The sequence below is a fragment of the Triturus cristatus genome, chromosome 5_2 (genome assembly GCF_964204655.1).
Source record: "Triturus cristatus chromosome 5_2, aTriCri1.1, whole genome shotgun sequence".
In the NCBI taxonomy this organism is placed as follows: Eukaryota; Metazoa; Chordata; class Amphibia; order Caudata; family Salamandridae; genus Triturus; species Triturus cristatus.
Window position 1 is genome coordinate 904,122,017 of NC_140588.1, and position 288,358 is coordinate 904,410,374.

The window sequence follows — 288,358 nt, forward strand, 5'->3', positions numbered from 1 at the left end:
CGAACTTCGTCAGAAGGTCCGGCCTGCACACCAGACGGAGATGTGGCAGGAGAGACTGGTGGAGTAGTTCTGTGAACCACCACTGACGGGGCCACTCCAGGGCAATGAGGATCATCTTGGCCCGTGATTGGGAGAGCTTGATCAGCACTGTCGGAATCAGGGGAATTGGCGGAAAAGCATAGGAAAAGCCGCCTGACCAATTGATCCATAGGGCATTCCCAAGAGTCCCTGGTTGGTAAAACCTGGAGGCGAAGTAGCGGCATTTGCTGTTTTCTGCGGTAGCGCACAGATCGACTTCTGGAGTACCCCATCTGTCGAAGATGTCTTGCACCACTTAGTCGTTTAAGACCCATTCATGGTTTTCGTGAAGGAGTCTGCTGAGCGAGTCTGCTTGAGCATTCTGAACACCGGGAAGATGAGTTGCCGTGATGGTCAGGTTCCTGGCTAACAGCCAGTGCCAGATGGCCTGGGCTACCTGAGACAGCACTCAGGATCTGGAGCCCCCCTGCTTGTTGAGGTAGAACATAGTTGTCGTATTGTCCGTCTGGACAAGCAGGGAGCTGGAGTGAAACGACGGCTGGAATGCTTTCAGCGCCAAATGGACTGCTCGAAGATCCAGGAAGTTGATGTGGTACTTGGTCTCTTTTGGGGACCATGTGTCCTGTATCTGAAGGTGGTCGGAATGTGCACCTCATCTGTGGAGAGAAACATCCGTCACTATTATTTGCGTGGGTATCTCTTTGTGAAAGGGAATCCCCCGGAGGAGATTGCGTTGAGAACACCACCATCAGATGGACTGACGAGCCTGTTGCAACAGTTGAATCCTCTCTTCCCAGTCCCCCAGTGTCTGGTCCCACTGATCCTCAAGACACTCCTGCAGGGGTCTCATATGGAGGCGTGCATTCGGAGTGAGGAAGATGCAGGAAGCCATCGAGCCCAGGCGAGACGATACTTTCCTCACCATTGGTGAGAGCATGATCATGAGAGCTTGAGCCTTCCGAAGGATCGATAAGCGTCTCTCCTCCGAAGGACACACGTTTGTTGTGCGTGTGTTGATAGTAGCTCCTAGGTACTGAAGACACTGAACAGGAGTCGAGATAGACTTCGTGAGGTTGATGTGTAGTCTCAAACGCAGTAAGAGATTGGAAGTCCGATTGAAATGTAGTTGCGCTTCCTGAAACGTAGCTGCCTTGATCAACCAATCATCCAGATATGGGTAGACAAATATTTTGTTCCTCCTCAGATGCGAAGCCACCACTGCCATGCATTTGGAAAAAGTCAGAGGCGCTGACTTCAGGCCAAAAGGCAGCACGGAGTATTGATAATGGTTGTTGCCCACTGTGAAACGCGGGAACTTGCGATGTTTCCTCACTATGGACACTTGAAAGTAGGTGTCCTGCAGATCTATTGCGCATAGCCAGTCTCCCTGACGAAGTTGTGGGTAGATCTGATGCAAGGACAACATCCAATTTGTTTTTCTTCGAACCCATTTGTTGGCTTGTCGTAAGTCGAGACTGGGTCTGAACTCGTTCTGGTCTTTCTTGCGAACTAGAAAGAACCGTGAATACAGCCCTGTTCCTTTCTGTCCAGGAGGAACCGGTTCTATCGCCCTTTTCTCTAGGAGGGTGTTGGCCTCCTTCTGCAACTCACGCAGCATGCATCTTGATCGAGTTGAAGGGATTGATGGAGGAGGGCTTGTAAAACGTATCGAGTATCCACTGCGAACATTATTCAGCACCCAATTGTCCAGAGTTATTTTCTGCCAGATGTTCTTGGATACTTCCCCCCACCGGAGTGGACAATGTATGAGGGGGAAGAAACCCTTCAGGGCTTGGTACCAGCAGGAGCCTTGTTCCCCTGTCCAGACTGCTACTTAGATCGTCCTCGCTGTTGACATTTCTGAAACGGCTGAAAAGACCGCTGAAACTGTTGCTGTTGTTTGGACTGGCGACCGTGAGATCGTAGGAACCTCGGAGAGGAATAACGCCGCTGGAAAGGACGGAAGGTCTCACGTTGTTCTTTAGGTTTCTCCAAACCTACAGCCTTCAACGTCTCCATTTCGGTCTTCATGCGGGCCATTTAGTCATCCGCATGGGAGCCAAAGAGAGTTGTGCCAGAGAATGGGAGATTGGAAATTCGTTGTTACGCCTCAGGCTTCAGAGATGTGAGACGAAGCCAAGCATGACGCCGTAAAGCAATACCATGGCAATACCCGTGGGCTGCCAGGAGCGAAGTATCCGCTGCAGCGCTGATGACTTGGTTAGAGACCATCAGGCCCTCATTCACGATCTCCTGGAAGTCTTCCCTCTTGTCTCTGGGTATGAGATCCACAAACTGTTGAAGGGACTCCCACAATGGCCCAGCAAGGCAGTAGAGCTGGCCGCCTTCATGGAAGTCGCCGTGTTGTTACAAGACTTTCTGCCCACTGAATCCAGCTTATGGCTCTCCTTATTTGGGGGCACCATGGAAGTCGGAGCCATAGCATGCTGTTTCCGTGCCGCCACCACTATGACAGTCTGGAGTGGGGTCCAGCCGGAGGAAGGCAGGGTCCGAATCCGGTGGACAATACTTCTTCTACAACCTTGAAGGCACAGACTTTATAGAGGACGGTGTCAGGAACAGTTCCATAGCCAGTTCCTCCAAACCCGGCACCAACAGAAGCAATGGACATGATGTCTGTCTCTTCTGTAGAGTTTCAAATTTCGCAGAGGTCGGCTGCACAGGAGTAGACAGGGGAATGCTCAGCTTTGCAGCCCCTCTGACCAGAACCTCCTGGTAGGTGGAAATATCATCAACCGGTGAAACCCTCTGTGGGGGAGAGTCCGTGAGAGTAGGCGAGTACCTCCCTGTACTCATGGAAGATGTATCCCTAGTATGGCAGGATCGAGACCTTTCGTATCGGTGACAACGTGATCTTGTGGCGAACCGGTGGCGTCTATGTGAACGATGTCTCGAGCGAGACCGTGTTCTTGGTCGTCGAGGTTCCACAGGGCGCGTAGGCTGAGGAGCCACGGGCCCAGTCTGAGACGGAGGAGGAGGTGGTGGAGGAATCTGTGGAGGAAGTGGTGGAGGCGGAGGAGTAGCCGGAGGTGGAGGACTCAGTGGTGGCTGAGGTATTCCTGGTGGGGCCACCGGCAGGAGGCGGAGCAGGAGGCGACCTAGTTGGTGAGTAGGTACGTGAATACTCTGAACTTGGCGAAGAGGCCAACCTCCTTTTACGAGCGGGCCGTGAGGAAGGGACCCTAGACTCTCCATCATTCCCCATCAACGTCGATCCACTGCTCAACCTCAAGCGTCGACGTCGCCTGGAACGCGAAGTCCCCGTCGACGACGATGATAGGCTCACCACGGAGCGAGTCCCGGAACGGGACCTCGATGTCCCTCGACGACGACATTCTCTTCGATCCTCTCCTCGACGTCGACCTTCATGTAGACGTTGATTTCTTCCTCGACGACGATCTTCGCGTTGACGTAGATGGCGATAGGCGATGACGCTTCGGCGGCAAACGCCATTTGTGAGATTCAGATAGATGCCGATGATGCCTCGACGGTGATGTTCGTTGCGTCGACGTCGAACGCGGGGAGCCCTCGACTGCGATCTCGCAGTTCTTCTCGAACGTTGATCATCGACGTCACATCGACCCAGAGCCCTGGGTCGATGGAAAGCATATCGTGGTCATACCTGCTCTCGACGTAGTCGTCCTCGACCGGGACCGGCGTCGTTTTTCCGCTGGGGAGCCCCCCAGAGGTCGAAGCATGGGACTTGGTAGAGGACTTACCCTCTCCTTTCCCAGAGGCTGAAGAAGCTGCCTTCTGTCTCCTCTGCTCCATCCCTTGGAGCCGAATCTTCTCCCGGTCACGCAGGGTGCACCTTGAAACGGTCTTACAAATGGAACAGGTGTCAGGCACATGAGACACAGGCAAACACAGAATACAGACTCTGTGAGAATCTGACTTGGCCTTGTTCCTACCACAGTCAGGGCACTTGTCAAATAGAGATGGCATTTTGACAAGAAAATAGCAGAAATTCTGCCAAAAAACTACAGCAGAAGTTAGATAAAGGCCAAAGACGTCGAGTGAAACTGTAAAAAGCCAGAAATAATCACAAGTTTTGATAAAATACCAAAAAAGGTAGATCTCAATGCTCCAGGGTCCTGCTAGTTGGAGCTGGAAAAAAGAACTGAAAGCAAATGCCTCTGGCTGTGCCTCATGGGATCCCGGGGGTCTCTGGAGACTCTTAAAGGCACGGTACTCATTTGCAGACACATAATATGGGGGCTTCTCTATCCATTCCTTTTCATCTCTATCATGGAAAAAGGAGTTTTGTGAAGGAGAGTTTTCTATGTGTAAAACTCAGCAAATTACTAAATTTAAAGTTAAACTGGCTATCTTTTTTTCACTTCAAGATGAAGTACTGGCCAGTGTAGCCTAGTTGCTTAGGCTGCATTATTGTCTTTTTATCTCTTAAGTGTCTTTACAGGTCTTCCTGAAGAAAGGCAGAAGATGACAACTTAAGAAGATATATCTAATGAAGTGCTCCGGGGTCCACGCACATGGGCGGGACTATTCACATGATTATGACTATACACGGAAATCCCCTACAAGAGAAACAGCTATATCATCCAGGTAAGCTGCACTGAACTGTTCCAACCCAGACAAGACCCTGTTCACCAACCTTTGGAAGGTGGCAGGTGCATTCTTTAATCCAAAGGTTATTACCTTGAACTGATAATGTCCCTCTGGTGTGAAGAATGCTGACCTCTCCTTTGCTCCATCAGTGAGGGCAATCTGCCAGTAACCTGAAGTCAAATCAAATGTACTCCGGTACTCACCAGCCCCTAACCTATCAATGAACTCATTAGCTCTAGGTATAGGGTAAACGTCAGTCTTTGTGACCGCATTCAATCCTCAGTAGTCCACACAGAACCATAATTCCTTGGGTCCCCCCTGAGGATTAGGTTTAGGTACCAGCACCACTGGACTAGCCCATGGACTCTGACGGTTCAATTACCCCCAGTTCCAGCATCTTAGCAACCTCAGCTTTAAGGCTGGCTCTGACATGGTCAGACAACCTGTACAGTTTATTTTTGATAGGTAGGATGTCACCAGTATCAATGTGGTGCACACATCACTCAGTGATGCCTGGGGTCAAAGAGAACAGGCCAGCAAACTGCTCCAACACTTGCTTACAGTCTTTGTGCTGCTGGTCTGTCAACTTGGGAGAGAGCACAACTCACTCCACTGACCCATCTTGCACATTAGTGGAGAGAAGGTCGGGCATAGGCTCAGTTTCCTCCTCCACACCCTTATCAGTGACCAGTAACATGGTCATGTCTGCCCTGTCATGGTGGGGTTTAAATCTATTCACATGCAGAACCCTATGAAGGGTTCCTGGAGTTGCCAAGGTCAACCAAATGGATAACCTCATCCTTCTTTTCTAAGGATGGATAGGGCCCACTCCATTTGTCATGGAGGGCCCTGGGAGCCACAGGCTCAAACACCCACACCAATTGTCCTGTAGTATACTAAGGCATAGTAGCCTTTTGATCATACCAGTGCTTCATGAGCACCTGGCTGGCCTTCAGTTTCCGGTTTGTCTTGTACATGTAGTCTGCCATTCTAGATCTCAGGCCTAGCACATAATCAAGCACATTGTCCTTAGCTTCTTTAAGAGGCTTCTCTAAAGACTCTTCCAGCAGGCTCAATGGCCCCTCACAGGGTGTCCAAACACCAACTCAAAGGAACTGAAACCAACCCCTTTCTGTGGCACCTCCCCCTGTAGGCAAACAGTAAGCATGGGAGGAGAACATCCCATCTCCTCCTGAGTTTCTTTGACAACCCATTTATCATGCCCTTCAGGGTTTTGTTGAATCTCTCAACAAGACCATTTGCTTTTTGGCGATAGGGGGTGGTGAACTTGTAGTTAACACCACACTCATCCCACATAACAGTCAGATAGCTGGACAGAAAATGCGTGCCCCTATCCGACACCACCTCTTTTGGAAAACCCACTCTGATGAACACACCAAGCACTGCTCTAGCAACCGCAGGAGCATCAATGGTTCTAAGAGGTTTGGCTTCAGGGTATCTAGTGGCATGGTCAACTACCACGAAGATATACCTTTTCCCTGATGCTATAGGTGGGTCCAGTTGGTGGCCCCCTCTTTGAGGTTTCTGGCCTCAGTATAAAGCAGTCCATTTTCCCAGTAGAGTTTGTGAAACACACGGTCAACCCTCTCCTCTTGCTTAGAAGCAATCCGCCTCAAGCTCTCAAGGGTGGGACAGTCACACTGTCCCTGACTGAACTCTTTTCTGGAGGATCCACCTGCTCCTGTCAGTTCTGCCAAATCTGACAGCTCTGGCAGGGATGGAGTCCCTCCCTCAGAGGCCAGATCCTCCCCATCAGGGTTAGATTATTCCTGCACCCCTGTAGTTCCCTGGGCTGGCTCACCGGGCCCAGTAACCTTGTCCTTGGATGCTTGGCCCTTTGTTCCTGGGTCAAAGTGTCCAGCCCCTCCCTTCTGGCTAGTCTGTGACCTAGTCACAGCACATACCCACTCAGGGAGCTCCAATATTCTCATATAGAGTCCTCGCTCCACCTCTGACCACTGAGAGGCTTCAAGATCATTGCCCAGTAAACACTGGACTGGGAGCACCTTTGACACAGCTACCTTCATAGGGCCTGCCCCACCTCCCCATTCCAAATCCACCATAGCCATAGGATGGAGTTTGGTAGAGCTGTCTGCATAAATCACCTGGTGAAACTCACCAGGTAACAACCTCTTTGAAGGCACCAGCTCATCCAGGACCATAGTTACACTAGCCCCAGTGTCTCTTATAGCCTCCACCTCAGTCCCATTCACTTTAGGCCTCTGCCTGTACTTGTCCATGTTTGGAGGTAAAGCAGCAAGGGTTGCAATATTCACCCCACCCAGGGACACTAAGGTTGCTTCCACCACCTGACTACCCCTATCTGGGGCACCACTCTCTACCCCTACACGGACACTGGCAATCCCGGTGGATGGCCCCTTAGGGGGGAGCTTCTTGGCGCAGACAGCATCTCCCTGCGTATGCCTTGGCTGGTTACAGTCAAAGCACTTACCCACCTTTGAGGGATCAAAGAACCTACCAGGCTTTCCCTGAAACCCCCTCCCTTTGGATTGGCTCGGGCCCCCCCTCCTTGTGCAGGTTTTTGTAGGTCTTTGGAGGACTCCTTAGGTTTTTGACCTTCATTTCCCTGGGCTTTGCCTTGGGAAGGGACCTGTCCTCCTTTCTTCTGGTCACCCCCCTGGTGCTGAATGGAAACCCAGGTTCTCACCCACTCATCAGCTGATTCCCCCAACTCTCTGGGGTCTGTCAGCTTAGAGTCCACTAGATACTGGTGTAACTTCTCTTCTGCACAATGAGTCAAAATATGTTCCTTCAAAAACAAATTATACAATCCCTCATGTGTCAACTTTGTTACCAACAATCCAGCCTTCCAGTGCCTTCACTGAAATGTCCACAAAGTCTACCCAAGACTTTGAACTTAATTTCTGGGTGCCTCTAAACTTCACCCTATACTGCTCTGGAGTCAGACCAAATCTCTTGACTAAGCATGCTTCATCTGCTGGTAGGATTCTGCATCCTCTCCCTTCAGCGTCAGAAGCCTATCCTTCCCAGCTACTGGAATCAATTCCCACAGGAGTGCACCCCAATATCTAGAGTAGACCCTTCTAATTTTAAGGCCCCTCTCAAAAGCTGCTAGCCACCTGTCAATGTCATCCCCCTCTGTGTACTTGGGCACTATCCCCTTGGGAAGTTTAGGGTCAAATCTACCACCCCTGGACATCTCAACATCTTCTTCACTTTTGCTACCACCATTCCACTTCTCCTCCTACTGCTCCCATATTCTCCTAGCCAATTCCAATTTCTCTTTCTCCAAAGCAATCAACTCTAATTGAGCCTGAAGCAGTCTCTCTGCAAGGGACAGGAGTGGTGCCTGTGTAATGGACCCTTCCCCACTCCTACCACCACCTTTATTCACCTGGCTAACACTAGTCACAATGGAAGAGGTCTCATCCTCACCCCCCTCTTGGGTGAGGTTTGGGGGGGGGGGGGACATCCTCCCACCCCCCTGGGTTCTCCTCCGATGCCCTGGACCAGGCCTGTAGGGACTCAAGCAACCCTGCCTTCCTCATCTTCTTGGTAGCCCCCCAAGTCTACACTATTCCCTAAGATCAGCAAGCTTGAACTGGGACAGTTTAGCCAGGTCCAGCTCCATGGATCCCTAGTTGTGGGTCACAAAAACTAGGCACAACAGACTTATACAATTTAGAAAAATCAAAATAATGGATTGAAAACAGTTTAGGCCAAATTCCAAAAATCAAACTCAAAGGTTTTGTTCTAATGCAATTTAGGGGATTTTTATATTCTTAAATCTTTAAATGAAAGGTGTACTTTTTAAACAAAAGTCCTCATCCACACTGCAGAGCACCAAATGTTGGAAAGCGGGCTATTGGTAGGGGCAAATGTAGGTCTGCCACTGGCAAGAAGGCCACTAACACATGATAGGACTCCGCATAGGTCTTAGAAAATGATTCCTTTTCTCAATCCTTGGTAACGTGGCTGCGAGCAGACAGGTTTAATTTCAAAGACAGGTATGTAAAGCATTTAAAAACACAATTTCAGTAAATAATTAAGACACAACACATAATAAAAATCCAACACCAATTTATAAAAATAGGAAATAGGAACCGGAGATTTGAATTTTCAAAGATTCAATAAAAATATAGCACTTAGAAGATTATAGCACCATATTGTGATACCTGCTCGCGACTGACTGGGCCAAAGTCAAAGTTTCAGGCCGGGCGCGATGGAGCCCTGAACGGCTACAGCTCGCGGCAGGTCCCGGTCTCAGTTTCTACCTTCACACTTAGAAACTTTTCTGGAGCTTTTCTTCCAGAGGGCCCTCAAAGCTCCCAGCCAGTCTGGATCCGGTGAGGGTTCGCCGGCTTCAGTTTTCTTCTAGTCTTGATCAAACTCTGGAAGTTGGACCCATGAAGCTTTTAGAGGGACGAACCTGGTTGGCTTGGCCGGCTCGCGGTTGAAGGCAGGCGACCTGGCTGGCCAGGTTGAGTCGGTTCCTTGATGGAACTTTTTTTCAAAGTTACTCCAAAGTTATCCAAATTCTTGAACTTCTTCCTGAAGTTCCTCAAGAGGTCCCAAAGTGTCTCAAACTTACTCCAAGGGTCTGGAAGCTCCAAGATGGTCCTTGAAAGTTGAGGACGTCAGTTACCACGATCCACTAGTACAAAACCATTACTAATCCACTGATGGTTCGCCAAGGTGTAGATTTAGTTGGTGATGTTCCAGATGAGCTCTTTTAACCCGTAGCTTTCAGGGAGTCTACTCTTTAGTTCTTTTTCAGCAAGATAATTCACAGGGCTGTAGTTTAGATGGTGCAGTCTTCAGAGGTCAGGCCTTAGAAATCTTTGCACCGCAAAACTTCTCAACAGGGCACTTCTTGCTTCAGTAAGTTTCAAGCAGCAGATCTGGAGGGCTCTGTCCCGCTCAGATATGTATTCCAAGTTCTCTGGGTCATGCAGACGGTCACCTCTGACCAATGGGAGCAGGGTAACTCCTCAAAGATATGGCCAGATACTGTAGAGAGTTGCATTATTTTGTCCCAGAGTGCATCAAATCTTCCAAATCCATAATGGCCGATTCTCAAGCAAGGAAGAAAGAGCTGGCTAAACACACCCCTAGGATGGCTAATTTTCTTAGACTCTTCCCTCTACATCTGCTCATACCTTCCTTAATCCTACTATCTGCCTATGGTGGGAAGTTCAGAGTTGTAAATGACACTGGTTTCTGCTCTCCTCTTTGAAGACCATGTTTTACAACTCCTCCGCCTGGCCGGGCATTCTTATGGAACAGCACACTGCCCTGCCAGCAGAGCTGGTAAGCCCCAGGGGCTCTTTATCACCTTTACATGGCAGCCTGGCTAATTCACTTAACTCTGACCAATCAGGGCAGATCACTGGAAGGCTGAATTTGGACTTACAAACAAGAAAGACTTATAACTTCTTGTATGTACACTTTAGGAGAAATTCAACAATATGATATTGTTGGATTTATGAATACCATTCTGGGAAGTCTTTGAATGGCATTACTAGCCCTCTCCTATCAAGAGTTATTAACCCATAACTTCCTACCATGTTAACCTATGTAGGAGGGGATTTGCAATGGAAAAATGACTTGGGCTATTTTTCCAGCACCAGGACTTACAAAAACATATTTATAAGTACTTTACTATATCTACAGGACCCCCAGCCCATTGGACAACTAGGGAAGACTTTAGGGGTTCTGAATCTGTAGAAATATTGCAGACCCTCCCTCCACAGTGCTCCTAGCATCAAAGTCGAATTTGAGCAGCAGTTTACTTCAATGTGGGGAGTGAAATGTGAAATGTGAAATTTCACTTTACCCAGGCATATAAAAACTCATTTTATAAGTGTGTACCTTATAAATACCTGACCCCCAACCCCTGGGAACCCTAGGGGAGACCCTGGGGGTCACCACAAATATGCCAAAACATTGTAGGTTATCCATTTTTAAGTGCCCCAAACACCAAAGTCGAGTTTGGGCACAATTTACTTTTTAAAAGCAGTCCTGGAACGCAGTGCTGCTTTTAAACTGACCTCATGCTTCACATGCAAGTGCAAAAATAGCTGCTGGCCTCTAAACTGCCATCCCCCAGGGTACTAGGGACTTCTAGGTAGTTTCAATCCCCTGCCCTATTCTATACTAGGGGCTTATAGGGTAGGCCATGCCAACCACCCACCATACCATTGTGTACCCTATGGTATGTAGGTGTTTTAACTGTTTTCTAATGTGTCTCTTTCAGCATAGCAGACCGTGGGCCTGGTTAGGCAGAGCCCAGAGTCAGTCAGTTACCACCAGTATCAGTCAGCAAAAAGTTGGGGGGTGCCCAGGGCACAGGATGACTGTGTAACAGCAAGTCTTTTGGGAAGCAAGAGACTAGGGGCGATCTGAACCAGGAATGAATAAAAAGCACACAATGCAGCTAAGTATCCATTAACAGAAGAAGCCTCTAAGCCATGAAAAGTGCAGAATTTCAGACTGGCAAGTCTCAAAAGAGTTTAGGTCTGCACCAGGAGCAAAACCTATCCCAGCGACCAGCATTGGCAGTGTTTGGTTTCGAGGTATTGAAGAGAACATTGGCTACCTCAGGCAGTAAGCTGAAAGTTTCAAAATGGCAGCACTCAAAATCCACATGTGCAATCTGAGGATTGGGGAAGAACACTCAACCATGCCGTTGCAGAATCTGACCTTCTGTGTTCAGGAGAGAAAGAGGGAATGATGAGGCCCAATACAGAGTTCCAACAGATCAGTATACCAAGTCCTCCTTACCAAATCTGATAATGGTCTGCCTTATCCATCTTCTCATACTTTTTGAAGAACCATCAAAATTGGCAGAACTGGAGGGAATGCAAAAAGCAAGCCCTGTGACCAATGCAGTTGCAAGGTGTCCTCTAGAGACCTAAATAGTGGAAAGTGCAGGGTGAAAAACAAAGGAAACTTCCTGTTCACAGCTGTGGTAAAGAGTAAGATGCACGGAAACACAGGCCCATCGTATCAGAGTGGAGCTCCCATTCATAATAGCTTAGGAACTGGTGGCTAAAAAATATCTGCCTTCACATGGAGAGCCTGTCAGGTGAGCTGACACTAGGAAGATATCCAATTCAGAGCACATTGCCTCTAGAGTAAGATCTCTCACCACAGGGTCCACAAACCCACTCTGCCCAGTCATTTGAGAGCCTGAATGGCAGTAGTGATGTCCAAAAGAACCTGTATGTAAAACATAACGTGTGTTTGTAAAGCGCACGTTCACCACAACAGGTATCCTGGTGCTGCATAATAGTGGATTGTTGTTACCCAACTCAATGGTACTCATTTTATCGACCTCTGAAGGATGGAAGACTGAGTGGATCTGCTGGGATTTGAACCTGTGACCATGAGGTTGAACACAGGCCCCTAGAGTGGATTCATTAGTCCACTATATCACCAGACCCTGACAGTGACTAGCATTTTGTTGATTTCTTTTTTTTGTTGAAATATTTTTGTTGGCATTTACATGGCAACAAATTTTCTTGTAAACAGGTATATCACATCAATTACATTATTCTCAGTGAGAGGCAATCAGAATATACGAACAATTGACAGAGTGTTAACAGTGCTGTACATATTGCTACCCCCCCCACCCCCACATTTTCACTGTCGTCATTTCTTCTCCAATTGTAGGAATTTAATAACAATAACTATAAACTGTACCCTCCCTATTTACCCCCCTCATGGGTGTAATATTCCTCCCAAAACTTGGAGTCCATTTGTCCTATCAATTGCCTCCATTACCTATGTTAGTCCCCTGCTCACGGGAGGCGTCAGGAATGCATAGCGGGCCAAGCCCTTCCTGAGTGGAGCCCGAGGCAGGCGGTTCCATTTCCTGGGAATCTTTATCTTTAGTTAAATCTGTAATCATTAGGCGTCAGGCCCTCAAGTCTTCAAGTTTTTCATCTCTTCTGGCCTTATTCATTTGTACCGACTCCGCAGTGGCCCACTCCAGCAGGTCTTTGAGCCAATTTTCGAGCATTTTGTTGATTAGTGTGTGGTATACATTTGTGATCTAGCCGTCTTGTTTAAATGCGTGGACAAGGTCCTATATAGTAGGGGTGTGCAACCTTGCATCTCCACCAGATCCCTGGAGTGCCTAGTGGTTGGTGCATGTCGCACGCGTGTACACTTGCAGCTTTGTGAATCAGACAACTCATTCTTTCTGGAGGTTCTCAAAGGTTTGAAGTCCTCCCTATCCCCATACATACACTGTGCTTGAGATGCCTATTATGTCCCATTTCTGAAGTTCAATCAGTTCTTTGACTTTCTTAATGTTATCATTATCCCAGGGTTGTTCCAGGTTCTACTTCGGTTTGCACCCGCACTCTCCATGCCTTAAGAACGGCCTGTGAGACATTGTAAGGGCCTCAGGGAGCTTCCCAGAGTACAGTCTAGTCACATATTCCCTGTTACCCATAGTATCTCAGTCTATCCTTGAGGGTTCATGCTCTGCTGCGAAAGCCCAGTCATTCACTACTATTGATGGGGAGATCCAATAGTCTTCCTGATGGCTGTAGTGCAACATCCCCATCTTATACTGCTCCCCGCCCCCTCCCCCCCAGAGTCGCCAGAAATAGGGTTTCACAACAGGGTGTATAATGTCCCATGGACCTGTAAAAAACAAGGTTTCCAGTATTCTGGGAGAAGCATAGCAGGTTAGGTAATAGATGCCCTACTCAACACAATGGCAATTTCCACCAATGAGCTCTAATCCATCTAAAGTTGGTCACTACAGTGAAGTTCTGGCTTGTAAACAGTTCTCTCATCGAACACCTACACCCAAGTGCGAGTAGTGATTTCTTATCACTTCTAATCCGGAAATGACAAATCATAACCTGGATACTGTTTGTAGGCTCCTGAGATGCTGATCAACCCCATCAGCTTCCCAGTCACCTCGATGCCAAAAGAATAGTAGGGGTGGGTGGAATTTGCGTAATTCACTTTCGCAATCTATCGCGAAAATGTTAAAAATCTCTGCAAACACGCGGCAATATCGCGAAGACGCAGAAGTTTTTTTCCCGCCCGTTCGCAGGATTTTCTGCGTGATCGTGGCTCGCCAACTTACCCATGCGGTTGCTCACGGGCGCGGCCATCTTGTTTTCACTTGTCCCGCCCGCTCGTGTAAGATATGACGTGCCCGCGTCCTCACGCTCTCGCTGGAGAATGACGTGTTCGAGATCTCAATCATCTCATACTCTCGCGGTGCATGATCGCGAAAAGTAAGACGTGATCGCGCGACAAATGACATTAATGCGGGCGCGAACTGTCGCGAGACAGCGCAAATGGCTACCGGAAAAACTTGTCGGGGAACGCGGGGATTCAGGTAAGGCGAACGCGAGAATGTATTTTTTTACAGCGCGAGCCAGAAAAACATTTCCGGTAAGATGCGGAAATTGACATTTTAGCGCTCTCCGCGGTACGAGAAAATGTCAAATTATCGCAATTTCCGCGAGAATAGGCCTCCCCTGTGGTACCCAAAGCGGAAACTCACGAGGCCATTCAAGGACGCATCACTAGGGCCTGGACGTTTTTCCCTCCTTCAATCCTCTAGTCTCATGTCCCTACATATTTTTTTTCCTTTACCCAATTCCTGTACACACCCTTCTACTCTGCGTTTTCTCAAGCCTACCAGCCTCAGCACTTACCTCCTTACCTTGTCTGCTGTGCTCTGTCCGTCATGTTCATCCTGTTTTTCTGCTTTCAGTTTAGCTTGCTTTAGAAACAGAAAATAAAACGTCCTAAGACGTTTATGTCAGGAATTGTAGAATGCCCTCATGCACCTTTGGACCTAGCCTCGGACTCCAGGATCATAATGAATTTGGCGGGGTGAAGGGGGCCCAGGGGTCGGAGGGAGCCAGGCCATTATTGAATATGGAATGTCGACAGAACTGATAGGCATGTATCACCACGCATACGCCTGCCTATAAAATGACTTGGCCATCATTTTTCTTATTTACTGATCCAAAATGGATTGCAAATGATTGCAAATAAAATAAATAAAATGCCACTAGTGCGAAAGTGCTTTTAGTAAGGAGGTGCTTGTAGCAATTTGCTGTCTGTCCCACCCAAAAGAATAAAAAAAAAAAAAAACAACAAAAAAACTGGAGGAGGGGGAAGGCAGGTCGGCTGTTGGGGGGGTGGAGTAAAATACAATTTTAAAAAGCCAAGGGGGGATCGGAGGGGGGGGGGGGAGAATCAGTACACAAGGGAGATAGTAACAAAGGCATGGGCATATGCACATAAGGGAAAGCTACATGGAGGGGGTTGGAAGTAAGGAAAGCACATGAGAGCTGTACAACCCATGCACTATCCCGGTCTGCTAAACCAAAAACCAGATAGTAGTTCTCTAAGAGCGAGCAGAAGGCAGATAAAGAGTCAGCCAATCAAAAGGATGGGGAACGAGGCGGTGCCCCTGTAGAGGGACAAACACAAGAAGAGGAAGGTCAGCCATCGAATAAGAAAGCATGCAGATGAATACAACAAAGCAAACCAATAGCAAGTAATGGGAGGCTGCAAGTCCACTGAAAGCTTTTGGTAAGCCCACAATAAGTCTTTCGCAAACAGTCAGCCTGCTCTGGTGAACAACACCGAAAACTACTTTCCAGCTTCAGGAAAATCTATGGGCAAACACCACAGTAAATGCAGTGGCAGGACAGCATCCTGCTGCAGCTCATGGATCTGGAGTATTCTCACTGCTGCTTTAAGGTGATGACTGCCTTGGTACATGATCAGTATACCTTTCATCTGCTATCCTGATCAACATCTTGCTCACTTGACACAATTTCTCCACCAAGTAAAAAGTCTGATCTGCCAGGAGCATCCGGTTACTCTGGCATATGCAATTGCCTGTTTCTAATTGGCCAAAAAGGACCTATCAGAAGAGTGCTACTACGGCTTCAGTGACAATTTTCCGCCCTACCCCATCTTCAGTACAAGGGAGGAGTCGCAGCAAGATCTTTCTTGCTATGCAAATGGTTGTACAGCACCGATTGTAGTGACAGCTAACCAGCATCAAGGGAGCCAAATGCAAGACCGCTTTGGTATCCAGACACCATCTTTAACTCTTTTCGAACTACTTCCTAGTGTAAATACTTTGCTTGTTATGAGTAGAAACTGTGGGAGGTCCCAAACTTTACATCAACTTACCCTGGTCCAGCAGAGCATGACGTTCTATAGAGTTTTATTTCTGGCCTTTATGGAACAGTTCTATTTATTTGAGCCCGCAATGTCAATGACACAGCTTTTGCAGCATATGGAAGATGATACACAGCTCAATGCCTGTAACCCGGAGCCCGTCAGCGATAAACGGGCAGTTTTAAACATTAGAGAAAGGAAGAACCACCAATAAAACACTCCCCCCCCCCCTATCCCCAGCTCCTCAGCACCAGGTTTACTCAACTATACTCCATCTGTCCAGAATCTGTTCTCAGGTGAAGTGCGGGCCGACGGTGTCAGTAGGGGTATTCTAAGTAGCTTTCGGAACTCCCTGGAGGAATCGGAGGTAATATCTGCAGATCTTTTGAGCAGGTCACTTCTCCGAGTACTAATAAAAGAATTCGAGTAAAGGGGGCCCACACGTCTGCGTAGGAGGCATCTCTATCTTTTACAACGAGTGACACATTCCATCCCCAGTGTAAACCACAATTTGTGCAGCCATGAAACGTGTTCTGGGATTTCTCCGTCCCCCAAAACGAAAGGATTACTTGGCGCGCAGTGCTTAGTGCTAAAGCCATTTGCCTGCCACAGTTTGATCATAAAGGAAAGGTCTGGGGGTTGGAGAGTCCTAGAGCAGTATAGGCAGGAAATCGGTGTATAGAGGTGTTGAATGCCACATCTATATCATTCAGGACCTGCTCCCAAAATCTAACAAATTTGGGACAACGACACAAGAGGTAAAGAAGAGAGCCTGTCTGCCTGCAGCCCGTACATCGCTCCTCTGACCACCCCTTATTCCATCTATTTATACTTGCAGGTGTGAGATACCAATAGGGGACTACCTTATAAGCAGACTCCATACTGGCCATATTGTGTGCAGTGTGATGCACCCTGTAAAAGATATCATTCCATTCTTTGGGAGTAAGATCACCCCAATTCCTCTTCCCAGCGTATTTGACCCGTAGATTTAGAGAGCAAGGCATAGAGTTAAGTAATGAGACTCTTGTCATTATCTATACAAAGCAGCCATTTCTCGAAGCTAGTAAAGGGATGGAAGGAACTAGTTTTGTATCACAAGGAAATCACCCAATGTCTCAGCGTTAAGTAAGGGAACCGGTCTGTCAGAAGGGAGTAGTCCTGCCTGAGTTGGTCAAATGATATAATCCTGGCACGGTCAAAAAGCGAGCCCTCTCGTTTACAGCTCCCTTTGCTCCATCGATTTTAAAACTTCCAACTAATAACCTGGAGGGAAGTCAAGGTTGTTGATAGTAGGCATTATTGGGGAGGGAAACGTCGACAGTCCATGTCTGAGGGCTAGTGAATCCCACACTTTCCGAGAGGGGGCGGTTCCACTCTACAATCTAGCGAAGTAGTGTGGCATGGAAGTAGCGTGCGATCAGAGGGAGCCCCAAGCCCCTAACCCCTTTTGGAGGACCCAGTGGCTTATGTTGGAGGCGCTGCTTCTTGCCGTTCCATATGAATAGCTATTGGTAATGGGCGCAGCACTGCAGGAGAATGGGGTCAGAGAAATGGTTTGGAAGACAAAGTATGCACAGGAGCACTGTCATTTTAACTGCAGCAATACGGCTAGTCCAGGAAAGACGTAGTCAGCTCCACAAGGATAATGTCTTGCTCGTCTGGAAGAGGAGAGCATTGTAATTGACCGCCAGGGTCTTCAGGAGAGTGAAAGCTAACTGTAGACTTAAATAAGGGATGGTCTCCTGCACCCAGGCGAAGGGGAATCACAAATGCAAGATGGACTCATGAGGAGGAGTGACTGATCGATTCAATATCTGCAATTTTTGGAGATTGACTTTAAACCTCAAGACCTCACCAAACTGGCATAATTCGTTGAGTAGAGGTGGTAATGAGGTCATCTGGTCAGATAAAGAGAATCTCAGCATAAAGGCTAATGGTGTGGCTGTCCCCGCCAAACTGAATGCGGGTGACCTGCAAGTTCTCTAAATATCTGTGCAATAGGCTCCATGTGCAGCATGAAGAGAAGCAGGGACAGGGGACATCCCTGTCGGGTCCTGCGCGCTATAAGGAACGTGAAGGATGAAATTCCATTGGCGCAGACAAAGGCCCGGGGAGTTCTAATAGATGAAACGTACCCATGGGATACATTTTGCCCCAAAACCAAGTTGGGGGAAGGTCTCAAGCAGGTATGGCCAATGAACGCGGTCAAATGCTTTCTCTGCATCAACTGAAAGAATTAGGGCCTCTTTTTGTGATTGCTGGGTTATGTCTATGAGATGCCGGAGTTGTTTAGTGTTGTCACCATATTTTGCCTTATAGGAATAAACCCAGATTGGTCCAGCATAAGTGGGTTCAGACGGGAGGCTAAAGTCCCAGAGAAAAGTTTGGCGTCTATGTTAAGGAAATGGGTCTGTACGACCCGCAGTCCCCAGGGTCTTTAGACGGCTTGAGTATTAACAAATGAGATACCTCACTTCACATTCGTATGGATTGATCTAGCTAGGACACGATCACTGGCAGCAGTCGTGTCAAAGGAAAAGTACAGGGACCAATAAAAATTCTTGAAAGCAGAGCCAATCTCCGCATTTGTTTAGACATCTAAACCCTAGAGTCACGCAAATCGCCTTCACGGAGCCGGAGTGGATTTTGCTGGGGAGCCAATGAGCTAACATGCGCCCACAGCGATCGTTACTCAGATAAAATTTATGCTTGCGGTGCAGAAGGGCATACTCCACCCTGTCCAGTTCTAGGTGTCTGAAAAAGAGCCGTTTTTTCTCTAGTTTTTGTAAAACTCTGGGGGCGCCCAAGCACTTATGGATCGGCTCAAGCTCCGAGACAGCTTTTTCTAGTTGCTGGCTTTTCTCCCGATGGATCTGGTTCTCGTCTGCCGATATGGCGATACATTTGCTCCTCACAACAAGCTTTAGAGCCTCCCAGACTGACAATGTGGTCTCTCTGGTGTTGTTGATGCAGAGATAGTCCGCCAGAGCCCTATGCACAGAGCTAACCGTGGGAGGGGATTTTAGCAACACACCTCTAAGTAACCAGTGTGAAGTGAGAGCCTGGGTGACATCGAGTCAGGGAGAATGGGGCGTGGTCTGAAAGGGATAAAGGCTCTATACTTGCCTCTTTGGCGTTAGCTACTTGGACGCAGGACATAAGGAAGTGGTTAACGTGGGCATACGATTTATGTGCTGTTGAATAAAAGGTATAATCTCTAGAAGAGGAGGGGAATGTGACGCCAAATGTCACATAGTGCCCCATTTGCCAGCCGTGGCAGACCATCAGCTGAAAATGTTCTTTCTGTGACTGGAGCAGTCGAGCATGGGATCCATCACTAAGTTTAAGTCCCTCCCCAATTAGTATGGCAGCGTTGGGGTGGGTGCCAGTGAGCCAAGTATAAAGGGTTCTTGGTGCTCATTCGGGCCATAGATGTTGGCTAGGATGAAGCAAAAGGTGCCCCATTGTATTCTAAAGACTAGCAGGCGCCCCTAAATTTCAGAAATTGTGGATAGAATTTTGCCATTAAATTTCTGCAAGAGGAGGATAGCTACCCAGTTCTTCTTTGAGGGGCCCAAAGACAGGGAAACCAGCAGGACTGCATGCAGGAGGTGTCTTTGGATAGCAGGTGGATCTCCTGGAGCAGGCACATGTCCCCACTGGGTTGCTCCAGAAGGGATAGCACTGCCACCCGCTCTACAGGGTTTAAACCAAAGACAGTAAAACCAAGTATTAGTAACTCTTGGGCCAGATTTCAGGGACGGAAAGAGTTGTGCGTTGTGCCAGGTTCCTTGGCTCTATTGATGATTCTGGGAGAAAGAGCGAATTGGAATTACTGGAGCGCCTCTGTAGAGAAGCATTAGACCCAATGGGTGCGGAGGAGCATAAAAGAAAAGAAACCCCAGGTAGAAACATATTCAGAACAACAAGTAAAGAAATGTAGCAAATAAATGACAAAAGTCTGTCGATGTGGAACAACATTTGTGGAACGTTGGCCAGATGTTCGCGGGCTAGGTGGTATAGTAGCCTCATAAGAAGATCCAGACTCACGAAAAGATAGCGTAGACAGAAGGGTACCGTCTTGGATGGTGGACCTCTCTGATCCCACCGTCTTGGTGCCCTCCTACCTAGGAATCATTATTCAGTGGTGCTACCTTCAGCTTCGTGAGTCCTTGGTAAGGTGTTGTCCCCTGAGAGTGTTTGGAGTATTGATGGTCTTTCCTTGGCCATGGTCTCAGAATCTGGTTTCGTTCAAGAAGTGGCACCCCTGCCGCGCCGCTACCTGGATCTCTGGATGCAGGTCTTGTTGTCTTGGGGGCTGACCTTTCGGGTTTCCATCTGGGGTTCCGTGATGCTGAGTATGGAATAGGCCTCCTTGAATTATCTAAGTTGGTGTAGCGTGCCATCGATGTGAAAAATAATTTGATAGGGATGACCACAGGAGTACTCTATGCCTGCTTTGTGTAGGTGATCAGTGACTGGCATAAATCCTGATGCTTCTGGAGGGTGATCCTTGACAGGTCTTGATATAGAATAGTGTAGGAGAGTGACCCCTTAGCTCAACTAGCTGCGTTTCCTAGGCTCTATGCAGGATGTCCTCCTACATTTGAAAGTCATGGACGCGCAATAGAACATCCGTGAGTGGGGTCTTCTCTGGCCTCGGCAGGCCCACACGATGTACACGGTCAAGTTTTAGCTTTGCTTTGTCGGAGAAGTACACAATGTGTCGATAAAGGGCCATAACAGTCTTTAATATCTGGGCCCTCTGCATGAGTTGGCACTCTCCTGATGCAAACATTGTTTAGATGAGAGCGGTTTTCTAGGTCTTCAGTGTGGGACTGTGGGTCTATTTGTTGCTCCTTGAGATGAAGGACCTCTTGCTGAAGCCACTCTCCCTCTTCTTGATTCAAAAGTTGGTCGCACTCTGCTCGTCACACCAGAAAGTTGCCCCAAGGAACTGTGGTAGATGTAGTGGCGACGGCGAGTACGCCTATGCCACGATGTATGTAGAAAAGTATGTGTATGCATTAGCCATCCCTGGACACGTGTTTCGAGGTAGTTGCCTCTCGTCAGCAGGGAGCAGGTCAGTGTAAATGGGTGCTGCGTGGACTGCCAAAATGTAATTAAAACAGGTGAAGTACCTCTCATGGCGCGCAGGTGCAGGTCCAAGGCTCGTCAGCCCGTTGGCTCAAGGGAGCCGTAATAAATGATTCAAAGGTTGGTCGCACTCTGCTCGTCACACCAGCAAGTTGCCCCAAGGAACTGTGGTGGATGTAGTGGCGACGGCGAGTACGCCTATGCCACGATGTGTGTAGAAAAGTATGTGTATGCAGAAAAGTATGTGTATGCATTAGCCATCCCTGGACACGTGTTTCGAGGTAGTTGCCTCTCGTCAGCAGGGAGCAGGTCAGTGTAAATGGGTGCTGCGTGGACTGCCAAAATGTAATTAAAACAGGTGAAGTACCTCTCATGGCGCGCAGGTGCAGGTCCAAGGCTCGTCAGCCCGTTGGCTCAAGGGAGCCGTAATAAATGATTCAAAAGTTGGTCGCACTCTGCTCGTCACACCAGCAAGTTGCCCCAAGAAACTGTGGTAGATGTAGTGGCGACGGCGAGTACGCCTATGCCACGATGTATGTAGAAAAGTATGTGTATGCATTAGCCATCCCTGGACACGTGTTTCGAGGTAGTTGCCTCTCGTCAGCAGGGAGCAGGTCAGTGTAAATGGGTGCTGCGTGGACTGCCAAAATGTAATTAAAACAGGTGAAGTACCTCTCATGGCGCGCAGGTGCAGGTCCAAGGCTCGTCAGCCCGTTGGCTTAAGGGAGCCGTAATAAATGATTCAAAAGTTGGTCGCACTCTGCTCGTCACACCAGCAAGTTGCCCCAAGGAACTGTGGTAGATGTAGTGGCGACGGCGAGTACGCCTATGCCACGATGTATGTAGAAAAGTATGTGTATGCATTAGCCATCCCGGGACACGTGTTTCGAGGTAGTTGCCTCTCGTCAGCAGGGAGCAGGTCAGTGTAAATGGGTGCTGCGTGGACTGCCAAAATGTAATTAAAACAGGTGAAGTACCTCTCATGGCGCGCAGGTGCAGGTCCAAGGCTCGTCAGCCCGTTGGCTCAAGGGAGCCGTAATAAATGATTCAAAAGTTGGTCGCACTCTGCTCGTCACACCAGCAAGTTGCCCCAAGGAACTGTGGTAGATGTAGTGGTGACGGCGAGTACGCCTATGCCACGATGTATGTAGAAAAGTATGTGTATGCATTAGCCATCCCTGGACACGTGTTTCGAGGTAGTTGCCTCTCGTCAGCAGGGAGCAGGTCAGTGTAAATGGGTGCTGCGTGGACTGCCAAAATGTAATTAAAACAGGTGAAGTACCTCTCATGGCGCGCAGGTGCAGGTCCAAGGCTCGTCAGCCCGTTGGCTCAAGGGAGCCGTAATAAATGATTCAAAAGTTGGTCGCACTCTGCTCGTCACACCAGCAAGTTGCCCCAAGGAACTGTGGTAGATGTAGTGGCGACGGCGAGTACGCCTATGCCACGATGTATGTAGAAAAGTATGTGTATGCATTAGCCATCCCTGGACACGTGTTTCGAGGTAGTTGCCTCTCGTCAGCAGGGAGCAGGTCAGTGTAAATGGGTGCTGCGTGGACTGCCAAAATGTAATTAAAACAGGTGAAGTACCTCTCATGGCGCGCAGGTGCAGGTCCAAGGCTCGTCAGCCCGTTGGCTCAAGGGAGCCGTAATAAATGATTCAAAAGTTGGTCGCACTCTGCTCGTCACACCAGCAAGTTGCCCCAAGGAACTGTGGTAGATGTAGTGGCGACGGCGAGTACGCCTATGCCACGATGTATGTAGAAAAGTATGTGTATGCATTAGCCATCCCTGGACACGTGTTTCGAGGTAGTTGCCTCTCGTCAGCAGGGAGCAGGTCAGTGTAAATGGGTGCTGCGTGGACTGCCAAAATGTAATTTATACAGGTGAAGTACCTCTCATGGCGCGCAGGTGCAGGTCCAAGGCTCGTCAGCCCGTTGGCTCAAGGGAGCCGTAATAAATGATTCAAAAGTTGGTCGCACTCTGCTCGTCACACCAGCAAGTTGCCCCAAGGAACTGTGGTAGATGTAGTGGCGACGGCGAGTACGCCTATGCCACGATGTGTGTAGAAAAGTATGTGTATGCAGAAAAGTATGTGTATGCATTAGCCATCCCTGGACACGTGTTTCGAGGTAGTTGCCTCTCGTCAGCAGGGAGCAGGTCAGTGTAAATGGGTGCTGCGTGGACTGCCAAAATGTAATTAAAACAGGTGAAGTACCTCTCATGGCGCGCAGGTGCAGGTCCAAGGCTCGTCAGCCCGTTGGCTCAAGGGAGCCGTAATAAATGATTCAAAAGTTGGTCGCACTCTGCTCGTCACACCAGCAAGTTGCCCCAAGGAACTGTGGTAGATGTAGTGGCGACGGCGAGTACGCCTATGCCGCGATGTATGTAGAAAAGTATGTGTATGCATTAGCCATCCCTGGACACGTGTTTCGAGGTAGTTGCCTCTCGTCAGCAGGGAGCAGGTCAGTGTAAATGGGTGCTGCGTGGACTGCCAAAATGTAATTAAAACAGGTGAAGTACCTCTCATGGCGCGCAGGTGCAGGTCCAAGGCTCTACCACAGTTCCTTGGGGCAACGTGCTGGTGTGACGAGCAGAGTGCGACCAACCTTTGAATCATTTATTACGGCTCCCTTGAGCCAACGGGCTGACGAGCCTTGGACCTGCACCTGCGCGCCATGAGAGGTACTTCACCTGTTTTAATTACATTTTGGCAGTCCACGCGGCACCCCTTTACACTGACCTGCTCCCTGCTGACGAGAGGCAACTACCTCGAAACACGTGTCCAGGGATGGCTAATGCATACACATACTTTTCTACATACATCGTGGCATAGGCGTACTCGCCGTCGCCACTACATCTACCACAGTTCCTTGGGGCAACTTGCTGGTGTGACGAGCAGAGTGCGACCAACCTTTGAATCATTTATTACGGCTCCCTTGAGCCAACGGGCTGACGAGCCTTGGACCTGCACCTGCGCGCCATGAGAGGTACTTCACCTGTTTTAATTACATTTTGGCAGTCCACGCGGCACCCCTTTACACTGACCTGCTCCCTGCTGACGAGAGGCAACTACCTCGAAACACGTGTCCAGGGATGGCTAATGCATACACATACTTTTCTACATACATCGTGGCATAGGCGTACTCACCGTCGCCACTACATCTACCACAGTTCCTTGGGGCAACTTGCTGGTGTGACGAGCAGAGTGCGACCAACCTTTGAATCACTTATTACGGCTCCCTTGAGCCAACGGGCTGACGAGCCTTGGACCTGCACCTGCGCGCCATGAGAGGTACTTCACCTGTTTTAATTACATTTTGGCAGTCCACGCGGCACCCCTTTACACTGACCTGCTCGCTGCTGACGAGAGGCAACTACCTCGAAACACGTGTCCAGGGATGGCTAATGCATACACATACTTTTCTACATACATCGTGGCATAGGCATACTCGCCGTCGCCACTACATCTACCACAGATCCTTGGGGCAACTTGCTGGTGTGACGAGCAGAGTGCGACCAACCTTTGAATCATTTATTACGGCTCCCTTGAGCCAACGGGCTGACGAGCCTTGGACCTGCACCTGCGCGCCATGAGAGGTACTTCACCTGTTTTAATTACATTTTGGCAGTCCACGCGGCACCCCTTTACACTGACCTGCTCGCTGCTGACGAGAGGCAACTACCTCGAAACACGTGTCCAGGGATGGCTAATGCATACACATACTTTTCTACATACATCGTGGCATAGGCGTACTCGCCGTCGCCACTACATCTACCACAGTTCCTTGGGGCAACTTGCTGGTGTGACGAGCAGAGTGCGACCAACCTTTGAATCATTTATTACGGCTCCCTTGAGCCAACGGGCTGACGAGCCTTGGACCTGCACCTGCGCGCCATGAGAGGTACTTCACCTGTTTTAATCACATTTTGGCAGTCCACGCGGCACCCCTTTACACTGACCTGCTCCCTGCTGACGAGAGGCAACTACCTCGAAACACGTGTCCAGGGATGGCTAATGCATACACATACTTTTCTACATACATCGTGGCATAGGCGTACTCGCCGTCGCCACTACATCTACCACAGTTCCTTGGGGCAACTTGCTGGTGTGACGAGCAGAGTGCGACCAACCTTTGAATCATTTATTACGGCTCCCTTGAGCCAACGGGCTGACGAGCCTTGGACCTGCACCTGCGCGCCATGAGAGGTACTTCACCTGTTTTAATTACATTTTGGCAGTCCACGCGGCACCCCTTTACACTGACCTGCTCCCTGCTGACGAGAGGCAACTACCTCGAAACACGTGTCCAGGGATGGCTAATGCATACACATACTTTTCTACATACATCGTGGCATAGGCGTACTCGCCGTCGCCACTACATCTACCACAGTTCCTTGGGGCAACTTGCTGGTATGACGAGCAGAGTGCGACCAACCTTTGAATCATTTATTACGGCTCCCTTGAGCCAACGGGCTGACGAGCCTTGGACCTGCACCTGCGCGCCATGAGAGGTACTTCACCTGTTTTAATTACATTTTGGCAGTCCACGCGGCACCCCTTTACACTGACCTGCTTCCTGCTGACGAGAGGCAACTACCTCGAAACACGTGTCCAGGGATGGCTAATGCATACACATACTTTTCTACATACATCGTGGCATAGGCGTACTCGCCGTCGCCACTACATCTACCACAGTTCCTTGGGGCAACTTGCTGGTGTGACGAGCAGAGTGCGACCAACCTTTGAATCATTTATTACGGCTCCCTTGAGCCAACGGGCTGATGAGCCTTGGACCTGCACCTGCGCGCCATGAGAGGTACTTCACCTGTTTTAATTACATTTTGGCAGTCCACGCGGCACCCCTTTACACTGACCTGCTCCCTGCTGACGAGAGGCAACTACCTCGAAACACGTGTCCAGGGATGGCTAATGCATACACATACTTTTCTACATACATCGTGGCATAGGCGTACTCGCCGTCGCCACTACATCTACCACAGTTCCTTGGGGGCAACTTGCTGGTGTGACGAGCAGAGTGCGACCAACCTTTGAATCATTTATTACGGCTCCCTTGAGCCAACGGGCTGACGAGCCTTGGACCTGCACCTGGGCGCCATGAGAGGTACTTCACCTGTTTTAATTACATTTTGGCAGTCCACGCGGCACCCCTTTACACTGACCTGCTCCCTGCTGACGAGAGGCAACTACCTCGAAACACGTGTCCAGGGATGGCTAATGCATACACATACTTTTCTACATACATCGTGGCATAGGCGTACTCGCCGTCGCCACTACATCTACCACAGTTCCTTGGGGCAACTTGCTGGTGTGACGAGCAGAGTGCGACCAACCTTTGAATCATTTATTACGGCTCCCTTGAGCCAACGGGCTGACGAGCCTTGGACCTGCACCTGCGCGCCATGAGAGGTACTTCACCTGTTTTAATTACATTTTGGCAGTCCACGCGGCACCCCTTTACACTGACCTGCTCCCTGCTGACGAGAGGCAACTACCTCGAAACACGTGTCCAGGGATGGCTAATGCATACACATACTTTTCTACATACATCGTGGCATAGGCGTACTCGCCGTCGCCACTACATCTACCACAGTTCCTTGGGGCAACTTGCTGGTGTGACGAGCAGAGTGCGACCAACCTTTGAATCATTTATTACGGCTCCCTTGAGCCAACGGGCTGACGAGCCTTGGACCTGCACCTGCGCGCCATGAGAGGTACTTCACCTGTTTTAATTACATTTTGGCAGTCCACGCGGCACCCCTTTACACTGACCTGCTCCCTGCTGACGAGAGGCAACTACCTCGAAACACGTGTCCAGGGATGGCTAATGCATACACATACTTTTCTACATACATCGTGGCATAGGCGTACTCGCCGTCGCCACTACATCTACCACAGTTCCTTGGGGGCAACTTGCTGGTGTGACGAGCAGAGTGCGACCAACCTTTGAGTCATTTATTACGGCTCCCTTGAGCCAACGGGCTGACGAGCCTTGGACCTGCACCTGCGCGCCATGAGAGGTACTTCACCTGTTTTAATTACATTTTGGCAGTCCACGCGGCACCCCTTTACACTGACCTGCTCCCTGCTGACGAGAGGCAACTACCTCGAAACACGTGTCCAGGGATGGCTAATGCATACACATACTTTTCTACATACATCGTGGCATAGGCGTACTCGCCGTCGCCACTACATCTACCACAGTTCCTTGGGGGCAACTTGCTGGTGTGACGAGCAGAGTGCGACCAACCTTTGAATCATTTATTACGGCTCCCTTGAGCCAACGGGCTGACGAGCCTTGGACCTGCACCTGCGCACCATGAGAGGTACTTCACCTGTTTTAATTACATTTTGGCAGTCCACGCGGCACCCCTTTACACTGACCTGCTCCCTGCTGACGAGAGGCAACTACCTCGAAACACGTGTCCAGGGATGGCTAATGCATACACATACTTTTCTACATACATCGTGGCATAGGCGTACTCGCCGTCGCCACTACATCTACCACAGTTCCTTGGGGCAACTTGCTGGTGTGACGAGCAGAGTGCGACCAACCTTTGAATCATTTATTACGGCTCCCTTGAGCCAACGGGCTGACGAGCCTTGGACCTGCACCTGCGCGCCATGAGAGGTACTTCACCTGTTTTAATTACATTTTGGCAGTCCACGCGGCACCCCTTTACACTGACCTGCTCCCTGCTGACGAGAGGGAACTACCTCGAAACACGTGTCCAGGGATGGCTAATGCATACACATACTTTTCTACATACATCGTGGCATAGGCGTACTCGCCGTCGCCACTACATCTACCACAGTTCCTTGGGGCAACTTGCTGGTGTGACGAGCAGAGTGCGACCAACCTTTGAATCACTCTCCCTCTTCTTCCCTGCTTCACGGTCCTCCATTGCATCCACTCTGCCGCCAACTTCCTCTCGATCCCGGGTAACCCGGATCTCTTGACTGGGGGAGTATGTATGCATTGTCAGCATTCCGTCCATCATTTGTTTGTTGTAACGCTTTTCGCCCTAAGTGGGATGGGTATTCCCAGACGTGGGACCCGTGCTCACTACGCCACTGGAGTCAAGCTATCCTGGCTGATGACGGCTGATAGCCAGAAACCGGTCCTAGGATGCTTGATTCCGGTCCAGGGAAGACATGGCTTGGCAGTTCGGGCTGGACTGTTCCCATGAGGCACAGGGTCAAGACTGATTTGCATATGGCCATGTCTGAACTGGGGTGGTGTAGTGGGCAAAAGAACAATGGATTTAACCCAGATCTCTTGACTGGGGGAGAATGTATGCATTGTCAGCATTCCGTCCATCATTTGTTTGTTGTAACGCTGAGTATGGAATAGGCCTCCTTGAATTATCTAAGTTGGTGTAGCGTGCCATCGATGTGAAAAATAATTTGATAGGGATGACCACAGGAGTACTCTATGCCTGCTTTGTGTAGGTGATCAGTGACTGGCATAAATCCTGATGCTTCTGGAGGGTGATCCTTGACAGGTCTTGATATAGAATAGTGTAGGAGAGTGACCCCTTAGCTCAACTAGCTGCGTTTCCTAGGGTCTATTCAGGATGTCCTCCTACATTTGAAAGTCATGGACGCACAATAGAACATCCGTGAGTGGGGTCTTCTCTGGCCTCGGCAGGCCCACACTATGTACACGGTCAAGTTTTAGCTTTGCTTTGTCGGAGAAGTACACAATGTGTCGATAAAGGGCCATAACAGTCTTTAATATCTGGGCCCTCTGCATGAGTTGGCACTCTCCTGATGCAAACATTGTTTAGATGAGAGCGGTTTTCTAGGTCTTCAGTGTGGGACTGTGGGTCTATTTGTTGCTCCTTGAGATGAAGGACCTCTTGCTGAAGCCACTCTCCCTCTTCTTCCCTGCTTCACGGTCCTCCATTGCATCCACTCTGCCGCCAACTTCCTCTAGATCCCGGGTAACCTCCCGGAGGTCCCCGGGGGGCTTTGTTTTCACTGCCTGTTGGACCTCTTCGAGGCCCTCCCCATTCTCAGAGTCCGCCGGGTGGTCCACAGTGGGCAGAGGCAGCCTATCATCTGTCACTACCCCACCTTGTTTCACAAACATGTCCTTAAGGGACCAGTCCTTTTTTGATCTGTTCAGACATACTGCAAGTCATCGGGGAAGAGAAGCTGAGGAAGAGCGACCACTTAGTGGCCGAAGTCTAGGACGGGCCCCTTCGGGGAAAATACAGGGAAACCACCTGTCCCAAGAAGACAGCAAAGTCCAGGAAGCAGCATGAGGGCCTGCCTTAAGTCGCTGGGTCCAGCGGGACAGTCCAAGGAGCAGCAGAGATGTGGGCAGTCACCTCTGGCACAGGTGTGGAGAAGTCCAGATATGATCCGGTTCAAAGCCAGGGAGCCTATGCTGACTGCCAAGAGGCCCCTACTTCCAACACCACTCAAGCAAAAGCAGGGGGACTGTGTCTGCCAGAATCGCAGCAGGGCAGAAGGTGAAAAGCTCAATCAAGGGCCCCTCTCTTGGGTCCCAGGGCCTGCCAGAGAAGTGAAAAGTGAACCAGCCGGTGGCGCTGAGCTTAAATCCGGAGGGCCTCATGTAGCAGACTCCGCGAGGCAGTAGGCTTCCAAATGCAGAGCCCGCCTTGGGGCCCAGGGTGGGAGAAAGATCACACAGTCAGCAATGCTCAGTGGTGGGCCAGCATCAAAGGGCCTCTCTATATCATCACAAATCATCAAGCCCCGCAGACACCAGGGGGGGGATTCCGCGAATACTTTAGGCAGAGGGTTCCGGGCCTCTGACTGAGGGCCTCAGGGCGAGGCCTGATTTGTCCAGCCCCAGGGGTCCAACTCAAAGCAAGGCAAGTGGGGTGGATCCTACAGCCACACCCCCTAGGGTGCACCAACTCCCTTCAGTCGAGCCCTCCTGGTTCCTGGGGCCCTGCATAGCGACAGCAAGGTGGGCGGCAGGGAAGAGAGTGATGGGGGGGGATTCACAGCCACCGTCACACCCCCCCCACTGCACGCAGACTTCGCTCACCACCAGTGGTGCTCCCGACGCTCTCTACCTTAGGCCGCTGCAGCCTGACAATTTCTTTCCGCGGCCTCTGGACTGGGCCTCGTCTCATTTAAGCAGGTTGATGAAAGGGGAGGGGTGCCCTTACGTCCGGTGTTCCTTGCAGCCCTAGTTTCCAGGAGCCAGTCTGGGCAGGATCAGCTTCACCGGAGCCATCTTAGGCCAATCACACTTACCATGGACACCACTCACCCAGGTCGGGCAGCCACAGCGATTGCTGCTCCGCATGCAGGAATCTGGGCCGGTGGACTGGATCAACGGAATTCCTCAGTGCCCCGGGTTTGGAAGGTCTGCCGTGGCCTCGTAGGGACCTGCTAGCAGAGGCAGGGAGAGTGCAAATAGTCACTGTATGTGCAGCGGGATGGAGAGACAGAGATATGCGTCTCACCCACCAGACATCTTAGACACATCCCCCTCACCCCCTTTTTCTGGTCTTTAAACAGCTATATTTAGATGTTTAGAACTTATTCCTCCCTGTGCTTACTTTCCAGAACCCATCAAGTGAACTCTCCAACATCGTGCTCCTTCAACGAGCCCTTCTATCTTAGTAATGTATTATTTTAAATCTGCTCATTCCTCAGAGTTCCCTAATTTATTTTGAACTATTTAATTTTACTCACTTTTTGGCAAATTTCACTTATTTACTGACTTGAAAGAAGATACTCAGTCCCTCCCCCCCTCTCCTCCCCCACCCACCCACAGCCTGTCCCCCTGAGGTAATCTCAAGGTTTCTTTGGATGTTAAGCTGAGTTAACTAACGTGTGACTTCTTATGGTGTTTTAGGAGAGGAAATTTACTTGCCTGTAACAATATGGTTGAACCTGTGTTTTAGATTTACAGTCTGAGTACACATATGCTATGTAGTGTTGGTTTGTAATATTCCAACATTTTGTTTCTCACGATGTCTTATTTTGGTTTCAGGAATGTATTAACTGACTTATGGTAGATTTCCTGATACCCACAATGCACAGGGACACCGACTCCACCTCAGAATATGTACCCGATTGTAACAGGTGTCCCTTGATCCCCTTCGTTGCCTATTTTTAACATTGACCCATTCTCCTGCTTCCATCTTTGTCAACTGTAACTTTTTTCTGCCTTAATGTTAAATCTATGTTCCTTAACTGGGATTCGCAAAGCGTTTATATATTTTTTCTTTTTAAACAGTGTTTTGTACTATATCATCAGTATTATTTTTAAACATTGGTGCGAGGTCAATTATTTTCAACAAAACAATTGTAAAGGTTCGCCAATAAAATGTTTCCTAGGAGCACAACTGAAGCTCCCTTCTTGCATGTAAGGCGAGCGTGTTACATGCCTTCACATGTTCCAAGTGCAACAAATCTGAAACTTCTCTTACAATCCATCTGGCAAAACTTGGTTTAGAAACGACCGTAGCCTGATGTGGCTGTGCCAATCCAACGAAAAGTTATTTTGTCTCTTTAGTACAAGCAATCTGATACGCATGTTCTCCCAGCATCAAGTGTATGTAGGGACCTTTCAGCACTATTTTCTGCATCAGAAAAAAAGATACTGTTGGTAAATCAAAGAACTGATTTATGTGTAAAGGTCATTCCATTGTAGGCAGAATTTGGGGGTGAGGAGGTGTGTATGTAAGACAACTCTGTTTTCATGCACCTGCAACGTGGCTATTCTATTGACACTGCAACATGCTGACCCTGTGTAATAATGTTATTGCCACTAAGATAAACGCGTTCCTCAATAACTCTCGCCTTAGCTAGAAATGTGGGCCTGTTGGATGTGTAAATATAGTCTGAAATCCCACAGAGTTGCTGGGAGCACTCTTGGTTGGAGAGTCAAGTCCTCCAAGAAATCTTTGATAACAGGAATTAAAATAAATGCAGGTTGTCTGTTTTGTGAAAAGGCTGCCAAATATTACTTGCAAATGAACGCATACAAATGTGTTAGCCAAGCCAACTTCCATAATGACAAGGTATATTTATGATATTGTTTTGAGGCCTGAAAAGGTTTAACTCCTATTGCAACCCAATAGTTTCCACTTTGCTATATTAAATCCTCGCTTAATGGATATCACATTTCTGCAACAATGTGCATACCCGGTTTAGGAAGCTATTAAGTAATCAACTGTTAGAATCTCAGGTGCCATATCATGAGATTCATTAAATGTGAATTTGGTTGTGAAGGTTAGCACAAGTTTGTTTAGCAAGTCTGTCTGATTTGATAACCTGCTAAAAGATTTACTGACAGTTCCAACAGTAGACAATATCACCACAACAATTACAAGCGGCAGGTAAAATAAAATAGTATCTGAAGCTCTTTAAAACTTGCATACTTCTGCCATGCAGACCCCAAAATGGAACAATGATGGAAACAAAGATCAATTACATTGTCCAATTTTCTGTGTTTATTTTTATATTCCAAAATGCTCATGTACTTTCATATTCTAATTGTTACAGCCTCAGCCAATGTGTTTCCTTCCCCCACAGGACTTCATGTCATTGCAAATCTAATGAGAATGGTCCATCAAATTTCTTGAGGGAAGCAAATTGAACCCTCCTTGTCTTTCCAATCCCAGAGTCGGATTCCTCAATGAGAAATTTCAAATTGCATGTTATGGACCTAGACCTCATATCCAGGAATAGGCCAATCCCATCCCGGACACCTGGATCCATGTCCTACATCAAAAGCGGGACCCTCCGCACGTAAATGCCACAAGAAATAGCACACAGCATGTAATACAAGAGCATTTTGGAATATAAAAAAACGGGGAAACACACAAGACAATATCATGGCTGCTTGTTATGGGAAAGGATAATGGGCCATATGTAGGAATCGCTTTTGCGATCGCAAACACTGCGATTCGCAAGAATCTGGGTGTTTGCGATCCCAAAACTGACTGTACCTATGTAGGAAAGGTGTCCGCTGCTCTAAAAAGCGAATCGCTAATTTAGCGATTAGCATTTTTGCGTATCGCAGATTCTGCGAATTATTTTGCGTAATCGCAGTCTGCGTTCCATCATTTGCGGAAATCGCTATTACCGACCTCGCAAATTGCGAATTCGCAAAATTAGATGTAGGAAAAAAATTGCCAATCCTGGAAATTCGCTTTTTTGCACTTCAATTACCACCAACTCTGAGCAGGTGGTAACCAAGTGCAACCTATTTAAACAGGCCTACAATGCCACTGGGACTTCCAACCATGGCTGGCCTCTACGTGATAGCCAGGAGGCTGCGAATCAGGGATGCCACGCAGAGAAGGAGACGCCAGGAAAGGATCTACAGAGCACGCATCACCCTCTTCCAACTGACTGAGGAGATCCATGTGAACTACAGGCTGCACCCACACAGCATCCTGGATTTAATAGGGGAGCTGACACCCATACTTGAACACCCCACACGCAGGGCACACACCATTCCCACCCATGTGCAGGTGCTGTGCTCATTGCACCTCCTGGCATCAGGGAGTTTTCAGGGGGTCATTGCCACAGCAGGAGGTGTTTCGCAAAGTGCACTTTCGCGCTTCCTCCACGCTTTCCTGGATGCAATGGTACAGAGGCTGCATCACCACATACAATTTCCTAGCACACCACAGGCACTGGATCAGACCAAGCAGGAATTCTACCAAATTGCCCAATTCCCCCATGTCATTGGCTGCATAGATGGGACGGATGTATGACGTTACAACGCATGCTGTTACAACGAAAGTTTTACAACGCGAGTGCATTGACAACGCAGGACATTACAACGCAAGTCTTTACATCGACTTGCACTAGATGGCATGCTAACATTAAAAAAGTAATTTACTATTCCAACTCCAGTCCACGTAACAGTAGGGAAGGTGTTGGGATAGTAAACTACACTATTTTTAATGTTAGCACGCCATCTAGTGCAAGTCGATGTAAAGACTTGCGTTGTAATGTCCTGCGTTGTCAATGCACTCGCGTTGTAACAGTTTCGTTGTAATGGTAGTGCGTTGTAAAAGTTGCGTTGTAAACGTTGTTCCCCAGATGGGACCCATGTCGCAATCTCACCCCATCACAGAATGAGTATGTTTTCCGCAACAGGAAGTCACATCATTCCCTGAACATCCAGGTAGTGTGCAATGCCCAACATATCACAGATATTGTGGCCAAATACCCAGGAAGCACACACGACTCATTCATGTTCCACCACTGTGCATTACATCGCAGACTCTCAAATGGCGAATTTGGAGAGGGCTACCTGCTAGGTAAATGCATGCCATTCAGACACAGAACCAGTAGAGTGATGCAGTGGCAGGACAGTATTGAACATGAATCTGCTTATACCCTGCAGGTGACAGGGCGTATGCTGTACGAGACTACATCCTCACACCGTACCTGAATCCAGCAACTGCAGGTGGGATGAGGTACAACAGCGCACACAGAGCTACACGCTGTGCCATTGAGAGGACCTTTGGAATCCTAAAGAGCCGTTTCCGATGCCTCCATAAGAGTGGAGGTGCACGACAGTACAGCCCTGAGACATGTTGCAAAATAGTGGTTGCCTGTGCAATGCTACACAACATCCCTACCAAAAAAGGAACCCCAGTGGACCTGACAGACTCTGAATCATCAGATGAGGATGGACCAGCTCCACATCGCGGCCTGGCAGGTGGGGCTGGTGCGGCTGCCGGACGCATGAGACGGGATGAGATCACACAAAACTACTTCTAAGTGAGTAATGAGGACACAATGCCACTGTATGGTGTTTTACAGGGATGTTTATTTCCTTATCTTCAGGAATGAATGTATCTTACATTGTGACTTCACAATTCGTGCTTGCACATGTTTCTGTCACAGTGCAATAACTGACATCAGCCACTGAGTCATTATGGACTGTGTTGCGTCACACATGGCCATTAGTCCCTGGTGTCTCTTCACCTCCTACGTGCACGGCCTGTTGAGCCTCGCTGTGTCTGCGCTGTGCCCTCCCTGGAGTCATCATCCACTCTGCCCTGACGTGCACTCCGGCGTCTGTCCTGCGGAATTGGGGGAGTGATGCTGCTCCTGCTTGACTGTTCATTGGTGTCCATTGCTTGACTGTTCATTGGTGTCCATTGCACTAAGTGTGTCTATGCCACCTGTGGCAGTTGCGCGCATCTGGTCCACCGCATGTGTAACCTGCACCAGGACACTGCCAACGTCCTGGCAGCAGTGGGCCATCTCGCGCTGCATGCTCACACATCTTCTGGCCAGCAGGGATGTGGCGGTTGACTGCTCTGGTGTATAAGTCCAGCCGTGTGTGTAGGTGATGTCTCCCTGCGCCGGGCTGCCCTGTCCCTCACGATCTCCCTGCATAGTCCCTCCAATGCACCAGTCATGGCCATTACACCTGCGCACAACTCGGTCATATTGTGGTTGCGTGCAGCCAGTTGCCGCTGGATTGACCGTATCCCCTTTACTTGCAGGCGCTGTTTGAGCATGCTGCCCTCAAGGCCGGAGAACACCGTGTCCTCTTCGCCAGGAGCAGTGCTGGTGGACGGCCGTGCCCTGCGTCTCATCCCTCTCCCTACTCTGGAGTGTTCAGGGGACTGTGTTTGCTGCTGTCCTGCACGCTGCCTGTGCACTGGCTGTTGCTCTTCTGCTGTGCCTGCGCCTCCAACAGTGGAAGTGGTGTAACAATGTTGCGCCGCCTGCATGGTGCAGCGTCTGCAGTTCCGCCTTCGCCCTGCTCCTCCTGCCCTGCCTCGTCCTCCATCTCAGCTGTTTCCTCACATTCATCCTCAATTTCCTGTGTTGGTGGTGGTGCTGTGGATTGAATGGCACACATTAGTTCTGTGTCCTGTCTAGCATTTGTAATGCATTATATTTCACACAATAAATTCACATGGGTACAATCAGTGTTTTTCACTATCTGCATGATGGAGTCCTCCCTATTCCACCTGGCTGTGTCTCTCTGGCACAGTTATCAGTGCATGTGACTACATCTCCCATAATGCATTTCTGGGTGTGCTGTTTGACATGTACTGGAGTTGCAGTCAGGTAGCCTTTTGGGGTGTGTGAGTGGGTCGGGGATGTATCAAGGTTTTTTTGCATGCATGTTACCTTGTCTGGTGTCTGTGTGTTCGGAGCTGTCCAGGTCAGCCACTCCACTCACACTCTCAGGCTACAGTGTGCCCTCCACCAGCTCCTCCAGGGGCATCGGTTGTGTTGCAGTGGAAGGCCCCCACCGTTTTTTTTGGCCTCTGCAAGTCTTGTGGCCACCCTCTCCTTTGACCTTTGCCACATGTCATACCACCGTTTTCGGAAGTCTTCGACTGTGCGGTGTGTGCCACCAATGGCATTCACTTTTTCTTGGATGTCACTCCATATTTTGCGCTTTCTGGCCTCTGGCACATGTAGGGAACTTTTCCCAAACAGGAGATCATGGCTGGTGACAACCTCCTGGGTGAGGACCTCCAGCTCCCTGTCGCTGAATTTATGCTTTCTTTTCCTTGCTGGTTCTTCATGCTGCTGCTCTGGCCCCTGGGAATCCATTTGGCTTGCTCTCAGTAGCTGAGCACAACTGTTCTCCTCTCCACACAGGCTCTCACACAGCTGCTGGCAATCAGGTGCAGCATGGGCAGTCACACTTCCTGGGTGTGATGTCATCATTCTGCACCTGAATTGCAGATTCCCGGATTTGCGATTCCTTATTTGCGATTTCGCAATTAAGGAATCGCTATTTGGGTAATCGCAAAATAAATCTGCGATTTTTTGGGAATCGCAAAATCTTAGCGAAAAAATACCTACATCGGAATTTGCGATTCCGAAATTGCGATTCGCCAAAAATTGCAATTTCAGAATCGCAAATTCTGTTCTACCTACATATTGCCCAATGTTACTTACCCAGTAAGCATATGTTTTTGGCAAGTAGAGCTGTAAATTCACATGCCATCTAAGGTTGGGTCCAGATGTTTGCACTTTGTTTTTCTACGAAGTCTTTTCCAGTCACAAGGTAGGTGACTCCTCTTTTCAGTGATAGTGCGCATGGGCATCGACTCCATTGTTAAATTGTTTTCCCGCAGAGGGTGAGAATGGAGCGATAGTAAAGAATAGAGATGTCCATGCGTATGTATGTAAACTAAAGAGAGAACTGTTGTAGCTACAGGTACCCGGGAAGGTGGCTGTCGCATGTGAATCTACAGCTCTATATGCCAAGAACAGATGCTTACTGGGTAACATTATCTGTTCAAGGCATGTGAACTGTAGATCACATGCTGTGCATAGACTATATAGCAGTATCCTCCCAAAGCGGTAGCATTCCTGTAGCTGTTGGAGTTGTCTGAAACACTGTTTTACGTACTGCTTGACCCACATTGGCTTGTAGTCTCGCTAACACATCTACACAATAGTGTTTGGTGAATGTGTGCGGTGTAGACCATGTTGCAACTTTGCAAATGTCAACTATGGGAATGTTTCCCAAGAAAGCCATAGTGGCCCCTAACTTGCTAGTGGAAAGTTCCCCTAGGGGGCAAAGTTAGAGTCCTCTTTGCTTTTGCATAGCAAGTTCCCACTCGTGTATATGCTGCCCACCTCCAGATATCCTGGGCTAAGTGGGACAGTTGGAGAGTGTGTCCATCCCCTGTTTTTGTATGTACTTCATTGCTGTCATGTTGTCTGTACGCACCAAGACAGCTTTGCCTTCCAGGTGAGTCTGAAACACCTTGAGAGCTAGAAAGATTGCAAGCAACTTTAAATGATTGATATAGTGCAACTTTTGCTGTTGGCTCCACAGGCCTTGCACTGTGTTGTTGTTAAAGATGAGCTCCCCAGTGAGGGACGCGTCCGCTGTTAGTACTATCTGTGGAAGCGGATCTATGAAGGGCCGTCCTATTGATACATTTTGTGTGTTCCACTACTGCAGAGAGCGAGGAGTACAGCCACTTACCAAAACTAGATCGGTTAATAGACCCTGTGACTGGTTCCACTGACTGGCTAAGCATTCTTGAAGTGGACGCAGGTGCAGCCTGGCATTGGGGGGCGATCATGATGCAAGATGCCATCATTCCCAGCAGTTGCATATAAACCAGAGCTGGAAGCAAATGATTGGGTTGAAACTGCAGAACTAAAGCCTGAATATTGCGAATTCTGGCTACGTTAGGAAACACCAGAGCTTTTTGAGTATATAGAGCGGCTCCTACATAGTCCTGAGTATTGGCTGGTTGGAGATGTGATTTTACCACATTGAACCCTAGTTGATGTAGTAACTGAATTGTTATGAAGGTGTGCTGAAGACATTGCTGGTACCTGCTGGCTTTGATGAGCCAGTCGTCCAAGTCTGGGAAGAGACAGATGCTTTGTCTTCTCAGGTGAGCAGCTACTACCGCCAGACACAGTGAAGACTCTGGGGGCAGTGGTGACTCCGAACGGGAGTACATTGAACTGGAAGTGTTGACCTACTAACACAAATCTTAGGAATTTGCGATGAGCGGGTGGATTGGAATATGGAAATAGGTGTCTATTAAGTCTAGAGTAGACAGAAAGTCGCCTTTCTGCAGAAGCGGTAGCACTTTACCATGTGGAAATGATCTGACTGTATTTAAAGATTGAGTTCTCGGAGATCTAATATTGATCGGAGAGAACCATCTTTTTTGGGCATTAGGAAGTAAAAAGAGAACACGCCCGACCCGTGATGTTGTGGTGGTACGGGCTCTATAGCCCCTTTTAGAAGGGGCTCTATAGCCCCTCTTGTTTGAGGAGGTGTAGGTGGATCTGGTGAAAGTTTGTGTGCCATTGGGGGAATGTGTAGAGGAATGTTGGTGAACTCCAGGCAGTAACCAGAATGGATAATTTGTAGTACCCACTTGTCTGTAATTGACTGCCAGATTGGTAGGAAATCTGAAAGTCTTCCTCTAACAGGTGTAGGCAAGTCACTGTTTTGTATTGGAGGGTGAGGTGCGTGTGTTTGAACCTCTACCCCTGCCGTTGCCGCCTCTGTAACCCCCTTCTTAAGCAACCCTTAGAGGCAGAGGGTTGTTTATTGCCCTTGTAGGTGGAGTTGGTCTCCGAGGATGTATTTTTGGAGCCTCCGCAGTAGAAAGAGTGCCGGAAGGAACCACGGGCTTGTGTTGACTGAAGGGCTCCCATGGATTTGGCCACTTCAGTGTCTTTCTACATCTTTTCCAGTGAAGAGTCTACCACTGGGCCAAAGAGGTGTTCCTTATCAAAGGGTGTGTTTAATATGGAGGTTTGAACCCAGATATGCGGAGCCAGGCATGTCTCCTTAAAAGGACACTGACGTTTTCAGCTTTAGCAGCAGTCTGCAGCATCTAGGGAGCACCTGATTGCATTGTTTGAAGTAAGTTGTCCCTCACGCACCAGGTCTTGCGCTTTAGATCTATTGCTCCATCTCGTCCCAGTGTACACAGTTGTATCGTGCTAGCAACACCCGAGTGTTAGAGATGCGCCAGAGGTTTGCTGCCTGAGAGGCCACCCTTTTCCCCGATTCATCAATAAGCTAAGCTTGGATTCTTTGTCTGTGGGTGGAGCATCTCCTGTAGTTTGGGAGTTGGGTCTTTTTCGTGCGTTGGACACAACCAGGGAGTCCAATGGTAATTGTCCACTTACATAGACTGGGTCAGATGGTGCTGGCTTGTATTTCTTATCTACTCCAGGGTTAAGAATACGAGCCCTGATGGGGTCATTGAAGATGTCATCTACATGCCTTATCATCCCTTTGAGGATGGGAAGTGTGTGTGATGACTTTTGTGTGCTGCTAAGTGTTCCAAAGAGGAAATCCTCTTCTAGGGATTCTTTGTGCAGCTGCACCCCATGGTAGTTGGCAGTTCTACCTAGTAATTCAATGTAGCCTACACTGTCATCCGGTGGAGAGGGTTTGGTAGGGTACAAGTCGGGATCATTGTCTGTGGGCGAATTAGTATTGTAGTCGTTCCATGGGTCAGTAGGTACTGGTTGATGATAATCATCCCCATCCCGGTTGTCAGGTGACTGTGGTGGGGAATGCTCAGGTGAAATTGGTTGAAAATGAGGGGAAGGATGTGATGGAATAGGAAGAGGAAGAGGGGGAAGGGTTAGTTCCAACACTTCTCTTCTTCAAAGGAATGTGATATTCCTCTTCTGTATCAGTCTTTCTTTTTAAAGTCACTTTGGTGGTGATGTGTCCAGTCTTTGGATGAATGTATAACGCCTTCTGTTTCAGGTCCGGTTTGTCGATAGGAGCGTCGAAATGTGATTTTGGCACATCTGACGGTTTCGGCACCTAATGTTTCGCTGCCAGAGTCTTAGGCGTTGATGTCTTCAGATTTGAAGTGTGTTTTGGTGCTGAATGGTGAGGGTCAGAGCCGGACTTTTGTTTCAACCCCGAAGGTTTCAGCTAGGAGATCGATTTGGAGTGAGGCTTTTCGGAGCTGGAAGGCTTTCTTGTAGGCTTCGGTGCCGAGTCAGAAGGCGGGGCGTCGGAAGCATGGTCTTGGTGCCAACCGGGGCCCGAGGGCGCGGGTTGGACCGGAGCCTCCTTTTTGCGTGGAGGTGGATCTTGGGACGAGGGAGGGTCTGTACTCACAGTACGTTGTCCATGCGGGATCTCTTCATCTTGGTCGGAGCCGTGCTCTGAAATGGAGATTGGTTCCTGCTCCTCCCCGGTTCCCATGGCATACCCGGCCTCTTTGACCGATTGTTGGCCAAAGATGTCCGGAAAGGAGCTTGTGTGCTGGCTCTCTATATCACGACGTCAAGCCAGATGGTCACGAAGTGTTTCCTTGGAGCGGAAAGACTGACACGCGTCGCAGTCCTGTTCTCCGTTTTCCACGAGCTTTCCAATCGAAAGCTAGTTTTAATAAGTAAATACGATCCACGAAGAACGGGAGCCGCGATCGGAAACAATACCGTCTAGTATGAGTGTCTTGCGCAACGAGGGAAACCGAAGGAACGGTGTCGAACCGGAGTGCAGTGATTCACATCCGAACCCGATAGCAGAAGAAACAAACTAACAATGGAGTCGATGCCCAGGTACACTATCACCGAAAGGAGGAGTCACCTACCTCTTGACTGGAAAAAAGACTTCTTTGAAGAAAAACTAAGTGCAAACATCCAGACCCAACACTAGATGGCAGGCCCATGCACAGCATGTGAGCTACAGTTCACATGCCTTGAACATCGTGCTTTTGGCATAAAGAGGATGTAAAGGGGGAAAAGCCCTGAAACATTCTAGCCACATACAATTCCTAATGACTGGTTCTCTGGGTAGCGCGAGGCATAACTTTATTTGTGTTGCAAAATAATCTCTGTGTAGGAGGTCCCAACTTAGAAACAGTTTGCTGATAACACTTATTTTCATCTTTCATTGATGTCTCGTTGGGATTTTTGCTCCACAGGTCTACAAAGTCCACCATCTGCAGATGTTCTACCAGATCAATGCAATAAATGTATATAACATTTTTATCATGTTGGTTATGTGTATCAAGATCATTTCATGGTCTAATTGTTTTTGAAAAGCCTTGAACATAATAGTCAACTGTTGGCTCCTACAGATGTTATTGAGCTGCCTTTACTGACCACTGTTAAATCTGCCTTGTGTGCCCCCCCCTTCCCAATGCAGTCTCAGGTGAATCTGTTGTAATTGTTAATTGTAGCTGAGGATCTGCCCAGTCAAAATGGCTTGTTCCACAACTAACGTCTGTGCTGCACCCTGGGTGACATCAACACTAAATCTACCTAGGCCACAATAAATCTACCTAGGCAACACTAATTCCACCTTGGCCAACACTAAATCCAGCTTAACTATGTTTGATTTTGACTATTGTGATGAATGGTTCCATTGGACCCAACATTCCCCTTTAAACTTAAATAAGTTTCAACATTGGAAACAGAATTAAGTAGCACATTGATGAGGTAGCGTTTCTACATAGCCTAAATTGTTCATAACATCCAAGTTTGGGAAACTTGAACAACTGTTGTGGAGACTGTCAATTTAACACAGATAACGCATAGAAAAATATGGTAAATATGGGAAGAAAATGTGTTGAAGGATACTTCAACCCTTTAAAAATTAAACTGGGACACCAGTCTAAAAGGTTTAAGCTGTACTGGTTGAAAGAAGTTATTTTCCATTTGGCCGCGATTCATGTATGACACTTAATGGAAGAGAAGCCCAAAGACTGCCGATAACACGTCAGAGACAAGACCTGGATTTTTAGTTGTTTTATTGAAAATGTACAGAAAGGTAGTAAGCTAGACAGTGCTAGTTCTTTCACGTTCATCATGTAAATATATATTCAGCATCCTCATCCATACATTTGTAAAAAGGAAGAAATGAAGATAGAACAAATACAAAGTTTGGAAAACATGCAGTGAACGTTCAAGTTAGAACAGGACAAGCAAAAAAAGGTTTAAACAGTCTTAAAATGTATTAAAGGGACACCACACCACTTACATGGTATTTTATAGGCTTTATAATAGGCGCTTAAGCTAGCTTTATGGCTTTTGGGAGTTATAATCATAGCTGGGGCCTATTTTAGAACCAAGAGATGCCTTGAGATTAAAACGGCTTTGCATTTTAGGTTTAAAATCTCTGGAATGAGGTCTATGAGCATTGTTGCGGGGTTTCATTTATTCTTTCATGTAGGAAACTGGATGCAGAAAATAGGTTCAACTAAATATGCATTGTTCATATTTTAAAATAATAATAAATAACTGGTACAAGTAGCCTTAATACTGCACTGGACACCTAGAAATTCTCCCAATTCCCACACAACATTTATTTGGCAATCGGATTAGGGAGAAAGGGAACACCCAGTCAATGAAGGTTTTTTTTTTTTAAATTGCTTACGGAGTCTCATTTTGATGCTGAAATGTTACTTCTGCACACTGTACACATGTGGGGTTAGAAATGGGCGGCAGAGAGAGAGAGTAAATTACTCCCAGTGGTTTGTGTGGCTTGTTATAAAACGGTACTAGACATCTCAATTTAAAATACCATGCAAGTCGCACAAAAACTTCTCTCCAAAACATTAACACTGAAGATGTTCCCAGAAACAAAATAGGACTCCCTAACTCTTCTACAATTGGCAGTCTTCTCCTTCAGACACAGTACTGCTGGTGGGGACAGATTAAAAGAAGCTAGAGAGAAAGAAAGAAAGAAAACATGACATTATCAAAGGGAGAAAGCAGCATGAAGTAAAAGAAAGACCACAGTGACAACAGTAAACAAGATGACACACACAGCCACACATTACTTTGATACAATGACAAAGGCTGCAGGATGTGTCGGGAAACCACACAAGTTGTAATATTTTAAAATGTTTTTAATAGCTTTGCCTGACCAGAGCATCAACTCAAATTCCAGGAAAGCAGTAAGTGAAAGCAGACTCTCCAAGCATTGCCCATTAGAATAAGGCACACTCCGACTACTGGTTATTTGCACCAATGTTTCACAACTTATGAATAAAAAAAAAAAAAATCAATACAATAAGCCTACAGAATCAGGAATGATTTCTTTCCATCAGAGAAAATAGTTAATTATGTGTTTTTACAAGCTATTGGGGGGGAAACCAGTATTACCGAGAGGAAAAACAAACACACCATATTCAATAATTTAAGCAACAACTTGATTTTAATTGTGGGCTACTGTAGGAAGTCCAAATCTTATTATAAAAATCTTATCGAATTAGAGGAAGTATGAGTTACAGAAATGTAAAGCACTACCCTTCGATGATTATAGGAAAGAAGAAAAATCAATGACGCTTATTAATAGGTGTTAAAGACTAAATGTTAATAAACAATTGGACTTTCAGACTTGACTTCAATCCAGTTCTAAAATGGACTGCATTGGTCTGTATGAAAGTATTACTACACCCATGCTCAGAACATTAAGTTGGCTTTCCATAGAGGGGCGTGCATATAGAAAACAGCCTGCTTAGTCCACAAACGTATCCACTGAGAAAGATCATACTCCAATATGGAAACCGAAAATATTGGATAACCTCAGTATCTATACATTATGGGGTTAAACTTCGGTTTAACAGATAAACGCAGGGTCAACCAACCATTTTGCAGCTGTGCACCTAGGATCTGCAAGTCAGTGCCTTCCTTTATCTGTATCATCCCCAACACTTTTTTGGTCAAAAGCAACCAAAAAAATACTTTCATCATTTCTCTTTTCTTGCTCTTGAAGCTGCTTCCTTTCCCACAACGATATATTTATAACCGTGTATAACTGTTCTACTTTTATTTCTACAGTTATTTGTAACTTTGTTGAATGTGTGTTACTAGTTCCAAATTTTAATGGACTGATCCTTCTCTGTAAAGAGATCTGTTGCCCTTTCAGGACTTGCGCATGCTTTATAAAACCTCAGGATTCATAAATATGCCCACTGGAGTGCTACCGTATTGAGTCTGACTTATCTGAGAAGATGAAAAGGTCTACATTTCATCTTGTATGTTAGTTCCCCTTTCTCCGCAATGAACTAGAGTAGGCAGGTGTGTAGTGTGCCATTAAACATCTCCAGCACCCTTGAGGTTTGTTGTGTGAGAACCACCTGCACGGTTATCAAACCCAGATACACCCTGACCAGTAGGAAGCAATGGTGAAAGCACAGAACTGGTGAAATGTAAAATACACTTTCAGCGACATACAAAGCAATAATGTCATGTAGATTGTATTAATGTAGAATGCGGCCAATAAGCCTGTCTTTCAAAAGTCACAATGCTCTACACTTTTTAAAAATGATAGTGTTTAAGAGGAGTAAACGGGTTTCCTAGTTCAAATTGTCCCCAACATACATTCAGGGAAGAGCCTGTTTGCATTAATACAGTTAGATGAAAGCACTCCAGATTAATGGCATCGCTAGTACTAGCCCTTAATGAATAGGGTGTGATGCGAAGAAGTAGCTTCTATAGGAATAATAGCTTACATAGGATATAGAATAAGACGATGTGAGCAACTTGCTCTTAAAACTAATTTTAGTGCTGGAGGGTTATGAAGGAGGAGACTGCTCAACTTAAGAATATGCAGGAGTAGGCTGGTAGGTCACCAATGGACCGAAAGGAAAGACCTTCCACATGCTATCAGAGGCCTGTGAGGACACTCTTTGCTGGTCAGTGGGTCTGTGCCAGGAGGTCTGGAAGGAATGGTTCTCATTGCAACTTTGATGAAGATCAGCCTCCAACGCGATGAACTTGCTAAAGTACTAAAAATTAATTTACTACAGAAATAATAATGGTAAAACAATCTGCATTTGGATGCATTTACAATATAAACATTCTTTCAGCTTTCTAGACGTTCACTGTGGTTGGAGCCAAGCATCAGGTGCAGAGACTGCGATCTTCATGAACAAGTCTTCGAACTTCAAATGCGACATTTCAGTTCTTTACTCGTACTATTGCAGCTCAAAATCCTAATACATATGGGCTACTAGAAACATTTAAGGACTCGTTTTATTTTTCAGTGCACCCTGTAAAGAACTCAAAGTGTCTGTTATTCCCACAGAAATTATCTACAACTCTTGAAGATTGAAGGGTCAAGGAAATATGAAAATGGCTAAGTGTTAAAAACCTTCATCGGAAAGGGACTGTGCAGAGGTGATCACACAATACGTCCTGCACCTAAACTAGACTACTATTGTTTGTGAGATATGAATTTGTGACCATGGACAACCTACAATGCCAGGTTGACGTTGTGCCACTGTTTGCCACAAAATCTTATTTTTGCATCAGGAAACATCAGATTATCAGTGCTACATTTCAGATAAGAACAATAATCTTACTTGCGGACTACGCACTTGTTTGCCAAGCAGCGTGCCTACAAGTCGAGTCTGAAAAACGTCACGCGTGGGAGAATGAGTGAGGGCTCTAGCCTAACCCATAACTTCACTAGGACCACGTTGTCTTAAATTTCTCATATAAATACGTTGAAGATGCACTAACATTTTGCCAGCAAAAAATGCACACAACACTAAATTTCACATTACTTCTCTGAAAAATACTGACAGTCTAAGTAACACATTTGTTTAAAAAGCAAAGACCTTCATTTTTGCAGTGCCTGTGATGGTGATTAGCTTCTGTATACAGGTTTTCAAAGTGAGTTAATTATATGACGACACAGCTTTAAGCATCCTAGTTACAAGCAGATCAAGCCCAGTGGCGAAAATGTTGGCATAGGGTTTGCTTTTCTAAGCTCAGGGCTATAATGCCATTGGAAACCGGCTGTGAATATCAACCTCCCACAAGCTAGCATTACATGAAGGTCTGTCCCATCACACTGTATCAAAGGAGCTATTTATTCAGTGCACAGCCACGGATTACTGAAAAGAAAATGCAAAAAAATTTAAAGTTACCAACAGGACATCATCTGATAAAGCTAAGAACAATCACATCAAAAATGATGAGATGTAGGAAGTACAGTTTTACCTTAACTAGGATTCTAGCAAGAAAGGCAAAAGAGTTCTCCTAGGACATGCATAAAGAAAAAAGGTCTGAAACGTTGTAAAAAATGTATAACTAGCTTGACGTGTTTATTTCTACATATCTTGCTGTAAAACTTTCCTGTATTGCTCTAAAACAATTTTATACAAAAATACTGGGTAACCAAAAAAAAAAAAGGAAATTAAACTATACAAACAATTTAAATGTCCGGTTAGCAGTTAAAATAGTCTATACTCAGTTCTTCACAGGAACACGTTTCCATTATAAAGTCATGATATGGAAAGTCATTCCACGGGTTTCTGACAACAGTTTTGTTAACACAAATTTAAAACCTTGTTAAAAATCTTTTTGTTTGAGGAAAAAAAAAACTTTTCAGCACGTAAAGAGCTCTAATTATTACAGCTGTATGAAATGTACTCAGTCCATGGAATGAAAAAGCTGACAACATGCAGCAATGAAACAAATACCAGCACCGTCTTCAGGCCAATAGTGGTAAACTTTGGCTAAAAGCATACTACTCCTGTGGGGGGAAAAAACATGCTAAAAACAACATATGTTTAGCCACTCTTGTCAGTTCCAAATAGGTTATTGCTTGTTTCTTCACAAAGGAACAGCCATTTCTGATGCCTCGGGTGATTTACAAATAATGAAAACAGGGCAGGGGAGGTGGGCAAGACTGGCAGGCAGCATAATGGTGTGGGGGCACAACAAGCCAATGTGGGAACATTCATTTCCAAAGGAAGGGTTCTACAGGAAACCCGAACTGAAAAATGAAAAAAAGGTGGATTCATGTTATTATGGATTAATTAAAACATGGTCTCCAACATATGATTAAATGAAAGCGATCCCAAATTTGTTATGGGTGAACATAAATGAACATGCAAGATCCTGACATGCACCCACACGGACACAAACAGCAGTGGAATCGATTGAGCACACGACTTTCACATTACAAAGTTAAAGTCAGTTACCACATGGAAGTGTGTGCTATATGTGCTGTCCTCTTATCCTATTCTATTAATATTAGCTGAATCTGAAAGAGTTCTACCTGCGATATCTCTAAACCTCTTTTCCACATTGCTTTATAAGGAGAGTTTCATATACAAGTCTTATCTACTCCCTTTCGGCTACCCTCGAACTCTTCTTTGATGCTCCTGGATTGTTCTCAGTAGTCTTCCAGATATAACTTTGCTTAGGGGGCCCAACGGCACACATTTCAGTGCCCAATATTAGTTTTACACCAAATTGGACAACCAACACTTCACAGGGGGCATCATTTCCGGACTGATGATGATAATTTCACGAGTCACAGGTTGGACAGAACTTAGACAGGTTATTTTCCATAACTAAAACCACTGCCCTGGGGAGTCACACTCATATGGCCTAACCCAAGTTTAGACTAACTAGTCTCGCTCTCTACAATCAGCGCTAATATTCTGAAATGTCTTTCCTTAATTTAAATCTTCATAGGGTGAATGTTTTCCTCCTCAGAGCTCCCTTGAACACCTTTCACCCAGATGGAAAACAAAAGTGAGTCTGGAGTCATTGTCTTGCACCAAGGGCTTCAGGAAAGGTAGACACACCTGATGCCGAAAACAAAAGACTTACAAATTGTGTTTTTATATCATTCCAGACCCCACAATGGCAGGAGCGTGCACAACATGCAAGTCTACAATAGACATAAGCTGGAAACATTAGGATCTATATAAAGCGGAGAGACCCCAATAGGAGAGGACATAAGCAGGCAGCTACATCCAGCAGGATACAGGTGTTCCTGAAGGCCAAAGGGGGTGCTAAGTAACAGGGACAAGATTATGTTTTGGTACAAAGCCTACTGCAAGAGGTTTCTAAGTGCTTGCGATTTAGTGGCATAACTAAGATTAATCCTACTCAAATTTAGTAAGGCGCTGAAGACACACCTCCTTAAAGATCACTACATCATGATACAGTACCAGTCAACTTTCACTTTTTTTTGGGACGGTTAACTATCACCGACTGACTGTCTTTGCCTTAGAACCGGACACAGCACTCTACTGCCTTCCAGTTAGTGACGCGCTATATACATACTAGATACAGTGCTCACTGCCCGCCTTTATAGGTAGCAATCCAGATTGGAGATAAGCATTCTGTTTTGGTAGGGTCATTAGGTGATCAGGCAGGTGCGCAAGTGCTTGATATCCGAGATCCAAGTAAAGCATTGGTAGTCACATAACGAGGAACTATCATGCCTCGCAGATGTTGGTAGCTTTTTTTTACCATTTTGACAAATAATGGATATGTGATGTGTGGTAGACCCAACTGTCACTCACATCGCGTGTGTTGAATCTAGACAGACCCTTATCGCTAGTCTACCAGAAAAGTAGTTTTCAGGGCTCATCGAACAGAAGATTTTCCCTCTAAAATGACTAGCACTGCGAGGGCGGTTATAAGACAGTTTGAGCTCTCTTGCTTAAGGTGAGGCAGATCTACAGTGTCTCTTTCACCAGACATGTTTTGTGACTTTAAGGAAAAGATCAGTGTTTGAAGTAGTTCAATTCTTATTTTATAGAAAGTGTGCGCAATGGATTACACTGCCAACATACATTTTAGTTAATAAAGCTTACCAGGACAATGTAATTCATGCACCATGCAGCAAACAGCAGAGTTAACTGTAAAACAGTACACAAGTAAAAGCTAATGAAGCGGACGCGACAACGAGGATACACAATCGAATGTTTGTCAACCAATAATAATGCTGCTAATAGAAATAAACCGTATTAGACAAAATAAACATCTTCACATACCCAAAAGACAGAACATAACGAGGCAAATGTTCATATTACATCTTAATTTACACAAGAGAACAATGAACAAGAGCAGTAATGAAATATCTCTAAAAACAAACACTTTAAATTAAAGGAGTACTGAGCAGCATGTTTGCATGTAGTCGAGGGTACAGCACTCGCTGACGAAGACATTATGCTTGATGACAGTTTGTTTTTTTTGTTTACAATTAAATCAATTCAATATGATGCCACGCCAACTTACCACATAGAGCAAACATGGAAGTGAACCCTCATGAAACTACAGATCAATAACAATTGATTTAAAGGGTAACCAGACATGGAACATTGATTAACAGAGAGGCAGAGATGCTACAGTACTTGGGATGCACAGCACATCCAGAGTTCATGAACAGCCAATGAAAAGCTTTGCACTGTTAAATCTACGGTCCTGCAATGAGGCACATCTCTAGGACGATCCTTAGGTTTTCGTTACATAGGAAACGTGATGGCCACTAAAAGACTCCGCTGCATGTCATCATGCAGAGCCCAACACACCTTCAGACTGCTGAAAATGCAAGCAATGGAGAAGCCATATTGTGGACGATGTGCAGGAGTACATACTGATGAATCTCTGGAGCAGGGGAACGTGCAGCAGTGGGACATTCTGGCACAGGGCAATGAATACTTCGGGAGCATTAATGATGGAACTGCAGATGAACACTGGGTGATGGCGTCTAAAGTACAGGACATGCGGCGCCGCACCTCTACAGGGACGTGTATGCAGACCACAGAGTTTTGCACAGTTCAGTGGCACAGAGTTGAATCTGAATTTAACAAAAGCAAATGATGTGCAGTAAGGCCCACAGGACAATGGATGCGTGTATGACAATATGACAACCTCCTCTAGTCCTGAATTTTTGGAAAGAAGCATTTTGCTTGGTGAGATTTAAGTATACTTATAATGGTAAAAGCATACCTACGAGCGACAGAATGTAAACTTTTGTTGACTAAAATTCAGTCATAGGCTGCGGGGTGGACATGGCATAGGTCACTTAGCAGGTATGCACAAAAACTAATGAAAAACAAAATAAATGCATATTTCCTCTTTATGACGTTTAAAATGTGACCAGTTTTTCTTGTGTTTTAAAGCACTCCCTGATTTTTGCTGTTCCACATTTGGAATAAAAACACATGTCGAAGCATGTCAATTACTTTATTTATTATGCTCCTTGCATTGAATTTCATTTGCTATTAGATAATATAATCATGTATTAAATAGATGAAGTTAATGTTTGGTTAAAACATACCACAAAGCAACATGACACCCTTGTATTTCGCTCTGAGCCTAGATGGCTTTCAGCAAAAAAACAAAAATGATGGCTCACTCATGTAATGTGACATTCTTCATCATTTGCCACCTCGTCCCACACTGGTAAGATGGTCCTACCAGGGCGGACTCAACCCCAGACAGGGGCTGGTCTGCAGGAGTTCTTAGATATTTCTTATTTTTTGTTGATAGTGCTATGATACAGTTTAAGGTTTAAAAAAGCCTTAGGTTAAACCACAAAAGTGTCCTTTATAAAGATAGAGAGGGCCTCTCCTGTGGTGATCCAATCTTGCCTCTTCGAACAGCCTACTGTACGAAGGGGCACGGTAGGATCACAGTGGGCTCTCTACCTTGACGAAAGTGTGGTAAAAGGAGAGGCCCCCCTGAACAGACCATGCAGTAATTAGCACACTAGAATTAGGTAACGTTTACCGAAATACTTTGATTGGGAGGTAGGTACTATTTTTCTAGCTTACCTATGAGAGACTGCACTAACTCTTTTGGTGTAGGGACACAGACATAGCCCTGATGAATGCCTTAGACCATCAGGCTGTTAATAGGCAGAAACATGTTGGCATGTTGGCATGACATTCATTTCCATTCAGTGACGCATACAGGTCATCCTAACATATGCCTCTTGTTTTTACCGGTTGGTACTTTTTAATAAGACTAGGACACTTTTGTAGTGTATTCTAAGGCATTTTTAGACCTTAAAAACTGGATAGTAGCATATGATGAAGCATGTCACATTACGTGAGTGAGCCATCCTCGTCCAATTCTTGGAATTGCCATCACACTGGGACAGGAGTAGGTAGCAACAGTAGGGATCTTTTTGTTTGTTTTTTTTCACTGAAGGCCACCTAGGCTAAGAGTGAAATACAAGGGTGTCACACTGCTTTGTGGTATATCATGTTAATAAGCACAGTTGTGAGCCCAGTAATGCCCTTGATCTCTCCCCTTGAGTGATATAACACACTTGGACTACCCATCATGGCCAGTATAACGCAGTCAAAGATGATTATACTACCCCAAGTTTTATATTATTTCGCCAATCTCCCGATCTGGATACCACATAGCTGGTTCTGCTCCCTAAACACTTCTTCGGGAACGGATATGGGAATGGGAGCGCAATAGGGTGCTCCTGCACAAACTGCAACATCTGCATCTGCCACGGGAGTGTGGACTAGGGGTGCCAGACTACGAATTGTATTACTTCATGCTACAGCAGCCGGCTCACTGGCTGGCTAGGACTAGTATGGAAGAGTTGGAGGAGTTTGGTGAGGAACGCAGGGAGGGCGACCTCCTTGCCTTACTCATTGGAGTGAAGCTACTGCCCTTAAAGCTGTGGCCTTAGATGTTCGAATGGCATGCTCAAGCTGGTTGGCTGCCGCGCACTCTACATGCTGGTGATGCTGCTGGTGGGGCTCCCTATTCCAGTGGAGGCTACTTCACAGCCAGGTGGCTAGAGGAGTGGATGGCAGCAGAGCGGACCTAACTGGAGCACTGTTATGCGGACAGTGCGTTTAGCAGCCTAGAGACAATGATCGGAGAGTATGGCCTTAAGGGACTGCATAAACCTTGTTTATAGGTCACTGACTAAGGCAGTGCACCAACTCTTCGGGAATTTAGACCCAGAACTTCACACATGCTATTTACTGCAAACTTTGTTGAACTTCGGTGGGGGTTGCTCCCTTATCTCCTGTATATAGTTGTGATGGCCATGGATAAGCTACAGACTGAGTGCCCGTGGGAAACCATTATGGCAGACAATTTGTGGGAAAGGAATGAGACAAGACGCTGGAACACAATCACACGATCTAGAAAAATTTGTTTTAAATGCGCTCAGTTTGATTCCCTATACACCGCTTACCTTACACCATTTAGCCTAAACATTACGCACCATACTGCCAGCATGAGCTGCCCCAGGTGCACACATGTGGAGGAGGATTTTGCAAACAATGTCTGGCATGCCTGGTAATCGCATGCTTCTGGACACAGGTCATGGCAGACCTGGAGAGCACACTGGACCGGAAGGTCCTGCCTAGATCTGCCTACTGGGCATTTACAAAACGGCAAGCAGCCAAGAAGACAGGTAGCAGATTCATGGATTTAGCGCTGGGCACTGCTTGAAGGGACAAAGACAGACACTGGAAGTCACCAGACCCCCCACGGCATAGCTGGTAGAAGGCAAATGTTGAAAGCTGGGCACTAGCAGAGGAAACTGCCATATGCCTAGAAAAATATAAAAAGGATACACAGGAAACCTTTGGCAGAACAGTGGCAAGAAGGTGGAGCCAGCTTTACTGGCACACAGACCATGATAGAGGATTACTACTGCAGACGGCCTGCTGTCACGCCAAATGTGGGGGCAACACATATGCTCTGGGTACATGCATGACGCTACAATATTACACGTCCTGGCCATTCATTCTCTTACACGGTCCCATGAAGGTATCACAGCTCCCCCATGACATCCATGATTGTATAAAGAGGGCCTCAATTCCACCGAACGCGCTTGGGTAGGTTTGGTTTATTCGTTTTAGACACATCTAATGGGGTCTTACTCTAGTGATACAAAAAACATCAATTGCTTCCTACCTTGCTCTGGAATTGTACAATTATCCAATGAAATGATGCTCCACAGCAGAATAATGTTGTACGTTGACAACAATGATCAATAAAAATATGTGTATACATATATATATATTTTTTTAAAAGCAGCAAACACCACCCCATAAGAGGCTCGTGTAGGCAGACTTGCATTCTTCTTCTGGAACGCAGGGGCTGTCATTCGTCAAAACCAAGCACATTTTCGCTTTAATGGTGGCTTAAGCATGGGATTTTAAAGGGTAGATGCCACTCAATGAGCACTTTGCACAGGCCTTCCACCGAGAAAAGGAATCGGAAGGTTTACCCTGGTCTCCCTGCGAACAAGAAGGCGGTGGCATGGTTTCTACTCTGAAGGAGATAGTTTGGTAGTCCCAGGTCAGCCCTTCCATATCATGCTTTGTGTGAAGATCATTTGAATCGCCACATTATACAGCAGAGTGATTAGCAAGTACGAAGTTCTGGCTCCCCAGACATGAAAGATTATCCCATATAAACACTCTTATCAACCAGCCACCTAGGTAGGGGTACACATGTATGCCCTGGCTCCTTAGGTATGCGTGTACCACTTAAGCATTTTGTAAAAACCCTTGGCGCAGATTTTATGACTAAGGGTGACACCTTTTATTGGTACTGTACCTGGTCTAGGACGACCCCGAGATATTTCCTGTGCTTGTGGGTCATGGGGATGTGTAGGTAGGTTTCCTTCAGACCTACTGTAGCCATATAATCCAGTCTTCTTTAGGAGTGGAATGACTTCTTGTAATCTTGAAGCATTTAGTTCATATGTATTTGTTTATCTGTCTTAGGTCTAGGATTGGTTTCAATGACTGATCTTGTTATGGTACGAGGAAGTAGGAGTAGACCGCGTTTCTGAGCTTTCTTAGAGGAACAGTTTTTTGTTGTTTTTTTTTTTTTTTTAGGAGTTCCTTTACTTCATGTCGCAGTGGGAGTAAATCTTCCCTTGAGAGTGAACTCTCCCTTGGTAGCATTGAAGGGGTTTTTCTGAGATGTTCGATGCAATAGCCATGCTTTATAAAGTTAAGTATCTATTTGTCTGATGTGATTGACCCCCATTCATAGAAGAATCCCCCCCGCACCCATCCAGTCCCCACCGGTATCTTATGCAGGGGGTGTTCCTCGTAGGAGTTACTTATTTACTGGCTACATTCCCTTTGGGGCTTGACCTCTTACCCTGCCTCTTCTCCAAAAGGCTGCTGTTGAGGGTACTGCCATTGGGGGGAGAGGCTAGAGGGGAGAAAGGTTGAGGCCAGTGTTGCTGCTGATTAGCTAAATTCTGTTTGTTGTGAGGTTGCTCTGTGTTGGATACCCACTCTGTTTGATGATCCTCTGGCTGCCATGGCTCGCTTTAAGGACATTCAGAATTGCAATGCCCATATTGCTTTAGCCATTTCAATGTTCTTCTCGATCTGTTGTAGGTCCTCATCCATTGCTAAGCAGAAGCACCTATTAAAGCACAAGGCTTGTACCTCTGGATTGATCCCCAAAACTCTCAGCCAGGCATGCCTTCTCAGGGTAAGTCCTGTGCACATCTGTCTGCTAGCTGGTCTCCGCTTCATTGTGTGCAGATTTGAAGCACATGTTGGGGATGGTTTTACTCATGTACCTTGGTCTTCACTCTCTGCTTTTACTCCTCTAGGACATGCTGCATGATCTCGACCCACTTCTGATGGCCATAGCGGTTGCGATTCTTTGCCAACTAGCTGCAACTCTTTCCAGCTTCATGCCTACCATCTCCATCTGCTTACTCTTTGTGTCCTGTGAAGGCCAGTTGAATGGGGAGCATTACCTTGTTTTCTTGCTGTTGCAACAATGATCAAGTGAGGAGGGCTTGTATTTCTGCTCTACTCACGAAGTCACAGCCTTCAAGATGGCTCATTCTTGAAAAGCCTCCCCTTTTTGATCGAGGATGCTCAGAAGCATGGGCAAGTACAAGTTCCTGTTTTGTGAAGGCATCAGCATTGAGCAAAAAGCAGGATTCTGCCCCCCTTTCCTCATGGTGTAGTCAGTGTTGTCTGCCACCCTCTTTACAAGAGCATTGTAGACTGCCAGGTCATCTGGTAAAGACCTTGAAAATGTGTTGACACCCTCTTGTGTGGAGTCGCGTAGAGGTCCTGCCAGACTTCCTCCTGTGGCTCCTGTTTTTCTGAAGACTGTGGTGTCTTCATCGTTTAAGGACTCCTGCTCCTCCTTGTGAGTCTCTGGCATCAAGGGCAGATTGAAGTCTACCTGCTCTTCCTTTCATTATCTTGGGCTCCAACGATTATCTGGAATCAGAAATCCCTTGAGTGACTCGTCAAAGTCTGTCGTTTTTTTTAGAGAAGTGCAGCCATTTCGGCCTGGAGTCGACGATTCATCTGCTCAACCTTGAGCGCTCATTGCACAGCGTTGGTTGCCAGCAGGTCCCTCCTTTTTGGAGTTGGTGTCTCCTTGCCCTTAGGCTTTCTCTTTTGTAAGCTCTTAAGCAGCTTCCGGTGTCAAAAGGTGTCCCAAAGGTTCATGCCCATCGGTATCCTTGTGCTTGGACCTGTGCAGTTCCTTTCTTTGTCATTCTTCGAATGTCTAGTCTTTAGAGGGTGAGGTGGCTTTAGAGGACTTTGAGTCTGAGCCTGTAGGAGATCGATTACCTCCTGCTGCTACTTCTGGTCACTTTCCATCTACGTTTTCCTTACTGCTGCCAGTCTTTCAACATTGATCTCCCCTTCTTCATCGGACTCTCCTCCCTGTGCCAGACTGAATTCCTCAAGGTTTTCTTCATCGTTGCTGAACAGGCTTATCCCCTTGGAGAAGGGCTGCTTCTTCTGCATGCTGACCAATGGCCAAGTGTGGCCAGCGCGGTCTCTCACCTTCGGTGACATGGACTGAAACTCTACACAGGCCTCACACCCCTCGGTGGTATGTTCTTATGCATGGCAGAGATTCTCGATTTTGTGTGGGTCTTTTTGCGCTAACTTGTGATGGCACTTTGGGAAGAATTTAAAGGGGGTGTTCTCTATTTCTCCAAACTGCCTAACCTCTCTTTTCTCAAAACATGTGCTCTTAGTCTGATGAATTTTCCCTCTGTGTAAAGAAACTGGGCACGGCTTCCTCGTGGTGTCTTTAATCCTCTGGTATTATTTGGTGGATTCAATCTGCCTCTTTTCGATGTTTTTGTCGATCTGTCAAGTGGTTTGTGATTCTTTTGGACCTCTTCCATCTTGCTTCCAAACCAAATGGCAGGAAAAAATCTGAAGATGCCAATAACACACAGGGACTTCTGGGGCGAACATCTGACGACATCACAGTGAATTGGACATACAGCCAAATTTGTGGTCAACAATGCCCACAAAAAAAAAAAAAACACAATTCTGGACCTAGCCAGTAGATGGCGGCTTAACGCACAGCTTCAATCCAGAAAATTTTCAGGATGCAAAATCACCAGTTTCTGGATAGATGCCAAGAGATGCAGCAATTAGTTGCTGTATGGTGAAGGCCTTGTTCTCTTGAATTAAACTTGCATCAAAGCCTAAACATGGAACAGCTAGGGAAACAAAGACTAATCTTGTCAGCAGTGGAGTCATCCGGGTGTGGCATCTCACTTAGAAAAGCGAAAAAGGGATAGCTGGAATGCTTCAATTAATCTTAGCCACTGGTACTCATGCAACATTTCAATGTGCTATTGGACTTGAGGTGCACTTCTTTGATCACACCCAAATAGGTCAAACCGAGTCTGGTGCTGCTTTTTCCCAGGTCTATAAGGGACCTGGCTTGACAGTTCGGGTTGAAGTGTTGCTGTATGAGCTGGGCCCAAGATGGATTTGTATAGGACTAGTTTAGAGTGGCATAGTGGACAACAACAAAAACTGGAAAGTGTCTTGAGAAAGTACAAGTGGTTGAGATCAATTTGAGCATTCTACCCATCACTGCCTGTTATCCCAGCATGGACAATTGTGGAAAACCAAAGATCTCAGTGAGTAGACAAGCCAACTGGACCTTTCCCCAACGACCCACATTGACTCAGACTTCTACATGACTGCACAAGTTACTTACCTTCGGTAACAATATATCTGTAAGAGAGATTAGTTAGTGATAGATTCCTTACCTTAGAATTACCCCCAGGCGTCGGACTGGATCTGGAAAGTTTTCCTCAGTAGTATGTCGGAAGGTGGCGTCGTGCGGCTCCGCGTCTGTTGTAGGCGCCGGGATGATGTTGTGACAGCTACTTAGACGACGCCCTCACGCGCGGACGTCAGTTCTGTACACGACTTTCCGCGCCAGCCATGCAAGATACTGACCACTGGTGCATTGAAACTAGGGCCCTGAAAGGGATGACCTTAACCCTAGAAATCAGTTCGCAGAAAGGAGAGAATGGGTTGGGCGGTAAGGAATCTATCACTAACAAATGTCTCTTACAGATATCGTTACCGAAGGTAAGTAACTTGTGCATCTGAAAGAGACACATTAGTGATAGATTCCTTTCCTTAGAATAAATACCCAGGCAATACCAATCCCGGAGGTGGGTCTGCGAACCAAGATCACACCAGAGAGTCACAGAGAACAGAGCGGCCAAAGAAGCTGTCTCTCCAGACTTGGCTGTCAAGATAATAATGCCTAGTAAAAGTGTACAGCGAGGCCCACGTGGCTGCCTGACAGATGTCTTGCAGGGGGACACCACGTCCCAATGCAGTAGTAGCTGCTGTCGCCCTGGTAGAATGTGCGCGCAGCCCCACCGTAGGTTCCTTTTTAGCCAGAGAATAACAGGCTTTTATACACAAGACGACCCAGCGGGAGATAGTCCTCTTGTGTACAGCTCGGCCTTTCTTGGCGCCTATGTAGCCAACAAAGAGCTGGTCATCCACCCGGAACTGATTCAGGTAAAAAGAGAGCGCACTTTTTGGGTCCAAACAGTGAAGCCTCTCCTCCTCTCTGGTGCAGAGGCGGAAAGAATGTGGGCAAGGTGATAGTTTGCCCGATGTAGAAGGCAGTAACAACCTTTGGCAAGAAGGAAGGACGAGTGCGGAGCACAACCTTGTCCGGATGAACAGACAGAAAAGGAGGTTTACAGAAAAGGGCCTGGAGCCTAGGTGATGGCAACCAGGAAAGCAGTCTTTAAAGTCAGTAAACAGAGGACAGGCATCACAAATGGAATAGGAGGGAAAAGGTGAGTAATGCCTTTGAGAAATCGATTTACAACAGGGGACTTGAAAAAGAGAAGGCTGATCAGGGAGCCTGAGAAAGGCTGAAATTGCAGAAAGGTAGCCCTTAATGGTGCCTAGAGCAGAGACCTGCCGGGCTAAAGAAAGAAGGAACAAAAGGGCTTCTGAAAGAGGGGCAGAAAGGGGAACCACAGCCTTTGCTGAGCACCATGCCACAAATTGGTTCCACCTGCAGGCGTATACAGATTTAGTGGATGGACACCTGGCTGCCTGAATGACATCACAAACTTCAGGAGGCAAGTCAAATGGAATCAACTGTCGCCGTACAATTTCCACGCAAGGAGGTGGAGGCTGGACAGGTTCGGGTGGAGGACTGTCCCCTGCTGCTGTGACAGAAGATCCTCCCGAAGAGGCAGTTGGATCGGGGGATCCACGTTCATACTGAGTAGCTCGGGATACCAAACTCTTGGAACCCAGTCCGGAGCCACAAGAATGACTTGGGCCCGGTCGCACCTGATCTTCAGCACTCTGGGTAGAAGTGGTATAGGTGGAAAGGCGTACAATACACTGCAACTCCACTTGCGATGAAAAGCGTCGCCGTGTGAGTGCTGCCTTGGAAATCCCAACGCGCAGAAGTTATGTTATGTTAAAAAATATTTGTAACGCGCACTTTCACCATCGGTTTCTTGGCGCTCAATGACAAATGACGATGAGCCAGGATGAGAGAGTTAGTCATATGCGGAGTGAAAAAGCAGGGTTTTTAGAAGTCTGCGGAAACAGTCGTACTTTGGGCAGAGACGAAGTGCAGGTGGCAGAGAGTTCCAGGTAGAAGGAGCCAGGACAGAAAAGGACAGGCCACCGTGTTTTTTCCTTTTAAACTTAGGGGTCTCAAGGAGATTAAGAGATGCTGATCGAAGAACTCTAGAGGGGATGTGACGGGACAGGCTCGAAGAAATAAAGACGGGGGCTGCATCCGAGAGGGCCTTAAAGGTAGAGCATGCCAGTTTGAAAATGCAGCGTTTGGGAATAGGGAGCCAATGCAGACTGTAGAGGAGGGGAGTGACGTGCCGATATTTGGACTGGTGGAAAATCAGGCGGGCAGCTTGATTCTGCACCAGCTGTAATCGATGAAGGTGGCAGGCAGGAATGCCCGCGTACAGCATGTTAGCGTAGTCAAGCCTGGAGGTGGTGAGTGCAATGACAACTAGGGTCAGGGCTTCTTTAGTGAGAAACCTACTGATCTTGCGAATCCGCCTGAGATGGAAAAAACAGGCTGAGGTGACCGAGTTGATTTGCGGTTTCATCGAAAGGTCATCAGAAATGATCACCCCCAGGCTTTTGACTGAACGCACAGGAGTGGGTGCAGTCCCCAGAGATGGAGGCCAGAAGGTGGAGTTCCATGGGTGATTGGGGCCACCTACCAAGACCAGCTCAGTTTTGGTAGGGTTCAACTTTAGGTGACTGTGATACATCCATTCCGCAATGGACATCATAGTGGACTGGAAATTAAAACGGGAGGAAGGGAAGGAATCTATGGAAAAAATTAACTGAAGGTCGTCCGCATAATTAAAGATTGTGACCGGGGAGTTGCGGAGGGAGGCTAGGAGGGGTTGGAGATACAAATTGAAAAGAAGAGGGGATAATGCAGAGCCCTGTGGGACGCCGCAGGGAAGGGATGTGTAGGGTGCGGACAAAGTGGAGAGATGGACGGACTGTGACCGCTGGTGAAGGAAGGATCTAAGCCAGTCAAGGACCACTCCCTGGATTCCGGCATTATGGACACGGTCGATCAAGGTGGTGTGATCGACCGTGTCGAAAGCCGCCGAGAGATCCAGAAGGACAAGGGCCTGAGAGATGTTATTGTCAGCGCCCTTCCTGAGGGTGTCCATGACTGCTACTATGACCGCCTCGGTGGAGTGGAGGGGTCTGAAACCCGCTTGTTGAGAGTCCAAAAAGGACGATTCCTCTATGAAAGAGCTCAGGCAGCGGGTGACATAGGTCTCCAGAATTTTTCCTAGGTAAGGGAGGAGGGAAATGGGTCTGTAGTTACTGAGTGTTGTGGGATCGGTGTTGGGTTTCTTTAAGATGGGTACAATGGCTGCTTGCTTGAAAGAGAGAGGGACCTCCCCTGTCGCAAGAGAGTTGTTAAGTAATGCAAGGGGGGGGCCTGGACATGCGAGGAAGGCTTCTCTCAGGATCTGCGGGGGGCAGCAGTCATTTGGGGAACCCGACCTGACTTTGTGAAGGAGTGAGGCGAATTCTTGTAGAGAGATGGGAGGAAACTCCGACAAGGTGCTGGTGTTTTTAGGGGGAAGAGGAGGGGGGATAGGAGATGCCGGGGTCGGGATGTTGTTTTTTATTGTAGTAATTTTCTCAATGAAGTAAGAGTTGAGTGAATCACAGAGGGGTTGAGTCGGCTGGGGCTGGGGGGTAACCCTATCCGGCAAGGAGAGCTCATTTACAATAGAAAAGATGTCTTTTGATTTGTTATTTGAGTCCAAGATTATTTTGGAAAAATATGCCGTTTTAGCTGCCAGGATCGATTGTTTGTAGGATTTCAGAGCCTCAATGTAAACTAGTTTGAGTTGAGGGTCATAGTGGCGACGCCAGCGGCGTTCAGTTTGCCGCAGGGCAAGTTTGTCCGCTTTAAGTTGGTCTGTGAACCAGCGTTGTGCGTCGTGGGGGTGCTTAGCTTTAATCATTTTAAAAGGGGCTACTTTGTCACTAGCCTGACGTAACCATTTATCAAGATTGTCAGCCTGAACCTCAAGTGAGGTCAGAGAGGTGGGTACGGTAGAAGCTAGTGAGGCATGAAATTCAGACAGATTGGCTCTTTTCCAGTTGCGAGCCATAAGATTCTTAAGTCGGGGGGGGAGGACACAGAGTGTGCAAGTGAAGGTAAAAAGAGATGAAATAATGGTCAGACCAGGAACAAGGGCAAACTGAAGGAGGTGAGGTCGAGGTCGGACGTCCAGACTTGGTCGAGAATGTGACCTTTCTGGTGGGTGGGAATGTGAATGTGTTGGGAGAGATTCATGCCTTTTAAAAGGTCTGTGAATTCCAGCGACAGTTGGCTTTCGTGGATATCAGAAGGCCAATAGTTAAAATCGCCAATTACCATGATGTTAGCATGGTTAATTGCTAATTGGGCGATAGAGTCGCTGAAAAGTTTAGGAAAGAGAGGCATATAATCGGGGGGTCTATAGACAAGAATGCAAATGAAAGACGACTTAGGGGAGGTAAATTTTAGAACTAGGTAGTCAGTTTTGGGGATCGAGGTCGCCGTAACCTCGGAGAAGATGTGAACCGAGCGGATAATAGCCGCCACTCCGCCGCCAGTCTTCCCCGCGGGCCGGTTGGCGTGTATAATGTAGTATCCCGTAGGGATTGCTGCAAGAATGTCAGGGGCCGAGTCTTCCGAGATCCAGGTTTCTGCTAGGAGAAGGATATCAATAGAACTCTGATGCAGTAACTGGAAGATCTCGAGCTGATTGCGGATAAGAGACCGGGTGTTAAGGTAGTAAATCAGTAAGGAGGCGGTGATCTGCTGTATTGGGGGTGAAGGGTCGTGGGGGGAATCATGTGCCGAGCCGCCAGATGGAACAAATATGTCACACGCCTGAGCCGCTCTTGCAGCGCGTGCGGGAATAGGACCTGAGGATTTAAGTCTCAGGAGATCAGAGGAGGAATAAGTATATTGGGCATTACGAACGGGCCCTGGGCCTGGTCGGGCGCAGACGGGCTTGACTTGTGCGCGACTTCGGCGCGAAGTCGGCGCTCCCGCTGCGCTCGTCCGCTGCGCTTCCTCCATACTGCCATTTTATACTAGGGGGTGAGGGAGCACTAGACCGCTAACCTGCGAAGGTTTCGTGCAGGGCGGAAGTGGTGTCACGAGCAGGAAGTGACGCTCCTCGAGCTGACCCTCCGCACAAACGGCACAAGCCGGGGCGGAACGGGGTCACGAGGTGGCGAAAATACAGGTTAGTGCAATTTGTAGTTTTAAAATGCTTTTTAGCGTGCTCATTAAAAACAGCAGCAAAAGACAATGACAGACAGCATCCACAACAACACACTAACACGCAGCCTAGATCGCCGCGTTTGTCAATGGGCCTGGGAGCTGGAATCGCACTCTATATACTCAGAGAGCTCAGCAACACTAGACCGCTAACCTGCGAAGGTTTCGTGCAGGGCGGAAGTGGTGTCACGAGCAGGAAGTGACGCTCCTCGAGCTGACCCTCCGCACAAACGGCACAAGCCGGGGCGGAGCGGGGTCACGAGGTGGCGAAAATACAGGTTAGCGCAATTTGTAGTTTTAAAATGCTTTTTAGCGTGCTCATTAAAAACAGCAGCAAAAGACAATGACAGACAGCATCCACAACAACACACGAACACGCAGCCTAGATCGCCGCGTTTGTCAATGGGCCTGGGAGCTGGAATCGCACTCTATATACTCAGAGAGCTCAGCAACACTAGACCGCTAACCTGCGAAGGTTTCGTGCAGGGCGGAAGTGGTGTCACGAGCAGGAAGTGACGCTCCTCGAGCTGACCCTCCGCACAAACGGCACAAGCCGGGGCGGAACGGGGTCACGAGGTGGCGAAAATACAGGTTAGTGCAATTTGTAGTTTTAAAATGCTTTTTAGCGTGCTCATTAAAAACAGCAGCAAAAGACAATGACAGACAGCATCCACAACAACACACGAACACGCAGCCTAGATCGCCGCGTTTGTCAAGTGCTGACATTGCGCGTTCTCTTCGGTGGCAAACAGATCTAACCAAGGCTCTCCCCACTGCTGAAAGAGACCTTGCGCCACCTCAGAGTGAAGACGCCATTCGTGATCCATCTTGCACCTGTGTCTGAGTTTGTCCGCCCTGGCGTTCAAAGAGCCTGCCAAGTGTTGAACCACAAGGGAAATGTCCTGGTGTTCCAGCCACGTCCAGAGGCGCAGAACCTCCTGACAAAGGGTCCACGACTCCACCCCACCCTGCTTGTTGCAATACCACATGGCAGTGGTGTTGTCTGAACACCTGCACTACTCTCCCCTTGAAACATGGAAGGAATGCCTTCAGTGCAAGTAGGATCGCCTGGAGCTCCAGAAGGTTGATATGGAGCCTGGACTGCGCCAGAGACCAGAGGCCTCTGATCGCCGCCTCTCCCATGTGGCCGCCCCATCCCAGGAGGGAAGCATCCATGACCACTGTGCTCCGGTTGGGGAAGGGAGAGGGATCTGTGGCTGACCCAATGCTGGTTCGTGAGCCACCACTGCAATTGTCGTGCAGTGCCCTCCGAGATCTGGACATACTCAGGCAGGTTCCCCTGATGCTGCGCCCACTGGAACTTCAAGTCCCACTGCAGAACCCGCCTATACCACCTGGCATGATTGATCAGCAGGATGCAGGAGGCCATGAGGCCCAGCAGCCTCAAGGTCATCCTGACCGAAACCCACAAAAAGGGCTGAATGATCGGAATCCTAGCCCGAATGTCCCGGACTCGCTGCTCGGGAGGATAGACCCGAAACTGCACAGTGTCCAGAACCGCTCCGATGAAGAGGAGCTTCTGATAGGGAATCAGGTGTGACTTCGGCACGTTGATAGAGAACCCCAGCAAATGCAGGAGGTCGGCCGTAGTCTGGAGGTGGGAGACAACGGCCTGGGGCGAGCCCGTCTTTAACAACCAGTCGTCGAGATAGGGGGAAGACTGAAACCCCCGATCTGTGCAGATGAGCTGCGACCACCGCCATCACTTTCGTGAACACTCGAGGGGCGCTAGTAAGGCCAAAAGGGAGCACGGTGAACTGAAAGTGCTTGTGGCCTAACGTGAACTGCCGGTGGGCCGGCAGGACGGGGATATGAAAGTAAGCGTCCTGCAAGTCTAACGCTACCATCCAGTTTTGCGGGTCTAGGGCAGACAAGACCTGAGCAAGTGTGAGCATTTTGAACTTCTCCTTCCGGAGGAAGCGATTGACGGTCCGAAGGTCTAAGATAGGACGCAGGCCCTTGTCCTTCTTTGGAACCAGGAAGTAGTGGGAGTAACAACCACAACTTACTTCTGGTGTCAGAACACGCTCGATGCCCCCCTTGGGCAAGAGGGCTGCAACTTCCTGCTGCAGAAGTGCCAAGTGATCCTCCGACATGCGGTGGTACAGAGGTGGCATGGCTGGAGGGGTAGTCTCGAAGGGGAGGGAGTAGCCCCTTCGAACTATCTGTAAAACCCACCTGTTCGAAGTGATGGTGCGCCAGTGGGGGAGGTGATGGAGATTCCTGCCGCCCAATGGCATTTCATGGGCCTGAAACACCAGACGAGGAAGGTTTGGTGGCAGTGGTGGCAGGGGAGGTGGTGGACTGACCCGCCTGCTGGCCCAGTGACCCACCTCGGCGGGTCCCACATCCGCGGCTGCGCTGAGACTGTTGCTGCAAAGGCCTGTGGCTTTGAAATGAACCTGTTTGGGTGCACCTTCCTTGGCCACGAAAGGAGCAAAAAGCAGAAGCCGTAGGAGTGCGCGTGGCCAAAAGGCCCAAGGACTTGGCCGTAGCCCGCAAGTCCTTAAAACGTTCCAACGCACTATCTTCCTTGTCGCCAAAAAGGCGAGTGCCATCAAAAGGCATGTCCATCAGAGTATTCTGGACATCCCCTGAAAAGCCAGTCGTCCTCAGTCAGGCGTGACGGCGTAGCGTCACTGTTGTGGAAATTGCTCTGCCCAGCGAGTCGACGGTTTCGAGGCCGCAACGAATCGTGAACTTGGCTGCATCTCTTCCTTCAGCAATAGCCTGAGAGAGCACTGTCCGGGCCTCTTCCGGACAGAGGCAGCACTTACGCCACTGTATCCCACAGAGAGTGGGAATAACGGCCCAAGAGGCATGCGGGGTTCACAGACCGCAACCCTGAACTGGCAGAAGAGAAAATCTCCTTCCCAAACGGCTCCAGCTTCTTGGATTCCCTGTCCAGAGGCGCGGAAGGGAATGCGCTTGGGGACGCAGAGGCTTGGACAACCAAGCTCTCAGGGGGTAGGGTGTTGGGAGAGGAAAATGGGGTCGCCTGGGGCTGGGCGATGGCGTTGGGCCACGTTCCCATCCACAGGAGCCCCTGGTGTTGGGCCTGGACCAGGTGCCCAAAAGAACGTCTGAAAGTGCATCATTAAAGGGCAGCAGTGGCTCTGCAGAGAAAGCCGCTGGCCTAAGCACTTCTGTCAGGAGGTTGGTCCTGACGGCCACTGTAGGGAGGTGGAGAGCCTCTGCTGCCCTACGCAACACCACTGAATAAGTACCACCCTCGTCCGTAGCCACAGTAGACAGTGCGCCAGGTTCTGAAGAGAAGTCCAGATCACCGGCATCCTCCAAATCCTCTGCCCAGTCCGGGTCTAACTCGCATTGGGCTGCGAGAGGGTCTTCAGACCCCTCCTAGTCCCCCATAACCTGCTGGGCAGGTGGGAAAGTAGGAGGAGGATGGAGAAAGGGATTGAAATTCCCATCGGCATCGATCGACACCGGTTCGGCACACTCTCCATGTCGGGGTGGAAGCCGGGGATGACATCGGCCAGGGAGCCGGCCGACGCCGGCGGCCGTAGACTTCGGTATCGGTGGAGGTCGTACGAGGTCAACCGACATCAGCTGGGATCCATGCATGAATCCATGGGGGTCTTGCGGCATCAAGGCAGGAGCCGTCGACGACATCGGGGGGCGGAGCCATCGACGAAGGGCGAGGACCCCAAGTCAGACCGGCGGGGCCCAGAGGCTCGCTGGCGGGGCCCGACGGGCCACAGAGGGGGGCCATGGCTGATAGAAATTCCTGCAGCTGGGCCGGAGTCACCGACGGACCCAGGAAAGGCAGGTAGGCCGTCAGAAACTGCGTAGGCTCCGCTGGAGCCGCGGGGGTGGCACCACCTGCACCCTCAGCCGTGTTGCGTGACAGGCTAGGGGGAGGCGAAGAGCAACGGCGCTTCTTCAAATTCTTGCGCTTAGCCTTTCCTGACCCCGAGTGTGAAGACTTCAGCGAACGATGGTGGCAACCCCGCGACCGGTCCCTCGACCTCCCACGGGATCGGGACCTTGAACGGCGCGGGCCGACTCCTGGGCCTCAAGCAACTCCCGCAAAGTTTTCGGAGCCATGGCCCGGCAGACGGAGCACGATGTGGGGTCGTGGTCGCACCTCGGGCAGTAGAGACACTCGCGGTGCAGGTCCGTCACCGACATCATGCGGGGATAAAGCTCGCAAGACTTCAAACCGGGCATATCTACACACCAGGAGTCAAAGACAAAAGTCTCAAAAAACTCAGTCAAAAATTGACTGGGGAGACTCCTCTCTCTGGATCCGCGCTTGCTGGCGCCTGAAAAAGAAAGAACTGACGTCAGCGCGCGAGGGCGGCGTCTAAGTAGCAGCCGCTACGTCATCCCGACGATCACGACACCAACGACGGACGCGGAGCCGCACAATGCCACAGTCGGACGCACAGGGGTACTGCTGACGAAAACTTTCCGGATCCAGTCGGACGCCTGTGGGTAATTCTAAGGTAAGGAATCTATCACTAACGTGTCTCTTTCAGATAAAGTACATACATTTTGTGTATTTTAAAATACTATTATTTATTTGGATGTTGTAGAAGACAAGCAAGAGATGCTTAATTTCTGTGCCATATTCTTGACAGAAGAGGAAGGTCATCAGTCCCTAGCACGATTTCCTGAGGTCCGACTCAAAACGTTAGTGGATGGGAGTACCATTGACTGGTGCCTTGTGCATGTAGGGATCTTCTACCTAACAATTTGAATCATGAATGGAAGAGTAAGAGGTGGTTGTAGGAAGCTGACTTTAGGTGTTTGATCATAGGGTGTAAAACAGTGAGAGTATTATGGGCAGGTGACATGTGGTGCTGTCTTTTTGGTTCAAGGACAAGGTCTGCTGCATAGCTTGTACCCTAGGTTTTTAATCAATGTTTTGGTGGACAGGTCTCCCTGATGAAGCAAACCGCTTTCTGCCATTCGAGATCCTTTCAGCAGGGATGTTCCAGTGAAACAAAATGCAAGTTCACCTACATAGACCTGCACCTCTCTCTACGTCAATAAAGCTACAGAGTTGGTCTAGACTGTTATTTAGAAATAACACTATTATCATGTTCCCTCAACATGAAGACCAAGGACTCTTCACAGTGGCTGGAGATGACTTTCAGGCTAAACGTTTTACTCCTATTTTAATGAAAGTTTATCCAACTGCAGATATTAGCCTAGTATATTGTTTCTTTTTCTAGTTGTGATCCGACATCTTTTATTCTACAAAACTGGTATGCATTTAGTTCGAGTGCTTGTGGCAAAAGGTCAGACCTTGGAAGGGTTTTATCCCAGACTCGCATGATTAGCATTTGTAGGCTTGCGTCCAGGAGCCCAATAACCAGTAGCTCATTCTCCTAAATTTGTAAATGGCTGAGGTGTGGCATACAGTAGTGCCCCACACTCCTATGTGAGTGGAGTACGCCTTTTTACTTATCCCTACCAGAGAACGAATAGTTTCTTACCTGTCGGTGTAGTTTTGCAGCTTGAAGATCTTTCTGGATTCACTATGCTGTGCATTATTCCGCGATCTTGTGGTTGGGTCCGGATTCGTAGTCTTTTCTTTGGTTTTTTTTTTTTTTTTCGTAGCCCAGGTGGGCGTCGACGTACACCATTTGGTGCACCTCCCGTGACGTCGTCGTGCTTCCTGCGGAAGACCCACCTTTGGGGCGCCATCTTCGGGTTCTTTTTTCCCTTTCCTCTTTTTTTTTTTTTTTTTTTTAACCCTAGGCGATTGATTAATCCTTCTTGTTCCTTTATCTGTATGTTTGTATTTCTTTGATCTTTTCCATTTTACCCCCTCTTCCTCCAGCCTCATCTTCCTGGCGGAGGTGGGTGGGTTCGCTAGTGAATCCAGAAAGATCTTCAAGCTGCAAAACTACACCGACAGGTAAGAAACTATTCGTTTTGCAGCGTGAATCTTTCTGGATTCACTATGCTGTGCATCGATTTTGTAGCGGTTTTCCTAGTTCTGTGGCGGCTGGGTGGTAGATGAGCGTTGGTCGTTGAAAATGTGCTGAAGCACCTTCTGTCCAACCTGTGCCTCCTTGTTCATCTGAATGTCCACGCAGTAGTGTTTCGTGAACGTGTGCACAGATGCCCAAGTTGCCGCGAGGCATATGTCCTGGATGGGCGTGTTCGCCAGGAAGGCCACGGTGGCCCCTTTCTTCCTTGTGGAGTGAGCCTGCGGCCCCTCCGCTAGCTCCTGTCCAGCCTGTTTGTGGCAGAATTGAATAGTGAGGGCAATCCACCTTGCGATGGTGCCCTTAGTCACTGGTCTACCCATGAAGCTAGTAGCAAAGGACACAAACAGCTGTTTCGACTTCCTGAGTTCCTTGGTTCTCTCAATGTAGTGCATCACCGCTCTTCTGGCATCGAGGGTGTGCAGTGCCTTTTCTGCGTTTGTAGTCGGGTTTTGGAAGAAACTTGGTATCTGGATAGCCTGATTTATGTGGAGCGCCGACACTACCTTTGGCATGAAGTGTGGGTCCGTTCTCAGGACTATTCTATCTTTGTGAATCTGAATGTAGGGTTCCTGCAGCGTTAGTGCTTGAAGCTCGCTCACCCTGCGTAGTGAGGTTATGGCCACCAGAAAGGCTGTTTTCATAGTCAACATTTGCAGTGTGGCCTTGTGAATGGGTTCAAACGGTGCCTTCATGAGCTCCGTCAGGACCACATTCAGATTCCATGCCGGCGGCGGCAACCTTTTCGGGGGGGCCATCCTTTTGGCTCCTTCCATGAATCTCCTCACCACCTGCGAGCTGAAGAAACTTCCACCTTTTTCACCTCTGGTGTAGGCCACGACGGCCGCTAGGTGTACCCTTAGTGAGCTCGAGCAGAGGTTACTCTTTAGAAGGTGTGTGAGGTACCTCAGTACTGTTGAGTCTCTTGTCATTCTGTTTTGCAGGCCCTTTTTCCGGCACCACACAGTGAACCTCTTCCATTTTGCACTGTAGCATTTTCGTGTAGTTGGTTTCCTCGCCTCCTGTAGCACTCGCATCGTGCTCGGCGGCAATCTTAGGTGCGCGAACTCTATGTCTTCAGGAGCCATGCCGCCAGGTTGAGGGTCTCTGGCTCTGGGTACAGGACCTCTCCGTTTTGCATTGAGAGCAGGTCCTTCCTCCTCTCGAACCTGTATGGGTCGCCTTGTGCCATTTCTTGAATTTGTGAGAACCATGTCTGCCTCGCCCACTGCGGAGCCACCAGGATCAGGGTCATGTTGCTGGTTCTGCACTTGTCGAGCACTCTGTGCAACAGGGGTATCGGTGGAAAGGCGTAGGCAAATGTCCTCGACCAGCTTATCCATAGGGCATTTCCCTTGGATTGCTGATCTGGTTGCCTGGACGCGAAGCTTTGGCATTTTGCATTGTGGCGTGTTGCAAAAAGGTCTATTGTGGGAGTCCCCCATCTCCGGAAGAGTTTCTCCGTTTCCTGGCCATTGAGCTCCCACTCGTGTGATGCTGAGGTCTGCCTGCTTAGCCAGTCTGCCTCCACATTGTCCTTCCCCGGTAGGTGAATTGCCAGTAGATCTATCCTGAGAGGTATGGCCCATCTCCAAATCTCCTGAGCTAGGGATGAGAGTGGGAACGACTGTGTCCCCCCTTGTTTGTTGATGTAGAACATCGCCGTGGTGTTGTCTGTTTGGACCAACACCCTCTTGTTGAACAGGTGCCTCTGGAATGCCTTCAGGGCTAGCAGGATTGTTTTCAACTCGAGGTAGTTGATATGGCGGACCGCATCTGCTGGGGCCCATAGACCCCTCACTCTGAGGTTGTCCATGTGTGCTCCCCATCCCTTCTGCGATGCGTCCGTGGTAATGGTCACTGTTGGGATTGGTGGTGTCAGGCTTCTCCCTGCTGTTATGTTGCCTCTGTTCCACCAAGTTATCTCCTCCTGCACTGCGTGCGTAACAACCACTAGATCCTCCCAGCTTCCGTTTGCTTGTGACCATTGTTGTTGTAGCCATTCCTGGAATGGTCTCATGTGCAGGCGCACATTCGGCACCAGCTGGATACAGGACGCCATCATCCCCATCATCTTGCTCACAGCCCTCACTGTCAGAGCTCGCCCCTTCTGGTAGAGCTTCGCCTCCTTCAGTAGAGCCTCTGTCCTCCTCTCGCTGGGCACTACTGTACTGTTGCGGGAGTTGATCTTTGCCCCCAGGAAAATCTTCACCTGCTCTGGTTCCATCGATGATTTTCCCCAGTGGATCGAGAATCCCAGTTTTGTGAGGGTGTCTGTTACGCGTTTTGCGTGCCTCTCGCACTTTCCGCGTGAGTTTGCCTTGACCAGCCAGTCGTCCAAGTAGGGGTAGACATGTATTCCCTGCCTTCGTAGGTGCGCCGCTACCGCCGACAGGCATTTTGTAAAGACCCTTGGTGCTGATTTTAATCCGAAGGCCAGGGTCGTGAACTGGTAGTGTTCTTGTTCGATGTTGAATCTTAGAAGGCCCTTGTGCCTTCTGTTTATTGGGATGTGAAGATAGGCATCCTTGAGGTCCACGGTGACCATGAAGTCCCCTTCCCTTATCTGTGGTAGAACCTCCTGCAGTGAAGTCATTTTGAACCTTTGCGTTCTGATGAACTTGTTTAGGTAACGGAGGTCTAGTATGGGTCTGAGGTCTCCGTCTACCTTCGGAACCACGAAGTAGTTTGAGTAGACCCCTTTGTTGCGTTCTCTGAACGGCACTGTCTCTATGGCTCCCTTTTGCAGGAGTTTCCGCGTTTCTTCTCTGAGTATTGCCAGTTCTTGGGCCGATCTCAGTCTTCCCCTTGGTTTCCTGTTTGGAGGTCTTTTCTCCAAATCTACGCAGTACCCGTACTGCACAACGTTCCGTATCCACTTGTCTGTGGTTATACGCCGCCACTCCTGAAGGTAGAACCTCAGTCTTCCGCCTACTGGTGTCGTATGCTCGTAGGCTCTTGAATTTTCTCTTCCCCCTGATGACACTTTTTTGCGCCTCACCCTTGGGGTCCTGACGAGGGTAGGCGTCCTCTTGCGTGCTGAGTCACTTTGTCGAGGGCTGTTCGCCCCCTCTCCTCCTTTGGCCACGTCCGTTCCCTCTCCCGCGAAAGGACTGGCCCCGAGGTTGATATTGCCAGGTTTGCTTCTGTTGACCTTGTCCGTGACCTTCACCCTGCTGACTTTGTTGGAACGCCTGGTGCGACGTACCCTGCTGGCTTCCTCCCCTACCGTAGGGTCTTCTCGAGGGATTTCCTCGCCTCATTCCCCTCAGCTGTAGGGCCCCCATGGACCTGGCCGTCTCGTTTTCTTTTTTCAGCTGGGTGAGCTTGTCGTCCACTGTTGCTCCGAACAGTGTCTCTCCATTGAAGGGGGTGCCAAGGATGTTGTTCTGCACTTCCGGCTTGAATCCCGAGATTCTTAGCCATGCATGCCTCCTCTCTGTGACCCCTATGGCCATGAGTCTTGCTGAAGTCTCTGCCCCATCCAACGCCGTCTTTATACAGGAGTTGGCGATGTTTTTGCCTTCATCTATCAGGTGAGAGGCTCTCTGCCGGAATTCTTCGGGGAGGTGCTTTACTAACTCCCCCATCTCATCCCAGTGCTGGTACTGGTGTCTATTGAGGAGTGCATTTGAATTCGCCATGCGCCAGTGCATTGCGGCGTTCCTCGACCTTTCTTCCTGTGAGGTCAATCCTCCTGCTCTCCTTATCCGGGGGTGGGCCCGAAGTTGCTGGTACGTTGGCCCTTCTCCTGGCCGTGGAGGCTATGATGGAGTCCGCGGTCACGCTACCCTTGATGTAAGGGGGGTCCAGGGAGGAGTGCTTATATTTCTTCTCTGTCCTGGGCGTGATCGACCGGCAGGTTGCAGGTTCCTTGAAGGCTTCTCTCCCCTGATTCATCACGCTTTGTAGCATGGGGAGGAACTGGCTCCTTGTCTGGATGGGGAGCAGTGTCTCGACGAGAAAATCGGCTTTCGGTTTCTCCTCGTCGAGTTTGACGCCGAAGGCCATTGCTGCGCTCCTGACCACCATATTGTAGACCCCGATGTCGTCGGGTGGCGAAGGCCTCGAAGGGTACGTGTCCACGGGCTCTTCCGGGTTTTCGGTGTCGAGATCGTGCCATTCGACGTCGTTGCTGGTAGATGCCGCCGATTCGTAGAACGACCGTTGGTCTTCTTCCTCGGCTTCTTCCTCATAATAGGGCTCTTCTTCCTCTTCGAGTTCCCTTGTCAGCCCTTCGGCGTCGAACTCGTCTTCGACCTCCTCGACGTCCGCCGATGGAACCGTTGGAATCTTGAATTCCTTCATTCTGGCGTCGAACTCCTTCTTTCTTTGAAGGATGTTCTCCATTTCGGCCTCGAGCCGCCTCTTCTTCTTCTCCATCTCGGAGATGCTTTCGGCGTCGACCGCGGGTCTTTTCGATGAACCTTGCGTCGACGTCGAACGTTCTTTCTGCGTCGATCGGCCCGTTTCATGGGATGCTTTCGACGACCCTTGCCTTTCGGCGTCTTTCGGCACCGGGGAGTCCTTATCTAAGGATCCGCTCGGCCTCTTGTCCGTGGTTCCCCCTTTGGACGTCGAAGTTTTCGGCGCCGGGGCTCCCTTCGTGGACTTTGACTCAGATTTTCTCGAGTCACCCTCGTGTTGTCGAGGTACTTTTTGTTTTGCGCTCGACGATTCTCTTACCTCGTCTTCTTTTTTCTTGTCGGTCTCTACGACCGTGAAGTTTTCGGCTGTCTCGGCGACGTTGTCCTCGTCGTCTGAGGAGAGGCCCAGAGCGTAGAGCGTCGGGGGCTTCCCCTTGCCGTCCATGCTGGCGTTGGCCCTTCTCTGCCGCTCTCTCACCCTGAGTGTCTTCGGCGCGAAGGCTGAGCAGGCGTTGCAGTCGATACTCTGGTGATCGACCGGTAGGCAGAGGTTGCAGACCGGTTGCTGGTCTCTCTGCGCGAACTTGTGGTGGCAGTTTGGGCAGAACTTGAATGGCGTCTTGTCCATTGCGCTCAGGGTCTCTGAGCGTGCATTCTCCAAGGCCGTCGAAGAAAAAGGGCGCTGGTCCTCCTTTCTTCGCGCTCCTGATGAAATCTTTTCCTTTCCGGATATCTTCTAGTGTTTCTATCGACGAAACTCGCTTTTCTTCCTTCTTCCTTCGAGTGTAATTCTGGAGCTTCCCGATGACGATCCAGACCCAACGGCGGAAAAAAGAATCTGAAGATGGCGCCCCAAAGGTGGGACTTCCGCAGGAAGCACGACGACGTCACGGGAGGTGCACCAAATGGTGTACGTCGACGCCCACCTGGGCTACGAAAAAAAAAAAAAAAAACAAAGAAAAGACTACGAATCCGGACCCAACCACAAGATCGCGGAATAATGCACAGCATAGTGAATCCAGAAAGATTCACGCTGCAAAACTATATTTGCCAGTACAGTGCATGGATACTAAAGCAAAGCCTCAGTGACAGGTTTCCTGAAGGGGACATGGCTCATATGAGTCATGTACTTACGCATGATTGTTTGGGTCTTCCTGGGTCCTAAAAAGGACATACCATACTTTGATAGTGTGGGTCCCAACTCACCAAGGTAGAGTTCTTCACAATGTACTCTCAGGGGGTGTGCAGATCTTTAAAAAATTCATAATCTGATCTCTTGGTGCTGGGCAGATGCAAATGGTCGGGCAGGAGGCCAACCGGCTGTATGGAACAATCCCATTTTAGAAATAGTATGCCTAAAATGTGATACCAAGATGGTTAAATACTGAATACTCATCATCCAAGGGTGCAAAAGCTAGCCCAGGACACCAATATGGCACAAACCACTGAACCCAGGTAGACTGACCAAAGGAACGCTATCACCAGTGCCCAAGGATACAAAATACTTACTTTTTCCTTTCTTTTTCCCTTTTTAGAGTTTGCGACCCTCCAGCTTGTTGTGCTTGGGACTGTAGTAGTTCTGCTGCGGTCTTTCTCTGCTTGAATGTGTTTACTTCATCATCAAGAGATTTCTTTTTGTCCTCCAGCTTCTTTTTCTCTTCCTGATGCATTTTCTTCAAACGGTCAAATTTTTCATGCAGCTGAGGTAGCAGTGAATAAACAAAAGAGATAAATGTCAATTTTACAAGAGGAGAAAAATAATTCCATTTAACAGTCACTAAGTTGTCGAACTGCTTATTGTAACTACCTGAGAAAAGTTTTAAACTGTGTGTTCAAACTTTGAAACCAGATACATATTCACCACCTTTTTCAGTGCATCAAAATTACCCCAAGGTCACTGGTTAAAAAATATAAAACACCATGTGCTGTACCCTCATCTATACACAATGGTGTATTAGCATGTGAACTACCTGTTCGGCCAAGTTAATTTGACTCTACTCTTGTATTTTACCAACTCATATCTGCAAATGCCTTTCTAAGTATCTGCATAGTGGTTCTCGCACCAAGTAATCTGTTCTGGAAACAAAAAAGGCCCAAGTCTCGGGCACAATGGTTTAGAAGGTAGTATGTATGTATGTATGTATGTATATATATATATATACATACACATATATATATATATATATATATATATATATATATATATATTTATACTTTTTCACAGTTTGTCCCAACAAGCGCACTCCTCACCAGGATCACAAATAAAGCTCAGGCAGGGCAAAGATAAGTAGATTTCATCCTCATTATTTCATGCCCAACGCGTTTCAGAATTAATTTCCTTGGTCACGGGCAGCAGCACCTTCCGAGATCTCACGAGACTAAAGTGAACTGTTTTTGAATCTGCTTTAATAAATCTCAAATGAGTGTCACGTGCTCAACAGTGCATGCTGGTAAACATAGTTTCAAAAGTGCAAATCTCTCTGTACAATGCCGCTTTCAATATTAATGCAATGCTTCATACCCTGAATATCTGAAACGCGTTGGCCAAAGAATAAAACTGAAGATACACGCAGAATCTGGTTGATTGCAAAGTTATTATGATCCAATGTGAGTGAGCCTTGTTTTGGACAATGTGAAAACTGTGTATTTTGGCGGCCGTCCAGCTGTCGAGGCGCACCTCCGCCGAGATTGTAATGGCGGACCTGGGGCCCTTTGAATACGGAGCCCAGCAGGACATTGGATTGCGGATTTAACCTACCTTGCATTCTGAGTGCCTTCATAACTTATCAGGGTTTTTGTATTATGGATTGAAAGTATTGGCGATACATGATGGGACTACTTATCCCATACTGCATTACGAACTATCAGGCGCTCACTTGAGCATAATTGGAAAATCATTTGGGTATTTAAAAAGAGAGTCCTTGAGATTGACTTTATTGTTCATGTATCCTCAGCCCGTGAACAAGGATTGGAATATCTGAAACGCGTTGGGCAAAGAATAAAACTGAAGATACACGCAGAATCTGGTTGGTTGCAAAGTTATTATGATCCAATGTGAGTGAGCCTTGTTTTGGACAATGTGAAAACTGTATATATATATATTTTTTTTTAATCCCTGAGAGATCCAACGTAATCAACCCATAGTGAATACACTGGATTATATTTATTGGTGGTTTTTTGACAAAGCCTGTCTGGCTTTATGTAAGAAACTACAAGGCCTTGCCAGATAGGCTTGTGCCCACCCACCGAGTATGCTTTCTTGCATCAACATGACATCTGCAATTTTATTAACTTGGTTCAAGAGCCAACAGAATTGCCTCTTGAACCTGGTATGGGAAGGTGGAGCAAAGTCCAATCTTCTCAGGCTGCTAACGACATTTGAAAAGGCTTTCTGCAGGTATCTAGAGAGGTTTTAGTACTCCCGCTTTAAAATGTAAAGGACGTATTTAAAATCAACCTTGTCCAGTAGTTTTTGGTGAGCAATTCAGCAACAATTCTGTATAGCCTTAACTACATGGTTGTTAAAAAGTTCATTGCACAGATTACGGTTTTATTTTTGCCCTGGTCTCGCAATGTTGTATTTTTATCTTAATGCCTTCCCAAGTCTTCGATTGTTTACTGCATTAATAACAGAAGATGTTAAAAGGCAAAGTTTTACCTCTTTCTCCGCCTCCTTCAGCTCTGCTTCTTTCTCTTTTACCCTTTGTACAAACATCTGCCGCATCTCCTCTTCTTTCTTCTGTAGTTCTCCCAGGAACTCATTCCTTTTTGCTTCATATGTTTCTTGCAAGCTAAGGAAACAAAACTGTTATTTTAAACAACTAGATAATCATATATACACAAATAAATGTAAGAAACCATTATCAAGCGAAAGTGTTTTACAGGCATGTGCTTTGCTATATACCAAAACTACTGTACTTGCAAGGATGCTTCACAATCCTCGGGTATCCTCAGAGGCTTGTCACTAGATCACCAAAAAGAGCATGGTATTGCCCACATGAGGCACTCCTGACCCCTAGACTAAAGGATGACATGGGGAGGATGGTCTGTCACCACATTTTCACCCATCTACAATCAAGTAAAGAAAAGAATTGCAAGCCATTGACACACTTTGAATGTGGGGGAAGTATCCGTTGAACACCCCATTTTTACATTCCAGAAAAATAAAACATTAACGATCACCTGGTGAGAGCCTGTCTTTCATCCTCTAGAGTTCCCTGTACTTTGCATGGTATCTGGGGGATGACAGCTTTTTGGTTATCGAAAATGTGGTAACTGCAGTGTATGTGAATACAACAGAGACACAGGAATTTATTTGTACATAAAAATTTAAGAACTGCACTCGCATATTTCCAATTGCAATACTACAAATGTATGCAATAACATGCTCTTGTGGTTTGTTTTATGTTGATCAGACTACACAGAAAATAAGGATAAGAATATGGCAACATAGGAGTTGCCCGAGATGCAAGGTGGCCAATGCACCATTGGTTGAACATTTCGAGACACTAGGCCATAATGAAAATGATTCACAATGGCAGGTGATTGATGTTGTAAGGGTACCAGAGGGTGGCGATGATATTGCAGAAAGGAATATGCTACTTACCAGTATGCATCTGTTCTTGGCATGTAGGGCTGCTGACATTCATATCTGTGCATAGATCGCCGCCTAGTGTTGGGTCCGGATGTTTGCACGTTGTTGTCCTGGAAGAGTCTTCGAAGTATCCTTGGATAGGTGACTCCTCCCCTGGACTACAGTGCGCATGGGCATCCTCTCCATCCTCAGATTGTTTTTCGCCATTGTGGCAGTGATGGAGTAGATACAGAAAGTGATGACCATGCTTGCAGTAATTCTGAGAGCTGCAGCTGCGACAGGCGCCGGGGAGGAGGGAGGGCGATATGAATGTCAGCAGCCCTACATGCCAAGAACAGATGCATACTGGTAAGTAGCATATTCAGTTCGAGGCATGTGGGCTGCTGAATTCATATCTGTGCATAGAATACATAGCAGTGCCCTCTATTAGCGGCGGCTACCCGTGCCAGCTGCAGCGGTCTGAAAAAGTGTTTTGAGAACAGCCTGTCCTACAGCTGCCTGCTGTTTTGACTGCACATCTACGCAATAGTGTTTTGTAAATGTGTGTGTAGTGGACCATGTGGCTGCTCTGCATATATCATGCAGGGGAATATTTCCTAGGAAGGCCATGGAAGCCCCCAACTTACGTGTTGAGTGGGCTCGTGGTGGAATAGTTAATGTGCGTTTTGCCTTTTGATAACAGATTTGAATACACTTAACTATCCATCTGGCTATCCCTGCTTTGGAGATGGCGTTACCTTTGTGGTGTGGGGCAAAGGCAACGAACAGTTGTTTTGTCTTCCTGAATGGTTTAGTCCTGTCGATGTAGTACATGAGGGCCCTCCGTACATCTAGTGTATGTAGTGCCCTTTCTGCAACAGTTTGTGGGTTTTGGAAGAAAACGGGCAGTTCAATAGTCTGGTTCATGTGGAACTGCGATATTACCTTGGGCATGAACTTGGGGTTGGTACGTAGTACGACCCTGTTAGCGTGAACCTGAATAAATGGCTCTTGAACGGTTAGTGCCTGGAGTTCACTAACTCTTCTGAGGGAAGTGATCGCTACTAGGAAGGCCACTTTCCAGGTAAGGAATTGAATCTCGCATGAGTGTAGAGGTTCAAAGGGTGGACCCATCAGGCGTGTGAGGACCAAGTTGAGGTTCCACATTGGAGCCGGTGGGTGACTAGGTGGAATGACTCGTTTGAGCCCTTCCAAGAATGCTTTGATGGCAGGCACTCTGAATAGAGAGAGGTGCTGCCTGGTTTGCAGATAGGCTGATATTGCGGTCAAATGGACACGTATAGAGGTGTACGCCAGATTGCATCGATATAGGTGTAAGAGATAACAGATGATGTTTTGGATGGATGCGTCCAGCGGGTTGATGTCATTATTTCCGCAATAAATGACGAACCTTTTCCATTTGGCTGCATAGCAAGCTCTGGTAGTGGGTCTCCTGGCCTCCTTGATGATGTCCATACAGTCAGGTGGCAGGTTGAGATAGCCAAACTCTAGGACTTCAGGAGCCAGATCGCCAGATTCAGCTGTTGCGGATCTGGGTGCTGAACCTCTCCATGGTTCTGCGTCAAATGCGCGGGTTTGATCCGCAGCCTTTGATGCGGCACCACGGAAAGTTCGAGGAAGGTGGTGTACCACGGCTGGCGTGCCCACGTGGGAGCAACTAGGACGAGTGTTAGGGAGTGTTGTCGGAGTTTGCGGGCCACTAGCGGTATCAATGGCGCTGGGGGAAAAGCGTACGCAAATCTGCCGGACCAGTTCATCCATATCGCATTGCCCTGCGACTGCGGATGTGGGAATCTGGCGGCGAAGCTTGGGCATTTTGCGTTTTCGCTTGTCGCGAATAGGTCTATCTCCGGATGACCCCACTGCTGAAAGTACGGTTGGAGTACTGATGGGTGTAACTCCCACTCGTGCATTTGGTGGCTGTGTCTGCTGAGCAGATCCGCCATCTGGTTGTCCTTGCCAGGGAGGTGTTCCGCCATGAGGAACATGTTCCTTTGAATGGCCCACTTCCACATGCTCTGAGCCAGATGAGACAACTGTGGAGAGTGTGTGCCTCCCTGTTTCTGTATGTAGTACATTGCGGTCATGTTGTCCGTCCGGATCAACACGACCTTGTTGCATAGATGTACTTTGAACGCCTTCATGGCTAGGAAGATTGCCATCAATTCCAGAAGGTTGATGTGCAACTTCTTTTGTTGTGTTGTCCATAGTCCTTGCACTGTGTAGTGGAGTACATGAGCTCCCCATCCCTGGAGAGACGCGTCCGCTGTCAGTACTATTTGTGGGACAGGCTCTTGGAACGGTCGGCCCTTGCAAAGGTTTTGTGGATTCCACCAATGCAGAGAGTTGTATGCCCGACCGCTCACCAACACTAGGTCCTTTAACTGTCCTTGAGCCTGATTCCACTGACGTGCTAGGCACTCCTGAAGTGGGCGCATATGTAATCTCGCGTGCGGGACTATGAAGATGCAGGAGGCCATCATGCCTATCAACTGCATGAACACTCGCGCTGGAAGTGAGTGATTGGGTTTGAATTTGGAGATCAGCAGTTGTATGCTGTCGATCCTCACTAAATTTGGCTGAGCTGTGGCCGCCAGAGTGTCTATAGTCGCACCTAGGTACTGTTGTACGTGTGCGGGCTGGAGATGGGACTTTGGATAATTCAGTGAGAATCCCAGACTGTGAAGAAGGTGAATGGTGCGGGACATGTGGCTTGCACATTGCTGGGCTGACTTCGCTTGAACGAGCCAGTCGTCTAGGTAGGGGTAGACGTGTATATGCTGCCTCCGTAGATGTGCTGCCACCGTAGCTAGGCACTTCGTGAAAACCCTGGGCGCTGTTGTCACGCCGAAGGGAAGGACTTTGAACTGATAGTGCTGCCCCTGAACAGTGAACCTGAGGTATTTTTTGTGTGAGGGGTGGATGGGTATGTGAAAGTACGCATCCTTGAGGTCCAGTGTGGCTAGGAAGTCTCCCTGCTTGAGAAGCGGAAGGACTTGCTGTAGAGTGAGCATATGAAAGTGCTCTGAAAGAATGTACTGGTTCAGGGGTCTCAGGTCCAATATAGGTCTGAGCGACCCGTCCTTTTTTGGAATTAAGAAGTAGAGGGAGTACACTCCCGCACCCTGCTCGTGGATGGGTACGACCTCTATAGCGCCTTTTAGGAGCATACTTTGCACTTCTTGCTGTAAGAGCGTTAAGTGCTCTGAGGACATAGGACGGCTTCTTGGTGGTATTGTGGGTGGAGTGGAGGTTAACTCCAGACAGTAACCGTATTTTATAATATCTTTGACCCACCTGTCCGTGGTGATGGAATTCCACGTGGACAGGAACCTTTGTAGCCTTCCCCCGACAGGTGTTATGTGGTCGGGAGGAAGGGAGAGGGCGTCACTGCTTGTTCTTGGGGGAGGACCTGGTGTTGCCGTAGCCGCGTCCTCTGCCCTTTGTGCTGGAGCCACGATATCCACCTCGGGTGTTTTTATCATAGGTGGTCTGTGTATTGCCTTTGTTATATGTTTGTTGTGACCCCTGTCCTCTACCTGCTCCCTTGTTTCCGGGGCGACGAAAGGAGCCGCTCCGAAAGGACTGAGTTTGTAGTGCGCCCATGGACTTTGCAGTGTCCGTATCCTTTTTTATCTTTTCGAGGGTGGTGTCAACCTCTGGCCCGAATAAATAGTCGGGGTTGACGGGCTGGTTCAGTATATTGTTTTGTACCTCAGGCTTGAATCCTGAGATCCGTAGCCAGGCATGTCGTCGCAACATGACGCTTGTGTTTATGGCTCTGGCAGCCGTGTCTGCAACATCTAGTGCGCATTTGATGGAAGCGTTCGTTAGTAGCTGTCCTTCTCTGATGAGCATTTCTGCGCCTTCCTTGAACTGGTCAGGGAGATGTTGGAATATTTGCTCAAGTGTGTCATAGTGCGCTCTATCATAGCGAGCAAGGAGCGCCTGAGTGTTGGCTATGCGCCATATGTTGGCAGCTTGGGCGGCAACTCGCTTGCCAGAGGTTTCTAACACCTTGGACTCTTTGTCCGGGGGAGGAGCGTCACCTGTTGTTTGAGAGTGTGCCCTCTTGCGTGCATTCGCTACGACGATGGAGTCGAGTGGTAATTGTCCTCTGATGTAAGTAGGATCCCCAGGTGCTGATCTGTATTTTTTATCAATCCTGGGGTTTATCACTCGTGCCCTGGTGGGTTCTTTGAAAATTTCCTTGGCTGGTTTGAGGACCCCCTTCAACATTGGCAGAGTCTTTACATGTCTTTCTGAGGATGCAAAGGTGTCCATTAGAAAGTCATCTTCGATGGTATCAGAGTGAAGCTGCACCCCATGGTTATTGGCAGCACGTTCGATAAGAGCATTGAACGCTGCAGTATCCTCCGTAGGAGATGTCTTTGCCCCATAGAGTTGTGGATCCTGTGCATCGAGAGGTGCACTGGGGTCTGCAGGGTCGCCCCAAGTTTGATCAGGGTCCTGCTGGTCATCAGGGTCCGTGTCTACATGGTAGGGGACTTGGTCAGCCATGTAGTCCTCCAATGCGTCTGTATCGGAGCGTGTGGGGGAGAACCGGTGTGGATCCTGGTAGGATGAATGGAAGGGTTCATAAAGGAGAGGTTCCGATTCTGCAGGCAACTTCCTTTTTAGTGGGATCCTGAAAGGGTCCAATGGCGGCTCCGAAGTTATCCTTCGGTCCTGGAGAATCATTCTGCCAGTGCCGGCGTCGATGATACGTGCTGGAGACGTCTCAGCAGGTGTGACCGTAGGTTGGGTGACCCGTGTCCTGAGTTGGAACATTTTTGGGATTGTTGACGGAGGCAAGCCGAAGGTAATGTTGGTCGGCACCGAAGAGGCTGCGGGAGCTCCGACCGAACCGGAGCCCGACGTGTCCTGGAGGACAGGTGTGGTTTTGCTGCCTTGCGTCACACCAGGTCGTACTTGGGGCGCCTTCGAGGCTTTGGCACCGGCCAGGCTCGTAGAGGCGGCCGTAGATTTTTTCGGTGCCGGCGGGTCATCGAGTCGGGGTGAAGAGATCACCGCCGAAGTCTTCGATACCTGAGGCTTAGGTGTCGTCGAGGGAGCGATGTGAGACACAGCAGGCGGTACGGCCCTTGGTGTCGTCGGTGCCGGTAGCCGAGCAGGTTTGTCGGTGCCGATGGCTTTTTTCCGTTTGTCGACTCCAACGTCGCCCGCCTCAAGTTCGGCACCGAAGTCCCTCTTGGTGCGGTCGGTGCCGACGCGGTGCGCTGGCGTCGAAGGCCTCGATCCGACCAGCGCTACTTTCAGTTTCGGTTTCGGTGGAACCTGAGCAGCTTTCGGTTTCGGTTTTGTGATAGGGAAACCAGCCTGTTTATGTAGTAATGGCTGCCGCTGAACGTCCGAGGCCGGGCCCGAGGGCGGGGCCGAAGAACTGCGGGATGGGTCTCGGGTAAGGCCCGAAGGCGATCCCTCGACCGGAGCCATAGGCTGTGGCACTGGTGTTTGAACGGTTTGAACAGGTAGGCCTTGTTCATCATTGGAGCTACTTTCTTCGGCCCCGAAGGCCTCCTCGTCGTCTCCTACCTCGGTGTCGTCTTCACCTCTGTGGAAGAGTGACTCGTCTTCCTCGTCCGATCCGGGTTCGTGTTCGGAAACGGGACTGGAGGGCAAGACTTCCAATTCCTCGACGTCCTCGGCCTCGCCGAAGATGTCTGTCGGGGCCGGTGCCGCGTGCTGCGCCTCGAGTCTCGCCGCTCGTCGATTCCGCAGAGTCTTCTTCGAGCGGAACCGGGCACAGGCCATGCATGTTGATTCGTCGTGGTCCGGCGAAAGGCATTTGTTGCACACCGGATGGACGTCGATGTGTGGGTACGTCGCATTGCATACCGGACACCTTTTGAATGGCGTCCTGGATTCCATCGTCGAAGTCGTCGATGGACAGGTAAATGCGAAAGCAGTCGGTGCTGAAAGTTAGTAAACTAACAAATTCTATCGAAACCCGATCGATAAACAGTACCGACGCGAACTAAAGGCCTTTTGGCCTCGAAAAAATATTTTCCTAACTTGAGCTAAGATAGCACATCCGAACCCAATGGCGGAAAAAAACAATCTGAGGATGGAGAGGATGCCCATGCGCACTGTAGTCCAGGGGAGGAGTCACCTATCCAAGGATACTTCGAAGACTCTTCCAGGACAACAACGTGCAAACATCCGGACCCAACACTAGGCGGCGATCTATGCACAGATATGAATTCAGCAGCCCACATGCCTCGAACTCCTCAACAAGGAAGAGTTAAAGTGGATTTTGAGAACGGACAGCTTCCACAGTGGACTCAACAAAATGGAGGACTGGACCTCTTTGATTTGAATAACTTCTAAACTTTTGCCTATGTTTATGGACTGTTACATACAGCTTCGGCCAACTACTATAGGATGCACCTCATCTGCACAAGATGTTGTAAACTATTCCACCTATGCATTGCTATAAAATAGTTTGTGACTCGCCCTACCCTCATGGTTAACTTTACCGCTCTATTGAGGAGAGCTCAACTCTACTCTCTAAGATTTCACTACAATTATCAGGGAGGATATTGTCCCCTTGATTATTTGCAAGAATGACAAACTGTACTCTTGCTGTATACATTATGTGTGACACACGATTTATACTACGGAGATCTTAATCCATGACAACATCCTGATATACATATCTTGTGTCGCTTAGTATGGAATTACTGCCTATGCTATCAATGTTGTCTAAGAGAGTTGCATTCCATTATGAAAGGCCCCTTGACAATTCCTAGAGTGCATGGTGTCCCCTAAGATGCTAGTCAATTATGAAATTGTACTCTTAATATATATATATATATATATTATTGTGTGCCACTGATTTTGGTCTTATCATATGCACTGCTGATGCTTAACTGCATTACCATTGGTTGGATACTCTTGCTATTAACAGTTATTCCATGCTGCTCGTTCTGGACTTATAGCTGGTGCCTGCTTGCATGACTAATTCATGTATTTTAACTGACACCATTATCGAGCACTGATAAATGCGTTTGACATTATGTGCTATTCTGTTTGGTTATGCTCTCTTTGGTGACCTCTTTACTTACCTTTGCCTTCCTCTCAATTTTCTCTACAATTTCAATATGGCCGATCCAACGGAGACTCATTCACACCCCTATTTTTGCACCAATTATATCGAGCCAGTCGGCATTGTATAGTAATACACTAAAGTCTATTGTATTCTCCATGGTTGGCGTAGGATACATTCTAGTACTGGTATTTGAACTAGTGGTGCACGCCATTGTTGCAGATTTGAGTCATCCATACTTCCTTTTCAGGTTTCCTATAACCCTCGAACATCTTAATATGGCCACTTCCGAATGCACCTGATGCTTTAAAGCTTGTGGCCAGTCCTATTTTTGTTTCTTTTATCCAAAGCATGCACATAACTTTAGCCAGCATGGCACGGATGTGGATAGCTATGCTGCTATGTGACTACATTTAACACTAAAAGCAATGAAATAAAGAAAGTTGTAAAGAAATACTGGAACCTGATAGCGAGTGAACTACAGACATCACAAGACCCGACATTCGCCTTCAAGAGAGGTAAAAACATCAAGGATTCGGTGGTGAATGCATATTTGGACACACCCAAACAACCTGACCTCAGGGACCTTTTGGGGTTGGCACCTGTAACTGGACACCATAAATGTGGGCAATGCAAGGCGTGCGACGTATGCTATGAAGGAACTACATTCACATACACGGGAAGAACATACAAACTTTCCCAATTCACAAACTGTAACAGCATGAATGTTATTTATGCCATCCAATGCCCATGCGGACTTACATATGTGGGACAAACAACTCAGAAAGTGAAAACGCGTATTCTGCAACACATGAGCAGGTTAAGGTGCAAGGTACATGGGGCCCCAATGGTAGAGCACTATGCCTCACACAATCACTCCCCCAACAACATCACATGGTGGGTACTTGAAAAGATTGTCCCCAGCAGCAGGGGTGGGTCAATAGCGAGGTTGCTGAACTACAAGGAGTGTAGATGGATCCATTTACTTAACTCGGTCCAGAATGGGTTGAATGAGATGGAGGAGATCTCAAGACAAATGGGCCTACTTTGATCACCCCTTAACGCGGTATACAGGAGTCGCTTGATTACATAATACTGGCTGAATCATCCATCATACTTTAGATTCACTGAGTGTAATATAATCTTTCCTTCCGCCCCCCCGTTCAAGCGTGTTTAGAACTACCTGACTTTTTGATCTATGTCCTGTTTGGCACTGCGTGATTTGGTCTATGTTATGTGCATGACTGCTATGACCGAAAATGTAGTACAAATCACCGTAATCCTTTAATGTTGATTTTACCATGTTTATCTGTACCCTAGTACAATTTACGTATGTAGACAGTATTTCTATGCCGTCTGTCGAATTAAGTGCTCACGTCGATCGATGTATATGCCATTATTAATTACACTCCTTATTTTGTGATTTGTTTCCACTATATCTCACTTTGAATTCAAAATTGCCCATATCAAGTGACGGGCTTGCTCTCGCCACACCACACTTGCGTCACAGCAATCGGCGCATTTGAATCCCTCAGATGACACACTGTTTACGTAGTTACTATGGCAACGTTTGACGAGCAGTGACGTCCTGTGACGCTCCCGCCTCGCACCAATTAGCACACAGAATCCCCCAGATGACAGATTTGCACTCCGTCAGCATGGGAATTTGACACGTTCATCGACGTTAGCGTAACCCATTGCCTAGCAACCACCAGTGCTCGGCGTCCACGCGCACGCCACACTAGGCTTATATGCAGACTCACTGCAGACTTCTTTGCCGATTCACACCAGACGAGCCAGGACCCACAGGCCGGCTGTCCGTTTCTTCAGAACAAGGTAATTGGGAATCCCGAAGAGACCGTGTTTAATCTTAGACCTCGCTCTTTCTGTTTCGAGGCTATCTAACCCTTACCTCATTATTGCTTCTTTACAGTAAAATTTCGTCTGAAGAAGCCCATTCCTACCTACACTAATGAGGTAGAAGGATCTGGATTATAGACAGCACCGCTCAAGTAAATAGGTGAGCGTTAGCCGTGCACCACTCCAGCCCATCACACAGCATAGGTGCCATGGCTTTTCTCACGCTAACCACCTCTATTATTTATTATCTTCTAGACACCGTCAATATCAAACACTATGATGGAGCCTCAAGTGAATTAACAAGGGTGAGCAAGTCAAGCCCCCCCTATCTCGTTAGTCGTTATCAAACAACTTTATACAATATTACTAATATTCACAATGTGTGTAACTACTTCACAGGCCCGTCAATAGGATAAACCATTGGAGTGAACCCCATCCTGACACTAACGCCGGATTTTTACCTACTCCATAGACTTAGACCTTCTAAGGTGAGTCAGCTACCATCCTTAGCACATAGATCATCCTTGTTCTAGTGACAACACACCTGACTTAGTCTTCTTTTACTCACAGGCCGTCACGCTTTAATTCAAGTCCTGATGAAGACCCGCACTGACCTATCAAGAGGGCAGTACTAGGGTTGAAACGTCGACTAATTTGTGGACCTTCGTATGGAACCTGTGCCAAAAAAGAACTCTTCCATAGCGCAGTTTTACTATTCGACACATCCTGGCCACTTTCAAAAATTCGCTTTTAAACTACTGTACATATCACGCACATTGTCACCGAGCACCTATTTCTCACTGTGTCACTTCTGTCAACACATCATTGCATGACGGCCACTCATGAAAATATTGATGTATGCATATATGAATGACGCAATTCATATATAAAGAATTTTTGGTTGCATTTGAACTGTCTTGTGTGTTGCTTAAAGTCAAATTAATGTACATTGTTGGAAAAATGCTTGACTAAACCGAATGCGCAAAGCAATACTTTCACCCAACAGAACCACTGTTACCTTATAAGCTATGCGATTTCAGACACAGTGGTAAGAGGGAATTTCCTACTCGCACTCACTTGGATCATTTATGGGTATAACTCTGGTCGTTTCCCCTCATAGGATCGGCTTCCCCTACATATGTGGCTTATCCTGCGATACTGGATCACGTCTCTGGTCCTTTACTGAATTTCACATTGGCTACTCACCATTGTGCTACTGCCTTATTTAGTAGGTTTGGTATGTAGCACTTTACTTAATGGTTTTACAATTTACTTTTCTAAGCCAGTAAATACCCCCACTGATTTATTTTGAAGCATTGGCTTTTTCTTTTTCCCTTTTCTTAGAGAGCCAGGTTACCCTAGTATTTTGAATACACTGAATGGCATCATTGAGGTGTAGTCCAAAAGCACAACGGCGGACCTTAAAATCCTGCACCTCAGGTTAGTTCCAATAAGTACGTTCTCTGCGCAAGCACAACCCCAGCGCCAGCCGATGAATGACGCTGCTGTGTTCCAGAACAAACAGAAATTTCTTAAAAGGTGGGGGTGCGCAGATCATAAAGTCCAAAACATCAGATCGTGAAGTATAACATTTCTTTAATTTTCAATTTATAAAATCCAGCAAACAGATAAACTTCAGCCAACGCGTTTCATTCCCATACCGGGAACTTCATCAGGGCAGTGTTACGGTAACAATTGTAATAGACCCTCTCATGTGGGTCAAAATCAACATTCGATGTTGTCAAGATGTGCCCCAAAGGTAATATACTTCCAAGAAAATCCCTCTTAATCCGAGGCTTTCTTAATCGTCAGTTTGTTGGATGGTCCAGGCCCGTATATTGCACTGCGGTCAATAGGAAGGTCAGCAGGTATAATAACTCCTGTCGTTTAAGATCTGGACGCCATATGCGCGATCCTCATTCCCTGGCATCATTGAGGTGCTCTATGCTTTTGATGCCCGACAATGGTCCTCAGGATATAGTCCACTTTGCATGTTATTGGTAGGTATGAAGCTCCAATTTCCTTAGGCAGACTTGATCTCTATGATGATTTTATTCAGTTGTTACTCTGGATCACTCATTTTCCAGTTTCCCGGGTTCTTATCTGGTTCAGCATCAATACCTCTGAAGGGCAACTTACTCTGGTTTAGTGCCCCGGCAAGCCCTAGATGAAGCTCTACGGGCAGGGTTGGTATAAATGATTGCCATGGTTGTCCTACTTTATTATCACCGTACTGTGTGAATCCTCACACTGCATAAGTTTGCACCAGCAAGATGACCAATGCAATGATAGTACTGTAGAGTACATTCATGACCGGTCTTTATTTAGTGGCTTATATGTTCATCATTCACTCATAGTAATCACCTTGATGGACCCAGAAGTGTGACTCCATATGGGCTTGTGAAAGTGGCTGTAGCATGTTTTTTCCTTTTCACAGACTCTTTACACTCATCGCCATCCTGTTAGAATGTGAATGCATTTTCATTAATTTTTTTCTGTATTTTCTCTTCTCTTCATTCCCTTCCCCCATTCCATTCCCTTTTGTCTTTACGGGTGCTTAATTTGATTGAAACGTTCTTCCATTGATTTATGAATCCAGGCAAACAATGTTGTCCTGATGATGATGATTCCGTAATTAGAGTGGATTGCAACGTTGCAGACCTGATCACTCTGGCCCGCATGATTATGTACAAATTGATTTATGGGTGTAGTAGTGCTGTGTTTGGTAAATAAGTGACTTTGATTTTGTATAGGTCTTTAGGTCAATATGCGTCTTTGCCTGTGAGTTTTTTCTTGATACCTGTTCAGGTTCACCCCGTAGGGGTAACCACTCTTATGAATCAGTTTTTACTTTTGATATACTAAATAAAATGTTGTTTTAGTAGTTGAATGGATGTCCCCTGGGCATTATATGTGTTCCCACAGTATTACCCCTTTAGCTTACATTTAGGGACCCTTGTTCCTCTAAGCGTATACTACTCTTGGTCTCTAGATATCCATGGGTTTCTCTTGCGTTTGTAGAAATAGCTTCACAATATAAGGCAATCAATAAAATCTTCCAGTGAAATGCATAATACACCACCTGAAAACAGGAGTCCATTGCCCACACCAGAGCAGCTCAGTACACAGAGGACATAAGCCCTGTGGGAGGGTGCTCCATTTACAAATCTCCACACTTCATCTGTGATGGCCTGATTACATGAATAAGTTTGAAATATTTTTTTCATTTATGTTCACAGATATACATACATGCTGTGTGTGATTTGAACTTTAATATGTTACCCTTTGCAACCTGATTTTAGTTAAATAGATTTCTTAAGATAAATACACAAAAAAACTATGGTATAAACCATCTATGCAGATGTGCAGCATATAAAATGTTATTCATTACAATTGTTGATGGAGGGGCATCACAAGGCTTTACTTACTTAATTTTTGCACTTCTACACACTCCACAGTAATTAAAAGCATTTCATCTACATATATGGTTGCCCTTCAGCTATACATATATCATGGCAGCGCAAAGCTATGTGGAACAAGACCATCTTTAGAGCAACTGTAGTGATACAAACATTCACAACTATGGTGCAAATGTCAAATTAGAGTTTATAACCACTTTACAGTAAAGTGGACGTGAAAAATACTTAACTGCCTAAAAGATTAGAAGTAGCAACTGCTTTAAAGAAGGAAATAGCTCTCATAAAAGCCACAAGATCTTTTGATTTTTCCATACTGCACAACTGTAACCCCTTGCACCCCTTTCTAAAAAATATTTTGTTAAAACAAGCACACATAAGAAGTATGTCATAAACCTCTCTGCAGAGTATAATATGCTATTACCACTGTTGAGGGAAGAGAGGGTCATCATGACTCCCTTGAGACTTCATCTCTCGAATCATTGCCCCTCTGCACACTCAAAAATAGTAATAAAAATAATAGTGTAAGTCCTGGTGCCAGTGTGCTTGTGAATATTAAAAAATATATATGGTGCACTGTTAACAAACCAGAAACGTTTGGGGTGAAGTAGCATTCCAGGTCAGACAAGGTAAAGGCTGAGCACACCTGATGTGCGTTGCAGGGCCATGTTTCAAAGAAGATCTTGGTTTAAGCCAAACCCTGATGTATAAACAAAAAACAATTTAAGAAAAGTTAAAGCTTCTATTGATAAGAGGTATCCACCAATGGACATCTGGGTATGTGCCCATGCTAAATAGTTGTAACAGTGATACAGACATATTCTATGTAACTAGGACATTTATGAGGTGTGGGGGTTTATTTCAAGAAGTTCACTGAAGATTTTGAGGTAATGCAGATTGCTGAATAATGTAGAATGTAGGAGTGACCCTCTTAAAGGTGCTTCAACTAACATTGGCATGCAAGCATGGCTCTAAGGTGTATGCCATTGGGTTCATCTCAGGAATGTGTGTAGTGTATTTTAGCAAACTATGCAGGGTTTCCACAGAGCAGACGTTGCCTTAATGGCAAAATACCTCTCGATCAATTGACCTAAAGTTGCATGTCAAGTGAAGTCTTTAAGAGGGGGAGCCCATTAACGTGAATGGAGTACAAACTCTTGAGAGGTCTTCAGTGATGTCACTTACCATGTAATGCTGGATGAAATATACAAGGTCATAAGCAGTACATTGCGGGGGTGTAGGTTCTAGTATGGTTTTGTATGAGTGTCCATGTAACCTTTAGTTTTTTCAGCGAATTTCTACAGTTGTTTTAATGTCATTTCCTAACTGTAATCTGTAAACTTTGAGAGTGTTTATGTGACAGGGTGTGCGAGTGCATGAGTGTCTGTGGGTGTGTGAGTGAATGCGCGAGTGTCTGAGTGGGTCTGTGAGTAGGACTGTGTGAGTTGGTTCTGCTCGTTTTCTGCCTTTTTCAGCTCAGTTATGACCTTTATTTTGCCTCTTTCAGCTCATTGCTGACCTTTACTTTTCCTCTTTCTGCTAGGTCTGGGTGGGGCTCAAGAGGTTTCACTCTGCGGTATTTTGCAGTGTTTTTCGGTAACTCAGCAGAATTCCACTGAGTTTCGTAAGCGGGTGGAGTATTGCTCTGCAGCCCTAGTTAAGTCGCCTTGAATGCAGAGAGTAGTTAAGGGCCAAGACCTCCTACTGCTGCCACCAGCAACTCCCCCACAGTGGAACTGCTGAGACGTTGGAGACCCCACCCCCTTTCTCAACCATTCTGCAAACACGCCTCCTGGCGCACTTCTGGTTGGGGGATAAAGTCCACTTGGCTGCTGAGGGTTCTTGGGGCCAACCCCTATTGTTGCCACCAGTAAGTCCCCCACAACTGGACTGCTAATACCTCGTCAGAGGGCCCCCACCCCCTTTCACAAACACTCTGCAAACACGCCTCCAGGGGACTACTGGCTGGATAATGAAGTCCCCTTTACAGGAGGAGGGTCCGTGCGGCTCCTTCCTTCTATAAAAAATAAAGCCTTGGGGAGGTGGTGGTCCCCGGGGCTTCTATAAAGCACAGCAAGGTGGAGGGGGGCCAGCACCTCACCTCCATTTATAAAGATAAAGCCCTGGGGAGGTGGTGGTGGTCCCCGGGACTGATAGAGCCTTGGGAGGGGAGGCCTTTATTTTTTTAAATGACCCCTGAACCTGGCCCACCCAGGGGTTGATTTCAAAACAAGCGCGGATCCACCCACGAAAATTTGGAGGAATTTATTATTATTATTATTTATTTTTATTTTTTTAAATCAACAGCGGGGTGCATCTGGAAGCCCACTACCACATCTAGTGGGTCAGGGAATTCCAATCCTGCCCCCTTTTCTTCATTTGAAACGTTTTTGTGGGGCTCGGCTCAAGCAGAGTCCCAAGATGGCTGCCGACACTTCCTGGTTGAAGTGTTAGCACCCAATCAGATTACAGTACAGGATTGTCGGATCCACGGAAGATCCACATCCCTATTTATCTACAGCTACTGAATGGGTTTACATCAAATCACAAAAGGTTTATGGACCAAGAGCTAGCTTTCTGATAAATTTGGTGCAATTCCTTCAAGCGGTTCAGCATGTAGTTGTATTAAAAAAATAAAATCAAAAAAAAATCAAAAAAAAAAAATCACAATAGACATTACATGGGGGAAAAAGCATTTTGGGATCCCCCTTTTTCTTTGCTCCCTACTTCACCGATCACCCTGAAAAGTAATAACAAAGAATATCTTACAATTAAATACATGAAAATTCGGATTCAAAATGAAGTGTGGGTCTCAAGCTGTCCATGACCTTAAGAACACCCGAGAAAGAGGAAAGGTGCATCATACTTTCTGGGTATGGAATGAAGTCTGGGATAGGAGCATTTTCTGTTCAAGAGTCTTAAGGGTACAGGTGTTCAGTTTAGATAGAAAGACATCATGCAATTGGATAGAGGCCGATACATCTGGTTCCTTCCGATGCCCATTATGAAAACCTTCCCACTGTGGCCATTTTAAAGGTGCATTCCTGAATAATTGAAAAAACTATTAACCGAGCACCTAAGTACATGATCAGTGTTTTAAGACGAATACATGTTGCTATATATCCCTCTGCCTTCAACAGTATGCAACTGTCAACATAACACTTTGAAAACTTTGGCTAAATATGACAAACTCACGATTATTTGGATTCTCCTAAAAGGGAAGAACACTGTACTTTGTTTGCATGCGAAATCGCAAAACAGATGCACATCAGAACACCAGTGCGTGTATTTTAGGCCCATCACAGAGCAAATGCTGACTGTAACGGGGCACCCCTCATGTTACATGTTAACAATTCCTATGATTATTTAAATAAGACAATTCTGCAGCTCTAATGATGCAAAAACTTGTTTTCATAAGTCGGTCATCCCAAGGGAACTAGTTTTATCCAAATGCAGGTCCTCAGAAATGGTCCATCAGAGGATGAAACAATACCTGAATGGTTTACTATCGGGATCTGTGTCTTTAAAGCCCATTTCTTCAAGCTTGCATCGCCTGTACAGTTCATAATGACGAGTGTGCGTCTGTTCACGAAGATCCTCCATGTTGACTCGAATTAGCATCTCTCGCAGCTTCACAAAGTCACAGTGATTTTCATTTTCGACTAAAAGAAAGATTTATAAATACAAATTAGGTCCACTGGCAGACACAAACATGGACTGCTATTTCAGTTAAAGTTTTGAGGAGAAACTCTTATTCCATAAACGTTCTGACACTTCTGACTAGCAAACTAAGAAAAAAGATCTCCAAACCTCCAACTACACTACAAAAGTAAAAAAGAACCTTAAAGGCATCTAACAGAACTGATGGGAAAATGGAAGATGCAGGTAAAGCGCCACATGCACACAAACAAACTTCCACGAGGCTAAAGATCACAACTGCCTTCAACATGAAGAATGTAAGTGAAACATAGGTTGCCTGCTTATGCGAGTAGCCCTACCACTTAGAAAACCTGCAATACTGGTTTCAAAGTAAATACACGCCCTAAAACATTTTTGGTCGGCACTGTTGTACGAATGTCTAAATTAAAGTCTAGCACCTACATTAAATAAGCCAATAGATCTCGCCTTGTTAACTTTGTCAATGTTTCTTGCTGATGCTGCGCAGCATCAGAAAAAGTGCTATAATGTGGCTGCTGATGGTGGCAGGTTATTCCAATGGTGCATGTGGTGGCATTTAAAAAAAACAAAATTAACGTACCATTCCGAAATGACAGACGCCAATTCAATCAATTAATAAAATATGCATTTTATTTTTTTTCGCAAAAAAGCTTTATTGGATGCGGAGCAGCTGGCAGTCAGCGGGCCTTCAAAAAAAATGTATTTTATTTCTCAAAATGTACCGCAAGGGTGGAGGAGCAACAGTGCAGCAGGTGGGAGCAAACGAGTGTGTTGGAAGGGGCAAGGGACCAACAGATGCAAGTGAAAGTGCTTTTTAGACTGGGGAGCAAATGGCAGCTGTTGGGCACTCTAGACAAAAAACATTCAGAAAGAAGCCACTTGTTTGGACCACAAGAGGTAAGGGAGCAGCAGATGAGAGGACAGGCAATGGAGAACGTTGGGCATAGTCGGGAAAAGCAGCACACAAGAGAAGTATGTACCTTCACTCTCATGGAATGCTTAATGAAAACAAAAGTAAATTCTAAAATGTGAGCAATAGAAGGCCACAAGTAAGCTAGTCACAAGGATGTTAATGAGACTATGCTCCACGAATGCATAAACAGAAGAGGCAGGCAAGCCACTGAATAAGCAAGCAAATGAGAGGGACAACAACATCAAACAATGGTAAACAACGGGTGACTCTAAGCCCACTGTAAGTTTTTGGTATGGGCTACAAGACGTCTTTTGCAAACAAACAGTTAAAGAGGAGATGAGACTTAAAAGAAATAACAAAGGACTCTTCATGGGAATGTATATGGGAAATCAGAAGTACTCAATCCTTTCAATGAAGATGGCAAAGAGGAAAAAAATAGAAAATACAGGCAGTGACAAAGCCAATGGTCATAGTTTAATATGCTAATGCATGCACTGTTAGCACATTAGAGGGAGCCAAGCAGGAGAAGACTGAGATAATTTTAAGTAGTTCCTTAAGCAGGATAGTACAAGCGTTGGGAGTGGCGACAGGGGTCAACAGTATTATGTGAGATACAAAATCTACTGGACTGAGCCAAGACACTTAAAAAGCTATTTCTGAAAGCCGCTGGTCAAAGAAAGCCAATGCCCGAATGGGGTGAACCCATAGCCCGATCGAGGTATATTGTTGGTCATAGCCCAGCTTGACTGAAAAAACCGAGACCTAAAAACAAAGGATGTTGTCTACATGTTACACAGATGACAAAAAAAGACAAGATGGCAGCATGAGCACTTTCCAGATAGAAACCTGTTGAGACTATTCTAGCCATACAGATAAAGCTGGAGTTTCAATAACAAACAGAAGACCACTATACCAAATTTCTCCTAGCAACTAATCTAGTCCTATTCATAGCAGAGAACATTTTGAGCTTACAAAACAAAAACAAACAAAAAACAAAAAAAAACATTGCAGCCAAAAATCTTTGCAAAGATGGTCAAAGGCTCTGTGGCTCCCAATGTGTAAAGTTGGGCATAGCAATCAGGAGAAAAATTGACCTCATGATCCAGGCAGCTAAATCGGGGGAGGGCATCTGGCCTCCTTTTTTTTCCTCTTAAATCGTCTGCATATAGGGGATCTCTTGAACACTGCAACCCTGCACAAAGTGCATGATAAAAAGGTATTTACTTTTGGTCATACTGGAGTCCAACGGCATTTGACACTTCTATAAGAAATAGGTTTAAAATAACCAAGAGTACATAATTGGCTATGTATTTACATAGAGTGAAGAGCATGACTGTAATGAGGAAGATGGATGAAAAAAGGGACAATATACAAGATATAGTAACAAGATATAATATACATGCACCCAAGATGTCCAGGCTTGCAATGGGGAGGGAATAGAAGGTGATTGAAGGGGACCCTACTAAGTTAAGTAAGGTGTTGAACGCCAGATTCACAGCGGGATTCACAATGGAGGTGTGTTTTGAAAACTACGATTTTAAATATGGGTAAAGAAGGTATAGACATGACAAAGCTGAAGGGCACTCCTAAGAAGTGGTGAAAGTAGATGGAAAGAGCAGGAGCATCATTGTGAATATGGGTTTGAGAACAAGAGGTGGAGGTTGGCAGAGTTCACAGGTTGGAAAGCTGAGTAACAGTTACAATAAGATACATTTAGGCTCTTCTGCTGGCAGAAAGCCAATCAGATTGTGGTTTATGAAGGGAGGTGAGCTGCTTATGGGGGGGCAGAACAGTGCTGATATCAAGGGGAGAAGAGGCAAGTCTACAGAGGCCCATGAACAGGACATTAGAATATTGTAGATTGATCATAACCAGAGTATTAATCAGGGACTGGCACTGTGGAAAAGGAGGCGGGTGGATTTTACAGATCTGAATTAGTTGTTGGTGTAAAATCAGAGAGGATATACTCTAGGTGCATTTTTAAGTAGGGCACCACAACAATATAGCAAGTTAAGTGGAATGCACTAGAAGCCAGGGGAAAAGAGAAGAGTTTAATTAAAGAAAAAGAGAGACTAAGCTGGAAAATACATTTAAGTTTTGAAAACGTAGGTATAGGAGCCAAAGGACCAACAAGTAGCTTAAATCAGTGAGAGAAATGGAAATGTTTTTTAACAATCTAAGGTGTGAATGAAGGGATGAGGGGAAAGACGATTTGAAAGACATGAACATAGACGCTGCAGGAGAAACAGTGCAGAAATATCACACTGGAAGAACGTGTATAGGTAGAAGATTAAATAGTCCAAGGGAGAAGGGTAGACAAATGCACAACCAACCACCTTAATATACAGAAAGATTGGCTGCCGAAGGAGGTCAACCAATTGAGAGCTGTGTCGGCAATGCCTAGAAATGTTAAATAATCCCATGATTTGCCATTCCAATATATGTGATACACAGTAATAAACATGGAAGAGACAGAAGACCTGTTGAATTGATCTCAGTCAAAGACGACTGGTCATGGCCACATTCCATCGATTTTCACTCACTGGAAAACAGATATCCAGCAACCACTCTTCTAAACTGGCATGACTGAGGGGATTAAGCCCTTCATCCACTTCTTAAGCTAGAAGAGCGAAAGGTGCCGTTGGTTTGAATTACCGCCTAGGAAGACTCAAGGGTACGTCTACCACCCTTTAAAATCTGCACAGCCCGACTAAATGGGACGGTTATGTACTCAGTAAAGGAGTCTGTAACCGGTATCAAAGTCCAGCAACCTCGATCAAGGTGCCTGTAAGATCAAATCCCTGAGACTGACATTTGCTAGTGCATTGCAACAGCTGTGTTTATTTCATTACGGACGTGCACATCTTGGGATGTACATGGGTCCTACGACAACTTTGCCTCCTACCCTTTTGTATCAAGGCAGCTTGACCAAAGCCTGCCTTCTACTCAAAATAATGCTGAACTGCTGAGAGTCCACCTCGAGGAGGAGTCCAACTGGAGGAGTGGTCATCTGGAGTAAGGCAACACTTGCCAGAATGCGACAAGCCTGAAGCATGCAAGGCACGGCTGATCCTATGCTGTGGCGTAAACCCCAGAGTTACAGGAGTTTTGTTTTTATTTAGTTAGTGGTTATATAGTGCAAACCTAGTCTAGTTGATTATCAGAACACTTTATATAAGCTCTGGACATTTACAGAGCATTCAGAGTTTCAAAATAAAAATACATCCAGCATTGCATTTCTACACTTACATAATAGTACATGCACTGATCTATGTAGTTAAGAGGGTGTAATTAAGTGTTTGTAAGCTGTTTCTTTAAGGGATATTGTTTGAAATATCTCCAAAAGACGTTTTGGTCCTTGTAGGGCATTCAGCTCCTGGACTCAGAGCTTCTTCGGCATACCTGAAAAACTAAACCAATCCAGAGCAAGAATGGTGGTTTAGATTCTTTAGGACAGGACTTGCTTAGATAGCTGCAATTTTATCAGTGTACAAGCACTTTTGTGAATGGTCAGAGAGGCTGTAGCGCCCCCCCCCTCGCACTTCACAAGCCTCCTGGAAAGTGACCTAGTCTGAACTGGTCTGTCATGGTCTCCTATTCTGGTGCTGTGCCACATCTCCATTACAGGATACTTTAGAAGGCATCTGGTCTGAATAATTCATCCTAGATCGACAGCACGCTTTCTGATCAGATTGGTCGGGAATCCCAGTCATCATGCCTGGTATTGTATCTGTATCAGCCAAACTGTCTCTGGCTTTGCAGAATTAGGTACAGTTTCATCAGAAGCCTTTGGAACTAAACTCTTCTTCTGTTGCAGATTGTTTATCAAGACCACCCTGTTTTCTGGAAGCAGAAGGAGTAGGGGAGTGGCGGAACGCCAAAACCCCTGACGTTGAACATTAGCTTTGTGAAATAACTTACCATCAACAGCCTAATAAAAGTATATTTTATTTTGCATCTGATGCACAATGTGTTGAAAGTGAAAGGTGCAAATTGAGGATTATTATGTAAGCCGGGAACACTCTAGAGAGGTTTCCGTTATTTACTAGTTAAGGAAGCACAGCAAGAAAATAGAAGAAATTGCTCTCTAAAACTGTAAATATTTAACAAAATCTTTATCATATTTATTCAAAATTCTTAAAACTTCAGCAGTGGATCACAGTTACATCAACAAATGAAACAAAACTGAATTACAATGCTACACCAGTCACACAAGGTAGCCAATGTTTATGTGTGTTGTTACATGTGTAATGACATGGCGTGGACTCCTTGTAGACGGACAGTATGGATGATCTCACTGAAAGCAAGTAAAGACTGGGCCTACCTTGCACGGTTCCCCATGGATACTGGCGCGCCTTCATCATTTTATTCCCTATTTTCAATTCTTCTGTACTCCCGACGACTGCAAAGGGCAAATGAGCCTAAATAAAGGCAACCAAATACACTGCATTGTCATTTAAGCACTCAGTGGAGAAACAAAGGTTCTGGAATAACAGAATTTTTCTTTTTTTTTTATTCTGATGAAGAGAGACAGATGTATACACCTCCCAAACTTTGCTCCTTCACAAAAATAAAATCCCTAGAATTTTGGCGAAAAAGATCATGAAAGCGTAAAAATTGGCGATTCCACTGCTTATGTGTACACTTGTTAATGAAAATACATAAACTGTTGGACTGGCTGCTTGGTGATCTATATTCTTCAGTAATCTGCAAAGAACATGCACAAACATTTTAGGAATCATTTTTAAAAATATGCAACGGATTCGTAATTTGAAATAAAAAAATAAATTATATAGAAAAGTATTCAAACGTAACAATGTCTGGAAAAAACAAGTGTGGAATCTGGAAAAATACCACCCACTGGGCATTTTCCAATCACTCACCAGAGTCTATAACCTCAGTGATACCTGCACTCATAAAATGATGAAGGTGAATGACCAGAAATATTGGAATGCCCTCATGAGGATACGCATGGTGTTTGAATACTGAACGTCTAATGCAGAGAATAGTGGAACAGATTTTATAAACAACACATTCCAGCAACCTTCGTGTACAGAAACATGGGTCTTGTGGCAGAGTTAGCTTGTAAGAGGCTGTAAACTGCACGAATGCTCTAGTGGTTAAGGGCTACATCCTCGCCAAAAATGCAAAGTGATTATTAACTTACCTTCCTTCGATGGGACAGTGATACCTGTTACACCAAAAACGAGCATTGCGTGCCCCATGCAGAGATCAAATATCTCATTTCCAGTTTCCTCATGTGTTTGAACACCCTCTTCCCAGATCTTGGCGTGTGATCAAACATCTCATTTCCAGTTTCCTCATTTGTTTTAACCCCCCTCTTCCCAGATCTTGTGTTTCACAGTTCTGGGCTCGCTGTTCCATAGCCGGCTCTCTGCTGGAGCGAGAAGAGAGGAAGCCCACAGTTAGTAATGTTAAATAAAGCCGACATGAAGAGCCCCTGAAGCACCAAACAAGTGCAGGTCTCAATGGGTCTTCTGTTCGCCTCTTGGACATCAACGTTTCCATAGCGACGGCGATGACGCAGCGCTGTGTCAGCCTCAGGTCTCCTGGGAAGGGTAAAGTGAAAGCATTCGGTGCCCAGGCAAGGAGACTCCGTGCGTAGGGCACACAGCGGGTTTACTTCATCCAAAGGATGCCTTTAGAAAATAATCCACTGTCTACAGCGCTAATTATGGGAACTACGCTGCAAGTAATTGGTGAATAGATCGACGTTTTTACATGAAAGTAATCTTTGCCAAGAACCAACTGTCGGATGTACACATTCATACCTTCATCTCAACACATTTTTTTCTTGAATAAAGTGTCTTAAAAGAACGTGCTATTTTCTAAACAATGGCCACATGATAGGTCTACAAAGGTAAAAATCGGATTTGTGAAAATGACTTGTTAAGTTGGAAGAAAAAAAAAAAAGCGCACACACAACTACTCCATGAGTATATATTTTGTTGAACATACCAGACAGTACCATTTCCCTGGCTGCGGAAGTCTGGCTTGTGGGCTTACCAAGAAATTACAATGAAAAGATGCCCCTTCAAACTGCTCACGCACGCCTACAAAGCCCTACACAACACGGGACCAGAATACCTGAACAACCGCCTGACCAACCGCCTGACCTTCCACCAGACACCTGTAGTCGGCCTCACTGGCCCTCGCCACCGTCCCCCGCATCCATTGTACTCGAGCCGGAGGATGCACCTTCTCCCACTTCACTGCCAAGGCCTGCAACAACCTCCCCCATCCAGCTCTGAAGCTCCTCCTCCATTGCCGAATTCAGGAGCGGTCCCAAAGACCTGGATGTTCGAATAGCCCCTCCCCATGCAGCGCCTGGACACCCCTCCCCCCTCTCCAGGGGTGATTAGCACACTTTTACAAATACAGATTGATTGACTGATTACAGTGCACCCATTGGTTGCTTTTATGGTCATTCATTTGGTTATTTTTTACTCTAAGGTTTGCCATCACAATCTTTTGTAGGTCACTTTACTGGAGTCCTGTCACTATTCACTTTTACAACTACTTTTAGAGTCCATGTGTCCTCTAGCCGTCTCCCTGGTGTACTCGTCTCCTCCCATACTTCCTCTTGCTGTGTCCCACCCATGTACTTCTGTCCCCACACGCTACATGTTGGTCTTACCCTTGTGATTCTCCTGTTGTCTCTGTATTTTCTCCCTTGTGCTCGTCTCCCTCTCCTTAGTGATCCCTCACTTGTTTGTTTCTTTTCCCTTCTTCCCAACCGGTCATCCATGCCCCTACGCCATCCTATTTTTTTCTTCTTTTTTAACTCCCTTTTTTTGGGAGGTACAGCCCTAAACTCTGTTACACAGTCTGCTTTATAAATCAAAGCGCTTTCACGCCACTTCATTTGCATATTTTATTTATCGACCCATCTAGGATTGGTAAATAAAAAGAAACATTAAAAAAAGGAGCACGCAGAATGACTTATGTAGACACCTAAAAAAATGATGCGTCCAAGTCATCGCATTTTTATTTCCCCGCTGTAAAGGACATGTCTTTCGGCCGATGCTGTACAGCATGAACAAAAGGCATTGGCACAACCAATAGTTTTCAGACCCAAGACCTATTTGGCTTTGCCAGGGATTGTTTAACTTGACTAATATTCTCGGTTTTACTGTTGCTGCCAGCTAGCACTTATTGCCTAACATCGTCAGTGAATCATCGGCGAAGTTAGATCAAAATACAATTGCAAAAAGTAGATATCTTGAATGCAGGAAGGGCTTGTTTGCAAGTTTCAAAGTTCTCGAATACAATTGTGCATAATTCCAGGAAGAGTGAAAATTAACAGATAAAAAGAGCATGATGCCAAAATCTGTAACTTTTCATGAAGAATGGTCTGTAGTAGATATCGCTACATTCTCCAGTGTTCTCTGGTCACATTCAAACACAGACAACTTTGAAAGTTTGTTGGCAAAAACGCAGCACCCAGAGCCACCAACTAGAAGGAACTCACAGCATTGTTTCCAAGTGGACATGCCAGCGGGAACTTGCAGGTGGAAAATACAGTTAATAGAACAGCATATTACCAGGAAGTAGAAGTTTTCCAATATGCACGAAAATCAAAATTTGAGGACAGTTAATTCTTTCCTCCCAAAAACACAGTACCCATAACATGTGAAACTGGGATGTGGGTTTAAAAAATATATTTATCATGGTGTTTCAATAGCACCTCTAAAATCCGGGGAAATTCAAGTTCTCGTAATAAATGCCCTCTCGGGCACCATTCTCACACTTTTCCTGATCCAAAGAATCTTAAAATGTGGGGATTGCGTCCCCCAGAAGATAGGAATATGCCAAAAGCACTTGGACTCACAGTTTGCATTTAAATGCGACAAATAGTATCTGTTTTAGGTCAAAGAGAGCCTGGCCTCAAGTAAATCTACAGTCCGTTTAGAATGCTTGAAAAGCAGCAACCCAGAGGAGCTAGCTCAATGAGGTGTATATGTATACATTTTTTTTTCAGTAAATCTTTACATTCACGACCAAGAACACTTATGTATACACCCCCCCCCCCCCCCCCGTACAAATTGTACACCAGGTGCGTGGTTGAGCATCAACAAGGAGTGAGGAAAAACCAAAAACGTTAGCTTTGACACGTCTTCCACAGAAATTTGTCAAGTAGGATGTTAACATTTTTAGGGCCAGGTGGTAGTCTACATAACTGACGTTCCAGACCACATGACTGTCAATCAGACACAGTCCCACCTCCTTCACCACAGACTGCTTCCTGTAGAGTACTAGGTGTGCTGGTAACTTCCGGAAGAGTTGCGTTCTTCAGGAAACGAAACTATACTTTACCTCGCCGACACGCAGCTCAAGCCTGCTCGTCACACCACCCAGTCTATTTAGGACAAAGGATTCGGAGCCCATGTGACCTGCCATCTGTAAACTACCAGGACCAGTAAACGTTTGCCTGACCTATGACTCAAACTGTAGAGCCTGGTCAGCTACAGAAAGATGCCCTTTACATGAATGGATTTTTTTTTTTTTTTTACAGCTTTTGAGCTTTTAACTAAAAGCGCAGCTCTGACTGGTTCAGGGTTTACACCTTGGTCTATATATAATGTCCTCAGTGAGCCAGCCATTGTAGTCTGTCTGGACACCACAGGGCCCTGCATACTTCTCTTAGGGCAGTGGCTCATCTCCTCTTGATTTTTCTGCCAGATTTCTGTGCTCCCACCAGGTTGGTCCAACGTCTGATATCCTGCATGAATTATTACCTTCTGAGATGTGAAAAGACAGGGAAAAAAGCCCGCATGAGGGATGCCTCACGAGACAAGCCTGACCAGGAGCTTTGATAGCCCGAAAGGCCAGCTGGCTGGCGGACTAAAGAATCGAGAACTAACATTTGGGTCATGGAGCTACTGTTACCAGCCCATGAGTGTGCACCACTGCACACCCATTGTGTACCTATAAATTGGATCAGTTGCCTATTTAACAGTTCCAGAAGAACCCGGAGCTCCCGACCTCACCCCCAGAGTGAGTTCTGGCTAACTTGACTCAAGGACAGCATCCTGGTTCCAGAATCATCTGAACCGCACTTCTAGTCCATTAAGCTAGAAAAATATTGTTATTTTATGTTGTGCTGTGTCACATCACTTCCCAGTGGGAAGTGGTGAAGCAATTGGATCAAGCAGTTCGCCCTGTGAGTTCCACATATTTGGAAATTTCAACCGTAACTCGTAGATGCCAAAATATGGGCTTCTAAAAAATATGTACCCTCTGAGACTGGTCCACTTCTACAGATATAGAAGCTGCACGCACAACTAAACATGGCATCTAGTAGGCTAAGCTTCTAGCATTGAAAAACTATGCAAAACATTATCTGACATATTACAAGATATTGTTTTTCGAAGGGCGACCATAGACGCCACCACTAATCACTACAGAGAGCATGAGGGCAAGGTGGGCAGTAAATATACTGACTGGGAGGCATTCAATGTGGTCCTTATAGGTGCATGCTTGAAGTATCCATGGGGGTTACGGCGTCCCACCAAGACGTAGCCACACTAGAGGCGTAGATGTGGACAATGGAATAGGCAATCAGACAGCAGTGACTGGACAACCTGCTTGAATGGAGACTGAAGTATGGGGAGGCTCTACAGATCTCAGGGTCTGGTGAATACACATCTGGAAGGCGACAGAGCAGACGTCTGGCATGCCTCTTGACAAAGCGACCCAGAGCTTGACGGTGATGACCCAGAGGGGAGAGGACAGAGTACTACACCACACAGGCAGATCTCAATAGTATATTCACGGATTACCATACTACCTCGTAAGCAGCACCATCAGACCTACACAGAATATTTACTAGACTTTGTATGTGCTGCCAGTCTCTCCATATAGACTGACGAAGACAAGAAATAGTGGCACCCGTTACTGTGCAGAAGTCTGACGCACCTTAACACGGATAGCCGTCAATAAAAACTTTTGAGTTTGATGGCTTCCAGCCAAACTATACAAGACGCTTAGTGACATATTCGCACATAAACTAATTTATATTTATGACTCAGCCTGGGAGGTGGGTAAACTCACTTTAACATGAAGTGACTATAGACGTAGTTGCAAAACCAGACAGAGATAAATTAGATTGTACCTTATACATGTTCATCTATGATCAACTGGATTATACGATCATGAACAAGATCGTAGCAAACAGGGTTGCCGGTACTCCATATTTTCTGTCAAGAAAGGCTTTATTTCGGGGAACATCCCATCAGCCAACTTGAGAAGATTGTTGCACCTAATGGCAACCATACCAGAGGCAGTGCGAGCCACATCAGTGGCATCATAAGACATGAAAAAGCCTGTGACTCACTTCAAAGGGATTATTTGTACCATTTACTAGAGCACATGAACTACCCTGGAAATAATTTGTAGGATTTAGCTACTTTGGCTAATACCAAAGATTCTGGATGAGGGTCATCTCAGGTCAGTAGGAAGGGTGACCCGCCATGACTGCCCACTAGCGCTGTGGGCCTTTGTGACAGTGCCCTGGCCTTTTAAGTGCAGAAAAGGCCTGTTGAGACACAGACAGCAAGAACTACACTGCTCAGATGGGTACCACTCAACCCGGGGTCCAAATATAAGACAATTACTCGCTGCAGGGTAAAAAAATCTTAAAATCCTACCTGTGTTAGTCTAATATATTCTCATGTAATTTTATGAGAACAGCCGCCCTGAATCCAGCCACTATTTAAATCAAATATGGAAGTTGTTTTAGATTTGTTCAAGGCTTCCTATGATACTGAAAATGACTGGTAATTTTCACGACTCTAGGAGGCTCGGAAGCCATAGGGCTCAGGGTTGTACCGTACACATTTCCTAAAAGCATCATTTTGCTTTCAAACCGGACAAGTGAAAGTGGGAGTTTCAGGAGGATAACAAGGTTTGCATTATATCTGTTAGACCTGGCACCATTGGCGTGGGTCTCCCTTCCATTTTTCACTGTTGTCTCCTCTGTTTTTGCTGGTAATAGATGCTCTGGGCGCTGTGCCACTGCCATTCAGTGCCACAGCGCGAATGCTCCCTGTGTAAAGAGGACATGTGAATTGGTATATCCATGATTGGCTTATTTGGTTTGCCTGTTAGTCCCTAGCAGCGTGGCCTGTGTGTGCCCAGGGCAGGTAAACCAAATGCTGCTGGTGGGCCTGCAGCGCTGGTTTGTGCCACCCACAAAAGCAGCTTGTAAAGTGTGTCTCAGACCTCCCACTGCAGTGTCTGCATGCAGTCTAGAACTGCCATCTTGGCTGTGAAGGGCACCCACTTCCCAGCCTCTGAACCTTCCCTTGGCATCATGTAAACCACCCTTATGGTAGGGTGCATTGTATGTGTAAGGTAGGACATGCTTGGATGTGTGTAGCATGTCCTGGTGGTGAATTACACCCAATTTCGTTTTCCACTACTGTAAGGCTACCTGTTCTCCATAGGCCAGAATGGGAGGTTTGGCTATTACATTCTATAGTCCTAATTGACCCACAGAACATGGTAGAAAAACGAATTTAGCATGCCTGAGCTCAGAATATTAAAATACATCTTTCAGTGAAGTTTATTTTTATATTCTGTGTTTGAAAATACCACTTTTAGAAAGTAGGTATTTTCTTGCCTAAGCCTTCCAGTGTGCTCTGCTGTTGTGTATTGGCTGTCTGGAGGGACAGGGCAGGCTGAGTCAGACCTGAGTTGAATAGAGAGTTCTGCATTGGAGTATGGGGAGGGGTAGCTCCTGGACCTGAATAGGGCTGTGCCTGGCAAGGTGAATGCTGGCTCCACCTCCCACTGTGCGTCTGATGGCAGACCCCCTCTTTCTGAAAGGAAGGATGCAGCCTGGTAAACAAAGTGCACCAGGGCTGGGCAGAACGGGTTCTGGCTGGGTTCAGTGACTTGTAGCTTCTGATTACAAAGAATTTTGGGGTATAAATATCTGTGCTGAAACCCCTACAATTTGTATTGCTCCTGGACAACAAGAAGAACCTCTGTCCGTGTAACTGAAGGAATCTGAAGGAGAGGACTGTCCTTGTGCGCTGTTTCTTGGACTGGCTTGCAGTGGTTACTACTGGACTTGGAAGAAGAGGAAAAGGACTTTGAAGGAACTTTCATTTTTGCTACAGCAATCACCCAAGGGCTAGAAGAGAGCTAGCCTCCTGCTGGAGTCTCAGGCACATCAGACTCCACCACCAGCCTCCGGTTTCCTCCCAGCGAGGATTTCTTCTGCAGGTGAGGCTCCTGTGAGTTCCAGGGCCTCTACTTCTACTGTGGAGAAGAGGGTGCTGAAAATCGTCGCTAACGCCCGTTAGCGAGCCGCCGCAGCTGAAGAGCGTAAGAAAATCATCGCGCTGCTGCCGCTGAGTGCTCGCTACCGGAGATCATCGCATCACACGTTTGCGGGCTGCCAAATGCTCGCTAACGCCAAGATTATCGCATCGCATGTTTGCGGGCCTCCAAGTGCTTGCTAACCCAAGATCATCGCATCGAGTTCAGCGCTTCACGACATCGCAGCGCGGACTCCGAGCGTTCGCCATTTTCATCGCATCAGGATCGTCGCTCGGCGCATCATCCTCCCTTCGCCGCAAAGATTTCAACGCATCGCCGGCTTTGCGAGGAAAAGTTTGTCGCTTTGTCCTGCACACAGTTCAGCGCATCATCCTCCCTTGCGGCAAGGATTCAACACATCGCTGGTCACGCGTGAGGAAAATCATCGCTACAACTTCTTAGCGACATTTTTGTTGCTTTGCTACAGAATCCAGGTAGTTTGTGAGTAAAAGGGTCGCAGAGACCACTGCCTTGATCTGAACTCCTCTTTGCACACTTTGAACTATTTTTGCAGCATTTTAAGAGTAACCCTATTTTCCTAGTATTGTGGATTTTTACTGTTATTGGTCTTGTGGTAAGTCTATATATATAAAGATACTTATTTTTTATAACTACTTGTGTGGTGTCCCTTTGTAGTGTTCTTCACTGTGTTACTGTGTATGGTCAGAAATGCTTCACACACTGCCTCTGAGATAAGCCTAGCTGCTCGTGCTACGTTACCACAGGGTTGAGCAGGGGTTATCAAAGGGTGTAGCCCGCTTACTCTGACTTAGGAAGAAGGGTCCCTACTTGGACAGTGGCCAGCCATTGCCAACTAGAGACCCCCATTTCTAACAATATCTATGAATGATATCTTCCAGCCAAGGCTGTTCAGCAATTCTTCAGGGAAGAAACTGCCACAGAAGACATTAGATACGTTTTCGCTGAGAGTAAAAAGTTTATGTCACATGATTTTACTTCATTGAATTGTATGATCCCGATGGTTGTTAACATAAGATTTTAAAATACTTGCATTATATGTTGGGAGGGCTGATTAGGGTTAAAAAGGTAGGTGTAGAGTAGCACTGGAAACACTACAGGAACCACACACATAACGAGCACTGTGTGTCTCCAGCATCTAACTCTCTTATATTGCAGGACAACTGCAATGGGTGGCCTGACATTTTACTATAAGGGGGGGGGGGGACCTACATAGGCCTACAGCCTGCAAGGTGAACTCAGGCCCCCAACACTGGCTGCGGCACTCTGGGGTGGTGTAGATGCTCTCGCTCATGATGCTCTCGCAGACCACAAAATACTATTGGAGTCCTGCCTAAAGAGGAATGAAATAGAGGGCAGTTGCCCCAGAACTCCCACTGAGGTGTCTGCCTAGATATCAGGACTACACTGGACAGACAATGGGTGATGGGTCAACCTGAACCAGGTAAGGGGCATATTCACCACCAAGCACATTCCAAGAGGTTAGGTAGGAATTAAGGATCCATCAGGGCCAGTTTCTGGCATATACTGGGGTGGTGCGAGCAATGGTAGAGGTAACCTGAAAATTAGGATACATGGACTGGCCCGCAGGACAGTTTTTGCAGGATGACATTTTTACGGTTAGATTTTTAGGAAATTCGATATTGATAGCTATGCTCTGGAGTCTTAAGTTCTTCAAAGCATTTTAATGCAATCTAGGTTTTCATATGCGGTCACGGAAGATAGCGTTTTGATGAAGAGTAGGTGGATCTCCGAATATGAGAAGAATAAAGAAAAGCAAAACACCTGTGCCACATGCAGTCTTGGTCCTCAAGTCTAAATTAGTGTGTGTGGCAAAGTTACATCATTTAATGCCAAAAAAATTTTTTTAATTCCTTTCACATGAACGCCGATGCCTGCTTGTAGAAAACTCAGTGGCAAAGATGTGGAATCTAGATGGCACTAAATGCTCCAAGCTTAAATTTAAAAATGGATTCATGGTACTTTAAAAGTGCTAATTTGCTATTGCTTACGTTCATTGTTCCATTGATTTCCGCCACTGTTTCATCATCTGTGGGAAACTGGTAGATTTGTACACCGTTGCTGACAAGTTCACTTGTGATTTTTATCTTGAATTTTGTGAGTTCGCTTTTGGAAATAGCATCCGATTTGGCAATAATTGGAATTATATTGACCTAAAAAAAAAATTAACAAAAAAAAAACGGTTAAATAACTAAATTCAAATTGTTTTTCCAGTTTATAGAGGTACAATAATTCAACTGCAATAACTAATTTTAACATAGCACTTCTTTTGGTGCTTGCAAACCACGTGCTTCAAGTAGAACTATTATCCAATTTTGTGGTATTCAATTCACCAAGCTTGGTACAATAGAGGGCTGAGTTGGCTTTTTTGATATTGGAACTGTTTACACAGGTCAGCAGCAAACAGTTAACTCACTGACCCATCTAGTCAACTTATGAAGGTTTATACAACAGAATAGGTAAAAAAAAAAAAAAAAAAAAATTAGAACAGCAATTTAAGGCTTCTGTTAACAGTCATCCCCAAACTCACACCATAGCTGGGTTAAAACAAGCAGGGACTCAGAACATGGCAAATTATTCAATATTCACCTAACTAATTCAACTTCATTATCCTTACCTTACTATCAAGCTTCTTCATCGTCACTAGATCCAGTGATTTCAGCGAGTGTCCTGTAGGCGCGATGAAGTACAAGCAGGCATGGATCCGGGAATCATGGTAATTGTGCAAGACCCGCTTGATCTTCAACTCTTCCTGCAGATAGGACTCAAACTGGGCATCTATGAACTCAACGATGGGCTTATAGCTTCGAGAGAAGAAAAATAGATTAAGAAAAGTATTACGTCTTACGATTTTGAATTCCTACCTGGGAAATGATCATGAAATGGAAGGTTTCCCACACAATATATGCTTATGATAAGAACATTCCTAACCAGTAACTCCTTGATCAGCACGCGAAACTATGCGGTAAGAATGGCAACCTTTGGGGGTATGTGGAATCATTAACATGGTGATGAAAAATAAAGGCCACAAGGAACTTTATAAGGACACGTGGAAACTAAGGAGGCTGGCCCCTTTTGTGATAAAGGGAGGTGTTTGGACAACGTCCACTTCCTGTTGCTTGGGAGCTTGCAGAAACAGTGGGCATGTCCATCAACGAGAATGACTGATGGTTCTGGTCCTGATGCTGAAGGAGTTTAACACTAAGGGCCTAATTATGAGTCGGGCGGTCCATGGGACCGCCAAACCCACAGTAACAGTCTGGGACCGCTGCACCAGTGATCTGACTGCTGTATTAGGAGTACGGCGGTTGGACCTATAGAAAACCGCCATAATCGCCAGGGTGCCGCTGCGGCAGCGCAAGCGTATTACAAGTTTCCTCAACGCCAGTGGTCTCATGGCGGTTCTCGAGCCATGAAACTGCTGGTGGTGAGAAAACAAAGGGGGCCCTACAGGGACCCCACCTGCCCCTCTGCATGGGGCTGCATGAAGGGGGGCATATGTTGGGCCACCCAGAGTGCAGGTAGCCCTGTTCATGCATGGCATTGACTGCACAGTCCATGCCGTGCAGAAAGGTGCACAGGCGGACCCGCGGCGGTGCAGTTCTAAGGCTCACATAGGAGCCTTTGTACTGCACCGCCGCGGGACCACCACACCACCGGCTAGACCACAAAATTACTCACAATCGGGCGGGCGGCAGGCCTGTTCAGTGGTGTGGGAGTGGGGCGGTGGCGTGGCTGCCCGCTCCCACACCTCCAAATTCATAATCGGGGCCCAAGTCATCTAGGATACCCTCCCAGATCTAAACGTGTGACCTTAAAGTTATACACAGAGGCAATACATACAAAGGTTTTTGTGCACTTAAGTGAAACTTACATACTTAAAACAAATGAACTAAATTTGCCTCTGAAGTCAGGTAACTTCTTCAAAGACCAACAAAGATTCCTGGACATTGCCAGGGGCGGATTTTGCTTCATTCAGCCTCGGAGTCTATAAATCTGATTTCCCAACTAGATATGGCAGGGCATCAGCCGGAGGGGATTGGCTGCTAGTGGGGTACGTTTACTCGTGACTCAGCGCTATCCTTTGAACGGAGTGGCTATGGGTACACCAGCATTGGTGATTTTCTCAAGACCTACTCCATTCCCACAGAGAGGGAAATACGAGCATGCGGCAGTAAAGTGGTGGCTGCATCCCACTCATTGCCCTTGCAAACCCACATCATGATTCATTGAATAAAAATTTGTGTAATCTGTGGAAAGCAAAGCGCTCTTCAAGAGAACTACCAATATGGCGAAATTTACAGGGTTTGGAAAGAATGCTAGCGGTTGTCAATGCAAAATGAATAAGGTGTTAAACAATTTGCAAATGGATTCCCCATCCTGAAAGCACAAGTAAAACTACTCGCATAAAGGCAGAAATAAGTCCCTTTGTTCTATAGGAAATAAAAGGTTCACCTCCTTCATAGGAGTGTAGGTATAGAGATTTTTCTATGGGGGAAAAACGTTTATTTACCATAAAGAAAAAAACAGAAAAAAAACGACTTTGGCATAGTTCTGTCATTACTCCAGTGGACTGTATCCCATACTGATAATATACTCGAGTATACCTGAAAATATCGAATTTTTCATTATTTTTATGCATACTCGTTTAGGATTTGGGCTTTTATCCATCCCTAGAAATTGGCAAATGTACCCAAATTATATATGAAAGTCTAGGATACATACGTATAAACAATTATAGCCACTACTTTAACATTTGAAGTTGTGAATGTGCTATCAAGCAGAGAAAGAACACCTTGTTCAAACGCTGATCATCTTGGGGAGCGTGCAAACATCTGGGGCAGACCAAATTCCTTGAGGCACGAAAACCTAGAGGGCACGCAGAATTTTCTTATGAGGAAATGGCATCATTTAGAGCACACTGTACTGCTATGGGAACAGCAGGCAATGCGGAGTCTCCAAGGCATTCGTTTTTTTGCGGTGCAGGGAGAGGTTTAGAGAGAAAACCAACCATTGACAAATTGGAAAAGGGTAACCTTTGAATTGGAAGATTGACTAAGTCAATGAGGGTACTGTGAGTTGGTGCATCAAGTTATATTGTTTTGTACAATCGTTTGTTTGACGTCTCCTTACCTGTCTTCTTTGTTGATTTGGTCGCCGAAGCCCACTGTGCTAACAATGGTCATTTTTAGCCGCACGTTACTCTCGGTGAGGTCATACGTGTTGGATTTCAGCTGTACCCCAGGCTGCGAATGCGACGTCGGCTCACCCTCAAATTTGGTGTTAAATAAAGTGTCCATGAGAGTCGATTTTCCAAGACCCGTTTCCCCTTAGAATAAGAAAAACACAGTAAAAAACACACAGAAAATTGTTAGACTGGGCATGGGTTATCCTACAAAATATAGTCAGACGAAAGACCGGGGCAAAGAAACAGAACAATTTCAACCCAACCCTCCTCCCAGGGTGAATACAACACCAGCCCGTCAAACTGACCGGTAGAAATCCAATGTCACGCCTGCAATGGTGTTCACAATAGAGATATTTGCACATCATTTAAAGCGCAAACCTGCCCCATTGCCTCTCTGGCCCCTCCATTTCCACACTAACGCTACTTACTTTCCTCCTTCGCCCAGGGCCTCCCGCACCTCTTCAACCTCCTAGGTCCTCTCCTCCCCTTTTGTTGCTGTTGTACTCGGGGACACTGAAATTGAGATTCTGCGACTGGATAATTTTTTGCCCATAATCCACTGTCCGCTACATAATTTGCCAATTTTCATAAAATTTAAAAAATATTTTGCTACTCTACACACCACTCTATTAAAGGGACCTTGCAGTGAAGATAAAAGTGCAGTTTCTTTTACCCAAGCGTCCATCTCCAACAATAGGCATTCTAGAATGTTCCTTTAGTTGATGACGTCTGCTGGGGTTTGAGACTGACATCATTCACCTGAGGACGTGCGAGCACATTCACTTTTAAAACCTGCTTGCAAAACCTGAGCAGACAAAAAAGCTGCTTGTTTTAGGACATCACAAATTTATTATTGTTGGGGTGGATTAAAATTAATTTTTACCTCAGTAGAATATGCACAATGCCAGCTGCTTCATCCGCTAACAATGCAACAAGGCTTATGTAGTAAATCTTTATGCAACGCAAGAGCGCTTAACACAAACCATACCAATCTTTGCTTCGTCAACACAGAGGTACACTCCCATACTGAGACGGTCAATAATGAATATTATGGAACATCCAGATCATGGCAACAATATCAACTAAATGCCTGCCACCTTTTCACCTCACCTCCACTGTCCAAAAAATAATCAATTTTCTTGATCTCTGCAATTGAAAAGTTATCTTGACAAACCACTTCAAAACAGAGGAAAGAGGGGGGAAATTCACCTCGAGTCATTTAAATGAAATGAATGCAGCAGCTGCTGGGCCGGGAAATGCTTTTAAAGCGCATATTATCTAAATTAATTAATAATTAAATCACACTACAAAATCTCACAGTGGAGGGTAGAGCTAATATGAAGTGAAGTCTATTATAATAAAGTAAATTTCTTTTCAATAACACATCAATAGCCAGATGCTGCTGTATGGAGCTTAATTTTGTAGAGCAACTATAGCCCTAAATAATATTTGCTTCCAATTGATGAGCATAATTCAACATGTAGGATCACGGATTACAAATTTCATTTTACAATGGATAGGTACTGACAGTGTATGTAACTGTATATAACTATATGTGACTGAAGATATATCAGTTAAGAAAAAGGAAAAAGTAGCTCAAATACATTGAGAAATAGTAACCTAAAAACAGTTTACTAGTTATGTGGAAATAGCCGGACGGCCTCAAATCCAAAAGCGTGTTTCATCGTTGATTAGGCCTTTTATTGGATTTATTTCCTCATATCAATTTTTTTTCAATAATTGTTAACTGTCCATGTCATCTAACTTTCCAATGTCTTCTCAATTAGTCTTAGGATGTAATGTTTAAATCCGTTATCTGCCTTCATTTCAGATTTCTTCATTTTATAGTTTTCCAGTTACTTTGGTGGTATGTTTCACACTGTTTAGTTACGGTGTAATGTCTGTCCTTCCTTGTCCCCTCTCTTATGTGTTTCAGTATTCCTTTGCAAGGTATGCATATCGTACTACTGAGGTACAGTAGTCAGCATGAACATTTAATTATATAAACCACAAAGTTTCTGTTGCATCATCACTTTAAAAAATTTCGGTTCTTGTAAAGTCTTATATTCTTTCATGTCCATAGTTATTTTGCCTGCTTTGCAATGCAGGCATTCTCTGAAACCCATTTGTATCGGTCAGCCATATTTCTTAATTTGTTTTTGAAAGCAACTCTGCACTAGTTTGTCCTTTATTAAAGGTGCTCTTCTTTATAATAAAATTATTTCCAATTACCCTTTTCCCTAGATATGGGTTCCTCTTTAGAATCCTCTTTATTTTCTTTGCCTCTGCTATATGGGTTATCATTCTTACTTGGCCGTCTCATTTTATAGTTTCTTTTTTTCATCTTTTCTCCTTTTTTAGTGATCAATTACTAGGCACGATCCCTCGGTTTTGCTTAAAATCTTTTATTCTCGCAGGATATTTGCTTTCTGAAAATTTTCCACGAGTTTCTGTACTTTTAATTCAATCTTGTCAACAGTTTTGTCGTCAGATAAATTCCGTGTAAGGAATGCTCTGCTCTATATTTTCTTGATGGAAAATTCATAACATACGGTTGTCATTTTCTTTCGATATAGGGTGGTTTGTAATTGACCATCTTTGATGAAAATGTTCATTTCAAGGTATAGTATTCCTTTTTCACTCAGCTCTTATGTGAAGTGCATGTTTAATTCATTGTTGTTCCGGGTATCAAAGTATTGTTTAAACTCTTGATATATGCAGTCTCATTTCAAGATAAGATTAATGAATGTTAGCTATAGTATAATTTTGTTCACGTATTTCATAATTTTCTTCCCATGCCATCTTTTTTTCCACCAGCACTTCGAGAGGAGGAGATTCCCATGGCTGCTCTAAATTGGTTTGTAAAGTTGATGGGTGAATAGAACAATGTTTCCATCATGTCGAACATGTTGCATATTTCCATAAGTCAATGTTTCTTCGATAGAGAAGTATTCGTTTGCATTAAGAAACTACATTCCTAGTCTTGAGCTACTAGCCATCTACCCACAGTATAGTTTAAAAATATGTCAAAGTCTGTTGTTGCTCTCAAGTAAAAACTCCTATCTTTCACTATCGGTGCTAGGAAACAGCCAATAATCTGCTGATGTCTTCAGGAAGAGGGACCCTTCCGGTAAAATTATGTGACGTTTCAGTGGATTGTGTGTGTTCTTTTATACTTTTGACAGAAAATATATCAAGAGTGTTACCGATGTTTTACTCAGATATTTCAACTCAACCTCATTAAATAATCCAATATCTTCCACAGATTGAGTTGGTCTTCCCTAATTTATTTTATTGAATTATTCAGTTTTGCTTTTTTGTGTGAATTCTTTGTTCCTCATTACTACAATAGTGACCCCGGTCGCCATTTTTAATTTCAATCGCTTTCTATGATTCTATACAAGAGCTGCTATCCTTCATTAAACTGTCTTTGTTTTATGTCTGTAACCATGTATTTTCACTTTTTCCATCTGAAAGTGCAGGGCAGTAATTAAGCTATTTCTTTTGGATTACGTTTCCACAGTTTGTAGGTTATAATACTATACTTAATACTCCAGATTTCCTCATTTAAATCTTTGTCATTCCCAAGTTTGGCTGATGTCTGCACATTATTTACATCAATCTGTACGTTTATATCTCCATCTACTTCACCTTTTCTCAAGTTTTTAGTTTTGTTCATTTTGGAGGTCATATGAATTTGAGGATTTCTATCTGTGTATTTATACAAATCTATCCTTGTATTTACATAATTCAGATGGGTACAGGGATAGAAGTGTAATCCTTTCTCCAGAACAGATTTCAATTTCTGTGAGTTCCCTTTCAGATAGATTTGATGTTTTAGTAGGGTCTCACCATGTCCTTTTCTAAGTGGGATTTCAACTGTTTCATTAGTGTCTTGGATTGTATTCTTTCCCTTGTCCCCCTTCCTCTTACCCTGCATTGTATTGTGCCTCTTTAGTCTGTGCCTGGTGTAAAAAAAAAATATATATTTTTTTTTAAACGCTTGTCAATTTAGTGATGCTGCAATCACTTGTTAAAAGGTCTTTCCCGTCACTTACTTCTTGTTTCAATCAGCTTGATCCTTTTATAGTCAGTTTCTATTCTTGTTTTGTCCAATGAGCCTCTCTTGTTTTAGATTGTCTGACCTCTTCCCAAAGGTGTCGTTTTTTTCTTGTCCACAATCTTTTTCAGAAATTAATTTTCTGTTTCCTTTCATTTACTTCATCCTCGTGTCTTTTTAAACTCGTCAACATCGAATTTTAGATTTGCTACTTATCTTTTAGATTTAATGGTTTAATTTTCTTTAAACATTACATTTTGTCATTTTGTATTCTTGTCAACTCTTAACGTCTGTTTGATCAATATCCCTATTAGTCCGAATGGGTCTTTCATGTTATCTCCTCATACTCTACAACAATCCTAATTGCAAAGAATGAGAAATATCCTCAATCCCCAGGACAGTGCATGGTGTATGTCTTTGGTTAGGGACAATAGGTCTCATCATTTATGGACTGATTTTGTATCTCAAGTTGGAACATTTTTCGTATGATTGGGACAGGCAAATTTCGTTAACAATCCGTGCCAGGATATTTTGACTGCCACAACTTTCACCTTCGAATAATTCCTCTGTCTTCCAATTGTGCTGCGCCAATGTGGCCTCCACTGTTAAGCATCGTTAATGTGGTCTATTACATTGCAATGATATGGGATATTATACCTGTCGGCAGCTGTTACCCTTCTGTCTTTGTTGTTCGACTGAAACTCAACTGTGTAACATAACACTTTAATCCACAAACACTCTTCCAGTTGCATCCGTTCAATAGTTCTCAGACTGCACAATTGCACTTGAAGGAATCCTTGCCTCGTGGGAGTTGGCTGGCTCCGTGTCAGCCTCCAGTCTCACACTCTTCGCACCTCAACCACTCAGTTTAGGGTTTCCTCACTAATTCCAACGCTGAATGGGTGGCTGCAGCCAGCCAAGTTGTGTAGGAGAGTAGGATCTGCACTTGTGTTGCCCCCACTTTTTTTCTGATGTATACACTGGTTTCTGGCTATAGTCTGGCTGGGTCCCTGCTAATCAGGGCCCCAGTCTAACTGATCTCTCTAAACAACTTGGTGTGCATATTAGATGCACTAGTGATTGGATACTGTGGTACCTTATGAGCACCTAGTATATGGTACCTTAGGTACCTAGGGCATTGGTACTTCACAGGCCTACCAGGGGCTGCAGCATGTATTATGCCACCCCTGGGAAGCATTCACAATCTGACACCACAGGCCTGCTACTGCAGCCTGTGTGAGGTAGTGTTAGCACTCCTCACTGAGGTATAGGTTCCTATATCTCACCATACACACACATATAAACCTATCAGTCACCCCTATGGTAGGCCCTATCAATCCCAAGGGCAGGGTGCTTGGTTTACTATGTGAGGGGGTGCTTCTGCCTGAGCAGGACCCCTCTGCAGCTGGCAGAGTCTATTCTCTGCTGCTGTTTGTGGATGCGGTTAAACCATATATTCTCAAGTGCATTATAACCTCGCGGTAAATGCCAACTTTGGAATGACTCCATCAAAACATGTCGTGTTTGGTGTCAATCAACTTGGAATCCTACGCCCACACCAGTAACTGGTGTGGGAGTAGGATCCCACCCTTCTAGAGGGGACGACATGTACCCACTGTACTACACGGTAGAAATCTTCTAGAGCCCTGGCATCACAAAATGGATGCCACCAGCACAGACACCGGGCTGCCCTCCTGCTTCTGACCGAAACTTGCAGTGGAGGGAGCCCAACAAAGGGTTTCCTGTCACAGGGAGGTGTCACCACCTCCCAGACAGGATTTAGTGTATTGGAGCTGGGTGGGTGCACTCTTAGAGTGCTTTGAAGTCCTGCACTGGGGGAGCAGTAGGCTCCTCTGTGCATATGCCAGCTCAAACCGGTTCAGGGGCTACCTGCCCCTGCTCTGGCGCGAAACTGGACAAAGGGAAGTGGGTGTAACCACCCACTACCCGGACCCTCCTAGAGGAGTGGTCATAGAGCTAGTCCCTCCCATCTTTTCACTATAAGATACCAAAGCTTGCCAATGCAACTTAGATTACACCTGGACGACGCTCTACTAAGAAGAATCCTGGCCCTTCGACGTTCCACTATCTCTGGAAGACTGAAGAATCTCCCTTGGAGTCAAGGAGTGACTCCCCTGCTTGGCAGGCACCAAAACTCTTCTACGGTTGCAAACTTTACCGCTCCCGCCGGAGCCCGAAGTCCCTGCTTCCCCTGAAGCGGAGTTCCTGACCTCTCGACAGCCATTTTGAGTCCCCAGCGAAGCTGTGGCATCTGGACCCCACGAGTGACGAGGAACAGCAATACCAGGGAACCGTGCACTGATTTCGAGTGCAAGCCCTAATCTACGGCCAACGAAGTTGTGCTTTGGACCACTTGTTGTCCAAGTCCCTAGCAGGTCTAGTACCGAAATTCAGCAGCCTACCTCGTCCCGAGTGACCGTGGGCTGTTGTTAAACTTTTCCTGCAAAGGCGTCTTCGCGGTTGCTTGCCCGTTGGATAGTAACTCTCCTGAAGACTTCCACCTCGACTTCAAGGGCTCGCCAGGTTGCTCTGGGCCTACCCTCACTTACCCTCGCTGGGTAAGTCCATCAGACCTTGCTGGTCTGCACCATTGCCAATCTTCACTCTACACGAGACTTGCGGCTGCCAAGGCTTGTTGGCTCCAATCTGGGTGCCGACACCGTCGACAGCTGCAGACGTCGTGGGACCCCCCGAATCCAGCTGCTGGTCATTGTCTAACCTTCCTGGACCTCGTGAGCGAAGAGACAAAACACCATCATCGACCTGAAGAGACGCGACAGCTGTGGTCATCCATCTTGCTGGCCACCGGTCACTGGCAAGTGAGTCTGAACTCTGTCCCCTCAATTTCTAGGTCTTCTGCAACTCCAATCCATAGTCGGATTCGAACGGACACCTCTCCAGTCGTCACAAGCAGCAAGTCTTCAGTGATCTCCATTGAAAACAGCATAGCGACCCGACACCAAAGGACACCTATGCACCCGGCTTCCCTGGGTGAGGTAACTCGTGCACTCCGGTGCCCAAGTGTGTGTTGGCTCTCGAAATACTTACCCTGTAAGTTGCTTGCCTGTTGACTTTTGCAAAGTGCCCTAAAACTGTAATTTACAAACCGCGACATTTGCCACTGAAACGTATAGAAAACCTGCGTGTGTGTTTAGACACTGCACGCGTCTCCTGTGGGCTGGCTACCTACCTGCTAACACTGCAGAAGTGAAGCAACAGCGATTCCGAAGGCCCTAGGCCTCTTCATTTTGCTAGTCGAGTTTGTTACACCTTTTTTTTTTAGTATATGGTCTGGTACGCCCCTAGGGCTACAGCCATATTTGTGCTTAATTTATTGAGAACTGTTGATCTTTTGAATGTTTACCTGGCTCTAATCTCATAAAGAGATTAGTAGAGTATATTTAGAAATAAATACATATATATACCTGTGTGGTGTCTTTTCATTTGGTAATTCAAGAGATTATAAGGTAAAACAAGCTGCTTTACATTCCTCAGAGACTTAGCCTGAAGGCTGCTCTCCACAGCTACCACTAGGATAGCTTTCTTTAAAGGTTGTCTTAAACCTATCTACCACAAGAGTCGAATTGGACTGGTGCAAGGTGGCCACTATAACTAGTGACCAGCATATGCCAGGCCAACTTCTCACAAGTAGTCTTCCTTTTTGTTTGGTTTTTTGTGTGTTGCCGTGCTCGACTCTGTGCTAGTGTCTGCTGAACAGGTGAACCACTCTTATTCACTATTGTTATTGTCACAAAGAATATGTAGTTGCCACTCGGTAACAGCTACTACACAATGTTTATTTATGCACCATTGGCTTGCTCACATTCACCATTAGCAGAGTTTTTTCCTTTCACCTCTAAATAGTGAAACCCATTTACCCAATTGTGTAACTCCCAAGGTCTTAAGACCCCTCTTCACTCCTCCTCGACCCTCCTGAGACTATGTCTTCAGCGCCGGGACACCTCCGTCGGAGGTAGCTGCGCGCTCTACAAAATTCAAAATAAAATAAATAAATAATTAAAAAAGTTTTGGTTTGTAAAATCCAGTTAGCATTCTTTCTCCTGTCATTTTACATTTCTGTTGGCTCATGTCCAATTCTTAATCTTTGTTATTTTAGTTCAGGTTTTAATTTGCTTCACCTCTTCGAGAAATACAACCACAGATTATCATCCTACTTCACTACATCTCCCTGAAGGCAACGAGAGGTACATGGCAGACCTTAATTCAAGGCTAGCAGCTTGCATTTGGTGCCTGGAACCTAATGATACCCGTGTGCGAAAGTATGGTCATTGTGTCAGAACATCAGTGTTTTGTTAACAGAGACAGCGCTGTTTGCCCCCAAGGAAAACAATTATGCACTACTGGTGGTTAGCACAGCTCACTCCAGCATATTGTGATTTAGTGGTAGCTTGCTGTGTTGAGTCACTGCTGTATGAAATACAAGCTTTGCTTTACAAACCAGCTTAACCACTCACTCCAATGGACATGTGTAGTGCCTGTGAACAACCATCTTACTGCACTCCGGTAACATAACAGGTAGCACAATATACTATACAAAGAGGCCATAATGATTTTTAAAACCCTAGTGGTTGAAGCGGTCTCAGTCAGCAGGCCGCAACGCGTGTACATTAGAAGATAGGTTGGGATCCTCGTGATTTTAATTTTGGATGTTTGGACTTATTAGATTGCAATTTACTGATAGGTATCTTGCTGTGCTGCGTCACTCATAGAAGCTCCTTCTCAACTTTACTTTAACAACTCACAGTTTTTCGAAACTTGCAAACGATTTGTCTTTTCCAGAAGAACCATCAACTGTCAGAAATGTCGCTAAAAAGCGAATAACTGACAATTCTGGGCTTCTAATGACCGTAAGCACAGGTCTTCTTTTCGGATTTGGTTGACAAGGGAGGAACATTCCCTGTAAAAAAAAAATGGTTTTAACGTATGAACACCAAAGAAAAGTCTTTTTATTCAAACATCATGGCTGCCCGATTTTCTGATTTGGCCTGCTAACCTAGCCACGACTTAAAACTTTGAAAGCAATAACACTGCATGATGTGAAGGGTGGCTCCCTAAAGTGTTCTGAAAGAGGTGCAGTGGTGTACCTGTCCAATCCGACTGCACTTCGCCAGTGCTAGGAATACAAACACCAAGCAAAAACAAATTCCCAACAATCAAAAAATGAAGTAGAGGCTCACTGAGGCGTCAAAAATAAACTTTAAGCACTTGCTATCTTAGAACACCACATGCTCTACCTAGTTAAGCGTTTCGTGAACAGAAATGAATGCCCATGATTGCAAGAGGAATGTACATTAATGTGCTCAAACAAGCCCGACGTTTACACTCCTAAACTTGAGATGCTGGTAAGTTTTCATTCTGTGAGATATCACGTGATGTCCAATTGTGGATGACATTCTGAAGACCCCAATAGGCGTCGGGAAGCAAATTCCACATTGGCACTATTCCGCTTCGAAAGGGACAAGCGCAGCCGCTTGTGAGCACCATCACGAGCACGGACATCAGCTTTCATCCATAACTTACCAAACACAGTAAAATGATAGACGGAGCGCTGAAACTTTCCAGACACTCACCCCCAGTCACTGGTCTGGGTTTAATCCATCATCGTTCTTCTGCTCACTAAGCCACCCACGTCTGGACCGAACCATATGCAAATCAGTCTTCACTCCTGTTTCTCATGGGAACAGTCCAGCCCGAACTGCCTGGCCAGGCCCTCCCTGGACTGGAAGCGAGCATCCTGGGACCGGTTTTGGGGTAACACCCCTCATCAGCCAGATTAGCATGAATCCAGTGGCACGGCACAAACTCGCTGCTTCTTTCTGCTGCTCAGATAGAGGCTTACTCGGGCGGCAGCTTCCTCAAGATGAGCAGTAGCGACCTGCTGCTATCGTCCTCGTTGAGAAATCTGACCGGGAGGTGGTCTAGCGTACGATTTTCCTTACTCACTAATTTAACGCAGGCAAGCCGCGAGAGGAAAAATTCTGCTCCCTGCCGCTACGCAGAGATTTTCAAATCTCCGCGCTCAGGAAAAAACTGCGTGAGCGGAGCAGAATTCTACACCCAGACCTACCTTTATACATCATAAGTAAACTCTACATTTAATCATACTACTCTACAAAAAAAATTAGAAAAAATAAATCAAAAGTAATAAAATTCAATCAAAAACAAGAACACTGCAGCACAAAAACGGACAGCGTTGCTATGGAAGATTACACGGTTGTATTCCTAATACATTCTCTACTTAAGCAACAAGAGATTCTTTCGGATTTATACACAGGTATTAGCTCAACACTGTCCACTGGACGCAACACTTACAGTACAGTGTTGGCAGACGGCGAATAGGGCACCAGGAGGCTCAGTTATTTACCCTGTAAAATGATCATGTTAAGTGATGCTAGAGTTCATAAGCACATGTGCACATGTGCACAAGAATTCCACAGACAAGGAAAAGCAAAACAGAGTGAAGATTTGGTGACGGCTTTACGTTGGTCTTGTAATCCGAGATACTGCGCTATGGGGAAGCTGCATACTTCGAATAATCCTGGCTAAAACGAAACATGGTGTTATCTATACACCATGTGGCTGCTCGGTCTTTAGCTGAGAAGGTGAAAACAGGGGTCAATGGCACGAAGACCGTGTATATCGGGGAAGTGCATGTGCTGAGCATGGCACGGGTGAGGAGCTAGGAGACGTAAAGGTGCATACATGCAAGTTACTTTGCAAAACGTATGTGAAATGGCCAATACATTAAATGGACTTATGTATTCTAGGGTGACGTTCGTCTGGCATTTAGCACTATACATTTTTTTTCCCCACATAATTTGTCTTCGTATCTACTTTGAAAACGAGGACGCATTTTGTGCAACAAAAAAAAAAAAAAAAGCTCAAAATGACCCGTGACGCCAACAGCTGCTTGTGTTCTGTATTATGTCCCTGTGCTCCAGCGATGGGCTCTTTATTAACATTTTAAATAGGGAGGGTTGTGCAATGGAGTAATCCACGGTATTTCACAAAGCAAGCGTGCAACACGAAATGTAAAATACTCAGAAAATTAAGCAAAATTATGCCTTACGAGACATGCAGTGCGGCATTTTGCATGTTTTTTGTGCGAAATAAATACTTGCATTTATGACGCAAACAGCTGCTTGTATTCTGTTCCTTTGTTCCTGTGCTCCTGCAATAGTTTGTTACCCGAATTAAATCTTAATTTGGGGATTTTGATTGATGGCATGATCGCATGAGTTTTCCATAACAAGGGTGTAACACGAAATGACGGAAATTATGCGTGATTATGGCGGGCTTAGTGTTCGGCTACTGTCCACTTGAAGCGTTGCACAGCTGTGTCAACAAGCAAAGCGCTGCAAAACATTATATATAGACGCTAGTCACATTTGCAACTTCTAACACAGTATGCACAAGGGGACTTCTATCCTCTTTTCACCACACTTTATCATCTCTTAATTCCTGATAACATACAATCGCTGGTGAATGTAGGACTCATGAGAAACATTAGACAGTCACTGTAGGAATCTAAAAGCTCAAACAGCGAGACTCGCCTTCCTCGAAGTTGATGAGAGCAGCCCTTGTGTTTTTCTCCAGCTGCTTGAGGGGATGTGCCCAGATTGGAATGGGCACATGCGTTTCATCGGTGCCCAGCTGTCCTGTCACTTTCACATGCAACAGACTCATGCCATTCACATATTCATGTCTGTTGAATGAGTGGCATATACTTTATGTTGCTGAACATTCCTGGCGTGACACAGACAATCATAAAGCTAAAACACTTTGAGTGAAAGAAGCAACGCCCAGTGCGTGGATACTAGACTGTGGCATAAAAACGAGTATTGACTCATCACAGGAACCCTGGCAGGCCGGTCCTTTGCAGCAAGCAAAGACTCAAACTATGTGTGGAATTCTAAGAACTTAGGGCAGGGAAACAAAAGTCCCCTGATTACATTTGCTTTCCTGTACAGATGGCTGGGGGTAGCAGAAAGGCATTATCAATGTAAAAAATGTAATGAAGTAAAAATCTATAGTGTACAATTGTTCCGCACTCAGATGCAACCGGCGACTAGAAATCACCACGTGTGGGGGGACCGAGGCATGTGATAGGCGTCACGCCAACAGTCTCCATGAGAACCAATGCCCAAACCAAACATATATGGTCAAACTGATGTTTGGCAAGTAATGGTAGTAGTAATCCATCTGAAGGCTCTTTAGGTCTACTTGAAGATGACAACGCTTAAGAGTAGCTTAGCTACGGTCATCACTCTGGTGAACAAGCACGAGCCAACCTAAGGGATCGCCATGAGGAGGTCACAAAGCGGAGTTTCAAGACCAGATCCAGCAGGGTGGAATAGATACATTAACTCGTTTGCCAGAACATTCCTACCAATGGCTATTGGAGAGCCTTTGAAGCGGTCTAATCATCCCTGTCCAACCAGGGGAAACTTCTGGATTTTTTTTTAACACCCAGATTGTTAACTGCTTCCGTGGCAACAGAGGGCGGAACCTAGGGAAAATGTAAGTAGAATAATCTTTTGATGTACATGGAAATCAGCCATGTCCTTTGCACTGAAAGAGTGAATGTCAAGAAGCACCTTGTTCTTGGAAAGAAAAAAAAAAGAAAAAGGCTAAAAAGCAGGATGTTGACAAACAGCTCATGAAGGCAAATCTTCCTAGATCCAAACTAATAGCAATATCCTATGGCACAGCAGCCCACAGTCTTGATGAGCAAGGAACCAGACCCCAGATATGCAATGCGTTTCACTAGAAGCACAACTGATGCTTGGGGTACTAGAAGTGCATTGAGATTTCAAACAGTGCGTTCATTTGTTTGTTCACTTCGTATGGCTATTTATTTAAAGCAAACCTAGCCCCAAAGCGCAGCAGGGAGCTCTCTCACAACACTATAGTTGGCCAACATACAAGGATACAGAGCTCTCAAGGTACAATTGCAAAGAGAACTGGGGAAACCAAGTATTTAAGTAAAAAAAGATTACAGAGGGGAATCAGAAAATCACCTGCGGTGAGGGTAGTAGGAATGGTTGACCGCCTGGGAAGGCATACAATTGTGAATAGGGAACTCGGATCCATTTCTAAAGAAGAGCAAGTCTGAGGTGCAATAATTGGTCGAGATGCTCAGACCATACACTGAGAGAGCCTGCTGACATGCGTGACCTCCGTTGGCCTCTTCGAGTTCAAGCCTGGCCAGGGAGGTGCTTCTAGAAGTGTGGGTGAGCCACCAGATACATGGAGTTTAGAAGCAAGGTAATCTGGCTTATCAGGTGACTTCCTTATGGATCACACAGCAGAATGCAAAGCGGAACCTGGCACAAAGGGGAGCCAATGAAGTTGCTTCCAGTTATGGGAGTGGTGCCTGAACATCTTTGGCAGGCGATTAGTCGAGCAGTTGTTTCAAGAAAGCCTTTAACTGGTGTCAATGAGGACACTGGGAGATCGGCGACAATAGTGCTGGCTGAGCGGACGTAAAAAGATAAGGCTGATGAAAGCTCTATAGGACCAAATCAATAGCAGAAATTCACTGTTAAATTCACACAACACAGCACACAAACTCATTAGTTACAAAAATAACATCTCTCAAACTTTAGGTACTTATCGCAGAGCCATGCTTTTCCATTACTGACTTTAGGTGTATGATCCCAGAAACGCAGCAGTACTATGCCCTGCCAAACAATACTTAGCAAGTGTGCATATGCAATTCCAAACTGCACCCACAATATTTCATAGAACGCTAGGTCGAACTTGATGGCGAGGAATTAAACTGATTAGCTGAGAAACCCGTGCAATAATGGGTCAGAAACATAGCCTGGCCAAATCTGGCATTATCAAAGTAACCAAGAGCCAGATACAGGCTACATAACTGTAGAAATGAGACAGTCTACATAAGCGTATAAGTGAGACACAATCCCAGGTCTTCCGAGCACATGAAAAACCTATGGTGGGGTTGATTCAGTCAGGACAAGCTACAATATCTTCAGTCATTGGCTCACTTGTAAGAATCATACAAAACAACCATTCTTAAATCTCAGCTCTTGAAAAGCTTATGTTCTCAATTATGGATACATTTCAGTTCACAGCCCTTTGTCATTTTTGGTTTCTATTTTTGCACCGCAGTTTGATTTCACTGTAATGGAGAAGTCCAGTTTTGTGGTGTCTATTTCTTGAGCAGTTCCTTTCATTGTTCTCGTTTCAGTTTTACGAAGGTATGTGTGGGCAAACAATGATTGGAATTTACTGATGAAGAAAGGAGAGGGCCTGCGTGGTGCACCAAGTGGTGGGGATTTTTCATATCTTGACTTCGGTATCTCATGGGTCACTTTAGTGCTGGTGTCGATAACAGAGTGTGGGGGCCTAGGCTGAGGGGGATCATGCCAAGTTAGTAAAAAAACACAGTTAACTGGTCAGCCTGGCAATACAAGGTAATTCTTCAATATCCAGTCAAAAATCAATACCAGGATCATATAGGTGTGGATGGAGGTCAATACCAGGATCATATAGGTGCAGAGGGAGGTGTCACTGCACTAGCAAGCAGATACTGATGGCTCTGCCATGTTCTTGTGATACAAAGAATGTACCAATAAGCAATAGGTAACTGGAAGTGCGACGTCTTTCTGAGAGAGGGTACATGCCTGCTTTCGTAGCATTCCTTCGATGTTGGTCTGCAGACCAAAGTGATGGCATGGTTGGTTTATGATGGCTAATGCTGTAATTGTGGCGATCACCCAACTGGGCTTAGTCATGGGTGAGGAGTGTACCGCTGCAGGCCAAGTTTCTGCGACTATGAGCAGACCGTAACATCAACAGGGTTAAATCCCCAGCAGCAGTAAAAGGTGCATGTCATGTCTTAAAGGTTGCAAGCTGGAGCGCAATCTTGGAGTGATCATATCTGATGACTGCAGATAACAGAATGTGGGAAGACCAATGCCATAGCAGGAGGATAATTGTTATGCATGGGAAGGGAGTAGTGGCACCTGTACCCACTAGTGGAGTCATTTCTGGTCAGTAGAAATGAGGAGGGCCAATTTCCCCCTCACTCTTTGCACTAGCAATGGTGGCACTGACTTCCTCCATTAGGAAAGAAGAAAAGACGGTTGAAAAGGGATAAACACACAGCTGGCAAGCAACATAACATAAGGTTAAAGATGAAGCTGTCCTATTGTACTTCTACAATGTGGAGTCCTATACGGAGCCAAACATGGAAACCTTGGACAGGTTTAGCTTTGTATTGGGCTTAAGGGTTTACTGGAAGCAATACGGCCTTATACGCCACCCCACCCACCCGCAAGACCTTAGAGGAGCCAATAATGCTATGCGTGACATTCCACTGCAATGTTAATCAGTCACATTGAAACACTGAGGAGCCTAAATGTAAAACAAACACATAGGTGTAATCATAAGCAACATACCCAGATCCCCGACAGCATGTGCAACTCTACAACTTTCCCAATATATCAATGATTCGTCCACATATTCTCTTCAGGGAATTAAGCTCTTTATTACCGGAATTGATTTATGGCAATAGTATATGGAAAGGAGCACTCCGCAAGCTTCCACAGCAGGTACCAGATAGTGGGCTGGGACCTCCTTATTATGGCAGCGCAGTAGCAATCGGTGACTAAATAGCTGTCCACTGAGAAATCTGGTAAAACCCACAACTTAGAACTAGAAGTACAGCCAAAGAACTGAGGGCCCCACTGGGAGGCAATCTCTCTGAATTTTTATATCCCAAGTTAATATATGATGAGCGTCACTAGAAGAGGTGTCTCGTGAACCTAACAAAGCATGGCATAGGTTCTGGGATCTGGTGAATATTTAGAAACTAGGTGATCTGGTAAATAGGGATATACTGAAGATTTATGGGGAACTTTAGGAGGAATTTGAGCTTCCAGGCTCTGAACGATATAGATCTTGGTGTTCAGCATGATTTGAGCGGTGTAGGTTTGAAATGGAATGATAAACAAGTTCATTCTCCACTGGAAATGATGGTTTTGAAGGAAGAATTAACAAAACAAATGTGATAGCATGCTTTTGAAGCACTATTATAGGTAATATGATGGACACACTAGACACCCTGAAAGTCAAGTGGGTGGGAGAGAAGGAAGACTGAGCAGGAGGAAGCGCTTGAACACCCAGGTGAGGTAGCTATACTCCATCTATTCTGATTTTCCTACAACTCAAGGTCTTATAAAGAGTCTGCCACCATAGATCTAACTGTTGGGACTGTTTGAGTCTTCCCTATGTTTTAGATATTTACATGCGGTGGGCTCATTTTTCATGATTCACATGATATGGGGGTGTAAGGCTGTACAAGTATATTTTGCACGTTCATACTGAACTTGGTACATAGCTAGCTGTCCTAGTTAGATTGGTGATGAAAATGGCCTAACCAGAGACAGGAAGACGTTTCATGTCTTGAAAGAGGAAAGCTCAGTCTGTACATAAGCTTGCAAGGTTTTGAGGTGGAATAGTCCAAACCTGGATGAGGTCATAATTATGTCTACATAATTAAATTACCGCCATGCACAGTGCTGCAGAAGTGGTCAAAATGACGAAAGATTTCCGACACTTGTGATAAACAAGGAACTAGAACTACTGAATCCATCTACGGTGGTCTGCTCTGCTTTACAAATACGGAAATTATTTTTGTGAGCCATTGTTTATGCTGTATTCAAGTGTGCAGTAAGCCTCTTTCTCACTACGTGTCTACACCACAATTCAACCGTCTGTACCACAATTCATTTGTCGCACCCTTTCGGACCAACTTGGTGCAGCGAGCGGTGACTTCGTCATGGAGGGCGATTTTAACATGGTCTGGGACCCTCTGCTAGACAGAAGCACCCTCCACGTCCAGGGTGCTGGGACGACGTCTGGATCACTCAAGAAAGACATCCGGGACACAGGCATGGTTGACGCCTGGCGCTTCCTTCACCCGTACTCTAAAGACTTCTTTTTACTCCCATGTGCACCTGTCTTACTCTAACAACAACCAACTACTTGTCTCCTCCTTACTGCCTGCTCTTACTTCAGCGTATATATCCAACATTTCCATCTCAGACCATGCCCATATCGAGCTCACACGGATACCCCGCATGGCCCGACCTCGCACGCCCCCATGCGGACGTCCCAACCCCCCCCCAAACTCTTACGAGACCCAATTGACAGGGAGGTGGTGCAGTACGCCATTACAGAGTATTTTCAGCTCAACACATTGTCTGAAACCTCCCCTCACACCCTATGGGATGGCTTCCATACACGGAGTGTTGACTTCCATCTCCATAGCCAGGACTCAGGAGGCACGCCTGCTCGAAGCCAAGCCCACAGCAGATATTTTCGCCCTTGAGTGCACCAACAAACACCCCACACTGCGAGCCAAGCGCCAACTGGCTATCATGAGCGTTCGCTCCTCGCCCTTAAGCACAAGTACAACGGGGGGGCATAAACAAGGTTCCTTCCTGGCACGCATGCTGCGTCACCAACGTAAGAGTTCCCACATTGCCAAATTTCAGAAAGTAGACTCGGCCTGGGCGATTCAGGAAACAAACAGGAAGCCTTTTAGGACTACCATTGAACCCTTTACGCCCCAGGGGAAGAAGATTCCACTGAGATATACAACTACCTCCAGAGCGGTCCTTGGACCCCTCTGGATCCAACGAACACTCGCAACATGCCACCGAACTTCGTAGGGCACTCCAGGAGCTCCCTAAAGGGAAATCTCCTAGTACCGATGGCCTCATGCCATCCTTTTCTATGGCTTTCCTACCACAGCTCCAAGCGCCCCAGCTCACCCTTTTTAAGTCTCTTACCCCCTCCACCTGCCTTATGCCCACCATGTCAAATTCCAAAATCGTTTCGATACCCAAACCAGGAAAGGACCATACCCCTATGTTCCTCTTATCATTCGATTACCCTAATAAACACTAAAGTGAAGCTCTACGCCATGATTCTGGCTAACCGTTTGGAGAACCTTCTCCCTGGGTTAATAGAGGCGGACCAAGTGGGGTTCATAAAAGACAGACAAGGCCCGGACAATCTTCACCGCTTAGCTCATCTGGTCGAAGAGGGGCAGCGCTACGCCAGCCCCGCTCTCCTCCTTTGCTTGGATGCGGAAAATGCCTTCAACCGGGTGAGCTGGGCCTTCCCAAGAGCGTGCTGCTGAAAATAGGACTGCCATGATCAGTAAGATTATGGCCTCCCACACGGCACCTACTTCCTCCATTCATATTAATGGCATGACCACCAACTCCTTCCCGTTATTCCGAGGCAACCTCCAGGGCTGCCCATTGTCCACTTTACTCTTCGCCTTGGTTATCCAACTCCGACGCTCTGTTGACATCAGAGGCATTCCCTTCGCTGGTCAGGAACATACGGTCCTGCTATACGCAGACAACCTCCTCCTGGGATTACAGAACAGGATACCTCCCTCCTAGCGGTCATCTAGATCTGGCGAACTTATGAGCGTATCCTCTGGATACAAGATCAACTTTGCAAAGTCGCAGGCGTTCAACCTCACTCTTCTACCGCAACGCCTCTTGCAACTCAAAGCGCTCTCACCCTTTCAATGGGCCTCGAATTACATACAGTATTTGGGTCTCCATCACAGACTCCCTCTCCTCCTGGACAAGGGAAAATTGGCCACGCCTTCGGAAGGCGCTTTGTGAAGACCCCCGTCGGTGGAAGCCGCTTCATATTTCCTGGTTGGGTCACCTCAATGTGGTAGATGAATAATGAATATTCTTCTCAGGCTTCTCTACATATTCCAAATCGCTCCACACGTCCATGCCCACCGAAGACATCACCAGCTTGCGGACTAACCTCTTCTTTATCTGGAGGGGAAAGCACCCTCTCATATCTGCTGCACTTCTAATGCTTCCCCGCAATCATGGAGGGCTGGCAAGCCCCAACCTTTTGAACCATTACCGGGCGGCGCGCATATGCTTCATCTCCGAATGGATAGTGCATGAGAGTGAAAAGCACTAGGTACACATGGATAGAGCGGTGGCTTGCAGACCTCAGTGGGACCTTACCTGGCTGCCCAAACTCTCCTGACCATGCAATGCTAATGCCGCTACCCTGACATGCACGGTGTGGGAGATCTGGGACAACCTGGCTACAAAACACGGACTGACCACATTCCCATCGCCACACACCCCCATAGCATGTAACCCCGACTTCTCTCCCGCTCTGCCCAGAGAGTCCCTCCCAGAGTGGTGGCGGGTGAATGTAGGCTTCTACATGATCTCCTTCAAGGCCCAACCATCAAGCCCTTTGAGCAATGCCAGCGGGACTTCCACCTGTCTGAAATTGCTCGTCACCAATACTTCCAGCTGCTACTCGCCCCCTCCCGCTCTTTGAACAACTTGTTCGCAACTATACAGGCTCCTGGGGATTGGTAAAATGTATGCAGTCCTGCAACAATTGAGTCTACTCCCCCGCCATTCATATCAATGGAAGTGGTCCCCAGATGATGCACCCGTTATCACCCATAAACAGTGGGAGCAGCTTTGGCAAGACATCCCACGCATACACAGAAGAGTTCCCCAAAAGGAGGCAGCCTACGAGGTCATGTTTAAATGGTATTATACCCCCACTCGTCTACATGGCATGCGCCCTGCAGTTACTGGCATCTGCTGGCGCTGCGGGGCCCCGCGAGGTGACTTCCATCACATATGGTGGGTAAGCCCTAACCTGAAGATCCTCTGGAAGGAGATCTTGAGCCACATCAAGGGCACTCTGGGATATCCAGTACCAGATGACTATCACCGTTATCTTAACTGTTCACCCCATATCCCGGATTGCGATGACTCACACAGACTGGCACCTGGCACGGCACGACATGTGCAACTAAGCAGCTGATAGCGCAATTATGGCGCTTCCCTTTAAACCACCCCCACCGACAAGAAATTCCAGCGACTCTGGTCACCCCTTGTCCACTACCTATCTCGCCTGGAATACTCATGTTTCCAGTCCCCTAGGTTACAGGCTGTCCATCTTTTCAATGATTAGACACGGAGTGCCCTGCAATTCTTCACAGCTTCGACTGAGCAGCCCCAAAACGCCACTGTTTTGCAAACAAGCCCCACCCCCCCCGGCATATTATTCGACTTAAGGCTCCAAAGACCCCGAGGGGGACCACTGGTTCCCTCTACTTCCCTCTAGCCCCCCTTCCCTTTCTCTTCTCCCAGGTTTATCCCACCCCTGCTCACACAGACTCCCCCTGTTTGATGACCATAGCACTTGAAAGACACATAAGCCCTGACTTAGCCACTTGGTGGGCCTGACCTTGCTTCTCCTAGGTTTTTCCTACTCGCCCCCACCTTTCAAATAGAAATGCCAATGTTGCATGCATGTACTGTTGTGGCAGTGTGTCAGCTTATTAATGATTTTTTTCTATTTAACCAGGCGCGGTGCGTCCATTGGGGCGTTGCCCCACCCGCCCCCGCACACGCCCGCGCCTCCCTCCTCGGTGTCTCTGAACTTAGTTTACTTAAGTTCAGAGACGCCGAGGGTGGGGAGAACTGACAATGCAAGTCAGTCAGCATGACGTCGGACCGTGGGCGGTCCGGCGTCATGTTGACTGACATGCATTGTCAGACAAGCCAGGGAAAGGCAGCACAAGTGCGCATGAGTGGGCATGGAGAGTAATTTTTAGCCCGTGCCCAGTCATGCGTACTTGTGTTTTCACTGCCTTGCGCATGCCCATTAGGAGCCCCTCGGTCTCCTAATGGGCAGGCGGCGGGCGTAGCGTAAGCTGTGCCCTCAGCCAATCCTGGCGCTGCAGCAGCGCCAGGATTGGCTGAGGGGTTGCCACTCCAGTGTGCGGACGTGGTGTTCCGGTTTGAAGGGGGCGGCAGAGGCGCCAACGCGGACCAGGAGCAGAGGCGGTCGGGTCAGGTAAGTTTTTGTTTTAATTTTATTCTCCTCTCCCTCGGCCCCCCCACCCCGCGCGACCTGCTTTCGTTTTGCAATTTATGCAGAATCCCAACACAGTTCTGAAGTCTCCGCTCAGTTCTACTGAGCATTCACTGCTGACAGCCTGTTCAGAATGCGACAGCTTGTAAATATATGTATGTAGTCGAAGTCTATCACAACACGTTCCAGAGCTCCCTTTCCGGGCAGTGGGGGAAATGTGCTGGGGTCACAAGGACAGGAGCAGGAATCTTGTGCACTGGCCAGACCCCCCACCTCCCCAGGGATTGCCGTACAGGTGGCCTGGGCCACCAGCCCCTCTCGCCTTTGGGTCTGGGCATCCCCCCCAGAGCTGAAGCCAAGCCGGGGACCAGAGGAGTTGGGTGCGGTGGCTGCAGACAGTGGGCCGATTAACAGCCCCAACGAGGAAAAGGCCAGAAATCAACGGACTCACCAGCCCCTCCCTCCCCGATCCCATGAAGTACCAGCTAGGTGGTTATGATGTAGCCTACAGCATGCCTGCCTAATCTTACTACCCGCCCTACCTAGGCATGGCCTACCCTGAAGTCAAGTCCTACCCTGGATTACCCTCAGTTCTTCCTGGGGGGCTCTCTTACTGCCACCCCCAACTCTGAACCAGTTTCTGACCACCGCTGCCCACGCCTATCACGGCTAGCCCCCCGAGGGTCCTAATGGATCTCCCACCTCGCAATATGGAGGTGCATTGGGAGCGGGATGCTGGGGGGCCGCGTAGCAAAGAGGACACCATGGACCTGCCAGTCCCGGCAGCAGCGGGCATCCCTTGCCCAGGACTCCACATGTAAGAGGAGTGAGAGTAGTGGGCAAAACTATAAAGAAATGTTTTTATAGAGCCGTGCTCCTCCAAGTGAAGGTATGGCTGGCAAGGAGACCAGGGATATGGAACAATGGGGCGAGGAGCCACCGGTGTTGGGTGAGGTTTGGGGTTTGTTATCAGTCTGCATTTTAACTTCGGCAAACCCTGGATTTCTGGGCACTGGTATAAATGATGCCACTTCGGGTGGAAGTTTAAGACACAGCAATGATTGAGAGGTGATTGTGTGTTTTATGGGACAAACAGTAAGAACGAGATCCTAGTTAACTATGCACAACATTTCTCAGCCTTGTACATCGAATCTCAGATGGCCATAACCCCCTCCAAAGTCTCAGACGTCATTATTATATGAAATCTCTTTATTGAGGTCATAACTACACTTTAACAAGTGCTTTATTAACATGCTTGCTCTCCCAAATATGCTTGAAATTGCACCATTTGGCGACTCTTTTTTTCAAAATTTTCTCGGGGAGCACCCCCCTTATGCCGTTCAGGCTCGCTCGCTGCGTTGTCTCGCCACTGAGCACCCATCCCGAACTTTTACGCCCTACCACTTTCAAATGTCACCAGCCGCCCCTGTATTTAACGACACCCTATTTCTTCTGCTATTTTACCCTTCTTGCTGCAAAACCCAATAAACACAATTTGAGCGAAACTGTATTAGTCCCATTAGGAACAATTATTTGCATGAATGTTATTACCACACCAGCTCAAATAGGTTTGAAATCATTACAAGTTTCATTGACCAACTTTATATAACAAAATATCCCATTTGATATTTCTGCATACTTTGTACGAAATGTTCTCCTTTTTGAGACACTTAAATCAAAAAAAGCAATACATTCTAATTTCTTTTTCTGTTTTAGAGACCACAATTCTCACAGAAAAAGAGCAGAAGGAAGATGGATTATCCTATAATGGGCTAGTGTTTAAGCCATTAGTTGTATGGAGTGTAACACAACAATTCAAATACCTATCCACTGGACTATGAGTCGGTCTGGTGAGGCTAGGTCAACTACATTCAACTCCATGACGGATAGAACAAGTACAGTATGCAAGCTTTTCCAGCATGAAAGAATGTATATAAATATTGTTTAAGGGAGCCAAAACAAAAATTACAAAAAAAAAAAAAAAAAAAAAAAAATCGGGAGCAACGGTAAGCTATGGTTCATTTTCAGGGAGATTGCTGCGGGAGCGGTCCGAACCTGCTGGCCAAATATTTTTAATGAAACCATGGAGTCCTTGAACCTTTGCTGACTAACAGTCAGGGTGGAAGACCAAGTCAGAAAGATGTGGGAATCAGAAGAAGTGCACCAATAAACAGAGGGAATCTTTGCTAGATCCCCAACAACTCCACAAATAGCTAAAGAAATAGGACAGATATTCGGGGTACACAACAGTACACGGTTGAGTAATACAGTTTTTTTTTATATAAATCTGCCAATCAGACATCTACTGCTCTTTATTCAAGGGGATTATAGTTTAAGTTTTGTTCATGGACATTAGGACCATATTTCCCTCGCCAATCTGACATTTTTCAAGAACCAGAAAAACATCCTCATGATTTTAAAATAGGTATGTTTTAAGTTTCAGGTCGATGCCGATCACAGAGAAGGGGGCTGGGGGACGGGACTTAATGTTTTTTTTGTCAAAGGTGTTTTTATTTTTCAGTAAGATAAAAACAAAATGAAAGATAAACATGCGGCAGTCCCGCCACAATTACCACGCAGGGGAGATGCACAAAGGGAGGGGGATCGCTGTGACTAGTAATAGTCCTGTTGTCCGGCCCAGCTGGGCTACAATCTAAAGGAGATGCAAAGGGGCCAAGTCCAGGGCGCCATCTCTGAGGTTGTACAAGCGGTGGAAGGTCACCCACCCAGAGCCATCAATAGTATGCAAGTTACCGGGGATGGACCAGCCAATCCCATAATTGTTGGTTCTCCACTCTCGTCGTTGAGGACGGTCACTACCTGCCACCAAAACGAAAAAGAAAACCAAAAAAACTTCCCCCCCCAAACCCAACCACCACCCCCCCCCTCCCCCACCCCACCAGTGGTAGCAGCACACAACCACACTACAGCAGGCTTCCAACGAAAATCACACTTGGAACAGATGGAGGGCTTGGATCGACAGCGGGCACACAGCAGCTGGGAGCCCCCGGGCCAGGAATCGCACCAACGGCCCCCAGCGGAAAACAAAATTTTTGAAGTCCCCCAGAAATATGTCCGCCATGCGCTCCATGCTCAATAATTTCCACAACCTCGCATGCCACAGTGAGATCGCCGGGGCCTCCCTCTTTTTCCAGGCCGCCGCTAGAGTGATTTTAGCCGCACCAACGCAGAGCCAGAAGATCTTTTTGTCCGCTCGCGTCGGATGTTCTAAAAGCGGGTCTCGAAGACCCAAAAGCACATGCTCCATGGAGTTCAGGATCGGGTACCCCAGGATGTCCTTGATATGGGACAAAATCTCTTCCCAATAGGGGCGGATAACCGGGCAGTTCCGCCATATTTGGTGGAAGTCCCCCAAGAAACCACAGCCCGCCAACATCTATCTGAGGAGCCAGGGAAAATACGATGGAGCTTGGCAGGGGGAGGTACCAATCCATCATAGTTTTAATATGCGCCTCCCGGAGATCCAACGAGTGATTAAATCTGGCCAGGTCCCGCCACAGGTGGGACCACTCCTCATCCGTGATATCCCGCCCAACCATGCCCTCCCACTGGCCCATATACCGTGGCGTAGGCGAAACAGCCGTAGCCAGGAGATGGCTATAGATGAAAGAGATAGACCCCCGCATAGTGGAAGTGCGGGAGAGAAATGCTTCAAAGGGGGTAGGCGGCCGAGTCGCCGCCTCCCGAACCGACGGAGACAGGGCCCAATGTAGCAATTGGCCATGATGAAACCTCTCCGTCTCGGCGATCCCATAGTCTCGTCCACAATTCGGGAAACTCAGCGGGGCAGCGCCGTGGAACAAGTGCGTGAGGGCTAATCAACCTCCCTCCCTCCAAGCGTCAAAGGGGCCCTCACGGAGCGCAGGCGGAAAGGCTGGATTGAAATGGATGGGAGTGAAGGGCGATGGAAAAGTGGTCCAGCGTTCGTCTCCTGAGACCGCATCCCAGACCTTAAGGGTGGTGCCAGTGGGGGTACTAAGGTTGACATTCTTGGGTCTGTCCCCCTTAGGTTTCCACACCAGATCCCAGATCGTGCGACCCGCCACACTCCTATCCATGTGGAGCCAGTGTTTCTCCGAGAGTGGCTGGGTCCACTCCACCAAGACCCTCAGCTGCGCCGCTTTATAGTAAAGCTGTATATCAGGGAGTCACACCGCCCCCTCCGCACGCGGCCGCCGAAGAGTGGAAAAGGAAAAACGAGCCCTGCCCCCCTGCCACACGAAGCGGAGCATGAGAGTCTATATGCGGCGAAAAAAGTCCCCGTCAAGAACAATAGGGAGAGCCTGGAACAGATACAGGAGCTTCGGTAGGAGCGTCATCTTTATCGCATGGATCCTGCCTAGCCAGGAGATAAACAGCGGTTTCCAACGCTGCAAATCCGTCTGTATACTCGCCAGGAGTGGAGGGAAATTAGCCGAGTACAGCTTGCCCACCGTGGGGGGTCAAGCGGACCCCTAGGTACAGTAGGGAGGAGTGGGACCACGATAGGGGCGAGAGCGGTCGAAGCCGGTCCACCGCCGCCGACGAGAGCGTGAGATTGAGAATATAAGATTTGCCATAGTTGACCCGAAACCCCGCAACACCCTCAAAGTGCGCCAGGGCCGTTCGTACATGGGGTAAAGAATGCGCCGGGTCCGCAAGGGAAAGGAGGACATCGTCCGCGAACAGAGAAATCTTATGTTGCTCCCCCGTGAAGGGTATTCCCCGGATGTCCGGGTGTTCCCGAATCGCTATTGCTAGAGGCTCGATACTCAAGGCAAACAGCAAAGGGGAGAGAGGAGAGCCCTGCCGCATACCCCGCCAGTGCGGGAAAAAGGAGGACAGACACCCATTAACCGCAAGTCTAGAGCGGGGGCCGCTGTAGTTAGCCTTAATCATGGTCACAAACCTGTCTGAGAACCCAAAAGCTCGAAGAGTGCGGAACAGAAACTGCCAGTCCACCCGGTCAAACGCCTTCTCGGCATCTAGCCCAATCAGCACCGCCGGGATGCGAAATCGATTGGCCTTCTCGATAAGATGGACCACCCGTCTGGTGTGGTCATGAGTCTGCCGCCCTTTGATGAAACCCGATTGGTCAGGGTGAATCAGAACCGGCATCAGGTCCTGTAAGCGCGACGCCAGGATAGACGATTAGAGTTTAGCGTCTAGATTGAGCAGGGCTATCGGCCGAAAGGACGAACAGACAGAGGGATCCTTGCCGGGTTTGGGGATCACCGAGATGACCGCTTCCGCCATGGAGGTCGAGGACACCCCCCCGAGTCGGCCAGATCATTAAACAGGCAAACCAGGAACTCACAGACATCCACCGCAAAGGTCTGATAGAAAAGGGCCGTGAACCCATCCGCACCAGGTGCCTTGCGGGGCTTCAGGGAATTAATAGCACCCAATACTTCCTCCCTAGTGATAGGGGCAGAGAGTAGCTCATTCCACTCGGGAGACACGCGAGGGAGCGGAAGAACGCGCAGATAGTCCTCCTGGGCCGTAGGGTCCAGGACGTCGCCCGAGTACAACGTCGCATAGAAGTCCCCGAAGAGTTCCGCCTTGGTCGCGTCATGGTGCTGCAACAGGCCAGCGGCATCCCGCACGCCCCCGATGTATTCCCTCTCCCGCTTACGGCGCAGCTGACGGGCCAGGTGCCGCCCCACTTTATTCCCCTGGGAGTAAGAGAGATGGCAGAGCTTCAGGAGAGTAAACTCAGCCCTGTTATAGTGGGACCGCAGCCTGCCCCTGAGAGCAGTAAGAGGGCGCAATGTCTGTCTGGTCGGGTTAGTCTTGTGCGCCTGCTCCGATGTTAAAAGCTCCCTCTCAAGCGCCTCCCATTCCCCCCTCCGCTGCCGGTTAAGCGCCGCATTCAGGGCCAAGCAGCTGCCCCGGACCGACGCCTTAAAGGCGTCCCAGGTAGTAAGGATCGAGGTGCCCCGCACTGGGTTAAGCTGAAAGAATCCTCGGATCGCCTTCCGGAGAGCAGTGCAAGAGGGCTCGTCTCTTACCAGGGACGCCGGGAAAAACCATCGTCGCGGCATAGTCCCGTCTGGCGCCCATTGGAGGCCTAGTGCCAGTAAGCTATGATCAGACACGGAGAGGGGAAAGATTTTCGCTTCCCGCAGGGACCCCTGGAGTGACTGGCTATAAAAGACATGATCCAGGCGGGAGTACGAATTGTGCACGTGGGAAAAGAAGGTATAATCACGGGAGACGGGGTGCAGAGCGCCATCCGTCCAATAAACAGAGCTCCCCAAACCGCTGACGCACATCCGCTGAGAAGAGGCCGGCCTCGGCTCTCCGCTGGTGAGAACAGTCCAGATCCCTGTCCCAGACCAAATTGAAATCGCCCATGATAAAGAGGCCGCCTTCCACAAAGTCCTCCACTGAATGCAACAACTCCAGGAGAAACCTGTTTTGCCCAGCATTAGGAGCATACAGCACCAGGAACGTGCAAGTTCTGTCAAGAAGCACGCCCTTAACAATGAGCCATCTGCCCTCCCTATCGCCACGCACCCCCAGAGGCTGAAACTGGAGAGTCGAACAAAACATCAGGGCCACTCCCCTGTGCTTCGATACCGCCGAAGACCTATAAAAAAAGAGGGAATTGCCGATGCTTGAGGCGTGACTCGTCTTGCCAGGCCAGGTGTGTCTCCTGAAGCCCTACCACATCTAGGTGATGGTCTAGGATGTATTTACAGACATTTTGGCGCTTCTGGGGAGAGTTCAGACCCTTCACATTCCAAGTGCCTAAGGTAACAGGCATCCTATAATGGTCCCCTCACTCTGCTCCACCAGACCGTCCCACTCATACCACAGCACATGCACCCATCGACCAGCGCGGGCAAACCTCCCCTCCCGAACCAGGACCAGCAGCGCACTCCGGGGCCATTGCCCCCGCAACCTAGCCCAGGGAGACTCAGGGCCATTCTCGAAGTTGTCATACGTCTCAGTCGTCTCGCCATCCAGGCGTCGCCTCGTGCCCTGCTCCAACAAGGAGAGCAAGGACCCCGGCCATTTCTGCCCCCCACTCCCCCGTCTGAAGCCAAGTCGCACACAATCACTCACCCCAAGCTCTCCCTCCATCCCTCTCACAACAAACAGCCCCCGCACAGCTCGCACACACCACCCCCAGCCGCCACCACTGGACCCCCCCTGCCCCAACCCCAACCTCCCTACCCGCTCCAAGAACCCCACCAAGATCGCACCAAAGAAGGAATGAAAACAAAGAGAAAATACCAACAACCCCAATACAGGAACCACTGCAGGTGTCCCCCAAGTCCATGAAGCGGAGCCTACGCCCTCCATTCTCCAATGAACAGGCCCAGGGTGTCGCCTCACAAAGTACATCAAAACCCCATGGTACCTGAAAGGAGGGTGGCCCTCCGGCGACAAGCAAGCAGAGGCCTCCCGAGAGGCTAGGCAGCCGAAGAAGAGTCCTGCAAGGCAGTCTCCGTCACAGTCACCACCGAAGCAACTGCGGCATCTCGCTCCTGTACGCTGGTCACAGAGTCCGGCCGGCCCGGGCCAGGAGGGCGCCCCACTCGCTGCCAAGAGAAGGAGCGTCGACGTCACCGAGTCCCCTACCCCCACCGGGGGGGACCCGTCGTCCAAACCAAGGAGATCCTTGGCAGTCTGTAGAGAGCGGACCTGAACCAGCCTGTTGTGCCACCTGAAAATAAGCCGGAACGGATAGCCCCACGAGTAGGAGATACTCTGGTCCCGCAATAAGGACGTTATGGGGCGAAAGTCACGCCGCTTCTGCAGCGTCGACGCCGCCAGGTCCTGAAATAGCTGGGGACGGTGGTCCCGGTACAGTAGCGATGTTAGCCCTCTCGCCTTACGAAGAATACGTTCTTTAAGTTGGTAATCGTGGACGCACACTAAAATATCGGGGGGAGGAGCCCTTGATCCTCTCGGCAACCCCACGCGGTGCACCCTGTCCATCCGGATCTCGTGAAGATCATCCTCTCCCAGAATCTGCAAGAACAGGCCCTCCACGTAGCCCCGCAGATCCCCAGCCTCTCCATCCCATGGCACCGCACGAATGCGGATGTTGTTCTGTCGGGACCTATTTTCTAAGTCCTCCGCATGGGCCTGGAGGTCCAAGTTCTGCTCCGTAAGGCGCAGGACATCCTGCTGGAGCTGATGGATATCACCGGCGAGTCCCAAATCATGCTCTTCCAGGGTTGCCACCCTCTCTCCAATACCATCCACCTCCCGACGCACCTCCCGTAGGTAAGAGGTCAGCTGGGAGCGGAGGCTGGTGATATCCTCCTTGATGGCGTTGAACAGGTCCAGCATAAACGTCTTGGTGACAGGCGCATCATCATCAGGAGGCTTGGCAGAGGCACTAGCGCCCGGCGTAGTCGTAGGGGTGGCACCCCGTTGCGGACCCTCCCATCCTGTCCTGCCTCCACGGGTTTTGCCAGACATCGCGCCCCAGTCAAGGATAGCCACGCGTCGCCAGGCTACTCGGTTCCACCACTGGCGCCGCCTTGCTGCGTGACCCTCCTATCGGGGTGAGCCGGTCTTCGGACAGGCCCCACACCCCAGATCGTGCCGGGTAATCAGGCACTGGTAGGCGCTGATTAGGCCGGAAAGTTCAGCGAGGGGCCACACAGCCGGTGGTAGGGCGAGTCCCCACCCGCTCCCCCTGCCGTAGGCCTCAGGCCACTCACCTCCGCGGGGACGCAGGCCGACCAGAACGGGCAATGGGGCAGTGTGTCCGCACAGCGTTCACCAGTGGGGGCCCCCCAGGAGGACCGCTCCCACAATGGGCCCCCAGCGCAACTCACCGGGCCCACGCAAAGATCACCGATGTCCGGGGGGGGAGGAAGTCCTGCAGTCCTTGGCTCCCCTAGTTGTCCAGAAGCCAGAGCAGGCCCCAGTCGGTTTGCAGGTCCGCAAAATTCCCTCCGCTGCCACAAGAGACCCAGCGCTACCCCCTGCAGGTCTCTGGGGTCCTCGGAAGGCCGCAATATCAATGCTGTGCAGGACTGGCGCCGGAGGGACCGAGGAGAACGTCCTACTCAGTCGCCATCTTGACTCCACCCCTTAATGTTTTTTTTTAATGCATTTTTTATAGATTGTTTTAAAAAAAAATTTTTTTTTTAACAATCAGCTCGTGAGAGCCATAGAGACAGCAGGGTATTCCGTCAAACCTTCACACCGATCATCAATAACAATTTTAGCCAGAACTACAGTATTGAGATAATATTTTAGTCACTTATTGTACAAATCACTCTGCTGTTCCCTTCCAACAGACATAGGGTGTTGTACGCCTCTGTCCTGCTAAGCCTCAATCAATGCAAACATGTCACACCAATCTCTCAGGTCTGCTTCCAAGCTGGCCTCCATATGCACATGCTTCAGAACCACCTCCTCTCCCACACCTTTCTTCCATGATTGAGGTGATGGGCCTGCTGGACAAGCTATTATGCACCTCTTTGCTAATGATATGGATAGAGAAACATAAAATCGGAATATGTATATTTCCCAGGACCGGCTGAAGACCCGATAAGGCAATCTTTCAATGAATGCATAACTGTAAGGCCCACCCGCTACCCCAGTGCTTCGACCACAGACCTCCAGCATGCCTCTACCACTGGGCACAACCACACAATGAATAATAAATAGTTAAGGTGGTATTGCTATGCAGATATCTGGGTGGTCGCCTGATCTGTCAAGGTAAATTCTACGTAGTAGAAAAAAGGGTGAGGTAGGCTCTGTGAAAAATCTTATGCCCTGTGAGACTAAATTGTACATTGCTCAATTTTTGTCTGTGTACCTTATCCCTTTAAGACCCTCGTCATCAGTAGTGCATCTCAATGTTCAACAGTTCGGAGCTGATCAGAGCAGGATGAAACTGTAGCTCTTTGGACTTAAAGTCATCTTCTTGGTCTCAATAGGAATGGACCAGTCCTTCTCGCCCAGGGTCTGAGCCTTCATAATGTGGAACTGGGATGATGTAAAAATCAACAGCTTAGTGGCCACAAACCTCTTTTCAGGTTCGGGGTTTGTACCAAAGAGTGACCCCCATCAACCACGGTCACTGCAAGAGATTGCAGAGATTAAATAAGGCACTGGTCGGAAAAGGACACGGAAAAATCTAGAGACTAAAAAAAAGACTAGAATAGACACAACCCTGACGTTACTCTAGCTGCACACAGATCCCTTCATGGGACGAAAGGTCACAGGTAGGCAACGTGACAAGTGTGCTGCTGTGATGTGGAGGACAATGGTAAGTGAAGGTGCACCTGCATATGCCAGATCGCGCCACACAATCTCCTCTAAAGAATGTACTCGCGGTTCTTAAGGTACCCTTAAACAAAGTACAGCAGTACAGGAGCTATTAAAACAAAATCCGAACTGCCGAAAAATACAACTTGTGAACTTATTTGCAAAATGTGATCCCAAAATAACTAGAATAGGTCCACATACATTGCATGTCCTCTGATCACAGGGCAGCTCATCCATGCCTCTGTAAATGTGGTGATGGCGCCTCTGAATAATATGAAAGTTCATGAAAACTGCATCACACAGGGAAATTCTGAACTTCTACTTCATGAAGCAGCACTGGCGAGTCAACCTACAACAAACCCCATTCCTTCAAATCTTGGACCTTCTCGCCCGAGAACAAAAGGAGGTAGAACATCTTGTGTAAGCAAGGGTAAGTAAAAGCAAACCAAGTGAAATCAAAGAAAAACACTTACACATAGCAAACTCAGTTGAATAACATGTAAATTACCATTACAACAGGGAGATTGTAATGCAAACTGTGGGTACAAAAATAAGTGATTGGATTTTCTCTGGCTGACAGCAGATGTCTGAGCAGGGTCGAGCATCAGGTGTTTCCCTTCAGAGGTTTCAAAGCGGCTGCATCTGTGTGGCTAAGCTTCCTTTCAACTATTCGCAGTCGATGAACTACAGGCAGAAGTCATCGGGCGACATTCTGAAGCCAGTCAAAGTAACCTCCGGTCAATACGTTTCAGCTGTGCAGCAGCCCCATCAGACTCACATATTGGGAGGTCTTGCTGCATTCAGAAGCCATTTTTACGTTTCTCGCCTTCCGGGTGGGACCACTCTCACATGACAAGGTGCACTGCTTTTACATAGGAATGACACGATCACAGCAATTTACACACTTAATGTTCGCTGGGAAAAAGAAGGCAGAGTCAGGCATTAGCGGTAGTGGTTACTGGCCTGTTTGGTGTTCACCAGCTCGGTTTTGAAGGCATTCAGATACGGGGAGCTTGTTCTCATGCTTGTCAGGGAGGTTTCAGGACCCGATCTTGGTTTCTCTTCTTGACCATAGGTAGGCTGAGAAAAATGCAAGTGCAACCGGTATCCATGATCACACCCGGGAGGGGAGGGAGATGGATTGGAGGGGTAGTGCAAGACTGGATGGAAATAGCACAGACATGGCTTACAGCAAGCCAAATCAGTTTGAGAGAGCAGGACGTGTAGCGGGTAAAGAAGCAGAATTAAACAGAGTACACAATCAAAAAGTGGAAAGCTGGTCTAGTGGTATTAGATCAGACAACTTCTCCAGTGGATTCCAGGTGTTGTCCCAGATTTTATTTTTTGGAAGGCCAGGGCTGGTGAAGAAGAGAAATGTGACCAAAAGGTTATTAACGGAGCCACTATGTTTGCTTTTACTTAAAGAAATTTATGGGTGCAATGTCGTCGAGTCATGAGCTGGCACAGACTGGAGGGAATTTCGTTCCTTGACATCACTGTGAACGACCAGGCGGTGGCTCATTTACTTTCACAGTGTTTTGCAGTTGTTTTTCTGAGGAGGGCTTTCAAGAAGATCATAGAAAAAATAACTCCAGGAACGTAGAAGTCGAGCCAGCACAATGCAACAGAATTTGAAAGGAAAAGTAATTAGCAGACATTGCTCTGCCTGCTTGTTATGTACATATTTCCCAAATAATCAGAAAAGGTGTTCTACGAGACCTTCAGAAAGCTTCTGGACATATTGTAAGCCTGTGCAAAATGTGTTGGCTGGCAGCTTTACTTCCACAATGAACAATGAAAGATTAATGAAATCAAAACCGGAGTTGAAAATTAAATATTGATTGATATCAATCCTACTCTCCCATCAGTTTGAGTGCTCTACCTTGACGATAATTTGGATTTTACTGTCCGTAGTCCTGTTAGAGTACTTATGGGATGTTGCCAAACAGGTTTGACTCGCTGGTACTGAATTGTGATATATACTTGCTGTAGGTTCTAGGCAGGTGGAGCATAAAGACGAGAAGACATTAGTTCCAGTTGCATTTAGCAACTTAAGTGAGCCTGGAATTGGAGTAATCCATTTGCCACGAGCTCGCATTGAGGTACAACAGGCTCTACAGAGGTCCATGAACAGTTCCCTATTAAACGGGAATCCCTTGTCCAGGGTGATTCTGCCTTTGGGTTGAGAGAGTTGAAAGGATCATTTGAATAGTCAATTGTTCTTAATGCAGGTGCTTTGTACAGTGGAGGTGGGAGGTGATCAGGTTTAATGACTGCAGAATGGCAATTAATCAGGATGAGGGGTTGCCTTCACTTAGTGAAATGCGTGTCTGTGTACAGCGTGTGCTTGTATGTCCCAAAAACTTCACAATATCTTGAATCCTTTAGAGCTCACCAAAATTGCCTTTCTATATTTACTTTGGCAACTGGAAGAAGACCTTTTGTTTTGGTGTTTCCATTGAGACTCGAATTCCTTAGTCTTTCCACATTCTGCATGACAGAAGCTTCAAACCTTAGCATGTCATTCTTGCTCGTGCTCCTTATCCCAGTGTCTAGCTTCATTGGTCTACAATACCCCGCTTTGTGCCCACTGCCCACTTCTGGCTCCAGTGTCAGTTCAGGCCTGCTCACTCCTGGGGCAGTTTGGCAGTGTGGCTTACTCTACTTCACTACGTCTGCACCGAAGGTGGAAAAGTCAGGCTATAGGTAAGGAGGCAGTGAGAGCGCAAGAAGAGCAGAATAACAGAATAAGGGAGGACAGTGGACCGCATTTGGCAAGGCCTGCAAGCAAGTGTGACAGATCACTCTCCACGGGTTAACAGGAAGAGGGAAGCCAAAAAGACTGGGCGCAGAGCTACTTTGTTTCTCATCATGAGCGACCTTTTATTACTGTTTTAAGTAGAAACAGGAGTTTCTGCAAAACGTTCTTTTGAATCCCAGGGTAACAGTGCATGCAGACACACTCGTTTTATGGGGTCATATCATCCAGACCAACCCTTTAATAATTTGTGCTCTGAAAACAACCCAGAACTATGGGTTCAGATGCAGTACTATAGTGGCGCACATTCCTGCATATTGGCCCATTCTATAAGGGCCTAAAAGCAATAAAGTCATAATTCCCAGATAATACCACTAGTTATTATCACTATCCAGTATTATCAAGGATCAGGAGTACTGGCTGCAGCGTTACTGAATGTGGCATTTCCTCTGGAAAGTAACCGCTCATAGTGAGGGGCTTTATTGGGGGAATGCCGCTTTGTGTCCCTAGGGTGTCTCCAGTTTTTGTAAGTGGCATTCAAAATTGTGCATTATTGCTAGCACAAAAGAGATGTTCATGCTGATCGATATTTACCAAAGAAAAATTGACTGGGCCCTAAACTTAGCTCTCATTGATTTGCAACTTCTAACATCTTTCAACATTTACTCTACAGATCCCTCAATTTTACATGATTGGGTGTATTCTTAGAGTGTGCTTTATTGTCTCATCTACCAAAACCTGTCCTTGGATTTAAAAAAGGTCCTTGGATTTTAATAACTAGAGAGGTATAAAACATTTCCTAACCGGAAGTTTCAACACCCTATTGACTCCACTCCCCTGCCCACCTGTGTGACCCTTTACCCTCTGATGAACCAGGAACAAAGCACAGATTTGTGCGGTGGAAGAGCACACGTAAAACGAGTGGAAACTCAGATGAGATGAGATGATCACAACGCAAATTTAATGCGCGTCTCCTTTAGTCTTAACTCTCAATTATCATTCATAGGTTAAATCACTTTAAAGCCAACTGGACTTCTATTGTCTACAAACATCCCTCAAACAAAGTACTTAAATCTGTTTCCCGGGAAGGGCTCATTTCATGGTAGAGCAAATGCCAATTACCATAGCCTGAATACATATAATTTAATTTCAAGCATCCTAAATAAACTTTGCCACACCTCCAATCCAATAAGAGTTCATATAAATTGAGCCAAGCAATGTGTGCCTTGTGAGTTTGTCAATAAAAAAAAATGGGGGGAAAAAAATCACACCCAGAAAACATAGGCTAAATACTTCACAGAAAACTGTAAACAGAGCAAAAATCTTTGAGGAAAAAACCCTTCTGCACGAGATCAGGCAATCATTAAGGTGACTAGGGGGTCCTCCAGCAGTGACTAAAATAAGTACTAATGGAAAATGTACAAAACTTGTAAGCCACCCAATCGAAATCTCTTGGTTTACCAATGCTAGTCTAGGAGGCCTGGCCAAGAGGACCATAAGTCTAGAAAGTCAGACTGACCTCTGGAGCTTCACCACTGGACGTCTTTCTAAAAAGTCTCCATCTTTCATGAAACCCGAGGACTGCACATATGTAGCAGGATCCTGCCCACAAGGCGGAGCGCCTTTGAAGCCCATCCTACCTGCCTTCTAAATATACACCACCAAATACTCTCACACTAACTTTGCAATTACAAAAGCAACACAAGTTCGTCCACTCCCAAGGATGTTATCTTCTGTATGAGATTTATCTCAATGATTTCCTTATTTCTGAACTAGGATGGAGCCACATTTTGTGGTCCTTCACAGCCTCATTTATATAAACATTTACAGAAAACATGCATATATCAGTTTACACCACACAGTTCAAGCATTTCACGAGTAGTCCTTGCCTTGCGTGCAGCACTGCATTGACTGACGGTACAGCAGTAAGCTGGGTCAGAAGAGCAGTCTATTGACCTACTTACCAACATAATCAATAGTCTGTTTAGCAAACACACTCAGTGAGAGAATTTCCTCGTATAGAAATACTCACCCACGCACAGGATGTTGAAACAAAAGCCATGGCTCACTGATTTGTTCACCAGCTGGTCCGGCATGCTGTCAAATCCTACGTGCCCGGCGAGGGGGACATTGCGGCAACCTTCACCCTGAAACAAATGGACACAGAGCAGGTAAAACACTGCAAGCCAGCACCAGTAGCCAGAGACCCCATCCTTAAACGAAATATACACCCAAATAAGGGGGTCATGTCTAGAGTCCCTATGTGTGAGAAATTACGCCTTTGTGCTATTGTTGAGCAAAATTTGAATATTTGCACTTCAAGGGAAACCACAGAAGGTTCTGCGTTGCACGGTTTGAGTTCCTGCCTGTCTACCTTTCGGAAACACTAACCACTGATAAACTGTTTAAATCAGCATCCAGGACCATCAAAAGTACAGCAGACAGACAAAGTAACTCACTGTGGAAGCAAGAAGACTCGCCTTGAAGCACAAAATCTTTAGCTGTAATTCATCATACGGAAAAAAACTGAGATTTGTGGGAAAAGACTGAATACTGTTGACCGGAAACAGATGAAATAGTTACATCCATGTTGTGTTCTAAAAGAGGATAATCCTCTGTTACCCAACCCACCTCAAGTAAAACTATAACCCAAGCTCTTATAACTAGTTCTTTAGACTACAGCAATGTGCTACTGGTGGCTGCAAATGAGGCACTTCTGTCAAGATGGCAGCTGGTGCAGAATACGGCAGCCTGTTTGGAATGCAAACTCCTCGGCTCCCCCTCTGAACCAACCAAGAGCTTTACATTGTTCTCTGCAATACGCATAAAGCTTTGTATGGAGCAGGCCTGGTCTACCAGTCTTTTAATGAAAACAGAATTGTGTGCCTTCTTACGAGAAGAACAAGCATGAAGAATATTATTAGATTCTTAAGAAAGCCCTCACTCACCAACCTGGTTGGTGACATGCTTCATCATCGGGCCCCACCAGGAGAGGCAGAGTGCCTCCCCGGTGTGCTTCAACGCCAGAATTACTACGGAGCTGGATTTGATTGAGTGGCAAGTGAAAGTGAAAAGGTGGTGATTTAAAAATGTCTAGATTGTGTCCAAAAAAAACGTTTATTAGATGGCCCATCAGACACACTAAAAACAGGGTGTGGGATGGAAGGACTGAATAGATTGTTAAGCTATATCCCATTGTGTGGGGTCGACATGTTTCTGCCTTGATGGTGTTATTTACCAGGCATTCTTCAGGACCAACAATCTGAGCTTCGGCGGTATGGGTGCGCTAAGGCCTACCCTAACCAGAGGACATGAAATGTGAAAAATTGTGAAAAAAATGCAATCTAAAATTGTCAGTGGTTGCTCTATTTAGAGAAACCTGATTGCACCTGTAATTGGAATAAGGACAATGACAAACGCAAAGAAAAACAAACAAATATTATTCATGTTGCGTGTTTGTCATCATAGAATTCTCATGCTCAGGTGCTCTTCATAGTACACTTACTGTATAACTCAGAGTGCACGAGTATCTTGCAGTGAATAGTAACATGTACTTAAATTCACCGTCATCAGGATAGCCAGCTTGAATTTTATAGGTACCACAAATAAAGCGCTATATCACCTGCACGCCTACTAGGGCGTTTAGCGGTATCAGTAGTATTGTGAGCAACGCTATTCTAATTTTAGCGAGTGAGTCGGTGTGGCTTTAGCCAGTGTACTGCACTTAACACACTAAACAAAATACACAAGAATGTCTCACTTGGAGCATGACAAATTATCACACCATGGGTCTCGGAAGGGTGGTGATAGCAAATATGGCACACCCTCTAGGTAGAAAAAATGACAGGGAAATCAATGTTGTAACCCCAAAACCACTGATTACTTATGAAGGCACGTGAGGTTAACTCACACCGTCGTTGCCAGGCACCCGCTCGGCACCTGCTACTTCCCTCGGGCACCGGACCCCGTAGATAACGGAGCCGATTCCCTGGAGGTCTAATATGTGAATGAGCAGACCCATAGGACGCGGTCCCGGAGAGGCCATGGGCGTGTCTGAGAGCGTCATTACGTCTGTGTGTAAGACATTGAAACAGACGCAGCCAATCCCGGGACGCGTAATAAGTGATTGGAAAAGTTTCACCAATCAGTGCCTCTGGCATGATCATGAGCTCGTACAAAAGGGGTGGTGATGGACGGAGCATCAGAACCAATCAATCACTCACACCCAGTCAACAGATCTGGGTTTGATCTATCACCGTTCTTTAGCCCACTCTGCCACCCCAGTTCAGACATGGCCATATGCAAATCAGTCTGACCCTGTGCCTCATGGGAACAGTCCAGCCCGAACTGCCAAGCCATGCCTTCCCTGGACCAGAAACAAGATTCCTAGGACCGGTCTCTGGCATTTCAGCCGTCTTCAGCCAGGCTTGCTTGAATCCAGTGGCAAAGTGAGCAAGGGACTCAACGTCTGAGCATACCCTGCCAACTTATGGTGAACAAAGCGGTACAAAAGGGGGTGGTGATGGACGGAGCATCAGCACCAATCAAACACTCACACCCAGTCAACAGATCTGGGTTTGATCCATCACCGTTCTTTAGCCCACTCTGTCACCCCAGTTCAGACATGGCCATATGAAAATCAGAGCTCGGCCAACAGCCAGGAAAAGCTAGGACGTTAAACTCTATGGTATCTTATTTCCGAAAAGAGAAAACTTTATTGGTACACGATGTCGGACAGACATAAATGATTATTGTATTTTGGATCCACTCAGGGGACGTTCCAGGTGGTATTTACTAGCAAAGCAACAACAAAAGCAAACACAGGAGGAAAAGAAAAAGCATCCGTCAATTATAAATGCCTTTGGGGGAGAAAGCAGTCAGTGCGAAAGGGGCAGGGGTTCAGAGTGACAAATCGTTTCTTATGAAGAGGTCATAGTTCTAATCTCAGGTTTATGATGGGGATCTATCATAATTCTATTCCCAAATGTTGTAGGTGTTTTATACCATAGGAAACAGAGTGTGGTAGTCATAGTGGGCAGGGGGTACTGGTGACTTAAACCTATCCCCCAGGCTTAAAATGAAAACTATCATGATTCTGATCCCAGGTATTTAGGGTGTTTTGTGACATAGGAGACATGGTCTACCGGTCAACATTATCGTTTTATCATCCGAGAAAGAGCCCGAGTTTATCCCTTAAGGCACTAATAGTTCTGCACTGCTCAGGCTTCTAATAGGACCACAGCATCAGTACCACAACATCAGTACCACAGCATCCTCCTGGTGCATCTATGGGAGCACTGTTTTCCCTAGCAACCTTTATGAATTTCATTTGAACGTTCTGCAAACTCAAAGTTACCTGCTTGAATGTTTTCCCCACATTTAGGTGAAAACTGATACTTGCAACAATGTATGTCACAGAAGGTAAAATTGCAGAGACAAATTCTGCATACATCTGTCACTATTAACTTAAAGTTTAAACAATCTGACATTGCAGTGAACAATATCTTGCAATGCACAGAAAAACATTGAATGGGCAGAGGCAAACTTCAGGAAAACTTTGCAAAGCACACACATAACAAAAACTGGGACTTCAAAAAACACTGGAGAAAATAAAAAATGTACACAACCAAGTAGGTCAGTGAAAGACTAGCACCAATTTGGTAACACACTGCAATTTGCCATGTTCCCGAAAGGGACAGTGACTGGCGTCATCAAAATCACTAATGTGTTTGGTAACCAGTGTCTCAAAAAGGTTGAAGTTGTAGGACAGTGGAGGCTTTGGGCGAAATTGGCATGATGCAGTGCAGTGGGAGTTTTTTGTTTTTACAAATCATGTGACAACAGTGTGACGGGACACTGGGTTTTCCAAAGTTAAGACAAATCATGTTTTTTAGGCGAGGAAGTTGCCGTAAGCAATACTTTTGATTTTTTGTGCAGTAAATATTATTGGGAGATTTTCAAATCAGACTAAACTGCAGAGTATCACCGAAGGAAAGAAGTGAAAATTAATTTATGTGAAGTACCCACTGGAGCTTTTCCCCAATTGGTTGCAAAATAACAAAGTTTTAAAATAACTGCAAAACGTTCACACCCGACCTATGCAATGTGGCGTTCACCAAGTGCTTTGTCGCAAACAGTAACGTGGGCGCAGTTCAGAGACGCCACCTGTGAGGAAGTAGTGAGATGGACACAACTCACAATACCTTTCAACCAAGCAAAACCTATGGCATAGCATGCTACCCGGCTACAAAGTGCCCCAGCGCCTCGTCAGGGGTATGCAGCGCTCTTTAAATGCCAATGCAGTACATATTTTTGACATGGTGAAGCACTACGGGTCTATGTCACACCGCTTCTTTCAATGAGTTTATTAAAAATAACCCCTGTGAGCCTGAAATGATGTGACACGGATGCATCACAAAAAATCGTTCAGGGGTCAGCTAATTGAGGGTCACACGCGCTTATTTTTTGTGCAACAGAAGCCCGAGGGTTCCGATATTGATCGGCCATCTGCGCCCTCGCACTAATCAACCTCCGCCTTCCATGCCCTTTCATCGCCACCTTTTAACTTGGTTCATAAATTAAGGTACAAGCTGCTATAGATGTCCACGCCCAATTACTTGACCCCCAAGTGCGTATAGATGCTGATGAATGTAGGTCCTCTGTCGTGGGTTTACCACAAAGCATCTTCCATAGGGGTGTCCGTGGACAGATGGACAGACTTCACCTAGTCTAATGCTCGTGGCGTTTCATGTTGGCTTTGTTTTAGGGGGGAAAAGAAGTAATGTTGTCCAAACTGAGGGTGAAGCCCTTTTGAAAGGTCTCTGCAGGATGTGCCCTGGGGGAGAGGGTGGACTCGTCACAACCCTTCTGGAGTCTTCTAGGCCCTTTATTGCAGGGGGAATTACTGCACATGTTCTAGCTTTTTGTGGGGCGCTTGTGTGAGTGAGAGGATGGAGTGTGTGGCTGGTCGCTTTCCTAAGTGTTTAAGCGAACCCTAGAGGGCTACTGACGTGTACTCTTGCTGGAGCATCGTGGGTTTAAGCGCGCTGTGAGAGGGGGGGCATTGATTCATTTACCTCAACTTATGTGGCTGCTCCAGATCTCTTCCTCTCAGCAGAATTATATAAATAAACACAAGCAGTTCTTTCAATAACTGCCCAGAAACGGGAATGCTCTAGGTGGCACCAAGTCAAACTAAGATAATCAAGTAAAAGCAAGTTACTGAAAACAAGCAATGGCTCTTCACCGTCCTCTTCCATACACTGCTGCCACGGCTCTTTCATCAGTGTTCTCCGGGTTAGATTATTATGCCTTTGTCTCATCCCCTTCTGCTGCTACAGTCGCGACTGGGCCTCAAGAGATTGGCCCACCGAGGACTAGCCGAAGCTGCTCCGGTTTAAAGCGCATACAAGTCAAGTGTCTAAAGGGCGCTTCCCAAAACCCAAAGGAATTTGTTTCTGAAGAGCGCACTTAAAAAAGATTATACACCTGCCCTGGCCGGCGGCAGAAAGGCCAGAAACAGGTGGCAAGATCTCCACCTTCAGCCGGCAGCAGTTGAAGAGAATATCTCCATGTGGTGAGGTCCCTCGCCAGAGCGGTCCTGGGTCCTGTGTCGATAGTCAGTCGTTCTACGTATTAATGCCCGGTATGCCCAGGCTTTAATAAACAATCTGTAAATTCGTCAAGACCTAACTGACATGCTCGGTAAACGCACCAAAGGTGGCACTAAAATTACAGAACGCAAAGTGTTGTGTGCCTGAAATTTAGTAGCGGATGAAGGGAATCGCCTGACAAGTGTCTTAAGGCAGAAACGTATTTTATAAAGCGCCTTCACAGTTACAATGTAAGCGATGGCTGTTTTTTAAATTTATTTTGTATCTTTTATATAGCGCGAACACGACCCGAAGGTATTGGAGCGCTGTACAGGAGCACCGTATTTACATTACATATTCAGGCACGGTGAGATTAAGTGATCTACCCAGAATCACTGGATGCGGACGCGACCCCGAGGCTCGAACCCTGGTTTCCAGCACCAAAGTCGGCAGTCTAGCCGACGGACCACATCCTCTCCGCTGTTACGGACTGCTGCCTTGCATGGTATCTCGCTTTAAAAGCAATGTTATTCTTTGTCGCATAAATTGAAAGCAAGGATAGGCATGGACTACACAGTTCCAGCACACTGCCCACAAAAATTCAATACCACGTGCGATGGCCACGAGCCGATGCCCGTTGAAGCTTGTAGAAGACAAAGATGCAACAGAAGGGAGCGCAGTGAGCCAGACACTGAGGAAGGCACGAGACACTGAGGGTGCACGATGGTGCTGTGGAACCATCAATCACCCCCTCGCTCAATCCCAACCCTCCCACCTCCGCCCCTTATCCCATAAGGATCTCACAGCGGTCAGTCCATCCCGGGCCATGGTGCTTCAATGGCCGCCTTCATCATCTTTCAGAACAAACCACCTCGGCGCTCCGAGTCTGACCACTATTGTCTTCTTCGGACAGAGTGATCGATACTAGTGCATTAATTAAAGGTGCAACAGAGGCCGTGTTGTTAAAGGCCAACTAAACAGCAGCCCGGCGCGCTCCGCCTCTGTTTGTCCTCGCGCTGCCAGGCCGAGGTCGCTGCTCGCGCAGCCCCTGGGCACGCGCCCGGTCAAGAGGGTGTTAGGGCCCCCTCTTGCTGTAGCTGTGAGAGTGCTCTTCAGGCCTTGGATGCAAGGCCGCGTAGCCTGGTCGGCGGTGACTCGCGTACAAAGATATAATAACCCCTGACCAAGGCCAATTAAAAAGGGCGGGGCACTGTAAGCCCAGCACTGAACCTCGTCACGGGCTGCAAGGCCCAAGGCACAGTGACCTTTTGGCAATGTCGGAGACTTGGCGGTCTTTCAAGTACACATTTTAACTCCTCTTAGGCCAGGGTGAAACATGCCACGGAGGCGTAAAATACCCTCATCCGCGGTGCATCTTCCGAGGCAGTTCCACCTTGAGAATTTATGCGATTAGGCTATTCTCCTAAAGAATGTTTTGTCGCTTGAAATGTTAACATTTTGGGAATCCCAACTTTTTTCGAAAGTCTGCGACCTGCAGCGGTTTTGCAGGGGTGGGGAAAACAGAGTTATTTTATTTAACATCAGCCATTCATGGGTGTGCTACATATTAGGAGTGCCACCACAGTGGTTCCCTTGAGTGGCAAACATACAGGTTTAGCAAAATATAGGTTAGATATTCTCGACTGGCTCAAAATCACCAAATGTGCATGAATAAAACACGAAGTAAAATAAAAGTAAAAATCGAAGGGAAAAAATAAAAAATTGGATTGCCCAAGTAGATCTGCATATATTAAATATATTAATACAGATGTCACTGTGAGCAACGTGACAGGCAAGAAGGATCTGTCCATCGTGGAGTAAATTTCAACAGCGTCTGGTACACCTGTTAAATTACAACAGGGCAGAAATCTATAAGAATTAGCACACACCTTCAAGCCCGTAGGGCGAGAACCAAACAAGGCACCTTGGTGCACCCCATTACACCGACAGACATTGCAGCACATCCCTGCATAAATCTGCACAGCCGATGCCACTCCCCGCTGGAGGGTGGGTGGTACAGTAACTGGCTGCTCACTGCTGCCATTAGAGCTTCCCTCGTACTGTCTCACTGTAGGGTGCATTAGGGAGAATATAGTATGGTGGGGCTAAAGAACGAGAGATGATAAAGTGAAGGTTGTTCCTAAAAAGACGGCCTACACAGGCACCTCCACATCTCCCGCTTATGCGGAGCGCCCTGGCTCGACCTGAGCTGGGTAGACTGGAGACATCACCAGGTGCACGGCACCCTTGACCATGCAAAGAAGCATCAAGACCCAGACAGCGCTTGCACCAGCCCACGGCAGCACCATAGATCTCGCGTGCTTCTCACCCTTTCCACTGTTTCCCAACAGACCTATAAGGACAGATTGCATGGCCTACCCCCATCACTGCGTGCCATCCTCATCCCACGACAATCTCTCGCTTGGTTTGTCCTGAGCCTCAGGCAGGTGCATTTCGTTCAAAGGCATCAGATGTGGCCCATTCCCGTCAAGGCCTGGTCTACTCTGTTCCATTGGATCGCGCATTGTCTCAGCCACGGACCTCTCTGGCTCGAGTACACACATGCGTACATATAGGTACAGAGATACAAAGTGGTGCAATATGTCACCCATAAGCGGTTTGGTGCAGCAGTGTCTTTATCCTTCCGATCTGGTACTCATTTGGGAGGGGAGGAGACGTGAATTTTCTGTCAGCACTCCTTAATGAACTAATCAATGTATTATAATGCAATTTACCACTATATCCAAAGAATGTTTCCAAAAAAGGCCAATGGTGTACAACCCCGAGACTACAGAGCGCTTTTTGGCTACGTTTATAACCAGGGTGCTTTTCCATCCGGTGATTCACAACAAGCTTGAAATGACAACATATAAGTCAAAAACATAAAAGGTATTGTTACTTCGTTCTGGTTGTCCTTTACAAGGTCTGATCCGAAGAGGGAATATATCAAAACAAGAGCGGTTGACACACTCTGAAGCCCTTGATAGTGTGCTGAAAGAATGGCAGTGCTTTCTGGCCGGTATCCTTCTGGTGGTAGAATAGTCCACCCAGTGCAGGAGGGTGTATCCACAAGCATGCTCATACGCATCAGGCACAACTTCCAGAAACGTTGAAATCTCACAAATATCCACCAGACAGCACTTCTGTAAACATGCAGTTGGGAGACATGTGGACTACAGCATGGTCAGTGCAACGAACACTTTGATCTGCATTGCCCATTCCTTATGTTCAGACGCTATAGAGGATCGGTGCCCTCAGGCCCAAACACAGCATGTACACTGGATGTCCAAATAGTCCTCAAAGCTCAAACACGTTGAGTAGGAGGCATGAAGAGGGTTGGGAAGTGAGCCCGAGGCGCTGACAAACTCATTCCATGAGCTCTGCCTCAACCACAGAAGCATCATTGGAACATTCATCTCTAGTCCCACCCAACATGGAGGATGCAGTTACTGTCCAAGAATATGTAACTGCAAGATAAAAATTAAACAATTATGATGGTGAAAGATAGCTAGAGATACCATGAGCCGCTGGTTCTACAGAGTGCACCAAGAGGCCATCTTGTATAAAAAGTCATAAAAGTTCCAAGTGGAGACAGGAGTGAAAACACTTATGGTCTTCGGATCTCCAAAGGGTCGTAAACGGTCAACAGAACATCGCTTCTCCCGCTTTCAAGTCTTGGGTTCCAGAGCAGGTGTAGCGGGCAGCAGTAAGATAGCCAACTGCATGCGCTCATAGGTTGCATCACTCAACAAAGGAAGATAACATGGGCTTGAACAGTAGGGCAGAGCTGCGCATCCGCCATTAGGCTCAAGTACAAGTTGTTGCATGAACTGATCAGAGGAAAGAGGGCCAGGCTCACAGGTGAGGAGCCCATCTGACTACACACACACAATACGGTTCAGAAAACAGTCCAAAACAACAAAATGCGATGACTGATGGCTGAAATGACATCAAAACAGTGAGCAGTAGTTCGTTTCTGTTTTATTAAAATGCAGGCCCTTGAGGACATATTTACTGTTACAATTCAGAGGGCTCACCGAATGAAGCGTTCGGACCTAATGAAAACCCTAACCTTCCACTCCTTCTTTAATTTTGTTCCTTGGAGTCTGGATCGCCCCTGTGTGGCCGCACCTGCATTCCGTTCCTCCTGGTGTCACATCCAAAGTACACTAAGCATGAGTAATGTGCACACACCTGCCAGACAGAAAGAAGATTGCTTTGTGTTTTGCATAACTCAAAGCTGAAGCATGACAACAACAAAAAATAATATAGGTGGCAGGAGAGCGGTTTGAAAATCCGAATGAAAAATGGACCTCCTCATCCAGAGGGGAGGATCTGGACGTGGGCTGCAGACCCAGACAACACAGCTCAAGCACTACTAGATGCAGCTGAGCCGAGACTCCTGCACGCACCGCTACTATTCCGACCAGTAGGAGTCTGGTTCTAAAGCTCACCCCAACTCATTCACATACACACCATGAGGCTTCCTCTTTGTGTTTGGAACTATGTTCTCCACTTTCCTAGGGCCCCAGGCTCAGACTATAAATGCAGAATGAAAATTACTTCTCATTCACCAATTATGAGACAATCGCAGATGCCTCTTGTCTGGGATCTTTGTACAGCTGTGTGCGATAGTGATCGTCTCCGTCTACAGGCTAGATCCATACCCCGAAGAGCAAAATGTTTAATATGTCCATTATTCAGCGAATACAGACCAATCAAATTGGGTGATGTTGGTCACCCAATGACATCAAAGCACATGCACAAACAGTAGGCTATAAAACATTGAAGTTCAAACTGTGTGTACACATTTTATAGTAAAAACGAGCGGCAAATGCAACGGTTGCAAGACATGCACCTTTTGTTTTTAATCTCAGGAACCCAAGTGGAACTGGATTTTCTGTTTTCACTTACGTTAGTTGGGCCAACGATGTGGAGCCGAGATGGTGAGAAGTTGACTGGCTAGCAGTAACGAAGCAAATGGGGTGAGGAATGCATTGTAGGCGGAACGTGAAGGTGAAAAGGTAACAATTACAAATGGCCAAGGCTATCCGCACCAACTTTTACTAACTCGCAGCAAATCTGTAGATTTTCAGGTCTGTACCCTCTTCTGTCATAAGTTACCAGTGACTTTCGAAGATTTGGAGCCATGGGTGGGTGGGGGGCGAAATAGTGGTGAACATACAGGACCGTGGCAAAGTAATAACTCTCGACCGGAGGTCACCTAGGACGGTGCATTCAAGTATTTGTTGCAGGTGATCACAATGGGAGTGTGCAGATGGGGGGTTTGGGGGCTACTGAAGTCTACGGGCAGCATAAGGCACATTGGGAAGGTGAAAACAAACCCAAGGCCACCTTGAAGATGTCCACTATCATTAGAGCAATATCATTTGTAATAAAAGTTCGTGTTGTCTAGGAGGAAATTCTAGAAGGACAGGGGGTGCTTCCTGTTTTACATCATTTGGCATCATTTTACTCACTCGACAGCTTACTTGTCCTACACATGTTGCCACATGGATGACTGAGCCTTCACTGATACCTCTCGACCCCTTCTTTTGGTCACTTAGATGGCTCTCTGGCTAGGTTGGTGCTGTGCAGGTCAAAATTGAATCAAGTATTTCAACTTGACCTTTGCGCACTGTATCCAGTAGCTTTTGCTATAAAGTTATTTTGAATCAAAATCTCACATTTCAACAAAAATCAACTCAATTTTTACAAACTTTCATGGAATAAGACTTTACACCAAACAGTAGCCTTGCGTGGTATTCCCTTCACTCATGTGTTTTTTTTAATACAACATATGCCAAACACAAAATCTCTTAGAATTTTTCTCCTGAAGCAAACAATACATAATGTGCTGTGCAGGTGCCTATACAGTTTAGTCCTTCAAGTTCAATGCCCCAACTGGGCGACCTCTACCGTATACCATCCAGGTAGATACACGCCTCTTTCTCTTGCCTAAAGCATTAATGGAAATCATGAAGCGCAACTCACAGGAGGAATTGCAAGTTCAAACCACCAGCCAATTACAATTTGATATTGCATGGCCAACTCTCACTCCTCCTTGACCACCGTAAGCGCTACACCTCAAGACACCTCAAGTCAGTCACGCACAACACCAAAATGCTTCCCACATCGATCACAACAAAGAAGCACTGTCCCTCACGCATTTGTCTCTCACCCACCTCTATGTTCTTATTGTGCTACCCGTCCAAAAACGCGCTTTGAAGCTCTACCACGGAGTATGAAGCACTATTTCAAAGCTGCAACCCCCCATGCCATTAGCTGCTGGGAATTTAGATGGGCACACTGTTTTTTTTTTTTTACACTTTTTTAGGGTACGCCTTTCCTTATTGCTGGTGTAGTTATCAGAGACGTTTTAAGGCATGGGCAAAGTGGGCCCAGGCCCAGGTTCCCAGCAGTTCAGGCCTCCGATAGAGACCGCTCTTTTCTGCAGTCTCTTCGTCTGATGACCTTAAATAATTCTTAAACAGATTTTTTTCATTTCGTTTTCATTTACTTTATTTTTAATGAGGGTGATGTATTTTACACAGAAATCTTTATTTTTTAACACCATGCAACATCCATTATAAAGGTTTCTTTTAGAGAAAAACTGCACCTCACATTAAAAAATAAAATGGGAGGTTGGGGGTCACAAAGATTATTGCAATAATATTGGTGAGCTGCTGCTGTATTATAATATTGAACGCACACATCACTATCCCTGAATATTAGATGCAAACACATTTAGCATGTGGACAGATGTGCCCGTGCACTGTCGGTGACCTGGCCAAACAGAGCATGGAAGAGCTGAAACTGGATCATAAATTCAAAGCCGTTCCAAACAAGGGCCCCAAAATACGTTTGGCCCAGGGTCCCCAAAATCCTTAAGATGGCCCTGGTAGTTCCGTAAGAACGCCCTGGACGGCGCCGAAATCGGATACAAGAGAGGAGGGGGGTGGGGGTGCGGTCTCTCCTCGGAAGGGAGGGTGCAAGCGAGCTCCTAGAGGAGAGCTCTGGAAGGACTTGAGTATGGCGCTTCACGGAGGCCGTCAACAGGATGAGGTAAGCCTCTCTGACACAAAGCAAGACAACAAACAGACTCACAGAATGAGATTCTTCCAAGGCAAAGATAAAGCGCGCCGATTGGCGCTGCTCGGCATTCCTAATGCGGGCTCGTTGTTTGTCACAAGCCTGAGGATTGCCTCCCTTTTTAATTGGATCACACTGTAGCCCGGCGCCACTTTCCCGCGCTGTTCTCCAACGCCTTAGTGTACACTGGTTCTTACCCATCACCCCGCGGCGCCCCTCTACCGTGAACACGAGCCAGGGGCATGCATTCTAGCTGAGACTGAGGATGGACGGCTTCTGGGAGGAAGGGCGCGGGCTCTCCCTCCTCTTAGAGGACGGACTCTCCTGATGGACACGGTGAAGAACTTTCAAGGAGCACTTTATTTAACTCTTTGTAGAGCGCCTTCAAGGCCCCCAGCATCAGGCCATTTAAATAGACCAGCAGCATTTCACAAGTCTGGCAGGCGTAGACATCGTATGGATGCATGCATGTACACGTCTTACAAAAAAACACAAACCATATACAACTCAGCAAGAAATTTTAGTTCAGGGTTTCACACACTACACACCAGGAACACACACGTTAGCTATACAATCATACCCGCGGATTCATAAATCCAAAACACTCACGGTGCACCTGAAGGAAATGTCTAGGAGCACTGGGAAACAATTGTTAGGATAGCACAGGGCTAGAGTGCCGAACAGAAACAAAGACAAGAAACATCTGAATGTAGAAATCTTTAATCAAAATCCCATGACTATAGTAAATAATTTCCCAAAGGGGAGTAAGCAACAATTTAAAAATCTATTGTTCAGAAGAACTCTCTCGAAGCATTGTTGCTGCCACCAGGTACTCACCGTAAGCACCTTGGAAAGATGAGCTGCTGAGTGAGCCCTGCTTGTGACCACACCCATTACAGGCTGGTGTCAGGCATCTCTGTGCATCAGGTGCATTAGGCCACTGAGCTAAGAAATATCCCCCAGATCCACACACCCTCTGAACAAGGAGAAGGTTGACACAAGTACAGCAGAGCCTACTTGTAGCGCTCATTGCGTATTCCATTGCCCTGACGAAGTTCCATTGTATGGAACGAAACGCGTTGGCTGATGTCCTGTTTTGATTACACTTGACAAATAAAAGAAATTGCAAGGACTCATTTGGATAACAGTGACTTCGTTTCTGGTGCACCCTCCTTTGTCAAAAATTGCTTGGCTCTGGATGTTAGTGGAATCGTATTGCGGCGGGTTCCAGAGGTGTTTTTGCACAGAACTTTATATTTAATTTGAATAGGGATTAACGTGCGGGACATTTGGTCAGCCGCTTTTGTGTCTTTCGATATATACAAGTACAGCAGAGCAAGACGGAGAATAAAGACGTTTGCCAAAAGATATCAAACTGACATCCTGTTCCCAATTTCCAAATCATCTGCGGTTTTAAACTTCTTTTGAGCCACATTTTGCATCTTTGCCTACATGATCTATTCCTTTGAACCGATGAGGAGTCAATAGCTTTAAAATACTCCTGCAATTAGAATTGTAAAAATATGTGGAGCGGTGCTGAATCACTGCCCCAACGAGTCCGAATGATGCTATGTGAGAAGAAAGGCCATTTATAATATCATTCATACTATAACCTTGCAACTACGGGTCACTCGCAACTACAAACTAAGCCAGGATTAAAACACAACATGCACTAGAGACAACTGAGGTAACACCCAATAAGTGCACCTGAGGGGCCTGGTGACATGATTAATAAAATATATATACGAAGCCCAAAGCCGAGTGATTTGAAAAGAGCACCTCTTCCTCACCACACGTTGGCTGCGTGGGATATATTAGCTATATTACACCTTGCCAATCATGCAGTCTAATACGTTTTAGTGCGATTTTGTTGGCATGAAAAGCAAACAGTTTTTTCCAGGAATCAATAACTTTTGTTGAAGAAAGCAAATTAAATGTTATGCTGTTTGTAAGAAGTAGAAATAAGAGTGGAAAACCTTAAGTTACATTAGCTAGAAGTTAGAGTTCGAGTGAGAAAGTTCGGCTGTTTTGAGAGCACATGTCAGCAGGAGTGCGGGGATGGGCTGTTGTCTTCACAATGTTCCAGTAAGCATGGACCACTGGTAGCAAAGCACGCTCAGGCGGCCTTCCATGGGCTGCATGCTCTTTGAACAAAATGCAGTGATTACGTGTCATGGCCTAGATGCTGCAGCCAGGGGATTGTTCGCACTGGAAACTACTTAACCCGTGTGAATGAATTCAGATTAGGAAGCTTACTTCCTATGCTGGCCATTGGTTGAAATGTGAATTCAGATTAGGAAGCTTACTTCCTATGCTGGCCATTGGTTGAAATGAGCATTACGTAGGAAGCCTGCGCGTGTGTCATCCCTTAAAAATATAAGGGATATAAAATGTACAGGATAGCACGCAATTCCTGTGAATTTTTTTGCAGACCGTGTGCAGATGTGTAGTTTTGCCTCTTATTTCAAAATTATTTATAAACGATCTTCCCTTCTAACAAGATGTGCACATCTCATGCAGGACTCACCCAAAGCCTTAGATAAACCGACTCGTCACACAGGCCATACTAGACTCACATCCTGGATATTTTTTTCCCGCCACCTTCTGGTAACTACATATAAAATAAGGCACAGCTTAAATAAAAAAATGAATGCAAGTTCAGTTAATCTGAGGGAAATGCACTAGCGTACATTAGGAAACCTCGATTAGTGAAGGCACCGCAGAGGCCGGTGTCTGTAACCAGAAAACCCCAGCATTCAATCCTGGTTGGTGTAGTGGAAGATAGTGACATGGATATATATGGTGCTAAGATGACCCAGTATGTGACAGAAAGCACTCTGAATAGGCAAGTAATTATTCTAAACTTGCATTACACACAGAATGAGACAGGCTGCTACAAAATTCGCAAAAGTGTTTTAAGATAAAACAGGCTTCCAAAATACGTATTTACTAATTTCCAGACTGTATGAAGTGCCATTTTTTTTTATATAACTGTGCTTTAAAAGCACTCCCTTGCAATACCACTCAAAATAATAAATCTGGGCCCCCTTCCACCACTCATCGGACCAGACTTTGAGCTCAGGGATACCTCTGCGTCACCAGTAAATGAATACAAAAAAAGGTTTTGAGGTATCAATTTGGTTGCACGCGTAAAATGCAATTGTTGAGACAGACATTCCCTGTGAATTGCTTGGCCGGCTTGTTTCTCGTATACTGAAGTGCAGGCAAACACCCCAGAAGAAAGACGCCCACACCAAAACAAGGCCACTGTGACGAGTAATGTGGGCGGAACGAAATATCCGCTCACATGTCCAAAGCAATGAAGCTGCAGCTGCCTCGAGCTCATGTTGCAGGCAGTCGGCAGAAGTGGGGCAGACACTGCTGTGAGGCTGGGAGCCCTCAACCCTCGGTATGAGGAACTCGGGCCGTCGTCCCGAACCCTCCAGCAGGAATGATCTCACAATAGTGAACGCAGAACTCTCTCTCAACTTTTACAGATGAAAGATTACACTGCAAGTGTACACAGTAGCTCAAATTCCCTTTTTTTTAGGGCTGGCCTGACCGTGCAGCTGTTGCAAAACCCATTGTTACCGAGTCTTTAAAATATACGTAGAGTGGGCATTGGGTCCACCCCAGAAGTAATAATCTTTCAACTCATGCTACTGGCTATCTGATCAATCATTCGCCTTCTGGGAGGTGTTTCCACTAGAAGAAAAGAGCATTTTACATCTGAAAAGCACATCCAATCATCACTGGGTTGCACGCAATTCCAGATCTCCTGTATGCATTGCAGACAGAAAACAATCACTGTTTGCTACTTCTTTTTCCAGCATTCTCAGAATTCAGCAGAAGGGGCTTTAAGGTGTTAAATACCATTTGTGCACACAACACATGTAAACAGCTTTGCGAAAGTCCGTGTTTACATGTGCTGGCACGCTAAAACGTGATATTTGTTTTGCCAATGCTTGTTTTCCCAGGCAAACCTACTTGAGTCTTACGGAGCAGTCTGAGCTCCATTTTTGATGTATTTGGGTCTGTGCATGGTAGCCCGCAGATACAGGCGTTTTGAAAGATGGAAAGTGATAACATGTGGTTACCCAACCCCCATGCCTCTGATACGCACAATAGCTTGAGTTACGTCATTGGCAGAATGTTACACTAGGAGAGACTGAAGGACTACCAGACTGGATCACGCCGGGGCACGATTTACAACTTGCAACTTTGAATAAAGAGCGCCAAGATATTTACCGTCTGCGGTCACTCCTGCATCCCTCATTTCAGCAGTGGAACGGCACTGAAGTCTTTGCAAGCACCCATAGGGGCAGCCTTGACAGACCGCACACAGTAGAACATGACACCCAACACTTGGAAATCTCCAATCACCACTTTAGACCAGACCCTAAACACATCCAAGAACCGCATACGATGGGTCTATGCCATCAGATTGTTGGTGTCCTAGAAGAAATCTGTAGTATGAATTTCTTACAGAAAGCAGCTTGTGCTGAAAAAGGTTGTTTCATGACAATAAAACATATTTCACACCCATCACATGTTTGAAATACATTTTTAGCCTTTTCTACTGTGGACTAGGAGCGTTGCACAAGTTCATCGCCACAGACTTCCGTAAAAAGGCCCAAGGCTTGGGACATCTTGGAACTTAGGCAGTTTGGAGCACCTGAGCCTCGATCCCCGGTACTAGAGTCCACATCAAAGACAAGGCCTCAGCGGCTTGTTGAAGGCGAGCGATACAGTGAAAGGGCGATTCCCGGTACCAGAGTCCATATCAAAGACGAGACCTCTGCAGGTCCTCTAAGGTTAGACTGATGTAATGAAAGTGTTGTTCCCTAGTAAGGGAGGTCACATCAATGACGAGGTTTAAGCGGCTCGTCAAGAGTTAGATGATTCAATGGAAGTGTAGTTCCCAGTAACTGAGTCCATGTGAAAGACAAGACCTCCGAGGTTCCGCAAAGGAGAAGCGGAAATGAGTAAATGACGCAAAAAAGGCCTCGTCAACCCACTGAACACGAGACGAAAAAAAATGAAAGTGTGATTCCCATGTTAATGTCAAAGACAAGGCCTCCGAGGCGCTACAATGTTGAGGCAGATACAATGGAAGTCTGATTTCCAGTACCCAATCCTATCTCAAAGACAAGGTCTCATAGGCTGGTCAAAGTTGCGGTGGATAAAACAAAATATGCATGCACAACACACAGCAGGGTAGCACACATGCTTTCAGTGTGAAAGAGACCAAATAGGGACCTCAACATTATAATAGACGATCTCTGGACAAAACAAAAAAAAAAAAAAAACATTCAAAATAAAAAGACCCACATATACAACTGAAAAAATACTTCAAATGGCATGATCAGACAATAAAAACACATGTATGTATATAGAAACAATTGTGGCTACTAAAACGAAGCTCTGTTTTGGGGTCCCAGCTGCAATACAACACCCAGCTAATGGCCACATCACGGCATAAGGGATTCCAAGCATGCCATCCTACTTATTAGCCAAGGGGCAAACTTGGAGCTGGCAGGCCCCATGCCCTAGCCAAGCTGCAAGCAATTGTGCTAGGTTGTTGTGCTAGGTTGTTGTGCTAGGTTGTTTTGCAGCACTGCATGCAAGAACTGGTGAACCTTTATCGGGCTTCTACACCTGTAAGTCGGGCTGCTACTGAGAACACGGTGGAACATTTGGAAGAGTGTGTGCAAGGCCAGAGTAACTCTACTTCGGCTGCATTTTACAGTTCTTTAAAGACCTGAAGGGAAAAGAGTTGTGGCCCACTTTATTTTTACTGAACTTAAAGTGGTCTTCAAAGGGTCATAATTCAAGGGTGTAAAAATGGGCATGCTGACAAAAGACTCACAGGGCTTCAATTTGTATTAATTACTCCTCCATTTAAGAGTTTATGGTAATCTTTTTTTGTGGGCAGGAGTTCACATTTTTATATATTTTTGCACACTTTGTCAGGGACCTGTGGGGGTTTATGCACAATAGATTGTTAGTTATGACGCAATACTCAAAGGGGAGCGCTACAAGAGCTCTTCTGCGCTAGGACATTGTCTTGGGTGCGGGCTTAATCTCAATTTTCCTTTTTTATGGTCTAGCTCGACACTGCAGCTTTCACCAGACAATTATGTGAGCATCATTTGAGAGGGACTTCGGCTCCGCCCACATGTTGGGAGCCAAGAGTACCTATTTTGATTGGGTGGAAGTTGTGTGCTTCCACACAAAAAAGTGCTTGCCCTCCAAAAAGCTGTGATCATTTTATTTATCCAACTGCCTGAACTTGAACTTTCAGGGGTAAAGACTTGACACTATAATGCTATTAAAGCGCTTCACATTTGATCCTTTATGGTGTTTTTCTCCAGCAGCAGCACAGATGGGAAAAGGCCAGTCACTAACCTACATGGATGGTAAAGTCTTGCTTGACAGTCCAACTGACGCCTGACGCTTTAAACTACACCAACAGTATGCTACAGTTCTTGGCTTCCACACAAGTACATATCCATTCCTATGCTATTAACTGGTAAAGCTTCACATTCCCATACAAAATTACTTTAAAGCAAGACCAATTGACATTGCCAATGCTTGATATTTTTTTGGGGGGGAGGGGGTGCACATGTAGACTGGCCACAATAATGTTCTTTAATTAAGTCTGGACTAGGGTTCTGACTAAATTTCTCTTTCACTCATTAGTGAAGACCAGGAGGCTATCCCTTGGGAAGAGAGTAAAAACGGGCAGTGTAGTGGTGTTGATTATGCGCTAAAATGATTGATCAAAGTGGACGTTTGTCCAAATATTGGGGTCTTCGGTCAACAGAGGTCAGAGCTTAAAATCAGGGGAAAGGAAAATGTTCATGTGCTTCATATGAAATGAGAAACCTGCCTTAGACTGACCGAGGCATTCTTAAATCCATCTTAGCCTTAGTGGGGATGGTGCGGAGGCAGGTGACGGATTATTACAGCGACGAGATCAACGAGGTACCTGGCACACAACTTGCCTCATGTGACCGCGAGGCGACATTTAGCACCCTTCAAAACCCCAATATGAAAAACAAGTGTGCGTTTTGACCACGAGGATAGGAATGACTTTTTCCTGAATTATACTATTCTCAGGCAGACGAGAGTGTTCTTCAGCGTTTGCCCTGGTCACACTATAAAGACATTGTAGAATCTCAGTTATACAAAATACAAGCAGCACAGATGGAGCGTATGAGGGGGGCAATGAATAAGACATGAGGGTAGAAAGGAAAGCTTGGGCCAAAGTGTACCTGCATACTACAAAACTCATCCGACTACAGAGGAAGAAGAGATGTCCAGAAGGGAAACGCCAGAGGTGAATGTAAAGTTAATACCAACAGCAACAAATGTGTTTTTACATAGAGCCAAATAACACTACGGACATATCTCAGCAGAGTAGAACTGTTTACATTGTCCGTACAGAGTTACAGGCCCAAACTGTGCCCCAACCAAACACCAGAGAGAAAGAAGCATTGTTAAAAATAGATCTCCACCGCAAGGAGTATTAGCATTGTCAATGGCTTTAAGCTATGTTAAAAGTATAAATTTCCCTTTGGAGCCACTACATACAATGAATCAGGCTAACGCTCACATCTACATATATATCACCGAAGGGGGAACACTTACCCTGGATGTAAGAACACATTCTATATAATTTAAAAAATCATGACTTTCGATAAAAACAAATAATTATAATAATATATAATATAAACAAGGAGAAGATTTATTCATGTTTTTGTCCTGAAGAAGGGGGTTGTATCAAATTCATCCACCGAAACGCATCGATGCTGTGTTTTTGGTTAAATTTGTGGAGATAGAACCACACTTGGACAGAGAATGTATACTCTTGCTGCGTGTTGTCTATGTATTTTCCCAAATTAACATCTATATGACAAATGTGATTGTCTTGTAATCGTCTTTTCAGGGGCTTAAATTGTTTATGTATTGATTTCATGAATTTTTTATTGTATTATGATGTATTTTAACGTAGATTCCTGAATGCATTATGATGTATTCAACTGTTTTTATTGAAAGTCACTTTTTTATTAAATAGAATATAGGTGTTCTTACATCCAGAGTAAGTGTACTCCCTTGGGTGATATATATGTAGATGTGAGTGTCAGCCCGATTCATTGTATGTAGTGGTTCCAAAGGGAAATATATACTTTTGACTTTCCAGTCCTTTTGGTGCCCTGTCCCTCTGAGTTGTGGGGACCCTCCGTTTGTTTTTAAGCTATGTTACACAGCAGTGCGTCTGGGAGTAACACGAACAACAAATGGAACAAAGGATGTAGGGAGCATGGGGGGGGATTCAACAAGGACAATGGAGGTGGGGAGGATGAGTTGTTACCAAGTAGGCTGCCACAGGAGGAGCAAGGGGGGCTTTGGGGGAAGTACACAAGAGAACAAGCTGATAAAGAAGTACTTTGATAGAGTGCTTAAATCCAAAGAAAGAGTAGCAGCTAAAACAATGAGCAGTGGAAAGACACGTAATGCGTCAATGCTCTAGGAAAGGGACAAACACATGAAGAGGAAGGGAGCCTACACCAGGTGACCAATAAGAAACAAGCAAATGAGTAACAATGAAGCCAACCAATGGGCAGGCCCAGGGAAGGAAAACGAAAGGTCTCGAAGAGGTAGTGCATGCGTTATCTAGGAGAGACCTAAAATGCCTAAAGAGAGAGTTCTTTGGTGCACAGGTGCTGCATCTATGATTATGTGTCCATGTGGTAAAGCCAAGTCAGAAAAAACTTCCAGGAAAGCAAAGCTAAAGTTTTTGGAATACAAGAGTAGCATATGCACAAACAGCCCTAAAGCCCCGGTAGCAGAACATTAGACCCATAATGAAAGCAAGTTCAACCAAATTAAGTTCACGATCCAGGAAGCAGTGAAACAATCTGAAAGAGGAAGTGATCGTCAGCCTCTGCTGGCCATGAGAGAACATTTCTTTAACAAAGGATGAAAGTCGCAACAACTTAAATGGCTGACCAACAAGATAGAAATAGAGCGTTGCCTTTGATAAAGTACCGAATTTAATTACAAATAATATGCATGTAAACCGAAGTCAGAACTTTGCCCAAATTTAAACTCCAGGTTTCATGCCTTTAAAGAGTATATATCACATGAGGTGAACAGCCACCGATCACCTGCTACATGCTTAATACTGAGCGGCTCTTTATCCAGCATTAAAAGGTATACACAGCGGACAAAAAGCAAAGCACAGCCATTAAAATCTTTAAGGTACTGGACAATCTCCTGACACTAATAGCATATGCATTACGGGGCTAAACTGTAGGACAAGATACAAGTATTCCACATAAGGACAGACAATTGGGTTAGGATTCAGCATCCTGTTGCGACATTCAGGCTTGGGTGTCATTTTATTATCTATGCCCAGCCATTCGTCCATCACAAATCCATTTTCGAAAGGAGTCAGGTTTTCAGACTAGCCATTAGAACACAGACCAGAAGGGGCCATTTATTAAACATGAATCACGCATTTTTAAAGAGAAATAAAATGGGACAGATGGTTAAATGATCATTCTTTCAGATCAGGGAACCAAACAGGACCTTTCCATTTCACAACCAGCTAATTATAAATTACTATTGCAAGAAATATATATATCGATTATGGTACATGGTGCCATAGCAAACCGATTTCTAATTTTGATCAAGACAGGCCCCTAGAATAAGATGCTGATTTACAAGCATTCAGTCATGTAGCTGAAGAGAGTATTTTTTAATACGTCTGGGACTGTCACAAAGCAATACAACAGCAGAGTCTAAAACTCGGGTTCGTCATGATTACAGAAAAGACACAAGTCTAACTCCGACTGCCAACACAAACACGAAGTACCATCACGGAGGGGAGCCATCAGACTGATTCCAGACGGCAACATTTCAACAGTATCAGACCACAGGAGGTAGCCCATAAACCACAGTGAGACTGGGGCGGTACATTATATCTAACAACAATGTCTCAATGTGGGATTCATTGGGAGGACAAGTTATGTCAAAGTGAACCATACAATAGAGTACTTATTAGAGGAATGAATCCACATAGGGAAGGCACAGGGGGACCGAGGATGTAGAGAAATATATATTTTTAAGGATGTTCAACACATGATGGACATATTACGTCATATGTACATATCATATGGGTGGGAAGCACTGCGTGACAATTAGTGGCAATGTAACCAACAACATACTGTGCACAAGTGCTCGTGAAATTTGTGACGGCGCAAGTGACACATGAAGTGCTATGTACAGCGGTGAAAGAGGCGCAACAGAAAAAACAATGGTACATTAAATCTGGCGGAGTTAGGGCATTCACACAATTAATGTGGGAATTTTTAAGGAACAGTAGAGCAAATGCCCATAGTCAAAAGGACGCCAAAAGTAACGCTGTTGAAGTCGACGGCGTTTCGGCCTGTTACACTCTAGGCCATCATCAGGACTGGTTACACATACTTGGGGCAGTGCTAAGGGTAACAGAGAAACATATCTCAGGAAATATTCAATTTAAATTGGACCAAAAAAGGAAAGAAAGGGAAAAACGTGCAGCGGAGTGGTAGAAAGTGACTTACGGGCGGCGGTAGGCGACTGAGCGTGAGAAAATCCTACGAGGCCATGGGTGAGAGGGCAGCAAGAGGGAGAGAGAATCAGGAAGACAGCTTACGAAGTGCCGGAAGGACACAACGACGAAGCCGAGTGACTCAGGCAAGCAACTAGACACATGAGAGAGAGAGCAAGTAAAAAGCCAATAGGGAAGACAACTCGTGAAGTGCCCTAAGGATTGGCATCTGTGCACGGTCATGACGGCGAATTCGAGTGACTCAGGCAAGCAACTGGGTACCACCGCTAAGGATCTGGTGAAGTGGAGAGCGCAAAGGGGAGACGAGTGAAACGATCCGGAGATCGCAGGTTCATGGTAACATTTCAACAGCAGGAATACACAGACGGTGAACCGACTACCTTAGAATGCGACAAGGCCCAAGGATCAACACTCGCCCTCTCCTTTTCAACACATACAGTGGCAGCTAGCCCACCTGATCACAAAGAAAGGTCTCGAATGTCAGCGGTATGGCAACGACACACAATTCCTAGTAGATGTAATGTCATAACTTCAAAGTGGAATCACTTACCAAATGTCTTTCTGTCAAACATTGGATGAACCTATATGGCCCAGTCTAAAACGGGGATGAGTCCGAGATCCTGATAATGACAAAAACCCTCATTCATCTATCTACTGACCCTCCTCACTGGACTGGGCCGCGCCTCACCAGCAGATGCGTTACACCACATCGGAGTCCTGTTGACTTGCAACTAACTTTCAACACTCAACTCCAAGCAACTATCTACAAGCATTGGCATAGCCAATAGGTCTCGCCTTTGGGACCTTATAAGTGTTTAGCTATGCAACAGTTGCATAACTAAATACTCATAAGGTCCCAAAAGCGAGACCTATTGGCTATGTAAAGCGGCCCGGCCGCGAAAGTTAAAGTAATCGCGGTAAAGCGCGGCGCGCGTGCCCGCGCACATGCACTGTAGCTCTAGGCTGGCCTGGTAGCACTTTTTGGAGCCCTCTCAATAAGTCTCGCCAGACCAGCATATGCGCTGGGTCAGGCGAGACCTAAAAAACAACTATCACATTGACTCCATATCCAAAATCAGTCCACTAATCTTCTAGCACAGAAAACTATTGGCTGGGAGATTCGTACCACCCACACAACATCAATGCATAGCAAAATACCTAAATCTTTCAGGCAAAGCGATAGGAAAACTACAGCACATACAAAACTGATCGATATACGCATCATGTTCGGTCTAAAGAAAAACTGCCACATTTCCACTTTCAGGACGCACCTGACCTTGTTAATCAGTGTACACAAAATACAGCACAGATTTCTGTGTCTTATATGGGAAGCCTTACATGCAAAAAACACCTGAAAGCCTATTGCGCCTCTTCAGATTCCATCAAATAACTAAATTAAATGTCAACTCCCAAAATGGAGACTTAACGAGTCAGAGAAAACGGTGTCAGGACGAAAACTTTAGAACAATACATCTAAGGAACACAGGGTATTAAGCAACTTAATATTTACAAACTCCCTAAAAGAACTTCAACTTGAGACCAAAATAATCCTATGGATTTACCTTCATTAAAAAACCCAAAGGATAACCAATCAGGGATACCCTCAAAATCTTCACGAGTATGCCATACCCTCACCCGCTCACTGGTCTTCCCGTCTTCTGATGCCGTAAACTCTCCGATCTGCCATGAGAAAGAATTTACACCGAGTAGAAGACACTGATCTACGCCTACACTAGTTATCCTGAATGTACAATATTATTCATTTACAAATGTGCCCACTTTGTCACAACCATGGGAGAACCGTGTTTGTATAGAACTGTGGCGCAGTTTAAACACTAACAAGAAGTTTAGTCTTAAGTCCCAGTTATAAGGTAAGGTTCACCGCAACAGCACGAGCTGTTGACATCATTCCATGAATCTTTCTAACACAAATCGCTCCAATTCCAAACTGAACGAGTAATGGTTTATCCCACTGAAGAAAACTGCGCATTACAGTCATGCATATTGTGTAATTTAGATAGGATTACAGAACCATGTTTTTTTGCTTAAAACCTATAACAGAACCTCCTAATACGGTCCGAACTTGGACTAACAAAGGAGTGCACTAGGGGGTTGCTGGCGTAAGAATGGACTCAATTTACCCACCTCAGAAGGATGGAAGACAGTGTCTGCCCTCCTGGAATTTGAACTGATGAATTCCAGGCTACAGCCATGTGTCAGCGGCGAGCGTTCAACGCACAGGGCCCTCCATCTACTAACCAGTCCACAGAGCAGGAAAAACGGGATTAGTAATTCGATACAATTTAGGCTAAAACTGCATTAGCCATTTACCGAGAAATAAGCAGTAGATTGGACTGCTGGGGTAATGCAGGCCTCTGGTTACCGGCGGCGGTGCTCGCTGGCCAGCAGATGCTTCAAGATTAGCGCTTCGAGCGGAGGCCGCGTGCTTGGCGCTCGTGCAAGAAAATGTAAACAGTAACGAAACAGTGGCCAGCCGCCCATCTTTAAGCCCCGCCAGCTGATCAACTACAGACCCTCTCCGAGCTTCAAGAGGCCGGATAATTGCAGCTTTGCCACTTGTCCTGCCCTCGGTGCACGTGCTGGGCAGCTCGCGCCTAATCCTGCACACTTGTCTTCAGGCTTACTCCTGACGAACACCCCCTTCGGCTCCACACGTAGAACAGTGTAGCAGCTTCCAGCAAATAGCGACAGCATAAGAATATGTGGCCTAACGGCTAGAGCGGGCGACCTCGAAGCAGCTTTGCCACTTGTCCTGCCTTCGGCGCACGTGCTGGCCAGCTCGCGCCCTAGACTTGGGCACTCGTCTGCAAACTTACTCTGGACGACCACCCCTTTCGGCTCCGCAGGTAGAAGAGTGTAGCAGCTTCTAGCAAACCTCGACAACGTAAGATTCTCCATGCTTACCTATTATATTCTGAAAACATCACTAACATTCCAAACGTTGAAAACCATTCTGCCTGCTTACTGGCTCATTTCTTGAAGTACACTAGCCAAGTGTTGTTTTTTTCCACAGCACACTGGCATGGCTCTAGTTCCATGTAAACAATGTCGTCTTCAAACACAGACTGCTAAAAAAAAAAAACACCTTTTTACAAAAATGCCGACCCCTAATTGTGGGACTGGACCCACGCGGACCATACCAGTTTTTTGGGGGTGATGGTGGTGTTAAACGAAGAATGTTATTTTTTTGAAGGTGATATTTTCGCATGTCTTTATTTTCGAGTTTTAATTTTGGTAGATGATACTTCTGTGTTTCGGTATACTACCAGGGAAGAGCCTCAGCCTCTCCACCTGAATGGCCTTGCCCGAACACCCCTTTCATAGCATGCACGTGGTACTGTCCAATGTATTATTAACTCAATGGTGCATTGATCTTTCTCAATATTTACAATAACTGCGGAGCGATACTGGGTATTTGCAGACATTGGGTAAATCTCCCAAATCAGGGAAACCACCTCTATTTTTGAGAAACCTGCTTAGAAGTAAAACATCCATTTGATAATATTCTTGTATCCAAATGGTGTTCCCTGCTGCCCTCCTATCTTTCATTCCACTGCACTATCTCTGGTCATCCATACATATGCTAACCAAAATCTTTCTTTCCCCTGGTCATGAACATGCCATCTATGAGAATACAGGTTTGGAATGCTTTTAGCAGGGGCGGGAGTTGATAAACACTGTTCACTTAAAATCAGGGGGTTTTGTTGTGTTTTTAATATACAAGAACAGGGCGAGCGTATTAGTCGCACAAAGAGAAGCCAATAATGGCAGAGAATCAAAGAGGCTTGTACCACCCATTTTTCTGTACTGTTAAGAGTACCAGCACATTCACAATTCCCACATTAATGGCGACCGGGCGAGATTATGACCGCGCAAGGCCAAGGTTCTTATTCACAAAGGAATTTTCGTCCGTAAACTTAATTATATGGTAGAAATGACCATATTTATTTGTCAAGAATTCACAGAGGGATTCCTATAGGGCATAAATGCATGTATCCCTGTGGATTTCTCAGCTACCGGGGCAGAGAAAATCCCTCTAGTTGATCCCAGTAAGGAGGCTGGAAGCAGGCGTTCCAAGTCGTGGTATGCCTTGAAGTTTGGGAATGCCCACATTCATGTACTTTTCTGGGAATTCCTAAACCCCTCTCCCTCCTTTTCCCATCTTGGAAAGGTTCATAAATGTACCCTCCATACAGGTTGGGAAGGGATAGGGAAAGTAGTTTGTCCACAGGGAAAAACTGTTTTAACCAAGCAGGAATAACAAAGTGTGTGTGCCGACTGCTACACTGTTTTGACACCACATGACTCAGTAGGAAGAATCACATTACATTTCCAATAATATCCCCGGAAACCTGAGCTTGGTGCAACTTTCCAAGCTTACAGTTGGAAATGTTTGTGAGGAGGGTTAAAAAAAAAAACAAACAAAAAAAAAAAAAAAACCCCCCCAAAACTTTTTTTAGGGGGCAATATAAATTCCTAACCGTTTTTTCCCCTATTATTTGCTTTTTGCAGTCTTTTAGAATCGGATGCTTTGAGGTCTCTGGTGAGAGCCAAGGTTAACTCTCAGAATACGATACTTTAAGTGAACACTATAAACTTGGTGTTCCAGGGCATGGCGCCATACAACCACACTACCGCGATGACTTGACATCAAAGCTCTTCTTTTTATTTTTTTTATTCAGTTTTATATAGCGCGGACATGACAAAATTTGGGTATCGGAGCGCTTCACAATTCCATAGCCTTAAATTTTCCACAGCAAGTTTGCCAAGTACTTTAAGCAAAATGACCAAGCATAAATATTCATTTTTAGAGTTAGAGATATTTGTACTTACAAAACATACATGTCCTAACAATTACTAGAGTTTGACTTGTACTATAATACTACGGGACCTAGATAATACCCTATAAATGTCTGGTCTGCTCTTAGTTATGGGAGGAATTTGCTCATAAAATAGGTCTTAGCTTCCTTTTTTTGAATACTGAAGTGGATGGGATTCTTCTAATGTTCGGGGGGAGCGAATTGATATTCTTGATGCAGCTCCAGAGAACGCTTTGTCATAAGTTCTCTTCTTACAGAAGAATGCGGGTTTCAGTAAAAGATCTCAGGTGCTCCGAGAGAATCGGCTGCCTCCTGATAATGTGATTTTCCGGGCTAGGTATAGTGGAGTTTTGTAGTGTATCGCTTTGTGTGTGATACATGCCATCTGTAATTGGCTTCTTGTTTCGTAAATCAGCTAATTAAGCGTTTTCAGATGTGCAGTGATGTGGTCAAACTTTCTAAAGCCTGTGAGGAGTCTTGTGGTCGCACGGAGACAAGCCTTTACCGGGGCTGTTGAAATCTTGGGTAGTCCTGATAAAGTTGTTGCTATCAAGCACAACACAGAAAAAGCCAGACCCGATAAGCTTCTGATAAGAGGGCATCTTTACTTTCACCATTTCCTTCCTATGATTTTACCACATTGTTCCTAGGTCAAGTCTAACAAATATAACCCACAGGAGGGTAGACCGAGAACTCCTTTCTAGAAACAGAACAAATCACCTTTCCGTCTGCTAGTACACTCCATACCTCAGCACACTGGGATGCCTAGCGCGGACTATCCCTTGGAGATAAGACAAACTAGGACAATAAGGAGAATGTTATTTTCAAGTCACAAAAACCACTAAAGGGCAAAATATAAAAAGGCATTCTTCCTAAATATCCAAGTAAAGAGATTGTAGAGCCACTAGCAAAGAACTGGGTCCAAGCATGCAGTAAACAAAGAACCATCTCAACAGAATCTGGGGGAAAGGGGTGGGGAGGGAGGGCACAAGCAGCAGTAGTGATGATGTGGAGTGCCCACACCATTAAAAACTTGAAAAGCTTTTTTTTTTTTAAAAAAAGGACAGCAGAAACATTTAGAAGACAACAAAGGGGGCCTAAAAAAAACCTCCTCCCAATCTAAACCAACGCAGAGATCGTGGACTGGTAAAGATTGGCCGGAAGTTGCTCAAGATCACAATAGGTGACAATACCCCTCCCAGATAAGGCCACTTTATCAACCAAAAGAGCCCTCGACAAAGCTGTAAGACATGAAGCACAGAAGAAAAGCAAAATAGGAAGGAACAAACAAGAAAATACAACAGAAGAAGTAAATCCACCTAATACACCCAAAAGATAACATTTAAATTTCAATTACATGTTTGGGTGCCTTTACTGCACACAATGGAATGGTGTACAACACCCTGAAGGTCACACGCACCAGTAAAATATTTCACATGTCCCTATAAAACAGGACTCTCATAAGGACAGCACCAAACCACTCTTCAGAGCTTAACCATTATTCAGGACACTAAAATTATGCAGTGAAAGACAACCAAATTATGCAGCACAGTTATGTAAATTATGCAGCAAGAAGCACCAAGTTAGGCATCACATTTGCTCACAAAATGTACGAGGCCTCTCAGAAAATTAAGGAGCCTTTTGCCAACAAGCCAAATACGGCAGATGCGGAGAAGTGTTTCCTTTATTTTAATAACTGTTTGACTACTACTCTTGATGAAACCACAAAACCATCCCACCTTCTACAAGTCAAGCGGGTTCTAATAAACTAACCAGCCCATGGTATAGGGCTAAACTAATGACTGAAAGACTTTTAGTGAGTCAAGCAGCATGGAAGTGGCGAAGAACCTATTCCATCAAAGCTCAGCAGTTTTTAGATCTCAACTAAAAAGTTATAAATGCGGCCTTCATCGGTTTGAAACCGCTCTTTACAGAAAATCAACTCACGATTCCTCCAATTCAGCACAAACAATGTTGAAGGTAATCCAAGAATTTACCAGTGCCACCTGTTTAGTAAACACTGTCCCCTCAAGAGTTATGTGATTAACTAACTTTTAAATTGACAAAGTCTTTATTATATGCTCTCAAAAGCAATTCTAGTCAGCAAGAAGACACAATTATTTTAATATGATCTATTCTAGAAGAGCCCACAGTAGACCCCATCGCTTGCATTCAGATTCGCTCGCCTTGCAAATACTGTCTATGAAGCTTGGCTCTCCCAGCAACATTTGCCAGAGTAAAGTTCAATAAGTCGCCGGCTACTGTGGCTAACCCTGCACTTTCGGTAAAATTAAACTGCTCCTTCTGGCATAGTTGCTAATGACTGGAAGAAAACTAGTTAAGCCTTTAATAATAAAAGAGAAGTCATGACCCGATGTTGGAATCCAACTATAGACCTACTTTGCTGCTCCCGTCCATTGCTAAAATGGGGGAGAGGTACCTGGGCAATTGGTCATCCAGTTACCAAGAGCACCAAAAGCGCCGCCTATACATTGGCTACTGCTCAAACCGGCTTTTGTACTCTTATGGGCATTGAGACAGCACTTGTAACCGTTGTGAATGATCCCAGAATCAGCCCTAATAGTGGGCGCATTTGCTGGTTCCATCCCCTTGGACTTGTCGGCAAGTGGCATGGTCGATCATTCGATGTGGATTAAAAGTCTGGCAGCTATTGGACAACTGGAGTGGGGAGGGGGGGGGGAATTCATCTCTGGAGTAGTTCTCCTACTTCTTGAGAAGTCACAGCTGATCTCTGACGACACCCACCTATTGGTCTAAGTCTAATGTTGTGAGCTGTGGCATCCCTCATGGATCCTCATCATCTACAATGTAATTCAATATTTCTATGAGATGGCTCATCAAGAATATTGGATCTTTTGGCTAAAACAGTACGTTCTATGCAGAGGACGCCCGGCTGATTTTCATACTGGACCGTCCTTTCAAGTAGCCAACAAACTCCCCAATTTTGCCACCAAAGCCTGGATGAGTAGAAATATGCAAATATTGAATGTTGACAAAGCAGAGGTGCTCATATCAGAGCTTGATTTCTTACAGAATGGCAATTTCTGACCATGAAAATAAGGGGTCTTTCTAGGGCGCAAACTTGGTCTAAAGGCGGAGGAGCACTGTACAGAATCAAAGATAAGCACACAGCCAACAAGAGATAGGAGAGGATGCTGGGTTGTGGACTGTTATGATCATGTTTCGAAGGCCGCACAAACGGCCATTAGAATAAAGAAATTTGTTTAAACATTTGGGTTTCGTTCATCAAGCCCTAAACGTCTTTTGCGCCCCTATGATTCAGGCTACAATCACTCCATACCTTCTGTCTCGCTCCCTTCAGAATCTCAGACATAGTTCCGAATTTCAGACAATCTCGGTTGAGAGGTAAAGTGTCCCCTGTTCTAGCCTCTAAAGCTTGGAATCCATTCCTCTGGCAATCCACGCGATTTCAGGGCATAGAGTGGCTCTTAAAATGTTGAAAGCTCAACTCTTTATTTTTGCTATAATAAATTTGCTATATTATCGCCTTTAGCAATGAAGGCTTCTCAAATCCATTTCTTTTCCCAGCCCTGTTCTTTTCTCTTTGTTTTATTAGCGTTAAGGACCCTTACGTGCACTCGTCATTTATTCATCCACATGGAGAGGATAAACACCTCCCTACCAAGATCTAGTGTTTAAGTCTGGTATTCCTAACCCCACCACACCACACTCTCCATTTTAGATACAATTACAGGGCTTCCAGTGGAACACTTCATATTTTTCCAAATGACGCACATCGTGTCAGCATAAATAATTCACCATCAATAACCCATGCTCCTGGTAGGGCGGTGCACAGATTTGGAGGGGGCATGAGTTCCGCAATCACTATGGATAGTTCTCTCCCTCTAACACTACACCACACCACACCACACAACTCGCTTGCCTTTTGCAAAAGGCTTGTGAGACACCCATATCTAGCAGTGTGCCAGAGCCAACTTACCTGCATTCCAATGTGGACTCAACGCATATCTCTTGACATTGCACAACTAACAAATAATGTTTGCCCATTCTCAGATGTTGGGCTCAAATTGGACAGTTGCTGCTTGAAGCACGAGTACATTTTGTTGCGTCTGCATGTTTTCCTAAACTGAAGTTTCTGAAGAGGAGCCTATTGTTGAGTGCTGTGGTGGCCGCGGTTATTCTTTCTAGGCTCGATTAAGCCAATGGTGTTACGGAGGCCTTTCCCCTAAGCTGCTTTATGGACTGCAGCTGGTCCAGAACGTGTATACAAGGCTGGCTTCTGGACTAAGTAAATTTGATCATGTATGTTTATAGTATTACTGTAGCGTGAACCTGGTCAAAATGCAGCGCAGCACTGCAGGGAGTCAAAGAGAAGCACACAGTCAACAAGAGATAGGAGAGGTATCTGGGTTGTGGACTGCTATATGAAGATGTTAAACTGGTACTAATGAGGTGCAACCAATGCCCAGTTTTAACAAGTGTAAAAACGACAAAAAATGAAGTAATAAAACAATAAAATGTACCACAATACGCTGCATAATTTGCCTCTTTCTTGCCACATAATTTACTCCATACGGCATAATTTAGCACTCCCCTGCCGCATAATTCCTGTGGCCCGGGCTAACCCTCACTTATGACGCCTTAGTAGGCCTAAAATAGTCTGGGGTTGCTTATATGTCCATCTGGAGGGATCTGGCCTGGCAGTTCGGGCTGAACTGCTCCTTCGGGTGCAGTAACCAGACTAGACTCCACCTACAAAGGCACAGTGGGTGAAACATGAGGAATAAAACGCAGTTCGGAGAGCGGAGGCTGACACAAATTCAAGTATTGCTTCCATTTCCTTTGTTGGAGTCTCAGCATGGCAGGTAACAGCAGTAAGCTTAATGAAAATGTCCAACACTACATTTTTACTTTTTCCACTTTAATCAAGAAAATATTTTCAGCGTTGAGAAAGCCCATCGGACTTTAAGTCTTCCTTTTTAAAGACAACACAAAAATATTTTTAATACAACTAATTTTAGTTAGAAATCAGCCTAATGCCAATTACATCACACCATCTTTAAATTCATATTTGTGGGAATTGGTACGACAAAATGGCGCAAGAGTGGAAAATCTAGAAAGTGTAGTTCTCGCAGAGCTAAACGATGATGTGCTTCAGATTTTCGGGGGTACCTCTGCACGATCTATACTCAAGATGCTTGTACCAGTGAACATTCAACAAATAATATATGCCCATTCTCAAATGTGTCTAGTCGCTCCTCTAAAATGTGTACTGCAAAACCTGCAGTATGCAGCGTTGCATAACCCCCTTATTTGTATTATTTACATTGGAAACAAAATTCATACTTTAAGTGACCAAAGAATCGGGGTACTTCTGTAGTGGAGTCTGGTCAACAGCATTAGGGGTACCCAATCAGTTGCTGTCCTCTCATCAGGCAGTCACTTACATCCTTAGGGAGGCTGCATCTGAAAACATCTTGCAGGTACCAGCTGCTGCCAGAAATGAATGCCTGCTCTACAGGAAGCCAACATTTGAAATATCTTGAGTGTCCCTTGGAGGAGCACCCCGAAGAGACCCAAGTCAAAGTTTATTCCAACCCCGCAAATTAAAATGTAATTCATTGACAGTGGTCTGCATTAACCACCAAATGCCTTTGTTAAATGCACTTCACACACAATGATATAATGATGGTAACCTCCACACAAGCAGCAAAGCACTAAAACAAAATACAAAAACAATTCTAGACCGACCTCCATTTTTTCCCAAATCGGATTACATTGAAGAGTCCACAGCAGCTGATACTAGAAAGATCAGTCTGTCAGAGAGCCAGACCTGTCTCGCTGTAATGATCCTATCGGCACAACCTTTGCATCAGACAATGACGAGTTCCAGACCTCGCTGTCAATTACACTGCAATCAACCACGGTCTGCCCCTTCTGCACACAGCTCATCAATGAAATAACAAGCATTAGCAAAGCCAGAGTGTCTGGCTTTAATCTCTTAACACACGCAAACATGGAAACGCACATGTAGAAGATCATGGACTATCTGTTGGCGGTCTCTGTGGAACCTTCTTCTTTCGGTGCCTCTTATGCCAGTGAACTATTTCTAGGTCTAGAATTAGCCAAGACCTTCTGATTTTACTAAAATTATATGTATAATACACTTACTTATAAGGGATTGAAGCCACGCTTCCGCATCAGCATGTCACTGTGTCATACACATTGTTCCTCATTACAGCAAAGGACAATGGCACAGCCCTCTTCAGCCACTGGCTATCGTCACTATGATGGACGGGGCATTCTGCCAGTTCACAAGAAGCGCTTCCACACAAAGCAGTTCCGTTTAATGAAAGGGACTTATATGAAAATGTGTGCTTTTTGAGAGCAAAAAAAAAAAAAACAAAAAAAAAAAAAAAGAAGAAAAAAAAAGTGGCTTTTAGCCATTTTTTTTAAATTAACTTGACATGGGCCTGGCAACTTCCCCAAAAAATAACATTTTGCAAAAACCAAAACGACAGAACCAAAATGCTGGTAGTCCACTGGCTTGACCAAAGCTGGTTTTGGTCTGGTGTTAGCAAAGACCTTTTGATTTTACCAAGATTATAAATATAATATGCTTATAGCACATTTCACCCACCCCTCTTCTGATGTGTCGTTCACATTTCTTCTGCCCACTGCAGCACACAGCAATGAGTTAACATCAGCCATTGGTTGCACGTGCTCTTTCACAGGGACCATGCATGCAACGTATTTGCAAATGCTTATTTATTCTTGTGGTGCTGGAGGTCACCAACACTACAAACATACAGAACGCAAAAGACAGACACAAGAAGCACAGAGAGACTAGTTGTAAAGACAGCGTGTGTACAGGTCCGAGCACCTTGCTCAGTTGTTATCTCTGTTGCAGCTGGGGGGGGGGGGGGGGGGGGGGGGAGGGTCAAACTCACAGAAACCCTCAGTGCCCACAGCTCGGGAGTCCCGACAGCTTAAGAGAGCCACAAAGGCACGCGGAGTGGTAAACTTAAAAGCCATGGACATTTTAGTCTGTAATATACCTTCAGAAAAATATTTCCAATTTCAGTTATCACTACGTTTGTCACCAAGTACAACTCAGTCAAAAATCCACCGCCACTTGGATTACTACATACATGATGAATGATAACAGACATGACTAGCTTTAAGAGAAGCATGACTGCAGCTAGTTGAAATACATGCACTTTTTTAAACCTCAGATTTCTGTGCTTCTATTTTTCCAATTTTAGTGAGAATGAGCGATTTAGAGAGTGAAAGAGGGAAACGGAGAGAACCATACAATCCTTCAGGGTAGCATACCTGGTCTCACCCGGCACACTCCGCAGGACAGCAGCCCAGAAGTATGCAGAGAACTACAGGAGTTTAGGCTGATTTTTAACTAAAATTAGTCATAAAAAATATTTTGGTGCTCTCTTTGAAAGGGGACACTTAAAGTCCACAGGGCTTTCACAACCAAGAAAATATTTTATTGGTTAAAGGGAAAAAGTAACAAGCATTGGCAAAGCCAATAGCTATCTTATGCAAGAGCTATTTACTTTGCCAATATATTTTAGCAATGTTGTACACCAGCGTGGCTGCTGTTCTGCACGGTTAAAAGTTAGTGGGTGTAAAGGAGAGTGGCATAGAGAGTCGTGGAGTAGTGTTGTGGAGTATCACTGAGTGGAAGGGCATAGAGTGGAGTAGCGTGTCAGAATGGAGTAGTGTGTCATTCAGTGTTATAGAGCAGAGTGGCGTAGAGGAGGTTGCGTACAGTGGAGAAGACTGTTGTAGAGTACAGTGATGTTGAGTGACAGAGTGGAGTAGTGTAGGACTACTTGTGCTTTCTGCTTACTACAAGCAGCTCTGATCAGAGCAACTCACTTGTACAGGAGCCCAGTACTGCAAAATGCAGATGCGTTAGGGGGCGGATTGATTCACAAAAATCCCATTAATATTCATGTAAATATACACAAGTCATAGATTTTGCGGGTTATTTCTAAAACTTGACTGTCCCTTCTGGAGGGAACCTGGTCTTGTAGTTCGGCCTGGACTGCTCCTACTGGTGTAGTACCCAGGCCCATTTGCATATGGCTGTTCTTTGTCCAGACTGACAGAGGCTGAAAAATTACTGAGTGAACTTCTGCCCTCAGTGGCAGAAATCAATTCAACCAACCTTTACATCACTTTGCTGTTTGTTGCAGAATACACACCAAGTGTGACATTTAAGTGCAGACGTGGGTCGCCTACTCAACACAGGATTCTATCTATGCCTCACTGGTGACACCTTAGTAGGCTTAAATAAGTCTGGGGTTGCTTGTATATCCATTTGGAGGGGCCTGGCCTGACAGTTTGGCCTGGACTGCTCCTTCGGGTGCAGTAACCAGGCTTGTCTCTGCCTAGTGAGGCACAGTGAGTGAAAAGTGAACGAACTAAACGGAGCTGGGAGAGCTGGGGCTGACATAAATTCAAGCATTCCTTCCATCACTTTGTTGGACTCTTGGCATGGCAGGTAACACACAGCAGTAAGTTTTATGAAAATGTGCACCACTACATTTTTAGGTCGAAGCCTACCAGACAGCAGGGCTGACTGGTTTGCTAGCCACTTCTTGGCAACATTCGAAAAGCTTGCCTCGGAATGCATTCCGCATGTTGGTTAACATTGACTTTATAACTCACATTTGCTTGCTTTCTTTTTGCTGCCTTTCTTTGTTTTAGGCTGTCCTGTTTGAGTTTGTCCATTCCTTTCACAAACACCATTTACATAAATTTAGTACTGGTGGAAGAATAGAGTAAATGGACATTCAAATCTTGATCTTGTCACATTTGCTGTGCATTCAAAGACAGATGTCAGGCTTGGTCTACCAGGGAGCCTGGTGTTTACGTTTCTTTCCCTTACTTCAAAGTGAGGGCATTTATGTGACAATCATGCCAGCTACTCAGGGTGTGCTTCAAGATATTTTTTTTTGTTGCTAGCACCAAACAAAATTTAAATGTCTGTAATAGACCGAGCTAATATTTCAAAATATATCAGAAGAATGCTCAAATGAAGCACTTTTTGGGTAATTTTGAAGTGTGATAAAAACGGATTTGAATACGATCAAAACATCAATACACTAGGTGATGACATTTCCACACATTATCGCTTGTGCGCTGAATACTTTTATCAGTAAAACGGTATGTCTGTGCAAATGTAATGATCATTCCAAATGAAGATATGTTGTCTGTAATGGCAGTGCGCTAGCATGCATACTCCACTTTATCTCACTCCACACCGCAACACGCCACACCACTGCACTCTACTCTGCACCACTTCAAACTGCATCACTGCACTATACTCTGCACCACCCTACTCTCCGCCACTTGACTCTACTCTATACCAATGCACTCTACCCCACCTACTCTACTATGCACCACAGCACTCTTTGCCAATTAACTCTGAGCTACTCCAATCTACTCTATGCCATTTCACCATCCCATCCTATGCCACTTCACCCTACTCTGAAACAAATCTTCTCTGAAACAATCTACTGTACGCCATTGCAATCTAACCTGCACCACTCCACCCCTCTCTATTCTACGCCACTGGACTCTAAACCAATACTAAGACTGTACTAACCGCTACAAAACTAGACGCCACTCTGCTCTGCACCACTGCTCTCAATGCCACTGCACTCTACTCTGCACCACAACTCTACGCCACACTACTCCGCATCACTCAACTCTATGTGACTCTAATCTATTCTGCACCACTGCACTCCAGGCCACTCTACACCACTCACCTCTATGACACTTAACTCTTCACCTCTCTACGTCACTGCGCTTTAGTCCATTCTACAATGCTCTACTGCACTCCAGTAATCTCCACTCCATTAAACTCGACTCTACTCTGGCACTTTCTTCCAGTCTTTAACACTCTACGACTCTCTACACAACTCCCTCTACGCCACTTTACTCCATGACACTGTACTCCACTGCTCCATTCTGCATCACTCCACTTCACTCTATGCCACTCCAAAACACTTTAATCCACTCTATGCCATTCCACTCTACTCCTCTACTCTATGCTACTCCGCTCAACATCACTCTACTTTACTCTACGCAATCCCTCAATGTCACTCCACTCTGCTCCACACCACTCCATGACACTATACTCCATTCTGACGCACGACTCCACTCTACACCCTTCCACTCAACACACTACTTCACGCCACTCAACTCTACACCACTCTATACCACTACACGATGCTATGCCACTCTCCTTTACACCCAACAACTTTTAGCCATGCAGAACAGCAGCCACGCTGGTGTACAACATTGCTAAAATATATTGGCAAAGCAGATAGCTCGTGCATAGGAGATTTACTGGCTTTGCCAATGCTTGTTACTTTTTCCATTTACCAAGAAAATATTTTCATGGTTGCGAAAGCCCTTTGGACTTTAAGTATCCTCTTTCAAAGACAGCACAAAAATATTTGAAATACAACTTAATTTAGTTAAAAATCAGCCTAATGCCACGTATAACATCACAACATCTACAAATGGATATTTGAGGGTGCCGGTATAACAAAAGGCGCAACAGTGGAATGTCTAGAAAGTCTCATTCTCTGAGAGCTGGACAATGATGATGTTTTTTAGATTTTTGTGGGTACCTCTGCATGGCGTATACTTAAGATGCTTGGATGAGTAGACATTTAATCGCCTCTTCCACAGGTTTCTCATTGGGTAAAATATGAATATGGTTAAAAGCTCCCGACCACAATCCAGGAAGGACAACCATAATACTGATCATACCGAGATATATAGATATATATATTTATATATATATTTTTTTTAATGGCAAAAATATGCGGACTTTTCCTTAACACTAGTGTATCTCCCATCCTCGAATAATCTTTTGGTGCACTTTTACTAATAGCCTGAACCATGTTACGTAAGGTATTACGTACTGCCTAAAAAAAGGGCAATGGCCTTAAAATTTTAAATTATTTGCCACATCATAAAAAAGGTATTGGAATTATTGGTAGCTGAAAAACTCAGTGATGTTTTTTCTTTGTAGAGGCTGGTAGAGGATTCACTGCCCTTCTATGCAGGTTAAGGCACCAATTAAAAGTATATATATATAAAAAAAAAAAACACACCCAAAAAAAAACAGCTTTACTCTAGCATGCTAAAAACAAGCAATAACTGCACACTCTCAGCCAGTACGGAAAATGTCAGAATCGCAGGACTTTTCTCCAGGTGATGAACTGGGTGCTTCACCTGGTGAAGTCAAACTGTGGCACTAAACAGGAGAATAGTAAGAAACTTTCATTACATGATCTAAACCATAGGAGATATCTGAGAGGAACCACATAATCTAAAGGATCCTAGTACCGCATTCTTCAGCGTTTTAACTGACCAGTACATCTCTTTTCATTTAATTCTACTATAAAAACGAAAAAGAATGTTATCTTTTACAAAGCTGCACATTAATCCTGTACTGAGCAACCTACCCTTGTGTATCATCATACAAAAACGCAGAGTGACATTGGACTAGATTGATGATAGGCCTTTAATTGCAGCATATTTGGAAAGTACAAAATATGTGCTTAATAATATTCAGAGAAGGATCTGTACCTGTGCAGCATTTGATCCTGCCATCCAGGCAAGGCCTCAGATGCCAAAGTCTTCTTGTGTAGTTCACATGCAAGTGTAATAGGACTCCACGGGGCATCACACTGTAGAAGTGCCCAACCACAAACGAAGAGCCACATTTTAATGGAAAGCAGTGCCAACGTCTACCAATTGCTAAAACAATGGTGTCCCCTAAGCCAGCATGGGAGCCCCTGAACTGGAGACATTCCTCTAATGAAGCCCCTCTGAGTGACAGGTTCAAGAGGGTCAGCTGCCACTAAGTCGGGCCATTCGTCTTCAAAAGTCTAGCAGTGCCGAGATCGCATGGAAAGGAGGCCATTGCTGCAGGGTCTTGAACTAAACTAGTAAACCAGCTTGAACTAGACTAGTAAACCAGCATGTTAAAATACAGCCATAACAAACCCAGGTCCCTCAGATGCAACTCCTGCAGAAGTCTAGAGTTCTCGGCCAGTCGTGAACGTCTAATCGTTAGGAAAACCAACACTTCTCTTGGTAAAGGCAGGACGTCAAAATTCCCTTCTTTAGGACTGGAACCAAGCAGGACTCCTCCCGCCCTCGTGGGCAGATGCTTTCAGATCGGATTACTGGAGTCTCTTGGGCTTTAGGGCCAGATGGACTGAGTTTTTCAATATGCTCTACATTTTATCCATACTCCATTTTACGCCACAAAAATGTATTCCTATCTGTTCAACAGACTGAGACCCGCAAAGAGAGTGGATGAGAACACCCCGCTTTCATGAGCAATGCTTTTTTCAGCAGACACACCATTTTTTGCAACACCAGTTTACAAAACCAGTTGCTATCCTTACTTAAACTGCCCTTTGCATTTCTTTCCAACAATCCTGATCCATACGGGCATTTATATTTAATGGCATTTCCCACAGATTTATGACTTTATGGGGGCTTCAAGCATTTCGCATAGTTACTCTCCTTCGCCCTTACACCCTGGTTTCTAGATCTGTGCTCCTAACCTTAACTTCCAAGTGTAGAGAAATCAAATTCCCCAACACCACCCCCCCAATCCCTGGGAACAAATTATCTGTCGCCCTAAATCTGTGCAGACTATAATTCCATTTATCAAAATCGGTGCCTTTTGCTCACAGTGGTCTATTTGCTCTATTAAATGGGAATTAAGACCTCAACTAAGATTATGAATCAACCACATGCAAGTTAATTCACGGAACTGGACAGGTACCAAGGGGGTGTGCGGCCGGTGGGGGGGGGGAGGGAGGGGTAGCCTCAATGCAGGCCAATGAACTCATCTTCCAAAGCCGCCCCGCTCTTCAGTAGGTGGTAGCACCCAAGAGCGCTTTGGCAAGGCACTGAGATCTGCACACGGGTGATGTTTAATAGTACTTGTCACACAGGGAACCTACTGCACCAAAAAACGGCGATCATTACAAAGGAAATCACATATTCGCCCAAGAAAGCCTACAGGACGCTTGGTGTCAAACATTGTGAAAAGTATCTGAAAAGGGAAATTGAAGCAAGTGTGTGGCAGGTGCGAACACTGAACTGGATGCTTGGTGAAAAGTAACAGGACGCAAATAGATTAAATTATTATAAGGCAACCAGGTAGAATGTAACATTTGTGTTAATATATGTTTGAAAACTATGGAAGAGCGAAGAGGCTAGCCATTATGCATGGCTTGAATTCTCAAACGATACATTAGCATCATCTCAGCTTGTAGGATGCGACGTCTTTCCCAGCATCCCAGACGAACAGTAACACCTCCCCCGCGCATCACTTTCTTTAGTTCAAAGCCTCCTAAGGTAACGGCAGTTTTGCACGTTTGTATATATTCTTAGATCTACTTCACGGCAGCAGGGTAAATGACGTAGGGAGAATCGGTGGGGGCGACGCGTTCGCAACCTGACATTTCACAGAGTCGCTTTGGACCACACGGTACGCTGGCGCTCTGCCACCACAGAGCGCTGTTCGAGAAGTTCTGAATGAATTTGGCAAGCACCAGCACGTTCATGCGTAGATGTGGTGCGTCAGTGGGACTCACGAGCAGGCCACAGGAGCCCTGTGTATATAAATATTATATCTCACCGAGCCGCACAAGGTGGAAAATACGCAGCATGTAAATATAGAGAAGCAGGCATGTGTGTGTGCGCCTAAAAGGACATTCAGAGGTGGCCAATGAGAAGCCACCTAGCCAAAGAGGTCATAAAAGGTCACAGTAGGTCTGCAACCCCAAGAAGAGGCCTTCAGAATTGTGGGATGGTATGTGTGAAGACCCCAAAGTTTGCCCTAGGGCGAGCAAAAGACCAGTTAAGAAAATCAAAGACCAGAAGCAAATAATCAAGTTTTCAGACAGTCGGGTGATTTGTCTGTTCATGGCAGGAAAGCGGCAAGGCGCTCCAGGGCCTTACAATTAAATTTTATGTTAGTGGTTGAGGAAGTCATTGGCACACTTATAAAAGCAAAAAAAAAAAACCTGGGCAGGAAGCCAGGATACCGTCTCGGTTGATTAGTGTGCTCTACAAATCAGTATAACATAAGTAGTACAAACCGTTGGAGTGTAGGTGCAACTTATTCTTGACGCAAGTAATTACTAGGAGTAAGTCAGAAATACTCCTGGATTCAGAGAGGATCTAAAGAGTTAAGTCACAGTAAAACAGGTGAATTTGGCCCCTGCGTTTAGCAGACAACTATGAAAGCATGTGACCAAACAGGCGTACTATGCACATTTTCCGGACACCGAGAAACCTAGAAAAGGAGGACCTGGAGTGTCTAGAACAGTGGTTCCCAAACTTTTGACTCCTGAGGACCCCCAGTAAGTCGCTACTGGAAGCCAGGGACCCCCAAGCAATTTGTACTATTTAAATTTCAAACATTAATACCAAAGTCTGTGAAAAATACACAAACAAGTGTATTCCAAACAATTACTCTACTAGCTAAAGATTTGAATATTTTATATTGAAAAAATTGGCAAAAATGTAAAGATTTTAATGGGAAGGTTGGTGCTGCACCTTGGCGACTAACTTTTCAAATTTTGCTTTTATTTTGTGGTATGAGGCTCCTGCTTCTGGCAGGGCAGTACTGGAAACCCCAGGCAGCCCTGGCAAATGTTGTCAGAACACTCCCTCCACTGTGCGAACCAAGTGTAGCAGTGAGCCTGACCACTACAAAGGGAGCTTTGGGGGGCTGTCCCTCCCCCAAGAATATTTGGAATAAATTGTGCATTTCACATACATTAGTCATTATATATTGAATTGTATTAGCTTTTAAAGCATAGTAAATGATGACCTTACTGTGTACCAGGATACAACGATCTTTTGTTGGGGCTCTTCAATGATTCCCTCACTATCACCCTCCAACAGTGCCTCTTATCTCTCCATAGCTCCTCGGTCGCATGTATTGCATTTGTTTCATAGCATCTCTCATACCAGTGTAGGGCAGAGACAATGAATCATACATGTGCAAATCAGTGTATAGAAAATGTTACATAAGGCAAAGGGGACTTCAAGGTGTGGGATTCATGTCATCTATACTGGTTGACATTTTTTAAGAGTGATTGGTCTGGAGAAGCACAAACTCAGGATTCAGAACATAACAGTGGTTAGCATTGACGTTAATAAGAATTTATTTCTACCCAAATAAACCTTTATTAGCAGCATCAGGATAGTGAAAGCCTGAGAGAAAACATAACTTACTACCTTGTACCATGCAGTTTGAATGCAGCTCTTTGATGGCAGTTCATAGCTCACTGTGCTAGTTTACGATTGTAACTTATGAACTGCACAGTAAAAACAGAAGCTCAGTGACAAAAGCCGTAACCCACTGAGCTATGCACATAAAATATTGTGTTTTTTAAATGCATGGTACATGTTCTTTGCAGCACGCATATTAAACCTCTGCGCTTCCTTAGAGGAGTCAAAGCTGCCAATAGACAAAACTACCATCTCTCTCTACAGCAGGTACATTAATCACCGGAGTTATCTTGAAACGTTTATTGTTGCTTTGAAAACTGTTGAATATACAAGGAACTTTGCAGTGCTTTTAAAACTGCTGCCTGGGGACCCCCAGGGAACGTGTCACGGACCCATAGGGGTCCAGGGACCCCAGTTTTGGAACCCCTGGTCTAGAAGTGTAAAAAAAAAAAATGCCATAAATATGAAAGACCTTTGCCATGGGGTAGCCTTCTGGCAAATACGAAGGCTCTTAAGTTGCTGCGCGATAGGTAGCCAGTGAAGTTTCATCAATTGACCAGAAATGGAGGCGTGTTAAGGAAGGACAAGTAAAGGCAGGCCGAATACTAGAGAAAAAGAGGGGAATTCAGCTGAATACCAGCTCTGGCAACTACTACTGAGCGGAATCCTGGATGACGGGACCAGTAATGCTGAACATACCCATGTGTAATTCTCCAACACCCTACGTTCAGAGAAGCAACCTTCCAGGGGGGTGAGGAAGGCCCCTTGCCTCCAGTTCCAGCCAGGCCCACCACAAATGGTTCACTTAATGGGACATCAGAACTCCTTTTGTTCAAGTCTCATCCTGGCTGGGAGCTAGCTGGGGCCTAAAATCTTGATGCCAACACCATGCAGGAAACAAAGACACTCACTTTGTCAACTTACATGTGCTTATGAGAAACTATGATTTGTACAAAGTTTTTTTTTTCTTTGCAGTCTGGATGTAAAACATACATGTACTGTAAAAATGTCAGATGCATCATTCTACATAAGTGCACTAGTAACCATAAACAGCAGTTACAAACAAGCATTGGCATAGCCAATAGGTCTCGCCTTTGGGACCTTATAAGTGTTTAACTATGCAACAGTTGCATAACTAAATACTTATAAAGGTCCCAAAAGCGAGACCTATTGGCTATGCAAAGCGGCCGCGAAAGTGATCACGATCAAACATCACAGGGCCATGCGACCGCGAAAGTGAAAGTAATCGCGGTAAAGCGCGGCGCGCGCGCGCGCCCGCGCACATGCACTGCAGCTCTAGGCTGGCCTGGTAGCACTTTTTGGAGCCCTCTCAATAAGTCTCGCCAGACCAGCGCATGCGCTGGGTCAGGCGAGACCTAAAAAGGATCCAAAGGAATTCTTTTTTTTTGGTTATGTAAGAATAATAATGAGAAAGAAAAAAAAGGAATAGTAACCTCTAAAGAACACTACACCACAATGCATTAAAAGTCAACAAAACAGCTCCCCCTCCTATCACAAATCTGCTGCCTTTTGCTTGGTTCATGCTAGAGATATCCGACACGTACAGTTTTGAACCCCAATGTAACCCAATATAGGCCTTTTTACCTGCATCTGTCCTACGGTGAATGTTTCCCTCATACGGTTTGATTCTGTGAGAAGACTGAAAGCCATACGTTTACAAAAAGAGGTTGCCTGAACCTCAGCTCGTGAGACTTTTGATCCACAGGTTGCAAGGACTGAGATACAGGCCCTAGTCCATACTAACTTCACACTCCATTTCGGGGAAATGGTACATCTTATCTTTAACATGTCTGATACGAGTGGAATAGTACACCTATTTAAGACAATAGGTTCTGGGCTTTTAAGCACCTTTCAGACAATTTTCAGAGTTATTCCATCTTTGATACACTTCGTATTCGGAAGCATGTTTCGAGTTCTTCCGTGGATCCTGCTACTTGTAGTGGGCATCCCGGTTTTAATTTTCTGCTACGCAATGGACATCCCAAACTCCAAGGAGATGGAAAAAGCGCTCTCTGAGCGACGTTGCCCTGAACGCATGGTACTCCATCTGGGCACACCTCGGCTCCGGGAACTAAGTGAGCATTGGTTTCTCTCATTCAGATCAGTCTGGGTTGATTGAGTCTTGCCTGTACTCCGCTGCTTATTCTGCGTGCAAGAATGCGTGTTGGGCATCTGTCTAACACTTCCATTGGTTGTGCCTCCAGACATGGATGTACTGCTGGACCCGTTAAAGACCCATGTAGTGCAGTGTCCTCAGCGTATTGCAATCCTGAGGTCAGCATTCTTAGAGCCAACACGGGATGCTTCAGCTCCTGTTGGAATGGAAACCGGCTCTGCACCAAGCTTACAAACATCGAAAACTTCCTCAGCAACAGCTGTGGGAACCGGAGAAGATCACCTTTGCTCCACTGACCTGATTCAAGAGGTGTTACAGGGACCGTCGTCACAACTTTTTAAAAAAAAAAAGGTTTCCTCTTCTGCTCGCTGAGCATTTTGGCTTTCAGCATGATCAGTTGGTCTTACAGTACATTGACTTTTTAGAGGACTTAGAGTTTTTTCTTCTTCCCCGGGTTACACCTTTTTAACATATACCATATTTTTAAGCTCATTTTTTTGGGCAATGTTTTTATGCTTTTTAAACAGGAATATTTTAGCATTTATTAATATGCCATTCAGTCAGATGAGGAATGTGTTTTATGAACCCCAATGTACCCCAATATAGGCCTAGGTACTTACACAACATTTTACCTACATCTGTCTTACCATTGTACTGAATAAAGGGTTTTGGCGCGGACCTTTTATTTAGTTAGGTGCTACATGGCTGTCCTGTGGGTTTCTCCGAAAACAAGCCTCCTGTATTATGCATGAGGATTCTCCGCATCATCACAGCAGATTACCATCCTCTACATAACTCTGTATACGGGTCACCTTTGTCATCCTTGCCCTACATGCCCACAGTACACTTGTAGGTAGAACGAGGAGGGTACCTTTTGGGTATATAAACACTACATCTTCGCTGGGAAAGCTAGAAGAGAAAGACTTCCATGCTGAAACACTGACAAGACTTTGAGGTCCTGCACGCAGACACTCCAGCACACAGTGGTCTGACATCCCTTGAGGGGTGTCCATCTCGAGACCAAGACAGGGTCCTTCTCTCCCACATCAGGTAATGGGGTTGGCTCTATCCTAAGGGGATTCTTGGCTATACACCTACATACATGCTAGGTACATCTAGTTAGGGTTTTGCATGGTAGGAGTACGGGTTATTACGGTTATGTTTATATATGGGTGCATATAGAAATTGTTTTAGCACTAAGGTAGAATTCTACCTAGTCTTTACTCAATTGGCGCTCATAACCGTATATATCTTTTTTGTGTCTAATGGTTGTTGCGGCACACTTATTTTATACTAGAAGGACGCTGGTTCAATAAATGCTTATTGAAAACATCCCCACAGTTTATTAGGTCTTGCCTGGCGTTGCAGCGCTCGGCGAGACATATTGGGGTAGAGGAGATTTTACAAAGGGACTCGAAGCCCGCCCCTCATTTTCATTGGGTCGCGTCTGTGTTTATGGTAAACGCTGGCTTCCCATTGAAAAGGAGGGTACTTGGTTACCGCCCTTTCTCCTTTTCGTCCGGCCCATCCGGACTGGGTGGTTTGCTTCACGGCTGTCGTGAAGCTTTTTCTTATCTTTGGAGGCATGTAGTGAAGGATCAGGTTTCCTTTTAGCAGGCATGGAGCTTCGAGGCGCAGGGGGTCACGGGGAGGACAGGGGGATCCCGTCAGACTCTGGGTGCTTTTCCGCCGAGGCAGCAGTGTGTTCATTTTTGCATCGTGCTTTCACTTAAAAGTGAACGCCTGATGCAAAAGGCTGCAGGGGCAGTCTTCTGCTTGGAAAGCGCGATGCAAAAGGCTGCGGGGGCAGTCTTCTGCTTGGACCCCATCCCCGGTGCTGTGAAGACATGTTATGGTCCCCTAATTTCTCCTTATCCAACATGCGTATCCGTCTGACAGCAAACGGGCTGCTGCGCGGCCTCCGCTTCCCGGCTGGCTACAGGAAGAGCATGGTGGTGTTCCAGGCAGGTCAGTGCTTTTTATACCCCTCATCGAGGCTTTTAATAACACCATGGGAGACATCTTATGTCGTTCTGTACCCGAGCATGGATGTGAAAGACGGACCTGTCAGGAGGAGGCTGCAGTATTAATCCAATAGGGAGGATATGCTGCTTGCATGCTGTGGTGGCGAAGCCGCATGTATGTGGCGCGAGGTCGGCTATGTTTCCCATGTTTATATTTACGTCCTTGTGGAATGAGCGCCCGGTTTATATTTATGTCCTTGTGGAATGCAGAATGGTGATCGCTTGTTACCCACTCCACGCGGATTAGGCGTTCTAATTAAGCACTAAATCCTCTGCAAAAGGTATTCACTGGAGGTAATTGTAACACAATGCCCTAGTGCTTAATAACATTTTCTGCCCCTTCCTCCTCTCCCGGGCTAAACTTGGGGGCGTATCTTGCATGTCTGTTATCTGCGATTGCACATCACAGCTCCAATGTAGCGACACAGTATCCTAATATTGAATTTGATAAATATTCCCATCGCATTGAATATTTCCATAAACAAAAGTGCTCCTAGTCACTTCCAATGGTGGCCTAGCACAGTCAGGTTCCAGTCGATTATTGGTATTGTGTTTATATGTGAATAATGTGTAAGGTTTCCCATTTGATCCGTAAAGCATTGACCTGGAGCCTCGGTGGTTTGCAAGCAGGCAGATCTCAGCATCCATCCATGGTAGCATTGCGGCCGCGCTATTTCTGCTCCCGTGAAAACGTCCGTCCCCACCATTTATTCTGTACATCTCTCTGAGAAAAAGTGAGCACGAGTGACAGCGAAAAGTACTGTACTGTACTGTTTCCACAATCCATGAGGGGTCAGGGTGGTCATGTTCGATATTTGCAAGAACCTATTCGCTCCTTGGTATGAGGGGCTCATAGTGGCCTTGTGAGCTAGCTGGACTACAGACTGACGTATCCTTTGGGGGTGACTGGAATCAGTCTGGACACCAATCCCTTAGTTTATGTTGTCTAAACCACGTAGATCCTATAAAGATTTGTAGGAACTACACAACAGTACAAAGTTGTAAACTTTTGCCTTGCAGTCTGTATTGTGCTCCTTGCTGCCAGTTCTTAACTCACTAAGCTCTACTGCAAATCTTGTGACCTGAAGGTAAAGAGGATCTCTGGAACAAAAGTAGTAACTCGCTAAACTAACTCCATACAATTCAAATCTCTGAGGTGTAGCGCAGTGGCCAGGGTGCCCGACTCCGGACCACAGGGTTCACAGTTCAATCTCTGGTGCTGGCAGCAGGTTAGCCCAGCACCATGTGACTCTGGGCAATAGCTCGCTTAATCTTCCCGACGGCTCCCAGTGCCGGGACACGCTTTACAAATGCTGGCATTTAATTTCATGCTGTGCTTTGTAGCAGGCACCCCCCCCCCCCCACCATGTTATTCTACTGTGGAGTCAAACCTGCGACTAGACTACGCACGGCTCTCTCCAGTAAATGCATTAACCACCAGAGTTATCTTACTCCTGTTATAATCTGAAAATCCCTAGGCACACAAAGATATCTTAAGCAGGTGCCTAAACCCGGCAAGATAGTTCAAAATGTTCTTTGTGACCAATTAAATTAGCGAGAACAGATTTAATATATTTGTCCTTGTTGCAAATTTCCTTAGGGACAATGTTTGTTAAAAATAAATGGGTTTGAATTACTTTTAGACTCTGTTCCTCGAGACTGACCCATTTCTACTGCCATCTTTTTAGCCCAAGATGTATGGTATCCCGGAGTAATTTTTCCAGTTCCCAGCACTGGGGCGGGCCGCCCCATTTGGTATACCATTGTTTACAGTGGTATAGGGACATCAATCCGGGTGAAAGAAAAGGACTGTCTGGGTTATTCTAAAACGACGGCGTGACGCAAAAGCGCTGCCTTAGATAAATTAAGGCGACCTTTTTGATTCGAATTCAAAGTGTAAGGTCAAAAAGCTACTGGGCACGAACAGCTTGTGTTTTTACCCTTTCCATCTGGGTGGGTGCTGCCGTGAAACGCTGAGGCAGCACCGAACTGACTATGATAAAGACACTCGAAACAGAGAATATTGCAAGGGGGGGGGGGGGGGGGGGGAGGTGTGGTTGAAACTGCCGAGCACAACACCTGGCCACCTGGGTTCTAATCTCACCTTCAGCACCTCACCTAAAACCTTATGATTGTGGGAACATCATGTTCCCCTGAAATGGTAAATGCGAAATATTGTTGAAAAAAAAAACAACACTGAGCAGTGTGCTGCCCAGGGTCGGCCCATTTACATGTCTCCAGCCCCTCCATGGCACATCCTGGATTCTGGCCTCCATCCTGCCAGAATATTTAAAAACTGTTCCAAAAGGCAGAACCTCGTATTTGAGATGCTTCTTCTACATTAAAACCAGTGGCCCTAATTCACAAAGGGAAGCTGAAATCTTCACTTGAAGGAGCAATATTACTCACGGCTTCACCACGTCACAAAAGTCACTCTAGTACACCTAGAAGAAACCTGTACTACTGAGAGGGAGTCCTGCAAATTCATTTTTGCGGCACTGTACAACTTTGCACGGTGGAAACAGACCAATAAGGGAATACACATTTTTCTTCTTCTTTGGAGATACCACTTTACCCCATGAAGAAACCACCTTCCCTACAGCCCACAAAGTAAGAGGTTTACGTCCCCCTTCCCATCCTGGAAAGGTTGTGGATTGAGCTCTTTGCTGGAGTAAACCTCGAACCGTGTGTAGGAGGGATGGTGGGGGCTCAGAGGCATCTGCCCAAGTGTTCACCAACTTTTAAGACAAGCCACGCTCTATAGCTCCTTCTACTCCACACCCTTTGCAAAGAATTTACCATTGCATAATTGTGCAGAGTTGTGGCATACTATTACACAGTAGTTATACCATTTACATCTAAATACAAAACGTAGGTTTAAGTCTGTCACTGGCTTTATTAAATCCGGCCAATTATATGTAAAATGTTCTGCTGCTTTACTTTAAAATTATTTCGGCCCATGCAAACATACGCCCGATTAAGCGTAATGTTCTATTCAAGCACTTAAAAACCAGTACCTAGTGCATTTAAAAAATACAGTACCTACAAACAGATCGTGCCATCATTGAAAATGCCCCACCCTAATACAAAGGGAATTATATCAGAAAGAGAAAAAAAAAAACCCAAAAAAACCACTCCCCGAATGCGTCCACTCGGTTCACGCCTGTTTCCAAGAAACTATGTCCGGGGAAGACCAAAGACATATTTGAACAAAAAGCAAACTGCTTATTAAAGGGGAAGATGGCGTCTTACTCGATTCAGGCAATTCAGAAATTACCAGTGCTTTAGGGTCAGCCGGGGTCATTGTCGGGGGTGGCGGGGGACGACATTATACAACAAGCATTTGCAATGCAATAGGTCTTGCATTTACGATAGTTTGAGCTATAGGCATTGTAAATGACAATACCTTTTATTTATGTTTTGAAAACTAAAACAAATAAAAGGCATTGTCATTTACAATGCCAATTATTATTAGAACATTTAAGCGCTACTGTTACCCGTAGGTGTCCAATAGCTCAAACTTGCATAAATGCGAGACCTATTGCATTCCAAATGCTAGTCATAACAGTGTTTTGAACACTTAATGTAGGAAACCCTCTCAGTTGACATTCTGCTTGACTATGGAATGGCTCCTAACAAAAGCTACTGAACTCCTCACCCTGGCACACAGGGTTGGTCTTTAACCGCCCCTCCCCTTCTGCCTTTATCGTAAATTCAATGCACCAATGAGGCGCTGGCCCTCTGTTTGCACCATGCCCACTTCGCTACATTCCTCGTCAATCTGCTCATGCTGGTATGGAAAGAGAGGGGGACAAACGGCAGCCATCATGGAACTCGTTTTTGTAGACACAAAGCAAAGGGGCAATTTCTAAAAGTCAGGATATCGTTTTGTGAGGGATTTTTTTTTTTTTTAAATAAGCATTTACACAAATATAGACTTACCATGGACGTGTTTCTATCATAAAGGCGCTTCTCATTTACTGATAAATATATTAAACGTGTTTAAAACGTATCTTTAACATCTATAAACACACTGCGTTATTAGACCAAGTGTTTTTTCTATGCAGGCGTGCACTGGGAGACTTAAAACAGACAGGCGCAACGAGCGGTCAAGGATAAATGAAAGTATCAGATCTGTTCCAGCCGGAATCGAGTGGGACGCTGTGAACAAGGGCCGGAGGGCTAATAAATTAAACTGGAGATGGTGCGCCTGTGAGCGGGAGGAGGGTGTTAAACAGAACATACCGCTGTAGGAGGGCAGATGGTGGTAAAGAGAACGGACAGCGGGAGGAGGGTGGTAAACAGAATGGGTAGTGGGATGAGGGCGTAGGGTTGGTAAAACAGAATGGAAAACGGGAGGAGAGTGGAGGGTTGGCAAAACAGGACAGAGGGCGAAGGGTTGGCAAAATAGAACGGACAGCGGGAGGGTAAGAGAGAGAACCTGCCGACTCGCGCACTTAAGTGTGCATCACAAAAGTATAACAAGGAGGGAGGGGGTGGCAGGCACTCACCAGACAGACGCAATGAGTGGTCAAGGATATATGAGAGTACCAGGTCTGTTCCAGCCGGAATCGAGTGGGAAGCTGTGAACAAGGGCTGGAGGGCTAATAAATTAAACAGGAGTTGTTGTGCCTGTGAATTGGGGAAAGTGCCAAATAATCAACAAGTTACGCGTGCACAGAGGTGGCGGGTGGGGGGGCTGAAGCGAGGAGAGGCTCCCTGAGCGGACGGGTGTTCCGAGGCGGGGGGCTGAAGCGGGGAAGAGTCTCCCAGAGTGGACGTGTGCTCCGAGGCGGGGGGGCTGAAGCGAGGAGAGGCTGCCCAAGCAGCCATTACGAGCGTGCATCCCACATGCCAGTGATGGTAAACAAAAAAGTGCCGAGCCTGTAATTCTAAAACAGACTGTCTCACGCCACCAGTAAAAGATCCAGTCCGGGTGGGCGGGGCTAAAAGAGGACAGGGCAGTAACCAGGAGGGACTAAAAAGCCTCAGTTACAATCAAAAGACACCGTTCACCATAACGAAGGACGCTAACCAATCAAATTAACGGGCGGAGTCGAAACACCACTTCTGAAAGTGTATCGATTACAAGAAGCCCTCGCAGAGCGAGCAGCGCATGTGCGCTGCAACGCCAGGCGAAACCTAAAATATGGATGGAATACTTAAATTAGTCCCAGCCACTGATATTTAGTCGGGCTGCATCCCAGTACATGGTTATTTTAGTACATTGTTATTTTGCACACCATGACACCTTCGTTTAGACCCAGCCATACGCAAATCAGCCTTGACCCTGCTCCAATGGGAACAGTCCAGCCTGTACTCTCAAGCCAGGTCCTCCCTGAACCAGAACACAAAGCAACTAAGTTCTACCTGGCTGATGAGCCCTAACTAGGGCGACCCTGGTCCTGTGGTGCTTGTGTTCCGGATCAGGGAGGACTGTTCCCATTGGAAAAGGGTCAAGACTGATTAGCACATTGCTGCGTCCAAACTGAGGTGTACTGGTCCCCTCACCCGACTCCTACCCAGCATCCCTTGGTGGATGCTCGAGGGCCCCCATGAGCACTGGTCCCCCTAAACCAACTCCTGACCTGCGTCCCTTGACGGATGCCTGAGGATCTTCATGAATACTGGCTCTGCCCACCCAACTCATGACCGGCATCCTTTTGTGGATGGCGGGGACCTTTGAGAGTACTGGCTTGCCTCCCTCCCTTAACTCCTGACCAGCATTCCGGGGCAGATGCCTGAGGGACCCCAGAAGCACCAGCTCCGCTTGCCCAACTTCTGGTCAGCATCTTTTCCCGGATACCAGAGGGCCCTCATGAGCACTAGTCCCCGCACCAAACTCCTACCCAGCGCCCCTTGACAGATGCTCAAGGGCCCTCATGAGCACTGATCCCCCCTGAACCGACTCCTGACCTGCATCCCTTGGCAGATGCCCGAGGACCTTCGTGAGTACTGGTCCTGCTCACACAACTCCTGACCAGCATCCCCCTGGCCATGCCTGAGGGACCCAGGAGCACCAGTTCCCCTCACCCAACTCCTGCCCAGCATCCCTCGACAATGCCGGAGGACCTTCGTGAGTACTTGTCTACCTCCCTTAACTCCCGACCAGCATTCTGGGGCAGATGCCCGAGTGACCCCATAAGTCCCAGCTCCCCTCACCCTCCTGATCAGCATCTTTGGGCTGAAACCTGAGGGCCCTCATGAGCATTGGTCCCCGCAGCGAACTCCGGACCAGAATCCTCGGGTGGATGGGCCGCTCCAAAGACCCCCGTCTGTGTTCTTTCAGAGGATTACAGTTACTTTTATTCTTGAATCTGTAAAACAACTCGACGGCAACACCTCATGCTGGCCTTTGAACTTGAGACACCATGTAGTAGCTGCAGCTCCAGACTGCAGGAGACATCCAGTGACTGGCCCATAAAAATCACAGCCCTCTCCCTCCCTGCTGAAAGGGATTCTAGTTACAGGATTGACTAGTAGTGGTTTTAATTAGTGGGGCACCTTTCTTCTATCCAGCTAGTGCAATGTATACCTATAGCTGGACATATTTAACATAGGCTTTACCTAAAGTACTGACTTTCTTCCTTGAAAGAATAAAAGTGAGCTTGGCTTAAAATCATGTGAAACCTTCACACAAAATACATAAAGAGGCACTGGCGAAGTCAATAGGTCTGTCTTGCCCACTGTACAGGACAAAAAAAAAACGAACGAAGTACATCTATGTGACAATAAACTGAAGATTTAGAGTACTTCTGTAAAATAGTCTCTCATGCATTGAAATGCAGCACTTCACAGGAGGTGGGCTGAAACCGACCCAATAGCATGTGGTGAGAGGGTAATGCTACTCTGAGGTGGGCCATAGGCCATCCTGTGTCTGTGATAAATAATTGGTAACAATAGGTCTCTAGACAGCTGCACTGTCATACCAGACCTAAAAATAACAACAGCATTACACAAGTTCATTAACAATGTCCAAATACACGGGAAAGATTTTTATAAACCACATAAGATGTTAATCGCCAATACAAAATTCCTACATTGTTCCCAAGTTTCACAATGTAGGTCTTCCAATGATAATAGAATATATTCCAAAATCTATTTAATACATTACAGTAGAATAATAAGTTCATGAGAAGATGTTTTAAGGCACAGTCCACATTTCATTGACAAGTTTTGGACATTCCTCCCTATTGCAGCGACATTACTTGACCGATTCCAAATAACCTGTGAAACAATATGGCTGTCCTATTAGTAGCTTCAATAGATAATAGACCTTTTCCTCAACAAATATATAGGACTGTAGAACCATTCACTAGTTCTCAATTTAACAGTGTTTTTTTCGTTAAGCCATAAGCAATCACAGCATACATAGTCCATACAGCCAGCACTAGTCAAAACTGCTTTCGGAAAGAATTAAGGTGACAAACACAATTAGCGCATCTTGTCCTGTTAGCTTATGCAGATGTAATTTCAAGTTACAGACACATGGAAAAGACCCAGTGACACTACACCAGGAACAAAGGTGTCTTCAGAACTCAGCAAGAGTTACACGGACTTGTCCAACATGGTGGCACAGAACGCTAGGAGCAACACACATTCCAAGAGCAGCGTCACTGCCGCCACTGACAGAGACAAAGGACACTCAACAACAGGAGGCAGACCAGACCACCGGGCACATCTTTACAATATACAACACCCCTAATTATTGTCTTTGCATTCTGTCTTTACAGTATGTTTAGCATACTGTAAAGACAGAAGTGTTCATGGCCAAGCTCTAGCATTAGGGAGGGGTGTAGAGAGATCCTATGCCCACTGCTTATTTTTAGGAACTGTACATAGTACCAGAAATGCAGCCAGATGGCAGCTTTGGAGCAGTTTCACTTGGCGCACATGGAATTGAACACACAAATGGCCAGAGCAGGGAGAGGATAAAAGCAATGTTTGTAACCAGGAGAGGGAAGCAAGCTCACAGTTAAGGCGGCACAGATGGTCTACCCTGTTTTTATGCATTTACTGTGTGTCTTTTAGCTGAAGCGTCCCACAGTCATGCATCTCTTGGTAAAATTCGGAGGTGTGGGTTATGTACAACGGGGAGAGCGAGGCCTGGAGCCTCTCGTAAGGGCTCCGATGTAGAAGCGGTGCTCGCGGTTCAGGGGTGCCTCATTGTGCGATAACAATGAGAACGGGAAGTTGAAAAGCACAAGACATAGGCGTGGAGACCGCGGCTCGGCCGCTCATACAGGAAAGTCAAAAATGTCACAAGCGCCCCCTGGAACATTCCTCGCAGTGGTGCTTGCCGCTCTTGTGTGGAGAAAGCAACAACACACACACTTCATGACGACCAAACACTGACTTCAATGACGTTTTCTGGTACAACTCGACATCCACTGGATTCCCGGGGTTTGTTGTTCATAGGAACAACGTTTCTGCGCCAACATATTTTAAAACACGCACTGGTAAAGCTACTGGGCCCGAGTGCAATGTTCCAGTGAGGCACATGGGACCGAGCCAGTAAGATGTAAGAGTACACTACGGTAGTAAAGTAGTCCCTCATGGAGTTCAATGCACGCAATCACCGAAAAGCAGAAGGATACACTCAATTGCATTAGGCGACAGCTAAAATCTCCACTTGGATTAAACAAGAGATGATTGACAAAGTCTCAAGCCAATGGCTCAAAGAGGCTGGTCAATGGTTGCAAGGGGTGGACCCAAACCCACTATGAATATATTGTTAACGATAGGCCTGTTTAACACAGGCACTGTTAGAACCTAGACTTAAAACCACTCACTCACATACCTAAATACACTACAAGGCCACAATTCACAATGCAGTTTTCCTTACAGAGATGGAGTTTTTCTTGTCAGTCTTTACCAACACGAGGATCAACAGTCCAGTCCAGTAGGGTGTTTTACATGCACAGGTAACCCTGCCCCCATCGTTGGCCTCAACACGCCTGTGTCCTGCACATGAGCTGCTGGCTTGGTTTAGGCACAATGACAGCCGGAATATGGACGGTGCTAAAGACATCACAACGGTGACAGCACAGCGTCCACCACCGCCTTACCCCGCACACCAAAGGCTCTCTAAACGAAGCGGATGCCACATAACCAACCTGCTGTCGCTTTCACGGAGTGAAAATGGATGGACTGATCACCCATTTACTGAGGAGCAGTTAACTGGCCTGTGGAGAGAACGGGCCAACAACAGGCATGAACGAGATGGGGCACAGGTGCGCAGAGATACAGCGTTTCCAAGAAAACAACCAGGAAACCGCTCTGGCTAGAACAGCAGCTCCATGCCATGGCAGTCTAATGCCACAGCTCAGATTCAGCTAAGGTCGTACCAGGGACTACCTCAACCCAACACGTCACCTAGGCTAGAGTGGTGCCAGCGTACAGCTGTATCTGGGGCATGGTTTACACCAGAGGTGCCAGACTCTTCTACAGCTAGGCCAGTCCCTGGGCCATCAAGGCGAAGGAAGCACCAGGGAAAAATGCATGTTTGAACAGGACTGAGGCTATAGCAGTCCCAGGATATAACGGAGTACTGCAGCAGCAGGGAATAATGTAGACTAGGGCAGTCCAAGGTTTCAGGGGTGCTAAAATATCTGGGTACTCCACCCGAGCGGCAGCGAGATCCAGGTGAGGTTACAGCCAGAGTCTTAACACCAATATCACCTCCAAAGCAACACCAGAGCTGCACCGGCCACGAGCTGGGATGAGTGATAAGAGCCATTAGTAGCCAACGGTAGACTATCAGCAGCGACACACTAAAAATGACAGGTAGGAGTAAGACACCCCGGGGTTTCCTGGCCCTTTCGGGGTCCGTTTTACTCATTCAGGGGTACTGCCCCCAGCCTCTCTCCCAGTGTGTGCTCTCACCTGCGTACGGCAGGACAGCTGCCCGGAGGGCAGTGAGACAGGGAACCCCTCAGGCTGTCCCAAGGGGGGCCCCATCCATTTACTGCCTACAGCAGTCACAATATATTCCTCTCACCAACATGGCTACCCAAGGAGCCTTTAATCAAGGTCAACATTTGGACTAGTTTCCATTTACTCTTCCCACAAGAAGGCCCCTCCTTGGAGAATTTTAGAGCCTGTGTGAAAATGTAACGATCTGCTTCTCCATTCAGGGCTGACTGGTGGGCACAGCGGTAAAACTCTGATCAAAGCACCGTCCGTGACTCCGGGGGTGGGGGGTTCCCCTGGGAACAGGAGGGCTACTTACCCCAGGGTCTAGCACCAGACACCTGATCGGGGGAGCAGAAGCTGCGCGTGGACAGCGGCCATTGCAAGATCACTGTGCGTCGAGCGGCAGTGTTGCCAGCGGGAGATGACGAAGAGGAAATGGATACAGTGAAATCGGCAGGTACCACATCATCATAAGACTTCTATAGCGCTAACTGATCAGGATGGGACATCCGTGCACGTGCCCAAGGCCACTCAGAGTTCCACCAGGAAGCGACCACCGTTTTCTTAGAGAAGCAGGCGCAGAGTTACACAGTTGGACGACGAGGACTAGAAAGGAGGCGCCACCGGCCGGATTCCTTCATCCCTGGCACACAAACGAGCAGCTTGTTTGCGGGGCACGAGTTTCTATTTGAGGCACAGTTTTACTCCATTATGAGATACAATGTGGCACCGCCGTCTACAGATCTGTAAACCAAGGCCCTAAAACGAATGCAAGTGAAGCGCTTTCAGTGTGGGAGAGATACATTCCAGTCTCTCTTGGAAATGTGGACCGGGGCTGCGACCGCCCCAACGCGGATGGATCACGGATCTTCATTCGTTTGTACTTCCCAACAAATGAGATTTAAAGTAATCTAATTTAGCAGTCAGGTGTTGCTTTTTCGACAGCAATGCTATCAGGGTCTGCCACAAAAGGACGAATGTGGCAGTGAGGTCTGAGGTGCTAATGTGACGCTGAAAAGACACTGTCGAAAATCAGTTCATCCCCAGAGTAAAGTCCAAAGTCATGACCAGAGACTCATCTAATTTAAGGTTTGTGGCTCTGACTTGGAGGTTCTTACATTTACTCTCTATTGTCTTGTATCTGGTTCAATATACCATAAAAAGCCAGCTCTGGTTAGTCTTCAACTCTGTTTTGTATTCACCCATGGCCGAAAGATGCTAAACAGCTGGCCAGTGAAGCCCAGGTCTATTGCCTGTAAATTGAAATCCAATCAGAGGGCTTGCTCCACCTACGAACACTGCCAGGGGCTCAGCTGTGTGTACTTACTCCATGGAGGTGGATTCCATCTCAGTGATCAGAGCCTTAGAAGCAGAGAGCAACACAAGGTATTAACTCTGCAAGACATTTTTCCGCCTGTGCGCCAGGCCTGTTATTTGCTCTAAAGGACAGCAGTCCAGGGTTAATTACTGAACTCTCAGGTGAGGCCATTTGGAACTGGGAAACCCCTGAAGGCAGTGCCGGATTAAACCCTGTGGAGACCTCTAGCCAGTCAAAATTTCAGCCCCCCCTCACATGTTATCTCCCAATATGTTTTAAATGTTACCAACCAACAATATTAATAAACCAATTTTATTACACAAAACGAAACATTAACAATTAGTTATTAAACTTTTTTTAGTTTAAATAACCCAACAAAACTTTAAATATTCACTTTCCGCAATTTGTTTGTGGTGAAATCTTTTAGGATATTTTGGAAGTCTACCTTTTGCAAGATGTCGTATTGAGCGGCCATAATGTCAAGTGAGTTCAGTGACTCGTGTGTCATTAAAGATAGATTTCAAGATCAAATCAATATTATTTTGATCCATTGTCGCTGGCCCCTAAAAGGAGAGTAGTCCCCCAAGCTTGGAAGCATGCCCTGATCCTGCCGCTAGTCAAAAAGCCCAATCTGGACCCTTTAATCCATTCCAACTATAGGCCTATCTCCCTCCTCCCTGCTCTGGCAAAAGTGGTTGAGAAACATGTGCATGCCTCTCTTTCTACCTTCATCGAGAGCAATAATATTCTGCATGATACCCAATCGGGTTTTCGTGCGAATAGGAGCACGGAGACCGCTCTTCTTGAAATCACCGATGCCATTAGGGAGGTTTTAGACACTGGAGGAAAGGCCATCCTGGTATTGCTGGATCTGTCGGCAGCCTTTGACACCGTTCCCCACGACGGTCTCCTTTCAAGACTCTGGGAGATTGGACTTCGGGGAACGGTGCTAAACTGGTTCAGATCATTTTTGACCGGCCGACGGCAAACAGTCTGGGCACCCCCCTTTTCCTCCGAGATGCCGTCTTTGGAAGTCGGAGTGCCTCAGGGCTCCATTTTAAGCCCCACTCTTTTTAATATCTATATGGCTCCTCTGGCGGCAGTGGCGGAGGCGTTCGGTGCCCTGATTATATCTTATGCTGACGACACCCAGCTCCTCTTTACCTGTGCAAAGGGCTCTGACTTTGATGGCTTACGGATCAGAGACTGCCTGGGGGCCGTTTTCGACTGGTTTCAGCAGCACAGTCTGAAATGTAATTCCGACAAATCGGAATTGCTCTTTTTTGGATGCCCCCCGGACCCCAGTTGGAAGACATGGTGGCCTGCCGATATGTTTCCTCCGGCAGCTGCCTCGTCTACTGTAAAAAATCTAGGCTTTCAGATTGATGATGGTCTCTCTTTTAGACCCCAGATCCTTGGCCTCGTGGGTAAATGCTTCGGTATCCTGAAGATGCTTCGTAAGTTTCTTCCACTGTTGTCTTTTCACCACAGAAAGATAATTGTGCAGGCATTGATAGGCTCTCGCCTTGATTATGCGAATGTGCTCTATCTGGGGCTGCCTAAATTTCTTCTCTCACGTCTGCAGATTGTGCAGAATTCTGCTGCTAGAGCCATTTATGGTCTGCAGCGGAGAGCGAGGGCATCTGAGCTGCTTAGAAAGCTGCACTGGCTCTCGATGTCCAAAAGGATCACCTTTAAGGCATTAACCCTTGCCTATAAGGCACTCCATCTGATAGGGCCTACATACATCAGGAAGCGTTTGGCCTTCTATGTTCCTAGCAGAACTCTGAGATCTACTTTTTTGTCCATGGCCACTGTCCCCTCCATCAAACGGGCTAGAATTGGAGGTCGCTCTTTTCGTCATCTGGCACCCCAATGTTGGAATGCTCTACCCGTCTCCTTGAGGAAAGTCAATAACTTGCTGACCTTCCGAAAAGAGCTGAAAACATGGCTTTTCTCTCAGTAATCTTTGGCTGCTCCATCTACCCTGTTCTACCTCACGGGTTTTTGCTAAAGCGCCGGGACACTCCTCGGAGTAGCCGTGCGCTATAAAAATCCCGTTTTAACATAACATAACATAAGCCAGTGCCTACTTTGCCTGTTTGGTAATCAAGAACAGCCTGAAGGCAGCTATACGCCAGCGTTTCACGACTCCATCCCGGAGGAATACCCTCAACCCTACAAGGAGTGGAAGGGAGGCCGGGAGTACCTCCACTCTCCGAGTCCAGCTTGGTCTAGACACCAAGCCATTCATACACAGCTCCTGCCCCCTAGTTCCAATCATTGACTGAATATATGAAGTGTCGTCTCACAGGGTTTGTCAATCAATATGATGCTTCTGCTCTGTTTCCGATTGTTGTTAGTTCACTCTTAAAAAGGCAACCAATCCATGTATTGTTCGATACTACTTGCGGTAATGTCGGATGCTCCTATTTACCAAAAGGCCAATTAATTACCAAAAAAAAAAAAAAAAAAAAAAGGGGAGGCATGAAGAACTGCACCACAAACTAACTTTTTGAACCGTTGTACAAGAAGTGGGGGTGCCTGGGAGGTGGAGCAGGGATTTTACTTTTTAAGCAAGTTGTGAAACCAGACAAAAGAAGATTTACACACAGGTAGACATCAAGTTCCATGCGCGGTTACAGGATGTGGGTGGAAGGCAATTATTTATTTTAAAACTCCTCGGATGGCATTAAAATGTTTGAAGACCATCAGTCTTGGAAGTTCTCTATCAGGGGGATCATGAAGATCTGAGCACATTCAATGAAGAAGGTGTTCCTTCCAGACATCTTCTCGAAGGAGGCGTGCCCGAGATACAGGGTGACCCAGCAGATGCATAGTATATAAAGGGTAGAATTAATACCAACAACAAAAGTTCAGTGGAACAGGTAAGTCAATTGCTTCTGTTCACCAGTGGATGGGGGGGCAATAGGATAAACTAGTCCTGAGGCACAACCAGAGCTAATGCACCACCAGAATAACTAGTTTCAGGTCAGAGCCACACAGAGCAGCGCCAAAGCCCAAACCGGTACCAGGGTAGAGCCAGTACCAGGGCAAACCCAGGCTCATAGTAGCAATATTGCATCCAAGCACTGGGACACCACCATTACGTTTTTAACAATGACTATGATGTTTTCTATTGGATTAAAATTAGATTTGGTGATATTAGGTAACTATGCATATGGAGTTAACCTTAAAATTTGAAACTTATGATCATTGAAACCAAAGATTTGTAAATTGCTGATGGGAGATATTTATAGATGTCTGCTACTTTCTATGTATTTAAAACATAATGCGACCAACTGGGTACGTGGGGAGGGAGGGGGTGGTACTTTGGGGAGTTAGGTTTCCTATAAAACAAGTTTGATGATCCCCGACGCGGAGGCTGCTTGAATGGACAATTCCTCTCTCAGTGAACTGTAGACACCGGACTGATAGGTTCCATGTATTGCCCATTGGGGATCGCCAGGGCATGGTTTTTCGGGCCTGCTTCTTTGATCATTATTTGCCAGTCCATTCCGTTGTATCAAATATGTCATGGCTTGCTCTTTCTTTTTGTTGCTAATAAATACAATTTTGACACACAAAAAAAACATAACGCGACTCGTCATGTTTCGATTTCCTTGGGTTTCTGCTTTTTCCAATGTAAGTCGATCAGTAAATTTAGGATGAGATGAAGGTTGTCTTGAATGAATGATCTCCTTGACCAACAAACGTATAGGATTTTATATCTATATCAAGCTATATGTGGATTACCAAGATCAAAAATTTATGGGTGCATTTGAAAAACAAAGCTGTTTTGAGATTATATATATATATATATATATATATATATATATATACACATACATACATATATACACACACACACACACACACACACGTACACCAAATGTTTTAAGATAAGATGTTTTTGTACCCCATATATCTGTTATTTCATTGTCTTTGACATTTACAGAAGCTTTCCGAATATTGGATATTTAAACTGTTGAAATTATACGACCATCCAATGAACTTTTTTTACAATACCTTGAAGGTACGAGGTTTATTATTGCTACAAGTATGTTTCTATTGAGCCTCTTTTTTAGAAATGTTGTTTTTAAACTAACCTTATTAAATATTTAAACCAATGTTTATGATTCTACAAATACGTTGGATGGTAAATGTTGCCTCTTTGTGGGAACAATGCAAATTGACTTCTGCATATTCAAGGGAATCACTTTATACAGCACTTGAAAGAAGAAATAATTTATATGTTTTTGTAACAATGTGAGTTTTGTAGAGGTGTGTTTTTTCTTATGTACTGTGGGTATGTTCAGATTCATTTTATTAAACTATATTTGTATGTATTTTTAAAAGCCCTGAAGAAGTCTCGTTGAGGAGACGAAACGCGTTGGCTATAATCATGTGCTAATGGGACATTAAAGAAAAATCCTTTTATGAAAAATAAAGAGAAAATGTCATCAAGAAATAAACATCTTGGATTTGGTCGTTTCTTTGTGTGCCAACTGTTTTTGAATGTGTGATGTGACGTACTCATTATCTTATATAGTGCAGAAACTTTTTGTATTGAATGACCCAGCAGATGCACAGTATATAAAGGGTAAAACTAATCCCAATAACAAAAGTTCAGTGGAACAGGTAAGTCAATTGCGTCTGTTCACCCGTGGATGGAGGGGCAATAGGATAAACTAGTCCTGAGGCACAACCAGAGCTGATGCACCACCAGAGTAACTAGTTTCAGGTCAGAGCCACACAGAGCAGCGCCAAGGCCCAAACCGGTACCAGGGTAGAGCCAGTACCAGGGCAAACCCAGTCTCATAGTAGTAATATTGCATCCAAGCACTGGGACACCACCATAGCAGATTCAGACCCAGACCAGCGGCATTACACTGCCAGATTGTACATAGTAGCAGGGCACTGCCAGGCACTGTGGCACCACTGAAAGCAGAGCAGCATTAACAAAGATTTGTACTAGGGCACCGGCGCACATAAACACCCAGGCAACACAATAACAGCACCAGACCCGTGCATTAATAGGCACACCAGGGTTCCACCAAAAGCAGAGTTGCACAAATACAGAATAGTGCTAGGCACCGCCAGAAACAGCAACACCCATACAAGCACATCTTAAGACTACAGCACCACCAGACCCCGGGCAATAACTGGGCACCACCAGAAACAGTGCAGCATAAACACAGTAGCGCCAGGTCACACACAGACCGAGCAGCAAGCTAATCCTGCAGTAACTGCAGGGCACAGACAGACCAGAAGCACCAGCAAGGCACGGCCAGACCCAGAGTAGTATCAGGATACAGCCAAAGCAAGGTAGTGCCAGGCTTTAACCCAGAGCAGTAGGATGACGCTGGCGGAATGGCACTAGAATAACAGCAGCGAGGCAAAGCGTGACCCAAAACTCAACCAGGGCACATGCTTCACCAGGCCATGGCAGAGCTCTACCGGGCACGGACAGGTGCAGGCTGCACCAGGCGCATTGGTATACTACCGTGTGACCCAGACCTGCACCCGCGTAGGTCCAAATCATTGATAGGGCAAAGGAGAAAAGTAAGGTAAAAGACAGTAATGCCAAGGTAAGGCAGACTCAAGAACAGGGAAACCCCCTAGTGAAAGCAGGGCAAGGCATGACCCAGCGCGGCGCCAGGGCACGACCAGAGCAGCCAGATCTATCAATAAACAGACCGAGGGAAGGGCAGATGCCACTAACAGCAGGGAGCGGGTAAAACAACAGCGGGGCTGGGGCGCCTGGGCAGCAGTGCCGAGACCACCGGCAGCCCGAGGCCGTGTGCGCGGCCAGGGAGGGCTGCCCGCTCGCAATGCATTCCCGAGAGTAGGCTCGTGTGGGGGTCCAGTACTACTGCTCCCCTCCATCTCCGCTAGCCGTGCTCCCTCCAGCGCTCCGAAGCACGCCCAAAGCCATGCATGGCACCTGCATCCATGCCCCCTCCAGCCTCGCCCTTTACCCATCCGTACAGCCCCTGAAGTCCGCCCTCCACTCCCCAGGACCGACCCCCCGGTCCCGCCATGCCCGGCTCACCATCTGCCGCGCGATCTCGGTGGCCGCCATGGTGTCCGGCTCTGAGCAGCACAGGAAGCGCCTCTGAGGCCAGCAGCAGCCACAAAGAGAAACTGTTCCAGGGTGGGCGAGACCAAGCCAGGCGCGGGGAGGGGCCGCGCAGGGGGCGGGCTGCGTGCGGCGGAGAGCAGCTTCACGGGCCTCGGGGCACAGCTGGTCTGCAAGCACGACACCCCCTGGCCAGCAGCAGTCCGCCTGCCCTGTGTGTGTGCCGCTGTCCCAGGCACCGGCTGGGAGCAGGGGAGCGGACACCCCTCCCGGTAATGCAACATCCCAGGGCTACATTTATCAAACATGTATCTTTAATGGGGGATGTAGGGAGAGTGAAAGATGCGGTTACATGGCGAGAGTCAGGGAAGGTAGTGTCCTGGCTGCAGGTCAATGACGGGATTAGAGCCATCCTCTCCGTGGCGCCTTAAAGGAACAGGCGCAGCGTGTCCCCATCACCACCACACCGCCTGGCACACCCTGCCTCCATTACTCCACACACACTGGCACAGCATGGCACACCCTTTCACCCATCACTATACAAGCAGTGCGATCTATGGACGTTCCGAGGTTGAAGGACACGTCTGTTCCAGTCCAGCCTTCTAGTTAAGATAATGTAAGAAATCTCAGCATACTCGGAGTTATTGCCGTTGAACAGGAAAAAATAATTTGTTAAATAAAATGCATACCATGCGTATGTACTGACTTCCATCAACATGACATACAGTGGTACAGCCTGGCCGTAGCACTGCACAGTATAGTACATTATATACAACATCACATCAGTGCACACTACAGTGTATTATAGGAGGCATCATTGTAGTATCACACTCTGCCCCATCTTATTGCACAGCTTTAATGACACACCCACTTCCTATTACCGAACAGCATGAAACACCCAGCGCTCATCTTTGCTCGCAATAGCACACTCTATGCAGCATACCCTTACTATGTCATTTCGTAGGGACAGGGCACTCAAGTTTCCCCAAGTCTAATCGACAGTAGCTCATCCAGGTTTTTGCTTTGCATTCTAGAACATTTAGTCCAGTTCATCACATTATAAGGGGAAGGGAGAGGGGGGGCAAAGTCAATAGGTCTGGCTTTGTCAATGCTTGTTTGTTCTTTTTTTTGTAAAATGTTCTTGGTAGGGAAGCTGGTGGGGCCTCTCTGTTATTAAAAAAAAAACATTTGGCTACAAGCAAAAATGTAAATGTTTTGATGTAAAAAACACAATTGACGCAAACCCCCCAAATTGCCGTAGTAGCCCCTGGCACTAAATGGATCTACTTTTAGTGTGGATGTGCTCCTTGTGAAAGAGCAGAATACTGTCGCTCGCAGTGAAGTTAGCCAGTGGCTAAAGTGGGCAACCCATTCCCTCCTTTAAGTAATCATATGTTGCAGTAAAATCAAAATGTTATATTATTGGAGGTCGAAACTATAGACATACAAGTTCTATACTTACCTAGCAGCGGTTACTGCATGAGGGTGGGGGAGCGTCGCCCCCCGCTCACTGCGAGCTTTGCAGGAAAAAATAAAATGGCAATGAAAAGACTTCATTGCCATTTTAATTTTTGACCGTTGTGTGCGCTGCTGGAGCCAGCCTACCCCGAGCACAGAGACATGCGGGGCATGTCCTCTGCTGCCGAGTGACGACAGAGGACAGTAGCAGTGGCTGGCTGGATGCTCCAAAGTGCGCATGTCACTTTGGCCGACTGTCTTGTCGGCCAAAGTGACATGCACACTTTGAAGCTTTCCACTCAGCTGTCTTAGACTGCTGGGTGAAAACCAAGCCCAGGCCTACATGGCCTGAAGAAGCGTCCAGCCAGTCTGCTCCATCTAATCCTGGCGCTGCTCTCATGCTGATTAGCAGCATGAGAGCAGCACCAGGATTGGTTAGGGGACTTGAGGAGACAGAGCAGAACACGGCACGAGGAAGCCATCAGAGTCGTGCAGCAAGCAAGTTAAGTGGTTATTTTTAATTTTTATTTACACTCACCTTGCTTGCATGCACCCGCCCGCCCCCCACTATTACTAAGTGCCAGCCACCGCTGTACTTACCATTGCTTTTCAGAACACAGCCTGTCCGTTCCTGCCAAGTGTGTAGCCTCCTGCTCTCCTTAATGTTCAGTGTGACATCCTGACCTGTCACTGTCAAGTCAAGTCAAATTAGCTTTATTCGATTGCTATTACATACAATCATAACATCATATAAAAATCTCAAACAATTATAAAATATATTGTAGTTTCATAAAAAATAGAATTAAAATACAGATAATCATTCAATATTTACATTAAAATTCTCTACACTAGAAGACCATGGATTTCCTTTGCCAGAGGATCTTCTTTAAATACATAGAAGTCCTCCATACAGTATATATTTCATCCAGGAGTTGCAGATTAATGAACGCCGGACGGCACTGCCGAATCCCCTTGTACTTTAAAATTGGAATTAGCCAAATTTTCCTTAGTTCTGTGTAGTACTTACAAAATAAAATTACGTGTATCGTTGATTGTTCAGAAATTCCAGGGTCAATCATTTATCTTGGGGACACTAACCAATCTATGAAAAATCCCCAGTCTGAATCTAGTCAATATAAACCTGTCGTATCCACCCGGTGCGAACTTTAAATACGGTTGGACACTGACGGTAATTAGGATTAGCTGGTTATGCTGGACAGACGGCATGGGAATCTCGGCCGACAATCTCAGTGTGACCAACAACGTAAGAGCCTCTTTCTTCAGCTGTCTTCTCGAGATTGATTGGATGGTGTTTGGCTCGGAAAAATTCTCTAGATGACCCAGATCATGCATAAAATCTCTGACATATTTAATCCAAGGTATCTTTAGGGCCCCCTCCAGGTTCATACTGTCCAATAGAATGTCCCTGTTTAACTCTGCCTCTTCTTTGGACCAGATTCTATGCCACAGAAGAATTGGCTCTATTTTAATAAGATCAGTAATAAATGGTAACCCCAACTCTGCATGGCAAACGTATGAGGAGGTGCTCATCGGTACACTTAAAATGTATCTTAAAAAGGAATTTTCTACCACCTGCAATGGAAGTATGTTCGTAAAGCCCCACAACCCTGCCCCATACATGGCAGTGGTGATACATTTTGCCTGGTAGATCTGAATAAGCTCTACTGGTGGTCTTCTACCGAGCTTTTTAGCAAAGCTGGGGAGGGCTGAAGTTGTCCTTAAAAAACACAAATATTTTAGTTAAAACAGTCTAAGCCTATAGGCCGTTGTGGTTAAAAAGTATTCCAAGATAAGAAAAATTCTTGGCAAGCCCCAGCTTCTGGCCTTCCACAAACATTTCCCTGCACCTCTGATTACCACGGCCACACCTCATAATGTAGGTCTTTGCGATGTTAACTCTGAGACCTAGATTGCTCATAAACGTGAAGCAGCTGTCTAGCACCCTCTGCAATCCTAATTGTGTGCGTAACATTAATACCGCATCATCTGCGTACAGGAGGGCTGCTATGGGGTGACCTGCTACCTGGGGGAAATCTTGATTCTTTTTAAGCAGCACCTCTCCCAGGCCATTAATATAAAGGTTAAAAAGAAAGGGGGCCAAGACACAACCTTGCCTAACCCCCTTCCTTATTGGGAGAGAGTCTGGGCACTCACCAGCCAGGCCAAAACATACACGTGCCCATGCATTACTATACAGGCGCCTGAGAAAAGGAATAATTTTTAAATCAACCCCCATGTGCTCGATGATCTCCCATAGCTTGTCGTGCATTACTGAATCAAAGGCGGCGGTGAGATCAACGAATACTAAAAACAGTTGCCCCTTCATAACCCGGGTATATTTACCCACCAGGATTGCTAGATTTAATCTCTGGTCAGTCGTCCCTAAGCCCTTGCGAAAGCCGTATTGAAGGTCCGATAGGACCAAGTTGTCCTCATCCCACTCCTGTAAGCTTTCTAAAAGGATTCGACCAACTACTTTGGTCAGAGAATCCAATAAAGAGATGGGCCTATAACATCTCGGGTCCTGACGGTCCTCCTTTTTAGGTCTCGCCTAGCGACGCAGCGCATGCACTGCTCCCTTGTTAGGTCTCGCCTAGCGACTCAGCGCATGCGCTGCACGCTTGCGAGATCTATTGTCGTCGGTTTTAGTTCGGAAGCGGGGTGGTAGCTCCACCTTTCATTTGCGGGCGTCATACTATATGTAAAACGCTCACATTTCATTTGGAGAGAGACTTTTGGGTCCCCTCCCTGTCTCCTTTCCGGCTTGCCCACCCGGACTGGATATTGTGCTCGCGCACGGTGTCTCTGCTCGTGCACGGCGTCTCTTCCACCATCGGGGCTTGCTTCCTCTCTTACAAAAAAACATTTCAGTGCAGGCAGCAGTGCCACATGTGGAGATGTCTGTTCAATATTTACTCTTTGTGCGTGTGTGCACATGAGCACACATTCCTTTATGTACTTCCACCACTTCTTATAACCAGAAAGTTTTGTCAGGGTCTGTGCTGGCGGCGCACTAAATCTCCCTTTATTGTTCGATTGCAGTTGATGACATTATCATTTGCCCCTAGCTTTTAGATAGTGCGTGTGCAGCGTTCTGCGGCGCCACAGCTAAGAAAATGCAGCAAAACATCGAGCTTTGAAAAGTGATGTTGGTCAAACTTGTTTTTGTGAATAGGTAAAAAACAATCGGCTGTCAATGGCAAAGAGTCTTTCTGCAGCATCAAAGTGCTGTAATGAGGATGGCGCTTTTTCCGTACCTCAAGGGTGCCACCCAGAGGCCACACTCTCTTTTTCTTCCTTCGGTCCCATTCATATTTTCCGCTCTCTGCTAGGGCCAGGACCCCGTTCCCCTCCCAACCCCCTCTCAGCACTGCAAGCTCCGGGCTGTCTTTACCACCGATCCTTCATATTTCTTGGAAAGGCCATAAGGGGAGCAGCCAGTCCTGCTTAATTATTATTATTTTGTTTTAATCAAAGCGATGTATTCCTGCAGCCGATTACACAATTCCCAAGTCCTTTTCTTAGCAGCGATCCAGTACCTGAATCCACACCAAGGGTTACCGACCTTGGCAGGATGATGAACCCGCCGCAGCAGTATGAGATTATACCGTCAGCTGAACTCGCGGATCTCTGCTGAAAAATGTTGGTGGTTCAATATCACATGAATAAGACAATAGTGCATGTAGGCTACAGTAGGTTTCATTACGCTTGTATTATGTACGTAAAATACAGCTAGCTGCATTACACGCTTCTAAAGATTGAATGCTTTTTTTTAACCCCAAGTACTTCCAGACAGTGATTACGAGATTCAAATTGGCTTGTTCTTAACCATGCTGGCCGTAGCACACTAACCTGAGGTGTCAGACATGCCCCTGCACTGTACAATGCTGCGCTGCTGTCCCATACTGGGTATTTAAAGAACTCTGCGACCTCGGGTGACAGGTGCCTGTCACGGTGATTTACCGCCTCTGCACATGTTCTGCCCTGCCACAGAATGATCTCGCTTCACTGTTTCAGACTGCACGGAAAGGGTTTCACCGCTTACTTGGTTTAGTGTGTCTTTATTTATTAAAGCGATTAAAGAATGCTTCAAATGGAAGTGGCCCTGTGGCTGGAGTTGGACCGGGACCGAGACCGTGCCTCAGGCTGGGGATTCATACTGGCACTAGAGGCTGCCTCTGGGGTGCCAAAGGGACAGGGCCTCGCGGTTGCTTGATGAATGTGTTAAAAAGCATTTGCAATGCAATAGGTCTCGCTAGGATTCACTAACAAAAGTGGAAGGTGCACATACTATACATAACATTCTCACTCAGGTCACATCCTTGCATGTGTAACTTAGATGCATTAGGTCATCACATACCGCAACTTAACTACAGAAGTGTGAGTCACAAAATTACATCTGTCACTTGTTCACATCAAGGGCACAGAACTGCAGAAGACTTGCCAATTAAGTTAGCTCCTTCCAAGCAAGATATTCAAAGGTGTGTGTATGTGTGTGTGTGCGTGTGTGTGTGTGTGTTTGTGCGCATGCATGGTTGTCCCCGCTTGTCTTCACCCCTTGTTAGTGTGTCTGGGCAGAACACATGGGAATGCCATACCTCAAAGATATAAACTTCCGCCTTCTTTGCATCTCTCAGAAGATCACTTGGAGACTACCATGTGTCATGTCCCCTAGCCGTGGGCAGGTCAGAGAGGAAGATGACGCTCCACTAGACCGCCACTTCTACTCGGCTTGGACAAAGTCACAAGGTGCCCTGATGCCAGCCAATACATCAAGAAAAGGGACAACCTATGTTCCGCCATGGCACGGTCCTCATGTTCTTCAGCCTACCTTAGCCTCCAAAGCCACAACCATCCACGCCAAGAGCCCCAGCACCATGGTTTCAGGCCAGGCCCGTTGAGGTGGGGCACGACCTGCATAGGGCTTCAGGAAATGGACCTGCCGGTGAACATCTTCACAGTTATTGCTCCTTTGCAACATCTATACACTTCCTTCTGAGGTTAATGAACATTCGGTTCTTTTCTATGGTTGTTAGTGTTTTTGCGGTGCATCTTTATTATAGATGTTACTGATGGCACTGTGCCATTGCCCCTATTGTGGGCGCCCGCATTACAGGTGCCTAGCAGTGGATACCAGCGCCAGCCGTAGTATCAGCCACCTCAGTGTCTCTTTGTCCTCCTTGAGCTGTCCTAACAGTGCAGTAGTCCAGCTAGAGAAATTGGAGTTAGGGCGCTCAGAAATCAACACATACCATGTTATACCACTTGAGTCCTGCTGTCCTCCTCTGCCTCTACACAGCCTCCTCAGCAAATACAAAATACTGCCGCCTACCTATGCTGCCCTCCCCGTCAACACATCCCCTCGCACCTGCAAACTACAAAATAACAGCTGGTTACTCCTGTCTCTCCTCCTCCACTCCCCAACACTGAAGCAAAACACAGGAGTCAGGTTTGCTGCATCTGCCAATGACACTGGGCTGAAGATCAGACTAAAACAAGCATCGGCATAGCCAATAGGTCTCGCCTTTGGGACCTTATAAGTGTTTAGCCATGCAACAGTTGCATAACTAAATACTTATAAGGTCCCAAAAGCGAGACCTATTGGCTATGCCAAGCGACCGCACGGCCGCGAAAGTGATCGCGATCAAACATCAAAGCGGCCGTGCGGCCGCGAAAGTGAAAGTAATCTCGGTAAAGTGCGGCGCGCGTCCCCGCGCACATGCACTGTAGCTCTAGACTGGCCTGGTAGCACTTTTTGGAGCCCTCTCAATAAGTCTCGCCAGACCAGCGCATGCGCTGGGTCAGGCGAGACCTAAAAACAAAATAAAGAAAGGGCGGCTGCAGGGCCAGAATGCAAGCAGCCTGTACTGGCATCACTGCTTCTGTAAGGGTGAGTCTAACTTTGGTACCGCTCTTAAGGAGTGGGAGGTTAAGAACACAGCATCCGTACAGTTTAAATAAACTCTGTGGTCAGCACTGAAAAACTGAAATAAAAAGCATTTCATTCAAATGAAGCTAAGAAGAGGGCGATATATTTAATGGGCAACAGGAGCAAAGTCATGAAAGGCAGACCTGCAACGATTAATGTTTTATGGGTTTATTTAATATTTTTGTTTAGCGTCGATTAGGCCAGTTAGCAGTCTGAGCGCTACACATAAGGGCACACACTTTAACAGAACTATTATTAATACAAAGGCATGCACAGACTATATGTCGCATATGCTTCGGGTGTGTATTTGTAAGAATGTTTGTCCTCCTTGGAAATCAAGGCTCTAGATTAGGGGTCCCTCGGTGGGGAAGGTGGGAGGTAAAGGAGGAGGGGATAGGGGAGCAAAAGCCAGACAAGCACATGAAATGCATTTGGAGATGAACGTGTCTATGGCTTGATATTTTCTCTTAAAATAGCAAAACAAATCCACAGACAATCGTTCAAAACAAAGATTTCTTCTTGCTGAAAGTACAAAATCACTCCTACTGCACGGTAACGACGGGCTGCGTAGACACTGGACAACAACACGCATTTGCAATGCAATAGGTCTCGCATTTACGCAAGTTTGAGCTATTGGCATTGTAAATGATAAATGCCTTTTATTAATGTTTTGGTTTTGAAAACATAAATCAAAGGCATTGTCATTTACAATATTGCATTGCAAATGCTTGTTAAAAATTGGGACAATGATTGAGTCCACCCAAGTTGGTAAGAAAGGGGCAGCACAACTGGCATTAATTACCTGTGTAGTTATTGGCCCCCATAGATCCAAGTTTGACTTCAATAAATGTCACTGAATAGAGTGCCACACACTACCTTGATCACTATGTACAGTATGGTACACACTGCCTCCAACCATTCCTCCTCCTCACTGCACAAAGTAGTACAGCCACTACTCATCACTGCACAGTATGGCATATCCTGGCCAGTTTACTACACATTGTTAGACTACACAGTGCACACCTTGCCCCACATCATTGCACACTATACAAATCCCAGTGCCATTGTTGTCTAGTTTGACACTAGACTTTGGTCACACTTGGTAAATATTTCTTGGCCCCCTAGCTCCACTTACTGTGTTGAGAAGAGAAAATGGACAGCTGTTTCATAAACCCTCCCTGATAGCTTCCGTAAACAAGCATTTGCAATGCAATAGGTTTCGCATTTATAAGTGTTTAAGCTATTGTTATTTACAATGGCAATAGCTCAAACTCTTGTAAATGCGAGACCTATTTCACTTCAAAGAAGAGGCCGCCATTGTCCGGGGCTGTTTGAAAGTGAAAGTGGGCATGGCGAGGAAAGCACGTCGTGCTTTGCAGTAGGAGAAACCCATTAAAGAAAAGAGTGCTTACAGACTAAATAAGACATACCGTGTCACAACAGAAGTAAAAGGGCCAGTCGCCATGGGAAGTTACAAATGCAGACAAGGCGGTACCCAGGAGGGACTAACAAGCCTAATAACGACTGGCAAGCCAGCGTTTACAAAGGACAATGACACAAGGCAGTGACAAATATGGGCGGAGAGTGGGCGGGGCTTAAAAGCCATACTCTTATACTGCATGCCTCGCAGTAGCGCATACGCTGCCCAGGCTCGACCTATAAAGGGCTCATTTTGTACAGACAATCATTCCTGCCTCAGGTTGTTGGTGAGATCCCCTCTGCACGCTTTCCAAGGTAGCTCACCCACAAGGCTTCTGGACTAGAATATTATGGAATTTTATTATATGTAAACCTAGTGCAGAAGACATGTAGAAAAATATTATCGCAGAATATGAACCAACTGGAAATAGCAAACATAAAGAATACAAAATGGTAAACCCAAGTATTACTATGGGTAGTATGTATTCCCTACATGACCTAGCACTGATGACTAAATACAAAATCTGATGTTCAGGGGAGGATTAGGTATATGAATCAAAAATTGAAAACCAAGACGGAACTTGACCCACAGCTTGGTACTGAGCCAAGTCTAGGCAATAAGCCAAAAGTCGTCACTCGTCCATGGAAGATCTTTCCTCTCTGCCTGAAGACAGAGCATGCTGCACCTTGTGCATCACCTTTCACAAGGTGTCACCTGTTGCCAAAAAACAACCAAGTCTGATGCAGGTCCAAGCCTCTACCTAGTTTCATACACAGAGTTCTGTGATAATGTCCACACATACTCTCTGAATTCCCCAAGGGAGGAAGGAGGTCAATCAATCAATCAATTAATCAATCAATCAAGAGGTTTGTTAAGCGTGACTACTCACCCGTAAGGGTCTCAAGGTGCTAGGGGTGGGGGGGCGTGCAGGATCCGTTCCATCATGGAGGGGGTATGTTGAAGAGCCAGGTTTTGAGGTTCCGAAGATGGGGAGCGATGTTGTCTGTCAGAGGTGGAGCGGGAGGGCGTTCCAGGCTTTTGCTGCGAGGAAGGAGAAGGAGCGTCCTCCTGATCTGGTCTTTCTGGTGCGGGGGACCACGGCGTAGGAGAGTTGGGCTAATCGTAGGGTCCTTTGGGGTGCGTGGAATTTGAGTTGGCTGTTCAGGTATGCTGGTCCGGTGCCGTGGAGGGCCTTGTGTGGTGGGTGAGTATCTTGAAGGTGATTTTCGCCTCGACGGGGAGCCAGTGGAGTGTGCGTAGGTGCTGGGAGATATGGCAGTGCTTTGGTAGGTTGAGGACCAGTCGTGCGGCGGCGTTCTGGATGTTCTGTAGCTTGCGGGTGAGTTTTTGTTTATTCCGGCGTAGAGTGTGTTGCCGTAGTCGAGTCTGCTGGTGACCAGGGCATGGGTTACGGTCTTTCTGTGTTTGAGGGGTATCCATTTGAAGGTCTTACGAAGGAGGCGCAGGGTGTGGAAGGACGAGACGAAGTTGATCTGGCGGTCAATTTTAAGCTCGGAATCCAGGATGATTCCCAGTTGCGTACGTGGTCCGTGGGGGTTGGTGGGTTTCCGAGGGCAGGGGGCCACCAGGTATCACTCCAGGCATCGGGGTTTGAGCCCATGATGAGTACTTCCGGTTTGTTGGTGTTTAGTTGTAGGCAGCTGTTTTCATCCATTTCGCGATGGCTTTCATGCCTTCTCGAAAGTTTTGTCTGGCAGTGTTGGGTTCGTTGGATAGGGAGAGGATGAGTTGGGTGTCGTCAGCGTACGACACAATGTTGAGTCCGTAGGTTCTGACGATGGGGGCGAGTGGAGCCATGTAGACGTTGAAGAGCGTCAGGCTGAGGGAGGAGCCCTGAGGGACTCCACAGGTGGTTGGTGTAGGGTCCGAGAGGAAAGGGGGAAGTCTGACCCGCTGCGTTCTGTCGGAGAGGAAGGAGCGGATCCAGTCGAGGGCCTTGTTCTGGATTCCTGCGTTGTGGAGCCTGCGTATTAGTGTGCAGTGGGGGATTGTGTCAAACGCTGCTGAGAGGTCGAGGAGAATGAGGGCTACTGTTTCTCCTTTGTCCAGTAGGGTGCTGATGTTGTCTGTTGCGGTGAGGAGGGCGGTTTCCGTACTGTGGTTCTTTCTGAAGCCGGATTGTGAGGGGTCAAAGATGTTGTGCTTTGTGATGAATATGGCAAGTTGACTGTTGATGGCTTTCTCGATAACTTTTACTGGGAAAGGAAGCAGTGAGATTGTTCTGTAGTTTTTGAGGTCGGTAGGGTCCACCAAGGGTTTCTTCAGTAGGGGGTTGACCTCGGCGTGTTTCCAGTCGTCAGGGATCGAGGTGGTCGCCGTGGAGCGGTTGATGATATGTCAGGGCATGGGTGCGATGGTGTCGGCGGCTCTGTTGAAGATGTGGTGGGGGCAGGGGTTCGTGGGGGCCCCTGAGTGGATTGACTGCATTGTCTTCAGTGTGTCTACGGTGATGAGGGATGTCTAGTTGTAGATCCCTGGTTTCTGGGTGTCGGGGTGGTTGGTGATGGTCCAGTGTGTTAGTTGTCTTTGTCGAAGTTGTCGTAGATGCTCTTGATTTTGAGGTTGAAAAGGTGCCGAGTTTGTCGCAGAGGTCCTGTGAGGGAGGAATGTCAGTAGACTCGCTGGTAGGTTGGGAGAACTCCTTGATGGTGTTGAAGAGTTCCCTGCTGTTGTGTGCGTGGGTGGAGATTGTCTTCAATTGCTTTTTTCCTCGTATCTCTGATGAGTTGGTAGTGGGCGTTGGGTGGCGGTTCTGAAGTTGTTGTGGACTTCTGTGGATTTGGTGTTCCTCCAGGTCTTTTCGAGGCGGCGGCAAGTGCATCTGGACTCACGAAGTTCGGTGGTAAACCATCTGGCTTTTTTGGTGCGGGTGTTGTTGTTTTTCTTGAGGGGGGCTATGGTGTTGGCGCTGTCCAAGATCCATCTATGCAGGGAGCAGGCTGCGATGTTGGGGTCGCCGTTTTCTGCGATTGTTGGGGTGAAATTGTTGAGTGAGGAGGTGAGCTGGTCGTCGGTGATTTTGGTCCAGTTTCTTCGTGGGAGCAGGTGCTGGTGTCTGTGGATGGTGGGTGTTCTGATGGTGAAGTGGACGCATCGGTGGTCTGTCCATGGGAGTTCAGTGGTGTGGCTGAAAGTGATGGAGTTTCCTGTAGTGAAGAGGGGGTCGAGGATGTGTCCTGCTGAGTGTGTGGGCTCGGTCACGATCTAGCGGAGTCCAACTTTGTGGAGGTTGTCCACGAGTAATGCGGTGTTGGGGTCCAGTTGGTTGTCGAGGTGGAAGTTGAGGTCTCCCAGTAGTGTGTAGTTGGTGGATGCGATGGCCTGCGGGGAGATGATGTCTGTAATGGAGTTGGCGAAGGGTCCGTAGGGTCCAGGGGGTCGGTAGGTGAGGGTTCCTCGGAGGGTGGCGGTGGGGCTGGCCAGGATCTTGAAGTGAAGGTGTTCCATCAGGTCTATGTGTTCGTCGGGGAGTGTGCTCAGGCGGAGGCTGGATTTGTGGGCGATGGCGATTCCTCCTCCCGGGCGGGTAGGGCGGTCCTTCCTGGCGATCTTGTAACCTTGGGGGATGGCGTTGGCGATGTCCGGACCTGAGGTGGTGTTGGTCCAGGTTTCAGTGAAGAACGCTACATCCAGGGAGGTGCTGTCGAGGAGGTCCCAGATTTCGAGCGTGTTTGTGGAGGGATCGGACGTTGAGAAGGATGCAGTGCAGGGCCTTTGGTCCGGTTGTGTTCTTGTGGACGGGTTGTGCTGGATCCGTATTCTTGGTGGTGCGACAGGTGTACCGGCAGCAGTGGCAGCTGAAGGGTCCGTGGGTGTTGGCTGGTGATGATAGCTTGCAGTTGTTGTTGTGGCCTGGGTTGAGTGCGTAGAGTGCCGCTGGGTCGTAGCTTTGGTGGGGTGGAGGTCCAGGGTTCTAGGTTCCTGGGTTCCTGGCGCTGGTCGCGGAAGTAACATTTAGAGAGAGAAGAAAACACAGCAGCTGATCAAAAAGATGTTTTTACTCATCTAGCCTTGCAAAAGAAGTTTTTCAGTGCTGTTAGAAAGGGATTCAGGATGACATGCAACACCTACAGGAGAAACAGATGAAGGATGTTTAGGGACCTGCAACTGGGTAAGACGCGAAGTCACTTACTGGAACACAATTTCCTTATGGCATGCAAATTGAAAGGATTACATAAAAGAATTTCTTACCCGCCTCCTTAAGTCAGGAATCATTGAACCTAAAGCTGGGAGGGGATTGTGAAGGAGAGAATTAGTTGAAGGTGAGTCAGAGAAAGCCAGTTGGCGAAGCAGTGGCATTTTATTAGAAGTGGCAAAAAGACAAAATGCTAACTAAAATAAAATGACAATGTACCGGTGTTTCATAAAGGAGGGTCAGTAAACACTTAAAAGGGCCACTGGAGCATGCGCAATAGCAGCTTCACCGAGCATGCTCCAGCGGCCATCTTCTGTGTTTACTGAGAGCATCTGTGATGTCGCACATGGCACTGACAGAAGCAAAGGCCCTTTAATCCCTTCGGTGCTCACGATGGCTGGGAGCCGTCATGACACACAGTGGGCGTGTGCTCATGACGGCTCCCAGCTGTTGTGACACCCATCCACGGGGGAAGCGCTGGCGCTCCCCCCGTCGGACACCGATCTTGGTGCCTGTACCGGAGGAGGCAGGGGAAGCCCTTCCCCTGCCTCCCCCTCACCCCCCCTCCACGTCATCAATGACGTCAGCACGCGAGGCGCGCTGACGTCATTACAGGTTTCCCTTTGTTTCCCGACGCGCTGGAAGCCATTTGCTTCCAGCGCGTCGGGAAAGTAAGAGGTGAGTTTTGCCTTGTGGATGGTGGGGGGTATATTTTCAAAGGCATCGGAGGAAAGGAAAGGGTTTTCCTTTCCTCCGATGTCTTTTGAAAAATGCATTCCTGCTGCACGATTGCGCCTGGGGCGCGATCGTGCAGCAGGAATGCTTGTTTTTTTTTTAGATGGCCCAATTTGTGTCGGCGAGCCGCCCCTTGGGCAAGGGTCGCTCCCCTTGGGGGGAAAATTGTGCAGTTGGGTCTGCCCCCCTTGGGGGGGAGGCAGGTCTGTGTTATTTAATAAAAAAAAGGTGTGTGTGCCTCCACTTTTTAAAAAAAAAATGCCCTATCTGTTTTGGGGAGCGGCCCCTTGGGCAAGGTTCTCTCCCCTTGGGGGAGAAATGTGTAGCTGGTTCTGCCCCCCTTGTGGGGGGGGGGGCAGATTGGATCATTAAAAAAAAAAAAAAAAAGTATGTGGCGCCCACTACGCCATCAGGGATGTGTTTTTTTTTTGTAAATGCCCTTTGTGTGTCGGGGAGCGGCCCCTTGGGCAAGGGTCGCTTCCATTGGGGAAGCAATTTGTTTAATTGGGTCTAATCTGATTATAAAAATAAATAATAAGTAGGTGTGTGCCCACTAGGCCACCAGGAATGGGGTTTTGTTTGTAAATACCTTTTTTGTCGGGGATCTGCCCTTTGGGCAAAGGCCGCTCCCCTTGGGGGAGCAATTTGTTTAGGTGGGTCTGCCCCATGTGCCCACTAGGCCACCAGGGATTTTTTTTGAATTAAATTATGTTTTTGGGGAGCGGCCTCTTAGGCTAGGGTTGCTCCCCTTGAGGGATCATTTATTTTGGCTTTTTCTGCCCCCCCCTTGGGGGCAGAACATCCTTGTGAGTCTAGGCCCATCTGCCCCCAAGGGGGGCAGAAGCTATTAGACACCAGGGATTGTTTTAGTGTTGTTGGGGAGCGGCCCCTTGGGCAAGGGTCGCTCCCCTTGGGGGAGCAATATATTTTTGGGGAGCGGCCCATTCGGCAAGGGTCGCTCCCATTTGGGGAGCATTTATTTGGGCCGTTTCTGACCCCTTGGAATGGCAGATTAAACAATTAATTTTATTGTATGCCCACTAGGCCACCAGGGATTGATTTTGTGTTGTTGGGAGCGGCCCCTTTATGGGGTATTTATTGTGGTCATTTCTGCCCCTTTGGGGGCGATCGGCCATATGTTTTCAGGCTCATCTGTCCCCTAGGGGGGAAGAAGCCAGTAGACACCAGGGCTTTTTAAATGTTGGTGTTGGGGAGTGACCCCTTGGGCAAGGGTCTCTTCCCCTTTATGAGGGTGAATTTTTGTGCTGTTTCTGCTCCCTGTGGGGGCAGATCGCCCTTATGCTTTTAGGCCCACCTACCACCTTTGCTTGGCTGGCGGATAGTGTGTGGACTAGTGCATTATTTGCATATGTGATTGTAATGTTTTATTTCTCCTTTTTATTCTAGTGTAAAGCTTTTGATTCCGGTTTCGGCAGTGGTTGTTCTGCAGTTTTGCGTAGTTGCATTTTTTTGGTAAGAAAAACATTTTTGTGGTATTTACTCCAAATGAGTATTATTGTCATGCATGAATGAATTTTTTTGTAAGTGATGTCATAATGGCAGCATATTTAGTTAGTGTTTTGAGCATGAAATTCTTTGCGATGTGTTTTGCATTGTCTTATGTCTAATTTTCTTTTCTTTTTCTTTTTTAGTGGGATATTGTTGATCCTTACTGTGTCTGTGCAGAGTAGATGGTGGTGAGTCTAGCTGCTTCTGGCAAGTGAGTGGTATCGTTTTGGAGTATACAGGTCTTTCTGATAAAGACGCATTTTGTTTATTACTTATTTTTCAAAGTGTTTGTTGTTGACTTGTTTGACAAGTTACCTTTATTAGTAAGGATTATGGCTAGCCGTAGAATGACTGCTCAACAGGTGGTTGGTATGCTTCTTGAATCTTCCTCTGAGCAGGATTATGAGACTGACAGTGCGTCTGAGGGAGAGGAGGGAGGCGAAGCTTCAGGCAGTGAGTTTTCTCTCCACATGGAATCATCGGATGATGAAGGTACTCTCAGTGCGGATGAAGCTACTCTCGGTGTGGATGAATCTACTCTCAGTGCGGTTGAAGTGCCTGTTTTAGAGGAGGATACTGCTGTGCCGATGGTGCAAGAGGCATCTGGATTTCAGCCTGAGGCTGCTAGGCTTCCTACTGGAAGTGCTGGACTCTGGGTTGATCCAAACATGGTGCAGCCGGTGTTGCCTGCCTTTAGTGGTGATGCAGGGTGTAGAGTGGATTGTGATTTTTTTTTTACCTATACAGTTTTTTCAGTTGTTTATGGATGATGTGTTTTTGGGTGAGATTGTTGAGCAGACTAATTTGTATGCTGAACAGTTTTTGAGGGACAACAGTGCCAGACTTAAACCCCACTCTAGAGCTACCTGGTGGACTCCCACAAATCTGGAAGAGATGAAGAAGTTTTTGGGTTTGACTTTATTGATGGGTTTGATAAGGGAGCCGTCCATGGCTTCATATTGGTCTACCAGTCCCTTGATGGCAACGGCCATATTTCCTGCAATTATGACTCGTGATCGGTATTTACTTTTGCTTCGGATGCTGCAATTTGTTGATAATGCTTTGGCGTTGCCACGAAATCATCCTGACTGTGACCGTCTTTTTAAGATTCTGCCTGTTCTTGATCACTTTGTAGATCGATTTTCAGAGATCTATACTCCAGGGAAAGAAATATCTATTGATGAGTCTTTGGTCCTGTTCAAGGGCCGTTTGTGTTTTAGGCAGTACATTCCTAGCAAGAGGGCACGCTATGGAATTAAGCTGTATATGTTGTCTGAGAGTAGGACAGGATATGTTTTTAAGTTCCTTGTGTACACTGGTTGTCCGTCCACTTTTGGAGTTTCAGAGAAAATTGTGTGGGATCTTGCTAGAGGACTGTTTAACAGAGGCCACCATTTGTACCTTGATAACTTCTACACTGCTGTGCAATTGTTTAAGGAATTGTTCAAAGTGGTGGACACTTTTGCTTGTGGCACAATCTGCTCTAACCGTAAAGGTTATCTAAAAGAGCTTGTTTAAAAACTTCAGAGGGGACAGTGCAGTTCATTGCGTAGTGATGAACTACTAGCTGTGAAATTTGTGGCCGGTAGGGATGTGTACATGCTGACTACCGTCCATGATGAGAGTACTTCACCTGTGGCTGTTTGGGGTCAGATTGCTGAAGTGCGTAAACCTGTGTGCATTTTAGACTACAATAAGCACATGGGTGGTGTTGATAGAGTAGATCAGAGGTTGGAACCTTACACTGCTATTCGTAAGGCTTAGACTTGGTATAAGAAGTTCGGCATCCATCTCTTCAATTTAGCAACTTTCAATGCTTTTGTTGTATTCAAGGAGTGCTTTCCTGCATCAAAGATGACTTTTGTTCAGTTTCAGGAGTCTGTGATAGGCAGCCTTGTTGTTGTGGAACAGGCAAGTGTTCCTAGAGTTGGAGTGGTGGAGGATGTGGCTAGATTAAAAGATCGCCACTTTCCTGATTTAATTCCTCCCACGCCCAAAAAAAACAATCCCTGTAAGAGATGTAGAGTCTGCTTGCGAAGAGGTGTGTGGAGGGAGAGTCGTATGCACTGTGCCGATTTTCCTTCTAATCCTGGGCTGTGTGTGCCCACATGTTTCAGATTGTATCACACTCAAAAGAGTTTTTGGGAGCAACCATGAGTCTAATAGTGTACTGCCTGGTCTGTATGATTTTATATAGTTCAGTTTAACGTTTGGCAATAGAATGATGTCTTCAGTTACTGCTGTTGTTTTTTTAGTTATAGTTTTGTATTTAGTTGCAATTTGTTTGTGTTTTCTTTCTTGTTTAAAAAAAATTTATGACGGTGTGCGTGGACTGGCGCTTGGCTGGCGGTGTGCGTGTACTGGCGCTTGGCTGGCGGTGTGCGTGGACTGGTGCTTGGCTGAGGGTGTGCGTGGATTGGCGCTTGGCTGGCGGTGTGCGTGGACTGGTTCTTGGCTGGCGGTGAGTGGACTGGAGTTTGGCTGGCGGTGAGTGGACTGGCGCTTGGCTGGCAGTGTGCGTGGATTGGCGCTTGGCTGGTGGTGTGTGTGGATTGGCGCTTGGCTGGCGGTGTGCGTGGACTGGTGCTTGGCTGGTGGTGTGAGTGGATTGGCGCTGAGCTGGCGGTGTGCGTGGACTGGTGCTTGGCTGGCGGTGAGCGGACTGGCGCTTGGCTGGCAGTGTGCTTGGATTGGCGCTTGGCTGGCGGTGAGTGGACTGGAGCTTGGCTGGTGGTGAGTGGACTGGCGCTTGGCTGGCAGTGTGTGTGGATTGGCGCTTGGCTGGTGGTGTGTGTGGATTGGTGCTTGGATGGCGGTGTGTGTGAATTGGCGCTTGGCTGGCGGTGTACGTGGACTGGTGCTTGGCTGGCGGTGAACGGACTGGCGCTTGGCTGGCGGTGTGCATGGATTGGCGCTTGACTGGCGGTGTGCGTGGACTGACGCTTGGCTGGCGGTGTGTGTGGACGTGTGCTTGGCTGGCGGTGTTTGAGTAGTGACTTGCTGCTGGTCACTACACACACTGCTAGCTAGCTAAACAAGCTGGTGTGGTTGCTGTGTCAGGAATGTGGGCGTGTGAAAGTGATGGGCCCTTGAATGGTGCTGTCTGCTGATGTGAGTGTTGTAATGTGCTGGGCCCGCGGCTGGCGATGTGAATGGTTTTGTATGTGTCACACGTATGAAAGGTGTATGAATGGCCTGTAAAGCAGTTGGTGCCTTGTTGTGGCTTTACAGCTTACGAGCTGTGAGTCAATGGTTCAGTTTCTCGTCCTTTCAATTATTAACAGTGCATTTAATTTTTGTGAAATCTCTGGTTAATACAAATGTATATACCATCACTCACCCTCGTGCCTAATTCAACTAGTATGTCTGTGTGCTTGAAGAATAGGTGGTTGTGCAGAAATATTTATCTTTTCTGTCTTTCTCAAGCATGGTGTACCTTGTCCCTTTTTGTGAGTGTTGTAATGTGTTGGTTTCGTGCCTGGTGGTGTGAATGGTCTTGTGTGTATCACGTATGAAAGGTGTGTGAATGGCCTGTAAAGCGGTTGGTGCCTTACCGTGGCTTTACAGCTCATGAGCTGCGAGTCACTGGTTCAGTTTTTTTGTCCGTTTAATTATTGACAGTGCATTTCATTTTTGTGAAATCTCTTGTTAATAAAAATGTATATACTGAACCATCACTCGCCCTCGTGCCACATCCAACCAGTATGTGTGTGTACTTGAGGAATAGATGGCTGTGCAGTAATCTTTGTCTTTTTAGTCTCTCTGCCAAGGTGTACATTCCATCTAAGAATAACCTACCAACTGTCGATATTCTCGTAAACGAAACACCCATTGGAGTACATGGTGATGTCTGTTTTGTGGATACTAACACGTTATCTTACCCACAATGTCCTGCAAACCTCAAAATGTCTGTCACATTTTCCTTGCATTATTGTGCCAACATTTTCACGCTGCAGAAAGAAACAACAACTTTCCTATCCCCCGCCTTTCTCCAAGTATTCCAATAGAAATGGTACCTCACTCGCGTTGGAGGCCCAAGTTCCCGTGACAGGCAAGGGCCCAAAACGTAGTGAGGCGACATCAAAATTGCCTATCGGAAAACAACCTGGTTTTGCAAGGGGGGTCACCTGGGATTTTGGCCCGGTTCTCGGCGGCCACCTTGGGAAACCTACCAAACCCACATATTTCTGAAAACTAGACATCACGGGGATTCCAGGGAGGTATGGCTTGCGTGGATCCCCCAACGTTTTCTTACCCAGAATCCCCTGCAAACCTCAATTTTAGCTGAAAAAATCACTTTTTTCGCATATTTGTGTGGGAAAGTTGTGACATCACTGGGCTGACACAAATTTCCTACCACCCAGCATTCCCCCAGGTCTCCCGATAAAAACGGTGCCTTACCCGTGTGGGAGGCCCAAGTAGCCGCGACAGGCAAGGGTCAAAACGTATTGAGGCGATATCAAAATTGCCTATCTCAAAACGACCTAGTTTTGCAAGGGGGGTTCTCTGGGTTTTTGGCCCGGTGCTCGGCAGCCACCTAGGGAATCTTACCAAACCTACATATTTCTGAAAACTAGACACCGGGGGGATTCCAGGGAGGTATGGCTTGCGTGGATCCCCCAACGTTTCCTTACCCAGAATCCCCGGCACACTTCAATTTTAGCTGAAAAAATCACTTTTTTTGCACATTTTTGTGTGGGAAAGTTGTGACATCACCGGGCTGACACAAATTTCCTACCACCCAGCGTTCCCCCAGGTCTCACGATAAAAACGATGCCTCACTCGTGTGGGGGGCCCAAGTACCCGCGAGAGGCAAGGGCCCAAAACGTATTGAGGCGACATCAACATTGCCTATCTCAAATCGACCTGGTTTTGCAAGGAGGGGTCCCTTGGGTTTTTGGCCCGGTGCTCGGCAGCCACCTAGGGAAACCTACCAAACCCACATATTTCTGAAAACTAGACATCCCGGGGATTCCAGGGAGGTATGGCTTGCATGGATCCCCCAACGTTTCCTTACCCAGAATCCCCTGCAAACGTCAATTTTAGCTGAAAAAATCACTTTTTTCGCATATTTTTGTGGGAAAGTTGTGACATCACTGGGCTGACACAAATTTCCTACCACCCAGCGTTCCCCCGGGTCTCCCGATAAAAACAGTGCCTCGCTAGTGCCTTCTTCGGAGGTTCAAGCTCAAGATTTTCTACGAGAGGTAGTAGGAGCTTTGGCCCACAAGGACTCGTAAAAAGAAGAAATATATGGCTACTTGATGTATTGGACTTACTCGTTTTTTTTCCTTCTTTTTTCTTTTTCTTCTCTTTTTCTTCTCTTTTTCTTGTTTGGTGTTTGCACAAGGGAGCTGGATAGGTGGTGGTGGAAAGCAGTATCCTGCAGGGGGCATCTCAAGGGTCTTCGGACCTTTCTTGCCGTAAGGTAGGGGATGGGGGAAGGGGAGGGGGTTTTTAGGGTTCTGGCTGGTTCATTAGGGTAAGATATATGCAGTGGTATGGAGAGTGTATGTTTGGTAGGCGAACTTCTTGGAAGGTAACTGACAACACTTGGAATGGCACGGGGCAAGATTAGAATAGCGTCGGTAAACATATGTGGCTTGAATTGCCCGTATAAAGAGCGCAGGATTAGCGAGGATATACAGTATTTGAATGCAGATATAATATACAGGAGACGCACATCGAAGCGGGGAGGCAGAAGGTGGCAGAATTAGAGGGCTACCAGCTAATCTCTTCCACATCCCAAGGTACATAGACTAGGGGGGGGGTTGCTATTATAGCTCGTGGGAAAAGCATCAGCTTCTCACGGTCTAAGGTGGATCATATGGGTAGATTGGCCATCACTTTATGCACCATGGGTTCTTTCTCTTTTACGCTCTGTTCGCTTTATGGTTCTGTTCTCGATGATCCGGCGTTGTGGAATTGGTTAAATATGGAATTGGTGGGGTGGCTATTGTCAATGATTGTTTGTGGGGATTTTAATATAAATTTGGGAGCCAATACAATGAAGCTGAGGTCAGGCTTATACAGAGGACGTAAACCGAAGGTTTTTAAATCACTGCTGGAACTCTGTCAGACGCATGGGTTTATAGATGCTTGGACCTCGCAGGGATATCAAGATGATGGCTTTACCTTTTTTCAGCCCCACATCAATCACATGCCAGGTTAGAATATTTTTTTGTCTCCCAGAGTTTCTCGATTAGCTGCCAGATTTTTAAATTCCCTTGGGTCATGTCCGATCATAACCCGCTTGTTTTTTAAATTCCGCTCCAGGCTAAAAAGAGGGAAACATCACGGTGGACTTTTGATAGAGCACTTTTATCGGATCAAGATTATATTGTCCATATGGAATCATGGGTTCTGAGGTTTATAGCCGAGAATAAGGGCAGTACTCGGGTGAATATCGTCTGGGATGCCTTGAAAGCAGGGATCAGGGGGGAAACCTCAAGGTATGGTTGGAGGATTCAGAAGGCGGCTAGAGCTAATCTCCAGGAATTATATGTCAAACTATCAGACGCAGAAACTCAACTAGTTGAGGCTATTGCTAATGGCGGAGAGGTGGGCCATCCATAGACTAGGGTAGCCATAGCCAAATCCAAAATTTGGGAAATTTCAACAAAGAAAGCAGCAGGGAAATATACAGCGTGGAGGTCCAAAATGTACGAATGAAGTGAGAGAATGGGACATTTACTTGCAGTACATACTAGACAGAGGGTGAATAAGGGAGCTATTTTAACAATTATTGATCCTCAAAGGGGGGAAGTTACGGAGGTCCCAGATATAAGAGCTGCCTTCCAATGTTTTTACCAACTGTTATATTCCGATGATACTGTGGGAAGCGAAGAAGAGATATGGGATTATCTTGCAGAGATGCCTTGGGACGGGTTAACTGGCGAGGAGAGAGAAGTATTAGAAACCCCCATTACAGCGGACGAGGTGACAGGGGTTATTGGACTTTTGGCTAACGGGAAAGCGGCGGGCTCTGATTTAATCCCTGGGGAGTTTTATAAAAAACTGGCTCCTTGTCTATTGGGATTACTGGTCGAAGTTTTTCTTCAAGCCCAGTCAGGCCAGAGGGCGCCCGCTTCTTGGGGATCGGCTAAGATTGTGGTTTTCCCCAAGAAAGGGAAACCGGTCAAGGAACTGGGCTCTTATAGACCCATAACGCTAATTAATAGCGACGTCAAGATCTACGTCAAGATCTTGGCAAACCGAAGGAGCACAATTGACCACATCCAGAGGGTGATTGCTTTCTTCGACGCGGCCGAGATTACGGGAGACCCTATCGGGCTGATCCTGCTAGATGCAGAGCAAGCCTTTGATAGGGTCTCCTGGCTGTTTTTATGGGCGACACTTGAGAGAAGAGGGTTGGGCGTGGGCTTTATTAGGTCCATTTCGGTAATGTACAACAATCCGGTGGGCAGAATTGCCATCATGGGGGAATTGTCAGGCCCAGTGTCAATAAGCAGAGGGACGCGCCAGGGGTGCCCATGCTCCCCCCTACTATTTGCTTTATACATCGATCCCCTGGTCAGGAGGATTATGGATAACAACCAGATTCTAGCAGTACATAGTGGTGGGGGGGAGTACCAAGATCTTGGCGTATGCCGACGATTTAGCCATTATTTCCCCAAACCCACTGGGAGCACTAGCCGAAATCGAAAGAGAAGCAGAGATCTTTGGGAAAATCTCAGGGTATCGTCTTAACTCTAATAAAACCCTTGTTATACTTGGTAAAGGATGCCATGCTAGCGACCCTCGGGGTGTTCAGAAGGCAACTTATCTGGGGGTCGAGATAATGGCAGAAGTATCTAAGATCGCGGAAACCAACCTGGACCCATTGCTGCCAAAATTCAAAACAGATTTCCAGCGTTTGGATAATCTCAAATTAAGCCTTGTGGGGAGGTGCAATGTTATTAAAATGCGGTTTTTACCAAAAATATTATACTTCTTTAGGGCAATTCCGCTGGCTATTATTGCTAAATGGTTTAAATTGATAAACCAGCTGGTCTCCACATTTCTCTGGGCTAATTGTCGCCCTAGGAGGAGAGCCCTCAAATGTTTGATGCTACCCAGGGAGTGAGGTGGATGGGCGGTTCCGAACTTTCATCTATATCAATGGGCGGCCATATTATCCAAAATAGGTAGTTTGATCGGGGCTGAACTAGATCAGATCCAAGGGGTGGGTCCCGTTTCAATTTAGGAGTTATTGTTGGGATCGGAGGCCAGGGGCTGTCTCTTATGCTATACCGATTTTAAATACTATAAAAGGGTAAAATTTAAGACATTAATGTATGCCTTCAAAACCTGGGTCGCTGTTCGTAAAAGGTTTGGCATGGGCATAATACATGCATATACCCCTTTGTTTGGTAATAAAGCACTCCCCAGCATTTTTAATGATGGGTTTATTAAGATTTGGAATGATAAAGGGCTGAGAAAGGTGGGGGACATCATTGATGGAACCGGGGTAAGGTCATTTGATACAATCAAAGAAATGTTTGGGGTTGATAAAAGGCATTTCTTTAAGTACCTTCAGATCAGAGACTTCCTAGGGAAGAAAACCGGAGGTAGGAGGGGATTCAATCGAGTGTTACTGGTTGAGGGATTACTTAAGGAGCCAGGCACGCTAGGTGGAATTTATAAAAAGCTAATAGAGTCTATGGCCGATGACTTACCCAAACATGTGGGACGGTGGCAGGAGCGGTTTCTGGTTGAAGCGGGGGAAGTAGAAGATTCTCTAAATCTATCCCAAACTTCTTGTATTGCTACAAACCTTCAAGTTCAATGTTTCAAGACGTGGTTTAACCTCTATATAACACCCGAGAAGATTGCTAAATGGGGAGGAGGTGCGGGAGCTTCATGTCCACGCTGCCGCTATCCTGCGGCTGACATTGTGCACATGTTTGCTTCCTGTCCTGAGCTGGGCCTGATTAAAAGGGAAGTTGGTGTTATTCTTGAATCCTATTTGGGACAGCAAGTAGAGATGACCCCCCAATTGATAGTGTTGGGGGTGAGCAGGTCTCACTTACCTGCCCGGATTCAAACTTTTTTATATGTCGCTATGAAAGTGCTTCGACTTTGCTTGGCCACTCATTGGCTGTATCCTATACCCCCTATGGGCCAACAATGGCTGGGGAGACTTCTAGCCGTTTATAGGCTAGAAACAGCAGTATATGCTAGAAAGGGGCATGGATCAAGAGTCAAGGGGATGGGCACGTGGGCTCCTTTGACAAGATGGCTGGAAAATAACTAAACGACGGGTCAGAGAAATTAAGCCTATATGTTTGGCTGCTGGGGTATTAAGCTGGTGCCTCTAATAACAGCTTTCCCTTTATCCATGTCAGAGGTGGAAGACTTCCCTGCAACATTACTTCTCTTTTTTTGTTTCGGTTTTTTCTTGTCATTTTATTTTTATCTCTGTTTTTTTTTTTGTTTTGTTTCATAAGGACCAGCCAGGGTGGGGTGGGTGAGATGGGCTTTGGAAGGGGGGGTGGGTGTGAAAATATTGGATATACTGATATGTTGTTAAATGCTGTATACTTTAGGATATCAAAATCAATAAAGAATTGTTAAAAAAAAAAAAAAAGCAAAACCAGGTCGTTTGGAGATAGGTAATTTTGATGCTGCCTCACTACGTTTTGGGGCCTTGCCTGTCATGGGTACTTGGGCCTCCCACACGAGTGAGGCACCGTTTTTATCAGGAGACCCGGGGGAACGCTGGGTGGTAGGAAATTTGTGTCAGCCTGGTGATGTCACAACTTTCCCACACAAAAATGTGCAAAAAAGGGATTTTTTCAGCTAAAATTGAGGTTTGCAGGGGATGCTGGGTAAGGAAACATTGGGGGATCCACGCAAGCCATACCTCCCTGGAATCCCCCGGGTGTCTAGTTTTCAGAAATGTGTGGGTTTGGTAGGTTTCTCTAGGTGATCGCCGAGCACTGGGCCAAAAACCCAAGTGACCCCCTTGCAAAACCAGGTCGTTTTGAGATAGGCAATTTTGATGTCGCCTCACTATGATTTGGGGCCTTGCCTGTCGCGGGTTCTTAGGCCTCCCTCACAAGTGAGGCACCAGTTTTATCGGGAGACCCGGGGGAACGCTGTGTGGTAGGAAATTTGTGTCAGCCCGGTGATGTCACAACTTTCCCACACAAAAATGTGTGAAAAGAGGAGGAGCCTAGCGCGCAACCAAGATGGCCGCGTAGGCTTACGGCTCTCGAGGGCCTCCGCAACCTCCCACGTCTATCCTGACTAAATCCTGGTAAACTTGATGGGCTTTTGCTGATGCATCCGCGCTGAGGTGCCACCCGTTTTCCAAATTCAGATCGGACGCCGGGAGCCCGAATGGTCGCCCTCCGAAGATTGCGGCCTGCTGTTGCCTAGGTCCCGATCTCGAGTTGGTGGGGTGCCCGGGTACGAAGTGAACAACAGCGGCATGCTGAGCCTGACTTGCCGCGTACCCCGCACTTTCACTTTCGTTTTCGAGTCTGTCCTTTTGAGATCGGCCGAGGGACCTCGGTGTTTCAGAGGAGAGCGGACGGCGGAGTGTCTGGCCTGACTTTCGGGCTACACACGGACTTCCTGCCCGCGGTTGCAGTGTTCGACTGACTTGGCCAACTGGTTCCTGTCCCCGGCTTCGACGAGTGCCAACTTTGGTGGCCTCCGGACGATGGCGACTAGACTAGACGGTGACAAGTCGAAACCCAAGTCAACCCGGAGGGGATCCTATGCACAGGCCAACAATATGGATCGGTATGCGCAGCTGAAGGGGTCCCCCAGTGGCTTGCATAAATCGCCTGAGAGGGCTAAAGAGGTTTCGGGCCCATCGTCAGAATTGACCCTGCAGGACGTTATGGGCACCATTGAGGAGATGAAGGCTGCGGTAGGTCAGCGGTTTGATACCCTGGCGCATAAATTGGACGCGGTCCTTATTGATGTGAATTTGGTCAGGGCAGACCTGTCCAAAACCAACGATCGGGTCGACTCTTTGTCTCAAGCGGCGTCAAGCCTAACTGTGGATGTGGCAGCCCTGCAGACGGAGGTCCGCCGGCTGCGGCTGGCCAGTGACCAGACGGATCGTCGACTTGGAGACTGGTTGGATGCTCTGCCGCGGGGACAGGACCGAGACAGTCGGACGGCGGAAAACGACCGGGATGTGGTGTGGTGGAGCGGGACTAGAACTTGGTTCCTGGCGATTGACTAGACTGGCGAGGTTTTGTACCTTGGCTCAATTGTACTTTAATCTGGTACATCATGCCCTTCAAGTGCCTGGGGGTTGTGGGGAGCTTATTGGGGTCCTTTCCTCCTTCTGGGGTTCTTTTTGTGGTATAGGTTAGGGCGACAGGCACACTGCAAGTTGGGGGGGCTGTTTGGGCTCAAGCAGGGGTGCAGGGAGGGGGGAGTTGTTGTTCTGGGATTGTGGGGGAGGGGGGTTGTTGGGGATGGTTGTTTTCTTGTTTTGCAAGGCAATGTGAAGTTTTCAGCTGAACTCTCTGGGTTGTGCCCTCCGGGATGTGGGTATCATGTGCGGGAGTGGGATGGGGGGTAGGGGATTGAGAATCCTTTCGTGGAATGTGAACGGTCTGGGGGACAGGATCAAGCGTGGGGTGGGGTTGCAGTTCTTGAAACGAGCCTCGCCCGACATTGATTTCCTGCAGGAGACACATTTGATTGGGAACTCCTTCCAGGCCCTAAATAGGAGGGGCTATCGCCTTGCCGCTCACTCTGGTTTTACTTCTGGCTCTAGGGGAGTGGGCATTCTGGTTAGGGCCTCTCTCCCATTGGAAGTGGACGAGGTGCTTCACGATGATAGGGGGCGATATGTGGCGCTGGTGGGGAGATGGGATGGCAGGACTGTGTCGCTCGTGGCTGTGTATGTACCTCCGGGGTTACAAACGGCTTCGTTTGCTGATCTGGGGCGTTTGGTCCTGGGACTCCCTGGGGGGGTTTTGGTGTTGGGTGGTGATTTTAATGCCGTTGTCTCCGGATTGGAGGACCGCCACCCTCCCAGGGATCTCCCTAGGGCTCAGGCCTGGTTGGGTGGTTTTTTGGACACTTTGGGACTTGTAGATTGCTGGAGATTGATGCATCCGGGACAGGCGCAATACACCTTTCACTCGGGGGCCCATGGGAGTCTCTCGAGACTTGACTATATGCTTATGCCGGCGACCCAAGCTGGAATGATTGGGGAGGTGCGTCATTTAGCCCGAGGTATCTCTGACCATTCCCCTCTATGGTTGCAGCTGAGGGTAGTCTCTGGGGCAGAGGGGAGAGTGGCACCCATTAACACCTGGTATCTTCGTAACCCTAAGATCCGCGCGGAGTTGGTCAAATCCACTGATCACTACTTTACTGATAACGTGGGGTCAGTGTCGTCGGCCGTCTCCCTATGGGAGGCTTATAAGGTAGTGGTCAGGGGGCAGGCCTTGTCCCTTATCTCCCATACTAAGAAGTGCGAGAGAGCGGAGGTGGTCCGCCTGGAAGCGGAAATAGCTGTAATGGAGGAGGACTTGGAGAGTGGGGTTACTGAGGAGAAATTGCATGTTCTCAGCCTCAAACAGTCAGATTACAAAGCGTTAGTCACGGAAGCGGCTAAAGAGATGAGTAGAGAGCAGCAAGGGCGGTTGTATGATGTGGGGGATAAGGCCGGAAAATTGATCGCTTGGTTGGATAGGAGGGAGAGAGCTAGCAGGGTGGTGCCCGTTGTGGAGAGGAGTGATGGAGTGCGTGTGACTGACCCGGTTGAGATCGTTGACTGCTTCGCAGCTCATTTCCGCAGAGTATACTCTCCGGTCTCGTTGCGATCGGAGGAGGATTCCCATAGCCTGCTTAGAGACATCACATTGCCAACCCTATCGGAGGTAGACGCGGTGTTGATGGAGGCGAAGTTGTCGTCAGATGAGATCGCTTTGGCCACTCGTTCGATTGCTTCGGGTAAAGCGGTGGGTCCCAATGGTCTTCCCATCGAACTCTACAAGTTGCGTCCCGATAAGATAGCACCATATCTTCGAGACATGTTTTTGGCGGCCCGTGCGGCGGGCTTCCTCCCCCCTGACCAACGCCTCGCCAGCATAGTTGTGATACACAAAGAGGGGAAGCCGCGAGATCGCTGCGCCTCCTATAGGCCCATTTCTCTGTTGAACGCAGAACCCAAAATTCTGGCTAAAGTGTTGGCTAACTGACTGGTTCGGGTCGTGGGCGACTTGATTCATCAGGATCAGTCTGGTTTTATACCCCATCGGAATACCGCTCTAAATCTGAGGCGGTTACACGGCGTGCTTGCTAGAGCGGAATTCATACGTGAGCCGGCCATCTTGGCATCTTTGGATGCTACTATGGCATTCGACACTTTGGAGTGGCCATATATTTGGGCCGTGTTGGCGAAATTTGGGTTCGGCCCGGAGTTTATTGGTTGGGTAAAATTACTATACGCTGACCCACTGGCTCAGGTGGTAGTGAATGGTAGGGTGTCGGCTCCCTTCGCACTGGGGAGAGGTACGCGGCAGGGGTGTCTGCTATCACCCCTTCTCTTTGCACTTTCTTTGGAGCCTCTCGCCGCCTGGTTGCGTTGGGAGCCGTCGTTGCGAGGCATTAGATGGACGCCGGAATTTGAAGACCGTGTCTCCCTTTACGCGGATGATATCCTTCTGTATCTCACGTCTCCCCGGCAGTCGCTAATTGTATTGGTGGACGTGCTGAATTCTTTTGGCCGCAACTCTGGCCTGGTCATCAACTGGGCCAAGTCGTGCGTCTACGTCCTCTCGGGGGATGCCCCCCTGCTGCCGCGGGGTTGCCCAGCTCAGATTGTTACCCTGGGGTTCAAATATTTGGGAATCTTCATCTCACTGGACCCCGTGGTTCGCTATGAGCGAAACCTTCTACCTCCCCTCCAGCGATTGAAGGCCGACGTAGCGAGATGGCGACGACTTCCGCTCTCGCCGCTCGGACGGGCGGCATTGTTTAAAATGATGTCGCTGCCTCGATTCTTGTATGCCTTGCAAAATACTCTTGATGTCGTGCCGGCCCGTTATTTCCGGGAGGTGGAGGGTCTTCAGCGCCAACTGTTTTGGGACGGGCGGCCGCGGATTGCTCTCGCCAAGTTGACGCTCCCTTGGTATGATGGGGGGGTCGCCCTCCCCGATATTAAACGATACTATTGGGCGTCTCAGTTGGCGGCGGTGAACCACGGGATATATGGTCCTGCCTTAAACCCGGCCTTTGAGATGGATAAACTCCTGCTTCCGGGTGGAGACTATAATAGGGCGCTGTACTCGGTGACCCAGGACATGCGGTTGACGGGACCCACGCGGGTGGCGGTGCACGTGTGGCCCGCGGCGAATGCTGCGATGGGGTGGAGGGATCGCTTGACTCGGGCGACGCCGTTGTATGCTTCTGGGCGGTTGGGCTGTTTGTGGAGATCGAAAGGCTTTGAGAAATGGGATATGATTGGTATATGTAAGGTGGGTGATCTGTGGGCGAAGGGAGCTTTCAAAACGTTCGAAATGCTTAAAATTGAATATAAATTAAACGATAGAGAGTACTTCCGGTATGCTCAAGTCTACCATGCACTTTGTTCGGTCTTTCCGGATGCTACTGCTATCCCCGAGTATTCCCCACTGGAGGATAGAGTGTTGGATGGCTATGTGCCCGACAGCACTATTTCCCTGATTTATAAGAAACTCATTAACGATCGTGCGGACTTGTCGCTCCGTTTGAGGGAGGCGTGGACGGGCGATGGCTTGGAATTGGATGATGAGGACTGGGTATCGGCGGTGGCCTCCCCGAAAGAGGTGGCGATCCCGGCCCGCCTACGGTTTGTACAGCTGAAGATCCTCCATAGAGTGTATGTCACAGGGCCCGGTTTGCTGCATATGGGTTATTCGATGGATGGATTGTGTAAGCGTGGATGTGGCCTGCCGGGCACGTTTCTTCATATCTTGTGGGAATGTTCGGAGGTTGTGCGATTCTGGAACGATATCCACACCGTAATGGAGGGGGTCACGCATGTGGCCCTGTTGCCAGAGGCTAGGAGGTGTTTGTTGAATGTCTGGGAACCGAATGATTGTAATGCGGCACAGACGCAGTGGGTGACCTTGGGGTACATGGTGGCTAAGCGTAACATTGCACAGCTCTGGGGCTCCCCGAGGCCGCCCACGATTGACGTATGGAAGGAGAATATGGACTGGTGTATGTTTAGGGAAAAGACGGCGTATGTGGCGAGAGGTAAGCCAGGGAAGTGGACTAGGGTATGGGGTCCGTGGAATCTATATCGGGGACGTATCTGCACCCCGCCTCTGCCATTAGAGGTCGATATTGCCCTGACCCCCTAGCCGCGCGTTCCGCGGGAGGGCTTGAGGTGTGCTCCATGCTTTGTTTTCCCATTGCCCCCCTCTACAGCTTCCGGACAGGAACTGCTTTGGACACTATATGTTATTCCCCGTCCCGGGAAGAGCACGCTGCTACTTCGGACTTTCATTGCCTTGAGTGTGTTTTATATTTAATACAAAATGAAACTGTTGTTTTCAATTGCTCCTGGCCTACGGCCACGGCCTGTTATATGTGCTTACGAACTGCCGGGCGCCTTGCCTATGGTTCGACGGATTGTGTGGCGTTACATTGCGGGCCCTCGGGCTCTATAGCGGCCGGCCCTGGTGGTTGTAGGCCCTTGTTTGTATTTTATTGTGTGCTAACGGTTTCGAATAAAAAATTTATTAAAAAAAAAAAATGTGTGAAAAAAGTGATTTTTTCAGCTAAATTTGAAGTTTGCAGGGGATTCTGGGTAAGGAAACGTTGGGGGATTGACGCAAGCCATACCTCCCTGGAATCCCCCGCGAGCCTAGTTTTCAGAAATGTGTGGGTTTTGTAGGTTTCCCTAGGTGCCGGCAGAGCTAGGATTCAAAATCTACAGCTAGGCACGTTGCCAAAAAAGGGTCATTTTTCACTATGAAATTTTGCTGTGTCCACGTTGCGTTTTGGGCCGTTTCCTGTCGCGGGCACTAGGCCTACCCACACAAGTGAGGTACCATTTTTCTCGGAAGACTTTGGGTAACGCGGGGTAGGTGGAAATTTGTGGATCCACACAGATTCCAGAACATTACACCACAGAAATGTGAGAAAAAGGTGTTTTTTTTACATTTGTTTAGGTTTGCAAGGGATTCTGGGTAACAGAACATGGTGGGAGGCAGTCAAGTCACCCCATCCTGGATTCCCCTGGGTGTCTAGTTTTCAAAAATGTATAGGTTTAATATGGTTCCCAAGGTGCCAGCAGAGATAGGGTTCAAAAACTACAGCTAGGCACTTTGCCTAAAAAGGGTAATTTTTCACTGTGAAATTGAGGTGTGTTCACGTTGCGTTTTGCGCCGTTTCATGTCACGGGCACTAGGCCTACCCATGCAAGTGAGGTACCATTTTTCTTGGAAGACTTTGGGGGACGCGGAGTGAGTGGAAATTTGTGGATCCACACAGATTCCAGAACTTTACACCACAGAAATGTGAGGAAAATGTGTCTTTTTTGTCAATTTGGTTTGCATGGGATTCTGGGTAACATAACCTGGTGGGAGGCAGTCAAGTCACCGCATCCTGGATTCCCCTGGGAGTCTAGTTTTCAAAAATGTATAGGTTTGCTAGGTTTCTATAGGTGCCGGCAGAGCTAGGGTTCAAAAACTACAGCTAGGCACTTTGCCAAAAAAGGATCATTTTTCACTGTGAAATTGTGGTGAGTCCACATTGCGTTTTGCACCGTTTTCTGTCACGGGCATTAGGCCTACCCACGCAAGTGAGGTACCATTTTTCTCAGAAGACTTTGGGGAATGCGGGGTGGGTTGGAAGTTGTGGATCCATGCAGACTCCAGAACTTTCCACAACAGAAATGTGAGGAAAATGTGGTGTTTTGGCCATTTTATTAGGTTTGCCAAGGATTCTTGGTAACAGAACCTGGTGAGAGCCAGTCAAGCCACCCCATCCTGTGTTCCCCTGGGTGTCTAGTTTTCAAAAATGTATATGTTTGCTAGGTTTCCCTAGGTGCCGGCAGAGCTAGGGTTAAAAAACTACAGCAAGGCACTTTGCAAAAAAAGGGTAATTTGTGAAAATGTGGTGTGTTCACGTTGCGTTTTGAGGCGTTTCCTGTCGTGGGCACTATGTCTACCCACACAAGTGAGTTACCATTTTTATTGGGAGATCTAGGGTAATTCAGATATGTAAAGCAACTGTTATTACCTATTGACTTTCAATGTATTTCTGCCTTCCAAATGAAAGACAATGTGTAAAAAAGAAGTCATTTTAAAAAATGACAGATAATTCTCATGCTAGTATGAGGATTCCCAATTTCGAAAATTTGCAAATATCTACTGTTTCTAAACTCTATATTTTGTTCCCATTTCAGAAATACATAGGTGTCTTTCATACCAATTTTTCCATGTATACATTTTCCCAGAGTAATTGCTATGTACCCGCTACATAATAAAAAACCATTGCAAATAGCTGCTCAGTTTTTGGCTCTGGGTTAGTCGGTTTCTTGGTGAACCTACAAGTCTTATATATCCCTACAACCAGTATGATCCCGCGGATGTAACGGTATATTGCTTTCAAAGAGCTGTCATAATTAGAAGAAGTTACAGGTGAAAACGTTGACACAAAAGGCTGTTTTTTTCAACTTTTAAATTTTTTCTATATTTAACTGTTAGTTTCTATAAAGAAACTTAGAAGGATCTACACAAATGACCCCTTGCTGAATTCAGAAGTTTGTCTACTTTTAAAAAATGTATAGCTTTCCAGGATCCATTATTGCTTTCATACCCATTTCTACCATTAACTGGAAGGAGGTTAAAAGGGCAAAAAAATAGCAAAAATAGGCTATGTCCCAGAAAAATGCCAAAACTGTGTAAAAAATGTTGGTTTTCTGACAAAAGTCTTTCATTCCCTAAAAGCTGGTAAAATGCTGATTTCAGCCCACAAACCCTTTTTTGATACCATTTGCAAGGAAAAACCCAGACACTTTCATTTGCAGCACTTTTTCCCCATTTTTCTCAAAAAAACAAAAATGTTGCTGTATTTTGGCTATTTTGGGAATCCACAAACCCTGGGTACCTTTAGAATACCCATGACGTTGGAAGAAAAGGACGCAAATTTGGCGTGGTTACCTTATGTGGTCAAAAAGGTACAGGGGCCTAAGCGCGAACTACCCCAAATAGCCCAAAAAAGGCTTAGCACAGGGGGGGAAATGGCCTAGCAGCGAAGGGGTTAAAAGTCTATTGTTGTGCTTTCACCGTTGACTCTGAGGGGGCCTTTTAGAAAGCTTCCTGCTGTCTTTGTTGCCAGCGATGTCTCCGCCTGCAGCCTGCTCTCGCCCGCGCTCTCTGACGCCATTGAGGACTGCAACAGGGGGCTCCCTGGATCGGGCCTGCCTGCTTTCCTTCTCGCCGCCTTGAGTGCAGCTTGGTTCGCTATTCAAGGTAGAATCGCGGAGTGCTTTCTACTTGCTTATCGCTCCTTTTTCACAGCTTTGTCCTTCCTTTACCCCTTTTTCTAAGTGCTTACTGCTTGTCTTCATTTCCTTTTTCACTGATTTCTCCTTCTTTTACCTCTGTTTTCTGAATGCTTTCTCCTTACTTTTCCCTCCTATTTCACTGCTTTCTCCTTCCTTCCTGTTTTCTGAGTGATTTTTCCTTGCTTTTCCCAATCAATACGAATCAGAAAGTAATATGTCATGCTTTGGCTACATAACCATTGCCCAGGTAAATAGAAAACTGAATACCAAAGAGTTGAGATTCGGTAGCCTTGGAGAAAAAGTTACAACATTTTTTTTAATGAACCGTTAGCTGTGTTTTCTTGGCGTTCCTCCCAGGCCTGTAAAGGACTCTTGGATGTGACATGCCTGCTAATGCGTGGAGTGCCTGCACAGTGCTTATATGCATTGCTGTGAGGGTTGGAGGAAGATGTGGGATACAGGGGGCATTCTCCAGCCAAGGGGATAAAAACATGTTATCAACTTGAAAGTAACAGGTATCTGTTGTAAAAAAAAAAAATGCTAGCACTTCAAAAAGCGGAAACAACAATTGATGGACAGAATGCAGAACAATGTCTTACATTCACACCAGTACAGAGATCTGGGCCTAAATCCATAGTTTTTTTGCTCACCATGCCCTTCCAGTTTGAACCCAGCCATATGCAAATTAGTCTTGACCCTGTGCCCAATGGGAACAGTCCAGACCGAACTGCCAGGCCAGGTCCTCCCTGGACTGGAAACAAGCATCCAAGGACCGGTTTCGGGGTTTCACCCCTCATCAGCCAGGATAGCTTGACTCTAGTGGCATGGAGAGCACGGGCCCCACGTCTGGGCATACCCGCCCCACTCGGTGTGACAAATGCAAAAACAACAATTGATGGACAGAATGTAGAACAATGTCATACATTCACCCCAGTACAGAGATCTGGGCCTAAATCCATTGTTTTTTTGCTTGCCATGTCCTTCCAGTTTGAACCCACCCATATGCAAATCAGTCTTGACCCTGTGCCCAATGGGAACAGTCCAGCCCCAACTGCCAGGCCAGGTCCTTCCTGGACTGCAAACAAGCATCCTAGGACCGGTGTCAGGGTTTCACCCCTCATGAGCCAGGATAGCTTGACTCCAGTGGCATGGAGAGCATGGGACCCACGTTTGGGCATACCCGTCCCACTCGGGGTGACAAATGCAAAAACAATAATTGATGGACAGAATGCAGAACAATGTCATACATTCACCCCAGTACAGAGATCTGGGCCTAAATCCATCATTTATTCATCAATAGTTATGCAACAAATAAATCATACAAAAATGCATTATGCCTTTGCACCTCGGCGTCTGGACCTCTTCAAGCGGTTGCTTACTGAATTTCAGATAGATGCCTTAACTATGGTCCCCACAGGAAACAACAAAGCTGTTCCCTTTAGATTTCGTGACAGATAGGATGGTGTAATGTACCAGGGAGCCCCTGTGAAGTACTAATATTGTTACAACCGTTTACAAAGCATTTGTTGTGTGTCTTTCGGGAGAGGTTTGTTGGGAAGAGATTTCCTGTACTATCAACACAAGTAGTATAAAATTGTGCCGTTTTCATTGTAATACATTAATTTTGCTATTGTCTGATAATAAAAATGTATTATCAAATGTCCTTCTTGTAGCTTTGTAGTTACATCTGCTTTTGAATTACAGCATTGCCTAGTAATGTTTTGAAAATGTGGGGATTTTGTTTTTTTAACTCTAGCCCCCACCGCCCACACCCCCACCCATAGGCCCATCAGTGCGGCTCTCGGCCATAAACTAAACTGTAATTTTGGCCCGAGAGAAAGTTTGTGAGTACACATGATTTAGAGGGTATTTTTCAAAATGCCTTCTTTCTTACACACTGGCTTACATTTGCAAAGCAAAAATAGAGTGAAATCCAATTGGTAATAAAAATGTTCTACTAGTCTATGCTTCCACATGTATTCTGATAAAAATGGTACCTCACTTGTGTGAGAAGTCCTAGTGCTCCCAATAGGAAAGGGCCCGTAACGCAACATGGGCACACCACATTTTTGCACTCAAAACTGACCCTTTTTTTGCAATGTGGGTAGCTGTGGGTTTTGGGCCCTAGCTCAGCCAGCACCTAGGGAAACCTAGCAAACCTGCACACTTTATAAAGCAAGCCCACTGAGGGAATCTACGGTGGGGTGACCTGCATGGCTCTCAAAGTCTCCTTACCTAGAAGCCCTTAGAAACCACAAACTGTGACTAAAAGCACATTTTCCTCACAGTTCTATGATGGGAAGTTCTGGAATCTGCAGGGAACCACAAACTTCCATCCACGCAGCATTCCCCTAAGTCTCTCAATATAAATGGTACCTCACTTGTGTTGGTAGGCCTAGTGCCCGCGAGGAGAGGGTCCAAAACGTAACATGGACACATCACATTTTTCCACTCAAAGCTGAGCCTTTTTTTGCACTGTGGTAGCTGTGGAGTTTGGGCCCCAGCTCAGCCGGCACCTAGGGAAACATATCAAACCTGCACATTCTTTTAAACTAGACACCAGGGGGAATCTAGGATGGGGTGATTTTGCATGGCTCTCCCTATGTTTTCTTACCCAGCTTCTCTTGAAGATCTCATACTTTGACTAAAAAACAAACTTTCCTCACATTTCTGTGATGGAAAGTTCTTGAATCTGCAAAAAGCCACAAACGTCCATCCACCCAGAATTCTCCCAATAAACCACAGTACCTCATTTGTTTGGGTAGACCTAGTGCCTCCAACAGGAAAGGGCCCAAAACGCAACATGAATACATCATGTTTTTCGACTCAAAATTGACATTTAAAAAACAAATTGTGTAGCTATGGATTTTGGCCCTTAACTTAGGGAAACCTAGCAAATCTGCTCATTTTTTTAAAACTAGGCACTTTGGGAATCTAGGGTGGGCTGACTTGCGTGGCTTTACCCTAGAATCCCTTGCAAACCTCAACCTTTGGCTAAAAAACACTAATTTCCCTCAAATTTCTGTGATGGAAAGTTCTAGAATCTGTGGGTAGCCAAAAACTTCCTTCCACCCAGCATTCCCCCAAGTTTCCTGATAGAAATGGAACCTCTCTTGTGTGGGTAGTCCTAGTGTCCGTGAGGGGAAAGGGTGCAAAACACAACTTTGACAGATCGTATTTTTCAACTCGTAACTGCCTCTTTTTTTGCAAAGTGTGTAGCTGTGGATTTTTGGCCCTAGCTCAGCCGGCACCTAAAGAAACCTAGCAAACCTGCATATTTGAAAAACTTGACAACTAGGGAGGTCCAGGGCTGTTTGACTTGCGTGGCTCACACTAGGTAATTTTGCCTAGAAGCCTTTGCAAACGTCGAACTTTGGTAAAAACAACATTTTCCAATCAATGTTGACCAATGTTGACCTTGGTTTGATCCGTTACTGTTGCAGGCACTAGGTCTAGCCCCACAAGTGACGCAACATTTTTATCGACACAAGTGGATTTTAGGGAACTGCAGTGGTGGCTCCTCTGCTAAGGCTCAGGAGCGTCCCCCCACTGAGCAGGTGGAAAAAGGAAAATATAAAACGATAATAACTTATTGTTATTATCATTTAATTTTTCCACTTGCTCAGCTGGGTAGGGGCGGGCCTCTTCTGCTCACAGTGCAGGGCACGGGAGGAGTGGTTTCCCCACTCCAAGTGCGCAGGATGCTTTGACCGGCCATCTCGGGCCAGTCAAACCGTCATGCGCACTTTACATGTTCTCCATGGACGCTGCATTCAAGCCTGCATGGAGAACATGCCCAGCCTCCCATTCTGTTGCTGAGTGCCGATCTGCGGTGCTCACACCAATCACAATGCTGCATTGCAGCGTTGTGAATGGCTATCGGGAGGCTGGGAGCCAGGTGCTTCCTGCTGCTTCCTGCCCTGGAAGTGGGCAGAAAAGGACCCAGAGGAGGGCGAGGAGTCGGCGGTGATGGTGGGCAGCAGCAGCAGACAGGTAAGTGAGTCTTTTAATTTTTTATTCATCCCCGGCCTGCGACCTGTTTATTGTTTTATTTATTCAATCCCACCGCCCCGCAAACCGCCTCTCCACCACCTTCAAATACCAGCCACCACTGGGGAACTTGGCTTTTGTTGCTGTTACCTCTCCACTTTTTGCCCACTTTTTGGTACTAGATGCTGGTTTTCGACTTCGACAGTGCACTTAGGCCTGATAACCAGACCTCAGTGCCAGTGCTCCTTCCCTAAAGCAAGGTAATTGCGCTACAACAGGCAAAGGACTTTAGCATCCCTATACGTCCCTGGTAAATGATACCGCAGATGCCTAGGGCATAGGTACTAAAGAGGGTCCCTAAAGGCTGCTGCATAGCTTATGCCAACCTAAGGGACCCACATATTGATTCCACTCAGACTGCCAGTGCTGGCTGTGTGAGATGTTGCAAACCATGAGTGAAAACATGACATAACACACCCCTGTGTGTCATGCCAAAGTTACTACAACTAATATACGTAAGTCACCCCTACAGCAGGCCTTTGAGCCCCAAGACAGGGTGCATTATATTTCATGTGAGTGCATAGCTGCATGAGCAGATATGCCCTATGATGTCTAGTTCTATTGCTAGATATTGCAAGTGAGCAGGGAAACCATCTTAAGGTATGTACTGGGCACTGATGAAAATGAGTTCCCCAGCTACATAATGGCTTCACTGAAACATATGGCATTTGATATCAAACCTCTCCTAATGATAAGTCCACACTGATTTCAGTGTCAGATTTATTAATACATGCATTCAGAGACTAGTTTCTGCCAGCCTGCAATCCAAGACAAGTTTCTGACCTCCTAGGGTGAAAGCCTTTTACTCTTAGCAGGCTAGGAACAAAGCCTGTCCTAGAAGAGGGTGTCACACCCTGTCCCACAGAATGACCTCCTGATTACACTTCCTAGGCCATCAAGCGTCAAAGAGGTTACCACCTTTGAAATGAAAATCTGGCTTCCCTCACAGAGAGGAAGCCGACCCTCTTTATCCAGAGCTCGTTGGCATCTGGACAGGTGGGAAAATAACTAGTCAGGTAGGCGTGCTCACCTCCAGGCTAAGGTGGCCTAACCTGATGTGCCCTAACCTGATGTGGGTACGACTTTTCAGAAGTGGTCATCTTTGTGTTGGCACACTTCGGAACTCTGGGACAGTGTTATGCCGACTTCCCACAGTAAGTGGTCATATAGGTAGCTTAGTAACCCCAGGGTAAGTAGCCCATTGTCTACTACCTCTCAGTCCCCTAAATTGAGTATTTAGAGGACCCCCGATACCAAGACTTCAGATTTATATGGACCAAAAGAAGAAGTGGACAAAGAAGAAGACTGCCGACCCGAGAACCGAGGAGCATGACTGACTTGGCACCTACCTAGCCGGCCTGTCTGCTGCACCTGACTTTCGTGGAGCAACTAGTTTGTCCTGCCATTGTGCAGATCTCAAGAAACCCGGCGGCCTGCCAGTGCTTCACAAATTACCAAAGGAACTCCCTTGGAGTAAAGGAGCTACTCCACCGCAGACACCAAAGAAGCAAGACTCGGTACACCAACCTGCCGCCTACAGGGACTACCAACGCAGCAGCCACCCAGGAAGAGGTAGCAGTGCTCCCACAGGCCAGCTCCCTCCTCCCTCCAAATGTGGGAATTCCAAAACCAACCGGAGTCACACAGTACCAACCCCTGGGGTACTGATCCCCTTGCAGCAGCCAAGGCTTGTTGTATCCAGACTGGACACCAACGCCAATAAAGACCGACCTGCGCATTGAGGTTCTTCAGGGACAGTGAGACCCACATAGTGAGTTGCCCAGTTTACTTGTTTGCCCCTCTGCAGCAGAAACCAAGACCAAGAGTGAGTCTGTGACCGCCGCCACCCGTTGCCTCAAAGCACCTATGCACTTGCGCTCCAGAGCCCGAGTCCAAGGGAGGTGACTGTGCCAATAGGGTCCACAGACCCACAAGAGCCATGCCCATTTTTGGGGTTGCCTAGACTGGACTTTCAGTCGCTGCCTGAAGCCTCTTTCTGCAGACCCCCTCCAACCACGAGAAACTGACACCAAAAGACACCACTGCACCCGAGCCCCACATCCCCAGGAGAAGTGAATCAAAGATGTCCCTGTGTGCCTGTCGATCTCCAGGGTCGAGCCCCTCTGTGGGTTCCCCTGAACTGGTACCTCAGTCACTGCTTGCAGTCTCTTTGTAACTGGACCTTTCTCCCTTTGAAGTGAATGGGACAGCCCACGCCGTGACACACCTCTGCCCCCGGAATCCCCAAAGCCTCCCACGGTGACGTGTTGGTGGGGCCTTATAGCTTGCCCCCATACTCACCTTAAGTCCTGAAGAACAGTCCCATAAGTCGCTGATAAGTGCCTGAATGTAATACATGTGTTTCCCCATAAATAACATTGCAGATCCAGAAAATGCACTTTGTCCCTTTCTGAAAACTAAAAATCCATATCTAGAAAAGTACTTACTCGAGTTCGATGATTAAGGGTATCTAAATTTATATAAAAGTATGTGGTATCTTTATAAATTAGTGTCTGATTTCTTTATTGAGTGTGTGTTTTATATACTGCCTTGTGTATGCAATAAATGTTTGGTACCACCCTCTGATATGCCTAACTGCTCGCCCACACCACCACAAAAGAGAGCATTTGAGGTGTCATTTGTGCCTCTTTAATTCCTTTGGGGTTTGCCTGGACTCTTTACTCAGTTTACCTCTTTTTAGTCCACTATATAAGGAGTCAGCTTTCTAAATGGGGTGGGTGGGCTGAGTGGTAGGAATTTTGTAAATACCTGCCGATTTCAGAAGCTTCCAACATAGAAATGTAAAGAAAACACCTAATTTTAAGCAAAGTTTGAGGTTTGCAGGGCATTGTGGGTAAGAAAATCTCATGAAATCCATGCAAGATTTTCTAGTTTTCAAATATTTTTGTGGTTTGTAGGTTTGCATGTGTGGCTTCACAGCACCGCCCCAAATAACGCAGCTACCCCTATTGCTTATCAATCAATTTAGCACTTTAGGACCTTTTGTGTCATGGTCTCTTTGCCCATCCACACAAGTTGGGTACCGTTCTGCTTGCGGGACATATGGGAAATCATGGTGGTAGGCAATGTGTGGCTCCCAGCAGATTTCAGAAGTTTTCCTCACAGAAATTTGAGGAACATGTACGTTTGTAATCAAAGTTTGAGGTTTGCAGGGCATTTTGGGAAAGAAAATGTTGTGAGAACCAGGCGAAGCACACCGTCCTGGACACCCCTGGGTGTCTAGTTTTCAGAACTGTATGGGTCTGGTAGATTTTCCCAGGTGGCAGCCTACCCAAGCCCAAAAAGTGCAGCCATTCACCATTGTAAGTGGTAAGATGTAGGGAGTTAGCCACACTGTACTGGTCCATATGTAAAAACAACACCCAAAAGAATCAAGTGTCCTCTCGCTTGTCATTGGGATGGGATTTTTCAGTCCGCAGGGGGAGCAGAAAGACTTGAGGCTTTAGGGGCTACGGTGGGGCCTGTGGTTAGTATGGGCAAGACCCACCTCATTATTTAACAAAAAGTAGATTCCTGCTATACAGTGGGAAAATTGGGGGCAAACCTCCTATCTGCCCCATGGGGGTCAAAAAGACTGGTTCGCCCCCTTTTGGGGCGGTGGTGTGGCCATTGCCAGAGTGCATCAACTGCACCACTTTCTTTTGCCCCCAAAGGCAAAATCCTGTGTATTAGGTGGACTTTCTACCCCCCCAGGAGGCAGATTTGTGGCATTCTCCCCAAGTGTGACAAACCTCCTATTTTCCCCCAATGGTACTTTTTGGGGCAGTGTTATGGCTCAATGCCAGGGTAGTGCGCTGATCATCATTGCAGTAAAAAAAACACTCAGGCTGCTCGGGAAGCTCCTCCCTAACAGCCCGAGGTAAAATGAAATAAAGGGCTTCCTCTGGTGCTGAGGACCGGAGAAGCTTTTATATAGCTCGAGTGTAGTGTTGGAGTCAGCCATTGGTCGACATCCGCCCTTATTTGGTTTAAAAGCAGGTGCCAAGCCCTTTTCGTGGGAAGAATGTGCGAAGACCTCTTGTGGAAGATTCAGTGGGATAAGGTAAGAAGCTGATTTAATTAATTCTGCAGTTTTTACTTGTCTATACCAGCTTTCCATTCTGAAGCTGGTATAGACAAGTAATATACAAAATATACACTGATATACAAAATGATGCAGAGGGGAGACGTTGTTTTATTTGTACAAATGTATGTTAAGCTTCTTTAGATTGTTGCAAAGCTTTGTTTTGTCCTTTCTAACATAGTTTTGCAAAGGTTTTTATCATAGTGGTAAACCCATGAATCCACTGTCCACAATATCCAATCATACCCAAGAAAGGTTGTGTCAAGGAGATGGTTACCGTACGTAGTAACTTACGGATGGCTTCAATTCGTTGAGTCGATAAGTGGAGATTTCCTGCAGAGATCTTGTGACCTAAATAACACACGGGGAAGACTAAATTGCAGTTTCTGTATTAAAGCATTATCCCCTTTCTTAATCAATTCAGAGAGCAGGCAGAGGGAGCCATTCTTACATTGCTTTAAATGTAACTGAAGCAATCAGAAGGTGATCAACGTACTGAACTAAAGTAGAATTCTAGGGAAAGACCAAGATTTCCAAATGTTTCATTAAAGCTTATGACAAGTTTGACGGAGACTTCGTAAACCATTTGACAAAGTCCCTGCCATACCAACTGTGATCCATAGAATGAGAAGAGAAACCGACTGTCTTCTTGGACTGGTGTGGAAAAGAAGACGGATCACAATTCTACCATGGTGAACCGTTGGGCACTTGTGTAGATATAGGATAGAACGGTAGCAGAGTTGGAAACCACAGGGAAACTAGGACTACCTACATTATTAATGTCTCTCAATTCATTGGTATTTGTCTTTCCTGCCTTTTTGAAAGGAGGTATAGGAGTATTACAACAATTGGAACCAAAATACCTTGCTTGATTACATTTACAATGCTTGGTTGGATTCCTGCTCCAGCTTCAGGCTTTAGAAGGTGCTGTGAAATACTAGTCAACTTTTTTGTGGGATTTATTTTTATCTTTACTGGTTCAATCAATAAGATCCAACTCATGTCATTAGCGCCTGTGAACCATAAAGTGAAAGGTACTTGATCGAGATGATTGCCCCGATAACCGGACGGAGTGGGGAATACTTCACACAGACTTAATTCTGGCACTGTCTGACATCCTCTTTACAACACAGCAATGACCTATCAAACGCCCCCCCAGTCCCACCTGGTATAATTGTGCATGCCGGAAGGCCAAATCGAACCTCCTGGCTGCAATCAAAGAGGGTTTAGGGATTGAGGTTATTAGGGCTAGGCGTTCAGCTTACAAATGTATGATTGGCCATGCTCAAAAGGAATGGGAGTACAACAAGTGGGAGAAACTCAAAACCACATTAGCACGTGCAGACTCCCGCTTTTCTGGCGCCTTGTAAATATAGGGACGGAAACACAACCTGATGCAATTGAGCCAAATATTTCAGCCATTGCATGGCAAAACCATTTCAAATCCCTATATAGCACATCTGGTCTACCGAAGTTAACCAATTTTAAAATTGACGAAATTAAAGGGCATCCCTTCACTCTAAAGGAGGTACACGAGGTGATAGACAGTCTAGCTCCTGGCAAGGCACCTGGCCTAGACGGCCTGCCTGGTGACCTATTTAAATATGAACCAGCCGTCTGGGCTCCATATTTGCTGTGCTTATTTAACTCCATTTTGGGTGGTATGGAGGTCCCAAAAACTTGGTTGGGAGCAGAGATCGTCCCAATATTTAAAAAGGGATCTCCTCTGCTCCCTTCCAATTATAGACCATCAAGCTTAATAGATGTCCCACAAAAGCTGTTTGGGAGACTGCTACTGAACCGTCTCCAAGTATGGATTGCAGAGAAGGACATACTGAGCCCATATCAAGCTGGGTTCAGAGAGGGTGTCTCTACAATAGACCAGATTTTCCGATTCAATATTTTATATTGGAAAACTGTGACCATGGGCAGAGGCACGCTGTATACGGTCTTTGTCGACCTGCGAGCAGCATTCGACTTGGTGCCCCGCGCCAAACTATGGGCAGTACTTAAAGATCTAGACGTACCGGGTGACATCCTATCCATGTTGATGAGGCTTCATCAGGACAATTATGCCAAAGTGAGGTGTGGCAGGGGAGGTGCTCTTTCAGAGGGTTTTCCCGTGGACACAGGGGTCAGACAGGGTTGTGTGTTGGCACCGACCCTGTTCTGCCTCTTTGTGAACGGTGTTATAGACTTTCTGACAGGGCTAAGCTATATTGATGCCCCAGTGTTGAATGGCAGGAGGGCACCCGCAATTATGTTTGCGGATGATACTCTCCTGCTTTCAAAATCCCCGATGGGCCTTCAGAGAATTTTGGACGGATTTATGAATTTTTGCGAGCTTCGTGGTTTGGAAGTGAACGCGACTAAAACCAAGTTCATGACCTTCAACCCATCCTCTTCAACCCGCCCAAACCCCACGATAGGACACGAAAGACTAGACAGGGTTTCCACATTTGAATACCTAGGTGTCACCTTGAACCAATCTCTGACCTGGGACACTCACATTACTAGAGCAAATTTGAAACTCGCCCAACTTGCAGGTGGCATATCTAGGATGATATCTAGGTCCTCCTACAAGCCACTTGGCCCACCTCTTCATATTTATAAAACCCAGGCTAGAGGTGCAGTAACTTACGGGGGTGAGATATGGGGACATGCAGCGTGTCAGAAGTTGCAGATAACTGAGAACAACTTTATTAGGCAATTGACCGCTTTACCATCAAGCACCCCGCTGCTCCCCCTGAGACTGGATCTCGGCCTAAGACCAATCACTGAAGAGCTGGGACTCAAGCCCTTGACCTACTGGCGTAGAATATGGAGTTCTTTAGAGTTATCTAGCTACAGAGCAGAATTAGAAGAAATCTTGCGCCTCCCAAAGGTGCTGCAAATACTCTGGTTTAAATATATTAAGAACACTTTTGAAAGGATGGGGAAACCGGAGCTGTGGCTCGACCCGCGGAGTGCTTGCCCCGGGATCTCTCGTAGATCGTTGGTGGAGGCATACCGCGAGTATAAGCTACAGGCAGCAATCGAATCCCCCTGTCAAGATTCGCTGTCTAGACACTTCCTTGCTATCAAGGATCATTACCATCTGGAATTGGTCCTTGATGATGTCAGTCCACCACTAACACGGAAATTGTATTTGCAGTGGCGCTATGGAACACTCCCTTTGAGGGCCCATACAGAGCATTGGCATAAAACGCTGACCACTCCTAATTGCCAAGTATGCCCTCTTATGCGAGAAGATGATTTACATATGATATTTTTCTGTCCTGCATACAACACTCCACGCAAATATTGGCTTGTCCCACTTCTTAGGAACTTAGGCTTTAGGGAAAATCGCCCTGCATTTAGAGTTTTAAAATCTGATCTGTCTGCCCCCACTGTATGTGCAGTAGCCAAATTTCTAACTGCAGCATGGTTTATTCGTAATCGTCTTATGTCTAGATAACAACACACTTTTAAAATGTTTTAAGATCGGTTCATGATTTTACCATTGTCATTGCCTTATTGTTAAATTGATATTGCATTTTTCTGTATCTTTTATGGTCCTTAGTGACCGAAATAAAGATTTGATGATGATGATGATGAAAGGTACTTGAGCAAGCAATTCAGACTGCTCTTTAGACCTTCCAATGTTTTTGGCAATAGGTTGACAATTGATGTCGCAGAGCAGGGACCTCTTCTTCCTTGCTCTGTGGCACATTGAGGTACACTTTGTCAGGTGTATATAAAACAGTAAATTTTAATTTACACCAAATTTTATGACCCACTAGGTTAGCCGGTGAGGCAAGGCTTAAGAGGAAAACTTGCTTGTCTGTGATGGGACTGTGAGTTATAGAAACAGGATTAGAAATGTGGGGTAGAACTCACTGGTTGGACAAGCCTGAGAGGGAATGTGAAGATAATTCAGAGGTTTTCAGAGGAAAACGGCTAGCACCAGTCATATTGTGTAGGTATATCTATGTATGTTTATATTTCTAGAGTGCAAACATATCCAAAAGGTAGCAGGGTGCCATATTGGGTCAAAACAAGCATAACGTTAACTAGTGATAGGAGTGGTATCTATGTCATGGACAGTCAATGATTTATAACGTAGCGTTCTTTAAAGAGATAAGTCTTCAACTTTTTCCTAAAGTTTGCTGGCAATTCGAAATCATAGTCCAATCAGCCTTTACTGAGCATACCAAACACAAGGAGATGATGGACGGGGCACTGAAACCTTTCAGACACTCACCCCTACTCAGAGATCTGGGTTGAATCCATCGTTCATTAGCTCACTTCACCACCCCAGTTCAGACCCAGCCATATGCAAATCAGTCATGACCCTGTTCCTCAGGGGAACAGTCCAGCCCGAACCGCCAAGCCAGGTCCTCCCTGGCCCGAAACAAGCATTCTGGTACTGGTTTCGGGGTAAAGAACGATGATGAATTCAACCCAGATCTGTGACTGGGGGTGAGTGTCTGAAAAGTTTAAGCGCTCCGTCCATCATCTCCTTGTGTTTGCTTTGTTTGCCCTAAGTTGGCAGGGTATGCCCAGAAGTGAGTCCCTTGCTCACTTTGCTACTGGATCCAAGCTAGCCTGGCTGATGAGGGGTGTTACCCCGAAACGGGTCCCAGGATGCTTGTTTCCGGCCCAGGGAAGACCTGGCTTGGCTGTTCGAGCTGCACTTTGCTGTATTCAGTGCTACAACGTTCCTCGCCTCCATTTGCAACAAATCAATCTCTTACTTCACTTGGCACCAACAAGTGTAACAATTGATTTATATCGATGCTAGGGTCCCCTTTGCTGGTACTTAATAACTCTCTGACTTTTCTGCCCCATAACATCTCCTTAATTTTATGTATTTGAAACAAGAAGGTGTCTGCAGGCCTTGTGCCACAGCCCATCACATGGAGGAGGGTGGGAATGAAACAGAAAGTAGATTAAGGAGTCGCTCAGTTATTTCTCTAACTGATCTGGTGGGGGCTGGGGGTATTGGGAACTCATCCTCAAAGACCCCCTGGCTTTCGACTGCTCTTTGGTTGTGCGTCTGCAGAGGAGAGTGCATCTGGATCAGAGAGCCTTTTGCTCACACACGTTCATCTTTCAAGGGCCTGTGCTTCGGGTCCCGGTGCTCCTGCCTATCTTCCCCGCATCCACACAATTCGCTATAGCCCACTTGTCGTATACCATTGATTACACACACACTCCATTTAGGATGTGGGACTCCTCGCCTTTCTACCTACCCAACCAGTCAATTCACATTTATTGCATCAAGACATATCACGTCCAAAGATCAAAGCAAGAAGTGTTCAATATGGTCAGACTTCACCTTACTTTAGCTCCGCGCGCTTACACTGTCCGGCCTCATCAGTGAGTCCAGAGTAGGGCAGGCTGAGCCCAGTATCCCTTACCTTGGTTGTTGTGTGAAGTCTGGTCCAGCGCTTGTCCCTTTTCGTCTTCGAAGGAAGAAGCCCTTTCCTGGCCCACAATGCACCAGGTTTTGTGAAAGAAATGAGGCACCCAGGAAAGCTCATCAAAGTCTAACTTATATTTTATTTAAAAATGTCATTGTTGCAAAAAAGTTGTGAGTGTGATTCGCAATGTCAACAGGCCAGCGTTCCACCGTCTGAACCAGTGGAACACACAATGCTAAGTTCAGGTAATGTATACCTTATTGTCATACACTTTTTCAATGCTGCAAGTGGAGATAGAACACATGCTTAAAACGTAACTCGAGATAGACGCTAAGGATCAGGTGCCCAGCTCTGCTGGTGAGAAGAAGAACTGGGGCGGGAGATACAGTAAGGGTCAGTGTAAAGTTGACTGCAGAATAAGGCTCCACTTACTTGAACAGTCTGGCTTAATGTTTAACAAAATAGTTGTACATTTAAAAGGCATGTTAATGTGCAATAATGCATAGGCTTAAGTTGTACTTTAGCAGGTATAAAACAGATTTCTCAGGTGTTAATACAAGCAGATATAAGATGTGTTCTCAGCAGAGTCCTGTTTAGAGGTCAAACGCTTTATATATTGGTCTTAACATGGCAATACTGTGAATTCATTTGAATTTATAGAACATAGGTATACTATCACAAATGCTAGCTAATGGTAAACATAAGCAAAAGACTGCGATATTTAATGGTATTAAACGAAATAAAATACAGGCTGTACGTCAATAAAGCATAAGCCCGCCACTATAAAAATAATACCAGTGTCCTCGGGACTCGCCAGTGCCCAGTATGACAAAAGTATTCCTGGAAAAATGGTTGACCCAACAGGCCAAATAGGATCATAAACAAATGCAACTGGGATGATTATTATTGATTTAAATACGTATTTATTTAAGACGTTTTATGAAGTGTTAACACGTCACCTTAGTTCCACTTCTGAGCACTAGGTGCTGATCGGAATGGTCCAATTAGAAAGAAGTCTCACCCTCAGAAAGAATAGTAAGACAGAATAACCCTATTCCATCATTTACAAACACCAAAGCAGAGCAGACTTCCTGCTCAGTGCAGAAAAAGAGAGTTTCCAATCAGAATCGATGGGTAAGTAAAACGGTAGGTGGAATGTCTGTAGAAAAACACAAAAAGACTTGTGGTCTTAAGGGGCATGACCAAGGAGCTGCAGATGGCGAACGCATGAGCCCAGAGCTCTGCACCGGCCCGTTCTTTATCGCTGTGAATTGTTGAAGGCCGGGACCTGGGGGCAGCACGAAACAGGTCCGGTGACTCCAGGGAGGAGAGGGGCTAAATCTGCCGGCCCCGTAGCTTATAGGGCGGCAGCGACGAGTTTTGCCCCATGATGCGGCTGAAGCTGCGCGCAACCAAGATGGCGACCTGAAGATGAGCGCCGGATAAGGGACGAGACGCGAGACCCGGGGTCTGCTGTGGTCCAAGCCGGGATTGCGGGCTGCTGGGCGGACGGCTGCGGCAGACACAGAGACCGGCTGACCGTTGTGGAGGTGGGCTACCTCAGAGACATCGGACGTGTTGCAGGCACCTTCCCGACAGTAAGGAGCGTGGGGATTGATCGGGCCCAAACCAGGGTCAGAGGGCTGCGTGTTGGACTTGCTGCCGGCGGTAGTGCACAGCGGGGCCCCACTGCCCAAAAGCTAGAGCAACCGGCAAAAGTGCATGCTAATAGTGCCTATGTAAATTGAAAGGCAGGAGCGTCCCTACAGAGCATTGCCTGACCCCCGTGTCTGACCTTAACATGGTGGGTAGGTTTCAGCTCTTAAAAGCCTAGTGTAAGGAGGTACGAGTGAAGTCGGAGGGAGCGACGACGGGGCACGGCCTACTATTGCTGAAGGAAATGGGCTGGTAGCGGAAAGCGCAGTGACTGGGACTGGTGGCCCTGTGCTGAGTCTTGCTGCCTATTAGTGTACTCCTTGAGGGAGGGTGCTGGGCAAGAGGCAGACAGGCCAGCGGAAGAAAAATAGGAGCAGGCTGAATTCTGCCCTGGACACTGGAGATTGAGAGCGCCTGGAGCTGATGTGTCCATTCCTCTAGGGCACAACAAACGAGGCCTCGGACTAGACTGGACTAGGGATGTGAGACGGTGTGAGCTGTGATCACCTCGCTGGCCCTCGGCCCAGCAGTAGGACTGAGCAGTTGCCTGGGCAGTGGCGGCGCTGGGCCTGGCACATGGACTGTACCAGTCAACACATCGGATGCATGCTGACTAGTGGTGGAACCTGCGGCCAGTGGTGTGGCAGACTAAGATTCCCCCACCCCCCCCGGATCCTCGAGGGCGCAGCCCGGCCCAGTGGCAGAATACGCAAACCTAGAGGACGACCGACGGGGGCCGCCTTGGACCAGGAGGATACTATGCAAGAGCAGTGTCAGACAACACTAGAGGACTCGGTGCAGAAGCAATTAAATAAGATCTTGGAGGCTATTGCTGATACACAAGCCACCCTTCATCAAGATATCAATACGGTGGCGGCGGGCCTAGGACTATTGAGGGAGGAACACAAGAAACTGTCCGAGAGGGTGAAGGAGACGGAGTCTAACGTTGCAGGCCTGATACCAGCACAGAAGTCCTTGGAGGTGCAGGTGGGGTTCTTGGCAGATAGAGTTAGCATGCTGGAGCGAGAACCAAGGACGCGGAAGGACGCAACAGACGGAACAATATTAGAATCCTGGGCCTCTCAGAAGAGGCAGAGGGTGGCGACATGGTGTCCTTCCTAGAACAATGGCTTAGAACCACTGTGGCTCCTGAGGGCCTGTCAACGTTCTACACGCCGGATCGGGCTCACCGGGTGCCGGCTAGAAAGTTGGCTCCAGGTAGACCGCCACGGCCGGTCGTGGCCTGACTTCTGCATTTTCCGAGACAGAGACTTACTCCTGCAAAGGGTGCATGCTGATGTCCCATATATCTTGGACAACAGTAAAATATCCATCTTCCCCGACTACACGCTAGAGGTACAGAGAAAACGGGCCTCGTTCCTGGAAGTTAAGAGGGCCCTGAGAGAGGAGGGCCGGCAGTACTTGTTGATGTTTCCAGCCCGGTTGCATATTATCCTAGATGGGAACACACACTACTGTGACAATCTGAAGGATGCATGGGAATGGATTGAAACTTACAAAGATGGGGCCCCCAGTTGTGGAGCTCCAACCTAATGGCAAAGAAAACAGCAGAACTTGGGAAGCGTTCTAAAAGACGGACTACGTAACAGAGAGAGAAGGAGAGGGCAGAGGCGCTGCAGGCCGTGGCGGCACTCATAACGGGCAGGAGTCCTTCTTCGGAGCCTGAAGTTCGCTCATCAAAGAAAACTGAGGAACGCGACTCGGATTCCTCCCATAGTGACAGCAGCAAACTGCCGGTAGTGACTCCACATACAGCCGACGAGATCATCTGAAATGCGGGAGTATGGGAGTGATATTCTGACCCTGAAGTATTGGGGAATTATTAACTGCCGACCCAGGTCCTGGACCGAGTTTCAAATAGTAGGGCCGGCGCGCTCTAGAAGGTTTACGCACCATGAACCTATGTCTTTACCTTTGCCACCCCACTGAGAGCCCCACTAGGTTGGAGCCTCACTTAAATGCATAATGTTCCACACTCAGTTTGGGTGGCCGACCGGTGTCGGGCTGCCCTGGAGATGGGGGGTTGACCATCTTGGGGGTTCTTTTGCTCGGGAAGTAAGTTATTTAATCTGCAGAAGGGAACAGTGGCGCAAGAATGTGCGAGCGGGGAAAGGATGGGGTCCCCCAGGGAGGTCACTCGAGGTCGTGTTATCACAATGGCATGCCCACATAACACAATATGCTTCCTAACGTGGAACATACGGAGAATGGGTTCCATGACTAAGCGCCACAACATCTACTCGTATCTTAGGCGCAGAGATGTACATATAGCCTACCTCCAAGAAACACATTTAAATGGGGAGGAGGCAGAGAAATTGAAACGGCGATGGAGGGGGCAAATATTTGCGACCTCCGCCTCAGCCTTCGCGAGGGGGTTGCTGATCTGGATTAAACCTGGGGTACCCTTTGCGCTTGACTGTGTGTCCCTTGATACAGAGGGAAGGTACGTACTAATCACCGGAGGTTGGCCGGTCAGGCAGTAACCTTAGGGAATATCTATGCTCCCAATCAGGACCAAGTTGGATTCCTTGAGAGATTCTTTGCTATATTGGCTATTTGCATAAATGGTTTCACTATCCTGGGAGGGGTTTTAACTGTGTCGCAGATATTCTAGCGGACCGTTCGCATCCTCCATTACAGGGAGCGCAACCGCATCGCACAGCAGCCAGTTTCCATAATTGGATATCCCACTGGGGCCTGGAGGATAACTGGCGGATACAACATACAATTAATAAGGAATATTCTTTCTTCTCACCAGTTCACCAGTTACATACCAGACTCGATATATTACTTTGTACTCCGGACTTTAATAGTACTGTACTCCATACCGAATACCTAGGTCGTACATTGTCAGATCATAGCCCACTGATAATGACACATCAAATGTCGGGGGGGTCGACCCCCGATTCCAACATGGAAACTTATCCCCTCGGCGCTAGAGTATGTGCCTTTCTGTGACTCGCTGCAAGCGCTCATCGAGTCATATTTTCCCATTAAGGCCCACACAGACTCCACTACTTTGATGGAGTGGGAGACGTTTAAGGTGGTTGTACAGGGCCACTGCATGGGGCAAATGATCGGGGTACATAGGGAACTAGGCGGGAAATCACTGACTTAGAGGAAGAACTAAGTCAGCTGGACAATGCTCATGGAACAGGGGAAACTGCCCGCTTATCCTTATTGGAAACGCGCAGGAGGTACGACAAAGCGCTTAATCGCCTAAGGTGCTATAGCCACAAAGAGTATTTGGATAGAGCACAGAGGGAGGAGGGGAAAGCTGGCTGCCTGTTTGCAAGACTAATTAAACCAGAACTGGGAGGAGCACCAATTACGCAATTGAAGGCTGATACAGGGGCTGTTATACATGATCCGGCCGTAATTAACGATTCTTTCTGCTCCTATTATGAACACCTATATGCTGCTCCAGCAGGTGCACACCTGCCCGACATCAGAGGCTTTTAGGCCCGCTGCCACTCCGCACTGTGGATGATTCGGCACCGGAGGATCTGGGGGAGCCAATAAACCCGCAAGAAATCAAAGCGGCCATGATGGCGCTGGCGACCGGTAAAATGCCGGGGCCTGACGGCCTACCGGCGGAATTCTACCACAGATATGCTGCTATACTACTGCCACACCTTGTTAAGCTGTACACAGAGGCATATGAGTGTGGGGGATTGCCCAGTTCTACCCAAACTGCGTTAGTGATTCCACTCCCAAAGACCAAGTTGCCTATGGCCGGAGTGACGGACTATAGACCTCTCTCCATGCTTAATTTGGACTTTAAAATCTTAAGTAAGCTGCTGGCGCGTATGCTCCTTCCGCATATGCGATCCCTAGTTCATCCCGACCAAAATAGCTTCATCCCATCACGCAGTACTTCCTACAATCTCCGCAGACTTTACTCCATTCTTTATAATTCGGAAGCTTCTTTTTTTTTTTTTTTTTTTTTAAAGTTCCAAAACCTTTATTAGTGTCTGAACAGTCATACATTATACGCCTACAACCTCACGGGCCGGCTCCACAAAACAGTTCACAACGAATTTCAGCACTTTGTACACAGCCAAGTGGCCGACAACCCGGAGGTTCGGCGGCGAATACCTTTTGTCCCAACATAGCAGTAGTACTATACAATGTACCATGAACACCAGGGAAGTGGCGGAGCACCATGTCCGTCAGGCGCAACCGCCATGTGCTCTGCCTATCATTTGGGAGTGCAAGCATCTAGAAGTATACCCCCCCACTGCAGTCCACCCCCAGCACCCTCCTAAAGGGCCAACATTCTGATCCCACCTAGGTAATCTCAATGGCTCCTGAGTCAACCCTCAGCCTGCACCCGGTCCTCCCCCTCCTCTGAGGCAGTATGCGCCGCCATATACTCTTTGAACGGGTCCCAGATGTCCCTAGCTCTGCTAGTTAAGGGTTGCGTCTCAGCGTAGATAGCACTCTGCTCCTGGCAGTGTAACAGATCCCATATCCATTCCTTGAATTTCGGCGCCCGCCCCCTGCCCCATCGGCACGCGACTCTACGCTTCGCCAATAATAGAGCAATGTTCCCCAATTTGCGCGTCAGCTTAGGTATTGATATCGTGTAACCCAGCAGCATCACAAGCGGATCTAATTCGACCGTAGCCCCCAACATAACCGTCAATGCCGAATGCACCTGCAGCCAGTAATCTGCCACTCTCGGACACAGCCATGCCAAGTGTAGGAAATCTGCTCCCTCCGCCTGGCACCTCTCACATCTGTCGCTGTCCGATAGGCGAAATCTAAGCTTTTTAACCGGTGTGTAATACATTCGCTGTAAGAACTTATAATGAATAATACGTAGTCGGCTACTGGAGGAGATCTGGGAGGTGAGCTCGCAACAATACGTCCATTGCTTCTCCGTTATATCTCTGCCTAGCTCGGTTCTCCACTGCTGGAGTGCCCTACATTCCAAGCTCCCACTGTGCGCCCGAATACTACTGTATAACTGAGAGACTAAATGTCTGCCATCCGTAGAGGTAAGCAGGAGCTGTAGAGGCCTCACTACAACGGGTTCCTCCGGGAAGCTTGGTAATATCTTCCGCAGCCCACGCCGCAGCCGGATATAGTAAAATACATCCAGCGGAGTAGGCTGATATCCACAAAACAACTGCTCTTCCGTCTTGAACCGCCCATTAGCAAAGAGATCACCCCAGTGCCGTATTTTTATTCTAGCGCACATCCTCTGAAACCCTTCTTCCTGCAACAGTGACAAGTCCGGGTGATAAACCAACGGCAGCGTCGGAGCATACAGGAAGCTAAGCTCCAGTCGACGTAGTATACGTTGCCATGCGTCTACCGTGCACGGCACCGTTGTAAATGGCGTATCAAAGGCACGGATTGAGCACTGAAGAACACCCGTCAGTGGCAGAGGCCGGGATAGCCAGTCCTCCACCGCTAGCTGCGGCAGGAATGGCGTAGGTGCAAACCAATGGTATGCAAAGTGAGCCTGCGCACTCAGGTAGTATTCCAGAAAATCAGGAACATCAAATCCACCAGATTCGTATGGCCTGGTGATGACCGACCATGCCAGTCGAGGCTGCTTACCAGCCCAGAACAGCCGCAATAATTCGGTACGCAACCTTCGAAAGAAGTACGCCCCAGGGTAGTACGGGATGTTCTGGAAAAAATATAAAAAGCGAGGTAAGACCACCATCTTGATCAGCGAGGCCCTACCCGCCATGGTAAGCGGAAGAGACACCCAGCGAGTAACATCTTCCGTCAGCTTAGTTACGGCTGTGCCGTAATTCAGCCGCAACGTCTCCTCTCGATCCTTTGAAACCTGGATCCCCAAATATCGGAGATCCGACTCACACCATTCTAGCGGGTAGTCCAGAGGAAAGCGGCCCACTGCTGGCGTCAGGGGAAAAAATTGCGACTTCTTCCAGTTTATTTGAATGCCCGACAAACGCCCAAACACCAAAAATTCTCGGAGCAACGGATTGAGGTTAACCTGCGGATCCACCACGTACAACGTTAAGTCGTCCGCATACAAAGATACATCAATCTGCCGTTGGCAACATTTAAATGCACTCTGTTTATGCAATTGTCTGATACGGCACGCCAGAGGTTCAATCGCGATTGCAAATAGCAATGGGGAGAGCGGGCACCCCTGCCTGGTACCCCTAGTCAATAGAAACGATTCGGACACCGCACCATTAATCAGCACTCTCGCTCTCGGGTCAGTATAGAGCAATTTGATCCATGCCACTAATATTTTGGGAAAGCCCATCCTGTACAGGATGGCAAACAGATAGTTCCACTCAACCGAGTCAAATGCCTTGGTGGCATCAAGGAACACAGCCGCTACAGGCAGTTCCGGCGCTATCGTATTTATCAAGGAGAAGAGCGTACGCAAGTTGCTAGCAGTCGAGCGACCTGGGACAAACCCCGATTGATCTGGGAGAGCAATTTTCGTCATAAGCAGGGAGAGCCTAGTGGCCAGCACCTTCGCCAGAATCTTTGCATCACAATTAATCAGGGAGAGCGGTCTATATGAGTCGCACTCCGCTGGGTCTTTTCCCGGTTTCAACAGCGAGGTGATCAGTACCTCCCTCATTGTCCCCGGCAGCACTCCCACCTCCAATGACTCCTCATACACCTCCCGGAGCACCGGAGCCATGACATCAATATAGCTTTTATAAAATTCCGCCGGTAGGCCATCAGTCCCCGCCGCCTTACCATTACTCAGAGACATGATCGCTTCCCGTATTTCATCCAATTCAAATGGAGCCCCGAGAAATTCTCTATGGTCATCACTTAACCAACATAACGCCACATCATCCAGAAAGTCCCCAAACACCACCTCCCCACCACTGCGGGCTTCATATAACTCCTCATAATGCGCAGTGAATTGAGCTAATATTCCCTTCGTATCTTGCTGTAAGATCCCTCCCTGCCCTCTGATCTCTAGGACGTGTGTGGAACCCCGGGCATGCCGAGTAACCTCCGCTAAGGCGCGCCCTGGTCTCTCTCCTTCACAATATCGGCGGGCTCGCCAATATCGGCCCCTGAATTTGGACTCCCGATCTGCTTCCTGCTCGTACTGCGTAAGCCGCTCTCGGAACTCCTTATGGACCGGACCCATTGGTTCCTGTGCCATCCTAGTTTCTAGCTCCGCCAGCTCAGCCTCTAATTTGGTGAGCGAGCCTCGTATTGTCTTTAGGACACCGAAGCTCTTAGATATATAATATCCCCTGACCGTCACCTTGAATGACTCCCAGATGGTCTCAACACTATCCACTGACCCCTTGTTGCGGGGAAAAAACTCTGCTATCTCGTCCCCCAGTTCCGCTTGAAACACCGGATCTAGTAACGCCGTGGGCTGCAGACGCCACCTGTGTGCCGCCCCACAGAATCCAGGGATCGCCACCTGCACCAGTACCGGACAGTGATCCGAATACGTCCGCGGTAAGTGAGCCACGCGACCCAACTCCAGCGCCAAGCCCGGAGACAGAAAACAGTAATCTAGCCTGGCCCAAGAATTGGCATATGTTGTGAAGTGCGTCCCCTCCCGGGCCCCAGGATGCACAAACCTCCAGCTATCCACAAGTCCCCCTTCAGCCACTATGCCTGCCAGGACGTCCCTCGCCCCCTTATTATATTGCGGGCTACCATCCGACCTATCAAGCCCTGGGGTCAGTGTTAGATTGAAATCCCCCCCCCATATGATATGCATGGATCCAGTGTTCAGTATTTTGCCCCACAGCATGGCAAAGAAGGCAGGCGAATCCACATTCGGCCCATAGCAGTTTGCAATTGCGACCGTATCAGTACCAAGTCTGCCCCACAACAGGACAAATCTCCCTTCCTTATCCGTAAGATCACCCAGCTTCACAAACGGCACCGCCTTCTTGATCAGTATGGCCGTACCCCTGGCATACCCTGAATACGAGGAGAAGCTGCGTACTGCCGCCCATTTGCTAGCAAAGGTGTAGGTGGCCCGAGGACTAAGATGCGTTTCCTGTAGCAAGGCAATTTGCACCTTATGCTGTTCCAGATAAGCCACCACCCTCCTACATTTCCTGGCGTCATTTAACCCCCGGACATTCCAGGTGGCGACAGTGACATGTGACTTACTCGCCTTGTCTGCCATGCTTCGTCAACCGACCAAGTACCAAAGCCGTCTGCCAGGTCTGCCTGCCAAGAACACCCCAGGTGCCTGCCTCCCAATAATTTCCCCCCTCCACCCCATCAGATCGAATATTCAAATACAGCCCTTTCCATGGCGTATCGGATTCCAGCCCACCCCCTCCTGCATGTACTACAACCACCCTCCTGGTACTACTCTGTCTCGCCCGTTTTGGAACTCTAATCATACACACCAGAACAACATCCCATGTACCCACCCACCTCCCACTGAAGCAAACCCCAACCTGCCAGTGCTGTAACCCCCCCTCCCCTCCCACAATTGCCCCAAACATCCAGGCAAAAACAGTCCCCAAACCCCGAACATATACTTGGGTATTTCCCGTCAGGAAACGAATCTAGGTGGCACCACCAGTTCCCTCCCCAGTAACACCAGCCCGGCCACACAACGTGCAGCCCAGCGCGGCGAAACGAGGAGGTGTCCGGCGCTAGTACTTAATCCACCCGAGTCCCACAACAAGCAAGTCTCTGCCTTCTTTAACAGTAGCCGACACTGTGCCCCCCCTCGTGTAGTCTTAAGAGGATAATTCTGCGGTGGCAGCGCCCCAGAACCCAACAACACCCCAACGCGCTCACAGCCACAAGGCCTAACCAACCCCCAGCGCAATGACTCACAGCAAGCTACCCCAATGCCAATTCTCGGGGGGGCCCTCTCAACCGCCCATGTAGTTCAATATACCAGCTACTGTCACACCACTCACGGTTCACCAGCCACCAACTCTTCACGCCCAGGGTCCTCGTCACTCCCAGCTCCAGCCTCCGATCTGCGGGAACGCTTATACTGTTTGATGAAGTCCTCCACCAGCTGAGGATTCGTGAAGAATTTTTGCCTCCCCTGATATGTGACCCGCAGGCGCGCCGGGTAAAGCAGTGCATAGTCCAATTGCAAGTCTCGTAGTTTTGCTTTGACTGCTACGAATTTGCGACGTTCCTCCTGCACCATCGGTGTGAAATCTGGATACAGCGTGAAGGAGTTGCCATCGTAGGTTAACGTACGCGTACTCCGTGCAGCCCTCAAAGCGGCGTCGCGGTCGCGATAATTAAGCATCCTGGCGATGATCGGCCTGGGCGCCGCCCCCGGCTTCGGTCTGGGGCCCAGGGCCCGATGCGCCCTTTCCACAATAAATTGGGGAGAAAAAACGTCCGTTCCAATGGCCGCCCCCAACATCTTCTCCACGTATTCCTCCATTTTACCCACATTCGTCGATTCAGGAATACCTCCGATGCGCACGTTATTCCGCCTACTGCGCGCTTCCAAATCCTCATTCTTAGCAGCAATGAGGCGCAGCAGATTGTCCATTCTGGATAACTGTGAGGTGTGCCGCGTCACCGTATCTTCTGTGTCCGATATCCGCTGTTCAGCCCCCGTGATCCGTTCTTCTTGGGCGTCCAACTTCTGTACTACCGCATCCATTCGGGACGACATTCTATCCACTTTGTCAGCGATCGTCGCAAACCCCTGGCGCATTTCTCGCAAGATATCCTGTAAATTGGGCGCCGCTTCCGCCGAGCCTCCCGCCACCACCGGTGGCTCCGCCGTACCGCGCGTCTCTTCCACAGTCTTGGGCGGTTTCTTACTGGCCTCAAACGTGAGTTTGGGCTGCTTCGCATCTGTCCTGCCCATGCTGGCCTCCGGTCAGTCCTCTCCGTCGGCAACAGCAATCGATTCCCTAGGGCCCAAAAACAGCGTCGACGCTCCCTCCGCACTTCCCAGGAGCTACTATCCTTCTGCGCTCCGCAGGCCCAGGCCGCCAATATCCTCGAGTGCCGTGTAGCAGGCCAGCCGACACCAGCCGCAGCCTCCTCACACCTCCAACGGTCTCCACGGCCGGCCGGCGGCCGCGTCAGCACTCCAGAGAATCAAACCACGTGCAGTCCGTGCCAATGGCCAGCACAGCACCCCCAATCTCCGCCGCAGCCACCTGCAGGGCAATGCGCAACGTAGCCCTCCACGGCCCCTCCTAGGGTCTCAGCTGTGTTCAGGGACTTCCAGGTCTGCCAGTCCCAGTATCGTTGCCCAGTGACCGCTCACCCCCGCAGTCGCGCTCCAGTCCAGTCATGCGCGATGCCCGGGGGGCGCCTCCGCTCCAAGGCGGTCGTTATGTCGGAGATAGGGGTGATCGGAAGGGGGGGAGCGGGGGGGGGCAACACCTCTCACCCCCAACGTCCCACGGCTCCCCCACAGCACCCCACCACCAAGCTCCTCCAGGAAACAAGAAATTCAGCGTACTGCCAGAGAACGGCGGGGGGGGGGGGGCCGGCCAAGGAGTACCCTCCTTACCGTCCGCATCTTCGCAGACCGCCCCGCTCCGCAGCCCCCGCCAGGGCGCCGTGTCACGCAGGTGGATCGATTTCCGGCTTAGCGCCTGCGGCCCGCAGTCGCTACCGCAGCCCCGGCCTCCCGTATCAGTGCAATCCAGCAGGGCGACCCAGCTCTGCCCACGTCGCTCGCGCTCCGCTGACAGCGGCGCGTCTATCGCTGGCACCGGCCGTCCGTTGTCCGTGAGCCTCGGCCAGCACCCACCGGACACCTCACCACTGCTCTGTGCTCGTTTTCGGCCCCCGGGTGGCACAATTAAGGATAGTTGGACGGATTATAACCGCCGGACAGCGGGAGCCTCACATGGAAGCCGCCATTCACCAGTGCGCCACCTAGCGCCCCCATAATTCGGAAGCTTCTACCAAGCAACAGGCTGCAGTTTTATCAGTCGGCCTAGAAAAGGCTTTCGATACGGTTAGCTGGGAGTACCTGTTCGAGGTGATGCTAAGTATGGGACTGGGTGAGCAATGGGTGCGTTGGGTGCAGCTCTTATATGTCTTGCCCACAGCCCGGGTCAAAACGGGCAGAAAAATCTCTAGGCAATATCGGATCATGCAGTGGACGCGGCAGGGGTGTCCTCTTTCTCCTCTGTTGTTTGCCCTGGCTATAGAGCCTCTTGCGGAGAGGGTTCGACAGGGCGGGGAGGGAATAGGACTAACTATAGGAGGACGTCAACATAACATATCTTCATATGCTGATGATTTGTTAATTTATCTGGAGGAGGCAAGTACAGTCACCCCCACTGCTCTGCAGATCTTGGACAGATTCACGCTGCAGTCCGGCCTCCGGGTCAATAAAGCCAAAACATACCTATTCTCTGTGGCGGGCCCACTACGTAGATCTGAGACCTTGACTGCGAATATACATTGGGCCCAAGATTCGTTTAAATACCTGGGCATACACGTTTTTCATTCACTGGAGGACCTGAAGGAAGGGAATTTGTACATTTTTGGCGTACCCTTCAATTACCCATAGTGGCCAGGATTTTCCTGTCCAAGATGGTTATGTTGCCCCGCTTGCTGTATTACTTTGTTAACCTACCGGTCCTGATGTCAAGTAGCTGGTTCCACCCCCTGAACATCCTCTTGCGGGGTTTGGTGACGGGCGTCCAAGGGTGTCTCTAAAGACACTACAGCGTCCTATGGCGGAAGGGGGACTGGGAGACCTGAATTTTGAATACTATATGCTGGCGGCCCAACTGCAGTGGTTGTCACAATGGGTGGAGGGGGTGAATGAGGAAGGTACATGGTTGTCTAACCCGGAATCCCGCCCCAATTTACTGCCGGCTAAATTGCTCATACCGACAACGAATACACCATATGGATCACTACTACAACGCACTGCCTTACAAGCCTGGAAAAGGTGTCAGAATAAGATCCATTGCACTGCTAAATATACGCCGGTGTTGCCACTGGTGGGACTGCCGCGTGATGATCCCCAATCTGTATTCACAAGTGAACCATTGGTGCACTGGGCGGAAGCAGGGCTGGACAATGTAGGGGACTGTTACTCAGATAAGGCATTGATTCCGTTTGAGGATTTGGTGGATGACAGCGGGCTACCACCAGGTCAGTTTTTGCAATATAAGGCCTTATCCCGTACTTTTGTGCAGCTCTGGGATAATGAGAGGGAGAAACCAGAGACACACCCGGTGCTACATGCCGTATTTACCCTAGGCACAGCAAGGCATCTTGTAAAGTGGTTCTACACTACGTTAATAGCAGCATCCCTCTGCCCCTTGACTGGACTTCAAAAGAAATGGGAAAGACTTGTGGAAGAGGAACTCATGGACGCGGAGTGGCGTAAGACTTTCTGTCCCCCAAAAAGATCTCCAGGAATACACGCTTAAAATATATCTAGTTTAATTACATACACATGTCTTACTTAACGCCTCACCATCTCAATGTGACATATGGGGGGAGATACGGCACTGCCCCAGATGTAATCACCCTGACGCAGACTTCGGACACGTGGTCTGGAGCTGCTAATATATACGGCTATTCTGGGAAGATGTTTTAGACAAGATCAGAAGTGTACTGGGTAGGGTACTGCCACTCACGATCCAGGTGTGTTTGTTGGGCCTTTTCCCCAGGCCACTCAAGCGTAAGGTTGGGAACAGACTGATAGACCTTGCTCTGGACCTCGCTAAGCGTAGAATAGCAATGGAATAGAAGTCCGCGAGGGGGCCTGTAATAAGGATGTCATTTTGTGGGCTGGGGTAGAAGTCAGAGTATTACAATGGGAAGAGGCCAGGGGAGCGAGGAAGCGCCCAATAGCTGGGCAATGGAGGGAGGTTATGACGTCATGGGAAAAGCCCGGAGACACGAACCCTGAAGAGAATGGGTCGGAATAAGTAGTTGGTGGTAATTGGGAAAATGGGTGTGATCTGGCTAGAGAGGACCCCTCCCTAAACACCACAACAGTATATGAACACAGGGTTGAAGCTCGCTTAATGTTATACTGAAATAGATCAATTGCACCACTCTTCTGCACAAGTTCTTTCTTTTTTCATGTTATTGTTTATCGCTTTTTTGGTCTGAATAGAGAAATTAACACAACACGACTGCTGCCCATGAGGAATATATTTACGTTTGTAGCTGAGATTGGCAGATCAGCCATCTCGAAAAATGTCAAAACCTGTTAGAAGCGAAAACAGTATCTACATGTTAATTAGTAATATAACAAGGTGACTGGAAGTTCGTAAGACCACATTTGTAATGTTCTATTATATGTGATGCTGATTACAAAATACCAATAAAGATATGTTTAAAAAGACTTGTGGTCTTAAATAACATAGGACAAACCAATAGGTAAGTATCCATGGTAGTGTGAGTGTCGATGGTTTAACGAAAACTTCCACCCACCCTAAGGTGGCATGCATCATCATAGTCTCTTTTTACACCACCAGCGGAAGTCAGTCATGTGGGCTACACGCATATCACAGAGGAGCACTTGAAGGTGGTCAGGTGGAATTAAAAATGTGGGTGCCTGATGCAGAGTGCAGCGTGGAAATAGGTGGTCAAAACTACCTAGTGGAGCTAGTACTTTATTAATGTCTTCAAGGGACAGAAGTTAAAACTGAGTGGGGAATAATTCAACCCTATAGTTGGAAGAAGGTCGACATGTTTCTGCCTATCTTTGGTGCACTCTTGTTGGATTATCTGTTTTTCCAGTGAGTTTAAAAACATCTTTTTATGATCTGAACTTAAAAATAAGGAACACTTTGAGTTTCATGTATAAATACAATATAGGGCAAATAATAATAGTCTAGACATTTTCAGATTTTAATGTTTGGAATGGATGTTCTCTCTGTTAGTATGAGTGGGTGTGAGTGCCTTGGAGTGTGATGATATTTTTGGTCCTTTTTTAGTTTTTGAATGTGTAATGAGCACACATTATTCTTGTATATATATTTTGATGTATATGATGTTGTTATATTGATTAAGGCAAAATGTCATATTAATAAAATATTATGTAAATAATATATAAAGTGAATTGGTCTGATTTATGGTTCTTATTATCGTAGGAATTATTTCTTTTTTTATCTATGTGGAGAAGGTAGTGCTTCGTTTGTTTGTAATCTTTCACCCTTAAAGTAGGCGATGGCCATTCATCAGCACCAATGCTGTCACTCTGCCAATACAAACAATTTACGAGAAATAAAATACAATCAGTGGGGATGAGGGTGGCAAGGATCCACCGACATCTAACCCACTGTTGATGGGCCACTGTGATTCAGCTCAACACCTTCAAGTCCGGGTGGGGAAGAGGGGTAGACAGGTCTGTAAAGTCTGCTCTCTGGAGTAAGGAGCCCTGCCAGGTCTCCTCACCCTTGGTGTCTCCCCCTACCAGCATTCTTACCTCCTAATAAATACCACAGTACACATTCCTACAGAGAACGTAGGTGTTGTCTTCTCTTGTACTTCTACCAGAGATCTTTGTATTTCCAAGGGCCTCTTTTTTCCAGCTATTGTTGCTTAAACCCATTCTCAAGTTTATCCTAGTTGGTTGATCGTCAAATTGAGGTAGGAGGCTTGGTAATTTCAGGTTTGAACACGGTAACACTTCATATGCTGCTTACCAAAGTGCCTACCCCAGCTTCAGTCACCTCTAAATGTAACCTTTCGACTGGTTATACCCTGGAAAAATGGGACCGAGTGCCGGCACCAAGATGGCCATCATAACTTTTAATATACTTTGGGACAGATGTACGACCCTTTTTAGTGGTCGCAAATGGGAAATCGGCCCGTTTGCTACTGCTAAAAAGGTGTGTGGTATGTACAAACCCTAATTTGCGAGTCGGTAACCTTTTACTGACTTGCAAAATAGGGTATGCAAGTCGCTATTGGGAAGGGGTGTGCCAAGGGCGTCCCTGCCTAATAGCCAGTCGCTCTAGTATGTAGGAATGTTTTGTGGCCGCGAAAGCGGTCGCAAAACACTCACAATTTACCACCTACTTTAAGTAGGTGGTAAACCACTCGGGGACCCCTACCCCTTTGTATTGGGCAGCAAAAATATTTTTAAGAGCAGGCAGTGGTCGCACAGACTCCTCTGGGGAGACAAAGTGCCATGTTTTGCCCTCCACCATCACCCGTAGCTATGATGGAACTCTATTTTATTTTAAAGTGAGTTACTCTTTTTTTTTCTTCATAAACCTTTATTGATAAAGATATATGTCACGACACAGTACAGGTTGTCATTGCAGTATAGATACAGTCACAATTACATTAACACTTTACATTTTATAGCAGGAATGGAAAGGATGGTGGATCTGAAAGACACAATGCCTGGCCTAATCCACACAGGCGGGGTTTAAGATGGATTGTTGGGTGCGCTCGAAGGCAGGTGGGATGATGGGGAGTTGTCAGTAGCGCTACCTCCAGCAGTCAGCGCTGCTGTAGCAGGAGAACCTGGCGGTGGGCTGTCTGGGGCTTCGGGGCGCTGCAGGTAAGAAATGAGAGGGGCCAAAATGTCAGGAGGTCTACTAGCCGCCGGCATTAAATCCCAAAATTCACTGAGCAATGTCTGACAGTAGGCAGAGTCATCCAGCCAATTTTTGACCGTGGGCGACGGTTTACGCCCCCAGTGAATTGACACCCTATGTTTTGCAAGAACCAGGAGCATGGCGGTTAGTTTGCGGCTCGTGTCCAGTATGTTTTTTACATAACCTAAGAGGCAAACCAAGGGATCAGGAGTGAAGAGTACAAGTGTGATGTCGCTAATAGCTGCGCAAACGCCCTGCCAAAAGGTGGATACTTTGGGACACAGCCAGGCTAAGTGGGGAAAGTCTGCAGCGGGAGCGGAACATCGTGCACACCTATCGCTTGTGAGTAGCCCCATCTTGTGTAGTGTAACAGAAGAGCGGTAAAGTCTGTGCACGGATTTAAAATGTATGAGCCACAAGCGATAATTAGGAGATAAGCGTTTGGTCTGATTGCAGCAGTATAGCCATACCTCCTGGGGAAGGTCCCTGCCCAAATCCACACTCCACGCAGTGCAGGCTTGATCAGTGTCAGTAGGTGAGGCGGCAAACGTAAGAGCATAGAGTCTGGTGACCAACTTACGCGATTAGCTAGAGGTGTGGACCAGCTCAAGGGCAGCATGCGCCTAGGGGGCCTGTGGAAATGTGGGGTTTGCCTCCTTATGTTGCGGGGATTCTGCTCATGCACAGGACTATGCACAGGAAACCAGAACTTCAGTGAATTGTGGTGTACCAAAAAACTCACCTCAGTACCCAGAACCCCTATCCAACTAGCATCGGTGTCTCATTTGTTCTCCGTACCATATCGAAGCTACCAATGATTAGACAACCCAGAGCAAGCGACTTGGAATACTCTCAGGAATGGTGGGAATCAAGAACACCTTTTCGCTGTTACTCTCATATCAGTCCACAACGTGAGTAATCAGAGACACGGAAAAGTTTAAAATGTTTATTTTTAACTACGTGCTCTAAGATGCAGTATTTTGGCTAACATAAGCAAACATATGATTAGAAATAAAACCATCAGCATTGTTACAATTCCGTAAAAAACAAAGGGAGAAATCATATTATAATGATAGTGGAACCAGGTCCTATAATACCTTGTGTACCACCCTCCCCTGGCTAATAAGCTAGTTTTATAATAATAATAGAAGGTCTCTAGGTTTGAATGGGGAACCCCATACCTCCAAGATCAGCTTAGGTGAATCACATCACAGGATCCGCACTGCTCTCTGTGTCTGGAAAGGTTTTCTCTAAGAGTGCCAGCATCATGCTTGCAATGCAATATTAAAGGCACCTGAGTTTCAGATATTTGCAGCTGTGCGGTTGTTGTGTCTAGAGTGTGGGCCGATCAACCTGAATTCAACAGAATACATTGTTATTTGACCTTGACGGTGTCTGCACACATTGTTCAGACTAAGTTCGCGGTGCATGTCTAGGGATGTGAAAAACAGACCATTCTCATGTGAAGAAAAAGCAAGCAAGCAGTTTTACTTATAATAACAACTACCTGTAGTGTCGTGTGCAAAAGCAGCAAAGTGGCAAGATGGCGTTAACATCTAAACGCTTATGCTAACATAGCAATGTGTGCAGGCAAAACCCTGTCTCCACTACACTTACAGGTCACTCTAATCTGATAGTACAGCAACCTATCCATTGGGCCGGCATTATCAGATAGTGTGAAGAATGAGTCATTCGGGTAGATGTCTGCTATGGTGTTGAGTCCAAGGAGAGCAGCGTGGCACTCCATGCCTGCAGTCTGTAGTGGGGAAAGGCAGGATTTCTAGCTAGGGTCATGGAGGGAGCATAGAGTTTGCTGACACCGGTGTATTTTCGAAGCCCATCCCAGGCCCAGCATAGGCACTCAACCGTGTCGATCTCGCAATGTGGGGGTTTAGGTGGAATGAAAAGCGCGGTCTGGAGCGACCATGGGGCAGCGAGGTCGGCCTCGACCGCCACATGGCGTTGGAAAGGCATGGGGTACAACCAGAAGTGGAGAAAGCTGGCCTGGGCGCATAGTGCGTATAACTTGAAATCTGGGGCGCCCATCCCGCCGCGGGTCAAGGGGAGCATGAGAAGACCAATTTTATAATATGAGAGCAGAGTTTGCAAAAAAAAGTGTGATGTGAGTGGGACAGGAATGTTTAAAAAGAGGTACAGGAACTTCGGGAGCACCACCATTTTGCAATGGCAATGCGCCCTGCGAGTGATAGGGGGAGCTTTTGCCACACACGGATCTTAGTCTCCAGCCAGTCCATCGCACGGCCGAAATTGGACCTCCAAAGTTCATCCACGTCCCTGCTCAGCCAAATACCAAGGCACTTGGTAGGGCCAGATGCCCACACTAAGGGATAGTATGGGGTGAAGGGTTTTGTGGTGTTTGTAAGGGGGAAAGAGGACCGACTTGCTCCAATTCACTTGGGCTCGGGACAGGCTCCTGAATCATACCACCTCCTTTGTCATGGGGGTCAGGTTGTCCTGGGGGTTGCGGATATAGATTGTGACATCATCCGCTTACATGGAGACGACAAGATCCCGGGCTGCAAAGCCAATGCCCCTCTGAGTGTGATGTTGTCACAACCGGGCCGCGAGGGGTTCCATGGCAATGGCAAAGAGCATAGGAGAGAGGGGGCACCCCTGCCTGGTACCTCTCGAGATGTGAATGAGCTCGGTGACCTGTCCATTTATTCTGATGCGAGCCGTGGGCAGAGTGTATAGGAGCTGTATTTGGCGCACAAAATACGGACTGAGGCCCAGACGCAGGAGGAGATAAAAAAGGAAAGGCCACTTGAGAGTGTCAAAGGCCCTAGTGGCATCTAGTAGTGCAGCTACGGCCGGGAGAGCGGGATTAATTTGTTGGACAGCAAAGATTGTCCGCAGGTTATGGGAAGTGGCGCACCCCGGAATGAAACCAGATTGTTCCGGGTGTGCAATTAGGGGCTGAAATTTAGCATATATTTTATCATCTGTGTTGACAGGGGGTGATATGAATCACAATACGCTGGGGGTTTGTCGGGTTTCAGAAGAAGGGTGAGCAGGGCCTCACGGCGAGACAGGGGAAAGCACACCTGTTCGAGAGAATCGTTATACATGGTGACTAAATGTGGGACCAGGAGAGGTGCGAATTGTTTGTAGAAGGCGGGGGAGAGGCCATCTTAACTGGGAGCTTTATCACCTGGGAGCCCTGCGATTACTGTGAAAATCTCCTCCTGGGTGAACGGTTCATCCAGGTATTCCCGGTAGTTGTTGCTCAGCCACAGGAGTTTGATGGTCTCAAAGTATTGATCAAGGACCTCGTGAGGGGACGTCTCGCCGGCAGAATATAGCTGTGAATAAAAGGTAGAGAATTTAGCGACAATCTCTATAGGGGAGGTCGTTCTATCTGAATCCCCATCCTGCAAGGCAATGATATAAGAGGAGGCGTGCGGTTGCCGGAGAATGTTGGCAAGGGTTTTGCCGGGGCGGTCGCCCTCGCCGTAGCGACGGGTTCGCGCCTCCCTGCCCAAGAAGGCAAACTCCCTATCTGCCTCCTCGTGAAAGCAGTGATTTTCCCCCTTATAGGTGCTAGAGTGTCAGGACTGGGTTTCTGGGACTGTAGGAGATCCAAAGTCTTAATCTCGTTCTCCAGGCACTCCAGGGTACCCCAGATAGATCTCAGCACCCCGTACTGTTTGGAAATACACTCCCCCCCGAATCTCAACCATGAAGCCTTCCCAAAGAGTTGAAGGAGATTCCACCAAGCCTACATTATGTCCAAAATAGTCAACAATGGCAGTGCAGATCTCCTCGCGGAAAACCTCGTCACAGAGAGCATTGGGGGGCAGTCGCCACGCAAACATCCGGCACATGGTGAGCGGGAGTTGCAAACGCAACTGTACAGGACCAGGGTGCCGTCCATCTATGGATGTGGCCCAGGAGGAGGCATCATGAGTGGTGATCCAGAGGTCCAAACGGGACCAACAGCCCCGTGTGCCAGTTTCACATGTGCCCTCGCGTCTATTGGGGTAGGCATGTTGACAAGCATGCAGCAAGGAATTGTCGGACATAATAGAGTGTAAGAGTGAGGTGGCCTGAGGGTGTTGGGCCCGCTCTCAAGAGCGGTCGAGTGTCTGTGAGGGTGTTATGTTGAAATCACCTCCACAAATCAGAGAGCAGGGTCCCAGGGAGGAGATAAGCTGCCAGTCGTGTATGAAAAAACCAGCGTCGTCGGAATTTGGGCCATAAATTGCCTCTAGAATTAAATGCTGGTTAAAAAGGGTACCGGAGAGGATGACATACCTGCCCTCAGGATCAATGAAGGAATGGACTATGCACCAGGGAAGTCCTCTATGGAAGAGAATGGAAACGCCACAGGAATAGTTAGAATAGAAGGATGAGTGGGTCTCGCCCCAGTGCCTCAAGTGCAACCTAGGTGGGTTGGTAGGAAGTAGATGAGTTTCTTCGAGTAGACAGATGTCCACCTGGTGCCTTGTGAGGTGGGCGTGCATGAGGCGTGCCTTACGATGTTCATTTAGACCCCTTATGTTCCAGGTCCAGAGTGTGGTGTCCGTCATTTGATGGCAAAGTGGTGTAGCATGACGGATATTGTCGGGTGTGTTGGAAGAGTGGAAGGCGGCAGTCCCTTAGATAACTTCCCCCTCAACCTGCCACCCACTCCAACGCCCCAATTAGGTTGAGCATTCATACCCTCCCCACCCAGGAAACCTCAACTTGGAGAAGGAGCAAGAGAAATCGGGGGAGGCCTCGGTCCCAGAGAACGGTATGCCCTCTCAACGATGAAGACCGGTGAGAGTATCTAGCCAAAGGGATCACGCAGTAGTTGTTTTACGAAGTCCTCCATTTTCATGATGTTGGAAGACTCGGGCACAACCGTAATGCGGAGGTTGCTCCTACGGAAGCGCGCCTCCAAATCTTCATTTTTGTTCTTTATTAACTCCAGTACTCGGTCCATTTGGAGCAGCTTTGCCTGTCTCCGGTCACGGTGTCCTCAACGTCGAAGACTCTCGATTCTAATTCACGATCTGCGCATCATGCGAGTCCACCCTGGCTTCCACAGTATCAGGACTGGCGGTCAATTTATCAAGCTGGGTTGTGATACCACTGACGCTGGCCTTGACGTCTAACAAAATCGCATTCAGATCGTCGTCCCGTGTTGTGCCAGGTTCACGCTTAACTTTGGTTCAGCCTTTACAAATCTCTGGTTTCTACTGTAGAGCAACCTTGTCACTACCAGAGAGAATCCTTTAATCTTTGTTCTGACCATTCCTGGAAATTGTATATACTTGTACATAGCTTCACCATAGTATATATACACCTTGTCACCAGCACTGAGCACTCATGTCACTTTAAAACACCTGTCACCTTTATACTCCATTTTTACTTGGACAGCCCTGCAATATGTTTATCTGTGATATCTGATGGAACAACTTAATAACAGAAATTCTTGTTGCAAAGTACCTTTGCGTCTTTTATTTGTACCAGGGTGTTCGTACACTTGCTTTTGCTTTGTTGCGCGCGCTGATTTATTCTACTTACAGTATCACTTGACTCACTGAGTACACTTATGCATCTATACTCCTTAAATATTTATCCTTGATAAACAAATCAATTGTTGCTCCCTGAAAGAGCCATTGTAGTTTGCTATATACTCACCTAGGCTCTGAGTGACACTGGGTTACCCCATTGTGTTATACCTTATGTGTTGGGGAGGCTCACTGCTACCCAACCTTGGTAAATCTGTGTACATGGGGGGGACTGTGGTGAGACTGGTCAATTGGTGAATCAGCCAAACACTGTGCCCCACAAACAAAGCTGCACCCACAAAATGATGCAATACCAGCCGCCTATCTTGTGTTAGAGAATCTACAAATTCTCCGGCATATTTATTATACTTCATAAACACAACATGATAATTCCACTGTTATCTTCATTGGCGGTCATCTTTCAGTACATACAAAATCGGGTGGTCTTAGGTTTTAACTAATACATAAAATCTCCTACCAAAAAATTCTCACATTTCATTGAGAGTCATGTTTGACCACCCTTCTGGCCCGTGTGGCATCACATAATTCAATTGACTCGAGTCCCAGTAAATTGTGACGTTCTATCCACAAGGTCCCCTTCACACAGCTAATTCACATGCTCCCTTAGGATAGAGGTAGCTAGGGCCTGCATTGAAGATGGTTTTCCAAAAAAAACAACCATGACAGAGCGACCCAACAAACGCTCACTCCCTGGCACCTAATCAAAAGATGGGCCTGTTCAGCTGGGCACTACCTTGATTCCCTGGTGCAGCCACCACCCCTCTGCATCTCCAGGGCCTTACAATGGACTGCAAAACAATACAGGTAAAAGAGAAGGGTCCAAGGGAAAAAGGTTTAAAGACCACTAAGGATTGTATCCCCAAATAACTATTACCAAACATAGAAATCCTAGGGTCTGGACATGTAACAAAAGTAACCGTGAATAGATAACACTACCTCAAAAGAAATTGCGAGAGTGAATGAGATAGACATCGATTCCTTAATTAATACTTGGGAAATCATTCAAGGGCAGGTCCCTTTATAGGACGTAATCCCTCACTCACCAAAGGTGACATGCTTCATCATAGGGATTCTCCTCCCGAAGAAAATGCCTAGTTCCTTTGAGGGCTACAACCCCCACATATGATGAGCCAAAACATATGAGTGAGGTTGAAGCGCAAAAAAAGAATTGTGAAGAACAAATGTGAGAAATGTGTGAAATCTAAAACTGGCTAGTAGGCATAACACAACAATGTAATAAAGATATGCCTAATATCAGGATTAAAAAAGCAGTGCACCAGCGGTATGGATTTAAAACGCTGTGGTGTGATGATTAGTGGTCAACATTTTTCAGCCCTAAGGGTCCATATTCGGACCAGGCTTTCGTCAGGACCTTAAAAATAGATGCTGCTGCTATAATCCAGTAAAATAAACAAAAAAGCATATCAGACCAATACGAAATCTTAGGTCCGTCACTACCACAATGTGCTGATACCTGTAGAAAAAAGAACATAATGAATATCAGGTGTACACAATAACTATCAACACTGTGATTCAAACAAATCATAATTAAGGGATCCGCAGCGGATGATTAAGTAGACCTGAGGTGAACCTATTCGGTTTTGAATGTTTCAATGCAAAAACAAAGAGCTTCTTAAACGGTGGATGGGCTAATGTTAAGGTATTAAATTCTGTCTTCTGAAAGTATAAAAGCAAAAAACAAACAAAGGGGTTACATGTCAATTGGTCTAGCAGAGCCATGCAAGACCTGACACCCTACTAATTGAAACAGGGAGCAATGCATACCCCAAGATTTGTTTCGAAAAAGTGTTGACTCAACTAAGCCAACATACACCAAGAAAACTTATCATTTGAATTTTGTGGCGCTTACCTATAGTGACATGGTGCCTATGCTAATAGGCGCTCGGATTTTAAAATGAATGTGGTACTTCTATACGCGGAAGGCTAAGGGGCAAGCCACTATATAGAAAAGAAACACCCCGCTACTCCCGTTACCACAATGATCGCGTCATGACACATTGAGTGTAAACAGATATCACCAAACAAAACCTCGCACCTAACATACGGGTAAGCCCATCGGGACAGTCAAACGAGAAACTCACAAGAGTTTACCACCTAGACCCGAAACATCCTGCCTCAGCACTCACCTATCCGTCGGTATTTCTGACCCGAGAGAGCCTGCTGCCGGAGGTGAGTGCTAGGTGGGGAGCATGATCTTTTATACCCATCAGCACCCTCTGCTAATAGAAAGCAGGTGGAGCTAAAACGTTACAAGTCACGTCCGCACACATGCTTCAGGGTAAAGCCACTACAAAGCAGCAATGCGCATATGTGAAAGTAAGTATTCTATATTTAGCACATGCGCCTCACAATTCATAGCAAATCAACAGCTTTAAGATAGAAAAACGTGCACGTCGTATCCACCCAATTGCAGAAATGCTGGTTACGAATAAATTGGTGATAAACAATTTTAACAAAATAAAGCAGGGTATAAATCAGCGCAGGGAACGCATGAGATGATCTATTATGTGTTCCCTGGTGATTTAATTATATCACATCTGTACATGACAAAAGGATAACAGTTGCTGATCATTGCAAAAATGCGCAGTCTAAGAGTTGACACTGCTTTATAAGGACACCCAAGGAATTTCATCAGTGAGACCAGTTTGGTGACTGTCAAGCTTATGCACCCAATGCTGCTCCTTCCTAAATAAGAAAGTGGAAATATCAGTGATATGTGTAGGGATAAAAGTTTGTTCCAGCACTGTCCATTTCAATTCTTGAGGGGAATGTCGTGCTGTAACAAAGTGTTGGGTAAGTTTGGTGGAAGTCTTCCTACATCGAATAGTGCTCTTATGTTCTAGAATTCGTGTTTTGACTCGTCTTGTCGTCTTCCCAACATAGCGAAAAGGACAAGGGCAGGTATTGAGATAGATTAAATTGCTGTTATTGCAGTTGGTATGGTTTGTCAGAATCAAAGGTTTAGCTGTACGAATGTCAATTTCAGTGGTATGTTTAGTGTGTGCACATGCAGCACAACTACCACAGGGAAAATGACCTTGTACAGCCGGTAAACTCCACAATGTATCTTGCTGGATTGTGGTGGTCTCCCGCGGACGAGTGTGTATCAATCTATCTCTGATGAAAATATCAGTTTTACATGGAGTACCATGTAAAACTATGGAAAATCACTGTAAGGAGTGTCCAAGCCCTTCACTAGCAACCTTGGCACCTCTACCCTGGGTTAATCTAAATGTGGGGAGACTCATAACCACATTTAATAATGAATCAGACTACGTGAGACGAATGTTGAGCAAATACTGGAACTTGATCAAATTTGACCACGTTTTAGGACATCTGGTGAGTCCCAGCCCACAAATAAGGTACAGAAAAAGTAGGTCCCTTAAGGACATTCTGGTGCACAGTTACCCCACAAACCAGCAGGGGGAGCAGGGTCCTGGCTCAAGGAACAAGAAGCGTTTTATAGTTGTAGACATTGCAAGGCATGCGCACACAGCACAAACAAAAAGAGATACACATTACCCCCAACAGCAATTTTGCAATCTATGTTTTAGTGTGTCCTTGTGGGCTGCAATATGTGGGAAGCACCATTTTCCCTGTGAAGAAGAGAATCCTTGAACACTTACGTGCAGTTAGAAACAGGGATCCTAATTATCCAGTTGCTCGCATCATTGCCTGGACATTCATGAGATTTCCTTTTTAGGGATTGACAGGGTGACATTGAGTAAGAGAGGCGGAGACAGAGAGTGCACCCTGAGAAAGATGAAATCAGAATATATCATCCAACTCAACAGCTGTCACCCCAGAGGCATCAACCAGGATGAAGAAATGCATGTGCACCTGGGCTAATTGTATGAGTAGAATGTGTTATACTTATTTTAATTTTTATCTTTAATGGGCCCTTTAATAGTTTTTGATTATGATGAGTATTTTCTTCTGCAATTCCTTTCTCTTCCTCCCTTATATATTATTTCCTTTTGACGTTGCTAGAAATGTATACACCCGTGGGGCAGTTTCCCACAGATTATGATGCACTATAGATGCATCTTTTGTTTACTTATGGCGGCTGCCTACTACAAATCTTTCACCCTCCTTTTTAGGTTTTGCTGAGCCCAGCGCATGCGCTGGCTCGAAGAGACATTTTGGAGGTGAGTTTTCAAAGTGCTGCTGGCTGGCCTAGCGCTTGCGTTCACGCGAGGGTGCACATGCGAACCACTAGCCTTCAGCTGCACTTTGAAAACTCGTGCTTTAGAGCGTCATCGCGATCACTTTCGCTTTCAGAGCGATCGCGATGACTTTCGCTTTTACGGCCGCGCGGCGTTACTTTTACTGCCACGCGGCCAATGCTTTCGCTTTTTTCTCTCCTTTCCGTTGCTCTCCCGCTTGCTGTTTCTGCCCCCCTTCTGTTTGTCTTTCCCTGTTGTCTCTCCTTTTGCTCCCCCACTTCTGTTCCTCTGCCTTTCCCACTACTCCACCCCCGTTTTTTTCTGTTGCAGTTTTTATGTGGCGCAACCTCAACTTGAAGGTATTGGAGCGCTTTTCCTAAGCACCAGTTTAATTACGCAAGGACACATTCATTTATGGTAGGAAGGGGGAGATTAAGTGATTTGCCCAGAATCACAGGCTGCTGAGCCGACGCCGAGACTCAAATCTGTATGCCCAGTTCCTAAACTAGCTGTTCTGTCGTTACGCCACATCTTCACTCACCTTATCTCTTCTTTCACCGCCCCACAGTCTGCTGTTTCCCTAGTTTATGTAAATAAATTCCGAGACCTCGTCTCCACTGATTTTCCTGTCTTTCCTGTTACTGTAGTTTCCCTGCTGTCCCATCCCTCCGCGCCGCCTAGCTCTGCAGTTTCTCACACCCTCCCTTTGCTGCTTCTCGACCCATCCTCTCTGTTGATTTGCCCTGTCCTGCTGCTGCTCTGCTTTCCCTGTACTCCACCCCCGTTTTTTTCTGTTGCAGTTTTTATGTTGCGCGACCTCAACTTGAAGGTATTGGAGCGCTTTACCTAAGCACCGGTTTAATTACGCAAGGACACATTCATTTTTAGTAGGAAGGGGGAGATTAAGTGATTTGCCCAGAATCACAGGCTGATGAGCCGACGCCGAGACTCAAATCTGTATGCCCAGTTTCAAAACCAGCTGTTCTGTCTTTACGCCACATCTTCGCTCACCTTATCTCTTCTTTCACCGCCCCACAGTCTGCTGTTTCCCTATCCTATGTAAATAAATTCCGAGACCTCATCTCCACTGCTGTTCCTGTCTTTCCTGTTACTATAGATTCCCTGCTGTCCCATCCTCCGAGCTACCTAGCTCTGATGTTTCTTACACCCTCCCTTTGCTGCTTCTCGACCCATCCTCTCTGTTGATTTGCCCTGTCCTGCTGTTGCTCTTCCTTTTGCGCCCGTCACCTGCTCTGTCTCTCCTTTGGTGTTACCCTTTAATGTTCAATATATCTTTCACTCCTCCTCCATCTGCTGCCCCCACACTTTTTTCTTTCTCTCTCCCTTATGTTTATATCTCTCTGCCCTAATGACTCTCCCTGCTGTTATTATTTATCGCTCCTATTAGTGTTTCAGTCTCTTCCCTCCCCCAGAATTCTCTGTCTGTTTTTGTCTTCGATTTCCTATAGTTGATTCTCACTCCCCCTCCTTGCTGTTTCTCTTTCCCATGCTGTTGTTATGTTCGCCCGGATGCTCTTTATCTTTCTTGCGTCATTCCTCCCCACCCCTCCTTTCAGTGGGCTTCCTCACTCCTCATTACTAACTATTTTCCACCCGCTCC

The 288,358-nt window shown here is 46.8% G+C and overlaps 2 protein-coding genes across 11 annotated transcripts; both read right to left on the bottom strand.

Moving 5' to 3' along the window:
• Positions 1–42,115: 42,115 nt before the first annotated feature.
• On the bottom strand, positions 42,116–212,866 carry SEPTIN6 (septin 6). 10 transcript variants are annotated; one of them, XM_085608063.1, is made up of 11 exons: positions 212,580–212,733; positions 147,705–147,819; positions 111,584–111,779; positions 109,068–109,254; positions 108,442–108,603; positions 98,427–98,523; positions 93,005–93,173; positions 76,231–76,363; positions 74,082–74,272; positions 48,955–48,999; positions 42,116–43,048 (listed from the first exon to the last, which is right to left on the bottom strand). In XM_085608063.1, exons 1-10 carry the CDS (start codon positions 212,607–212,609, stop codon positions 48,996–48,998), a joined length of 1,284 nt encoding a protein of 427 aa, XP_085464189.1. In that variant the 5' UTR covers positions 212,610–212,733; the 3' UTR covers positions 42,116–43,048; positions 48,955–48,995. The 10 variants fall into 10 exon arrangements, 9 of the variants coding, with proteins under 9 accessions (XP_085464189.1, XP_085464186.1, XP_085464187.1 ...); XM_085608062.1 differs by lacking the exon at positions 42,116–43,048 and adding an exon at positions 43,213–47,114; XM_085608067.1 differs by lacking the exons at positions 42,116–43,048; positions 212,580–212,733 and adding exons at positions 43,213–47,114; positions 160,554–160,631.
• On the bottom strand, positions 67,965–70,699 carry LOC146829397 (uncharacterized). The gene is made up of 2 exons (XM_085608058.1): positions 68,177–70,699; positions 67,965–68,086 (listed from the first exon to the last, which is right to left on the bottom strand). The coding sequence occupies exon 1, from the start codon at positions 70,602–70,604 to the stop codon at positions 68,208–68,210; it is 2,397 nt and encodes a 798-aa protein (XP_085464184.1). The 5' UTR covers positions 70,605–70,699; the 3' UTR covers positions 67,965–68,086; positions 68,177–68,207.
• Positions 212,867–288,358: the final 75,492 nt, after the last annotated feature.

What these genes read in the sequence shown, in the direction of transcription:
- LOC146829397 (XM_085608058.1), bottom strand. Translation starts at nt 70,604, where the DNA reads ATGCCTGTCGGCGGTAGCGGCGCACCTACGAAGGCAGGGAATACATGT.
- SEPTIN6 (XM_085608068.1), bottom strand. Translation starts at nt 212,609, where the DNA reads ATGGCGGCCACCGAGATCGCGCGGCAGATG. An exon ending in TGAAGAAGCTTGATAGTAAG is followed by an intron (nt 108,604 to 109,067) that starts GTAAGGATAATG and finishes TTTTTTTTTTAG; the next exon opens with GTCAATATAATTCCAATTAT. An exon ending in TCCATGGGGAACCGTGCAAG is followed by an intron (nt 93,174 to 98,426) that starts GTAGGCCCAGTC and finishes TCTTTCTTTTAG; the next exon opens with TCGAAAATGAAAATCACTGT.